Source organism: Astyanax mexicanus, chromosome 22, assembly GCF_023375975.1.
Source record: "Astyanax mexicanus isolate ESR-SI-001 chromosome 22, AstMex3_surface, whole genome shotgun sequence".
NCBI lineage: Eukaryota > Metazoa > Chordata > Actinopteri > Characiformes > Acestrorhamphidae > Astyanax > Astyanax mexicanus.
The window spans coordinates 12,025,689-12,314,046 of NC_064429.1; the positions used below are offsets into that span (position 1 = coordinate 12,025,689).

General features: G+C 38.4%; 9 protein-coding genes across 12 annotated transcripts; 5 read left to right on the forward strand and 4 right to left on the reverse strand.

The window, feature by feature from the left end:
- The first annotated feature begins 32,331 nt into the window (after positions 1 to 32,331).
- Positions 32,332 to 36,909, forward strand: LOC111188196 (serine protease FAM111A-like). The gene is made up of 3 exons (XM_049470502.1): positions 32,332 to 32,507; positions 32,600 to 34,076; positions 34,642 to 36,909. The coding sequence occupies exons 1-3, from the start codon at positions 32,445 to 32,447 to the stop codon at positions 34,908 to 34,910; spliced, it is 1,809 nt and encodes a 602-aa protein (XP_049326459.1). The 5' UTR covers positions 32,332 to 32,444; the 3' UTR covers positions 34,911 to 36,909.
- A 399-nt stretch (positions 36,910 to 37,308) lies between these two features.
- Positions 37,309 to 65,652, reverse strand: spef2 (sperm flagellar 2). Of its 2 annotated transcripts, none has more exons than XM_049470482.1 (37): positions 65,480 to 65,652; positions 64,042 to 64,144; positions 63,011 to 63,263; positions 62,708 to 62,878; positions 62,127 to 62,255; positions 60,909 to 60,988; positions 59,716 to 59,884; positions 58,681 to 58,869; positions 57,641 to 57,828; positions 56,863 to 57,004; positions 56,551 to 56,773; positions 55,596 to 55,702; positions 55,407 to 55,479; positions 55,254 to 55,312; positions 54,458 to 54,561; positions 54,063 to 54,316; positions 53,197 to 53,284; positions 52,205 to 52,359; positions 51,139 to 51,195; positions 50,232 to 50,329; positions 49,625 to 49,752; positions 49,360 to 49,498; positions 46,709 to 46,846; positions 45,900 to 46,057; positions 45,291 to 45,389; positions 43,739 to 43,832; positions 43,050 to 43,182; positions 42,167 to 42,298; positions 41,813 to 41,951; positions 41,240 to 41,469; positions 40,804 to 40,910; positions 40,173 to 40,355; positions 39,977 to 40,069; positions 39,707 to 39,883; positions 39,220 to 39,396; positions 38,483 to 38,605; positions 37,309 to 37,775 (listed from the first exon to the last, which is right to left on the reverse strand). In XM_049470482.1, the coding sequence occupies exons 1-37, from the start codon at positions 65,535 to 65,537 to the stop codon at positions 37,713 to 37,715; spliced, it is 5,013 nt and encodes a 1,670-aa protein (XP_049326439.1). In that variant the 5' UTR covers positions 65,538 to 65,652; the 3' UTR covers positions 37,309 to 37,712. The 2 variants fall into 2 exon arrangements, with proteins under 2 accessions (XP_049326439.1, XP_049326438.1); XM_049470481.1 differs by having other exon boundaries at positions 53,197 to 53,287.
- A 3,933-nt stretch (positions 65,653 to 69,585) lies between these two features.
- Positions 69,586 to 70,797, forward strand: LOC125786870 (uncharacterized). Its single transcript, XM_049470501.1, has 2 exons — positions 69,586 to 69,675; positions 70,245 to 70,797. The coding sequence occupies exons 1-2, from the start codon at positions 69,586 to 69,588 to the stop codon at positions 70,488 to 70,490; spliced, it is 336 nt and encodes a 111-aa protein (XP_049326458.1). The 3' UTR covers positions 70,491 to 70,797.
- Positions 70,798 to 72,041: 1,244 nt separating this feature from the next.
- Positions 72,042 to 78,594, reverse strand: LOC125786877 (galectin-8-like). Its single transcript, XM_049470503.1, has 7 exons — positions 78,247 to 78,594; positions 76,283 to 76,385; positions 75,482 to 75,653; positions 74,724 to 74,871; positions 73,737 to 73,839; positions 73,478 to 73,649; positions 72,042 to 72,460 (listed from the first exon to the last, which is right to left on the reverse strand). Exons 1-7 carry the CDS (start codon positions 78,539 to 78,541, stop codon positions 72,311 to 72,313), a joined length of 1,143 nt encoding a protein of 380 aa, XP_049326460.1. The 5' UTR covers positions 78,542 to 78,594; the 3' UTR covers positions 72,042 to 72,310.
- Positions 78,595 to 84,504: 5,910 nt separating this feature from the next.
- Positions 84,505 to 154,636, reverse strand: LOC125786879 (uncharacterized). Of its 3 annotated transcripts, none has more exons than XM_049470505.1 (2): positions 154,507 to 154,636; positions 84,505 to 85,499 (listed from the first exon to the last, which is right to left on the reverse strand). In XM_049470505.1, exon 2 carries the CDS (start codon positions 85,476 to 85,478, stop codon positions 84,603 to 84,605), a length of 876 nt encoding a protein of 291 aa, XP_049326462.1. In that variant the 5' UTR covers positions 85,479 to 85,499; positions 154,507 to 154,636; the 3' UTR covers positions 84,505 to 84,602. The 3 variants fall into 3 exon arrangements, with proteins under 3 accessions (XP_049326462.1, XP_049326463.1, XP_049326461.1); XM_049470506.1 differs by lacking the exon at positions 154,507 to 154,636 and adding an exon at positions 114,907 to 115,044; XM_049470504.1 differs by lacking the exon at positions 84,505 to 85,499 and adding an exon at positions 151,383 to 152,535 and having other exon boundaries at positions 154,507 to 154,617.
- Positions 102,475 to 103,561, forward strand: LOC125786882 (uncharacterized). The gene is made up of 2 exons (XM_049470511.1): positions 102,475 to 103,057; positions 103,145 to 103,561. The coding sequence occupies exons 1-2, from the start codon at positions 102,691 to 102,693 to the stop codon at positions 103,552 to 103,554; spliced, it is 777 nt and encodes a 258-aa protein (XP_049326468.1). The 5' UTR covers positions 102,475 to 102,690; the 3' UTR covers positions 103,555 to 103,561.
- On the reverse strand, positions 111,494 to 136,325 carry LOC111191005 (uncharacterized). The gene is made up of 3 exons (XM_049470508.1): positions 136,240 to 136,325; positions 132,815 to 133,298; positions 111,494 to 112,159 (listed from the first exon to the last, which is right to left on the reverse strand). The coding sequence occupies exons 2-3, from the start codon at positions 133,275 to 133,277 to the stop codon at positions 111,741 to 111,743; spliced, it is 882 nt and encodes a 293-aa protein (XP_049326465.1). The 5' UTR covers positions 133,278 to 133,298; positions 136,240 to 136,325; the 3' UTR covers positions 111,494 to 111,740.
- Positions 154,637 to 189,397: 34,761 nt separating the features above from the next.
- Positions 189,398 to 192,207, forward strand: LOC125786881 (uncharacterized). Its single transcript, XM_049470509.1, has 2 exons — positions 189,398 to 189,479; positions 191,057 to 192,207. Exon 2 carries the CDS (start codon positions 191,078 to 191,080, stop codon positions 191,951 to 191,953), a length of 876 nt encoding a protein of 291 aa, XP_049326466.1. The 5' UTR covers positions 189,398 to 189,479; positions 191,057 to 191,077; the 3' UTR covers positions 191,954 to 192,207.
- A 42,721-nt stretch (positions 192,208 to 234,928) lies between these two features.
- On the forward strand, positions 234,929 to 237,810 carry LOC111188779 (uncharacterized). Its single transcript, XM_049470510.1, has 2 exons — positions 234,929 to 235,010; positions 236,660 to 237,810. The coding sequence occupies exon 2, from the start codon at positions 236,681 to 236,683 to the stop codon at positions 237,554 to 237,556; it is 876 nt and encodes a 291-aa protein (XP_049326467.1). The 5' UTR covers positions 234,929 to 235,010; positions 236,660 to 236,680; the 3' UTR covers positions 237,557 to 237,810.
- The last annotated feature ends 50,548 nt before the right edge of the window (positions 237,811 to 288,358 follow it).

Below are 288,358 nucleotides of genomic sequence, written 5' to 3' on the forward strand. Positions count from 1 at the left end.
CATTCCCTCAGCATCAAACAACCTTTCAATAATCAGACAGAATAAAACCCAAGCAATAAATAAAGTGTTCCAGTAGCTTACCTGCAGATACATGCAAAAAAACAATTATATTAAAAATAAAGTAAAATAAAAAACTAGACGCCGACACCCAGTAAAGAAAATAAATTAGTTAAAAAATATTAACTGGGTTTATAAACTTTTTATTTTTTTTACACATTTTAAACAGGCATTTAGTGTAAAGTACCTACAACAGAACTTTCTGGGAAGTGAACAGCAGCTCTGTTAGAGTTTATATAAACTATTGGTGGGGCTATGCTGGCTGATTACATCACACACACACTATAGACCTGTGGTGGCTTCAGTATGAGCTGTTCATGATTTCTATATTATTGGCCAAACCTTAATCTCCCTCTATTTATGGTTTTATGTTGCTGTAGGGGGAGACCAGGAGGAACCAAAACAAACCTCACATTATTTTGTTCTAATGTAGTGGACAGTGTCTGCCTAGAAGAACCACACACTGATTTAAACTCCTCCCTGAAAAATCACAAGAATGTATTTAAAAAAAAAAAACAGTATTTTTTGGAAGATTGGGATGAGTCTGGAGCCTCATTTATAAAGGGTGCGTGCGCATGAAACACTTCTGAAATGTGCGTGCGCACCATCTCACGCAGGAGCTGTACATTTATAAAAAGAAAATACTTGGCGTGAAAACGAGCGGATATTTAAGGTAGGTTCGATGAGAGAGTGGGAATTAGTGACATCATGTGGTAAAATACGGAATTACAGGTAAATGCGTAAACCGTCCTCACACATATTAATACATACTGCATAAATCAAGATTAAAAACCTAAGATTAAAGAAGTTAAAATGTAACAAAATATAAATATCCTTGTTTAAATATAATGCGTCTGCATGTATAAAGTTGCAATGTTCTCCAAATGTTTTCGCCTTTTATTCTTTTTATTTACTTGTAGTTTATTTCAATTTTATTTGTATTGTCGGGTTTGTTTTATTTCACAATTAAAAAATATAAAGGTGCTATTATTATTATTATTATTATTATTATTACTACTGTAGACTTTTAGAATCATGAAGATTTTCTTGTGAAGAATGTTGACTGGTTAATGAGTCGAGTGTGCCGAGTTGGGCACTGATTTTTAGAGACCATCGTTACTGAATCAGGTAACAAATGAACACTTACAGGTTTTCACATCCCTTGGAAAAGCTGTTTAAATCTGAACACTTTATTTAATCTCTGTAACAGTTCAGCTTGAGGAGCTTCACTAGCCTATTAACTGCTGCAGAAACATGAGGGCTTAAACCACCAAACACCACATTCTTCCTCCTCGACCTCCGAAACAAGCACTTAACTTAACTCTGTCTCCATAATTTCACTTCTTTGCGGTGCGTTTCTCTGGTATGATGCTTAGGATGAATGGGGGAATCCTACATTTAAATATTCATTGAGTGATTTGCATGAACCTTTTATGGGTAAATGTGGGAACAGATGCTGAACAGGAGGCGGGGTCACCTGAGCACATAATAAGCCGGTTGTGATTTATTTAAAGAGGAAACTGCGTGCAGGTGTTCGCACGCTCGCTTTTTATCTGTTTATTTAATCTTTAATCTGATTATTGTGGAGGTGTATGCCCTTTCCTTAAACCCTAAAGCATATTTAAACAGAATTTTACACCAAATGTTGGAACCCATCCATTAAACAGTAGCGCCGTCTAGTGTGTAAAGATGTTATTGTGATATTTATGCACACTGCAAGGTGTCCTGGCTTCACTTTCTACTTGAACCAGTATGGGTGAGGGCAGTCCTGATGAAAGGGGCTGTAATATTACAGATTAAAGTAGAAGCTTTTGTTTTTGAATTGAAATTTAAATGTTAAAACGAGAGCACTATTGATATAAAAAATTTAATATTGAATGGAGAGTTTAATATTCACTTTTGTTTTTTTGTTTTAGATTCATAAGAAAGCTGTTTGCGCTTTCAGTATTTTTTTGATCAGTTGAGCTTCTCTCTGTTTGCACTTCTGGTTTAGTTTTGACCCTCTTTTTACGAGTGGGCTTTCACATGGAAAGCCCTCCGCCACCCACAACACAACAAGCAAAAAAAGTTGCCTTTCAGTTAAAAAGAAATAACCATTTGTTATTGTTTATATTTGGAATATAGTGTTGTATTTTACTAGCAACGTGAGTTGCTTTTTTATATTTTTTATTAACTGCCCTGAAAAGCAACTTTTATGCTTTCACTCCACTAATAGATACCCAAAATATCTACTTAACTAAGGTATCGAGGTATTTCTACTTTGTTACTTGACACCACTGTATATATAAAAACAGAGGTTTCAATATGCCACATGTTATGTCTGTCTTAGTGAAAGAGTAGAATATATTTGTAATTTGTAATACATCTCAGCTGTTTGTATCAAACCAAACCGTGTGAAAATCGGGTTATTGAAAAGAGTTGTGATTATTATAGGTGTAATAAACACCTTCCTCAGTACTAATAAATGCAATGGGGCGCGTGGGAGACCCATCCAATATGGCTGCTGTATGTATTTATGTCTATGGTCAGGATCTTCCGACTTTTACTACCATGAAGTAAAGTAAAGAGAGGAGAGAGAGAGAGAGAGAGAGAGAGAGAGAGAGAGAGAGAGAGAGAGAGAGAGAGATAAACACCCCGCTCTGAGAGAATAAGGTAGATCTGTCTCATATTTACACTGATTTACACTGATATTTACAATCAGCGCTCCGCTGTAGTGCGCTGTGATTATATTATATTATATAAATTAATAATAGATGTATATAGAGTTTTTAGGGTGGGGGTGTATAGCGGTTCTGCTGTGTGTGTGTGTGTGTGTGGGGGGGGGATATTGAACTGTCGAAGTTCTGCGTTTCTTTACCTTTAAATCACTGAATTCTGTACTAAATCCGTCTTATATGATTAATATAATAATAATAATAATAATAGTGAATAATGGTGCAGCAGCATGTATAGTGTAATACATGCGGACCGGAAGTCAGGGTGTGCCCGGGCTGCGCAGAGACTGGTGTTTACAGTGTTTTGGAGAAGTTAATACTCCATACTCTAATATAAAACCGTTATTCTCTGCTGTAAAAGAAGTACATTTCCGTTCTGTAAAATATAAGGGTTTGAAATCTCTTACAGGACACTTGGACAAGCTCCTATTTTCTCTCTACTCCACTTAATAATTCCAGATCAGTAACAGGAATCAACCCAAATTCTGCAGGTTTGAAACTAAAGACATAAAAAATAGGCTTTCAAGAGACTTTTAGTTATATGATTTTATTCAATATATTTTGACAGTAGCAGATTTACTTTTTTATTACATTATTATTTTGTAATATATTATTTTCCATTTCAATTACAATTATGCTTTTCAATAATTTTTCTTATCAAACATGAAAGCTTTTTTTGTAATGCTTGAATAGAAACCCACAATATTTAATGGTGTAATGTCGGGCAGACAATTTACATAAATTCTGACCCGGTTTAAATGTGTTTGTATTTCCTTGTGAAAAAGCTGTATATTTAAATAAATAAAAGTAGTGTATTTGAACTATATGTGGATGAATAAAGGATACTTTGTCTCCTTATACTTGCATTTTTACATACTTAATCTGTCTTTCAGTACTGTAGGGTAATTTACCACAGCATGACTTAAATAAAACTCGGATGCGAGAAATCTCAGAACATGAAATGATGACCAATGAGTCAGAGCTTAGAATTTAAAATATATTAAAGTTTACTTGAAAAATAGTTTCAGCATTACAGATATATAAAAGGAACAAAAATTAATAGATATATATTAGAAAAGAGTAAAAGTACATCAACGAATACAATCTCGATAGATCAACACATTCGCAACCCAGAGAGAAAGAGAAAGAGAGAGAGAAAGAGAGAGAGAGAGAAAGAGAGAAAGAGAAAGAAACTAAAGCCAGTCGAGGGACAGAGAGAACTCCTCAGACTTCATCCAAGCAGTTATACATTTTGCAAATGACATGTGATTGGACAGAACTTATCAATATGATTACGTCAGCAGAGTCCAGTAAACAGTTTGTTGTCCAGTTCCAATGACGTGATCCGCTCCAGCCTGTCTGAGCAACAGGTTCTTATCATGATGTTGTTCAGCACTGTGTCCTTCATGAACACAGCAGACAGTCCTTAAGTGTCCTAAAGTCTGTGAGAAGAGGAAACAGAGGAAAAGAGTGGATGGAAAGATCTTCTGGCCTGTGCGACTTTACGGCGTGTAGAACAGGCATGCGCTGGCTATCTGAGGAGAGGTTCCCAGCACTTCATTCAGAGAGCTTCATTCAGAGAACATGAGAACAAGTGTTTCTTCATCTCATCTGTGGACATGCTGGGGCCTATTGCACACCAGTCCCCACGCCGGACTCTCCCTGCCTCGTTATGCCCACCATGGATCTGAGAAGATTCATAAACAAATTTTTACTACATTAACTTTCTCTTTTTTTTTTTTCAGAATTACAACATAAAGTTATAAAAGTGTTAAAATCAAGTCAATGTTTTTCAACATTGTCACTGTTTTTGCTCTAGACTATAGAATACATAGTCTCAACATTTATTTATCAAATGCCTTCTTATTTTCTTTTAACCTTTCACATTGTCTAATTTAATCTTCAACCATAATAATGTATATATTTTTATACATTAAATAGACATTTTCTTACACTAGATGCTGAGAAGCTGATCTACACCTTTGTTTTGATTAGATTATTGTAATGCATTATTCTCTGGATTACCAGAATCTTCAATTTACAAATGACATATTGGTCAGAATGCTGCAGCTACAGTTCTAACTCACACACAAAAAAAGAGAGAAGATTATTTAGATTGGATTTTAATATTCATTTAGTGTAAAAAGTGTAAAAATCTCTTAATGGTTTAGCAGCTAAGTATATATCAGGACTCCTGACAGATCGACAATTCCAGCTCATTTGTTGAGAACGTTTAACATTGCCTTTTGTATTTATGCACCAAAGATTTGTAACTCTCTATCAGTTTATATCCATCAGGGATCACCTAGTTCTTCCTTTGACGCACATCTAAAACTTATTTGTGCACTTCAGATTAATCTTAGTTTTATTTATTTTAAAATAGTTTATGTGCCAAAATTCTTAATGCCAATCTGTAGACACACAATCCTCAACTTTACACATACTCAGAAATCCTTAAAGCATTGTTCAGAATATTTAGTCTGATTAGTGCTGTTATTTGAGGGCGAACACACAAAAAGCATAAAACACCCCTTTTTTATTTTAGTTATTAAGTAGAGAGTTCAGTTCCTCCAAAAACTCTGATGAGTATGATGCAGTCAGTGCATTTCCTCTATATACTATGTAAACTTATTTTCCGTCTGTTAACCTGAGTCTAAAAACATTTGGCTGATGTTAGAATTTAAATGTGTGTGGAGTTGTGTCCACAAGCTGTTGTAGGCATGGTCCACCTAAGTTTAGACTAACTAGTTTCTATGGCAGTGATTTCAAACCTATGAGCTGCAGTGGTCCTGTTTGAAGTTATTGGCCTAATATTTATTTTTCTTGTTCAGTTCCAATATATATTTTTTGCGAACTGTGCTACCTGTAAATTAATTGCAAAAATAAAAACATATTTAAGTTTCACTTGTTTGGCATAGTTGCAAGACTGTTAGCTGGTGGTTTAGCAAGCTAGTTATTATTATATATATTGAATTAATTTAGCATTAATATTAATGCACATATAAGAGAAATATTTCTATCTTACCCTATTTTTTTTAAAGCTTTTGGAGCAAACAAAGCTCTTTTTGTAGTTGATAGTCTACATTGATGTATTAATAAGATTTTAAATGGTTAATTTTTATTTAAGCCAGCATGCTTGGTTACTTTAGCTAGTTACAACTACATCTGAGTTTATATGTATTAATTTTGTCAAAAGCCAGTAAACAACTTCCCTTACATAAGCCTAAGCGGAGATGATTGTTGTTGAAAATGTTTTATACAAATCATAGTCATTAGACAACATAAATTACGTAATATAAACCTAAAAGAACTTTGCAGTGAAAATTGAGGGCCAGTAAGCGATAGGCCTCTAATGTATTAATCTGCCCAGCAACTATGGCTACTATTTACAATTAAATATATATATTTATTAGGGGTGTCACGATCTCTATATTTTATCGAAATCGAATCGAAATGAGGTCATGGTCTCGAGTATCGAAGTCAAAAAGAGGATCGACGATCCCTCCCGCGCGCGCTACGCAAATAGCGCAGCGCGCTACGCAAATGGCGCGGCACCAACACAGCGCATCCTATGCATTTAAATAGAGCGCCGCTGCATGAGCGCAGCCCCGCCCTCAGTTCTGCTGTGTGAGAGACAGCTGCCTTTCAACCACGGAGGAGAAACTGAAAACGGATTTATAGAAATATAGACAGGGCTCTCAAGTTTTGAGTGTCGGCGGGAGTGTGATCACTGTTTTTTATCAGTCCACCGGGGGGGGGGTGGGGGGGGGGGGGGGTGGGGGGGTTTTGTATCTGTACAAGCATGTTTCTGACTAAAATAAAAGCTTTTCAGGAGAGATATAAGTTATGTGTAAATATTTATAAGACAATACCTGACAAAATCTGTTTTAATGACGTTAATAAACATCACTGTGACAGCGCTAGTCACAGTTTCACCACATCACTTATCTAACCAGCCTGTACTGATTTCTGCCCCCAATAATGCTTTCAATAACCTCTAATAGCCTTTAATAGTCTTCAGTAGCCTTTAAAAGACTTACCTGGCGGCCGTGGTGTGTCCACTAAACTCCGTAGTTATAAACATCCTGAGGTTAGCAGCGCGCTAACTGACCTGTTTATAATGTAATCCGAGCAGTGACTCCGTGTCGGCTGTTCTAACCTGCTGCTGTTAGCTGCTTGGGCTGAAAGATGAACTGTAGTGAGCTGTATTATCCGGTTAGTGGGGTTAAAACCTTTATTTGTTTACAGAAACAGTAAAAACGGACTGGCTGAGCTCTGTAGCCCGTGGCTGGGCTGTACTGAAGTAGTGAGTGAAGAGAGCGGGGCTTGTGCTGCTGCTGCAGCTCCGACTAGTGGTTGGATGAAGAACTGCAGCTTCATGTAAGTGAGCAGTTTCACCAGCCATCCACACACAGCTCTGATAAACTGCTTGTTTTAATAGTGCACACTGTTGCTACCAAAAAAAGTCACTAGATGGCATTACCATATATATCTTAATAAATAATAATAATAATAATATTTATAATATTTATAATAATAATAATAATAAATATATTATTTAAATTTTATGAGGCATAAAATAATAACAAGAAAAAAAAACAAGAAAATCGAGAATCGAATCGAATCGTGACCCTCAAATCGAAAATGAAATCGAATCGAGGATTTAGAGAATCGTGACACCCCTAATATTTATATATATATATATATATATATATATATATATATATATATATATATATATATATATATACACATACTTTTTTTTTTCTTAAAAAGAAAAGTAAAACAGTCATAATTTGAGTCACCACCAGATTTAAAGTTTAACCAAACATTTTCTACATGAGGCATAAACATCAAAAATTAAATAAAATCACTCCTTTTAATAATAAAAAAAAAGTAAACAGGCATAAAAAAAAAAAAAAAAAAAAATCTGGTCTCACGTCTCCGTTGCTGGCTCAGGCTGAGGGGTGAATCCACTGGGCTGATTGGCTGCTGGGGGTGGGTGGTGTTAATGGTTGAGCAGGGGCTGTCTGAAGCGGTCTCTGATCGCTCAGTTCTTCCAGATCTGAAACCAGTTTCCTGGACCAGTGCTGTAACTTTTCTTTTTTTTATTTAGTGAAGTATTTAGTGAAGTATATATGGGACAAGACATGAGTTAACTTTTTGAACCATTTTGTGCTATTTCTGCCTATCAATTTAGGCACGTCTAAAACCAGAATCAGTGCTGCCAACTTATTTTCATTTTTTTTAAATACATGTGTATATTTTAAATAATTCACTAGATTGGTCTAAAAGAAATCTAGTGATGTTGTCCTAAAGTTGGCAAAACTGAGCTGAATTTCTCAAAATATTTGTTTCAAAATTGTGTAAAGAAGTTTAGCCATCATTACAAAAATAAATCTTGCCAAAAATTAAAATTCCATCACCACCTTTAGGATATATAGGATGATAAAATATTAAGATGTATATCATTTTTAAACATTTTATAGAAATTACTGAGGCAACTCACCACCTCCCACAGGTTTCCGGACAGAAGAGATGGTGTCGCGTTGCAATGTACCTCAGTTCCAGAATTAAACCCACTCACACACAGCCTCCATACAGCCTCCATACAGCCTCCAAGAGAGAGAGAGAAAGAGAGAAAGAGAAAGAAACTAAAGCCAGTCGAGGGACAGAGAGAACTCCTCAGACTTCATCCAAGCAGTTATACATTTTGCAAATGACGTGTGATTGGACAGAACTTATCAATATGATTACGTCAGCAGAGTCCAGTAAACAGTTTGTTGTCCAGTTCCAATGACGTGATCCGCTCCAGCCTGTCTGAGCAACAGGTACTTATCATGATGTTGTTCAGCTCTGTGTCCTTCATGAACACAGCAGACAGTCCTTAACTGTCCTAAAGTCTGTGAGAAGAGGAAACAGAGGAAAAGAGTGGATGGAAAGATCTTCTGGCCTGTGCGACTTTACGTCGTGTAGAACAGACATGCGCTGGCTATCTGAGGAGAGGTTCCCAGCACTTCACTCAGAGAGCTTGTTGTCTCCTAGTTCATATGCACTGGTCCCAGAACAGCAGAACAGCAGTGAAGCTTCTCTGCCACTCAGGGTCACGTTCTCCTCACAGCTCTCATTGTTGATGAAAACACTCTGACCTTCCTGATTCCTGAAAAAGTAAAAACAACATCCAAAGCCTTGTCATTGTGACAGTTAAAAAGAGAGCAGAGATCATAAGGTTATTAAGTGAATTATAACGTGAACAGTAAAAATAATAACTGTATATATAAATGTATAAAACATTTAAGAATAAGAGTGTGAAGGTGTGGTTATCTCCAATCACACCCTTCAGTACACTTTGAAAAAGTATACTTTATTTAGCTGTGCTAATTTTGTACTGATCTTGTACTTCAGATATCTTGCTTTTGTTTTTTTTAATTGTTTTTTAAAATCTATACTTTAATCACACTTCTAATATGTTTTTTAATGTTCAGTCAGACAGCTCACACAAATATACTTAAATTACTAAATAGTGGCAAAAATAGCAAATGCTCAGTATATATATATATATATTTATGTCATTTTAATTAAAACAAGTAGTAATTAAGTACAAATTAGTGGTTAAAAAATAACATAACCTATTTCAGCGTATTATGAGTATACTTTTTTCACAAGGGTTTAAAAAAGCTAAAATTGTACTTTGGGCCCATTTTAGCAATATATAGGTCTCTATATCTGCACGCAGAAAACACGTGGTGGCGCTTTATATACTCCAAAAGTAGCCACGTGCACAGAGGAGACTCTCATACAACTACAATAATAGAACAGAAAAGTGTTTTACAGCTTAATGAACCTAATTTAACCAGGTTTAATAAACTAATATACACCAGAAACACAACTACCTACCTGTAGAACAGAGTAACATTCTGTAAATGATTAGAGTGCTGTAGAATAAGATCATCTAATGATGATTAAATTATACCACTGAAGTGTTAAATAACTCTTGTAAGAATTGTGTTCATTATGTTTCCAATAATAATACTGAAATATTAGACAAGAGTTTGGAGTTATATAAAACATGAAAATCAAAGGATAAGGAAGTATTTTTAGTTTAATGTGTTTATTGTTTTGTTGTGTTTTAATATTTGAACACAGAACTGCAGCTGCACTGATTGCTCTACATTTTAAAACTGGTGAAGAACAGTGACCTCTCTCACACATGAACTGTACAGTACAGCAGCAGGAAACAGTTGCACTGCTCATATTTATATATTTAATTATTTTTATGTGTGTTTTGAAGGGTTCGGTCTGGATTTCCCAACATGCAGTTCTGCAGTTCTGCTGGTTCTGTCCTGATTTTACTGCTGATGATCTTCATTACAGGTGAGTGTGTAGACCTCCTCTGACTCTTCCTCAGTTTATCAGATTACAGAAAACACAGAGGATTAGTGGTTAGCACGTTCTTCTCCCAGCACTGGGGTCCCTATCTGGGTGGGGTTTCCATGTTCTCCTTGTGTCTTAAGTTTTGAGGGTTTCTTCTAGGACTCCATTTTCCTCCCACAGTCCAAAAACAAAGAAATTAGGTATACTATGTGTGTGTGTGTGTGTGTGGGTGTGTGTGTGTGTGGATGAGTGCTGCGGAGTCTAAAATAACTGTGTGAAATGTGATTGTTAAGCGTCCTTTATCGTCTATAAAGGTGTCATATAAGTGTAAGTTAATTCCTGTATTTTTATCTAAAGGTTTTTAAGTCAGACTTTAGTAAGGAGGTCTCTTGGTTCAGGCTGGTTGCTCAGGCCGTGGGTGAGTTAATCAAGGTTCTGATGCTTAGTACTGAATAATGCATTAGCACTGATGATATTATTGTATTCCTCGTTCATCCATCTAAAGATGAAAACTCTCAATGTAATCATCAACTGTTTCTGCATCTCCATAAAAAAATAAAAAAACAAAAAATAAATATACAGTATATATGGTCTGGCTTCAGGTTGAAGGTATTTTGGATCATTCTTCTTTACTAATCATCTCCAGTTCAGTCAGGCTTGATGGTTTCTGATCATGAACAGCCTTAGCTTTAATTCACACCACAGATTTTCAATAATATTCAGGTCTGGGGACTGAGATGATCTGAGATGATCATTCCAGAACGTTGTATTTGTTCCTCTGCATGAATGATTTAGTGCTTTAGTAGATTTAGAGCAGTGTTTAGTGTTAAGTATTTAGGGTCGTTGTCTTGTTGAAGTATCCAGCCCCGGCGCAGCTTTAACTTTAACTTTCTCACTGATTCTTCAACATTGTTCTGAATAATCTGCTGATATTGACTGGAATCCATGAGACCCTCAATTTTAACAAGATTCCAGTACCTGCACTGATCACACAGCCCCACAGCATGATGAACCACCACCAGATTTTACTGTGGGGAGCAGTACAGTGTTTGTATTGGAATGCTGTGCTCTTTTTCCTCCATGCATAAATAACTGTCCTCCAAATAACTCAATTTTAGATTCATCAGTTCACAGAACCTTATTCCAAAATGAAGCTGCTTGTCTAAATGTGCTTTAGCTTTAGCATACCTGAAGAGACTCTGTTTGTGGAGTAGAAAAGGCTTCTCCTGCATTTCTCTCCCATACAGCCTCTCCTTGTGTAAAGTGTGCTGGATAGTGAACGATGCACAGTGGTTGAATAAGGCCGTTCTCTCCATCCTTCTCTTCTGATTATCTGAGATTTTTCTTGTTCTGCGGCTTCAGGTCTTTAACTAGAACTGTTTCTGTGATTCTTTCATTTCCTCACTCTTTTCCTCACAGTGGAAACTGCAGCTGAAATCTCTGAGATTATTGAGAGTTTTTTTATCTCCTTCCTTTAAACCATGATGTTGAACAATCTTTGTTTTCAGGTTATTTGAGAGTTTAGTTTTGAGGCCCCCATGTTGCTGCTCTTCAGAGAAAATACAAAGAGGAGAAAAACTTGCAATTGGCTCCTTGACCCTTTCTCATAATTGGATTCACCTGTGTGTATGTAGGTTAAGGGTCAATGAGCTTACCAAAATCATTATTCATTATTCAAATCAATAAAATGACAAGGGTTCCCAAATTCATGCGCCTACCTAATTTAGTTTTAAGAGTTATTGCACAGTTTCTGTAAGTCCTATAAACTTCATTTCACTTCTCAAATATCACTGTGTTCCTCTGTTATATGATATATTTAACTGAAATTTCTGACCTGAACAACCAATGATTTATAAAGAAAAATCATGGAAATTATTAGGGGTTGCCAAATGTTTCCGTACTACTGTACATCCACTGCAGTTATAAAGCTACTATAGCTTTTAATCATGTATTTAAAACATTTGTGTTATGAGGCTAATATAGATTAATATAGCCTCCTGAAAACTAATGTTTTTCTCTTATTATCTCTTCTTTCAGGATCTGAATCAGCTGTTCCTGTAGTGGAGGTGGAGCTTAATGGTACTGCTGTTCTGCCCTGTACTGAGAGATGTACTGGAGTGGTCAGCTGGACTCCCTCTCATGATTCCTCTGATACTCTGGCTGAGTGTGATCAGACTTCCTGCAGATCAGTGAAGGAGGGATATCAGATGATCCATAATCAATACCTGCAGGGAGATCTCTCTCTGATCATCACTGAAGCCGATTTCAGTAAGAGAGGAGATTACACCTGTGACTGTGATGGTATAGATAAGTGTGATGTGGAGCTTCAGATTAAGGGTAAGTGTTTATCTGAGTTCTTCACTGATAGAATCACGAAGTGCTGGGTGGTATACCGGTTCATACGGTATACTGTAGGGCAGTTTTGAACCACTATGCATTCTTCACATACCACCATACTGCTGTTCCCAGCTGCGCCCCCCTGACCCCGATGTTGTTTGTGTTAAGGAATCCACACTTTGTTCACGTGCTGAGCTAATGACCAGACAGTGGTCTGCTCAAGCACCAATCACAACGCTTCAGCAATTACCAACCAGTGTTGGGCACATTACTTTGAAAAAGTAATTAGTTATAGTTACTAGTTACTTCTCCAAAAAGTTACTCCACTATAAAAGTAACTAGTTACAAGTAAAAGTAACTATTGCGTTACTTTTGTGTTACTCGCCCCGTAAACCCGTAAACGTTATAGTGACAGTCAGAGTAATTAGTTAGTTTATTTCAATGCCGATACTCCCATCACTGTTACAAACAGAGATGGGGACTTCAGTTTGTGACTTGAACACGAGTCGCAATGAAGTTGCAAACACAGAGACTTCAGACTCGATTCAGACACGTGTTTTGAGACTTGTGAACAATCATGGTTTTCTATTTTTGGCGTATGAACAGTGAAAGGTGGGACTAGCTTCCATGGACTGACTTTATGTGGTACACGGTGCTCTGTTGTGTATTTAAATTTTATTATCATTATTTCGTATCTTTTGGATTTCATTAGACTATATTTCTTATAGCATTTTGAGCTTACTTTAGTTGGTTATTTTTATTTCATATTTTTTTCTGTTATTATTAATTGTTGTTTTTAGCTTATTAGCTTCTAGCTTGTTGCTAGATTCTTTGTCATTTAGCATACAGAACTTCTCACTGATCTTTTTAATGAATGTTGATATATTAATTTAATAGCTGTACCTAAGTATTTTAAGCCAGACAGACATTGACTGATTATTAATGAGAGGTCATCTGCACGTTTAAATGGTTTGTCCTGGAGGAAAACGAACGTGATTTATATGCTTAGACTGTAAACTGAGAAGCTGCAAGACTGCACGTCAAATGCAGCCTGTAGCCAGTAGAACTCCAGCCAGAAAAAACTAAATCCAGCCAGAACCGACCCGATCCCGCACGTTCCCTCCGACCCGCCCTGAGCCTGAGCACTGTTTAAATCCACATTAAAACTGACCTTTCAACTACAAATCTGAGATGTACCTGCTGTACTTCATCATCTCTGCCCCCAAAACTGTCCATTATCTTGCTTAACAGACGTGCCAGTTCCCCCCGCGAGCACACGAGGTGCACAAAAATCAGGTCTTAGACCTGACAGAGCCCCGAGAAAAACGGTGGGAATTCTCGGCCGACCCGAGTTCATGAAGGCTCGGGTTCGAGCTGGGGTCAGTCAGGTTCAGGCTCGGGTTTAGGCTTGTGTTCGGCTTACGTTCGGGCTCAGGCTCGGGCTTGATTGCTGATTATTTAAATTTGTCTACTACAAATTTCATTGTTGACTAATTGTTTATTTGTAACTGTACTGCATTACACAATGTGCTGGGGACAGAAGCACAATGGGAGATGGGTAAATGAGCAGTGTTGGGTAGGTTACTTTAAAAAAGTAATTAGTTACAGTTACTAGTTACTTCTCCAAAAAAGTAACTCAGTTACTAAGGGAGTTACTCCACTATAAAAGTAACTAGTTACCAGTAAAAGTAACTATGGCGTTACTTTTTATTATTCGCCCGTCAAAAAAAAGGAAATCAATAATGCATTTACTATTATTATTAGAAAAATAACAAACGAAAATAAACCCAAAATGTTGACAAAAATATAATCTAACGAATTTCAAAAAAACAAAACGAAATTCTCCACAGAACCAAAGAAAATTACTAAAACTTGTAATACTGAAAAAAACGGAAAAACGTGTCTGGGGATGAAATTAAACAAATCAAGCCACACTCAAAGGAAATATGTATATATAAACAAAACAAAATAATGGACAAAAACGACTCCCTGCCGAATCCGACTCCACTTCACGAACAGAATCGGCACAACACCTCCCGCTGTACAACTCCGCTGTACTACAGCGCTTATAAATAAATTAAACACGAAAATGAGGGTATTCTATCAGTAATTTCAGTTCGTTTTAGTTAGTTTTATAAACACAAAATACCGTTCGAGATAGTTATGTTTTTCCTTTTAATTACCGTTTTTATTAGATTGAGTTAACACAAATGTTTCGTTCGCTTTAGTGAACAATAATAATTGGTTACTTAGCATCATTGTGATTATCACACCAGAGCTTTATATAAAATAAAAATAGGAGCCCGATTTTGGGACGGTCTTTGGGTCAGGTGGGATTCGGGCAGAGAATAAGCTCTAAAATAGAAAGCAGCAGCACCACAAAAACCGGAGCAGCTAAAAAGAGTTTAACATCCTTAATTCGGAACTTGGGCTGTCCACGGCAATCACTGAATTGATTAGAGCAGCAAATCGTCACAATTGTGCCTCACTTCACCACGCCAAACCACAGGCACAGCGGCCAGAAGCTCAAGTTCACCGGAAAGAGGAGGGGTTAACCAGGGCAAACCAAAGTTACAACAAAAAAAAAACGTCTAAAGTAACGTGCAGTAACGGGGTGTCGGAAGTGGTAATGGCGTTATAGTTACAGTCAGAGTAATTAGTTAGATTACTCCTTACTGAAAAAAGTAACAGCGTTAGTAACACCGTTAATTTTAACGCCGTTACTCCCAACACTGTAAATGAGTCACTCACACAGTTTACTCTCAACTTAGTCTGCGTCTCTAAAAGTGCTCAAACACAACAGATTGCATATTTAATCACTAAATATCAGCACTTTCTACGTTCAAAACAACATTCAGATATTTAAATGCTATTTAAATCTCATGTTTTGCTGTTTCTATCGTTTTTAGACCTGGCAGTAATAATCGACTAATCGAAAAATAATCCATACCTGTCAAGTCTCCCGTTTTGGCCGGGAAACTACCGTATTTTACTCCTCTTTCTCGCCGTCCTCCCGTATTAGTATTTTCCCGTAAATTTCCCGTATTATATTACAATTAAAAATATATATATTATTGAGGAGACAGGGCACTGACCGCTCTGTGTCTCTTAACCAATCGTGGAGGCGGTTCAAGGAGAAAGTCCCGCCTTGCAGGAGAAACAGCCAATCAGCTTGCAAAGGAGGGTGGGGAAGCCCCCCCGTCGCTGTGAGTTCAGGCAGCTAGTCGGAGCAGCTGACGTTAAAAAATATCTGGATATGCAGCGATTTTTCTAAAAGAAAGGTAACGGTAGGCTAATCATGTAAACTGTGAGGAGATTTTTCTGATAGCTGCTTAAAAATACTAGTCTCCAAAATAAAACACACAGATTTAACCTTTTAAAATAAAAAAATTACAGCTTGTGACTCAGTTTAACTAGAAATGTGGAGAGGACCGAAATTAACTAAACTGATCAGGGGTGGAGTGATCAAAAGATTCATTTTGCAGAATTTGTGCACCCTTTGTTCAATTTTAAATCCATTAAATAAATAAAAAATATATTATAAAAAAGAGTGCATTTATGCCAAAAAGACATGAAATCTTAACTTTTTAAAAAATATATAGAAAAGGGTTTTTAATTAGGCTGTATTAAAAGAATGACATATGCAGGAATGTCCACAACATTTCAGATTCTGATCATCTAATTGTAGTGTGTAAGTGGTTCACATGTGGTTATTTTAGATTTTTTGGAAACCTGTCTTAAAATGTAAGGGATACCTTACCTTCGTTGGGCTGGTGGGACGGCTTTAAGCGGACAGAGTAAAATATCCCTTATTTTTAAATCTAAAACTTGACAGGTATGAAATAATCGTCAGATTAGTCGACTACCAAAATAATCATAAGTTGCAGCTCTAGTATGCAGAACTCTTTCTGATACCAGCACTCTGTTCAGCAGAATAAAACGTTGAGAAAGCACATAGCTTTGCTGACTTGTCCAGACGCAGTTTATTTAGACACAGATATTTGCGTTTTATTGTAATATTAATTAATTGTTCTACTCTTCTGCTGAGTTTTCGTTTTTGATCTTTTGAAATTCATTAGATTAGATTTTATTGGGCGTAGTTTAGCTGGTTATTTTTCAGTTTATTTTTCTGTTATTATTAAATTGTTTTATTCACTCGGACTCGTGACCAAAGACTTCTTAGCGTCTCTAATTACCGAGCACTGGGGCACAGGGGTGGATGGGAGGAGGAAATTAGCAGAGACGTTTTGGACGGTTCAAGGCTTTAAAACGTTCATTATCATTTGTTTATCGTGTGTCCATGAGACTGTACGTGGTTATTAATGTGTTTAGTAGTGTAAGGAGTGCTGGTGTTTGCTTTGTCGCTGTGTAGCCTACACCCTACCCTATACCGTAGCACGATGCAGACAGCTGCAGCTGCCGGGCCTTGCAGACTGATCTGAATGTATTTGTTAACTGGAGAAAGAAGAGATTTCAATACTGTAAAGCCTCTAATGGCTTTAACTATTTATTAAAATATTTATTTTTGTAAAGGAAGTTGTGTTAAAGTTGTGTATATATATTTTGTGGGACAAAGTAAACCCAATACAAATCAAAGCCTTATTTTAAAGCATTAGTGTTTGTGACGATGCTCGCCGAACTCCCGTGTAGGGAGACACGAAGTCACCGGGTAGTGCAGACCAGCAGTGGGTGTATGGGAACAGGAACCAAGCTGAAGCAGAAGGTCCAATCCATGCAGTGAAACTTTTATTTACACGTGCAAAAAATATATATATATAAAAAAAAACAGTATATACAAAAACAAAACAGATTAAATGGTTGCCTGACTAAAAGCAGTAGGCTACATTTCTCACAGCTCTAACTCAATGATCTGTGCTCTGCTGCAGCAACAGGTGAGTACCTCAGAGCCCCCCAGCAACCCCTTTCCCGCCCTTCTTATGGGTCTCGCCCCACCCCCTATGTGGACCAAACCATCCTCAAGGTGAGCTAACCCATTTAGGTGGGTCAAAGTGAGTTTCTTTTTTAAAAAATCAGCTGATAACATTATAAACCGGTTAAACTTAAATATGTACACTTACAAGCTTATGCTTTCAAAATAGGATTCCTGGACTCCCCCCCCCAAGCAGAATAAGCCGTGGGCCCTACGGCCTACCCCCCGAAGTGAGCCATCCCATTACAGGTAAGTATTACAGGTAAGTATTGCAGACAGATAATAAAAGGTACGCATTACACTGCTACTGGTGATGAGCATTCTATGCTAGCCTCATCACAGTGTTTTATATTATATGTACACCTAACAGTACAGTAACTCACAAACCTACACAAAAGCCCAGTCATGCAAAAAAAAAAAAAAAAAAATACTGTGAACCGTCAGAATCTTGAAAAATACCGTGATATGCATTTTTGGTCATATCGCCCAGCACTAGTATCAACAGTGATCAGATGATTTAGATCAGTTTTTTATCTAATTGTGTTTTTTTCCTCAGCTCCGAAGACTCCAGTTCACAAAAAGCCTGGTGAGTCTGATACGCCAATTACACCATCCAGGACATCAGAAAGATATTCCCAACTTCACATCCAGCCTGTTATTAATGCAGGGATTTGAGTACAGAATCAGGACAGTCCAATTTTTAACATCTAGTACATGTCCTATGCTATACTATTCACCAATAGAAAACGTTTGGCGCATAAATAAATAAATAAAAACATCTGGTAAATAAGAGTCAGGACTGTTGAGCAGCTACAGTGCTTCATCAGGACATTGCTGTGCCTAAACGTCAGCACCTTTTTACCCTTTTAGACTTTTACAGACTGTTATAATAAGAGGAGATGCTACACAATAGTATACACATAGAAATATGTCCCAACATTTTTGAGATGTTCTAAATTAGTATTTTTTTATGAAATGAAAAAAATAACTCATCTGATATTTGTCTGTGTTGTGAATAAAATAAGTCTATACCACTCGTGGGCTTCACTGCCATTAACATTTCATAATTATTTGTTTATACCCCTACTACCATTTAACATAAAATATTAGATCACACATTGCTTTGTGAAAAAAACCATAACACTTGATCGCTACCACTGAAAGTCCACTCCACGTTTTCCATTTTGCATGCAAGTAAAACTAGAGGTAGCAGTGTACAGCTTTTGCTAAAATATTATTGTTATGAAATGCCAAGTAGCTTAAGTAAGCTTAGCCTTATTTATTCTAATTAACAGAAGTTTATTCTTATAAGAATATTTATTAATAACATAAAAGGTTAAATGGCCCATAAAGTAATTGTTGGTGATAAACTATTAATTTCATTTCATTTCTTTTAGGAATAGCAGAGGGATTATAAAACAGGCTGATGAATATATGGACTAGTATAATGAGGAATTGTTGTTAAATTGTTTAATTGTTATGTAAAATAGTCATTAATTTAAGTATCTTTTGTAGTTAAAAGCATGTTTACCAACCTGTTAAAAATAAACCAGAATGAATGAAATGACATCTAATTCATAAAAAAAAAATACAATTACAATCCTGCTGGCTGTTTCTATGGGTTTTTGGCAAATAGACTTATTGACATTATCAGACAAAGTTTGTTTGTATATTATAATGGAAATAAAATTGGAAAAAAATACTTTAAGGCTTAAAGACTGGTCATCCAACTTGGGTTGTTTTCCCTTTTCATTCAAACTCAGATTCCTAACTACACTCAGCTGTTTTTAAAATGTGATATGAACAATCATTATGTTATGACAAATACATTACTGTTGTTTACTGTTATTGATATGTTATATTTATTTCGGAAATTCTATTGTGATTGCTTCTGTAGTCGGTGTGATTTTTATTTCTTTATTTTCTCTTTTTAAATATTCAGTAGTATAGTAATAGTAATAGTTTTCTCTTATTATCTCTTTTTAGGATCTGTATCAGCTGTTCCTGTAGTGGAGGTGAAGTATGGAGGTTCTGCTGTTCTGCCCTGCACTGATAAATGTTCTGGAGTGATCAGCTGGACTCTCACAGATAAATCCCCTGATATTCTGGCTGAGTGTGATCAGACTTCCTGCAGATCAGTGAAGGAGGGATATCAGATGATCTATAATCAATACCTGCAGGGAGATTTCTCTCTGATCATCAGTGAAGCCGATTTCAGTAAGAGAGGATTTTACACCTGTGACTGTGATGATAAAGATAAGTGTGATGTTCAGCTTCAGATTAAGGGTAAGTGTTTATCTGAGTTCTTCACTGATAGAATCACAGTGATTAGATGATTTAGATCAGATTTATTCATCTGATTGTTTTTTTCTCCTCAGCTCTGAAGACTCCAGTTCAGATAAAGCCTGGTGATTCTCTGCTGATGAAGTTGGATGGATCAGTTTCAGTGGAGGTGATCTACAGCAGTACAGGATCAGCTGATGGATCCGGTGTTCAGATCTGTAAAGTGGATAATGGATCACTGCAGTGTAAACCTGAATATAAACACAGAACATCTCTATTATTATCATCATCATCATCATCATCATCGTCTGTGCTGGAGCTGAGTAATATAAAGGAGTCTGATAGAGGAGTTTACACCATCCGGACCATCGAGAAAAATGAGACTATTCACATCTACACTGTTAACAGCAAAGGTATAAATATAAATTTGGATAAAAATAATTATAGAAAGTATGTTGTTTGATGAACAATTGGTAACATTGCAATTTTCAATCTTATTTAACTTTTATTTATGAGACTGTGTAACTGCTGCAGATCAGGAGAGAGAAAATGGTTAGCATTAGCTTAGTTAGCAGGACCCGTTCAGTCTGTCTGACTGAAACTGCTCTTACACACGTTTAGATGAGAATAAAGCAGATTAAGGGTCTTCTGAAGGATGGACAGCTGAAATTACAAGTTTTTTTATGACGTATGGTTTTATATTCACTTGCTAAGTTAGCCTTCATGTAGCTAACTTATCTACAGATCCCCTGAGTATCAGACAGCTATACGTACAAAATTGAATGTGTCTCATCCTACAAGTGCTTGGGCATTTGGTTAGATAACAGGTTCTCTCTCAGAGTACATATTGAGACTCTAGTAAAGAAATTAAAGGTAAGACTTGGTTTTTATTATTGTAACAGGACCTGCCTGAATTTCGCAGCACGGAAAAAAACACTTGTACAAGCTACATATTTTAAGTGTTTTAGATTACAGGGATAATTACATTTTAATTTTAAAATGCTAAATGATAATTAGGTGAGCTTTTGAGGCTAATCACTGGAACTGAAGCATCTCCTGATCAGCACTATAAATAAATTACAGGTAGTCGTTATGTAGGTGTGTTCAGTAATGAACAGGTATGTGTTTATACAGGGTATTGTGAAATAGTTCTTCTGCCAATATACACTATAAATAATACATATAATATGCTGATGTAGAAATGTGATTCACACTGTTATAAAATCCTTCTTTTATGTGTCTTTCAGATTCGTCTATTCCAACATGGGCTATTGTGTTAATAGTACTCAGTCTGGTGGTGCTGGTGGTGCTGGTGGTGCTGGTGGTGGTATGTAAGAAGAAAGAAAGAAAGAATCTGGATTTGGAGAGTAATAATGAGGAGAGGCAGAAAATTATTAAGGAGCCTAACGAAAAGATTCAGGGATATGAGAATAAAATTCAGGAGCAGGAGAAACAAATTAACGACCAGAAGACAAAAAATCAGGAATATGAGGATAAAATGCAGAAGCAGGAGAAACAAATTAACGACCAGAAGACAAAAAATCAGGAATATGAGGATAAAATGCAGAAGCAGGAGAAACAAATTAACGACCAGAAGACAAAAAATCTGGAATATGAGGATAAAATGCAGAAGCAGGAGAAACAAATTAACGACCTGGAGACAAAAAATCAGGAATATGAGGATAAAATGCAGGAGCAGGAGAAACAAATTAACGACCTGGAGACAAAAAATCAGGAATATGAGGATAAAATGCAGGAGCAGGAGAAACAAATTAACGACCTGGAGACAAAAAATCAGGGATATGAGCATAAAATGCAGGAGCAGGAGAAACAAATTAACGACCTGGAGACCTGGAGAATACAATACAGAAAGAGATTAATTATAGAATGCCTCTTGGCACAGTGCATTGTCCGGTGCCTGAACTTTGCAGCTCTAAAAAACATGAAAGTTTCAATGATACAGCTCAGCAGCCTTATCTGCTCCAGCAATGCCCCCACCCCACCCCGCCCGATTCCTGCACCACTCCACTTCACTCTACAGGAGCACAAGGTCAGACAGATACTCCAGGCTGCCGGACCGGACGGAGTACCTGGCGAGGTGCTCAGAGCGAGTCTTACCAGCTAACCTTCATCTTCACCTGAGTCTTCATCCTGTCCCTGACCCAGCCGGTTATTCCATCCTTCCTAAAATCAGCTGCAGTCATTCCCGTGCTGAAGAAGTCCTCCATCACCCGCCTGAGTGACGGTCGTAACTAACCTTAGAGAGGTTAGTGCTGCAGCATATAAAGGATCATCTGCTCCGGTTTTTCACCCCTATCAGTCTGAATTTCATACAAACATCGTGATTTTAAACTGTTTGACCTCCTGCCCTCAGGGAGGCACTACAGGTGCAGCAGAACAAGGAGAAACAGATTCAGGAACAGTTTTTTTCTCCAAAAGCCATTTGGAGAACACACATATGAACTGATTTTACACGTTTCAGTCTTTTATAAATCAGCAGTGCCTAATAATTATATTATACGTATCAGTGAAAAGGGGGGGGGTGGAGTTAAGGGTTGTTAAATAGCGTAAACCATAGACATCATAAACATAGACGCCACATAGTCTGCCTATTGGCGTGTCAGTATGGCTGCCTGAGGAAGGTGTATTAAATTAGTGCACTGGGGGCGCAGGGTTGCCTCTACCAATATGGCAGCACCGCTGACACACCATCTCCAATAGACATATATGACGTATATGATGTATATGGTGTAAACTCTAAGACAGGGATGGGCAACTGGCCGCACACGGCCCTCGTCATCACTCAGTGCGGCCCGCGAATAGATCAAAAATAATTTCATAATTTCATAATAAAAAAAAAAACAAAAAAAAAAACAACCACGAAAATTGACATTGACATCCAGTCCATTGTGAACCAGCAGGCCAAACCACAGCTCTCTCATTAGCTTCAATAAATGTTGGGCCTCTGTGGTCTGCTATTATTGAATGAGCTATTTGCAATCAGTTTTTAAATCTTTTTTGTTCTTTGTTATAAATGAGTTCAAATGCCTTTTGCACTTTTATAAGCAAATGTTTTGTCCTTGTTGCTTATGAAGGACTTGTTATAATGAACTTATTTTACACAGAGGAACTACTGTATTTGCAATCAGTTTTTTAAGCAAACTTTTTGTTCTTTGATATGAAGGACTTCCTTTTTGCACTTTTTTTAAGCAAACGGTTTGTCTTTTGCCGTATTAAAATGCATTAATATGCAGAAAATAGTTGTTGATAAATGTTGGTGCTGTAAACATACAGATATAAATTCATATAAAATTTGTTCTTATTGAAAATCATTTGTAGCGTTTTTCATATTCAATTATTTGAAGTGCGAGGTCATGTGGCCCTCCAATGGTCATGCTGAAAAAAATGTGGCCCTCTCCATCATGGAAGTTGCCCATCCCTGCTCTAAGAAGAGGTTACAGGGAGAAAAGGGTTACCCCTGTTTAAACTGATTAACTGTTTAACTGTGTTACTGTGTTATGTTTTTGTTATTGGACTGAATAAATGCTGAATGTCTTTGTTTTACTTCTGCAGACTAATTACCACTAATAATGAAAGATCCTCCCTGGATCTCTATATGTTTATGTTTTATTTGCTTTTATTACCAGCAGCTTTTTTATTTCTGTGAATAACTCTGTGTTCAGTTTATAAACGTATATAAATATTAATCTGACTGAGCTGCTGGTTGACGCTGTGAAGGAGCTCCAGCAGCTCATTTACGGGAACAGCAATGTTATTTTATTTACTATTCTGTTTATTGTTGATGTAAAAGTTAAGTGTGTGTGTATAGAGCGGGAGTGTTAGCGCACTGAGCTGTACCTGTAAATGACCTGCTCACACACCTTCACAGCATGAACCTACTGGTCAGTATCCTCCACTGAGACGTGCAAAAGTGCCCCGCTGTTAAGATAGTTTGAGTACAGCAGAACTCTGTTACACTAGGTCTCACCACTAGAGGGCGTAGTAGTGCTTCTCCAGCCGCCCGATGAAAAGGTTTAAGAGGCTGGTGAACCTCGCAGGGTACCATATAATACTTTTTATAGCAGAGTGATATGCTGTAACATATGATGATTATGATCATCATCTTTTCTGTATATTTCATAACATTGATAATTGTGTTATTTCTGTGTGTGTGTTATTTTTAAAGAGAGTTTGATTGTGATTATTGATTTTAAAACTAAATAAAGCTCAGCCTGCTTGAAGACTTTTACTGTTCTTGTTTATGTCACTGATTTATATGAGATTTATATTTATATGGACAAAAGTAATGGGACAACTGCTTATGAAGTGTTTCTTCTGAAATCAAGGGTATTAAATAAAGTGAATTTATTCTGATTTTGCTGGAGTAACTGTAATAACACTGTCCAGAGAAAACTGGATTCTACTGAATATTTAACTCAAAATATTACAGGATACCGGTTACTGAATGATGATCATCTAATCTCTGTATCCTATAGTACAGTATAGAGCACTTATTTTTATTACTTTATTTATTTATCTGCTCCAGAGTCCTAATCTATTGGTATTGGCAGTAATTCTCTTCTACAGAGAATAGACAAGCTGTGTGTGCATTTGCACATCTGTATCAGCAATTAGTGTAGCCTAACTAAAGCCTAACTATCCGGACGGGATTATTGTCTCAGGGGGGCGTCTGTGTAAAATATTTCACTCTTCTACTCTTTAGTGATAAAACTCCTGCATCCGAACTGCAATTAAAAAAACAGGAGGACCAGTGAGTTTTTAGGCTTTTTTCTCGGTCACATGACATCATCACGGCGTTCAGTAGCTCCTCCATTTCCACTTGCTGTTGTGTTTTTAAAGTGGATCTCCATGGAAACACTGATGCATACAAAGTGTAACTACGGTGCGTAGCAGTGGACAAATATCTATTTTATTAAAGGCGAGGAGACGAAACTCAGAGATGTGCGTCCGGACGGGACTAAACTTACCGGAGGAGCACGGAGTTCAGAGAAAAACAGTAGATAATTCAGCCTGTAATTTTCTCAGAGGACGTCTGAGAAAAACACCTACATGATCGTTCTGGACGGGAATAAAATCACAGAGGATAAAAAAACCATAAAAGAGAAAATTACCCAGAACCACCTGAGAAACTAATCCTGTCCGGATAGTTAATACTGCATACTGCACTCATTATAAGGGGTGTTCACAAACAAATATATTTGGACAGATAGCGAACAAAATGTGCTGATGAATATAATAATCACTATTTTTTTAATTATTTATTTATGAACAATACATTAAATATAGTGAGTATGTAAATACGAAAAAATAAAAAATAATTTCAGAGAAAGTAGGAAAATTCCTAAAGAGTATTAAAACTTTCCCAACTGAATTTATATCATATCAGCACTGTCCAATAAAAAAAAAAACCTTAATTTTTAATGGAAGTCAATATAAAAAGAGTTAAATTCAGGTCATTTTGTATAATTTTCTATTAATGCAGTGTAAAGGACAGTTTGTGTTTTCAAATTATGTACTAAACCAAAAGTCTACAACACTGCAGATACTTGTTTTTTATTGTACAGTGATAATATAAACTGGGTTTAAACAAAGAAAATGGGGACGAAAAGAAAGAGGGAATATTATGATAAAATAAAAATAATGATATGTATTAATTACATATTGATAATAATAAGAAGAAAAATAGAGTGAATAGTGTGAAAATAAATAATGTTAAAAATGCAGATGTTTGTGGCAGGAAGTGTCCAGAGAACCCTGAATTCTTCAGTATATTAAGATATTTTGGACTTTTTTGCTCCCAACTTTGCTGCAACAGGTTGATTTTCCCTTCCTGTTCCAACTAAACGACTGCACACCAGTGAAACAGCAAGATCTGTAAACACATCAGAATCAGATCAGAATTACCTTTATTGTCACATGGTCAACCAGCGAAATTAGCCGTCAACCCATCCAGACAATAACATACAAGGGGGAAACAGGACAGGATAGGAAGACAGGGTAAGCCGCAGCGTGTGCACGCGCCGCCAATCATTTCTTCAGTTAGAGGGATACAAGGGGGAAGAAGAGGGTAAAAAAACATACCCCTAGACTGTGCCCTGAAGAGCACAGTGTAGGAACATCAAAAAAACCTCAGCACATAGGCACATACAATATACACAAAAGACCAAGCAATGAAGGCGTGGTAAAGGGTACGGAAAGGTGGGGGGGTCGTTAGGTAAACAGGGAGAGATTCAAAGTCACAGTGTTCTTTGGAGGAATGCTCCCTATCATCCACAAGGCCGAGTGCTGATAGGGCGGGAGCCGAAAGCAGATTAGACTTCAGTTGTTTAGGCGAGTGACCGCTCTCCAGTTTAGCATGGTCACTCTCTATTGTCCATCATGGTCTCAATTTTCTCCACCTTCCTTTGCAAAGCCGTTTGCTTCTCCGAGATGTTTTCCATGTTGCGGTTAAAAGTCACAGTCTGAGTGCCGACAGCTCTGCCCACCGCATCATCAGGTCGGGCAGCTTTTGGGGGCCCTTGACAGCTGTCCCCACACTTTTAATTTCACGATACACCAGGGCAATGCCTAATCCAATCAGCAAGAACCCTGTGATCATTGTGCCAAAAAGGTAGACGTCTTCGATGTTCTCCACAGAAAGAGTCGCCAGGCACACGGTCCGCCACGTCTCCCACGCGTCCCTCGTGTAGCCAGCTGCAAACATTCCATCAGGACAAGCAGGTTCCCCCGAACCCAGGCTTCTCGTCGAGAAGATGGTGTCAATTGCATTGAGAGACCATTTGATCAAATCCATTTCTTTTAGTTTGAAGATCAGTGTGAAGAGAGTCTCTTATGGAATAGCAGACAGGAGAAGCCAAGCAGGAGAGATAAGGGGAGGAGAGGGAGAGAAAGAAAATGCGACTGCCTTCAACGAGAGCAGAAGTAGAAAAAAGAAGTAGAAAAAAAAAAAAAAAAAAAAAAGCAGAAGTAGAAAAATCCATGTGTGTGTAAACACATGGATGATCTGGTGAGTTTGGGATAGGGGTTTGTTTGCTCTCTTTATACAGAGATTTTTCAGGTGCACACCTTAAACCGAGGGTCTGAGAATCACTGGTAAGTTTCCACGGAACAACCGACCAAAGAAACCCACAAATTTCAGTATTTTCCTCATTAAAAGTGACGATTAGCACTGTTGGTGCTATATCAACAGAGTTTAATGTGTAGTTTTAATGTTTTAGGGCCAAATTCTTCATAAGAAGCATAAAAAAAGATCACTAGTAGTTTCTAGTCTCAGTAGCTAGCTAACTCAGGAGTTTCGGTTTCATTTATGAAGAAAACGCTTCTTTACACCGATTCACCACACTCCTCAATTTGCTCCTCTTCCTCAGGTAAGTTAAGGAGTGTGAGAGCGTCAATAATGTGTGTTATCTCTAATATCGGATTGTATGTGTGTGTGTGGGATATTGGATTGTGTGTGTGTGTGTTATTGGATTGTGTGTGTGTGTGTTATTGGATTGTGTGTGTGGGATATTGGATTGTGTGTGTGTTATATTGGATTGTGTGTGTGTGTGTGTTATTGGATTGTGTGTGTGTGTTATTGGATTGTGTGTGTGTGTGTGTTATTGGATTGTGTGTGTGTGTGTTATTGGATTGTTTGTGTGTGTTATAGGAGTGTGTGTGTGTTATTGGATTGTGTGTGTGTGTTATAGGATTGTGTGTGTGTGTTATAGGATTGTGTGTGTGTGTGTTATTGGATTGTGTGTGTGTGTTATAGGATTGTGTGTGTGTTACTGGATTGTGTGTGTGTTATTGGATTGTGTGTGTGTTACTGGATTGTGTGTGTGTGTTATTGGATTGTGTATGTGTGTTATTGGATTGTGTGTGTGTGTTATTGGATTGTGTGTGTGTTATTGGATTGTGTGTGTGTGTGTTATAGGATTGTGTGTGTGTTATTGGATTGTTTGTGTGTTATTGGATTGTGTGTGTGTTACTGGATTGTGTGTGTGTGTGTTATTGGATTGTGTGTGTGTTATTGGATTGTGTGTGTGTTACTGGAGTGTGTGTGTGTTATTGGATTGTGTGTGTGTGTTATAGGATTGTGTGTGTGTTATTGGATTGTGTGTGTGTTATTGGATTGTGTGTGTGTGTTATTGGATTGTGTGTGTGTTATTGGATTGTGTGTGTGTTATTGGATTGTGTGTGTGTTACTGGATTGTGTGTGTGTTATTGGATTGTGTGTGTGTGTTATTGGATTGTGTGTGTGTTATTGGATTGTGTGTGTGTGTTATTGGATTGTGTGTGTGTTATTGGATTGTGTGTGTGTGTGTTATTGGATTGTGTGTGTGTTATTGGATTGTGTGTGTGTTATTGGATTGTGTGTGTGTTACTGGATTGTGTGTGTGTTATTGGATTGTGTGTGTGTTATTGGATTGTGTGTGTGTTACTGGATTGTGTGTGTGTGTTATTGGATTGTGTGTGTGTTATAGGATTGTGTGTGTGTTATTGGATTGTGTGTGTGTTATTGGATTGTGTGTGTGTTACTGGATTGTGTGTGTGTGTTATTGGATTGTGTGTGTGTGTGTTATTGGATTGTGTGTGTGTTATTGGATTGTGTGTGTGTTATTGGATTGTGTGTGTGTTACTGGATTGTGTGTGTGTGTTATTGGATTGTGTGTGTGTTATTGGATTGTGTGTGTGTTATTGGATTGTGTGTGTGTTATAGGATTGTGTGTGTGTGTTACTGGATTGTGTGTGTTACTGGATTGTGTGTGTGTGTTATTGGATTGTGTGTGTGTGTTATAGGATTGTGTGTGTGTGTTATAGGATTGTGTGTGTGTGTGTTATTGGATTGTGTGTGTTACTGGATTGTGTGTGTGTGTGTTATTGGATTGTGTGTGTGTGTTATAGGATTGTGTGTGTGTGTTATAGGATTGTGTGTGTGTTATTGGATTGTGTGTGTGTTACTGGATTGTGTGTGTGTGTGTTATTGGATTGTGTGTGTGTGATATTGGATTGTGTGTGTGTTATTGGATTGTGTGTGTGTGATATTGGATTGTGTGTGTGTGATATTGGATTGTGTGTGTGTTATTGGATTGTGTGTGTGTGATATTGGATTGTGTGTGTGTGTGTGATATTGGATTGTGTGTGTGTGTGTGATATTGGATTGTGTGTGTGTGTGTGTGATATTGGATTGTGTGTGTTATATTGGATTGTGTGTGTGTGTGTGTTATTGGATTGTGTGTGTGATATTGGATTGTGTGTGTGTGTGTGTTATTGGATTGTGTGTGTGTTATTGGATTGTGTGTGTGTTATTGGATTGTGTGTGTGTTACTGGATTGTGTGTGTGTGTTATTGGATTGTGTATGTGTGTTATTGGATTGTGTGTGTGTGTTATTGGATTGTGTGTGTGTTATTGGATTGTGTGTGTGTTATTGGATTGTGTGTGTGATATTGGATTGTGTGTGTGTTATTGGATTGTGTGTGTGTGTTATTGGATTGTGTGTGTGATATTGGATTGTGTGTGTGTTATTGGATTGTGTGTGTGATATTGGATTGTGTGTGTGTTATATTGGAGTGTGTGTGTGTTATTGGATTGTGTGTGTGTTATTGGATTGTGTGTGTGTGTGTTATTGGATTGTGTGTGTGTGTTATTGGATTGTGTGTGTGTTATTGGATTGTGTGTGTGTGTTATTGGATTGTGTGTGTGTTATTGGATTGTGTGTGTGTGTGTTATTGGATTGTGTGTGTGTTATTGGATTGTGTGTGTGTTATTGGATTGTGTGTGTGTGTGTTATTGGATTGTGTGTGTGTGTGTTATTGGATTGTGTGTGTGTTATTGGATTGTGTGTGTGTTATTGGATTGTGTGTGTGTGTGTGTTTTTGGATTGTGTGTGTGTGTTATTGGATTGTGTGTGTGTGTGTTATTGGATTGTGTGTGTGTGTAATAGGATTGTGTGTGTGTGTTATTGGATTGTGTGTGTGTGTTATAGGATTGTGTGTGTGTGTGTTATTGGATTGTGTGTGTGTGTAATAGGATTGTGTGTGTGTGTTATTGGATTGTGTATGTGTGTTATTGGATTGTGTGTGTGTTATTGGATTGTGTGTGTGTGTGTGTTTTTGGATTGTGTGTGTGTGTTATTGGATTGTGTGTGTGTGTGTTATTGGATTGTGTGTGTGTGTAATAGGATTGTGTGTGTGTGTTATTGGATTGTGTGTGTGTGTTATAGGATTGTGTGTGTGTGTGTTATTGGATTGTGTGTGTGTGTAATAGGATTGTGTGTGTGTGTGTTATTGGATTGTGTGTGTGTGTGTTATTGGATTGTGTGTGTGTTATTGGATTGTGTGTGTGTTATTGGATTGTGTGTGTGTGTTATTGGATTGTGTGTGTGTGTTATTGGATTGTGTGTGTGTGTTATTGGATTGTGTGTGTGTTATTGGATTGTGTGTGTGTGTTATTGGATTGTGTGTGTGTTATTGGATTGTGTGTGTGTGTGTTATTGGATTGTGTGTGTGTTATTGGATTGTGTGTGTGTGTGTTATTGGATTGTGTATGTGTGTTATTGGATTGTGTGTGTGTTATTGGATTGTGTGTGTGTTATTGGATTGTGTGTGTGTTATTGGATTGTGTGTGTGTGTGTTATTGGATTGTGTGTGTGTTATTGGATTGTGTGTGTGTGTGTTATTGGATTGTGTATGTGTGTTATTGGATTGTGTGTGTGTTATTGGATTGTGTGTGTGTTATTGGATTGTGTGTGTGTTATTGGATTGTGTGTGTGTTATTGGATTATGTATGTGTGTTATTGGATTGTGTATGTGTGTTATTGGATTGTGTGTGTGTTATTGGATTGTGTGTGTGTTATTGGATTGTGTGTGTGTTATTGGATTGTGTGTGTGTGTTATTGGATTGTGTGTGTGTGTAATAGGATTGTGTGTGTGTGTTATTGGATTGTGTGTGTGTGTTATTGGATTGTGTGTGTGATATTGGATTGTGTGTGAGAAAATAGTAATATTAATTACCCTCAAACACAGCAGATAAAACATTTCATCATTAATGAGGCTGTTATGTATTAATTAATATCATTAATAATAGTGTGTGCTGTGAGTCAGAGCTGTGCTTCAGTCTGTGAATCTGTATCAGGTGAAACTGGTGAGATGAATGATTAATTTCCGGGATTTAACCTGTTGGTAAACAGCGTATAGACAGATTAAACTGGTTTAAGGCGGGTTACTGGTTTTCGCATTGGCCAGTATAGGACTTTACTCACTTATAGCCTTCCACAGTTAATCTCAGGCAGTAGAGATAAGCAGCTCACCTGAGCGCAGGTAGAGGAGGGGCTGATCACGTGACTGGCCAAGGTATCCGGTTGCATAAGAAAAAAAAAATTCTGAGTAAAGCTATTTCCCGCCTAAACTGCTCAGCAAACAAGGCTGTGGCCAATGTCGAGGGGAGTTTGATCGCGAAACTGCAGCCAATTGTGGTAGAAAGGTTTGTTTGTCCCGCCTCCGTTGCTGCATAAGGGGCGTGGTTTGTGCATTGGAGAGTGAGTAGCTCCGCCCCCTCCCTCTCTTTTCCCCTGTGGTGTTTGGAGAAGGAGCGGTCTGTCGCTCTCAGCTCTCAACAATTATTTCCAAAATACACAAATAATTTAAGACTAAAGCTAAAGATAATTACTGCAGTAAAGAGCAGAGGCTGACAGCTTTAAACTGAGTTTATAGTGAGTTTAACTGAGTTAATTCTTCCTATAAAGCAGCACATTCTGATTAAGCTGAGCTTTAGAATATTACAGTAAGCTAAATAATCTAAATAGCGATTAAACTTAAAAAATGTTGAATTTAGTGTTTTTTACTCAATTTAGAACTAAAATAGAGTTGTTTGATTGACAGAATCTACCATATTTTTCTCACTGTAAGGAGCTTTTAAAATCCTTTATTTACCCAAAAATCATCAGTGCTCCTTATAATCCGGTGCTCCTTATGAATGAATTCCATCAGTCAGGTATTAAGGAGCAATAAAGACACTCCACTAAAGTACAGAGTTATACAGGAGTTTCAGTTTAGGTCTCCAGCAGCATTAGTATTAGCCGCTAACTACGCTTAAAGTTAGCTATTTCACTGTTCAAAGGTGAATATTATCGGCCTGTAACCTGGTGGTAACCCCAGCTAGCACTGCTGGAGCAGTATAAGCATTAGCCGCTAACTGCACTAAGTGCTAGCTCTTTTGCCATTTAGAGATGAGTATTATCAGACTGTAGCCTGCTGCTAACCCCAACAGCACTGCTGGAGCAGCATTAGCCCCTAACCATGCTAAGCGCATTTACCATGTTAAAACTAACTAGATCCGGAAGACCTAATATCGCCTGGAAATCTAAGCTTACTGTAAATAAACTGAATTAGAAGAAAAATATGGTGACACCCTCGTTTCTTACTAGTGTCGTATAAAGTGCCTTATAGTGTGAAAAATATTTGAAAGTAATTGTCGGACGTGGTGAATCTTGTGGTTGAAGTGCTTGTGTTGTGTTCACTAATCTGCTTATATCGGCTGTTTTGTGTTACAGGTTTTCAGAAGAATGGCAGATATCAGGCATTTCTTTGCACCTCAAAAACGAGTATGGAAATATGTAATCACTAAAATCACACAGTATAATAATCCTGTTTTGAGTGGAAATAGAGTAAAGATAATTTGATAGGTGCCTGTACTGTCAATTTTAATAAATGGTGAACTCGCACTTACCTAAAAAGCAATTGTTGATATGTTTCCTCAGCAAATAAAAGAGGAAGAAGAGCAAGGCCACGGGAAAGAATCCCAGGCTCTGGTAGGACATTCAGATCAAACATAGCTTTGGTGTGTTTATCTTGAAAATTAATTCCTATGTTTATTCCCTTGCCTGTTTTACTTTGTCCACAGAAAACTGAACATCTAGGACATTTTTTCAGATTTCGCCACAATTTTGGTAAACACATAGTGACCTGTAATCCCTCCATGAACACTGTACTGGAGGCACTTTGCTCCAACACAAAATTTAGATCAATTCAAGACAAAAACTCACAAAAGGAGCTGGTCATCCAGAGAGAGCAAGTGCCAAGAGCTGCTGTAAACACTGACTTCCCCTGCTGCCTGATCGACCGAAACGAGCTTCTGGATGTATCCTTCATCAAATCCAGAGAGAGTAGCAGCCCGGCGAAGAAACCAGTCATCACCAGTCATTCTCCTGAAAATTTCTGCATTTTTTACATTAAAACAATCGGCGGCACCGGCATCAAACTGCTGATGAAAAACCCTGAGCTGAAGCGAGCAGTGGAGAAGGGGGTGGATTATGTCTGTGTTTACGCAATACAAGGAGAAAAACTGAGGAGGGCTCTGAGGCGCGATGGACGATTCAACCCAGTCATTTTCCGTAAACACTGTGCTCTGTCTGAAATGGGATCTGAAGACATCACCAACATGTCAAACACTGTCGACCATCTAGACGGAAAGAAGTACCAAGTCATTGTTTTTGATGACCAGACGGCCAGCCTGGAGTCTAACCAAGAGTTCAGCCAGGAGTCGGACGCGGCGAACAACGAAGAACCTGTTGACGCATCTGCCGGTTCTCCCAGGCCTGAACCAGCAAATCCCGAAGACCAGGAGTCTGCAGATGCTCAACAGCAAAAGCCTCAGCCCACAGTGGACGGGAAAAAAGGTAAAGAAAGCCACAAAAAAATCCAAGCTAAGGAAATCCCAAACACGGGAGAGATCCTGAAGCTTCTGCGAGAGCAGTTTGGAGGTCTGGTGGAGCAGCTGAAAGCGCGAGAGCATCTCACGAAGCCGGCCGAGGTGCAGAAGATCTTAAGAGAGGAGTATGATAAAAGTGCTCAGAGCTTCTCTGAAGTGAAGAGAGTCAAACAACTGATGGAGCTTTCCAACTCCGTATGTCAGCTCCGTAATGAGGGTTCTCCACTGGGAACTGGATTTCTGTTGTTTGACAGATTCATCCTCACTAACGCACACGTCGTTGGAGACCTTCACCCATTAACATGCAAGCTACAATGTTCAATCACTGCCGTGTTCGACTTTGAAGATCTGGACATGGGGAAGAAACTGGCAGTGAAGGAGAGCGTTGTTGCCCTGTATTACGGAAAAGATCAAATGGGGCAGCATCTGGACTTTGCTTTGCTGGAACTTGCTGAAGATGCAAAACCTCCTAATTGTCAGGAACTGCTGAAGAACTACAGCCCTCCTCCCATTAGAGGTGGGATCTGCATAATTGGGCACCCTGATGGTGGGGTGAAGAGAATGGATCCCTGTTTCATCACTGAAAAAGATCATTTACAACAGGCAGAAAACAAACACCACCAGGAGAACAGAGAGTTCCTTCATGTCATCACACAGAAGTGCTTAAAGGTCCCCTTCCGCGAAAATCCGATTTTTCTTGTTTTTTGTGGAATACAGTAGGTCTCTCCGAGTTGAATGTGTACACCTGCACATTAAACTGTTTTGCAGCCCCCATTGTCTGCAGGAGCTAAGCAAAGAAATCCCCCCTCCCCCCCTCCGAAAAACGGGTGAATTTTGAATTATCTTTCTGCCTACGTAGGCAGAAACTCACAGACCAGCCCACCTTGGCGCGAGAAACTCCCAGAGGCGGAGCTGAAGCGACGCAACATCACCGCTCATCTGTTAGGAGGTGGGAGGCAGTGAGCGGCAGAGCGGTGGAGGGGCGTCGCAGTGCTCCTAGCCAATCAGAGGAGAGATATTTGCATGCTGTTTGCATGTACGAATATTCATGAGCAAAGCTGGAATCCGGTCATTTTGGACACACCCCTAAAACAGTCCATTAAAAAAGAGCTATACAGAGACACCTGAGCACTTTTTTTTTACAAAAACGGCTCACATGTCATTCATTCATACTAGAGACCACAACTAGACATTTTAAAATGAAAGAAAAAACGACGGAAGGTGACCTTTAACAAAAGAATGGGAGTACCATTTTACCCAGATTAGTTACGATTCCTGCTTCTTCTATGGATCATCTGGCTCTCCGGTCTTTAATGATAACTGCCAGCTGATTGGTGTTCACACTGGAGGCTACACTTACCAGCAAGGAAAGAAGACCCGGAGCATGATGGAATACGCTTTTCCCATGCTGCCCATCCTTGTGTGCATCGTTAGACAGTGCAGACAGACGGGCAGAGACGATATTGTTGAGGAGATGTTCAGGAAATGTTCTGTGAAATTTTAAACAGATATAAATCCAATCACAAATCCAAACTGCTTTATGAGATGGTCTGAGACGCATTTTAAACAACTAAAATTTCAGTACAACAAAAACTCCAGTAATAATTGCAATAGTTAAAGTAATGAGTAAATGTGCAGATTCTATCTCACACAGTGATCAGATATTAGTGTATAACTGGAGGTGCATTTATCTACAGTGTGAATGCACGTAGTTAAAATCCAGGCAGGAAATAGTTTAGATACTGATCACATGTTGGGATCAGGTGTAATGGGATTCTATAATCCAGTGCTTGGTATGCTATAAGATTCCTGCTCGAGGCTTTAGGCCTGGAGTACGTTTAATTATGCTTGCTTTTTCTGTATTCACTACTCATATATTTCTGTTTCATATAATTATATCTGATTAAGTGATTATTACTGATCTTGCTCATGGGGATTTCAACTTTACATTCTGTTACTCTGTATTATTCAGCTGGTTTTATCTTAGCCCAGCGCTGCTGTACACTGAGTTATTCCTGTTTTAACTTTCTCTCTGAACTATTTTCTATCACTGTGTTCCTTTATAAATTCAGAATCAGATTACTGCAGAACATCTGAGTTTGTTAGTAATTAAATTAAAGCGTCTACATGAGCGTGGGGAGTCAGACAATAATCAGATTTCTGTTTTACGACCAGCCAATAAACTCACAGAATAAAGATGTGACAGAAACATCACATAAAACCAGAATTTTGGGTTTTAACACATCGAGCAGCAATATGATCGTGCTTCATAAACTCAATCAGCTTCAGAGTCGCTCCCAAAGTGATTGGAGAACATCTAGTGGGTTCTGTATTAAACACTGCTGACTTATTTCCACGCTCTGTTCACATGACTACATGAATAATCAGATAACTGCAGTAATCATTTCATAATCGGATAATTATGAAGTGAATGTAATTTCTCTTACTGTAACATTATTACTTCTATTTTTTTTGTTATTATAAGTAAAGGTGTAACTTTAAAGCCAGGTGGACACTGTGAGATTTGAGCCAGATTTAACCCCGATCTGGTCGGATGCGGCCGAATTTCATGATCCAGCCATATTTTAGCTTTGTGGTGAGTCGTTTGTTGTGCAGTGTGAGACAAACAAGCTGCGAATGATCAGTCAGAAATTTCTGAGATGACAGGAGGTCAGATAATCCATCTACATATTACCGTATTTTCCGTAATATAAGGTGCACTTAAAAATCCTTTAATCCCAAAATTGACATTTAAGGAGCAGTAAAGTCACTCCACTGAAGTACAGAGTTATACATGTTCCTTACTAGTGTTGCCTAATGTGCCTTATAATCCATTGCACCTTATGTTTGAAAATAAACCAGAAAATAGACGTTCATTGATAGTGCACCTTATAGTCCGAAAAATACGGTAATATAAAAGAGGAAAAGCAGTATTGTAGATTGTTTAGAGTGTTACATACAGATACTGGATATTTAAACTAATTAACCATCAGACAGAATCCAAGTTACTGATACACACAGCGAGGAGCATACCTCCAATTCTCTCTGTAAAATAGAAAAACTGTAGGAGTCTAGTCATCTCAGGCCCCTGCGAGTCCACGTGCTCATCATCTTTTTACGTGGAACTTCAGCGCAAAGCGCCGTCGAACTGTACAGTGTGAGAATATGAATCACCATACAAATGTGCAGTGCGAGTTTTCCACAACACACTTCATAAAAAATATCTCACAGTGTCCGTCTGGCTCAACAGATGTGTGGTGTGAGATACAGTGTACATTAATGCTGAAGATAAATCTGCACTTGATCCTGACATTTTACTCCACCTGCTGGTGACTGAAACCATCAGACTGCAGTGTAAAGACTGCAGGGTACAGATCAGAGGCTTTGTATGTGCATGTCAGTGAGAACTGTAAGAAATACACTGTATCTGTATAAAGCTGGATTATATGGATGAAATCTGGAAAATTAATCTTCAATAAAACCATCTGTGCCTTTTAAAAACACCTGCCTGTATGTCTGTCTATATACACTAAATAGACTATATTACCAAAACTATTCTCTCCTCCATCCAGATCACTGAACTCAGGTGTTCCTGAATCTCCTCCGTCTCCACAGGTGTATAAGAACAGCAGCTCGTCCTGCAGACGCTTCTTCAAATATTAGTGAAAGAATGGGTCTCTCTCAGGAGCTCATTGAACTCCAGCACTGTGCACCCAGCCCAGTCGTCAAATTTCACTATTCACTACTACTAAATATTTCACAGCCAACTGTCAGTGATATTATAACACAGTGGAAGAGACTGGGAACCACAGCGACTCTGTGCTCTGTCAGTGTAAAATAACAGAGCGGGGTCAGGAGCATAAGGCACAGAGTTCACCAACTTTCTGCTGAGTCACTACATCACTGTTTCTGTAGCAGTATTTTATTAATGTTTCATCAGTTATATTACATAACATGTTTAGTTTATTCATTACACACAGTCTTTAGTATTAGAAATAAGACTTACCATGACTACAATATTTATTTAAATAATTTTAGTAATGTTAATCTAACAGCAATAACATATTTTACTGTATCATAAATCACAAAAACATATATATATATATATATATATATATATATATATATATATATATATATATATATGTGTGTGTGTGTGTGTGTGTGTGTGTGTGTGTGACTATACTGTTTATTATATGAGTGAAGACAGAATGTGTATAAACTCTATAAAGATCTGATGTATGTAGGAGTTACAGTGTTCTGTAGGCTGAGTGGGTGGAGTTAAACTGTTGTTTACAGTCTGTATTTATGACGTGAAGACTGAAGGCTCTTCCTCGCTCTTCTGAAGCTGTAGAACTGTGTGAATATCCTGCAGATAAAACAGCAAAAAAATAACATCACAGATCATCACAGCTCACAACTCATCGCAGATTATCACAGATCATTACAGGTCATTACAGATCATTACAGGTCATAACAGATAATCAACTCATCGCAAATTATCACAGATCACCACTCATCACAGATCATTACAGGCCATCAAATATAATCACAATGCTAATTGGGGACAATGCTAACAGTGCTAACCCAGGATGTAAGAAGTGTTGCATATTTTGGTTGGATTTGCCATAAAACACAAGTAAAATGTTGTTAAACCACAGTGGTGTAAACTGTAGAGTCTTTAGTGTCCTTTAGTTGAAATAGTGTAAAAATATGACAATACAGATCATTACAGGTCATAACAGATCATTACAGGTCATAACAGATAATCAACTCATCGCAAATTATCACAGATCACCACTCATCACAGATCATTACAGGCCATCAAAAATAATCACAGATCACTTATTACAGTTCATCATTCATCACATCCCATGACAGATCACCACTCATCACAGGTTATCACAGATCACCACTCATTACAGCTATCTGCTTCTGGCACAAAATTCTAACTGGAACAACTCAAACACTATAAATATAAACATTGATATTTAAATTCTATAAATATCTGCTGCATTAGCATATTAAATATTATGATTTAATATGGGTGTGAGGTTTGGTTGAGTGTGCACTCACCGCTAGCAGGTACTGATTGGAGCTCTCCATCAGATCCTGCAGGAACAGATGCTGGGAGAGAATGGAGAACGGGACCTTCTCCTCCGGGTCAAAACCCAGATCCTTAAACACCTTTATCAGATCCTTAAACACACAGTAACACATAAATAAAGTTACTGATAATAAATAATAACACCTGTATTACTGCAAAACTATATACGACAGGTAGTTCTGTCTCAGGTAGATATGTGAATTATGTAAATGATTACAGGTGTGGTCTGATTAGACTCTGGGTCTTTACACCACAAGAGGGCATAAGAGAGCTTTCTGCTTGCTGCTTTCTCTCCTGCAGAACTTTCATTTTTCAGCAGGATAATATTCACCCACACACAGCAAGGGTTTCCCAAGAACACAGTCTCCACCAGATTGCAGCAATTCCTCGTCCTGCAGATCTCCAGATTTATCACCAATCCAGCATTTATGGAGCAGCTGGGACTCAACCTACGAGTGTAGAGCTACAGGATCTACAGGCCCAGCTGTAGCAACATCTGTGGGTAAATGTGCTGCAGGATCCATACAGAACCTGTAGAACCTCCAAACCCAACCCTCTCAATCTCATCTAATATCCAGCATAGAGGAACCAACAGGGTTCTCTGATGAACTTGTTAAAATGAGCCTAAATTTGGGTTCAACTAAAATTTGATGGTACCAAGAGACTATAGCTGTGTGTGTGTATTGTGTGTATATGTTGTGTGTACCTGCTTCATGTCCTCTGTGTTGTTAGTGTGTTTGTTGTGGTGTGATGTTGTCAATGTTCTTCCGTGGTTCAGAACTCTGAGCAGCTCGTCCAGTGAAACACTGTCTCCTTCATCATACACTCCATCATCCTCTTCCTCAGCTTCACACTCCTCACCACCGTCCATATAAAGCACAGACTACACACACACAAACACACACACACACACACACACACTTTGCATGAACAGCAGTGTTTTGTACCCAAAACAGAATTATGGGGGTGTTAAAGAGATCCATCCTCCACCTTCTACAGAACCAAACACCCAAACATCTGCTCTCACAGAACTGGGTTCTGGGTTCTGAAGCTCCGGTAAAGAGAGTGAGGTGTGAGGTTTACCTGCTATACCCCCTAACCCTGTACTCACAGATTAGCGCTAACGCTAATGTCTTCTACCACACACTCACAGCACCCACCAGCAGGGGGCAGTGTGTGTGTATAGTGTGTACCTTCAGCAGGGTGCTGGTGCCGGTGTGTGTGTGCTGCAGGTGGTGTTGGGTCAGCAGGCTGAGGGCTCTGGTGAAGCCGTGTGCCGGGTCCGGGTGGCAGCAGAAGTACAGCAGCATGGTGAGATAATCCAGAACCGGTGGAGTCGGGTCAGGGTCAGAGAACAGCATGAAGAAAAACTGCACACACACACACACACACACACACAGTAATCAGAGTATCAGTGTGAGTAACTGCAGACGCAGCAGTAGACACGGATCACAGATCAGTACCTGCTTCAGGTGGGTCAGCCGGTCGTACGATAGAGGTTCTGCTGTATCATCAGGAACAGAAACATCCCGCCCCCCGGAGAACCACAACTCCACCTGCAGAAAACACACATACATTATACACACATTGACCTAAGTGTTCCTGAGTGTACCTGTGTGTATTGCTGCAGCGTGAGGACCTGAGTGTACCCGAGTGTACCTGAGTGTATTGCTGCAGTGTGAGGACCCCTCTGGCCTCAGTGTCCATCTCTCTGAAGCGCCTGAGTGTTTTTAGCAGTTGTTTCTGTGAGGGGCGGGGCCACGGCTGGGCGGCACTCAGTAAAAACTGCCGCCAGTTCACCATCCCACTGTCCTGTACCAGCATACACACCAGCTCCTGCAGCTTATGCATCACATAAACATACACAATTATCATGACACACTTATCTACACTATGTGTCTAAATATGTATTTAATTCTAACAGTGCTACCCTAAGACAATGCGAACAGTGCTAACCTGTGTGATGTCAACAATGCTAATTGGGGACAATGCTAACAGTGCTAACCCAGGATGTAAGAAGTGTTGCATATTTTGGTTGGATTTGCCATAAAACACAAGTAAAATGTTGTTAAACCACAGTGGTGTAAACTGTAGAGTCTTTAGTGTCCTTTAGTTGAAATAGTGTAAAAATATGATTATTATTATGAATGTTAAGCAGAAACACCACCTGAGGTGAACAGAATGCAGCTTTAGCTTCCAGTATCTGTTAGCTATGTTTGCTTATTAGCTCCAGTGTAAATGTAAGTGTAAAGGAGCCCCAGGTGGTTCTCTGGCGGGGTCAGCGGGTCACCTGTGAGTCTGTGATGTTGGTCCAGGGTTCGGGCAGAGCATCGGAGCCCATGGTGAGGGAGGTAAGCTCCTGCAGGAACTCACACAGCTCCTTACTGGATACCAGACCTGCTCAAACACAGCAAACACAACACACAGGTTATAAATATTACACACCAACATGCGAGAGAGTATAGTAGGTCATGCTGCTTCTCCATCAGCAGCCGGACTCTGAGAGAGAGAGAGAACAGTAGGTGGGAACATTGTGATGCTGGTTGGTACAGGCCTCTGTTAGCTGATGTACCAGAAATGTGGATCTGGCTCTTTCCTCCAAGCTTGCTGTGATGCTCCCTAGTGATGCTCACTAATTGGTTGAAATGGGGAAAGAGGTGGAGTCTGACTTCACATGTATTGGAGCACCCAGACCCAGATCTCTACATCAACTAAACCCTCCACACCTGCGGGGGCAATCCTGTGCAGCTGAGCGAGCAGGCCGTGCAGCTGCAGCACGGTCAGAGTGCTGTCATTGGTCCGCTCCAGCGGTGGTGGGCGGGGCTGAGGGGGCGGAGTGGGCAGCATGCGTGTTTCTCCGTCTATGAAGAAATCGGTGCTCTCCAACACCAGCTCATGGGTGATCTTCAGACCGCCCTCGATGTGGAACTTCACCACCTCAGCCAGCCGGTCTATGCTGCACACACACATACACACACACACGCGCACACACACACACACGTGCACACACACACACAAATATAAAATAAAGACATCAGGACCTCAGGCCTAAAACTGCGTACAGCTGCTAAAACTCTTTATTCTGCCCCCAGTCGTGATTCCAGAGTTATCACATCAAAGTAACCTGCTCTAACATTACCCATAATTCCTCATTATCTCAAATGTACTGTTATTTTTCTTGTTTTATTTTGTATTGAGCTGTGAGGACCAGTGGACCAGTGCAGGACAGTCTCTCTCTCTCTTTCTCTCTCTCTGTCTCTCTCTGTCTCTCTCTCTCTCTCTCTCTCTCTCTTTCTCACCTGTTGATCTCGGAGGTGAAGCGATGGTTGAGCCACTCCTGCAGGTCAGTGTGAGTACGCTCTGCTCTGTGCTGGATACTCTGTACCGTCTTCAGAGCGTGCAGCTTCACCAGCTCCATCCTCTGCCTAACCGCACACTCTACACACACACACACACACAAACACATAAGTCATGAGGTGCTATCTTGTGAGTAAGGTTGGTCACTGTGCTTGGGGTAAGGCCAGGTGAACTATAGGGGTTGGAGTGTTCTTTAACAGTGGGTGCAGACGGATGGGATGTTTCTTAGTGTGTGTGTGGTGTGTACCTGTGTGTGTGTGTGTGTACCTGTGTGTGTATTGTGTGTGTGTGTGTACCTTCGTGTTGCAGGGCGGTGCTGTACTCCAGTCTGATTCTGCTTCTCACTGCTCTCCTCTGCACCTCCTCCGGACTCTCCTCCACCGGAGCTGCAGGAGGAGGAGTGGGCTGCTTAACTGGTGTCGGGGGGGCTTAAACACACACACACACAAACAGAAATGTCATATAGAAATACAGGTAGTATTTTTAAACTGTAGTTAATGCTTTCTGTTAATTACTGCCACCTGGTGGCTGAAAGTAAGGTAGGAGGAGAGTAGTGCTGCTGTTAGTGTGAAGAAATACACAGTGCCCCCTGCTGGATAGGTATGTGTGTTTAGTTCAGCAGGGAAGTTCATATACAGCTCTGTACAAAATGAAGAGAGCACTTCAGTTTCTGAATAAGTTTCTCTGATTTTACTATTTATAGGTTTATGTTTGAGTAAAATGAACATTGTTGTTTTATTCTATAAACTACAGACAACATTTCTCCCAAATTCAAAATAAGAATATTTTCATTTAGAGCATTTATTTACAGAAAATGAGAAATGACTGAAATAAAAAAAAGATGCAGAGCTTTCAGACCTCAAACAATGCAAAGAAAACAAGTTCATATTCATAAAGTTTTAAGAGTTCAGAAATCAATATTTGGTGGAATAATCCTGGTTTTTAATCAGTTTTTTTCTTGCATCTTGGCATCATGTTCTCCTCCACCGGTCTTACACACTGCTTTTGGATAACTTTATGCTGCTTTACTCCTGGTGTAAAAATTCAAGCAGTTCAGTTTGGTGGTTTGATGGTTTGTGATCATCCATCTTCCTCTTGATTATATTCCAGATATTTTTAATTTGGTAAAATCAAAGAAACTGTGTGTATGTAGTACTCTAAAGTGTGTGTGTGTTGTACATTTCTTTTTTGCTGATTTTTTGGTGGCAGATCGTCTCGCAGCCGATCCCTCAGTGTGTGTTTGAGCTTTATCTGTTGTTATGTGCTGCTCCTCATTCGCCTCACACTCCAACCTCTGCACCTCCACTGACGCCTAGTACACACACATACACACACACACATACAATTATGTTACTCTGCTTGTGTTAAAACTAGAGTTGCATGAGGCATTAAAACACTTTACTCACTTTACTCAACACTCAGACTGCAGCTGTACTCAGTTACAGTGAGGAGGCTCTTAGCTAGTTATCCAGCATTACAACACAAATAACACACAAATAATACCACTGTACTACTGTACATTACAGTGAATAACTAGAAAATAAATACGAGTGAAAATATAATTATTATAAATAGCTCATCACTGCAAAACTGCTGCATTTCATGCTTTAAATACTAAATAATAATACTCACTGTTATCTAGACCTGTGTTAAAGTATTAGAATAAATACTCTATCTACAGGGAAAAGAAAGTCTTTATTGACTAAAGTATTGTTTCAGTATCAATAATCATGATACTACACTTGGTATCAGTATTGAAGTCACAATTTTAGTACTGCGAAAAACCCTAGTTTACAGTAATAGCAAGGTGTTTTTACACACACACACACACACACGCACACACACACACACACACAGGTGTGTGTTACCATGTTGGTGATGGCTGTGAGGGCAGTGTGATGGATGTCCTGCAGTAGCACTGAGGGGTCAGTAGGGGGAGACCTGTATTCAACCAGAGGAACCCTGCACACACACACACACACAACATTAACGCACACACACACAAAATAATAACACACACACACACAAACCATTAACACACACACATAAAACATTAACACACACACACACACACAACATTAACTCACACACACACAAAACATTAACGCACACACACACAACATTAACGCACACATACACACAACATTAACACACACACACACACAAAATATTAACACACACACACACACAACATTAACAAACACACACACACACAACATTAACAAACACACACACAACATTAACACACACACAACATTAACACACACACACACACAACATTAACTCACACACACACACAAAATATTAACACACACACACACACACAACATTAACAAACACACACACACACAACATTAACACACACACACACAACATTAACACACACACAACATTAACACACACACACACACAACATTAACTCACACACACACACAAAATATTAACACACACACACACAACATTAACACACACACAACATTAACACACACACACACACAACATTAACTCACACACACACACAAAATATTAACACACACACACAACATTAACACACACACAACATTAACACACACACACACACACACACAACATTAACTCACACACACACAAAACATTAACACACACACACACAACATTAACACACACACAACATTAACACACACACACACACAACATTAACACACACACAACATTAACACACACACAACATTAACAAACACACACACAACATTAACAAACACACACACACAACATTAACACACACACAACATTAACACACACACAACATTAACACACACACACACACACACAACATTAACACACACACACACAACATTAACGCACACACAACATTAACACACACGCACACAACATTAACGCACACACAACATTAACACACACGCACACAAAATATTAACACACACACACACACACACAACATTAACAAACACACACACACAACATTAACACACACACACAACATTAACACACACACACACAAAATATTAACACACACACACACAAAATATTAACACACACACACACACACAACATTAACAAACACACACACACACCATTAACACACACACACACAACATTAACACACACACACACAACATTAACACACACACACACAACATTAACACACACACAACATTAACACACACACACACACAACATTAACACACACACACACACAACATTAACACACACACAACATTAACACACACGCACACAACATTAACACACACACACACACACACACAACATTAACACACAAAGAACATTTGTGTGTACACACAATGACACACAAACACACACACTATTACACACACTGCAATTACATACAAACACAAACACACACAGACAATTATACACACACAATATAAAACACACAATAACACACACACACACACTTACACTCTGGTTTTCTTGTTTTCGTTCTTCTTCTCCTCCGGTTCTGCTTCTTTTTTCCCGGCGCTCCTGGTGTGTTTCTCTAAGGGGGCGGAGCCGGGAGAGCTGGAGACACACAGAGTATCGGTTCTAAGTATCAGTACTCAGTATTGGAATTCAATATTGGTACTTAGTATTGCTACTCAGTATCAGTACTCAGTATCGGTACTCAGTATTGGTGCTCAGTATCAGTACTCAGTATCGGTACTCAGTATCAGTACTCAGTATTGGCACTCAGTATTAGTACTCAGTATTGGTGCTCAGTATCAGTACTCAGTATCAGTACTCAGTATTGGTACTCAGTATCAGTACTCAGTATTGGTATTCAATATTAGTACTCAGTATCTGCAGATACTCTGATAATCTGGTATTGTATCAGAAGGAAAATCAGTAGTATAAGAGGTACCTAATATTTATAGCACTATTAATATTAGCATTTTATATTAGTATTATGGGATGTGTGTTGTAGTATTATGGGATGTCTGTTGCAGTATTATAGGATGTGTGTTGCAGTATTATGGGATGTGTGTTGCAGTATTATGGGATGTGTGTTGCAGTATTATGGGATGTGCTTACGGGCCGGCCGTGGTTCCGTTAGGCTGGGTGTCGTTGTCGGTGATGTCCAGCAGGGGGATACAGGTGAACTCTGCTGCTTCAGGTAAAGCAGTCCTGTACATACCTGTATAATAATCCCTCAGGACATTCAGAGTGTCCTGAAACCTGTCCACCTCCACCTGCACACACACACCCACACACACACAGAGCTGGATTACATCACTAAAACAGAAAACTATAACAGTTTACTGTGTTCAAAGCTACATAACTTCAGGTCCAGTGCTATACAGCTACATAAATATTAATAAATGCTTATCACTATGAGCATCAGTAATAATAATGAATACTTTAATCTTTAATACAGGGTTCTCTGGGCTGGAACGTGGGCAGGGTAAGTTTTAGGTTCTTACTCTGCCCCATTCTGGCTTTTTCAGAGAGCCAATCAGCTCGCTGCTTATGCTGCAAGTAAAGAAAGGTCAGTGTGCTAGTGGAGAAGCCGCGCCCCCTGCACTGTGGAGATCTGCGCAGGCGCAGTAGCCAGAATGAGACGAAAAATCCTGTTTTTTGTGCATCATTGAGTCGAATAATACAAACTTTTAATGAGTTTTATATCAGATTTATTCAGTAAAGTCAAATATGGTGTTGAAATGGTAATTTTGGAGCTTTGAGTATTTTTGAGTATTTGAGTCTCTCCCTATTTAAAGAGAGAGGAGGCTGGTCTCGTACTGTTTTTTCTGGCTGTAGGACCTCAGAGTGAGGTGTGTGTGTGTGTGTGTGTGTTTGTGTGAGTGAGGTCTGTGTGTGTGTGTGTGTGTGTGTGTGTGTTTTACCTGCAGTAGGGTGGAGTAATGGTTGATCAGCAGGCCGGTATGATCCTCCAGCCAGCCGTCCTCCATAACTCCCGCCCTTTTCTGCTCCGCCTCCTCCTTCCTCTTATCACAGATATCCCACAGACACTCCCGCAGATCCTACACACACACATTATACAGTATATTTAATATAATAAAAACTTCATAATCTATGATTCACCTTATATTTATTATGTATATATTATATACATAACCTACTACTAAATTTCCCCTTTATTTCTGCTATTTAAGCTCTTCAAGTCCATTTAATTATCAGAAATGGTACAAAATCCAGTGTACAGAATTTAGCAGTAAATATATGTGTATATTATTCAAAGCATATTGTTAACAAACTGAGGAAAAAAGTATATATTGAAGGTAAGGTCATTTTTAGCTAACTGTTTATTGGTTAACAGCTTATAGCTGATCTATAGTGGTGGAAATAAGATTCAAAATAGAAACAAGATTCAATTATTAAAAGTAGAAGTTCTTTCTTTTCTTTAGAGAAATTACAGAAAAAGTCAGAGAGTGGTGAGTACTGTTTCTACACCTTCAAATAAAGACTCTTAGAAACTGGAGAAAAGAAAACTGCTACAGGAAGACGTCTGGCTGACCCACATGGAAACAGCAGCTTTAGCCTTTAGCTCAGATTAACATGATTAAGGACTTTTTGTTGGTAGTGTATATAGTGCTTTATTAATAGCAGTGTATCCTGTATGTAGTGTATATAGTGCTTTATTAATAACAGTGTATCCTGTATGTAGTGTATATAGTGCTTTATTAATAGCAGTGTACCCTGTATGTACTGTGTGTAGCGCTTTATTAATAGCAGTGTATCCTGTATGTAGTGTATATAATGCTTTATTAATAGCAGTGTATCCTGTATGTAGTCTATATAATGCTTTATTAATAGCAGTGTATCCTGTATGTAGTGTATATAATGCTTTATTAATAGCAGTGTATCCTGTATGTAGTGTATATAGTGCTTTATTAATAGCAGTGTATGCTGTATGTAGTGTATATAGTGCTTTATTAATAGCAGTGTATCCTGTATGTAGTGTATATAATGCTTTATTAATAGCAGTGTATCCTGTATGTAGTGTATATAATGCTTTATTAATAGCAGTGTATCCTGTATGTAGTGTATATAGTGCTTTATTAATAGCAGTGTATCCTGTATGTACTGTGTGTAGTGCTTTATTAATAGCAGTGTATCCTGTATGTAGTGTATATAATGCTTTATTAATAGCAGTGTATCCTGTATGTAGTGTATATAGTGCTTTATTAATAGCAGTGTATCCTGTATGTAGTGTATATAATGCTTTATTAATAGCAGTGTATCCTGTATGTAGTGTGTGTAATGCTTTATTAATAGCAGTGTATCCTGTATGTAGTGTATATAATGCTTTATTAATAGCAGTGTATCCTGTATGTAGTGTATATAGTGCTTTATTAATAGCAGTGTATCCTGTATGTAGTGTATATAGTGCTTTATTAATAGCAGTGTATCCTGTATGTAGTGTATATAGTGCTTTATTCATAGCAGTGTATCCTGTATGTAGTTTATATAGTGCTTTATTAATAGCAGTGTATCCTGTATGTAGTGTATATAGTGCTTTATTAATAGCAGTGTATCCTGTATGTAGTGTATATAATGCTTTATTAATAGCAGTGTATCCTGTATGTAGTGTATATAATGCTTTATTAATAGCAGTGTATCCTGTATGTAGTGTATATAGTGCTTTATTAATAGCAGTGTATCCTGTATGTAGTGTATATAATGCTTTATTAATAGCAGTGTATGCTGTATGTAGTGTATATAATGCTTTATTAATAGCAGTGTATCCTGTATGTAGTGTATATAATGCTTTATTAATAGCAGTGTATCCTGTATGTAGTGTATATAGTGCTTTATTAATAGCAGTGTATCCTGTATGTACTGTGTGTAGTGCTTTATTAATAGCAGTGTATCCTGTATGTAGTGTATATAATGCTTTATTAATAGCAGTGTATCCTGTATGTAGTGTATATAGTGCTTTATTAATAGCAGTGTATCCTGTATGTACTGTGTGTAGTGCTTTATTAATAGCAGTGTATCCTGTATGTACTGTGTGTAGTGCTTTATTAATAGCAGTGTATCCTGTATGTACTGTGTGTAGTGCTTTATTAATAGCAGTGTATCCTGTATGTACTGTGTGTAGTGCTTTATTAATAGCAGTGTATCCTGTATGTACTGTGTGTAGTGCTTTATTAATAGCAGTGTATCCTGTATGTACTGTGTGTAGTGCTTTATTAATAGCAGTGTATCCTGTATGTAGTGTATATAATGCTTTATTAATAGCAGTGTATCCTGTATGTAGTGTATATAATGCTTTATTAATAGCAGTGTATCCTGTATGTAGTGTATATAGTGCTTTATTAATAGCAGTGTATCCTGTATGTAGTGTGTGTAATGCTTTATTAATAGCAGTGTATCCTGTATGTAGTGTATATAATGCTTTATTAATAGCAGTGTATCCTGTATGTAGTGTATATAGTGCTTTATTAATAGCAGTGTATCCTGTATGTACTGTGTGTAGTGCTTTATTAATAGCAGTGTATCCTGTATGTATTGTGTGCAGTGTGAGTCTCACGTCCAGTCTCTGGTGCAGTTCGGTCTTTGTCTCCTCGTCGTGTCTCATGTTGTCGGGGACGCTGTTAAAATCTCTCTGCCACACACACACACACTCCTGCTTCAGATCCGGCCTCTGCAGAAACTGCTTATAGTCCTCCCTGCACACACACACACACACACACCATACATACACACACACACACACCATACACACACAGATGCTGTAATCCTGCCCGTAAAGAACCCCCTCCGGTAGCAGTGTGTAGTGTGTGGGGGTGGTTGACCTGGTGTTGTAGAGGTGGTGGATGATGAGGTTGCGTTCGCTGCGCAGGTTCTGCATCACGACTTTAACACTGGAGTCGTATGAACTGCACACCGTCTCCCAGTACCCAACCAGGAACTCCGGGATCTCCTGCACACACACACACACACACACACACTTAAAGCAGAAATCCGGTATGAAATGGACTTGGGTTGTGGTGAAAAATTATAACAAGTATTATATACAAGTATATTTATACATCGCATTATGTGACACTAGTAAGGAACAGGGGCATCACCATGTTTCCCTTCTAAATTCAGCGAAACCTGTAAAGCTAAGTTAAGCAAAGTAAACAAAACTGTAATTCTTAAATAAATATATATTTCATCTACACAGATTTATCTCCTGTATCTTTGGCCTAATTGTTTTCTCGTCTTTATTATTAATCTACAATTTAGAAAATGTATTAAATAAAGAAATAATGTAGACTGATACTGTATATATATGTATGTTTGTATATTGTATATGACTGTATAATTGATCTGTAGTAATATAGATGTCTGTGCGTATCGTTCATCTCTTGTTTAGGTGAACATAGTGGACGTTGGCGTTAGCATTAGCATTAGCACCTTGGGTAGAGGCTCATCTGCATAAACCCATCCCACAGAGCCAGGGGTGGGGGAACACGCCTCCTCCACAGCAACAGAGGTGTGTCCTGCAGCGCCACCTACAGGTCAGGAGAGTGTGTTTATACAGCATTGGTAAGAGAAGTAAAGGATCCAAAACATCTGTGCACTTATATTATTGAATTAAGACTATTAAATTAAATAAAACATCACATTTTACTTCTCATATATCTCGTAAACAAGTTTCCTACGTATAAATACAACTTCACTGACTGTTTGAGTGCATTTTACAAATTGTACACCATTTAAATGTAATTATGCGTATATAATACTACACCTGTATATATAATATGTATAAATCTCTATATGGGCCATTCCACCAAATAGAAGTCATTTGCTTCAAATTTAAATTCAGGCAGGTTTACTTCATTTTTTACAAGGTTTCTAAACTGAAGAATAATTTATATTAATGACAACCGGCACTCACTCCTGTTACTGGAACTCTGTTCTGTTACTGGCACTCACTCCTGTTACTGGAACTCATTCCTGTTACTTTTTATGTTTTGAGTAACAGGAATGAATGATCTTTAGAAGAACCAGCTGATGTCACTTCCTGTTGTAGAATGTTCCAGATGTTTCAGATGGGGTAATGGGTTACGGTAACAGGACTGAGTCAAACCCAGGGACACAAATAAAATATGTATTTTAACTTAAATATTGTGGATTAATCCTATTATTTTATGTTGTTATTTTGTGTTCACATTTATACATGTAATTTCCTGGGGACAGAAATGGCATCCATTCGGTGAAATGGCCCATATATATATTTATTTATTGTACATGTCATAATAATATGCTCCATTAACAACACTGGAGCCTCATTATTAACCCGTCAGACTGATTTAATCACCTGATTCAGCTGATTGGACTGATGGATTATCTTCTGTGTCATTATGACCGAGTGACTCTGTGGAGTATTCAGATCAGTTAGTGCTGTAGAACAGAACATTACAGCACAGATACTTTAATTCTTATTTTATTCACATTAATAACCGAGAGATTTCAGCCAGTATGACGGGTATGATGGACAGCGGGTCTAATTTCCATTACATCATTATCATTACATCACTGATCAAATCTGAAGGAAATCTGAATGCACAAAAACACGATTATTTTTTGGCTTGTTTTACTGGCTCCTGCACAGATCTCCTCATCTAGGCAAGCGTGGCTTACAGACTTGCACACAGACCTTCCCCCACTATCAGAACAACCAGCAAGCTGATTGGCTCTTTTTTGGTGAAGGGCAGAACTTTATCCATGAAGAGAAATGAATGCAAATCAGTGGCTGGTCTTATCAATAATAATGTCTCTGTCGACCACTATGATCAGGAGATTGCTGGTTCGAATCCCAGTCATGCAGCTTGCCATCAGCTGCCGGAGCCCTGAGAGAGCACAGTTGTCCTTGCTTTCTCTCTGGGTGGGTACAGTACAGTAGATGGCGCTCTCTCTTTCCCCTCATCACTCCTAGGGTGATGTGGATCAGCACAAGGCTGCGTCTGTGAGCTGGTGTATCAGAACCGAGTCGCTGCGCTTTCCTCCGCGCGTTAGCGCTGTGATGCTACTCGGCAATGCTAAAACATCAGCAGCAGCTCAAAAAGAGGCGGAGTCTGACTTCACATGTGTCGGAGGAGGCGTGTGCTAGTCTTCTTAACCCTCCTGGTGTTGGAGCATCACTAGTGATAGTGGGGGGAGTCCTAATGAGCAGGTTGGGTAAATGGCCTTGTAAATTGGGGAGAAAATGGGCAAAAATTGAAATAATAATTAATGTTAACAGGTTTTAGTTAGTTCTACTGGGAGCTATTTGTTTACTAGCAGAGTTAGCGAGTGTTAGCTATTTGCGGTTATATATTTCTGAGGGTTATGATTGGACAGTTAGCTGGAGCAGGTGTGATGAGACAGGTGTGGAGTGGGCGGACCTTTCTGTGTGGTGTTGATGGCGTTATAGAGGACGGACTCCACGCTGCTGAAGAGCGAGTCCTCGTCCAGCTCAGCCGAGACCTTCACCAGAATCCTCTGCTTCTCTCCAAACCACTTCTCCAGCTTAGGCCACGCCTCCTGGAACTCTGCTATCCTGCAAAACACACACAGGTGAGAGAACAGTCGGTCTTAATCTCAGAAGCTCCGCCCACTGAAGCACACTGACAGTCTAAATGTGTAGATCCTGAGGTACATGATCAGATCGATGTGTCCAGAGCAATCACAGTGTTTGAACACTCCACACGACTAGATTAAAAGTTAAACACAAAAACTGGACTTATTATATAAAACTTATAACATATACAGCTGATTTTACCCAATTAAAAACCTCTGAAATATAATCAAGAGGAAGATGGATGATCACAAACCATCAAACCAAACTGAACTGCTTGAATTTTTGCACCAGGAGTAAAGCAGCATAAAGTTATCCAAAAGCAGTGTGTAAGACTGGTGGAGGAGAACATGATGCCAAGATGCATGAAAAAAACTGTGATTAAAAACCAGGGTTATTCCACCAAATATTGATTTCTGAACTCTTAAAACTTTATGAATATGAACTTGTTTTCTTTGCATTATTTGAGGTCTGAAAGCTCTGCATCTTTTTTGTTATTTCAGTCATTTTCCATTTTCTGCAAATAAATGCTCTAAATGAGAATATTTTTATTTGAAATTTGGGAGAATTGTTGTCTGTAGTTTATAGAATAAAACAACAATGTTCATTTTACTCAAACATAAACCTATAAATAGTAAAATCAGAGAAACGGATTCAGAAACTGAAGTGCTCTCTTTATTTCTTCCAGAGCTGTATATATTACATATATTTTTATATATAGAGAGAGGAATATTGATGTAAATTTAAAGTTACACTAGTAGTGATGACCTGACCCTTTACAATAAACAGTGAATTAATAAATACTGATAAAAACCCGACCTGTGCTGGATGAGAGTGTGTTCTCCAGCAGGGGGAGCTCTCTGCTGTGTGTCTTCAGCAGGTGCAGCATTCTCCTCTCTCACCTGCTCTGCTAGGAAACAGGTAAAACATGTTTTAACCCCTTAAAGGCTAAACAGCAGCTAATATGAAATTAGCAAACACATAAATACAGCCTAAAGCTCTATCTGGACGGGATTAGTTTCTTCTACTCAGTGATAAAACTCCTGCATTCGGACTGCAATTGTAAAAACAGGAGGACCAGTGAGTTTTTAGGCGAGTTTTTCTCGGTCACATGTCATCACGGCGTTCAGTAGCTCCTCCATTTCCACTCACTGTTGTGTTTTTAACGTGGATCTCCGTGGAAACCGTGGCGTGCCCAAAGTGTAATTACGGTGCGCGGCAGTGGACAAATAGCTATTTTATTAAAGTCGGGGAGACGAAACTCAGAGACGTGCGTCCGGACGGGACTAAAATTACCGGAGGAGCACGGAGTTCAGAGAAACAGTAGATAATTCAGCCTGTAATTTTCTCAGAGGAAGTCTCATGTGTATATTATCTATTGACACAAAGGATATTTTACCATCACGTCCTGTGTTTTCTTGACTTTAATGTAACTTAGGGTATATTAAATAACTTAATATGCATTTTTTTAGTGTCTAAGGATTAAAAATTAAATATGGAATATTGTGGTAAGTTATTATATTTGGTGAAGCCCAAATTAAAAAAAATGAAAACGAAACATCATGTCTGAAAGCAGCAAACAGAGTGTGTAAGTCCCGTTATTTAAAGGCAGGTGGAAGCTGGCGATTGGTTGTGGCACTTTTCATTTAGTCACATGATCTCTGTTTAAGACAATAAGGACTCACGGCTCCGGCGAACAGCCCGGTCCACCACCTGCTCTTCTGACACCTGCAGCAGCACGGCCAGGTGCAGCGCAGGTGAGGGAGGGGGCGGGGCTTTAGGGGCGTTCCTGTCCTTCGCCAGGTTAGGCCTTTTGTTCCGCCTCTTCCTGTCGGCCTGGTCCGGGTCGGTTCCGCTCAGGGCTTTCTCCAGCAGCCGCGCCTGAGATACGCTTATGGGAAACCCGTCCAGAACCCAGCCCTGACCCTCCGGAACCTGCCTGCAGAACACAACACAGGTAAACGTGTATCAGTTACGTGTATCATATTGCTCTGTCCTTCAGGTGTATCAGTCAGGTGTATCATCAGGTGAACAGGGAAGGTATAACTAAGGTGTGATGGGCAGGTGTGCAGGTAAGTACCTGATGGCATGTATGAGGATGTCTATGAGCAGCTCATCAGAAACAGCTCCGCCCCTTTTCAGAACCTTCTCCACTTCTGCTCCATACTGCGCTCGCAAAGACCTCTGGGTATCCAACAACACACAGGATTATATAACATGATGAGTGACTGCCTGTGCTTCAGGTGTGATATGATATATACCTGAAAACAGGTATGATATATATACCTAAGGACAGGTGTGATATATGTACCTAAGGACAGGTGTGATACATATATCTGAGGACAGGTTTGATAAATATACCTGAGGACAGGTGTGATATATATACCTGAGGACAGGTGTGATATATGTACCTGAGGACAGGTGTGATATATGTACCTGAGGATAGGTGTGATATATATACCTGAGGACAGGTGTGATATATATACCTGAGGACAGGTGTGATATATGTACCTGAGGACAGGTGTGATATATATACCTGAGGACAGGTGTGATATATACCTGAGGACAGGTGTGATATATACCTGAGGACAGGTGTGATATATATCTAAGGACAGGAGTGATATATACCTGAGGACAGGTGTGATATAAATACCTGAGGACAGGAGTGATATATACCTAAGGACAGGTGTGATATGTACCTGAGGACAGGTGTGATATATGTATCTGAGGACATGTGTGATATATACCTGAGGACAGGTGTGATATATATACCTGAGGACAGGTGTGATATATGTACCTGAGGACAGGTGTGATATATATACCTGAGGACAGGTGTGATATATACCTGAGGACAGGTGTGTATGAGCAGTGCTTACCTTAGTGTTGCTGTGTTGTTTCAGAGGTTCTGCAGGCTGAGGGTCATTAGCCGCTGGTTCTGAGGAAGATCAGACGGGTTAAAGACATAACAGTAAATCTACCTGTATCACCTTCATTTACACAGTTATTACTGAAGAATCAGTCAGACACACCTGAGTCTGCAGCGGCAGGTAACTCCGCCCCCTCCTCCACCTGCTCTTCAGATCCACTGCTTTCCTTTTTCTCCTGAACAACAGATAAAACAGTGAGAGTAATCTCCAGCACATTCATAATCTGATTACAGCAGATTTTAACTCTGAGACTCTTCAGGTCTTCAGGTCTTCAGGTCTTCGGGTCGTTACCTGAGACTCTGAGTTCGGGTCTCTCTCTGGGTCCAGCTCTCCAGCCTGATGGGCCTCCAGCGCCTCCTGGATCAGAACTTCAGCTGACAGTATATGGATACCGTGCACTGAATAAAACCAGACACAGAACACAATGAAGGGAATGACTGCTATTGTTTCCATTCCACCTTAAATGTTCTGTTGCCTCAGGCTTACTTTCTGTTCCACCTCAAATAGTTCAGAAATTACACACTGCCAGTTTAGGCTATATTCCTATACACTTTTCATTCCACCTTAAATATTCTGCTGCCTCAGGCTCATTTTTGGTTCCATCTTTAAATCCGCCATCTAAGACTGAATTTCCATAAACTTTTCATTCCACCTTAAATAGTGCAGAAGTTACACACTGCCAGTTTCAGATAAATTTCTATACACATTTAATTACACCTTAAATAGTGCAGAAGTTTCGGCTACATTTCTCTAAACTTTTAATTCCACCTTAAATAGAGCAGCAGGTACATTATAAGATCTCAGGCTAGTTCTTCATTCTGTTCATGTTCAGTTTTCAAACCAAAATAATTTGACTGAAAACAGCAAAATAAACACTTCTGTAAAAATGCTGAATATTTTATACCAAACATTAAAATTTGTGATGAACAGATATTTTTTTTACAACAGTAAAGAAGGTGGATTATTAATGAATTATTAACACATCATTTAACTATTGCACTATTTAAGGTGGAATGATCAACTAACACTAATTCTAACAATTGCACTATTTAAGGTAGTATAAATAATTAAAACAATCGAATTTACCCACTGCACTATTTAAGGTGGAATAAAAAATGTTTGTGATCAAATTGATGGCCAGTGTTCAATATATTTTATACTTTAAATAAACATACTGTTATTTATTTTTAGGCTATATAATGTAATTTATTTAAATGTAATATAGTTGTAATAACAGTCTGTATACCCTGGCTGATTCTGGTGAGGCAGCTGGTTTTTCCGGAGCACAGTTTTCCCAGGACACACGCTCTCAGAGTGAAACTGGGGAAGAGTGGAGGAGGATCTCCCGGACCGGGGGGATTCACTATATCCTGCAGTCGGGCGACAACGTGGCCCAGGATGTCGTTGTTTGGGGGCGGAGCTTTGATCTCTCCTTCTTCCTCAGGCCACGCCCACTCACCTGTCATGTTCTACAACACAAACACACACATTAAAATAAATGAAATAAAAACACACAATCTGAGTTTAATCAGACGTGATGACGGCTCGTCTCTCAGACCGTGTACTCGGAGTAATCCTGCTGATTCAGGATGTTCTGCTTCTCCACCTCCACCTCCTGCTCCACCTTAACTCCATCATACAGCGGCTCCCCACTGAAATACAGCTCCTTCCACTCCCTCAGCATCTTCCCGGGGATTACACTACACACACACACACACAGAGGGGGTGGGGACATAAATGAAGCAGCAGGTACATAATGAGGCTAAAATTCCAATCCACCTTAAATGAGGCAAAAGTTAGTTTCTGTCACCCCAAATAGTACAATAGGTGCATACTGTACTGCCTCAGGGCAATTTTCCTTTCCACCTTAAATGGTGCTGCAGTTATTTTACTACACTGACCTAGACAAATTTCTCTTTATTTTCAGTTCCACATTGGTTCAGCAGTTACATTCCACCACATCAGACTTATTTTCAATTCCACCCTAAATTATGCAGCAATTATATTACACTTATATACATTTTTTGTTCCACCTTATATTATGCAGAGATTACATTTTGATGTCTCAGGCTAATTACTCTGACTGGTGCAGCACTAACCTTACACTAACCTAAACCAATTTCTGTTGATTTTCTATTCCATTCCACCTTAAATACTCCAACTGGTACAATCTGGCATCCTAAGCCAATATTTTATTCCACCTTAAGTGTAAAGCTGTAACTCATCGGTCAGTTGAGATTAACTTTATGTGAATTTCTCGTTCCACCTTAAATGGTGCAGCAGGTAGATTCTGGTGCACAGTTTAAGGTGGATAGGAACACGGTATGAAGGCGTACTTGGCCGTGAGTAGGCGGTACTCTGCACTCTTGGTTGCCAGATCCACAATCTGGTCGAGAATCCCCCTGCAGATGTTGAGGTGTTTCTGGTGTTTGGACTGAGCGCGCTCAGCAGCCAGACGAGCGTGAAGCTCTCGCTCCTTACACAGCTCCTCCTGCCGCTCCAAACGGGTCTGCTCCAGAACCATCTGCAGCACACACACACACACACACATATATATATATATACATATATATTTATAGAATATCATTGAAAAGTTACTTTATTTTAGAAGTTCAGTTCAAAATGTGGCTTACAGCCAAAGAAAACCCAAAAATCAGTGTTTTAGAAAATTAGAATATTATATAAGACCAATTGATACTTTCTGTAGTGTGGGCAGTGTGCCAAATCCTGCTGGAAAATGAAATCCACATCTCCATAAATGTTATCAGCAGAGGGAAGCTGTAAGATATGAAGTGCTGTAAGATTTTGTGGGAAAACAAAACTGCACTGACTTTAGACTTGATAATAAACACAGTGGATCAACACCAGCAGATGACATGTCTCTCCAAACCATCACTGATCATCAGTAAATTTTACATTTCATTTGTAAATCAAGGGAGCCGAGTCTGGAGGAGAGTGTAGAGACACACAGTCCAAACTGCTCGAGGTCTAGTGTGAAGTTTCCACCAATCAGTGATGGTTTGGGGAGACATGTCTGTCATCTGCTGGTGTTGATCCACTGTGTTTTATTATCAAGTCTAAAGTCAGTGCAGTTTTGTTTTCCCACAAAATCTTACAGCAGTTCATATCTTACAGCTTCCCTCTGCTGAGAACAACTTTTATGGAGATGCAGATTTCATTTTCCAGCAGGACTTGGCACACTTCCAAAAGTACCAATTGATCTTATATAATATTCTAATTTTCTGATACACTGATTTTTGGGTTTTTATTGGCTGTAAGCCACATTGTAAACTGAATTACTGATATAAACTAACTTGAATGTATGCTTTATGTCTGTGAGATCAGATGATCCACAGCAGCAGCAGCAGCTTCTTACCGCCTCCTGATCCAGGATCTGCTGCAGGTCAGCGAGACGCTGCTCCTCAAACTGCCTCTGCTGGAGGATCCGGTTCTGCCTCAGAACCTCCTTCTGCTGTCGGATCTGCATCAGCTGCACCGCCATTCGCTTCTCCTGCTGCGACTGACGCATCAACCGGCCAATCAGCTGCTCCTCTCGGATCATCTCCTGCACAGGGGAACAGTGTTAATGCTGAACTACGAGTTATTAAACACATTAACCACACGTTCTCAGCAAGGGATCTCCAACTCTGTACCCACGACTCTATAGGCGAACTACCAATCCCTTATTTCAGCTGTGCTGCATCAGCTAGCGGTGTACGCTTTAGCATTAACCTAGCCACCAGGCAACATTAGCAGATCTCTCAGAGAAACTTTACCTATGCTACATTAGCTAGCAAGAATATGCTATGACTACTGCTGCATTCAAAAGCAGCAATGAAGAGGTAGTGATTTTAAACTGTTAAAAGTAATGTTTAAATGTTAAGATTACTGCATCTCCATCAGCTGCCGGAGTCCTGAGAGAGCACTTGAGAGGTCTTGCTCTCTCTGTGTGGGTACAGTACAGTAGATTGCGCTCTCTCTTTCCCCTCATCATTCCTAGGGTGATGTGGATCAGCACAAGGCTGCGTCTGTGAGCTGATGTATCAGAACCGAGTCTATCCTCAGAGCGTTAGCACTGTGATGCTACTCGGCAATGCTACAGAATCATCAGCAGTTCAAAAGGAGGAGGAGGAGGCGTGTGCTAGTCTTCACCCTCCTGGTGTGTTGGAGCAAATGTTTAATGTTTCAAAACTCTTTAAAGTTCAGTGTGTGTGTGTGTGCTGACCTCATGTGTGTGGTGTGTGTGTGCTGACCTTGTGTGTGTGTGGTGTGTGTGTGTGGTGTGTGCTGACCTCGTGTCTGTGGTGTGTGTGTGGTGTGTGTGTGCTGACCTCGTGTGTGTGGTGTGTGTGTGTGTGGTGTGTGTGCTGACCTCGTGTTTGTGGTGTGTGTGTGTGGTGTGTGTGCTGACCTCGTGTGTGTGGTGTGTGTGTAGTTGTTGTATTAGCGCTCGGCGGCGGCGTTTCTCCCGCTGTTCTCGGGCGTTAGCGTCCTCCTCCAGACGCTGCCGGATCTTCTGCACGTAATCACTGTTCCACTGAGCCATCTCATCCTCACTCACTGCACGGGTCACCTGCACACTGCACACACACACACACACACACACACACACACAGGATACACACGGTTATCAACCATGAACCCTACAGAGTGTGTATTTTACCTGATAAAGAGGAGACTGAAGGGAGTAACCCCCCCCAATACAATACTCTACAATACTTCACAGCGTCTGTGTTACTGAAGACATTCATGTTTTAAACCTTATCTTAGATGTTCGTGTTCTTAACTGTAGATAACTGTGCAGTACTAGTGATAATTCTTCAGATATCCTGGTAGTTACCCGGTTTTAGATTTAGGAGCAGTTTTAGGACTATGAAAAGAGACTGTTTATACAACATTTTAATTATTTTTTTCTTTATTTAATTGCTTTAAATTTTAGCCTGTCCTCTTCTATCCTTTTACTCTGAATAATTTTATTTCTTCTTAATTAAATCTTAAATGATTATTTTTTCTAATGCTTTTGCCATTTTTTTTATTTATTTACAAATTTCCTTATTTTATCTTGTTCAATTAAATACTTTTTTTATTATTATTTTGCATTGAACTGAACAGGTTTTTGAAAGACAAGCATCAAATTACATTATTTACATTATAATTTCCCCAAAAAACAAACAAACAACCAGAATTCTCATTAAATACCTGATCTTAATTTTAAGTTTAAGTTGTAAATGCTGGGCTGCACTGTATTACTGAGTGAAAATAAAGGCTGATTGATTAACTGATTGTACAGCTTCATGTTCACACTTCAGGTCCTATTCTATTGGCAGTACTTCTCTTCTACAGGGACTAGACGCGCTGTACGTGTGATGGTCTGTGTGAGCAGTATGTGTGGTGTAAAGCAGCTGAATGTGTAATTAGAGAGCTGTGTGTAAATATGTGGATCTGTGGTGTAGGTAAGTGGTGAATATGGTGGTGTTAATGAGTCCCGGTGGTTTCAGGTCTTTCCCTGTGGGTTATAGTGAGATCCTGGTGAACGTTGTGGAGCAGCCGTTATCACTGCAGACACGTGGGGTTAACGTGTCTCGTCTCCATGGTGAACTCTACCTGAGAGCGGCGGGTCCACAGGAAGCTGGAGACAGTCTCTTCCTGTTTTTCTCAAACTGAGCGATCTGCTGATGAACACTCTGAAGAAAAAACACATTTATTTATAAAAGAATTAGACAAAATCAACAACTGACCAAATAATAATCAGAATAACAGCTTCATCTACATTACAGGAACTTTAAAGAGACATATTATACCTATATTATATTACACAAGTTAAAACAGCTCTAGTTATATTCAATATAGAATATTCTATACAAAACATGTTCATAAAGTTCTTAACACTAAATCACTCACATAAAGATAAAGGGCACCACTTTAAAATAAGACTACCCTTATAAAGGCTTTATAAATGGTTTATAAATTAGTTTATTAATTATTATTGGTTAGGTTGTAAATGCTTTAAAAATCATTGATTAATAACAGTTAAAACACATCAATTAAAAAAGCAAGAGTGATCCGTTGTTTGCTTAATCATTTAATTTATAGTAAATAGTTAAACATACTTACAAATACAATTATATGACAGGTTTATGTAAAACACAAAGTAAGATCAGTATTCAGGAAGATCTGAGGGGTTGACAGTATAAATAAATAAGTGTGAAATCAAATTAGCAAATTTTCAGCTCACTGTTGACATTTCTATTTGTGTGTTGTTAAATATTTAACTGCTTATTAATGTTTTTAAGTATTAAGCAACCCAATTAATAACCATTAGTAAACTCATTAATAAACCATTCATAAACCCTTTATAAAGTCTTATTTTAAGGTGATACCAGATAAAGATCTCATCAGCTCTATACTAACCAGTTTCAGTCCCTTTCAGAATGAGCCGTTTAAGGGCTCTGACACTTTTATGCAAATATAAGCTGTTGTTGGCCACGCCCCATGTTAACACAATGAGCGTTTACCTTCCACACATTAGCGTTAGCTTGTGCCACATTTCTAAGGAAGCACAAAACTCATTATTTGAAAGTTCTTACATCTCTCTCATCTGCTTACATCTCACCACAGACAGAAGATACAGATCCCTCCCTCAGACTAAGTCTGCTGGCTAATCCTGCTGTGTACTGTCTAAAGTTCGGAACCAGCAGACCCAAATGTAAACATTTCTTTAAATGACCTATTGGGCGGGGCTCTAGTTGGGGTGGACAGGTAAGGGGCAGAGCCTGTGTGATAATATTATATACAGTGCAGTATGTAAGGTGTACAGTGTACCTGGGCCTCATGCTGCTGCCGTTTGCGTGGAGCTCGGAGGGAGCGGCTCACCGGAGGCTTGGGGATTTGGACCGCAGCCGTTTGGATACACTCCATCATCTCCTGCTGCTTCCTGCGCACCTGCTGGAGCTACACACACACACACACACACACACACCATGTCCACATCAACCCATGAATCAGTATTAATGGCCCCGCCCACCTCGGCTAGGGACTGCCCACAGGTGGAGCTGAAGCCAGGCGGCGACACCGTCTCGTCAGATAGGAGCTAACAGCGCTAGGAACAGCATGCAGTTCATTCCTGTGTTATTTGTGTGAATAACACATCAGTGTTTATATACTTTACCCAGTAATTCAGAGCTAAGAAACAAATGGTTAGAATTAGTCTATGGAGGAAAAACACCACCAGCCAAGTACAATTGAGATAGGTAGGTGTTTAGATGTTTAGAATAGTTCTGTTTACGCTAGTTAAAAGTAAAAATCCACCCGGGGTGGACCTGGACCTGGACTCCCCACCTCTGTGTGTAAGTATCTATAGGCTTAAATAGGATCTCAGGTGGATTTGGTGAGTGTGAGTTCACCTTCTGGATGTCCTGCAGTCTCCTCTCCTCCTGCAGGTGGCGCCGTTTCTCCTCCTGCTGCAGCTCCAACATCACCGAGCGTCCGAACCCCTCCTGAGCTCTCCTATCAAACCTCTGAGTGATCTTCTGCATCCTCTCATCCACCTCCCGCTTAACCACGCCCCTCAACCTCTGATACACATACACACACACAGATTACACACACACACACACACACACACAATATACACACATTACACAGGTGAGAGTGTTTTACCTGGTTGTAGATGTGTGTGTGTGTGTGTGTTTATAGTGTGCGTCTACCTGGTTGTAGATGTGGTTCTCTATGCGGTGTAGTCGGGTGGTTGCCGTGGGTTGCATGGTTTCCATGGCGGTACCGGTGAGGCCGGAGCGTTTCTTCTTCTGCAGCAGGACGTACAGCTGGTACAGGAGGCGTGTCGCCGCCCCCGGCTGCCCACGCATCACCGATTTAGCCACGCCCAGGTCGAAGGCCACGCCCAGCAGCTGCAGGCTGGGCTCCAACCGGGTGAAGTTATTCAGCTTAGCGCTGGCTGTGCTGAAATATATATATAATTATAATTATAGTGTAAATACTTTATTAATAAACACAGCTGATTATTTTTAAAACTGCATATCATTAACACAGTGGAGGGATACATATGCAATATGCAGGGAGTAGTGCGTCAAAAAATAGTCCCTAAAAAAACTGAATTAGTTCAGATGTTCCACTATTTTATCATCATCATCATCATTCCATATAAACTAAATAAAATTAAAATTAATATTTATGTTTAGTCATGTGACCAACGCCTGGTTCCATTCACCACCACTGTAAAGTAAAATACAGTGTTATTTTTTTTGCTTTACAATACTTTACAAAAGTACAAATTACCAACCAATCCCAGTGTAAATGTGTTGGAACAATATACATGATAATGCAGAGAATCTGATAAAAAAATTCATGCAGCTATTTAACGCACTGGTCTGTGCAGGTTATTATAAATAAATATAAATAAATAAATATAATATAATATGAGGTTATTGTTTTGTTCATTTTGTTGCTCTGTATTTAGAATAAATGAATTACACACTGCAGGGATGGGCGTGTGAACACACGAATGCCATTAATCAGTTTATATGATTAAATATGGATAGTTATCTGAACTGCATTAAAGCTGAGCACAAAGGGCAGAACACTGTAGATACTGCAGGCTGGCAGCGCCAGTGTACAATAATGATGTAGCTACTCCACAGATGGTGGCTTTACATTGTTCATATTTATATTAGAATTATATTTTATTAACAGAAATTTAGCACTCGACTCATAAACGTACCCATTTTTAGTGAAGTGCTGGAAATCATCCTGGAGCTGATACCTGCTCAGAATCTCCCCCAGCAGATACCCGCTAGAGAAGTCCTTAGAAAAAGAGTGAGGCTCTGAAGGAAAATAATAATTATATTAAATATATAAATATAAATACATATTTGTTTTGCATGATACTGGAAAAAAACACATTGTGATGTTTTGCTGCTCTGCAATATGTATTTAATATATTAAATTTAATACAGGAATTTTCCTAAACATTATTAACAACATGATTCAACATATCATGATGTTAATAATGTGATTTGTGTATTATGATTAAATGATTAAATTAAAATAAAGCATTGATATATTATGAAACTTTTTAATTTTTAATTATAATAAAGATACCACAGAAATAAAACACTTTTTTAATTTGAATACAATAAAATACATAATATGTATTAATATATTTATCTTTCTCATTAATAAAACATTATTATTATTAATAATACATAGAAGCAGATGAACATGCTTTACACAGAGCTTGGTAAAAAAAAAACAGGAAATTAAAATGTAAACAAGGCAAAATGGGAAAATTAATATTATATATTTTAAAAATAATAATGTAATGTAAATGTTATTTAAAACGTGATATAATTATTTTTTATTCCTATTGATAAACATGATAATAGTAGATGTGTTTTACACTGAGCTTGTAAAAAAAAATATTTTAATAAAATAAAGCACAATGAGAAAGACTATGATAATCTAATATTTATTTCTAGTAATAATAATAATAATAATAATAATAATAATAATAATAATAATAATAATAATACATAAACGAAATTACAGGAAATACAAAAAACAATAAAGCAATAAAGAAATATGAAAAATAATATAATTTATAAATATATATATAATTATAATACAGATCTGTACTTTAAAGCACGAGCTTATATATATATATATATATATATATATATATATATATATATATATATATATATATATATATATATTCTAATAGGTTTTTTTAAATATATAAAAATATCAATAATATAGTGCAATATAGAACAGTAATTAAAAAAGGTTGCTAGATAAGATATAGATAAGATATATAACTAGATATAAAAAAGATATATATATTTACACAACGCTAAGCCAGAAAGGGCTTTAGTTAATCATAATGTAACTTAATTGTGTAAAATATATACATTGATTAAAATAAACATAGAATAAACATAAAAATGCGATTGATAATCGAACACTAGTAATAATAATAATAATAATAATAATAATAATAATAATAATAATAATAATAATAATAATAATAATAATAATAATAATAAGTGACGTTTATTAGCTTTATTAGAATGGAACTGCCGCACCATTTAAGGTGGAACGGACAATTCGAAAGTCAAGCCAGACATACCCTTGAATAAAGTGAAATAAAACAAGCTTACCGACAACTTTAGACAAACCAAGCTCCAGATTCAGCCACCGACACAGTATATCAGACATCCTGACACCTTTCCGCCTCTAAACCGATTTAAATTCACTTAATAATACGGATTAAAGAGCGAGAAGGAGCGGTTTGTTTGTATAGCGCTACACAGTTACTACAGCAGGAGCTGTTCACACATAGCAACCGCCTAACAAACACAGATAGATCACTGAGGTCCAACCAACCAGCTCAACTGCAGGATCCACACCTACATCTACAGCTACATCTAGAGGTTCATTTCTTTATTATAGCAAAAAAAAAAAAAAAATACAAATAAAATATAGAATTATCTTTTTTAATGTATCTGTTTTTGATATCAATTTCTAAACGCAGGTTTTACATGACATGTTCTATCTATCCCAAGAATAAAAATATAATTGATTTATATTCGATTATGGGACACATTTCAGTTTTTATTTCAAAAATAAATAATACATTTATACTAATAACTGTAATAGTAATAACCACAGAAACATTTTTCTCTATTTTATATAATTATCGTATCATAGCAGTTATCATCTTATTACTAATAATAATACTAATAATAACTTTTCTCTGCTGAAACTGAGACTTAGTCCAATCACATCCAGTCAACACTGGATTTTCTACCATTTCCAGTTGACCTGAAGAGCTTAAATGGCAAAAATAAAGGGGAAAAATTACGAGTTCATTTGATTTTACCAAATTGAAAACCTCTGGAATATAATCAAGAGGAAGATGGATGATCACAAGCCATCAAACCAAACTGAACTGCTTGAATTTTTGCACCAGGAGTAAAGCAGCATAAAGTTATGCAAAAGCAGTGTGTAAGACTGGTGGAGGAGAACATGATGCCAAGATGCATGAAAAAAAAAACTGTGAATAAAAACCAACCAGGGTTATTCCACCAAATATTGATTTCTGAACTCTTAAAACTTTATGAATATGAACTTGTTTTCTTTGTATTATTTGAGGTCTGAAAGTTCTGCATCTTTTATGTTATTTCAGTCATTTATCATTTTCTGTAAATAAATGCTCTAAATGAGAACATTTTTATTTGGAATTTGGGAGAAATGTTGTCTGTAGTTTATAGAATAAAACAACAATGTTATTTTACTCAAACATAAACCTACACTGAAAAAAATGATGACTTTAAAAAGTTTTGCAACTTTCTGCATTTGCTTTTTTTAAGAAAATGTAATTTCAGAGATTTAAGTAACTTCAACTCGGTTTCATCCTTTCTTTTAGTAAACGTTACTTAATTTCTGCATACAATATTATCTAAGTACAATTACTTAATTCATACAATATTATTTGAATAATTGATGATACATAATATATTATAATTACTGAAATTTACATATTTTTAGTTAAAATGCACATTCAAATATTTACATAATCTCAAAGATTTATTTTTTAAACAGGATGGCATTTAATACATTCTTATTACTATACTAAAAATAATGTATTACATGCCATCCATGTGTTGAGACAGTGTAATACGTGTGTTTTATCTAAAAGTTATTAATTGTCTGGAATTATAATATATTATGTATCATCAATTATTTCAGAAGGACTGTATAAATTAAGTAATTGTAATTAGGTAATATTGTATGCAGAAATGAAGTAAAGTTTACTAAAAGAGAGGATTGACTGAAGTTCAGTTCACTTATTTACTCTATGTAACATTTAAGTCTTGAAACCGAGTTGAAGTTACTTAAATTTATCTGAAATTTAATTTACTTAAAAAAAGCAAATGCAGAAAATTGCTAAACTTTTTTACGTAAATTTTACTCGTCATTTTTTTCAGTGTATAAATAGCAAAATCAGAGAAACTGATTCAGAAACTGAAGTGCTCTCTGAATTTTTTACAGAGCTGTGTATGAAACGATAGGTCATTGCATGCGCTACTACAGTCGATGTTTTTAAACCTCTCACGCAAACCATATGAACATAACCAAGACAGATAAAGAGCTCACAGTCTGACATGAGCTGGTATTTAATTTAATTTATCAGAGAGCTGTATTTACAGCACATCAGGCCACAGATCTGAAACAGCACAGGAAGTGAGGTCACATTTCTCAACACAGGCCAGTATATGACCTCAGTATCAGGATCACTGCAGCAGTAATAAACACTGATGAGTTAGCTTAGTGAAACTGATGTATATATTGAGAAATGTGTGTATTTGAATGTGGTTCAAAGGTGCCAGTTTCATTGTTTGCACTGCCAACCACCAGCGCTATAGCTATCAGTATTCAGTATTCAGACACCGGTCTTTTATTTACATTTATTAATGATTTCATTATACTGTGAACTTTAAACAGCTTGTTTAAACTGTTTACATAACCAGAGAAAACTGACACACTGACACACTGTCTATTTCACACAACACAATTCATTAAATTAGAACTGCTTAGCAACAAAAAAACGTACATAGCAACACCTTAACAACCACCTGGAATACCAGTATCCATGTTAGCATGTTAGCATGTTAGCTTTTTAAAACGTTTAGTCTTTAGATCTTAGTTTAAAGGTTAAAGCTGTTTAAATTACTATAATCATGTTATAATTTTGTTATAATCAGCTGTTAGCAGATAGCTTTTTAGTTAGTTTGTGTTTGCGTTAGCTGATTACAGATTACCTGTTTTACTTTTAAAGTCTTAAAAATGTAAAGCCAGTTTGTTAAAGCAGAACTCCGGTGTAAAATGTTTCGTTTTTTTTTATAGTAAAACATGATAAAAAGTTCTTACCTTTGATGGATCGCACACCTCCGTTCTCCCACAGCGTTCAGAGATATGCTATGCAGAGTCTATGTATATATATATATGTCTATGTTATTATCAGTACAGTGATGGTGGTGCTCGGAGCTGAAGCTAGTAGTGTTATAGTATGTAACCTGTGGTGTTTAATAAGCTTCTTCTGCACTTTTCAAAATTATTAAAGTCTGGTTTTAAATGTCAGGGCTCTCCGGATTCTAGTAAGGAGGTGTGGAGCTACTTTGAGCTGGATAACGAGGGGCAATACAGTCTTTTTTTGTACCAGTAAAGATTATAAAGATTAGAAATTTTATCTTTAACTGTATGTGTGTCAAAAACTTGATGATCCAAAATTGTCTCAGTTTTAAATGAAAAATGTATAATTAAAATAAATATTGTTTATTAGTACAGTGATACAGAATACTGAATAAAATCTATATTTTCTGCTGTCCTGTCTCAGTCCTAGTCTCTGTTTCAATCCCCTGTGAAGACAATGTCTCAGTCCCCTGTCCAGACTTAGTCCCCTGTCCAGACAATGTCTCAGTCCCCTGTCCAGACTTAGTCCCCTGTCCAGTCTATGTTTTAGTCCCTTGTCCAGACTTGATTTCCTTGTCCAGTGTATGCTTCCGTCCCCTGTCCAGTCTCCAGCAGCTCTGGAGTTGTGTGTTTGAGAGGGTCTTTTGTCACCCTGTTTTTAGTCTTCTCTGGTTTGTCTCTTTGCGTTTCCTGTCTGCTTGCTTTCCTCATCATGTGCTCTTTAGCACATGGCTCTGTCTTGTCTCTGCTCTAGTCTCACCTAGTCATTAGTGATCCTACCTGTGTCTCATTTGCTACCTTAGCCCTTTGGTTTTAACTATTTTAAGGTGTCAGATCTCAGGATGTGGTATACTGTGCAAAAGTGTTTAATATTAATTAAAGTAAATATCTCACAAAATAATGTAATGTACTGTAGATTCACACTGTGGTTCATTAGAGGGCATGTTTCACAGCGAACTGTAAAAGTTCTTTCAGGCAGTATTACATGAACATTTACATTTGGTTATCCAAATATGGTAATGTGCGGATAGAGATCAGGTGATAACTACAGGTGAGCAGGTGTTTACACTGTAAGCTCCGCCCCTCCTGATAAGTGAGAGTCCAGTTCTATAAATGGTCCACTGAACTCTGCAGAAGCACCAGCTCAACCCTGCTGACCTACAGACTCTAAACATCAACAGACAGATTCTACTGACCATCGTGAGTACTGCTCCCTCTCTACTCTCAATTAACTCATTTACACACCTGTATTAATTAATCGCTTCATTCATTTTATAATGTTTCAGGAAAAATGAGCAGAAACACACTCTCCACCAACCAAGAGCTGCGCGCAGGAGACTTCCTGATCTCCAACAACAGAGAATTCAAAGCTATCTTCCAGGTAGAACACTCACTAAACCCTCCACACACTGTTTATAACTGATACAACACCCGCTAAACCCTCCATACACCGTTTATAACTGATACAACACCCACTAAACCCTCCACACACTGTTTATAACTGATACAACACCCGCTAAACCCTCCACACACTGTTTATAACTGATACAACACCTGCTAAATCCTCCACACACTGTTTATAACTGATACAACACCTGCTAAATCCTCCACACACTGTTTATAACTGATACAACACCCGTTAACCCTCCACACACTGTTTATAACTGATACAACACCTGCTAAATCCTCCACACACTGTTTATAACTGATACAACACCTGCTAAACCCTCCACACACTGTTTATAACTGATACAACACCCGCTAAACCCTCCACACACTGTTTATAACTGATACAACACCTGCTAAATCCTCCACACACTGTTTATAACTGATACAACACCCACTAAACCCTCCACACACTGTTTATAACTGACACAACACCACTAAACCCTCCACACACTGTTTATAACTGATACAACACCCGCTAAACCCTGTTTTGATCTGGTTTAGGATGATGGGAACTTTGTGGTTTACGGCTGGAAGCCGCTCTGGGCTTCTAATACTGCTGGAAAAGCAGGAAAGTTCCTGATAATGCAGGAAGACGCGAACCTGGTCATCTACAACGATGCGAGCAAACCAATATGGGCCAGTAACACCTGCCAGAATGAACTACACAGGACAACCCAGTTGACCATCAACGATGATGGCAGGCTGACCGTCTGGAGGGATCTCTCAGTGTTTTGGAGTTCTAAGTAAATTTAAAGTTAAAATGATCAGTGACGTCTTTATTTGCTAATAATTTAGTTCAATGAGATAATTCTGTTTGTCCATATTCACTTCTCATAAAAGAAATATACGTATAAAATCACATACAGAATAAACAACTAATGGGCATATTATTATATGTGGCTTTAGGAGTAGGTGATGTCTGAATGTAACTTTAGTTATACAGGGTTGTTTGTGAATGCATGTTATGTTGACAAAATCCGGTCAAAGAAAGTAAAACTCTGCTCACTGAAATACTTGTAACTGACAAAAGTAAAAATAAATAAAGAAAATTACTGCAAGTCAACTAATCATTTTATTTCATTTGAATCATAGTTGCTTTTGAATTGTATTTTTTGATATACTGAACTAAGATGTGTCCTGTAATTACAGTTTTTTACAGTCGCTAACATGCTTTTGTCCAATCTGTAGTCGCATTTTCACAACTCTAAATACGCTTAACCCAACATCTGTCTGTTTGGACTATACTGTTCATATAGTTCATGTTGTATTTTCACAGAAAATACATTTAATTAACATGTTTTAAACTTGCATATATTTTATTAGCAAACAAGAATCCATGCTAACACAATTCTGCATCCCTCTGATCTTATTTACTATTGTTTTAATACAGCATGCCGAAATGAACTAGCTCATGTTCCAAACCTTAAATACAGTATATAACTACTGCTTCTGCAACAATAGCAGCTGTAAAGCTATTATAACTAATACACCATTTAAAATGTACAAATTATTTATAATAAATTATAGGCTATAATAAGGAACCACAGCTGGATCTGGATCTTAGCATTACACTTAACCAGGTTCTGTCAGAGATACAGAGATATAAAAAAGAGATGTTTGGACTGAGTGTCTTCAGTGTAGCACAAAGAGAGAGAGAGAGAAAAATAAAATATGTCTGGATGAGGGTAAAGTAACAGTTAATCCAGGAAAAGGTTTAGTTAAACCAGGACAAGGGAGAGCTGGTTTTCATTCCGGCTTCTCATCATTCAATAAAACCCCCATCCAGATAAATCTCTCCATCCAGATAGAGTGAATCTGATTGTGATTGGATGTAGAGAAGTATAAGATTCTTTAATATATTTACATTCTACTAAAATACATTCATTTACAATCAGCATATATGCAGCTGAAACACTAGAGAACAGCCTAGTGCAAAATCCCAAATTCTATTATCAACATTAACATTTTAATATTTTAAAATTATAGTCATTATGGCTTTTAGAAACACGTGTTTTGTTCTTAATGGCTTTACTCTTTAAGTAGTTTTGAATCCAGCACTTTTTTAACACTTTAACTTAAAGAGTAAAAAGTTGAGAGTTGATTATTCTTCAGCTTCTACAGAAGTATTTTATTAAACTCTATAGTATCTATACTCTATTCTACCTACAGAGTAATGAATGGAGATACATTTTCCACCTTTGGTTATAAGTGGGTGGAGCATGTTGTATATAAAATACCTGACCATACCTGATGATTTTAGATGGAATAAATGAATAAATGGAGCAGGAAGAGCAGAAATGTGGTGGAATCAGCTGGTGTTTTTATGGTCAGACTCAGATAGTAACTCATGTATACATATAATCAGGAAAGCAGAGGAAAACACTGTGTGTAAAACCAGATTAATTTTAAATGTATAAAAGCACATTAATTACAGTAGCATTAAACACTAACAGCTCATTACACTGCTCCTGTACAGGAATCCACTGAGAGATTAAATAAATGCTAAACGGAAATATCTTTATTAGAGACCACTGAAGAGGTGTGAGCATTATAACACAGTACCTACACTACTCCACCCTGATGTCCCAGGTGATGACATCATGAAGGACTGTGATTTTAATGATCGTGGTGATGTCGAACCCTCGGTATGTGAAGTTCAGCAGGTGGGCGTCGCCAACGTAAACTTTAAACTCCTTATCAGTGCACAAGATCTTCACCTGCAATGAGGAACTTAATCAATGGAATCCAGTTCCTATACTATCCTATAGTTCCTATACTATCCTATAGTCCCTACACTACCCTATACTACCCTACACTACCCTATACTATCCTATAGTCCCTATACTACCCTACACTACCCTATATTACCCTACACTACCCTATACTATCCTATAGTCCCTATACTACCCTACACTACCCTATATTACCCTAAACTACCCTATACTATCCTATAGTCCCTACACTACCCTACACTACCCTACACTACCCTATACTATCCTATAGTCCCTATACTACCCTACACTACCCTATACTACCCTATACTATCCTATAGTCCCTATACTACCCTACACTACCCTATAGTACACTACCCTACACAACCCTATACTACCTATACTACCCTATAGTCCCTACGCTACCCTATACTATCCTATAGTACCTACACTACCCTGTACTATCCTATAGTCCCTACACTACCCTATACTACCCTATACTACCCTACACTACCCTATACTACACTACCCTACACAACCCTATACTACCTATACTACCCTATAGTCCCTACACTACCCTATACTATTACTATCCTATAGTACCTACACTACCCTGTACTATCCTATAGTCCCTACACTACCCTATACTACCCTATACTACCCTATACTACCCTACACTACCCTATACTATCCTATAGTCCCTATACTACCCTACACTACCCTATACTACCTATACTACCCTATAGTCCCTACACTACCCTATACTATCATATAATCCCTACACTACCCTATACTACCCTATACTATCCTATAGTTCCTACACTACCCTATACTACCCTACACTACCCTATAGTCCCCATATAGTTTGCATGGAAGCCCATGTCAGTTATTGTACCATTTTAAATAGTTCTTTCTGAGATAATGAAGCCCCAGTTTCTATTACAGGTGTTCTGATGGTCAGGTAGAACCTAAAGCTAACACTGAGATAATCTGAGAGCAGAACATCTCCACCCGCCAACTCACCAGGTAAGATTTTCCACGTGCAAACGGGAAGGAGGGAGTTTCTCGTTCCTCAGAGCCCCAAGCTCCACCAATCTGACTGTTCCTCACAATCACTCTTCCTTTCCCACCATCAGAGAAATACGGTTTAAAATGGAACAGAACGTCCTCATCCTTCATCACGTCGATCGTGAACCTGAATGAACAGAACAGATATTCTGTGTTTATGGTATATATTTATATTTATGAGTCTATATAGGTAAGTGGGTTTGATCACTCGTACTTTTCAGCGTTGGGTTTGACGTGCAGAGGGACGGTGATGGTGTTCTTTTCAGAGATCACATCATTCAGAACATATGTAGATGGTGTAGTTATCCAGAGAGGAACTGGAGAGCATCACCAGTCGTTACCGGTAGGAGAGAAAACACCAATATTACATATATATTGATCAAAAACATTAAACAAATAGGTAATCATCACATTATAAAACCAAGCATTTAATCTGCCCAGTTAGGGGTCATTAGGTTCACCTGCTTTAGCTCAAGTAAAAGTGAGAACAGTTGAACCAGAGAGGAAGCATAAGACACACCCCTGAAAAGGGGAGGGTTTATCAGGTGGAGCTACAGACTGATACTTTCTCCAGATCTTTCCTCAGTGATTCTTTTCTAGCCACTACTGGTCACATTATGGTGTATCTACAGCCCTTTCAGGTTCAGGTGCACAGGTAGTTCAGCTCCTCCAGGATAGCACACATATACACCTGAAACACCTTGCAAACCATAACAACCACCTGAGAAACCATAACAACCATGTGGGATACCAAAGCAAAAAGCAACACTAGACCAACCACCTTGTAAGAATTTAGCAACACCATATCAACCACCTTGCAGCCACTATAGCAACACCATAGGAACCACATAAAAATACCATAGCAACCATCTTGCAGCCAAGTAGCAACACCAAAGCAACCACCTTCTAGCCACTTAGCAACACCATAGGAACCACCGGATATACCACAGGAACCACTAAATGACACCATAACAACCACCAGGGAGTCCACAGCAACCAGCAGTGAATCCATAGCAGTTAGCAACATCATAGCAACTACCAAGTAGCACCTTAGCACCAACCTGGCAACATAATATTGTTATGTGAAACATTACAGTTTCATTATCAAGTGTGTGATTGGTCTTTATTTTTCACACACTGGAATAATCTACATTAATACTTTTCTAATGTGTCCTCAGATCAGCAGTGTGGAGGAACGTACGTGGGCTGATGGTCACACGGTCGAGCAGGACGCCGTTGACGGACAGTTTCCTGATCTGATTAATTTCTTTGATGCGATGAGTGAAATTCAGCAGAGGCTTCTTATCAACTTCCACCCTGTAATCAGCATCAGTGCAGAGAATCTTCACCTGCAACACAGAACACAGGTAAACCCCATGTCCACTGCACACATTTATCAGCCAATCAGACAGCAGCTTAGCCCCGCCCACTGCTTCAGAAAATCATCATGTTTTAAATGATGCATGTTAAATTATTTCACTGCTATAAACATAAAAATATAAATTATATAGCTCTGACCAAAAATAAAGAGCATTTAAAAATGATGAATTTCTTTGATTTTACCAAATTAAAAACCTCTGAAATATAATCAAGAGGAAGATGGATGATCACAAACCAGCAAACCACCAAACTGAACTGCTTGAATTTTTACACCAGGAGTAAAGCAGCATAAAGTTATCCAAAAGCAGTGTGTAAGACTGATGGAGGAGAACATGATGCCAAGATGCATGAAAACTGTGATTAAAAAACAGGGTTATTCCACCAAATATTGATTTCTGAATTAAAAATTTTATGTATTGCTCTTGTTGTTTACAGACAGAAAACGGCATTTTTACATTTGTTTTATCACTGGAACACAGTGCAGGTCTGAGAGGGTTAATCTGTGCAGTGTGTGAGGGTGACTGTAGATTAATACAGGTTCATATAAATTTCTGAGGAAGTGAAGGAGTTAACTCTCACCTCGAAAGCATTTCCAGGTGTGAACGGAAACGGGGAGGACAGGTCTGTTTCCTCAGGTCCCCAAACGTCCCGGATCAGACTGTTCCTGACGAGCACCTGCTTCCCGTCCTGATTAAACCGCGGGTTAAAATGAAACGCTATATCATTGCCTTTATACAGGTTTATATGAAATCTGTGGAGAGAAAACAGAACATTTCAGTTAAAACTACAAAATTAGTTCCCGAAAGAAACGCAGAATGGAGTCTAAGGTGTTGCTAGGTGGTTACTATGTAAAGAAGTTGGTTGCTAAGATGTTGGAAAGCAGTTGCTATCTATCTATCTATCTATCTATCTATCTATCTATCTATCTATCTATCTATCTATCTATCTATCTATCTATCTATCTATCTATCTATCTATCTATCTATCTATCTATCTATCTATCTATCTATCTATCTATCTATCTATCTTCAAGAGTTCAGAAATCAATATTTGGTGGAATAACCCTGGTTGGTTTTTAATCACATTTTTTTTCATGCATCTTGGCATCATGTTCTCCTCCACCAGTCTTACACACTGCTTTTGGATAACTTTATGCTGCTTTACTCCTGGTGCAAAAACCCAAGCATCCATCTTCCTTTTGATTATATTCCAGAGTTTTTTCATTTGGAAAATCAAAGAAATTAATCATTTTTAAGTGCTCTCTTATTTTTATCCAGAGCCGTACACTAAATTGTAACCCCTGTATGGTGATATGTAGAGTATTGGTGAGTTTTTGCTGATAAACAGTCCTGTTGGGTTGTAGTGTTTTAATGATCTTACTTTTCATCATCATCTTTGGCCTGGCCGTGTACGGTGATGATGGTCTGGTTCTGGAGTCCCTCATACAGAACCTGTTCATATGGAACCTCAGGATGGAGAGATCCTGAACAGAAGAACATGAAGAGTTTAGAGAGTTAAATACACATATAGAGAGAGTTTCCCAAACCGAGATTAATCCTAGTCCTGGAATACACTGCATTTTTAATGGAGATTTTCTTGCTTTACAAACATTCATCACTGATTCATCACACATTCTCAAAGTTTTCATTATTTCTGTCTTTTATTGATGTATATGTTAATTAATTTATTTATTTTATTTGTTTTCAATCAATCAATCAATCAATCAATCAGCCTTTATTTTACCGGGGAAAACATTGAAGATAATCCTAATTTTTGAATGAATCATTTATAACTTTACAACTTGTGTTTTTCTCTCTTTTGGTTCCATGTGTTTCTGTCCTCTGTTTTCCTGTCTTGTTTTTCCACAGCCACGTGCTCTTTAGACGCATGGCCTTGTTTTGTTACTATCCTGTCTCTGCCCTAGCTCCGCCTGTCTTATTTGTAACCCCGCCCCCTAGTTACATTCTCTAGGTGTTCCTCACCTTCTTATTGTATTAAAGCTCCTTTATTTCAGTGTTTCTCTGTCGAGTTTTTTTGTATTTTTGTATGATTTTTGATCTTGTTGTTTTTTCTCTGCTGTTTGCTCTTTGTTTCTTGTTTTAAAGTCATGTTTAATCTGTTCAGTATTCTTAGTGTTGTTACTCAAAGTCTTCTTGGTTTGATTTTCCTCGTTTTCAGAATCATGTTTTCTTAGTCTTGTTTATTCTTGTTTTGCATTATTCCTTGCCGTGGATGTTTTCGTTAATACCTTGTTTAATTGAAATATTATCTGCATTTACACCCGTCCTATTATCCTTTAATCTATGACAGGGACTGAAAAAAATAAAAATAAAAGAAAAAAAGAATAAATGGCAAAAGCATTAGAAAATCACACAAGATGAAAGATTTAGATTTCATTTCTTAGATAATTTAAATTCAAAATAAAAGGATAAGTGGACAGACCAAAATGAAAAAAAAAAAGATAAAATAAAAACTCAAACTAACTAAAACAGTTACAGGTTTATAAAGGTGAAAAAGTTCAAAATGATTTAGTGACTCCAGTGAGCTGCGTTTTAGATTTTGCTGTAGTATTTTATGTTGTAAATGTTGAGAGTATTGTGTTACATTTTGTGTGTATGTTTATATATATATATTGGGAAATAATAATGTTTATTGTTACATCACTCTAAAACTGTATGTTCTGTTTAAACTTTTACAATTTTCAACTTTTATCTGTACTACATACTCAACCACTAGTATTTAATAATACACAATTGGAACACACGCATCGTCTATAACTAGGCATAATCCCTCAGTCCCTCTCTAAAAAAACACTCCTTTTATCTTTATTTTTATTAATGATTATTAATAAAATAAAAATATTAATATTATTGATTAATAGAATTAATCAGTCACTGTTTCTTTAAAAATTAAGGACATTATAAAGAGTTTATTTTGTTTTTGTTGGAGTAACAGTCTCTACTATCCAAAGAAAACAAACATTGCTGTCAGAATTTGATTGCGTTCATCCACACTAGTGTTGAAGACGGAAGGATGATGAATAATGATCTTCAGACAAATTCATCCTTGAGTCTCCAACTCATCTCTGTATCCTGTAGTACAGTATGGAGCTCCATCGTTCCAGAGAACACAGTTCCTCCTCTGATCCACAGAGTCTCAATACTGAGGGTTTAAACCCCTCTATAACACAAGACTGGCAGATTTTTATTCTATTGCTGTTTTATAAACTGCTCCACAGGGACTAGACAAGCTGTATGTGCATTTGCACATGTGTGTTAGCAATGGGTACAACTACATCTTATATCATTATATTTGAATTATTTAAATAAAAAATATATTATTACCTTTTATTCCGCTCAGGCTTTGAGCCAGATAACTGTGGTTCATGGTTTTCAGGTTTTTCTCGAGAACCTCCACGGCATCTTTTTCTCCATAAGCCTGCACCACCTCCCTCACCGTCACCTGCACCGTGGAGCCCACCACCACCCCCACCTCCGGCTTCACCCCGGGAACCAGGCGCTTCTGCAGAACCTGCAGATCCTCAGCGTTCAGGTTCTCCAGAACCTTCTGAAGAACTTCCCCAACACTGGGTACATCAGCCATTTCTACTCTAAATACAAAAACAACATATATCAACATATATACACTCTTCTGAACCCCCTGACATCTTACACTCAACCGCTCCGTGATCCCGTTAGACTGTACCCTGCGGGAGAACCGGAAAAACACTAAATATAAATCCTTAAATCAGGGTAAGATCAATAATAACTCATCCATACATTCATTTCCAGCAGGTAACAGTACTGAAATGAGATGAGATCTTTTACAGGAAAAAAAAATGTGTAGTATGCTATAGGTTTGTATACGCTAGTAATGGGAAGTATAGGAGTAAAGGTTGGAATATGATTAGAAAAGTATAGACAGCATTGAGTCATGAGTATAGAGTAGTACAGAGCAGTACACAGTCATATAGGGAGTATACTGTACGTTACTTCAGTTATAGGGTTGTATAGCAAGTATAGTTCTGTACAGGGTGATACAGGAAGTATAGGATACTTTAGGTATAGTGTAGTATAGCGAGTATAGAGTGGTACAGGGTAATATAGGGTAATATAGAGAATATAGGGGAGTACAGAGTGTATAGTTTAGTATATAGTAGTATAAGGTAGTAAAGGGTAGAATAGTATTATAATTTATATAGGAGTATAGTTTAGTATAGTATAGAGATTGTAGGGTCAAATAGGGTAATATAGAGAATATAGGGGAATACAGGGAGTATAGCTTAGTATAGAGTATATAGAGTAGTATAGAGAGAGTATAGTTTAGTATATAGTGATAGTTTAGTATAGAATAGTATAGAGAGTATAGAGCATATAGAGTAGTATAGAGAGTATAGAGCATATAGAGTAGTATAGAGAGTATAGAGTAGTATACAGTATTATAGTTCAGTATAGAGTAGTATAAGATAGTAAAGGGTAGAATAGTACTATAGTTTATATAGGAGTATAGTTTAGTATGAAGTAGTATAGAGAGTGTAGAGTCAAATAGGGTAATATAGAGAATATAGGGGAGTACAGGGAGTGTAGCGTAGTATAGAGTATATAGAGAGAGTATAGTTTAGTATATAGTAATATAGTTTAGTAGAGAGTTGCATAGAGAGGGTATAGTTTAGTATAGAGTAGTATAGAGAGTATAGAGCATATAGAGTAGTACAGAGAGTATAGAGTAGTATACAGTAGTATAGTTTAGTACAGGGTAGTATAAGGTAGTTAGCACTTTTAGCAATTGCCTTTTTATATGTTTCTTTTACCTTACAGCTAAATTTATTAACAGTTCAATTAATTTAAAGTATATTAATATTAAATGTCATATTAAATAAGCTGTTATTTTTATATTTACCAAGAAAGCGGTCTTTCTCTTCTTCTGCTGAGATGAAGAACTCTGAGGTGGAGGTGATCTAGTGGACCCTGTTTATATACAGCAGGAGAGGCTGTTTGGGGATGAAAATTCATTCTCAGGAAAACCGTCTCCAACCTGAGAACTGATACTGATTTCTGTTGAATTTGTTTATCATCTGTAGTGATAAAAACACATAACTGTATTTAAACGCTGAACTTTATCTAACTATGCAGAATTTATACACACAAAGTTATGTACTTACTGACAATATATTAAAAAATCAAGTGCTTAAATGACACTTTCTAATAAAAAAGTGGGATCATTTAAGCTGATTAAGCCAAACTGATTCAAAAATGCATTGCTGAGATATCAACACAGTAAAGGTGTGTAGAATTAACTTTTTAGGTTAAATTTTGAGTTAAGGTCAATTTATTCACTTGACACCCTATTTCAAATTAGTTAAAATGATTTGCATGGGATAAGAAATCACAGATGAGAAATAAGAGTAGCTACTCAATTTACACACTGCTGACACCTCCAAACACATAACTATAACGCTTACAACAATGACAAAATTTTAGTTTAATAACACGTGTCAGTGTGTCTTTGCTATCATAACAACAGGAAAAGTACACATTTCACAGCTCAAAACACAAAGCAAAAGGCATGTACTAATTCTCTTAATTAATCTTGGGTGTGGTTAATCTTGGGTGTAACATGAAATAATAAACCAATCTGAGCGTAATCTGTTTGTTCATCATTCCCTTTAAGAGTAGATCAGGTGAGCTCTGACTTTGGTGGATTGCTATTTTAACGGTGCAGCTACCTGGACGTGTCCAACAAACTCTTCTCAGCAGAGGAAACTGAGCTGCTGGTTGACGCTGTGAAGGAGCTCCAGCAGCTCATTTACAGGAACAGCAATGTTATTTTATTTACTATTCTGTTTATTGTTGATGTAAAAGTTGGGTTTGTGCTGCTGTGTGTTCATGTGTGTGTAATAAGTGGGGGTGTACGCTCGGCGCGCCTGTGTAGATATATTCAGAAGATCTGTTGCTGTTTAAACCAGTCAGGAGGAAGGAGTGAAAATACACTGTTGGTGGAGTGTAAGATAGCAATGAACATCACAACACATAATGCATGTAGGCTATAGGCTTTGCTACACAATGACTTACTGCAGCTCCTCCTTCAGATCCTCTATATTTCAGAATAAATACATTAATAAACTCCTTTTACACAAACACATTTCAGTTCATACAGGATTAATATATTCTAATTATTTTTATAAAAGTTTTTATATCACATATTCAGGCCTCTAAAAGTCTTTTTGGCAGCAGTTCAGATGCAGGTATTTCTGGACTCGTTTCTACAGGCTCTTATTCTTATCTGGATTTAAACAGTTGAGCTCGATCTTCAGATCTTCTGAAGCTCGATCAGATTGGAAGGCGAGTGTTTGTTTACTTACATAATTGTTTTAGTAGTTAAATACGGGTCTGGCTCTGTTATTTAGAGACAGTTAAAGACATGCCCTGAAGATTCTCCATCACTGTTTTGACTTTAATCCAGTATCAGTGGTATCAGAGCAGCAGCTGAGTGTAAACTGTACTGTAGTTTAGGGGTGTAAAGTCTATATTATTATTATAAACTACTGTACAATCATTTTAACAGTTTTATTAAGAGATGCTGAACACTAAGTTAAGACAACTTTAAAATGATGAGTTTCTTTGATTTTATCAAATTAAAAACCTCTGGAATATAATCAAGAGGAGGATGGATGATCACAATCCATCAAACCACCAAACTGAACTGCTTGAATTTTTACACCAGGAGTAAAGCAGCATAAAGTTATCCAAAAGCAGTGTGTAAGACTGGTGGAGGAGAACATGATGATTAAAAACCAGGATTATTCCACCAAATATTGATTATTTCTGAACTCTTAAAACTTTATGAATGTGAACTTGTTTTCTTTGCATTATTTGAGATCTGAAAGCTCTGCATCCTTTTTTTTATTTCAGTCATTTCTCATTTTCTGTAAATAAATGCTCTAAATGAGAATATTTTTATATTTTTACTCAAACAAAAACCTATAAATAGAAAAATCTGAGAAACTGATTCAGAAACTGAAGTGCTCTCTTTATTTTCGTTCCAGAGCTGTAAGTACAGATTTGTCTTTTTATACTAGTAAAAATGAAAACGATTATAAATGTTATCTTTAACTGAATATGTGTCAAAAAACTTGATCCAAAATTGTCTGTTTTTCAGATTAAAAATTACTCTATATAAATAAGATATATATAGTTTATTAGTACAGTGATACACTAGAAAGAATGTACCTTTTAGCTGTATAAATTGTATAAATCTGTATTTTTTGCTGTTAGGAACGACTTTGTACTTGTAAAGATCAATATTATACTCATGAGGGAAATAATTATGAACAGTGTACTCTTGAGTACTTCTGTGTTTAGTGTGTGTGGTAAACTCACACTGTGTAGATGTGCAGAACTCTATATATAAATATATCAGAAGAGCACCGCAGTAGACGTAACCCACGTTTCCCCAGAAAGACTCGTGTTCTTTATCTCAGACAGTAAGTGTAAATAATAAGTGTAATTCCTGCTGAAGGCTGATCAGATCTCAGTACGTCTGACAGTCAGGATCAGTTTAAACTCGTCGTGTTTTCTGGTTTATTAATCAGTAGAATGCAGAATCCTGCATATGTGGGTTTATTTTCAGTATCGGTGTGACTGCAGGATCCACTCTAATCATCCAGCAGATGAATGAATCAATGAAGTTCAGCTTATATAGCTTATATTTACACATTTACACATAACCATTCATACTCAGCACTCATCCACACACACCGGTGAGAGGCGGCAGCCAATAGCGCACAGCGTACACTCAACCAGAAACAACCCCGTCCACCTGGAGCACTGCATCCAGCACTACAGCAGAGAACAGAGTACCAATTCAACTGGACCCACAGTCATACATACATTTACCCACACACTTACACACACATATTATTCAATTTACCAGATCAATTTACAGTATTTAATTTAACTGATCTACATGTGTTTTTGGACTGTGGGAGGAAACTGGAGTCCCCGGAGGAAACCCACGCAGACACAGGAAGAACATGGAAACCCCACCCAGAGAGGGACTTGAACCCAAGACCCCAGTGCTGGGAGAGGAAAGTGCTAACCACTAAACCAGATCCCACTGTTTAATCAGAACTTCAGTCTTTATTCATCTGAAACAGATCAGCTACATGAACATACACTGCCCGGCCAAAATAAAATAAAGTCTCCACCTGGATTAAAGTAAGTAAATGATGTGTTGGTTGTTTGATGCTGCAGTTGGTCTGCAGGTTTAGGTTCAGCAACAGTATGTGCTGAAAGAATGAGATCAGATTCTGAATCAGTTTCTCTAATTTTGCTATTTATAGGTTTATGTTTGAGTAAAATGAACATTGTTGTTTTATTCTATAAACTAAAGACAACATTTCTCCCAAATTCCAAATAAAAATATTCTCATTTAGAGCATTTATTTACAGAAAATGAGAAATGACTGAAATAACAAAAAAGATACAGAGCTTTCAGACCTCAAATAATACAAAGAAAACAAGTTCAGAAATCAATATTTGGTGGAATAATCCTGGTTTTTAATCACAGTTTTCATGCATCTTGGCATCATGTTCTCCTCCACCAGTCTTCCACACTGCTTTTGGATAACTTTATGCTGCTTTACTCCTGGTGCAAAAATTCAAGCAGTTCAATTAACTTTAAGTAGGTTAATTAACTTTTTTTCTTTTACCTTAATTCTTAATTATGTTTCTTTTTCTATTTGACCTTTTGCCTTTTTTACTTTTGTTTTATTTTTTTTTTCTATTTGATCTTATTCCATTTTTGTTTTAGTATCATCTTTCATTATTTACTTTTTATTTTTATTATTATTATTTTTGTTTATTGTTACATAACTATTTAAAATACTGAGTTTTCTTGTTTTTGTGTTTATAATCTTTTAAAGTCACTGCTTTATTTTTCCCTTGTCTGTGCTGTATATGTGTTACACATGTGAACATGTATTTTTTTATGAAAAACGAGTGAATTATTCTAACTGAATCATCACCTGTTAGAGGTAAGGAACACTATTGCACTAAATATTTATTAGAATAATTAGTAATGTTGTTAGTAATTAAATATTTACTGCTTGTTATGATTTTTTTTGGGGTTCTTTTAAACAGTTAAACATGCACCAGGTCAAACTGACCCGGGAACACCATTACTGTTCCTGATAAATAAACATAACAGGAAGGTTAATCCAATCTCTTTAAACATGATGTTCAATTGGGCTCAAATCTTGTATTTATCTTTACTGAAGTACAGGAGTGATACTAGCATTTTAAGAGTTAGAATATAAACACTGCTGTTGACAAATCAGGTTAAAATTATCAGTGGATCAGGAGTGTTAGCATGTTTAAAAACTGTAACGCTGTGAAATAATTTTATTGAAGTATCTCAGTGTAAAATCTCAGTTACTAATGTGATAACAAGACTCAGGAGACAACAACAGTCTTTTATGATGCTTTAATCAGAGACAGATCAGAAATGCAGAGAAGAAGCTGATCAGAACTTCCTGTTACACACATTATTCATTTAAACTGATACAGACATCGTTAAACTTTGTTAAACATGGTTGTTTTTCGCTATTAACGGGTTCTCTAAGCGTAAGCGTGTTCTCAGTGCAGACAGATATGTGATTATGTTGATTATGATTACTGACACTGAGACTGAGCCAGAGGATATCACTCTACATAATAAGCAATATACAGAGGTGTAATACTACAACTACTCAGATTTTTCTCCACAACGTTGCAGCCATGCTCTTTGTAGACTCTCCGAGCTTCTTCTCCCACCAGCACAGTGAAGTACTGGATCTTGGAGGTTTCTCCAGGCTTGTACCACAGATAAACAGCATTTCCACATTTGGCACAATGGAGATTGGTATCACCCCTTACAAAGTGGTTTTTTTTCAGGTGATCCTCATCATCTGCACAGAGAGAAACGCCGAGGGAAGTCATGCCACTGGCATCGGCATCTGTGGTACGTTGATACCAGAGGAACACTAAAGTAGATTTTGCTCCTCCATTGGTGTTTTGATCCACTCGGAAGAAGCCTTTTTTGAAGTTATCTGTGTCTACAGTGAAACACTCAGAACCTCTGATGTCGGAGATGTAGGTTTGTTTGTTCCACTTCACCCAGAGATAAACTGGATCTCCATCAGTGCCGAGGTTCAGATTACAGCCCAGACGCTCCCATCCGGACTTGAACAGGACTGGCTCATCCGTTACACTGATGGTCACCCTCAGATCCACAATGGAGACGTCAAACTCAGTGGTGCCACTCATGTACCACAGGAATATCTGGTCACCTTTTGTTCTAGCATTTAGGTTTCTATTTACCTTTTTGAAGCCAGCAGCAGTAAGACCAGCCTCCATCTCTGGTCTGAATGAGAACTGGATTCTGTTGATGGAGGAAAGGCTCTCCTTTTTGTACCAGATGAACATAGGTTTCCCTTCGGTTCCACTGTTGAGGTCACCCTGAACTTTAGTGTAGTGCTCTTTTCTAAATTTCTCTTCATCCTGTGGACCGGTAGAGATCTGAATGACTGCGTCAGACATGTTGTGGTTGTATTGGAATACCTGTTATAAAAAGGACCAAAAAACATATGTTTGTGTGTCACCAAGGAGACAATCATTAGTTCTGAATTTACCACAGGTAGGTTTTAAAATATTGCATTCTGTATTCTAGTATCTGTCATGCGTAACAAAGCTGCTATGAATGTTTTTCAGAAATAAGTTTTTAAAGTAATTCCTATACAAGCCTTTGCCACAATCAACCCTATAAAAAGGGGTAGTTGGAGGGTTTAGGAAGTCGTTTGCCCTGGTTCACCCCTCCTCTTTCCGGTGAACTTGACCTGAATATCTGGAGTGCATTATGTCTCCTTATGTTGTGTAGCTATGTAGTTTTCACTCCGTCCTACCTCACACCAGGCTTCCCCGTTGCTTTTGCAGGGCAGCTGCGTTAGACTATTTCGGTTTAATTATTGTGCAGTGCATAGCCGTATATTACTATTTTGTATTTTTGCACTTGGCCTATAAACTCAATATAAAAAAAAAATCGTTTGTTTAGAAATTATGTTATATTCTTAAACCATGTTAAATTGTATTAGATTAGAGGAAATTCATTCAGACATCATTCTTTTTTGTCCCGTTACCGCTCCGCAAAAAATCCTTCTTTTAATCCTGCGCTCGCCGCCACATACACATTTTTGCCGCTCCTGCCCAACGGTCCTAATATAAATTTAATTAATTACATTTAGTGCTTAAAATTTACATTTTATTTATTGAAACCGAACTGATTAGTGCGTTCGCGTTTCTTACCACAGTCCAAACATCATCGGTGTGTGTGTGCGTGTCGGTCCATTCTCCGCTCTGAGATTTGTCCTATACCTACTCAACGAGCGAATATCCGAATATACCCGAATATTCGGGTCCAGCCCTAGTAGCAATATAACTCTCTTATTTTTTAATTATTAGATATTTGTAGAATTTGTAGAGATTAATGAGAGAATTGTTGTATTATTTTTAGACGTGGACAGGCCAAGTTCCGATTGAAGGACGTTAAGCTCTCTTTAGCTGCTCCGGTTTTTGTGGTGCTGCTGCTTTCTCTTTTGGTAAAGCTGTTTGTTTCAGCTGTTAAACTGTTATATTAATACAATTTTAACGGGCCTAAGATTGATTTTTTGTCCATTATTTTGTTTTGTTTATATATACATTTTCCCTTTGAGTGTCGCTTGGTTTGTTTAATTTCATCCCAAGAAGCGTTTTTCCGTTTTTTTTTCCGTTTTTTTTCAGTATTACAAGTTTTCGTAATTTTCTTTGGTTGTGTGGAGAATTTCGTTTTCTTTTTTTTTTAATTCGTTAGATTATATTTTTGTCAACATTTTGGGTTTATTTTCGTTTGTCATTTCTCTAATAATAATGGTACGATTCGTCTGTGAGAGGATGAATCAGAACCTGGCCGCTGTGCAGCATCCCGAAAAAAAGGGTGATTGACTTCACACGTGTCGGAGGAGGCGCGTGCTCGTCCGCATCCTCCAAGGGTCGCAGGTGCCACCGGTGATGGGGACGCACAAAGGGTTGGGACAATTGGATATCCAAATTGGGAGAAAAATGGGGGAAAATCAGAAATATAATTATAAAAAAAGAACGTCTTTGTTGATTACACCCCCGACATAAAGTAATAATACATATACACATATCAGCTGCTACCAAAAACATGGTACGCCAACAAACTTGCTCTTTTCAATATCCGATCCATTACCGGCAAAGCTCTCTAGTCTATGACTTTATCATGGACTATAAATTGGATTATTTGTTCCTTACGGAAACTTGGCAGCCACAAAATGATTTCCTTTACCTTAACTCAGCTACAACACATGGTTTTGTTTACATGAGCAAATCGCGCTCATCCGGCAAGGGAGGAGGTCTTCCAATGATCTATCGTGAGAGTTTGAAGCTAACAACAAAATTAGTATAATCTATAAGCAGCTTGGTGGCTGGAGTCTATCCCAGCTGGCATCGTGCGGAAGGCAGTATACACCCTGGACAGGGCACCAACACTCACACAGTCACACCTAGGGGCAATTTTTATCCAACATCCAATTAGCCAATCTTTGGACTTTGGGAGGAAACCTGGAGCACCCGGAGGAAACCCACGCAGACACAGGGAATTATATAATATAATATAATATAATATAATATAATATAATATAATATAATATAATATAATTGATTATAAAATAATAAATAATAAAATAATAATAAAATAATTGATTATAATTAATAGTAATATAATATAATTGGTTCAACCACGAATATAATAATTTTTCTCCCTCAAAATTGGCGGTCCCTGGTGTTTAAGGTGCTGAACTGCAACCCGAATGCCCTTCAAGAAGCGAGTAACGAGAATAAGGAGTGGGTCAGGGGACTCGTTAATCTGCGAGTGAGTTTACGTAGTACTTTAGTTACGCACTAGTTTGGGAAACACTCTTTAATTAACGATCAATCTTAAGTACGAGTTAACGAAGTTCTTAGCATTGCAGAGCTTTCGGGAAACCCACCCCAGTACAATGATTTTTCAGTCTACTCATGCTTAAGTACAGTTTATTAACACTGAGATTAATAAATAATTGATCAGTGATTTATTCGTCTACTCATGCTTTAGTAGAGTTCAGTAACACTGAGATTAATAACTGATCACTACAGTAATGTATCAGTCTACTCATGCTTTAATAAAGCTTAATAACACTGAGATTAATAAATAACTGATTAGTACAGTGATTTATCAGTATACTCATGCTTAAGTAGAGCTCAGTAACACTGAGAAAAATTACAGATCAGCTGTTAGAAATAAATCTGGTATGTATAAAGTAGCTGTTGTGTCATGACTGCATAATCTGTCATTATTAAAACAGTTTAGATGGTTGTGTTTTATTTTTTGTCCGAAATAATTTTAACTGATTCTCTTTAAATGTGCAATAAAATGTAATGTGGTCTTTATACAGTTCTAAATTGTCAATATTTGTTTTCCATCTTTCCTGTTCTTCTTCTAGAAAATATATGATTTTATTTTCCATTACTTGATTACAATTGTCAATTTTGATTTGTTAAGAATTTTAGATAAAACATAATTACCAGTGAAAGATGAGAGATGTCTTTCTGGAGGAGATGTGGAGAATGGGTCTTCTGCTGAGATGGAGAACTCTGGCAGATGATGAACCACCCCGTTTATATACAGTAAGAGAGGAAATAGGGAGCGGCGCCTGAGAGACTGAAGACCAATCAGAGTGAGAACAGATAAATATTTTTTCTTGGAAACTTTTTGTTGTTTGCAGTTTTGGTCCAGATGCTGTAGCTCTGCAGAAACGGTTTGCCCTGGAGCTTAAAGCTTAAAGTAATACTACTTTCCTGAAGGGACAACTGAACTATCAGTCAGTTTTAATTACAGTCTTCAATAAATGAACTGATAAATAAATGGGTCCTGACAGGTCTGAGATTTATGAGTGTTGGATAGATATATAAATATTAAATTGGTGTTAAATTCACATCCAGGATTGAAATATATACATAATAACAGTAATATGTTATGGGTATTATTTAATAATGGGTATTATGGGTATTAAGTAAGTACATGTTATCTTCAGCAGTGGAATAGGAAAAAAGTGCAAAAGGTTCAGTAATGCAATTATAAAAGTGCACTAAAGTGAGCATGTGCCTCTGAGAAATGTCCTTGACATGTAAACGTGTAGAGAATAACGTGAATGGTTATTTCTGAGGTAGGTTCAGGAGTCTGGTAGCAGTGGGGAAGAAGCTGTTCTTTAGCCTGGTGGTTTTGCATTTCACACTTCTGTACCGCCGGCCTGAAGGCAGAAGAGTGAACAGTCCATGGTGGGGGTGGGTAGAGTCTTTGAGGATGGAGGCAGCTCTCCTGAGGACTCTCTGGTGGTAGATGCTCTGCACGATGATGTCCACGTGAGGTCCTCACTGATGTGGATGCCCAGGTATTTAAAACTGTGAGGTTGTTGTCCTCACACCATGACACCAGCCGTGTCACCTCCCACCTGCAAGCCACTTCATCTCCGCCACTGATACGTCCTGTCACTGCGTTGTCATCTGTGAACTTGTAATAAGTGTGTAAATGATGAACAAAAACACAAAACAACATAATTGATAAAATGCAGTGTTTTATTTTACCTTTTAAAGATGTCACCCTTGTTAATTAAATAAAGGTTTATCTTCACAAAAAAACTGAGTACTCATTTGGAGTTTGGGGTATGAGCTCTCTGTGTGTTTAGGGTTTTTTTTATCTGTTCCTGTGATTTTGGTCAATTAATCAAATCTCTTAAAACATGCTGCTGCTAAATTGGGCTTAAATCATGTAATTACCCTTAGTGAAGTACAGGACTGCTACTAGCCTTTTAGCATTAGCATGTTAACACATAATAACAACTCCAAACACAAACCCACCTCCAAGATGAGAACTGATTTGCTGAGAAGCTGATAGAAGCTAATAATTTGGACCTTTCAGGCAGTATTTGTTCAGACCTCCCCATAAAACATTTTGGGTTTCTATGATCCAAAAGTTAAGGTCATATACGTGACTATAAACTGTATTTTTATAGTTTTACAGTTCATTATTATTTTTTTAACTTGCCATTGCTATGCTTTAACTGCTATTTACTGTTTTTTTTCATTCAAGAATATTGTTTAATGTTCCCAATAAAAAAAAAAACTTATAGGAATTATTATTAAAAACATGAAATCATACAAAAAAGAATGTTGGTGGGTGCATGCGCAGTGCCGTAAAGAAGCACATATTGATGGGAAGCATAACTCGACAGAACAGTTCCCCCCCTAAACACACAGACCCCAGGCTACACAGCTGATTCACACAGCTCCTCTCCGGCTAATCGTAATAAACACTGCTGGAAAAAGTTTAGCTGCGCTGCCATGGAGAACCAAACGCACAAACTTTGTGTGATAAAATCAGCATAACATAAACACAGCGGACATTGTGAGACATTTCCCACCACCAAGACTTTCAGAAAGGTAAACTCAGTTTGTGGACGCAAGTTAAGCACGTATCGTAGCGCAGCTCAGCTAACTTGTTAGCTAACGTAGGCAGTTTGATATGTCTAAAGTTTAGTTCAGCGTTGTTTAATGTCTAAAAGGGATCTATGTAATCCATGATCATTAGCTATAAGGTATTTAGTTTATATTCGTCTCAATCGCCTGTTAACATGGTGCAGACAAACGCATTTCATACAGCTTTCAGTGAATTTTAATATACCATTAATTTAGGCATTTATACATGTTAATTAATTAATTAATTAACATACAGGATTACAAAACACTTTTCGTCTCCATTAACCTTCACTGTTTCTCAGATGTCATGTCTGTTGCTGAAAGCGTTCCCAAGTCTCCCACATCCAGCTCTATCAGCGACTCCCACGCTTCTAACTACAATACCCAGAACGCACCACACCATGACACCACACTCACACCCGATCACATGACACATCAACTGACACCACCAGGAAGTCCCGAATACTGATTATTCCCTCAGTATATAAGGACCACGTTCACGCTCACACCTCGCCGAGTATCTGTTTGGTTTATCCTGCAATACAAAGCGTTTCTCTTGCCCTTGTCTAATTCCGTGTATGATCCTGTTTTTGTTTTCTACCGACTTCGATTTCTGCCTTTTCCCTTGTATTGGATTTCTGTGCATGACCTGGACTGTGTTTGCTACCTTGTATTGACGTCATTTGCCACATGAACGTCATTTTCCGTGATTTAATTGGTCACGTACAGAGAGTCACGTTTCTCGGATTCGTCATTAGCTCCAACGGCGTCCTTATGGACGATAATAAAGTTGCAGCCGTTACTAGCTGTGTTTATTGACTGTACACTGTAAAAATGAGGAAAGAAAAAAACAATATAAAAAATGTATTTATTGAAATTAGGCACAGTTCTTTAAATGGCTCATATGAGACCTGCTTTAAATCTGTAATACTGTACTAAATAATGATTGCTTTTCACGCCGCCTGACTCTCCTTCCACTCTTCCGGACTCTATTTCCCAGAATCCTATGCACTCTAAAAAACAGAGGTACGATAGGAGTACTTTTTTGTACTTAAAGGTACACTCTTCATAATTGTACCCTCAAAGGTACAATATTGGTCTTTACAGGATCAGATTTGTTCCCTCTGAAGTACAAAGTCATTTCTAACAGCAATAAGTACAGATTTGTACCATTTAACCAGCCAAAAGGTACATTCAGTATTCTGTATCACTATACTAATAAACAATATATATTTTAATTGCACATTTTTTTTATTTGAAAGCCAGACAATTTTGGATAATCAAGTTTTTGAGCCATATTTAGTTGATGATAATGTTTATAATCTTTATAATCTTTACTGGCACAAAAACCATGGGTACAAAAAAGGACTTTGACTGAATGGTACTTTTTTGTACCTCAGTATAAGGTACAGCCCCAGCGACAAGCTTTGTACCCTTTTAAGTACAAATCTGTACTCACTTTTCTTAGAGTGTGGTTTATGACGTCACCGTCAGTCGCTCTCCATCACCCAATCACGTTACACTCCAACGCTCAGACTCACCTGTGTTCTGAGGAAGTTCTGGATTATGCTCATTATGTTTCCTGTATTTAAGGCTGCATTATGTAAACAATCTTTGCAAGGTGTTGTCCACTTTGGTTGCATACTAAGCGTTATTTCCATGTGTTCTTCTAGTGCCTTTTCGTTACGACCCTATTTTCCGATAAACTTATCATTTTAAGTGCTTTCTTAATTTTTTCAGAGCTTCCACACACACACACATGGGCACCATTTTAAAATAAGACTACCTTTATAAAAGGTTTATAAATGGTTTAAAAGTTTAATAATTGTTACTAATTAGGTTGTAAATGCCTTAAAAATCATTAATAATCAGTTATAAATCATACGTAGCAGGGCAGCAATATAGATGGCTGTGGATTCACTATTTGGCAAACAACAGGTCAATGTTGCCCTTTCTAATTACGTGTTATAACTGATTATTAATGATTTTAAGGCATTTACAACCTAATTAGTAACTTTTAATAAACTAATTGTAAACCAGGAGTACCAAGGCAAGCATGGTGGTGGTAGCATCATGGTGTGGGGGTGTATGAGTGCTGCCAGCACTATAAAAGATAAATTCCAGCATATACTGTGGAATACATTCTGAAGCAGAGCATGATCCCCTTCCTGTGCAGCTCTAGTGAACTCTATATCCAAGAGAGTGGTGGAAATAAGAGGCCGTGTTAGATATTAATGGTGATCACACAAAATATTGACATTTTGGGCACAATTTGGCCATTTTCTCTCATTAACATTAGTCTCTGTGTGTTGAGTTATTTTGAGGGAGCAGTAAATTTACACGTTTATACAGTAGCTGTACACTGACTCCACTGTATCAATGTGTGGTATCTTCAGTGTGAAAAGATAAAACATATATATAATAAATACATATTTATAGAAATGTGAGGGGTGTACTGACTCTTGTAAATGACAGTAACAATACAGTGTGGTGCCTTTTTGTTGTTTGTTTTGGTCCAGATGCTGTAGCTCTGCAGAAACGGTTTGCCCTGAAGCTCAAAGCTTAAAGCACTTACAGTAATACTACTTCATATCCCTGAAGGGACAACTGAACTCTGAGTCAGAGTTAATTATAGCCTACACTAAATAAACTGAGAAGTACATAGGTGCTGACAGGTCTGAGTTTGTGAGTGTTGGATAGATTACAACTGAGAAGCTGAATGACCTTTCATCTCTGGAGCGTGTGTGAGCTGTAGATTCACTGTGTTATACAGTAATAGATAGTAATATCTAGTAAACATTGATAACTTCCAATATACATTCATTAATTAGAAAAATAGATCCAAACAGACTGTGACAGAACAAACTAATTATTTTTCAGTCCTGTTCTGTCCCTACTCTATTTTCTCAGTGCATACACATTTACTCAACTATTTGTTCAGTTAATACTAATTCCTAGTGATGTCAAAATCAAAATGCGGATTCAAACTGAATCGATTCATTTGAATCACGGTTTTCCGAAACACTGTTTCGAAGTCCGTATCAAAAGAGGAAAGCCACGCGACTGTTCCTAAAACGAGTTTCGTTACGTCACGCAGTTTCGATTCGTTTCGAATCTTTTCGCGCATTTTAGTCCACGCTTAAGTTCAAGCAGCTGGTCTGAGATCAGAATGCTTGGTCTCTTATCTGCCCAGAGGAAAAGAAGACCCTATGGATTACTGGCTCAGACACTTTGCCGTCTTTCCTCATCTGTTTCAACTAACAAAAAAATATCTCTCAATTCCAGCAACCCAGCAGTCCAAGCACTGAGGAACAGATCCTGTTTATTAATAAAAACAACTGATTACTTGTAATGTTTAAAAAATAAAGTATTACACAAGCCTTTCCCTACCCTGCAATGTTAAATGAATAATGTCAGCTATATAAATCCACTGACTAACAGTGTATCATAATGAAAATTACTTAATCTTAATGTCATTATTAAAACAACCCTGCTCTCTGCAAAATGATATGTTTTCATGACTCAAATTTATTTAGGGTCACAATATGCTATGGGGGAATATTTCTTTAATTTTTCATAAAAAAACACATTACTTCTGTTTCTGTTAAGAAAAAGTTGTGGCTTTAGGCCCTGGTTGCCCACTAGATGTCACTGTGGCGTGTGATGATTCGAACGTCTCACAAGATCGGATCATTTTCCAAATCAATTGGTTCATTTGATCCAATCTCCCAAAAGCCCCACTTTTGCTATCACTACTACCCCTTTTAAACGTTTTATAAACATTTCGCTAGCTTAGATCATATCTGACATTTTACAGTTTAAGTATGCTACTGGGACATACATTTCTGTTTAAATAGCTGCCAGTACAATTTTCACATTCAAACACTCACCTGTGCTCCACTCTCTTCTTGGTCTGGCCAAGGGCCCACCCTCAGTCCTAGCTGCCCTTATATACTGCCTGAGCAAAATTGAGGCATGCTCACTGGGCCCCATTTTGGGCCATACCATTTTGAGGGCATTCTTTGGAGTTTAAAAGATTAATTATTCTTTCCTTTTCTTATTTTCATGTTTATTTTATTGGATTATGGCCTATGGTGTATGAAATGATTATTTTGAGAAAAAAAAAATCCATTGCATATTTATTTGATTTATTGTTTGTTTTGTTTATAATTGTAAATTGGATTTTATTAATGTGTGTTTTTAACTCTTTTTTTTAAAACCATGAGAAACAGGGTTAAATAATCTCATTATGCTGTAGATACTGCAGGTGAGCATTCATTCACTGGAGTCAGATTTAAAGGCATTTCCTGGATTTTTGATCTTTTTAAAGAGGTAAAAAAAAGTATTTCTGTTTTGTAAGGAGCTTAAAATGTTAATAAGAGAGTTAAAAGGTTATTAAAACATCCAGAGTGTAAATATGTGATATATAAGTTGAGACAGCATCTCGGTGGACAACAAAAATGGCACTGATTGGTAAATGGGTGGCGCTATATAAAAGGAAATTCATTTTGCACATTTTTCTTAATTACTCCAGAACCATAAGACTTACATTCAAAATTCTGTATTGGTAAAGATGATGAAACCCAACTCTGGAACCATCACTGCTGTTCCTCACAGCCATGTTCGGATATTTAGTGTGAGAACAGGAAGCTCTGCAGGTAAACTCAGGTGTTTGATAAGGACACCGCAGTATTCAGGGAGTTTTTAGGGAAGTCCTGTTATCTTATTCTCTGTTTACTGAAGTTAATTCAGTTTATTTCAGCCTCTGGTTCAGGAGATAAACCAGCTGAGGGAAACATGTGGCCTCAAAATCAGCAGGAACTGATCTGCATTAATTACACCTTTATTACAGGATCAGCTCTGATATTCAAATCCTCCAAAACCCTGAGCTAATTCAGATATATTCACTAAACCATATCCTCTTTACTGTAATATATACACACACAGATACGCCACAACATTATGACCAGTAATCCTAATATACACATCTGATTAAGGACATGTGAGGAACATGAGGAGAAAATGAATGATAATCTGAACTGATCTCAACTTCCATATTTATCACAGACAAAATTATACCATCCCAATATTAATTATTTACTCATTATGTATTCCACCCAGCACGTGGTGTCTCAGGTTTACTGGGTTTGGGCCCCAAAAAATAAAAAGCTGTAACTGAGCAACACATCAGCATCACATATACATATACATACATATACTCAATTATATACTTTACTTTACATACATATACTCAATTATATACTTTACTTTACATACATATACTCAATTACACTCACAGTTATATTAGAAGAGTAGATCATAGTATATAACGTGACATTTATCATTAGTAATAATTAGTAAAGTCATACTTATAAAAATATTACAGAATTATTTCAGAACTATTACTATACTTTTATTGATGTATTGATAACCTATATCTGAACTATAACTGAACTATTATACAACTATTACTGATCTATTACTGAACTACACTGAAAAAAATGTGGAGTAGGATTTACTTAAAAAAACCTTGTACACGTTTTACACACAGAAATACTAAGTAAATTTAACATAGCATTTTTTTAAGTAAAATTTACTTGCATCTCCTTACAGTTTTTATTAGTAATACCAAAGTAAAATTTACTACTGAAAGCAAGTATTTTTTACTTAGTTATATTTTGATTAAAAATTACTAGTAAAAACCTTGTACACGTTTTACACACAGAAATACTAAGTAAATTTAACATAGCATTTTTTTAAGTAAAATTTACTTGCATCTCCTTACAGTTTTTATTAGTAATACCAAAGTAATATTTACCACTGAAAGCAAGTATTTTTTTACTTAGTTACATTTTGATTAAAATTTCTGGTAAAAAACTAGTACACATATTACACTAAAAACTCCAAGTATTTTGTTAATAATGGGCACTGCTTAAAACACCTCCCTGAAAAATGAAGACACACAATATCCACAAAATATAATTTTATTTTTAAACACAAAACACACAGTAGTGCTTGAAAATATCAACCCTTTTATTTGAGGCAAAGCTACAACGTTTACACAGCCACCTCATGGTGGGACACCTAGGGTAAAAAATAAAAATAAAAAACTTGTAAAATTATATTTCTGGTGCACAAACGCACATGCGCGCGCACACACACACACACACGCACGCACACAAGTAATTACTGAGGCAAAAGGTGAAACCCCCGCGGAAAAGCGCTGGCCAAGGGCATAGTTACTGAGGCAAGTAGCTAATGCTAGTGAGGGCCATATACTACACAGTAAGCTCGGCTAGCCTCGTGGTAACTGAGGCAAGCAGTTAATGCTAGTGAGGGCCATATACTACACAGTAAGCTCGGCTAGCCTCGTGGTAACTGAGGCAAGCAGTTAATGCTAGTGAGGGCCATATACTACACAGTAAGCTCGGCTAGCCTCGTGGTAACTGAGCCAAGTAGCTAATGCTAGTGAGGGCCATATACTAGCTCGGCTAGCCTCGTGGTAACTGAGCCAAGTAGCTAATTCTAGTGAGGGCCATAGACTACACAGTAAGCTCGGCTAGCCTCGTGGTAACTGAGGCAAGCAGTTAATGCTAGTGAGGGCCATAGACTACACAGTAAGCTCGGCTAGCCTCGTGGTAACTGAGGAGTTAGCAAATGCTAACGGGAGTCATATAATACACAGTAAACATGGCTAGCCTCATGGTAACTGAGAGGAGGTAGCTAATGCTAGCGGGAGAATAGACTAGGGCACTTTGTCATAAAGCTGGGGGGTTAGCTAAATGCTATCCGGAGAAATTAGCAAACAATAGCGGTGGCCAGGCGCCGAGTTAATTAGCCGCGGTAGCTAACGCTAACACGATACCGGGGCGGCTCATATTACACACAACACACTTATACCCATATCAACACTCTTATACCCATATCACATTATACACTTCAACATTTACTTATTTCCCACCTGGATAAAAGGATGAAGAAAGACGCGTTCAGCAATCATCTGACAGGCAGTACCTGTTATCCCAGAGCCACACTCTAGCGCCCCGCATTAAGTTGGGGCGTGTCTAACGTCTGACGTCACACGAGCGTTCTTTTGGCAACATTTTACTTGAATTTCTTTAGTTAATGTAATGATGACAACATTTCAGTAATTTTTACTACAGTTACTACAGTTAAATTTACTGAATGTATTTAACTAAATGGGAAGACACACAATTACGCAGAAACTCCAAGTATTACACTGAATTATACATTACATTTTTGAGTAATTCTCAGAATTGATGTTTTCATGTAGAAATTACTTTAATTGTCCTTGTTGTATTTACAAAGTCAAAAAATCATTTTTTACAGTGTATAGCCAAACTATTATACAACAATTATTGAACTATAATATTATTACAGAACTATTATAGAACTATTACTAACCTATTACTGAACTATTACAGATCTATAATAGAACAATTATAAAACTATTATTTAACTTTTACAGACCTATTACAGAACTATTATGGATCTATTATAGAACTATTTTACAACTTTTCCTGAACTATTTCAGAAATATTGTAGAGCTATTACTGAACTATTACTGATCTATTCTATATCTCTTAAAGAGCTGTTATATATGTTTTAAAGAACTACTATAAAACTATTACTGAACTATTGCTAAACTATTATAAAACTATTAGAGTAGTGTGTTTGTAGTTCTGGCCGCTGTGTGCTCTCAGTATCAGGTTTATTGCTATGTTGATAAAAGCTGAGTTATTAATTATGATATAAGCCACTGAGAAACAGGTCTTAGTGTTTTTCACCGAGGTGCAAATTTCCTCGTTTACACTGCTGACCACAACCGCTAACACACAGCATGCAGCAGACCTATCACTCCAGCCCTTATTTACATATATTAATGAGCTCATTATTACTGAGCGTGTTAATATAATGTTAATGTTAGTAAAATAACTGTAAAGCAGTTAAAGGGATCAGTGTCTCTCTTACATAACCGGCTACAGTTTATTAAATTAGCATTTTAAAATTGACCGTCTTCAATAAATATCTAAATGAAATTTGATTAAATTAGCAGATTAAAGATTTGCTGTTAGCTTTTCAAGTCTTTAAAATGTACCTGTTCATTAAATGTACCTGTTTAAAGATTTACCTAGAGCTATCTAAACCCACAGACATAGCCTGTTAGCAAAAAGTTAATTATTTGAAGTTAATTAAAGTTAATTAGTTGAAGTTAATTAGTTAAAGTTAATTAGTTGAAGTTATTAAGTTTAAGTTAGTTAAAATTAATTAAAGGAAGTTTATTAGTTGAAGTTAATAAAAGTTTATTAGTTGAAGTTAATTAGTTGAAGTTAGTTAAAGTTAATTAGTTGAAGTTAGTTAAAGTTAATTAGTTGAAGTTAGTTAAAGTTAATAAGTTAAAGTTAATTAGTTAAAGTTTATTATTTGAAGTTAATTAGTTGATGTTAATAAAAGTTAATTAGTTGTAGTTAATTAGTTAAAGTTTATAAGTTGAAGTTAATTAGTTGAAGTAAGTTAAAGATAATTAGCTGAAGATAGTTAAAGTTAATTATTTGAAGTTAATTAAAGTTAATTAGTTGAAGTTAATTAGTTAAAGTTAATTAGTTGAAGTTAATTAAAGTTAATTAGTTGAAGTTAATTAGTTAAAGTTAATTAGTTGAAGTTAATTAAAGTTAATTAGTTGAAGTTAATTAGTTAAAGCTAATTAGTTGAAGTTAATTAGTTTAAGTTAGTTAAGGTTAATTAGTTGAAGTTAATTAGTTAAAGTTAATTAGTTGAAGTTATCAGTTTAACGATCATGTTTGAAGTTTAATAACCTGTTTGATAGATTTAGCTGATTAAAGAGAGTCTGTCAGATTTTGAGCTCCCTCTTATAGTAATAAGTGTCTCTAATTACTGTGCTGTTGCACAATAACAATTCATGTAATAACAGTGTAACTACAGGTTAAGTACATGATGTAACAGATTTATTACAGTTGTGCAGGTCATGTAATCACATGTGTCAACGTGTATAAATGTATATTTTTCCAAAAGGTTTTGTTTGGTATGTAACTGTGATCTTGTTTTATTATGGGATGTTGGATAGCATATTCTAATATGTCTAACTGAACTTTATACACACATGTAATTACATAACCTGTACAACTGTAATTAATCTAAATAACAGTGTGCTCTTCCTTCACCAGTAGTTACACTGTTATTACATTATTGTTAATGTGTAATTACACAGTTATTACAGACACGTATTATAAAGTGGGCCAGTTTTGATGTTGTATTTAGACAAAATAAAATAAAGATATGTATAACTGCAGAACTGAGTCAGTGGATTATAAAAGCTCTTACATAAGCACACATTGGATATTAATGGTATGGGAATGTGTGGAGAGAGATCAGGTGATAACTACAGGTGAGCAGGTGTTTATACTGTAAGCTCCGCCTCTCCTGAGCTGGTCAGTGAGAGTCCAGTTCTATAAAAGGTCCACTGGACGCTGTAGAAGCACCAGCTCAACCCTGCTGACCTACAGACTCTAAACATCAACAGACAGACTCTACTGACCATCGTGAGTACTGCTCCCTCTCTACTCTCAATTAACTCATTTACACACCTGTATTAATTAATTCACTTATTTAATCAGACAGTGTGTGCTGTTCAACACCTGTCATCTTCATTTGCATATACTGATCAATAACTGATGAAGGGCTGGAATGCCAATATTTTACTAAGCGGTTGCTGGAGGGTTACTAAGGTATTATTAAGGTCCATGGTGGTTGCTAAGGTGTTGCTATGTGGTTGCTATGTAATTCGTAGTGGTGGGGGTGCCCAAACTTTTGAACGATAGCTGATTTATCCAGCAGCTCCTCCATACACACATTACTATCTTCATATCTCATAAATTGTGATGTACACGGGCGTTCGAAAATTGTTCAAAAAAGAAGTGCACATTTACAAAGTTTTTACCAAAACTGTAAAGATCAGATTAAACTGCTGGTTCTTTCAGTAGAAATGTTTATTTATTCATGACGTTTATAAACATGACGTGGTTCTGATCCAGAAGTCTGTAAATGTGGGTTTGTTTTCAGTCTAAATCAGGAATTTCTGATCTGTATCAGGTCAGATCAGATAAAGAGAGAATATTTTATACATCATTCACTTTTCACTTCTAACCAACTTCACTCTGCAACTGTTTCACTTCTCCCTCATCTTCAATTTTATCTTCTGCATTTTTACCTTTATTTTATTATTTTTCTGTTTAGTAACGTATTGTATTACTTACTTTTATTCTTATGTTCGTGTTTACCGTTATTATTTTTATTGTCAAGTCTGGTGATGTAGGCACTTCCTGTCCTTCCACACTTAACAACTACAATACCCAGAATGCACCACCCGCTGACATCACACACACTATCGATCACGTGACACCTCACCTGCCCCGATCAGGAAGTCCTGAATACTAATAATTTCCCTGCAGTATATAAGGACAGCTCAGTCACACACCTGTATCGCATATTGCCTGGTTTTGCCGACTTTACAAAGCGCCATTCTCAGTGATTGTCTTCTCGTGTATGACCTTGCTTTTTGTTTTCTGACTACGATTTTTGCCTTTGCCTTTTCTGTGGATTATTCGTGTATTACCTGGACTGTTAAAGTCTCTGATTTTGGTTCACCTCTGACTCGAGTATGACCTTTGGACTGCCTCATCACTCTGTTATGGTCTTTGCCTCCAGGTCTGTTTGCTGGTGTTCTATACTCATTGCTGTTATCTATTTTTGCACCGTGTGGGTTTTTAATAAAATCTCTAACTGGTTCCACGAGTGTCTGTATTCTGTACCCCACCATGACAGTTATAAATATATATTTGTTTATTTATATTACTTGTTATGTGTTATTAATCTATAAATTTTAAATCTTTAAAATGGACTGCTTTCAATTGTACCTTTTTCCACTAAGCATGGATTCATGTTGCTTTCTTTTGATTGCTTTTGGTTTTATTTGATTTTGATTATTTCCTTTATTTACTGAACTCTGCTAAAGCATGAGTAGATTGATAAATCACTGTCATGATCAGTTAATTATTGTTCTTTAAATCACTGTGCTGATTTGTGTTTGGAGTAATGAATCAGGAAAACCTGACCTCTGAAGATCTGGTGAGGTTCAATCATGGACGAAAAATTTGGATTTCAGAGGTTCCTCAAGCCGTTTGTGTAATATTGAAATATTACAGCTAAACTACAACCTAGAAGCTTTCATTTTCATTTTCATTTACATAACATTATAACATTGCATTACCTTACATAACATTACATAACCTGATTTTTGAGCATAAAAGCAGAGATTGAATTATTTTGACAAGAGAATGGGAGAAATTAAATAAAATATCCATGATTCTAAGTGCTGATCATACATTTTATTTTAAATCAGTGTAACAGAGAACCGGAAAGAAAATCATATTTTCGTTAGAAAAAAATATGAACAATTAAACATGCTGAAATTTTGAGGTGTGATTGAATGTGTCTATCTGTCTGTCTGCCCTGCGATGGATTGGCGGTCTGTCCACACACACACACACAAACACACACACACGCAAACACACACACACACACACACACAAAGACGCACACACAGACGCACACAAACACACACACACACAAACACACACAAAGACGCACACACAGACGCACACAAACACACACACACACAAACACACACACACACGCACACACAGACGCACACAAACACAAACACACACAAAGACGCACACACAGACGCACACACACATATTAAAATGGTAAATTAAACCTCTGATATTAAATCTATCTTGCTGAAATGACCCAGGCAGAAAAAATGCACAACACTTTCAGCCGCGGGAGAACACGGATTCTGGACAACCCAGAACAGTTTGAAGTCCACGCGCTGTCTAGAACCAGATGGAGTGACACGCGGTGAGTGACGCGGTGAGTGACGCAACTTCCGGCCTGCGAACCTGCTTGCTGTTTGTTTAGCTCCTCTCTGTTTTAGCTATTTGTTTACGTTTTCTACTACTTATTAACTTTTAACCGTCTTATAACCCTCCTAAACTTATAAAATCCCTCAGGTAGCCATTATTTTTGTGTTATTTATCGATTTTTGCCGTTTTTTTGTGTGTTTTGTGCTTACTTCGAGGTAATGGCGTGTGCGGAGGATCGTGCTCTCCTGACACTCAGCGAGGAGCTCGTCCGTCTGGATCAGCAGATCCACCACCTGCTCGAGAGGCAGTCGGAGCTCCACAGGCAGAGGACGAGGCTGGAGGAATCCCGCGACGCCACCTTCGCGGCCGTCTCCAACCCGGTGCTGCCGGCGCGGCGGACCCCGGCGGTCGTTTGCTTCACCCCCACTCCGGGAGGGGCCTGGGAGCGGCAGCGCGGCCGAGGAAAGCGGGTTTCCCCCCTACCTTCTCAGCCGGATTTTGCCTCCGCAAACCGGTTTGAGGTCCTCAGCTCGTCGCCGTCGCCTCCTTCACCTCCCCCAGCCCCGAGGAAAACAGATAAGGGCAGTACCCTCATTGTCGGAGATTCCATTGTTAGGCATTTAAAGGTGTCTAACGCTAAGTGTAATGCTGCAGTGTCGTGTTTTCCAGGAGCTCGGGTCCTGGACGTCGCCCGGCGGCTTCCTACGGTGCTTCGGCATCGCGGGGACCCCGGCACCGTCATCCTGCATGTGGGTACCAACGACACGTCCGCCCGGCGCAGTGAGGTCCTGAAGGAGCACTTTCGCACTCTTCTGGACACCGCTCGCAGACTGACCCGCGCCCGCCTCCTCATCTCTGGTCCGATGCCCACCTACCGCCGCGGGAGCCAGCCGTTCAGCCGCCTCTACGCTCTCCACTGCTGGCTGCGGGACTGGTGCTCTGCTAGTGGAGTTGGCTACGTGGACAACTGGGAGAGTTTTCGGGAACGTCCAGCCCTCTTCCACCGAGACGGGCTTCACCCCAGCCGCCTGGGATCCACCGTCCTCTCTGGTAACATTGAAGCGGTGCTACGCCGGGACTGACTGGCTCTAACCAGTCATACCGGCCAGGTTAGTGGTCTAAGTACTGGGCAGTTTAGTAATATACATTGTTCTAATGAGTTATCTTGCCACTTTCCTGTTCATAAGGCTGTGAGTTTTAATTATGTGCCTTTTTCAGATACAAGTGCATTTTTACCTTGTAGGATTGAGACTGTGTCTGTCCCCCGTGTCGCTCGAAACCGAAAAACTCAGAAAATCTGTTTTAATAATCTTATTAAAATTAAAGCAACAGCATCCGTCTCTCAGAGTACCAGCAGCGTCTGTATGAAACTAGGGCTATTAAATATAAGATCGCTAGCACCAAAATCAGTTATTGTTAATGATATTATTACTGATAATCACCTTAATGCACTATGTCTGTGTGAAACCTGGATTAAACCTGATGAATATATCACTTTAAATGAGTCTACCCCCCCAGGTTTTAGCTATTTCAGTTACCCACGCAGCTCTGGTCGTGGCGGTGGTGTTGCCACAATCTATGACTCAATGTTAGGTATATCTCAAAACTCACAATTGGATGCTAAGTCGTTTGAAGTTCTTAGTCTTAAAGTAGCAGGCCCGTCTCCTGCTTCCAAAACGCAGCATTCGTTTCTGCTTATAACACTGTATCGTCCTCCTGGACCATACTCAAATTTTATTAGTGAATTTGCTGACTTTCTAGCAGCAGTAATTCTTCTTTCTGATAAGATCATAATTGTCGGAGACTTTAATATCCACTTTGAAAAGGACCAGGATCCACTAAAAATTGCATTTAAATCAGTTTTAGATGCTCTAGGCTTTAAACAAAATGTAATTGGCCCCACTCACCGATGTAGTCATACATTAGACTTAGTTTTGACACTGGGTATTGAGGCTGAGAATATAGTTTCTCTTTCTCAACATGACTCAATATCCGATCATTATCTAATTATGTTTGAAATAGTTTTTAATCAAAATATCCTCCTCCCGCCCCGCTATATCAGCAAGCGTAAAATAACAACCGCAATTGCTAATGAATTTGTAAATAAACTCCCCGACTTAACCATCTCCCTTCCGTCCTATGAGCATGATCTCGAGCACAAAACAGAAAATCTACAAACTGTGCTCCGCTCTAACCTTGACCGCGTAGCGCCGACAAAAATAAAACAAATCAGGGATAAAAAGCTAGCACCGTGGTATAATGACCACACACGTACATTAAAACAAACCGCTCGTAACTTTGAAAGTAAATGGCGACACACAAAACTAGAATTTTTCCGGCTAGCATGGCAGCATAGTCTCACAGACTACAAAAAAGCCCTAATTAAAACAAAATCCCAGTATATTTCATCGCTTATTGAGAAAAACAGAGACAATCCTAGATTCCTTTTCACTACTGTGGCTAAACTCACCGGCAGTCAAAAACAAACTAGCTCCGTTATCCCTGCCGACATTAATAGTAATGATTTCATGAAGTTCTTTGATGATAAAATTAATAGCATTAGACAAAAAATTCAGTATCACCCCCAAAATTTACTTATAGATATCAATGAATGCTGCTCCAGCTCTGAGGCACACCTAGACTGTTTCAGCCCGGTTACAGAAAAAGATTTACTTAGTGTAATTAACTCATCAAAATCAACATCATGTATATTAGATCCAGTACCCACACAATTATTTAAACAGGCACTGCCAAAGGTGGGTAAACCATTACTAGAAATAGTAAATTCATCTCTTAGCATGGGCTACGTACCCAATTCTCTTAAATTGGCGGTCATTAAGCCCATTATCAAAAAGCCAAATCTGGACCCCCGCGAGCTTGCTAATTATAGACCAATTTCTAATCTTTCCTTTATAGCCAAAATCCTAGAAAAAATTGTGTTTAACCAGCTGCACTTGTATCTACAAAGTAATAGTATGCATGAGGTTTTTCAATCTGGATTTAGACAAAACCATAGTACTGAAACTGCTTTACTTAGAGTAACTAATGATTTACTTTCAGCTCTTGATAGGGGCAGTAATGCCATCCTTGTAGTTCTAGATCTGAGTGCTGCCTTTGACACCGTAGATCACGCTATTTTACTTGATAGGTTAGAAAATCTTATAGGAATTAAAGGATCAGCCCTCACCTGGTTCAGATCTTATCTGAGAGATCGATTCCAGTGTGTTTACTTAAATAACGAATGCTCTTATCAGTCTAGAGTAAAATATGGTGTCCCTCAAGGATCAATACTGGATCCATTACTCTTTACTCTTTATATGCTACCACTGGGTAAAATTATCCGTAGGCATGGTATTAACTTTCACTGCTATGCTGATGACACGCAACTTTACATATCAGCTAAACCCAACGAGGAGCTCTGTATAAATCAAATAACAGACTGTATTAAAGACATTAAAAATTGGATGACACACAACTTTCTCTTACTTAATTCTGATAAAACTGAGGTCCTTCTATTAGGTCCTAATATTGATAAAAACATAAATGTTAATACTGTAGACATAGACGGTCACTTAATTATACCTGGTAAAACTGTGAGAAACCTTGGGGTCATCTTTGACCCAATTCTTTCGTTTGATGCTCACATATGTAGCATAGTCAAAACTGCATTCTTCCACTTAAGAAATATAGCTAAAATCCGCAGTATACTCTCTCTGGAAGATGCTGAGAAGCTGGTACATGCATTCATAACCTCCAGGCTGGACTACTGCAACGCGTTGTTGGCTGGAAGTCCACATAAATTACTCCATAAACTCCAGCTAGTTCAGAATGCAGCCGCAAGAGTGCTTACCAGAGCTAGAAAGTTTGATCATATTACACCTATTCTTTCATCCCTACATTGGCTACCTGTTAAATTTCGTATAGATTATAAAATACTTCTCCTGACGTATAAATCCCTTAATGGTCTGGCCCCGCATTATCTACAGGAACTCCTTACTCCTTACAATCCGCCGCGTTCACTCCGCTCCCAAGACGCTGGCCTGTTATTAGTCCCGCGTATTAGAAAAAACTATGCAGGAGGAAGAGCGTTCTTTTATAAAGCTCCCCAACTTTGGAATAGCCTCCCTATTAATATACGGGACTCAGACACACTCCCAATCTTTAAATCTAGACTCAAAACATTTCTATTTGCTCAAGCTTTTGAGTAATGTCTCATTACAATTTTCTTCCTCTTACAGCTTATCCAGCAATTTTAAACCCTGCCTAATCATCTGCTTTCTCTTTCTCTCCCCATGTCCCGAGCTGCTGCTACCAAGTGCCCATCACATTCCAGCAGTTTTATAAAACCATTCTAACCCCTTTTTCTTCCCTCCCCTCTCTGTTCTCTCTCTCTCTATCTTTCTCACATGTGCTGAGACGCCTGGCCGGCCGGTCTTCCTGGATGCATCCGTCTGTGGTTCCAGCTTTCAGGAATCAGCCCTGTCCTTCTACTCAGAATTATTACACAGCCCTTCTAACTTCTGCTTTTTTTTTCTCTTCCTTTCCTTTCTGTTTTCTCTATCTATCTCTTTTACATGTATGGAGATGCCCTGTTCCTGATGTTCCCAGCCTGGCTCTCCACTGCCCGCTGTGTTGTTCTCCGGCTCTGCAACCCTGCACTGATTACCATTAACACACTCAGTATCTGTTTCTGTATTAGCCATAGCTCTATAGTTTGTGCCCATCACATTCTTATATTCATAAATTAGTACCTGTTATATTAGCCATAGTTCACATTAATTCTCTGTACTGTTTTTGTTCTGTTATTTGTTTGTTGTTTGTTTGTACTGAGCGGGTCAACCCGAGTAGGATGGGTTCCTCGGACTGAGTCTTGGTTCCTTCCAAGGTTTCTTCCTCTTAAAGGGAGTTTTTCCTTGCCACTGTGTCACCATAAAATTGGCATCTCTGTGGTGCTGCTCATAAGAGGCGTGGACCTGTTTTTCCTGTAAAGCGGCTTTGTGACAACCTTTGTTGTAAAAAGCGCTATATAAATAAAATTGAATTGAATTGAATTGAGCCGTAGCAGCCAATGATACGTTAGCAAGAAACGGCAGAGCCAGTGGATGAGTTTGTGGGCGGTCTAAAGGGAAACTGGATCCGCTTGAGCGGTCGTTTTCTGCTGGGTCCTAGCACTTGATCCTTCTCTATTTAAGACAGCGTTATGGTTCTTAACCATAAAAACTGCAGGGGACCAAAACTGGCCTCTGAAAAAGTGCAGGGGACATGTCCCCCCCACCCCAATATTACGTCCATGGGTTCAATACACACCTGATTGAGGGGGTGGTGGACTATTATCCCGTCATACCCAAGCCCACGCTACAGTTCGCCATCGTCCAGGCAAACCTCAGCGAGATGGTGAAGGTCTATGGAATGAGGGACACGGCCGAGATATGCGAGATCACCCTGAGAATCATGAACCACAGAGATCTCGCTCAGAGTCTGGCTGGAATCAACGGTAGTGATGCTCTTTCTCTTTATATGATCCTCATGCTCATCACTATCTTAACCCAGTAAACAGTCTATTTTCACTCCTTCCTCCTGTCTGGTTTAAACAGCAGCAGAGCTTCTGAATATATCTACACTGATGCGCGTGGTGTTCTGGAAATGAGGTGTGTTCAGGTACATTTCTGGAGTTATGCTTGTTTATCTTGGTAACAGAAAACACAGGAGCTCCACTGACTGAATATAACCTAGACAGACGCCAACAGTCAGACGTTCATAGCTATCTCGGTAACACAGGCGCGCCGAGCAGAACGTACACCCCCACTTATTACACACACATGAACACACAGCAGCACAAACCCAACTTTTACATCAACAATAAACAGAATAGTAAATAAAATAACATTGCTGTTCCCGTAAATGAGCTGCTGGAGCTCCTTCAACCAGCAGCTCAGTTTCCTCTGCTGAGAAGAGTTTGTTGAACACGTTCAGGTAGCTGCACCGTTAATATAGCAATCCACCAAAGTCAGAGCTCACCTGGTTCTACTCATAAAGGGAATGATGAGCAAGAGACACTCTGATCGGTTTATTTCATGTTATGCCCAAAACATGATTAACACACCCATCATTAATTAAGAGAATTAGTACATGCCTTTTGGCATTGCGTTTTGAGCTGTGCAAGGTGTACTTTTCCTGTTGTTACGATAGCATAGACACACTGACGCCCTAAATCAAGCTGCATGATGTACGGTCAGTTCACAGCTCGCCTATTGTGACGACCCCTCCCACCGGCCCTGAGGATGGTTTGTCCGGGAGGTTAGCATGGTGTGAGTCTTATTTGGTAGTAACTGATAGCAATTAGTGACTTAAGAGTACTTAAGCTCTCTGGAGTTGAGCTCTCACTCTCTCTTGTTTTTCTCGTTCACCAACATGCCTCACAGTTGTGTGTTTTGTCTCTCTTCAAGGAGTCCTCGATTCCCATGTTTAAACAGCTGACCAGTTCTTCTTTTTAATACTTCTCACCTAGACATTTTGACCTTTTTCTATTTTTGATAATAAATAAAGAAAGTGTTTTATATTTGCTACTAGTTTGTTGTCCTCCCTTTCTTTATGTTGCGATTCTGGAACGAGCTGGGTCATAACACTATACTGTAGATCAATAAAATAGGGCCCTAATTCTTAAAACATATCCAAATTAAGTTTTACAATTCCATTCATTGTAGCTTCTAAGCATACGCAGGAACCTGAATTCTCTAAAGCCATGAATACTGACACTATATATATTCATAACTTTATATATAAATATATCAGAAGAGCACAGCAGTAGACGTAACCCACGTTTCCCCAGAATGACTCGCGTTCTTTATCTCAGACAGTAAGTGTAAATAATAAGTGTAATTCCTGCTGAAGGCTGATCAGATCTCAGTACGTCTGACAGTCAGGATCAGTTTAAACTCGTCATGTTTTCTGGTTAATCAGTAGAATCCAGAATCCTGTATATGTGGTTTATTTTCAGTATCGGTGTGACTGCAGGATCCACTCTAATCATCCAGCAGATGAATGAATCAATGAATCAATGAAGTGCAACTTATATAGCGCCTTTCTAGAAACCCAAGACGCTTTACACGTTTTACACACAACCATTTACACTCAGCACTCATCCACACAACGGTGAGAAGCGGCAGCCAATAGCGCACAGCGTACTCTCAACCTGAAACAACCATCCACCTGGAGGACTGCATCCAGCACTACAGCATTTACCCAGGACAGAGCACAACACACAAACTTACATACATACCACACACTTTAAACCCACACCAGATCAATTTAGAGTATTCAATTTACCAGATCAATTTACAGAATTCAATTTACCAGATCAATTTAGAGTATTCAATTTACCAGATCAATTTACAGAATTCAATTTACCAGATCAATTTAGAGTATCCAATTTATCTGATCTCCATGTGTTTTTGGACTGTGGGAAGAAACTGGAGTCCCCGGAGGAAACCCACGCAGACACAGGAAGAACATGGAAACCCCACCCAGAGAGGGACTTGAACCCAAGACCCCAGTGCTGGGAGGTTAACGTGCTAACCACTAAACCAGATCCCACTGTTTAATCAATTCATCTGAAACAGATCAGCTACAGGCACATAATGAGGTCAGTTTCTGAATTAGTTTCTCAGATTTTACTATTTATAGGTTTATATTTGAGTAAAATGAACATTGTTGTTTTATTCTATAAACTAGACAACATTTCTCCCAAATTCCACATAAAAATATTCTCATTTAGAGCATTTATTTACAGAAAATTGGAAATGTCTGAAATAACAAGAAAGATGCAGAACTTTCAGACCTCAAATAATGCAAAGAAAACAAGTTCATAATCATAAAGTTTTAAGAGTTCAGAAATAATAAATATTTGGTGGAATAACCCTGGTTGGTTTTTAATCACAGTTTTGTTTTCATGCATCTTGGCATCATGTTCTCCTCCACCAGTCTTACACACTGCTTTTGGATAACTTTATGCTGCTTTACTCCTGGTGCAGAAATTCAAGCAGTTCAGTTTGGTTTGATGGTTTGTGATCATCCATGATGTTTAATTAACATTTCCTTTTACCTTAATTCTTAATTGTTTCTTTTTTTACCTTTTGCCTTTTATTCCTTTGTTTTATTATATATCTATTTTGCCTTTATCCATGTTTGTTTTAGTATCATCTTTATTATTTATATTCTCATGATTATTATTATTATTAATTTTGTTGTCATTGTTACATTCATTACTAATTTAAATACTTAGGTTTCTTTGTATTTTATTTGATTTGATCTTAATAGCTTTTGCTTTCTTTCTGATAAAAGATCCACGTGTTTATAAATCCTCCTGTTATTCTACGGGTGAAATTGACCCGTTTTAAAGTTTGAAGATCTAGGAAAAAAAGTTAAAGTTAGTTTTTCATTATAAAATTCCTTCTGCTTACCTTAATTAGTGTAATCAACATAAAATATGAAAATGGTTCATCTCACATATTTGCAACTAAAAACTAAAACAAAATTGCAGAGCCATGTTTTAATGTTATGTAAAACTATTGTTTTATATGTTGGTCTAAGTAATAAAATAGTGAAACATTATAAAAATTGTATTTCATTTTTTTCAAATGAAAAACAAGTGAATTCTCCTAATTGAATCATTTCCTGTTAGAGGTAAGGAACACTTTGCACTAAATATTTATAGAATAATAAGTAAGTAATGAAATATTCACACTGCTTCTGTTTTGGAGGATTAATCAAATCCTTTAAAACATGCTGCTGTTCAATTGGGCTTAAATAATGTATTTATCATTACTGAAGTACAGGAGTGGTACTAGCATTTTAAGAGATAGAATATGAACACTGCTGTCGACAAATCAGGTTAAAACTATCAGTGGATCAGGAGTGTTAGCATGTTTAAAAACTGTAACGCTGTGAAATAATTTTATTTAAAGTATCTCAGTGTAAAATCTCAGTTACTAATGTGATAACAAGACTCAGGAGACGACAACAGTCTTTTATGATGCTTTAATCAGAGACAGATCAGAAATGCAGAGAAGAAGCTGATCAGAACTTCCTGTTACACACATTATTCATTTAAACTGATACAGACATCGTTAAACTTTGTTAAACATGATTGTTTTTCGCTATTAATCAGTACAGGGTTCTCTAAGCGTAAGCGTGTTCTCAGTGCAGACAGATATGTGATTATGTTGATTATGATTACTGACACTGAGACTGATATGAGACTGAGAGTATATCACTCTACATAATAAGCAATATACAGAGGTGTAAAACCACAACCACTCAGATTTTTCTCCACAACGTTGCAGCCATGCTCTTTGTAGACTCTCCGAGCTTCTTCTCCCACCAGCACAGTGAAGTACTGGATCTTGGAGGTTTCTCCAGGCTTGTACCACAGATACACACCATTTCCACATGGTGTGTGTCCCCCATGGAGATTGGTATCAACCTTTACGAAGTGTTTTTTTTTCAGGTGATCCTCATCATCTGCACAGAGAGAAACGCCGAGGGCAGTCATGCCACTGGCATCGGCATCTGTGGTACGTTGATACCAGAGGAACACTGGAGTAGATTTTGCTCCTCCATTGGTGTTTTGATCCACTCGGAAGAAGCCTGTATTGAAGTTATCTGTGTCTAAAGTGAAACTCTCAGAACCTCTGATGTCGGAGATGTAGGTTTGTTTGTTCCACTTCACCCAGAGATAAACTGGATGTCCATCAGCGCCGCGGTTCAGATTACAGCCCAGACGCTCCCATCCGGACTTGAACAGGATTGGCTCATCCGTTACACTGATGGTCACCCTCAGATCCACAATGGAGACGTCAGACTCAGTGGTGTCACTCATGTACCACAGGAATATCGGGTCACCTTTTGTTCTAGCATTTAGGTTTTTATTTATCTTTTTGAAGCCAGCAGCAGTAAGACCAGCATCCATCTCTGGTCTGAATGAGAACTGGATTCTGTTGATGGAGGAAAGGCTCTCCTTTTTGTACCAGATGAACATAGGTTTCCCTTCGGTTCCACTGTTGAGGTCACCCTGAACTTTAGTGTAGTGCTCTTTTCTAAATTTCTCTTCATCCTGAGGACTGATAGAGATCTGAATGACTGCGTCAGACATGTTGTGGTTGTATTGGAATACCTGTTATAAAAAGCACCAAAAAAACATATGTTTGAGCTAAAACACTGTCACCGAGGAGACAATTATTAATTCTGAATTTACCACAGGTAGGTTTAAAAATATAGCATTCTGTATTCTAGTATCTGTCATGCGTAACAAAGCTGCTACGAATGTTTTTCAGAAATAAATTTTTAAAGTAATTGCTAGAAAAGCCTTCGCCACAATCAACAATCTTACAATTACTGTGAGTCATTCAACAGGGGATCATCGAATAACGTGTTTTTGAATGCAAGTAGTAGAGTTCAGTAACACTGACCAGTACAGTAATATATCAGTTTACTCATGCTTAGTGGAGTTCAGTAACACTGAGATTAATAACTGATATTAGAACAGTGATTTATCAGTCTACTCATGCTTTAGTAGAGTTTAGTAATGCTGAGATGAATAAATAACTGATATTAGAACAGTGATTTATCAGTCTACTCATGCTTTAGTAGAGTTCAGTAATGCTGAGATTAATAAATAACTGATATTAGAACAGTGATTTATCAGTCTACTCATGCTTTAGTAGAGTTTAGTAATGCTGAGATTAATAAATAACTGATATTAGAACAGTGATTTATCAGTCTACTCATGCTTTAGTAGAGTTCAGTAATGCTGAGATGAATAAATAACTGATATTAGAACAGTGATTTATCAGTCTACTCATGCTTTAGTAGAGTTTAGTAATGCTGAGATGAATAAATAACTGATATTAGAACAGTGATTTATCAGTCTACTCATGCTTTAGTAGAGTTCAGTAATGCTGAGATTAATAAATAACTGATATTAGAACAGTGATTTATCAGTCTACTCATGCTTTAGTAGAGTTCAGTAATGCTGAGATTAATAAATAACTGACCAGTACAGTAATATATCAGTTTACCCATGCTTAGTGGAGCTCAGTAACACTGAGATTAATTAATAACTGATCAGTACAGTCATTTTTTAGTCCACTCATGCTTTAGTAGAGTTCAGTAATGCTGAGTTGAATAAATAACGGGTCAGTACAGTGATTTTTTTGTCTATTCACACTTTAGTAGAGTTTAGTAATGCTGAGTTGAATAAATAACGGGTCAGTACAGTGATTTATCAGTCTACTCATGCTTTAGTAGAGTTCAGTAATGCTGAGATTAATAAATAACTGATATTAGAACAGTGATTTATCAGTCTACTCATGCTTTAGTAGAGTTCAGTAACACTGAGATTAATAAATAACTGATAAGTACAGTGATTTATCAGTCTACTCATGCTTTAGTAGAGTTCAGTAACACTGAGATTAATAAATAACTGATCAGTACAGTGATTTATCACTATAATCATGCTTTAGTAGAGTTCAGTAACACTGAGATTAATAAATAACTGATCAATACAGTGATTTATCAGTCTACTCATACTTTAGTAGAGTTCAGTAACACTGATAATAATAAATAACTGATCAATGCAGTGATTTATCAGTCTACTCCTGCTTTAGTAGAGTTCAGTAACACTGATAATAATAAATAACTGATCAGTAACACTGATAATAATAAATAACTGATCAGTACAGTGATTTATCACTATAATCATGCTTTAGTAGAGTTCAGTAACACTGAGATTAATAAATAACTGATCAATACAGTGATTTATCAGTCTACTCATACTTTAGTAGAGTTCAGTAACACTGATAATAATAAATAACTGATCAATGCAGTGATTTATCAGTCTACTCCTGCTTTAGTAGAGTTCAGTAACACTGAGATTAATAAATAACTGATCAATACAGTGATTTATCAGTCTACTCATACTTTAGTAGAGTTCAGTAACACTGATAATAATAAATAACTGATCAATGCAGTGATTTATCAGTCTACTCCTGCTTTAGTAGAGTTCAGTAACACTGATAATAATAAATAACTGATCAGTACAGTGATTTATCACTATACTCATGCTTTAGTAGAGCTCAGTAATAAATTATCAATCAACTGTTAAATAAACTGTTGAAATAAATTTGGCATATATAAAGGAGCTGTTGTGTACTGACTTCATAATCTGTCATTATTAAAACAGTTTAGGTGGTTGTGTGTTTTTTTTTTGTCAGATATAATTTTAATTGATTCTCTTTAAATGTGCAATAAAATGTAATGTGGTCTTTATACAGTTCTAAATTGTTAATATTTGTTGTCCATCTTTCCTGTTCTTCTTCTATTTATTTAAAATTAGATTGTCAAACATTTGGTAAGAATTTTAGATAAAACATAATTACCAGTAAAAGATGAGAGATGTCTTCCTGGAGGAGACGTGGAGAATGGGTTCTTCTGCTGAGATGGAGAACTCGGGCAGATGATGAGGCTGATCTGATGGACCACCCTGTTTATATACAGAAGAAGATGAAGTGAGAGGAACGCCTGAGAGACTGAGGACCAATCAGCTGTCAGTACAGCATGTGAACAGATTTCATCAGATCAATCATTTTACTGGAAAAAGAAGATTCACTTTATCTGCACAAACCTGTTTTTTTTTTCTTTTCACATAACACATTGTGTAACGGCCTCCTGCTGAAACTGACACTGATATAATGCACTGTTGTAACTCAGACCCCCTCCTACAAGATTCTTCAACTATAATACAAAGAGTTTTAATGTTATCCTTCTTTTTATTTCTTTTGTTTTATGGTCTATATAATAATTGTATCTTTTAGACCATTCTAAGCTAATATGGGTTTTGTATGACTTTACCTCCTGCACTCTTTACTGTGTTTTGCATTGAAATTAATAAATCAGTCTGCCTTGAGTTTTTACAGAGTAGAAAAAAACTGAATAAAAAAAGATCAAAACCTGTTTTCTCAGAAAATGTATTCAGTATTCTAGAAGCTTATTTCAAAGCAGATACAGCTGCAGGTCTTCCTAGGGCATACTCACACTGGGCACACTTTACAGTGAAATGCTTAAATCATCACAGTGAAATTTTATTTTGAACATAAGGGTGCTTGTACAATTTGATACTTGTTAATATTTCTTTGATAAAAACACAGCATTGTTGTGATACGTGGCTTTTCACCGTGCAGAAGCTCCTCCTAGAAAGCAGCATTTCTCCATGATTTTTATACATAAAAAAAATATTTTAGCCATGCAGGCCAGCACAGGATGGGCATTATACTTTCAGTATCTTCATTTATTACAAGTATTCTGTGTAGTGCTAGTATTATGAAATTATATCAGATTACAGTAGAAGATCAAGACATATCTCTCCTAGACACACACACACACACAGTGTTGTAGCAGTGTGTTTGGGAGACTTACTGAAGTATTTCCTGTCCACCTGTCCAGGTGTTCATTTCATAAAGGGTAATTCTAAGGTAGCTGAGCTTTTGCTTCAGAATCAATGGATTTGGCTTTTTTCACACATCAGACTGACAGAAAACCGTTCAACATATTTCAACATGTTTCAACATATTTCACCATACTTCACACATCGTAGGTGGCAGATAAACGGCATTTCTAGAACATGAGGGTGAAAGAACAGTTCCATGGAACTCGTGGGCGGAGAAAAAATAATTCCATCTTCATTAATCCTTCACAAGGGCTCACCTTCACCCAACGGCTACTTCATAATTTTCTCACAGATCTCCTCTTCTGATATAAAACACATATGTTCATATAATAATAATCTTACTGAACTATGTGTGGAATAATTAAAGTACGGTTTTACCTGCTTAATCGCAACTTCAGTGAAATGTTTAATTTTACTGTGTTTTCTCTACATTTCTTTCAGTAGAAGTGCTGACATTCTACAACTACAACTACTTTTATATAACTTGTGTTATATTGTGTTTAATTGACCGCTTTTTCCCATATACATTAAAAACTGCCATTAAGGAGGTTTTAACGTGACTATAATGATATAGAGTTTTATAAATGACACTTCTAGTAAATTGGAAGTTTAAACACATACAAGTTTGTTGAACTCTAAGTATATAAACTAGGGGTGTAACGAGACTCATTTCACGAGACACAATATTCAGTTCAAATTTTTGATTGAAATTATTTTATTTGTCACAAAATGCAAAACTGCAGGAGAATTGTAAAGCAGGGACACACATTGTGACATTTTACCATTTTACAAAAAAAATGAACTGATTTAGAACTTGATGCAGCAACAAAATGTTGGGACAGAGTAAAAGAATAACAGGAAAAGTGCCTGACCACCCTTGTGTTATGTTGTTTCTGTACGCTGCCTGGCCCTCACTACCCCTTTTAGCTTAGCTCCCTTTAATAAACCTTGTGAATCAGTACATCCTGTTTTTAATGTAGTGCTGCCTGAGGGCCTGAAGATCACCAGCATTCAGTACTGACCCCTCCTACCAAAAATCAGCAGCATTTGCTCCACATACACATTTCTACCACTCCTGCCCCCAGTTTTAACATGAATTGCAGTGGCGTGCAGTGAATATAGTGAGTCCCCCTTCTTCAAACCCCCCAAGCGCCCTCCCAACCCTTCCACCCCCCCTCTGTCAGTCATATAAGAGTCCTATAGCAACTGAAAAACACAAACTAATGCTTTGAATTAGTGGCTGTTTTTTATTTTAGTTAATTTATAAAATAAATGCTTACACTTATATAAAAGAACTATAATATAAATTTCCTGATTAAAAATTATGTAATTATTTACATGCACTTATTGTCACCCTTTCTCTGAAGGGTTAGAAGGCCTTACTGCACACCACTGATGAATTGGATTAATTATATGTAGTGCTTGAGATATATATAAGTTTAAAGGCCAGGCAAGGCTGATAACAAAATGGCAGCGTACAGAAAGAACATAGCGAAAGGGTGGTCAGGCAGTGCAGGGTCAAAAACAGAAAATCAAATATAGAAGCACAGGCTAATGAGAGGTAAAAAAAAAAACAGGTCGTACACAAGGCAGGAAATATAATAGGCAAGGCTAAAGGGATAGCCGAGAAAACAAAGATCGGTAACGAGAAAAGAAAAAGTAAATGTGTTGTAGAAAATTTAGATTCATAATTCGACAGGGGACAGAAAGAAATGAGGGGTATATATATATATATATATATATATATGCAACCTGTGACCTCGAGGCAGCCCTCAGGGGCGGGGTTATTTAAATGAGTAGGCGGTCTCTCCACAGTCTTTCTCCCTCCTCTGGTCTCTACTGCACAGACTCGGGTTTCAGGATCGCCAACATGGAGGAAGATTTTGGCTTCATTTTCACTGAATGAATGGAAACGGAGACACAGCGTCCATCTTTTTTACAGTCTCTGTTCTGAACTTCGGTTAATTTTTCTACTTTTACATCAAATGAATCGAAGCTCATTCTAGTATGATTTTATCCAGCCAAGCACGGCCAAGCAGCGGTGGGTAATCCCTTTTTACCACATACAACAGTAACTTGGTTGTTTGCTTATTCAGCTGGACTGTGACATTAATACCTCTCTCACAGGAACCTGTTAAAGTATTTATGTCTTCTATTTAATGCTAGCTGGTTTCAGAGTTATGTGCTGTAGTGACTCTTCATACAGACGCTCAGAAACGATGGAATCTGCTGCACCAGTATCAGTATCCATGTGACCCACCAGCAACAGTACGCTCAGCCTACCTCCTCCGCTGGACGGTCACGCTCAATGCCTTTTATAAAACTTTTAATAGTTTCAGTCTGGTGTTTTATTTCATCACCACCTTTTTTTAGTTTACTCTCTTTCACTGCTTTTCACTAGTTATTTTGCACTGATATAAAACCTATCCTTTCTCTATAATATTAGCTATAAGCTGATTCTACTGTAGCTAAGGTAGTAAATGCCTGTATTTAGTGACTTACAACATTTATGGAATTAAAGTAAACCACAAACAAATTATAAAAAAGGCAACGTTCCCTGTACTTCTGTTTATCAATATAGAAACCCTTTTAACGGTCTGTTTACAAACCAAACATGCTAATTCATATTACTGATTTCTGGTACTGTCTGGTTTATATTCATATAAAAGTTTTAGGAAAGTTATGGGCCAGAACCATGGTCTAAACTAAAAAGCCCAAATATTTTAGACTAATGTTACTGTATATTTCAAAGTGCTCTCTCACAACAGTTCATTTAAACATTAGCTTTTATTGCAATACATTGCCACTGTTGCTACTCACTGCTCTCGTCACTGAACTCGAGTTTAAAACCGGTGTTGTGCTGAATTCAGCCCCCCGTCACGAGCTGCATCCCCTATGGGCAGCGCATACGCTATACAATGAGTCATTCCAGTCATTAATTAATAAAATAAAACTTTTACTGATGCAGACTTTGTATTATCTAAACCAAATCATTCACTTTTGGTGCAAATAAATCTCACACAGCCAATCATTCTCTTACACTTACAAAATAATACATATGGGTTCAGAGCTTTAGACTAAATCACACAGACAAAACGTTTAGGCTGATCATGACTACTGTAAAGTGTGATTTTCAATGAATAGTTAAAATATATATATATATATATTTAATATGACTTAGAAAACTGTAAAACTGATGAAATAAATATATAATAAAGATAAATATAATGCAATGTTTGACAGTTGTCAGTGATTGGACCCCTTTTTAAACCCTGCTACCTTTTTTATTATAATCATTATATTTATACCTGAATGTCTACTACTAAAAGTATTTTGTGATTGGGTCTACAAAAATAAAGTTTTAGAGGATCAGACTATTTGTTAGTAAAAAAGTTTTAAATCCTGCTGCATATATATATATATATATATATATATATATATATATATATATATATATATATATATATATATATATATATATATATATATATATCAATTAAATTGATTCAGTTAATATATATTGACCCTATATGAGAAATCAATAAATAAAAAAATGTAGAGATTGGGTAGATAACTTTGAGACTATATCGTCCTTCTTATTTCCTTTTATTTAGTGTTTGGTAAACCTAAATGACTAATGACTCATGATACAGGATAACAGATTAACAGTGCTTTGATGTTTGTATATATATTTAAATGTATCGTATGGTTAAAGTTAATGACGCACTCTGGAGTTCTGCAGAATTTCAGATACAGGTAGGGGCTGGATCATAAACAACCTATACATTTCTGTGGAATTTGGATGAGCTCCAAAAGTAAAAAAAAGGCTGGATTAATTTCAGTAAACATGATCTACAGCTTTCTACTGAACCTTTTTTGTACTGAGCTGATTTACCAGTACTGATCCAAACATGTGATTAAATGATAAGTTTCAATATTTTTGCATAAAGTCGATCAAAAACATCAAGTTCTCAAAGTTGATGAGGAGAACCAAATCAATTAGATTTGCTTTGTTATTGTTTGAGTGGTAAGTGTTAAGTGGTAAAAGTGTCAGAACTGGTTTAAATAATAATATAGCCGCAAGCGGCAATCATCAGGTTCAAGCACCAACTGGCACAATGGTGCCTACTAGAGCATTGACTGGTGATGTGTAAGAAGGTCTAATATGATTGCAGATGCCCTGTCACATTTAGAGATTATTAAAAGTTTTTCACCTGTTATTAATGTTGAGCAGAGGCCTTTCAACATGATGATGCTTAAATTCACATGCAAATCTATTGAAGTTTGTAGGATATTCATCAAGTGAGTTAGCACCAGTCAAAAGGTGTCTACATGTTATGGGTATTGATCAGGTGGCTTCAACCAGAATGATCACAAAATGGTGTTCAGATTGACCTTTTAACCTTTGCAAAACAAGCTGAAATGTTTGACCAAACAAGTTTAAATTAACACAAAGGAGTGCATTGTCTGACATGACATGTAATTACAAAGTTATTCTGAATCTAGTTCTGAATTAAATGGCGCTTCATCAAGCACCAACTAGCACAATGGTGCCTACTAGAGCATAGAATGATGATGTGTAAGAAGGTCTAACACAATTGGAGACACTCTGTCACATTTAGAAATTATCAAAAGTCTTTCACCTGTTATTAATGTTGAGCAGAGGCACAAAGGAGTGCATGTTCTGATATGACATGTAATTACAAAGTTATTATAAATCTAGCTCTGAATTAAATGGCGCTTCATCAGAGTGATATTGTACAGAGGTCTTTAACATTGTGAGATTACAGCAAAAACTGCAGAGTTACAGCAATTTAGGTTAGAAATTCCAAGGACGCACAGATTGCTTGATGCCTGGACACTATTTTATGTAAAATTTTCACAAATGTTTTTAATGAATCTTAACCTAGAGACTCTACAGTGTTCAACAAGACCAAAATGGAGGTGATAGGCCAAATATCCAGAGACTAGTTTCAATATAGCTATTTTCAAACAATTAGCAATTATGAATAAACAAAGCACTTTTTAAGCATAGTTGTATTGACAGATTTGTCAGAGCCACTGTACTTCATATGGCAAAAACAATTAGATGTCAAAACAGTACAGTATGATTGACATATATTAGTTTTTTTGGAACAGCGCCCCCCAGTGGCCGGATTGTTTCAGCACTTTGCAGGTCACTACAATGTCTCCACCTGAACATAACTGCCAAGTGTCATCCAGATTGGGCAACATTCAGCCTGCCAAAATGTCTGCTGAATGCTGATTGGCTGATGGTGTTCAGCCATGTTGATTGATTAAGTTGCCCTTTGAACATCCTTTAGAGGTTGTGTGATAGATTCTGCATGCAAAGTTTCAGCTTGCTAGGTTGCACGATTGCTGAGAAACAGTGTTCCAAATTTAACTGTTGGAGTGAATGGGGCATATATCCGGAAGGACTAATTTGCATATGGCGGCCATATTGTTTACAAATTTCAAAAATGTTTTGATGAATATTGAAGGCCATGCTCTCATGAGTATTTTGATACCAAACATGCCAGGATTGGTCAAAATTCCTAGAACTAGTTCACAAAAGTATGTTTTGCATATTATGCAAATTAGCAAAAAATCTATATAGACGGAAGTGCATGGTCTGAATTGAAAAGTTGTAGGTATTGACCCAAGGAATCCATCTAAAAGAGAATTTTGAATGTAGGTCTTAGGGTTTTTTAGTTATTGAGAAAAATGTGAAAAATGAATTTCCTTGCTTATAGCGCCACCACTTGACCAATCTGTGCCAGATGCATTGATCCTACATCTACTTACCAAGTTTCATATCTCTACGACTTACGGTTTAGGCTGCACAACTGCTTTAAGAATAATAATGAGAAGAAGAAGAAGAAGAAGAAGAAAAATCTTAGCAAAAACAATAGGGTTCTACGCACCTTCGGTGCTTGAACCCTAAATATATTAGTATTTCATACTTTTATACTAATATATGGAGATTTGATTTATTAGAGAGGAAAGAAAAGAGTCATTAAGTCAGGCAGGTAGAGATAGAGGAACTTGTTAAGGAGTTAAGGTTGGGCTCCGAGTGGTCCAGCAGGCAAAAGTGATGCCACTATGATCAGGAGATCGCCAGTTCGAATCCAAGTCATGCAGCTTGCCGTCAGCTAAAGAACAGTGGTAAGATGATCCTGCATTAGAGACCATAGCTTTTCATCTAGGACCCTAGAATTCTAGGCGTCTTCCAACTCCATACAAATACATTTGGTGGTCCAGCGGGCTAAATGCTGCCACTATTATCAGGAGATTGCTGGTTCTAATCCTGGCCTTGCAGCTTGCCATCAGCTGCCGGAGCCCTGAGAGAGCACAGTTGTCCTTGCTCTCTCTGGGTGGGTACAGTACAGTAGATGACGCTCTCTTCTTTCCCCTCATCACTCCTAGGGTGATGTGGATCAGCACAAGGCTGCGTCTGTGAGCTGATGTATCAGAACCAAGTCGCTGCACTTTCCTCCGAGTGTTAGCGCTGTAATGCTACTCGACAATGCTACAGCATCAGCAGCAGTTCAAAAAGAGGTGGAGTCTGACTTCACATGTGTCGGAGGAGGCGTGTTCTAGTCTTCACCCTCCTGGTGTGTTGGAGCATCACTAGTGATAAGGAGAGTCCTAAGGAATTGGGGAGAAAATGTGAAAAAAATTAGAAATAAAATTATAAGCAGGAGTTAAGTATAATGAGCAGTGAAGCAAAGGGAATGAGGAGGAAAGACAGGGCATTAAGATACAGCATGAAGTGACAAAAGGTAGGTTAGGCAATGAGAAAGAGGTGGAAAAAGAAGGAGCATGATAGAGCAGCATTTTTCATAGATTGCTTTAAGTTTTTAAGACTTTTTTAGTTTTTTAGTAAAGAGATGGCTGGAACCCTAAAGTTGGAACAGGAAGTGTACTCTGTAAAGGTAAGGACTTCCACCAGTGACATAGTGGAAAATTAATGTTAACACTCCCTAGGTGCAGTGAGGTACAGGATACAGTCCAGCACCAGGGCAATGTGGAGTGTCGTATAGATGAAGTGTTAAACCAGATATTTTGAGTTTTTATGAAAAACAATAAAAAAATAATTGGAAAAGGGACTCCAAAGGACTGGCGAAGGGCGGGGGCTGTCCTTATACCAAAAGACAAGAAATCCGTGATCGTTGATCAGTTCCATCTTATAAGCTTGATGAATGTGGAGGGTAAGGTTTTCTTAAGTGTGGTTTTCCCAGAGACTGGAAGCATATTTAAAAGCAAATAATCCAATTGACACATCAGTGCAAAAGTCCCCTGTCCTTAGAACATAGTAGTATAATGTGGCATTAGATTCAGAAGCTCCAGCCAACCTCAACAAAACATCCAGCAAACTTTACCAAAACATCCAGCAAACTTTACCAAAACATCCAGCAAACTTTACCAAAACATCCAGCAAATCTCACCAAAACATCCAGCAAACCTCACCAAAACATCCGGCAAACTTTACCAAAACATTCAGCAAACTTTACCAAAACATCCAGCAAATCTCACCAAAACATCCAGCAAACTTTACCAAAACATCCAGCAAACTTTACCAAAACATCCAGCAAATCTCACCAAAACATCCGGCAAACCTCACCAAAACATCCAGCAAACCTCACCAGAACATCCAGCAAACTTTACCAAAACATCCAGCAAACCTCACCAAAACATCCAGCAAACCTCACTGAACACATCCAGCAAACCTCACTAAACACATCCAGCAAACCTCACTAAACACATCCAGCAAACCTCACAAAACACATCCAGCAAACCTCACAAAAACATCCAGCAAACCTCACCAAAACATCCAGCAAACCTCACTAAACACATCCAGCAAACCTCACTAAACACATCCAGCCAACCTTACCAAAACATCCAGCCAACCTCACTAAACACATTAAGCAAACCTCACTAAACACATCCAGCCAACCTCACAAAAACATCCAGCCAACCTCACCAAAACATCCAGCAAACTTTACCAAAACATCCCGCAAACCTCACCAGAACATCCAGCAAACCTCACTAAACACACCCAGCAAACCTCACCAAAACATCCAACAAACCTCACTAAACACATCCAGCAAACCTCACTAAACACATCCAGCAAACCTCACTAAACACATCCAGCCAACCTCACCAAAACATTCAGCCAACCTCACAAAACACACCCAGCAAACCTCACTAAACACATCCAGCAAACCTCACTAAACACATCCAGCAAACCTCACTAAACACATCCAGCAAACCTCACCAAAACATCCAGCCAACCTCACCAAATCATCCAGCAAACCTCAACAAAACAACCAGCAAACTTTACCAAAACATCCAGCAAACCTCACCAAAACATCCAGCAAACCTCATTAAACACACCCAGCAAACCTCACCAAAACATCCAACAAACCTCACTAAACACATCCAGCAAACATCAATAAATACATCCAGCACACCTCACCAAAACATCCAGCATACCTCACTAAACACATCCAGCAAACCTCACTAAACACATCCAACAAACCTCACTAAACACATCCAGCAAACCTCACTAAACACATCCAGCAAACCTCACCAAACACATCCAGCAAACCTCACTAAACACATCCAGCCAACCTTACCAAAACATCTAGCCAACCTCACTAAACACATTCAGCAAACCTCACTAAACACATCCAGCCAACCTCACACACACATCCAGCCAACCTCACCAAAACATCCAGCAAACTTTACCAAAACATACAGCAAACCTCACCAAAACATCCAGCAAACCTCACTAAACACATCCAGCAAACCTCACTAAACACATCCAGCCAACCTTACCAAAACATCCAGCCAACCTCACTAAACACATTCTGCAAACCTCACTAAACACATCCAGCCAACCTCACAAAAACATCCAGCCAACCTCACCAAAACATCCAGCAAACTTTACCAAAACATACAGCAAACCTCACCAAAACATCCAGCAAACCTCACTAAACACATCCAGCAAACCTCACTAAACACATCCAGCCAACCTTACCAAAACATCCAGCCAACCTCACTAAACACATTCTGCAAACCTCACTAAACACATCCAGCCAACCTCACAAAAACATCCAGCCAACCTCACCAAAACATCCAGCAAACCTCAATAAACACATTCAACAAACTTCACCAAAACATCCAACAAACCTCACTAAACACATCCAGCAAACCTCAATAAACACATCCAGCAATCCTCACTAAACACATCCAGCAAACCTCACTAAACACATCCAGCAAACCTCACTAAACACATCCAGCAAACCTCACTAAACACACCCAGCAAACCTCACCAAAACATCCAACAAACCTCACTAAACACATCCAGCAAACCTCAATAAATGCATCCAGCAAACCTCACCAAAACACACAGCAAACCTCACCAAAACACACAGCAAACCTCACTAAACACATCCAGCAAACCTCACTAAACACATCCAGCAAACCTCACTAAACAAATCCAGCCAACCTCACCAAACATCCAGCAAACCTCACTAAACACATCCAGCAAACCTCACTAAACACATCCAGCAAACCTCACTAAACACATCCAGCAAACCTCACCAAAACATCCAGCAAACCTCACTAAACACATCAAGCAAACCTCACTAAACACATCCAGCAACCCTCACTAAACACATCCAGCAAACCTCATCAAAACATCCAGCCAACCTCACCAAAACATCCAACAAACCTCACTAAACACATCCAGCAAACTTTACCAAAACATCCAGCAAACCTCACCAAAACATCCAACAAACCTCACTAAACACATCCAGCAAACCTCAATAAATACATCCAGCAAACCTCACTAAAACATCCAACAAACCTCACTAAACACATCCAGCAAACCTCACTAAACACATCCAGCAAATGTCACTAAAACATACAGCAAACCTCACCAAAACATCCAGCAAACCTCACTAAACACATCCAGCAAACCTCACAAAACATCCAGCAAACCTCACTAAACACATCCAGCAAACCTCACTAAACAAACTGAACTGCTTGAATTTTTGCACCAGGAGTAAAGCAGCATAAAGTTATCCAAAAGCAGTGTGTAAGACTGGTGGAGGAGAACATGATGCCAAGATGCATAAAAGAAACTGTGATAAAAAAAACAGGGTTATTACACCAAATATTGATTTCTGATCAGTTAAATTAAGTACATTAAATTGATCTGGTATATTGAATAATATGTGTGTGTGTAAATGTATGTATGACTGTGGGTCCAGATATGTATTGGTACTCTGTTCTCTGCTGTAGTGCTGGATGCAGTCCTCCAGGTGGACGGGGTTGTTTCTGGTTGAGAGTACGCTGTGCCCTATTGGCTGCCGCCTCTCACCGGTGTGTGTGGATGAGTGCTGAGTATGAATGGTTATGTGTAAATGTGTAAATATAAGCTATATAAGCTGAACTTCAGTCATTAATTCATCTGCTGGATGATTAGAGTGGATCCTGCAGTCACACCGATACTGAAAATAAACCCACATATGCAGGATTCTGGATTCTACTGATTAATAAACCAGAAAACACGACGAGTTTAAACTGATCCTGACTGTCAGACGTACTGAGATCTGATCAGCCTTCAGCAGGAATTACACTTATTATTTACACTTACTGTCTGAGATAAAGAACACGAGTCTTTCTGGGGAAACGGGGGTTACGTCTACTGCTGTGCTCTTGTGATATATTTATATATAAAGTTCTGAACATCTACACAGTGTGAGTTTACCACACACACTAAACACAGAGGTACTCAAGAGTACACTGTTCATAATTGTTACCCTCATGAGTATAATATTGATCTTTACAGGGTCAGATGTTCCAGATGTTCCAAGTCTTTCCTAATACAGATTTATAACATTTAACCAGAAACAAGGGAAAATTCTCTCTAGTGTATCACTGCACTAATAAACTATATATATATTATTTACATAGAGTAATTTTTCATTTGAAAAACAGACAATTTTGGATCATCAAGTTTTTTGACACATATTCAGTTAAAGATAACATTTATAATCGTTTTCATTTTTACTAGTATAAAAAGACAAATCTGTACTTACAGCTCTGGAACGAAAATAAAGAGAGCACTTCAGTTTCTGAATCCGTTTCTCTGATTTTGCTATTTATAGGTTTATGTTTGAGTAAAATGAACATTGTTGTTTTATTCTATAAACTACAGACAACATTTCTCCCAAATTCCAAATAAAAATATTCTCATTTAGAGCTTTTATTTACAGAAAATGAGAAATGACTGAAATAAAAAAAAGGATGCAGAGCTTTCAGATCTCAAACAATGCAAAGAAAACAAGTTCATATTCATAAAGTTTTAAGAGTTCAGAAATAATCAATATTTGGTGGAATAACCCTGGTTGGTTTTTAATCACAGTTTTTTTCATGCATCTCAGCATCATGTTCTCCTCCACCAGTCTTACACACTGCTTTTGGATAACTTTATGCTGCTTTACTCCTGGTGCAAAATTCAAGCAGTTCAGTTTGTTGGTTTGATGGCTTGTGATCATCCATGATCTTTAATTAACTTTTCCTTTTACCTTAATTCTTAATTATGTTTCTTTTTCTATTTGACCTTTTGCCTTTTTTACTTTTGTTTTATTTATTTTTTCTATTTTATCTTATTCCATTTTTGTTTTAGTATCATCTTTCATTATTTACTTTTTATTTTTATTATTATTATTTTTTGTTTATTGTTACATAACTATTTAAAATACTGAGGTTTCTTGTTTTTGTGTTTATAATCTTTTAAAGTCACTGCTTTATTTTTCCCTTGTCTGTGCTGTATATGTGTTACACATGTGTGAACATGTATTTTTTTATGAAAAACGAGTGAATTAGTCTAATTGAATCATCACCTGTTAGAGGTAAGGAACACTATTGCACTAAATATTTATTAGAATAATTAGTAATGTTGTTAGTAATTAAATATGTACTGCTTGTTATGATTTTTTTGGGGTTCTTTTAAACAGTTAAACATGCACCAGGTTAAACTGACCCGGGAACACCATTACTGTTCCTGATAAATAAACATAACAGGAAGGTTAATCCAATCTCTTTAAACATGATGTTCAATTGGGCTCAAATCTTGTATTTATCTTTACTGAAGTACAGGAGTGGTACTAGCATTTTAAGAGATAGAATATGAACACTGCTGTTGACAAATCAGGTTAAAACTATCAGTGGATCAGGAGTGTTAGCATGTTTAAAAACTGTAACGCTGTGAAATAATTTTATTGAAGTATCTCAGTGTAAAATCTCAGTTACTAATGTGATAACAAGACTCAGGAGACGACAACAGTCTTTTATGATGCTTTAATCAGAGACAGATCAGAAATGCAGAGAAGAAGCTGATCAGAACTTCCTGTTACACACATTATTCATTTAAACTGATACAGACATCGTTAAACTTTGTTAAACATGGTTGTTTTTCGCTATTAACAGGGTTCTCTAAGCGTAAGCGTGTTCTCAGTGCAGACAGATATGTGATTATGTTGATTATGATTACTGACACTGAGACTGAGCCAGAGGATATCACTCTACATAATAAGCAATATACAGAGGTGTAATACTACAACTACTCAGATTTTTCTCCACAACGTTGCAGCCATGCTCTTTGTAGACTCTCCGAGCTTCTTCTCCCACCAGCACAGTGAAGTACTGGATCTTGGAGGTTTCTCCAGGCTTGTACCACAGATAAACAGCATTTCCACATTCCATTGGCACAATGGAGATTGGTATCAACCCTTACGAAGTGTTTTTTTTTTTTCAGGTGATCCTCATCATCTGCACAGAGAGAAACGCTGAGGGAAGTCATGCCACTGGCATCGGCATCTGTGGTACGTTGATACCTGTCAGGGTTGACCCAGGCAGAGAGACGAGGAGGCGGACGTATGTGCAGGTATGGCGAATTTATTAAACAAAGATATAAACAAATAAACAAGTAAACAAGAAACAAAGAAAAACAAGAAACAGAGGCGAGCTAAAACTAACAAACAAACGAGATACTAAAGAGAAACAAACGGGGAGACTATAAAACTAGGCGGGAATAAACTAAAACAGGGCAAGGGAATAAACTAGGGAAAACACAGGGAACTAGAAAATAACAGAATAAACAGGAAGATAAATATAAACTACAATCAAATAGGGAGGCTGACAAAAACAAACGAGGAACTGAATAAATACAAAACTAAACAAGGCAGAGCTGTATAAATTTAGGGAATAAACTACTAAAAGACTAAACACTAGGTGACTAGGGAACACAGAAGTAAACTAATAACTAAAGCTAGACAAACAAAACGGAACTGAACAAAACAAGAATTACACAAGAAGATAAACAAAGAACAAGGGACCTAGGGCAATGACTAATGAAACACTAAGAGACTAAGAAACACAGAGACAGAGAAACGCAGAGAGACAGACAACGGGGGACAGTGCAAAGACCGACACGGACAGGTGACAGAGGAAAGCTTTTAAACATAACAGGAAACACACTGGGAGTGGAAACACCTGGGGAAGGGGTGGAGCTACAAATGAGACATGAGGTAATGGAAAATCACAGGCAGAACACAGGGGCACGGGTCACGTGGGACAACACAGGCACGAGGACAGACAGGAAACAGGGCCAGGCGTGACAGAAACCTCCCCCTAAACGCGCAGCTCCCGAGGCGCGGAAAAACAAACCCCGGGGGCTGGCGGCAGGGAGAGGCCGGGGAAAACAGGAGACCGAACGGGAGACTGGACAGGGAACCGGACAGGAGATGGAGACAGGACAGGGGACAGAGACTGGACAGGGAACGGACACTGGACGGGGAACTGGACGGGTGACGGAGACTGGACGGGGAACGGAGACTGGACGGGGAACGGAGACTGGACGGGGAACTGGACAGGTGACGGAGACTGGACGGGGAACTGGACAGGTGACGGAGACTGGACGGGGAACCGGACAGGTGACGGAGACTGGACGGGGAACTGGACAGGTGACGGAGACTGGACATGAGACAGAGACTGGACGGGACCGGACATGGGAACAGGGACAAGAACATTGACGGGGACGGAAACAAACACAGTAACAGGGACAGGAACAGAGAAACCACCGGGGACAGGAACTGGAACACTCACAGATACAGGGACCAGGACAGGGAGAGACAGGGGGACCAAAAACATAGGTGGGTGCCCAGGACTGGCAAAAGTCTGTGGGGACAGCCTGGGCACATAACTGGGGGCAAAGTCAGGAGGCCTAGGAGCAGGCCTGGAAATACGGGGCCTGGGCCCAAACATAGTTCTGGGAGCTGCTGGAGCTGGATCAGCTGGGACTGCTGTTGCTGGAGCTGGAGCAGCTGGGACTGCTGTTGCTGGAGCTGGAGCAGCTGGGACTGCTGTTGCTGGAGCTGGAGCAGCTGGGACTGCTGTTGCTGGAGCTGGAGCAGCTGGGACTGCTGGGGCTTGAGCTGGAGCAGCTGGGACTGCTGGGGCTTGAGCTGGAGCAGCTGGGACTGCTGGGGCTTGAGCTGGAGCAGCTGGGACTGCTGGTGCTTGAACTGGAGCAGCTGGGACTGCTGGTGCTTGAGCTGGAGCAGCTGGGACTGCTGGTGCTTGAACTGGAGCAGCTGGGACTGCTGGTGCTTGAACTGGAGCAGCTGGGACTGCTGGTGCTTGAACTGGAGCAGCTGGGACTGCTGGTGCTTGAGCTGGAGCAGCTGGGACTGCTGGTGCTTGAACTGGAGCAGCTGGGACTGCTGGTGCTTGAACTGGAGCAGCTGGGACTGCTGGTGCTTGAACTGGAGCAGCTGGGACTGCTGGTGCTTGAACTGGAGCAGCTGGGACTGCTGGTGCTTGGGAGAGCAGCGCGGCCGCCGCTGAAAACTCGGAGAGCGGCGCTGCCGCTGCTGCAGTCTGTGAGCGCGGCGCGGCCGCCGCTGAAGTCTCGGGGAGCGGCGCGGCCGCCGCTGAAATCTCGGAGAGCGGCGCGGCCGCCGCTGAAATCTCGGAGAGCGGCGCTGCCGCCGCTGCAGTCTGTGAGCGCGGCGCGGCCGCCGCTGAAGTCTCGGGGAGCGGCGCGGCCGCCGCTGAAATCTCGGAGAGCGGCGCGGCCGCCGCTGAAATCCCGGAGAGCAGCGCTGCCGCCGCTGCAGTCTGTGAGCGCGGCGCGGCCGCCGCTGAAATCGCGGAGAGCGGCGCTGCCGCCGCTGCAGTCTGGGAGAGAGGCGTGGCCGCCGCTAAAGTCTCGGAGAGCGGCGCGGCCGCCGCTTGTATCAAGGGGTGCAGCGTTTCAGACGCGTGCTTCACGGGGCGTGGCACGAAGAGATCCGCTGCAGCACTGGAGCCCGAAGCTGCGGGTGAAGTAAAAACCCGGACTGGATTCCTACTCTCTCGTGCAGAGTCTGGTGTGAGGAGCGCGGGGAAAGTCTTTGACCGCGGCTGGCTCGCCGCGCAGGGGGTCTTGGAGCGCGGTTCCACTGCCACCGTGGAAGGAAGTAGCGGCAGGCGGGCTGGTGCAGGAGGATAGTCCTCTTCCTCCTCGCTGGACGCAGGTGTGAGGAGATCGGAGTAGTCCCAGAGAAAGGACTCCTCACAGCCTGCATCCAAGTCACCACCTTCCTCCTCGGGGCGAGGACCGAGGCTGACAGCACACACCCCCAGCGCCCCCCCAAAATTTTCCCCGCTCCGGAGGGAGTCCTCCCGCGCCTTGCGGGCCTGTTTCCTCCGAGACTTTTTTTTCTTATGAGTCTCGGTGGGCACCGCTGAAGCTGGGCTCACGGGCTCCAACCCGAGGAAAGGCGCCGGGAGCGGTTCATCTCCTCGGATTTGCTCGGCGAGGAGGCGGAGAAACTCCAGGTCCGCCTTCCGAGCAGCGTGCCATTCTGCTACATCCATTAGGTCGGTCTTTTTGTCAGGGTTGACCCAGGCAGAGAGACGAGGAGGCGGACGTATGTGCAGGTATGGCGAATTTATTAAACAAAGATATAAACAAATAAACAAGTAAACAAGAAACAAAGAAAAACAAGAAACAGAGGCGAGCTAAAACTAACAAACAAACGAGATACTAAAGAGAAACAAACGGGGAGACTATAAAACTAGGCGGGAATAAACTAAAACAGGGCAAGGGAATAAACTAGGGAAAACACAGGGAACTAGAAAATAACAGAATAAACAGGAAGATAAATATAAACTACAATCAAATAGGGAGGCTGACAAAAACAAACGAGGAACTGAATAAATACAAAACTAAACAAGGCAGAGCTGTATAAATTTAGGGAATAAACTACTAAAAGACTAAACACTAGGTGACTAGGGAACACAGAAGTAAACTAATAACTAAAGCTAGACAAACAAAACGGAACTGAACAAAACAAGAATTACACAAGAAGATAAACAAAGAACAAGGGACCTAGGGCAATGACTAATGAAACACTAAGAGACTAAGAAACACAGAGACAGAGAAACGCAGAGAGACAGACAACGGGGGACAGTGCAAAGACCGACACGGACAGGTGACAGAGGAAAGCTTTTAAACATAACAGGAAACACACTGGGAGTGGAAACACCTGGGGAAGGGGTGGAGCTACAAATGAGACATGAGGTAATGGAAAATCACAGGCAGAACACAGGGGCACGGGTCACGTGGGACAACACAGGCACGAGGACAGACAGGAAACAGGGCCAGGCGTGACAATACCAGAGGAACACTAAAGTAGATTTTGCTCCTCCATTGGTGTTTTGATCCACTCGGAAGAAGCCTTTTTTGAAGTTATCTGTGTCTACAGTGAAACACTCAGAACCTCTGATGTCGGAGATGTAGGTTTGTTTGTTCCTCTTCACCCAGAGATAAACTGGATCTCCAGCAACGCCGAGGTTCAGATTACAGCCCAGACGCTCCCATCCGGACTTGAACAGGACTGGCTCATCCGTTACACTGATGGTCACCCTCAGATCCACAATGGAGACGTCAAACTCAGTGGTGCCACTCATGTACCACAGGAATATCTGGTCACCTTTTGTTCTAGCATTTAGGTTTCTATTTACCTTTTTGAAGCCAGCAGCAGTAAGACCAGCCTCCATCTCTGGTCTGAATGAGAACTGGATTCTGTTGATGGAGGAAAGGCTCTCCTTTTTGTACCAGATGAACATAGGTTTCCCTGAGGTTCCACTGTTGAGGTCACCCTGAACTTTAGTGTAGTGCTCTTTTCTAAATTTCTCTTCATCCTGTGGACCGGTAGAGATCTCAATGACTGCGTCAGACATGTTGTGGTTGTATTGGAATACCTGTTATAAAAAGCACCAAAAAAACATATGTTTGAGTTGTCACCAAGGAGACAATCATTAACTCTGAATTAGTAGGTTTTAAAATATTGCATTCTGTATTCTAGTATCTGTCATGCATAACAAAGCTGCTACGAATGTTTTTCAGAAATAAGTTTTTAAAGTAATTCCTATACAAGCCTTTGCCACAATCAACCCTATAAAAAGGGGTAGTTGGAGGGTTTAGGAAGTCGTTTGCCCTGGTTCACCCCTCCTCTTTCCGGTGAACTTGACCTGAATATCTGGAGTGCATTATGTCTCCTTATGTTGTGTAGCTATGTAGTTTTCACTCCGTCCTACCTCACACCAGGCTTCCCCGTTGCTTTTGCAGGGCAGCTGCGTTAGACTATTTCGGTTTAATGATTGTGCAGTGCATAGCCGTATATTACTATTTTGTATTTTTGCACTTGGCCTATAAACTCAATATAAAAAAATCGTTTGTTTAGAAATTATTTTATATTCTTAAACCATGTTAAATTGTATTAGATTAGAGGAAATTCATTCAGACATCATTCTTTTTTGTCCCGTTACCGCTCCGCAAAAAATCCTTCTTTTAATCCTGCGCCCGCCGCCACACACACATTTTTGCCGCACCTGCCCAACGGTCCTAATATAAATTTAATTAATTACATTTAGTGCTTAAAATTTACATTTTATTTATTGAAACCGAACTGATTAGTGCGTTCGCGTTTCTTACCACAGTCCAAACATCATCGGTGTGTGTGTGCGTGTCGGTCCATTCTCCGCTCTGAGATTTGTCCTATACCTACTCAACGAGCGAATATCCGAATACCCGAATATTCGGGTCCAGCCCTAGTAGCAATATAACTCTCTTATTTTTTTAATTATTAGATATTTGTAGAATTTGTAGAGATTAATGAGATAATTGTTGTGTTATTTTTAGACGTGGACAGGCCAAGTTCCGATTGAAGGACGTTAAGCTCTCTTTAGCTGCTCCGGTTTTTGTGGTGCTGCTGCTTTCTCTTTTGGTAAAGCTGTTTGTTCCAGCTGTTAAACTGTTATATTAATACAATTTTAACGGGCCTAAGATTGATTTTTTGTCCATTATTTTGTTTTGTTTATATATACATTTTCCCTTTGAGTGTCGCTTGGTTTGTTTAATTTCATCCCAAGAAGCGTTTTTCCGTTTTTTTTCCCCGCTTTTTTTCAGTATTACAAGTTTTCGTAATTTTCTTCGCTTGTGTGGAGAATTTCGTTTTCTTTTTTTGAAATTCGTTAGATTATATTTTTGTCAACATTTTGGGTTTATTTTCGTTTGTCATTTCTCTAATAATAATGGTACGAGGCGTGTGTGAGAGGATGAATCACCTGGCCGCTGTGCTTTCCTCCGAATCAGCAGCATCCCGAAAAAAGGGTGATTGACTTCACACGTGTCGGAGGAGGCGCGTGCTCGTCCGCATCCTCCAAGGGTCGCAGGTGCCACCGGTGATGGGGACGCACAAAGGGTTGGGACAATTGGATATCCAAATTGGGAGAAAAATGGGGGAAAATCAGAAATATAATTATAAAAAATGTAGTACACCCCCGACATAAAGTAATAATGCATATACACATATCAGCTGCTACCAAAAACATGGACTGCCACAAACTTGCTCTTTTCAATATCCGATCCATTACCGGCAAAGCTCTCTAGTCTATGACTTTATCATGGACTATAAATTTGATTATTTGTTCCTTACGGAAACTTGGCAGCCACAAAATGATTTCTTTCACCTTAACTTAGCTACAACACATGGCTTTGTTTACATGAGCAAATCGCGCTCATCCGGCAAGGGAGGAGGTCTTGCAATGATCTATCGTGAGAGTTTGAAGCTAACAACAAAATTAGTATAATCTATAAGCAGCTTGGTGGCTGGAGTCTATCCCAGCTGGCATCGTGCGGAAGGCAGTATACACCCTGGACAGGGCACCAACACTCACACAGTCACACCTAGGGGCAATTTTTATCCAACATCCAATTAGCCAATCTTTGAACTGTGGGAGGAAACCTGGAGCACCCGGAGGAAACCCACGCAGACACAGGGAATAATATAATATAATATAATATAATATAATATAATATAATATAATATAATATAATATAATATAATATAATATAATATAATATAATATAATATAATATAATATAATATAATAATTGATTATAATTAATAGTAATATAATATAATTGGTTCAACCACGAATATAATAATTTTTCTCCCTCAAAATTGGCGGTCCCTGGTGTTTAAGGTGCTGAACTGCAACCCGAATGCCCTTCAAGTAGCGAGTAACGAGAATAAGGAGTGGGTCAGGGGACTCGTTAATCTGCGAGTGAGTTTACCTAGTACTTTAGTTATGCACTAGTTTGGGAAACACTCTTTAATTAACGATCAATCTTAAGTACGAGTTAACAAAGTTCTTAGCATTGCAGAGCTTTCGGGAAACCCACCCCAGTACAATGATTTTTCAGTGTACTCATGCTTAAGTACAGTTTATTAACACTGAGATTAATAAATAATTGATCAGTGATTTATTTGTCTACTCATGCTTTAGTAGAGTTCAGTAACACTGAGATTAATAACTGATCACTACAGTAATGTATCAGTGTACTCATGCTTTAATAGAGCTTAATTACACTGAGATTAATAAATAACTTATTAGTACAGTGATTTATCAGTCTACTCATGCTTTAGTAGAGCTCAGTAACACTGTCCGAAATAATTTTAACTGATTCTCTTTAAATGTGCAATAAAATGTAATGTGGTCTTTATACAGTTCTAAATTGTCAATATTTGTTGTCCATCTATCCTGTTCTTCTTCTGGAAAATATATGATTTTATTTTCCATTACTTGATTACAATTGTCTATTTAGAATTGTTAAGAATTTTAGATAAAACATAATTACCAGCAAAAGATGAGAGATGTCTTCCTGGAGGAGATGTGGAGGATGGGGTCTTCTGCTGAGATGGAGAACTCTGGCAGATGATGAAGTTGATCTGATGAACCACCCCGTTTATATACAGTAAGAGAGGAAATAGGGAGCGGAGCCTGAGAGACTGAAGACCAATCAGAGTGAGAACAGATAAATATTTTTTCTTGGAAACTTTTTGTTGTTTGCAGTTTTGGTCCAGATGCTGTAGCTCTGCAGAAACGGTTTGCCCTGAAGCTTAAAGCTTAAAGTAATACTACTTTCCTGAAGGGACAACTGAACTATCAGTCAGTTTTAATTACAGTCTACAATAAATGAACTGATAAATAAATGGGTCCTGACAGGTCTGGGATTTGTGAGTGTTGGATAGATAAATAAATATTAAATTGGTGTTAAATTTACATACAGGATTGAAATATATACATAATAACAGTAATGTGTTAAGGATATTATTTAAAAGTAAGTACATGTTATCTACAGCAGTGGAATATGAAAAAAATGTAAACGTGTAGAGAGTAATGTGAATGGTTATTTCTGAGGTAGGTTCAGGAGTCTGGTAGCAGTGGGGAAGAAGCAGTTCTTTAGCCCGGTGGTTTTGCATTTCACACTTCTGTACCTCCGGCCTGAAGGCAGAAGAGTGAACAGTCCATGGTGGGGGTGGGTAGAGTCTTTGAGGATGGAGGCAGCTCTCCTGAGGACTCTCTGGTGGTAGATGCTCTGCACGATGATGTCCACGTGAGGTCCTCACTGATGTGGATGCCCAGGTATTTAAAACTGTGAGGTTGTTGTCCTCACACCATGACACCAGCCGTGTCACCTCCCACCTGCAAGCCACTTCATCTCCGCCACTGATACGTCCTGTCACTGCAGTGTCATCTGTGAACTTGTAATAAGTGTGTAACTGATGAACAAAAACACAAAACAACATCATTGATAAAATGCAGTGTTTTATTTTACCTTTTAAAGATGTCACCCTTGTTAATTAAATAAAGGTTTATCTTCACAAAAAAAAAACTGAGTACTCATTTGGAGTTTGGGGTATGAGCTCTCTGTGTGTTTAGGGTTTTTTATCTGTTCCTGTGATTTTGGTCAATTAATCAAATCTCTTAAAACATGCTGCTGCTAAATTGGGCTTAAATCATGTAATTACCCTTAGTGAAGTACAGGACTGCTACTAGCCTTTTAGCATTAGCATGTTAACACATAATAACAACTCCAAACACAAACCCACCTCCAAGATGAGAACTGATTTGCTGAGAAGCTGATAGAAGCTAATAATTTGGACCTTTCAGGCAGTATTTGTTCAGACCTCCCCATAAAACATTTTGGGTTTCTATGATCCAAAAGTTAAGGTCACATATGTGACTATAAACTGTATTTTTATAGTTTTACAGTTCATTATTATTTTTTTAACTTGCCATTGCTATGCTTTAACTGCTATTTACATTGTTTTTTCATTCAAGCAGATTGTTTAATGTTCCCAATAAAAAAAAAAGGAATTATTATTAAAAACATGAAATCATACAAAAAAAATGTTGGTGGGGGCATGCGCAGTGCCGTAAAGAAGCACATATTGATGGGAAGCATAACTCGACAGAACAGTTCCCCCCCTAAACACACAGACCCCAGGCTACACAGCTGATTCACACAGCTCCTCTCCGGCTAATCGTAATAAACACTGCTGGAAAAAGTTTAGCTGCGCTGCCATGGAGAACAAAACGCACAAACTTTGTGTGATAAAATCAGCATAACATAAACACAGCGGACATTGTGAGACATTTCCCACCACCAAGACTTTCAGAAAGGTAAACTCAGTTTGTGGACGCAAGTTAAGCATGTAACGTAGCGCAGCTCAGCTAACTTGTTAGCTAACGAAGGCAGTTTGATATGTCTCGAATTTAGTTCAGCGTTGTTTAATGTCTAAAAGGGATCTATGTAATCCATGATCATTAGCTATAAGGTATTTAGTTTATATTCGTCTCAATCGCCTGTTAACATCGTGCAGACAAACGCATTTCATACAGCTTTCAGTGAATTTTAATATACTATTAATTTAGGCATTTATACATGTTAATTAATTAATTAATTAACATACAGGATAACAAAACACTTTCCGTCTCCATTAACCTTCACTGTTTTTCAGATGTCATGTCTGTTGCTGAAAGCGTTCCCAAGTCTCCCACATCCAGCTCTATCAGCGACTCCCACGCTTCTAACTACAATACCCAGAACGCACCACACCATGACACCACACTCACACCCGATCACATGACACATCACCTGACACCTTCAGGAAGTCCCGAATACTGATTATTCCCTCAGTATATAAGGACCACGTTCACGCTCACACCTCGCCGAGTATCTGTTTGGTTTATCCTGCAATAAAAAGCGTTTCTCTTGCCCTTGTCTAATTCCGTGTATGATCCTGTTTTTGTTTTCTACCGACTTCGATTTCTGCCTTTTCCCTTGTATTGGATTTCTGTGCATGACCTGGACTGTGTTTGCTACCTTGTATTGACGTCATTTGCCACATGAACGTCATTTTCCGTGAATTAATTGGTCACTCAGTAGTCATTTTTATAGATTACATTCTGATTTACTCCCCTGATCTTCCTACGCATATTCACCAGGTCCGCCAGCTTCTCCTGTGTTTGTGAGGAAATAATCTCTTTGCCAAAGCCGAGAAAAGTGAGTTCCACGTACAGAGAGTCACGTTTCTCGGATACGTCATTAGCTCCAACGGCGTCCTTATGGACGATGATAAAGTTGCAGCCGTTACTAGCTGTGTTTATTGACTGTACACCGTAAAAATGAGGAAAGAAAAAAACAATATAAAAAATGTATTTATTGAAATTAGGCACAGTTCTTTAAATGGCTCATATGAGACCTGCTTTGAATCTGTAATACTGTATTAAATTATGATTGCTTTTCACGCCGCCTGACTCTCCTTCCACTCTTCCGGACTCTATTTCCCAGAATCCTATGGTTTATGACGTCACCGTCAGTCGCTCTCCTTCGCCCAATCACGTTACGCTCCGACGCTCAGACTCACCTGTGTTCTGAGGAAGTTCCGGATTATGCTCATTATGTTTCCTGTATTTAAGGCTGCATTATGTAAACAATCTTTGCAAGGTATTGTCCACTTTGGTTGCATACTAAGCATTATTTCCATGTGTTCTTCTAGTGCCTTTTCGTTACGACCCTATTTTCCGATAAACTTATCATTTTAAGTGCTTTCTTAATTTTTTTCAGAGCTTCCACACACACATGGGCACCATTTTAAAATAAGACTACCTTTATAAAGGGTTTATAAATGGTTTAAAAGTTTAATAATTGTTACTAATTAGGTTGTAAATGCCTTAAAAATCATTAATAATCAGTTATAAATCATACGTAGCAGGGCAGCAATATAGATGGCTGTGGATTCACTATTTGGCAAACAACAGGTCAATGTTGCCCTTTCTAATTACGTGTTATAACTGATTATTAATGATTTTAAGGCATTTACAACCTAATTAGTAACTTTTAATAAACTAATTGTAAACCAGGAGTACCAAGGCAAGCATGGTGGTGGTAGCATCATGGTGTGGGGGTGAGTGCTGCCAGCACTAAAAAAGCTAAATTTCAGCATATACTGTGGAATACATTCTGAAGCAGAGCATGATCCCCTTCCTGTGCAGCTCTAGTGAACTCTATATCCAAGAGAGTGGTGGAAATAAGAGGCCGTGTTAGATATTAATGGTGATCACACAAAATATTGACATTTTGGGCACAATTTGGCCATTTTCTCTCATTAACATTAATCTCTGTGTGTTGAGTTATTTTGAGGGAGCAGTAAATTTACACGTTTATACAGTAGCTGTACACTGACTCCACTGTATCAATGTGTGGTATCTTCAGTGTGAAAAGATAAAACATATATAATAAATACATATTTATAGAAATGTGAGGGGTGTACTGACTCTTGTAAATGACAGTAACAATACAGGGTGGTGCCTTTTTGTTGTTTGTTGTTTGTTTTGGTCCAGATGCTGTAGCTCTGCAGAAACGGTTTGCCCTGAAGCTCAAAGCTTAAAGCACTTACAGTAATACTACTTCATATCCCTGAAGGGACAACTGAACTCTGAGTCAGGGTTAATTATAGCCTACACTAAATAAACTGAGAAGTAAATAGGTGCTGACAGGTCTGAGTTTGTGAGTGTTGGATAGATTACAACTGAGAAGCTGAAAGACCTTCACTCTCTGGAGCGTGTGTGAGCTGTAGATTCACTGTGTTATACAGTAATAGATAGTAATATCTAATAAACATTGATAACTTCCAATATACACCCATTAATTAGAAAAATAGATCCAAACAGACTGTGACAGAACAAACTAATTATTTTTCAGTCCTGTTCTGTCCCTACTCTATTTTCTCAGTGCATACACATTTACTCAACTATTTTTTCAGTTAATACTAATTCCTAGTGATGTCAAAATCAAAATGCGGATTCAAACTGAATCGATTCATATGAATCACGGTTTTCTGAAACAATGTTTCGAAGTCCGTATCAAAAGAGGAAAGCCACGCGACTGTTCCTAAAACGAGTTTCGTTACGTCACGCAGTTTCGATTCGTTTCAAATCTTTTTGCGCATTTTAGTCCACGCTTAAGTTCAAGCAGCTGGTCTGAGATCAGAATGCTTGGTCTCTTACCTGCCCAGAGGAAAAGAAGACCCTATGGATTACTGGCTCAGACACTTTGCCGTCTTTCCTCATCTGTTTCAATTAACAAAAAAAAAATCTCTCGATTTCAGCAACCCAGCAGTCCAAGCACTGAGGAACAGATCCTGTTTATTCATAAAAACAATTGATTACTTGTAATGTTTAATAAATAAAGTATTACACAAGCCTTTCCCTACCCTGCAATGTAAAATGAATAATGTCAGCTATATAAATCCACATACTAACAGTGTATCATAATGAAAATTACTTAATCTTAATGTCATTATTAAAACAACCCTGCTCTCTGCAAAATGATATGTTTTCATGACTCAAATTTATTTAGGGTCGCAATATGCTATGGGGGAATATTTCTTTAATTTTTCATAAAAAAACACATTACTTCTGTTTCTGTTGAGAAAAAGTTGTGGCTTTAGGCCCTGGTTGCCCACTAGATTTCACTGTGGCGTGTGATGATTCGAACGTCTCACAAGATCGGATCATTTTCCGAATCAATTGGTTCATTTGATCCAATCTCCCAAAAGCCCCACTTTTGCCACCACTACTACCCCTTTTAAACATTTCAAAATAATTTCGCTAGCTTGGATCATATCTGACATTTTACAGTTTAAGTATGCTACTGGGACATATATTTCTGTTTAAATAGCTGCCGGTACAATTTTCACATTCAAACACTCACCTGTGCTCCACTCTCTTCCTGGTCTGGCCGAGGGCCCACCCTCAGTCCTAGCTGCCCTTACATACTGCCTGAGCAAAATTGAGGCATGCTCACTGGGCCCCATTTTGGGCCATACCATTTTGAGGGCATTCTTTGGAGTTTAAAAGATTAATTATTCTTTCCTTTTCTTATTTTCATGTTTATTTTATTGGATTGTGGCCTATGGTGTATGAAATGATTATTTTGAGAAAAAAAATCCATTGCATATTTATTTGATTTATTGTTTGTTTTGTTTATAATTGTAAATTGGATTTTATTAATGTGTGTTTTTAACTCTTTTTTTAAACCATGAGAAACAGGGTTAAATAATCTCATTATGCTGTAGATACTGCAGGTGAGCATTCATTCACTGGAGTCAGATTTAAAGGCATTTCCTGGATTTTTGATCTTTTTAAAGAAGTAAAAAAAAGTATTTCTGTTTTGTAAGGAGCTTAAATGTTAATAAGAGAGTTAAAAGGTTATTAAAACATCCAGAGTGTAAATATGTGATATATAAGTTGAGACAGCATCTCGGTGGACAACAAAAATGGCACTGATTGGTCAATGGGTGGCACTATATAAAAGGAAATTCATTTTGCACATTTTTCTTAATTACTCCAGAACCATAAGACTTACATTCAAAATTCTGTATTGGTAAAGAGAAAGAAAAAAACCCAACTCAGTTTAACCTGGAATCATCACTGCAGTTCCTCACAGCCATGTTCGGATATTTAGCGTGAGAACAGGAAGCTCTGCAGGTAAACTCAGGTGTTTGATAAGGACGCTGCAGTATTCAGGGAGTTTTTAGGGAAGTCCTGTTATCTTATTCTCTGTTTATTGAAGTTAATTCAGTTTATTTCAGCCTCTGGTTCAGGAGATAAACCAGCTGAGGGAAACATGTGGCCTCAAAATTACAGTATCAGCTCTGATATTCAAATCCTCCTAAACCCTGAGCTAATTCAGATATATTCACTAAACCATATTCTCTTTACTGTAATATATACACACACAGATACGCCACAACATTATGACCAGTAATCCTAATATACACATCTGATTAGGGACATGTGAGGAACATGAGGAGAAAATGAATGATAATCTGAACTGATCTCAACTTCCATATTTATCACAGACAAAATTATACCATCCCAATATTAATTATTTACTCATTATGTATTCCACCCAGCACGTGGTGTCTCAGGTTTACTGGGTTTGGGCCCCAAAAAATAAAAAGCTGTAACTGAGCAACACATCAGCTTCCAATTACAATATACTTTACATACATATACATACATATACTCAATTATATACATTACTTTACATACATATACATACATATACTCAATTATATACTTTACTTTAATAATTATTGAACTATAATATTATTACAGAACTATTATAGAACTATTACTAAACTATTAATGAACTATTATAGACCTATTACTAAACTATTACTGAACTATTACAGATCTATAATAGAACTATTATAAAACTATTTTAGAACTTTTCCTGAACTATTACAGAAATATTATAGAACTATTACTGAACTATTACTGATCTATTCGATATCTCTTACAGAGCTGTTATATATGTTTTAAAGATCTACTATAAAACTATTACTGATCTATTCGATATCTCTTACAGAGCTGTTATATATGTTTTAAAGATCTACTATAAAACTATTACTGATCTATTCTATATCTCTTACAGAGCTATTATATATGTTTTAAAGATCTACTATAAAACTATTACTGAACTATTGCTAAACTATTATAAAACTATTAGAGTAGTGTGTTTGTAGTTCTGGCCGCTGTGTGCTCTCAGTATCAGGTTTATTGCTATGTTGATAAAAGCTGAGTTATTAATTATGATATAAGCCACTGAGAAACAGGTCTAAGTGTTTTTCACCGAGGTGCAAATTTCCTCGTTTACACTGCTGACCACAACCGCTAACACACAGCATGCAGTAGACCTATCACTCCAGCCCTTATTTACATATATTAATGAGCTCACTATTACTGAGCGTGTTAATATAATGTTAATGTTAGTAAAATAACTGTAAAGCAGTTAACGGGATCAGTGTCTCTCTTACATAACAGAACCGGCTACAGTTTATTAAATTAGCATTTTAAAATTGACCGTCTTCAATAAATATCTAAATGAAATTTGTTTAAATTAGCTGATTAAAGATTTGCTGTTAGCTTTTCAAGTCTTTAAACCGTACCTGTTCCTTAAATGTACCTGTTTAAAGATTTACCTAGAGCTATCTAAACCCACAGACATATCCTGTTAGCAAAACGTTAATTATTTGAAGTTAATAAAAGTTTATTAGTTGAAGTTAATAAAAGTTAATTAGTTGTAGTTAATTAGTTAAAGTTTATAAGTTGAAGTTAATTAGTTGAAGTAAGTTAAAGATAATTAGCTGAAGTTAGTTAAAGTTAATTAGTTGAAGTTAATTAAAGTTAATTAGTTGAAGTTAATTAGTTAAAGTTAATTAGTTGAAGTTATCAGTTTAACGATCATGTTTGAAGTTTAATAGCCTGTTTGATAGATTTAGCTGATTAAAGAGAGTCTGTCAGATTTTGAGCTCCCTCTTATAGTAATAAGTGTCTCTAATTACTGTGCTGTTGCACAATAACAATTCATGTAATAACAGTGTAACTACAGGTTAAGTACATGATGTAACAGATTTATTACAGTTGTGCAGGTTATGTAATCACATGTGTCAACGTGTATAAATGTATATTTTTCCAATAGGTTTTGTGTGGTATGTAACTGTGATCTTGTTTTATTATGGGATGGTGGATAGCATATTCTAATATGTCTAACTGAACTTTATAAACACATGTAATTACATAACCTGTACAACTGTAATTAATCTAAATAACAGTGTGCTCTTCCTTCGCCTGTAGTTACACTGTTATTACATTATTGTTAATGTGTAATTACACAGTTATTACAGACACGTATTATAAAGTGGGCCAGTTTTGATGTTGTATTTAGACAAAATAAAATAAAGATATGTATAACTGCAGAACTGAATCAGTGGATTATAAAAGCTCTTACATAAGCACACATTGGATGTTAATGGTATGGGAATGTGTGGAGAGAGATCAGGTGATAACTACAGGTGAGCAGGTGTTTATACTGTAAGCTCCGCCTCTCCTGAGCTGGACAGTGAGAGTCCAGTTCTATAAAAGGTCCACTGGACGCTGTAGAAGCACCAGCTCAACCTTGCTGACCTACAGACTCTAAACATCAACAGACAGACTCTACTGACCCTCGTGAGTACTGCTCCCTCTCTACTCTCAATTAACTCATTTACACACCTGTATTAATTAATTCACTTATTTAATCAGACAGTGTGTGCTGTTCAACACCTGTCATCTTCATTTGCATATACTGATCAATAACTGATGAAGGGCTGGAATGCCAATATTTTACTAAGCGGTTGCTGGAGGGTTACTAAGGTATTATTATGGTGTCCATGGTGGTTGCTAAGGTGTTGCTATGTGGTTGCTATGTAATTCGTGGTGGTGGGGGTGCCCAAACTTTTGAACGATAGCTGATTTATCCAGCAGCTCCTCCATACACACATTACTATCTTCATATCTCATAAATTGTGATGTACACAGGCGTTCGAAAATTGTTCAAAAAAGAAGTGCACATTTACAAAGTTTTTACCAAAACTGTAAAGATCAGATTAAACTGCTGGTTCTTTCAGTAGAAATGTTTATTTATTCATGACGTTTATAAACATGACGTGGTTCTGATCCAGAAGTCTGTAAATGTGGGTTTGTTTTCAGTCTAAATCAGGAATTTCTGATCTGTATCAGTTCAGATCAGATAAAGAGAGAATATTTTATACATCATTCACTTTTCACTTCTAACCAACTTCACCCTGCAACTGTTTCACTTCTCCCTCATCTTCAATTTTATCTTCTGCATTTTTACCTGTATTTTATTATTTTTCTGTTTAGTAACGTGTTGTATTACTTACTTTTATTCTTATGTTCGTGTTTACCGTTATTATTTTTATTGTCACGTCTGGTGATGTAGGCACTTCCCGTCCTTCCACACTTAACAACTACAATACCCAGAATGCACCACCCGCTGACATCACACACACTATCGATCACGTGACACCTCACCTGCCCCGATCAGGAAGTCCTGAATACTAATAATTTCCCTGCAGTATATAAGGACAGCTCAGTCACACACCTGTATCGCATATTGCCTGGTTTTGCCGACTTTACAAAGCGCCATTCTCAGTGATTGTTTTCTTGTGTATGACCTTGCTTTTTGTTTTCCGACTACGATTTTTGCCTTTGCCTTTTCTGTGGATTATTCGTGTATTACCTGGACTGTTAATGTTTCTGATTTTGGTTCACCTCTGATTCGAGTATGACCTTTGGACTGCCTCATCACTCTGTTATGGTCTTTGCCTCCAGGTCTGTTTGCTGGTGTTCTATACTCATTGCTGTTATCTATTTTTGCACCGTGTGGGTTTTTAATAAAATCTCTAACTGGTTCCGCGAGTGTCTGTATTCTGTACCCCACCATGACAGTTATAAATATATATTTGTTTATTTATATTACTTGTTATGTGTTATTAATCTATAAATTTTAAATCTTTAAAATTGACTGCTTTCAATTGTACCTTTTTCCACTAAGCATGGATTCATGTTGCTTTCTTTTGATTGCTTTTGGTTTTATTTGATTTTGATTATTTCCTTTATTTACTGAACTCTGCTAAAGCATGAGTAGATTGATAAATCACTGTCATGATCAGTTAATTATTGTTCTTTAAATCACTGTGCTGATTTGTGTTTGGAGTAATGAATCAGGAAAACCTGACCTCTGAAGATCTGGTGAGGTTCAATCATGGACGAAAAATTTTGATTTCAGAGGTTCCTCAAGCCGTTTGTGTAATATTGAAATATTACAGCTAAACTACAACCTAGAAGCTTTCATTTTCATTTACATTTACATAACATTATAACATTGCATTACCTTACATAACATTACATAACCTGATTTTTGAGCATAAAAGCAGAGATTGAATTATTTTGACAAGAGAATGGGAGAAATTAAATAAAATATCCATGATTCTAAGTGCTGATCATACATTTTACTTTAAATCAGTGTAACAGAGAACCAGAAAGAAAATCATATTTTCGTTAGAAAAAAATATGAACAATTAAACATGCTGAAATTTTGAGGTGTGAGTGAATGTGTCTATCTGTCTGTCTGCCCTGCGATGGATTGGCGGTCTCTCCACACACACACACACAAACACACACACACACACAAAGACGCACACACAGACGCACACAAACACACACACACACAAAGACGCACACACAGACGCACACACACATATTAAAATGGTAAATTAAACCTCTGATATTAAATCTATCTTGCTGACATGACCCAGGCAGAAAATACGGACAACATTTTAAGAACTTTTAGCCGCGGGAGAACACCGATTCTGGACAACGCAGAACAGTTTGAAGCCCACGCGCTGTCTAGAACCAGATGGAGTGACAGCCGTAGCGGCCAATGATACGTTAGCAAGAAACGGCAGAGCCAGTGGATGAGTTTGTGGGCGGTCTAAAGGGAAACTGGATCCGCTTGAGCGGTCGTTTTCTGCTGGGTCCTAGCACTTGATCCGTCTCTATTTAAGACAGCGTTATGGTTCTTAACCATAAAAACTGCAGGGAACCAAAACTGGCCTCTGAAAAAGTGCAGGGGACATGTCCCCCCCACCCCAATATTACGTCCATGGGTTCAATACACACCTGATTGAGGGGGTGGTGGACTATTACCCCGTCATACCCAAGCCCACGCTGCAGTTCGCCATCGTCCAGGCAAACCTCAGCGAGATGGTGAAGGCCTATGGAGCGAAGGACACGGCGGAGATATGCGAGATCGCCCTGAGAATCATGAACCACAGAGATCTCGCTCAGAGTCTGGCTGGAATCAAAGGTAGTGATGCTCTTTCTCTTTATATGATCCTCATGCTCATCGCTATCTTACACCCAGCAAACAGTCTATTTTCCCTCCTATCTTCCTCCTGTCTGGTTTAAACAGCAGCAGAGCTTCTGAATATATCTACACTGATGGGCGTGGTGTTCTGGAAATGAGGTGTGTTCAGGTACATTTCTGGAGTTATGCTTGTTTATCTTGGTAACAGAAAACACAGGAGCTCCACTGACTGAATATAACCTAGACAGACGCCAAAAGTCAGACGTTCATCGCTATCTCGGTAACACAGGCGCGCCGAGCAGAACGTACACCCCCACTTATTAAACACACACGAACACACAGCAGCACAAACCCAACTTTTACATCAACAATAAACAGAATAGTAAATAAAATAACATTGCTGTTCCCGTAAATGAGCTGCTGGAGCTCCTTCACAGCGTCAACCAGCAGCTCAGTTTCCTCTGCTGAGAAGAGTTGGACACGTCCAGGTAGCTGCACCGTTACAATAGCAATCCACCAAAGTCAGAGCTCACCTGGTTCTACTCATAAAGGGAATGATGAGCAAGAGACACTCTGATCGGTTTATTTCATGTTATGCCTAAACCATAACATGAAAGAGAATTAGTACATGCCTTTTGGCATTGCGTTTTGAGCTGTGCAAGGTGTACTTTTCCTGTTGTTACGATAGCATAGACACACTGATGCCCTAAATCAAGCTGCATGGTGTACGGTCGGTTCACAGCTCGCCTATTGTGACGACCCCCCCACCGGCTCTGAGGATGGTTTGTCCTGGAGGTTGGATCAAGGGAGGTTAGCCTGGTGTGAGTCTTATTTGGTGGTAACTGATAGCAATTAGTGAGAGTACTTAAGCTCTCTGGAGTTGAGCTCTCACTCTCTCTTGTTTTTCTCGTTCACCAACATGCCTCACAGTTGTGTGTTTTGTCTGTCTTCAAGGAGTCCTCGATTCCCATGTTTAAACAGCTGACCAGTTCTTCTTTTTAATACTTCTCACCTAGACATTTTGACCTTTTTCTATTTTTGATAATAAATAAAAATAAAGTTTTATATTTGCTACTAGTTTGTTGTCCTCCCTTTCTTTATGTTGCGATTCTGGAACGAGCTGGGTCATAACACTATAGTGTAGATCAATAAAATAGGGCCCTAATTCTTAAAACATATCCAAATTAAGTTTTACAATTCCATTCATTGTAGCTTCTAACCATACGCAGGAACCTGAATTCTCTAAAGCCATGAATACTGACACTATATATATTCAGAACTTTATATATAAATATATCAGAAGAGCACAGCAGTAGACGTAACCCCCGTTTCCCCAGAAAGACTCGTGTTCTTTATCTCAGACAGTAAGTGTAAATAATAAGTGTAATTCCTGCTGAAGGCTGATCAGATCTCAGTACGTCTGACAGTCAGGATCAGTTTAAACTCGTCGTGTTTTCTGGTTTATTAATCAGTAGAATCCAGAATCCTGTATATGTGGGTTTATTTTCAGTATCGGTGTGACTGCAGTATCCACTCTAATCATCCAACAGATGAATGAATCAATGAATCAATGAAGTGCAACTTATATAGCGCCTTTCTAGAAACCCAAGACGCTTTACACGTTTTACACACAACCATTTACACTCAGCACTCATCCACACAACGGTGAGAAGCAGCAGCCAATAGCGCACAGCATACTCTCAACCTGAAACAACCATCCACCTGGAGGACTGCATCCAGCACTACAGCATTTACCCAGGACAGAGCACAACACACAAACTTACATACATACCACACACTTTAGACCCACACCAGATCAATTTAGAGTATTCAATTTACCAGATCAATTTACAGAATTCAATTTACCAGATCAATTTACAGAATTCAATTTACCAGATCAATTTACAGAATTCAATTTACCAGATCAATTTACAGAATTCAATTTACCAGATCAATTTACAGAATTCAATTTACCAGATCAATTTACAGAATTCAATTTACCAGATCAATTTACAGAATTCAATTTACAGAATTCAATTTACCAGATCAATTTACAGAATTCAATTTACCAGATCAATTTACAGAATTCAATTTACCAGATCAATTTAGAGTATCCAATTTATCTGATCTCCATGTGTTTTTGGACTGTGGGAGTAAACCGGAGACGCCGGAGGAAACCCACGCAGACACAGGAAGAACATGGAAACCCCACCCAGAGAGGGACTTGAACCCAAGACCCCAGTGCTGGGAGGTTAACGTGCTAACCACTAAACCAGATCCCACTGTTTAATCAATTCATCTGAAACAGATCAGCTACAGGCACATAATGAGGTCAGTTTCTGAATTAGTTTCTCTGATTTTGCTATTTATAGGTTTATGTTTGAGTAAAATGAACATTGTTGTTTTATTCTATAAACTACAGACAACATTTCTCCCAAATTCCACATAAAAATATTCTCATTTAGAGCTTTTATTTACAGAAAATTAGAAATGACTGAAATAACAAAAAAGATGCAGAGCTTTCAGACCTCAAATAATGCAAAGAAAACAAGTTCATATTCATAAAGTTTTAAGAGTTCAGAAATAATCAATATTTGGTGGAATAATCCTGGTTAGTTTTTAATCACAGTTTTGTTTTCATGCATCTTGGCATCATGTTCTCCTCCATCAGTCTTACACACTGCTTTTGGATAACTTTATGCTGCTTTACTCCTGGTGCAGAAATTCAAGCAGTTCAGTTTGGTTTGATGGTTTGTGATCATCCATGATGTTTAATTAACATTTCCTTTTTACCTTAATTCTTAATTGTTTCTTTTTTTACCTTTTGCCTTTTATTCCTTTGTTTTATTATATTTCTATTTTGCCTTTCTCCGTGTTTGTTTTAGTATCATCTTTATTATTTATATTCTCATTATTATTATTATTATTAATTTTGTTGTCATTGTTACATTCATTACTAATTTAAATACTTAGGTTTCTTTGGATTTTATTTGATTTGATCTTAATAGCTTTTGCTTTCTTTCTGATAAAAGATCCACGTGTTTATAAATCCTCCTGTTATTCTACGGGTGAAATTGACCCGTTTTAAAGTTTGAAGATCTAGGAAAAAAAGTTAAAGTTAGTTTTTCATTATAAAATTCCTTCTGCTTACCTTAATTAGTGTAATCAACATAAAATATGAAAATGGTTCATCTCACATATTTGCAACTAAAAACTAAAACAAAATTGCAGAGCCATGTTTTAATGTTATGTAAAACTATTGTTTTATATGTTGGTCTAAGTAATAAAATAGTGAAACATTATAAAAATTGTATTTCATTTTTTTCAAATGAAAAACAAGTGAATTCTCCTAATTGAATCATTTCCTGTTAGAGGTAAGGAACACTTTGCACTAAATATTTATAGAATAATAAGTAAGTAATGAAATATTCACACTGCTTCTGTTTTGGAGGATTAATCAAATCCTTTAAAACATGCTGCTGTTCAATTGGGCTTAAATAATGTATTTATCATTACTGAAGTACAGGAGTGGTACTAGCATTTTAAGAGATAGAATATGAACACTGCTGTCGACAAATCAGGTTAAAACTATCAGTAGATCAGGAGTGTTAGCATGTTTAAAAACTGTAACGCTGTGAAATAATTTTATTTAAAGTATCTCAGTGTAAAATCTCAGTTACTAATGTGATAACAAGACTCAGGAGACGACAACAGTCTTTTATGATGCTTTAATCAGAGACAGATCAGAAATGCAGAGAAGAAGCTGATCAGAACTTCCTGTTACACACATTATTCATTTAAACTGATACAGACATCGTTAAACTTTGTTAAACATGATTGTTTTTCGCTATTAATCAGTATCTAGTACAGGGTTCTCTAAGCGTAAGCGTGTTCTCAGTGCAGACAGATATGTGATTATGTTGATTATACTGACACTGAGACTGATATGAGACTGAGAGTATATCACTCTACATAATAAGCAATATACAGAGGTGTAAAACCACAACCACTCAGATTTTTCTCCACAACGTTGCAGCCATGCTCTTTGTAGACTCTCCGAGCTTCTTCTCCCACCAGCACAGTGAAGTACTGGATCTTGGAGGTTTCTCCAGGCTTGTACCACAGATACACACCATTTCCACATGGTGTGTGTCCCCCATGGAGATTGGTATCAACCTTTACGAAGTGTTTTTTTTTCAGGTGATCCTCATCATCTGCACAGAGAGAAACGCCGAGGGCAGTCATGCCACTGGCATCGGCATCTGTGGTACGTTGATACCAGAGGAACACTAAAGTAGATTTTGCTCCTCCATTGGTGTTTTGATCCACTCGGAAGAAGCCTGTATTGAAGTTATCTGTGTCTAAAGTGAAACTCTCAGAACCTCTGATGTCGGAGATGTAGGTTTGTTTGTTCCACTTCACCCAGAGATAAACTGGATGTCCATCAGCGCCGCGGTTCAGATTACAGCCCAGACGCTCCCATCCGGACTTGAACAGGATTGGCTCATCCGTTACACTGATGGTCACCCTCAGATCCACAATGGAGACGTCAGACTCAGTGGTGTCACTCATGTACCACAGGAATATCGGGTCACCTTTTGTTCTAGCATTTAGGTTTTTATTTATCTTTTTGAAGCCAGCAGCAGTAAGACCAGCATCCATCTCTGGTCTGAATGAGAACTGGATTCTGTTGATGGAGGAAAGGCTCTCCTTTTTATACCAGATGAACATAGGTTTCCCTTCGGTTCCACTGTTGAGGTCACCCTGAACTTTAGTGTAGTGCTCTTTTCTAAATTTCTCTTCATCCTGAGGACTGATAGAGATCTGAATGACTGCGTCAGACATGTTGTGGTTGTATTGGAATACCTGTTATAAAAAGCACCAAAAAAACATATGTTTGAGCTAAAACACTGTCACCGAGGAGACAATTATTAATTCTGAATTTACCACAGGTAGGTTTAAAAATATAGCATTCTGTATTCTAGTATCTGTCATGCGTAACAAAGCTGCTACGAATGTTTTTCAGAAATAAATTTTTAAAGTAATTGCTAGAAAAGCCTTCGCCACAATCAACAATCTTACAATTACTGTGAGTCATTCAACAGGGGATCATCGAATAACGTGTTTTTGAATGCAAGTAGTAGAGTTCAGTAACACTGACCAGTACAGTAATATATCAGTTTACTCATGCTTAGTGGAGTTCAGTAACACTGAGATTAATAACTGATATTAGAACAGTGATTTATCAGTCTACTCATGCTTTAGTAGAGTTTAGTAATGCTGAGATGAATAAATAACTGATATTAGAACAGTGATTTATCAGTCTACTCATGCTTTAGTAGAGTTCAGTAATGCTGAGATTAATAAATAACTGATATTAGAACAGTGATTTATCAGTCTACTCATGCTTTAGTAGAGTTTAGTAATGCTGAGATTAATAAATAACTGATATTAGAACAGTGATTTATCAGTCTACTCATGCTTTAGTAGAGTTCAGTAATGCTGAGATTAATAAATAACTGATATTAGAACAGTGATTTATCAGTCTACTCATGCTTTAGTAGAGTTCAGTAATGCTGAGATTAATAAATAACTGACCAGTACAGTAATATATCAGTTTACCCATGCTTAGTGGAGCTCAGTAACACTGAGATTAATTAATAACTGATCAGTACAGTCATTTTTTAGTCCACTCATGCTTTAGTAGAGTTCAGTAATGCTGAGTTGAATAAATAACGGGTCAGTACAGTGATTTTTTTGTCTATTCATGCTTTAGTAGAGTTTAGTAATGCTGAGTTGAATAAATAACGGGTCAGTACAGTGATTTATCAGTCTACTCATGCTTTAGTAGAGTTCAGTAATGCTGAGATTAATAAATAACTGATATTAGAACAGTGATTTATCAGTCTACTCATGCTTTAGTAGAGTTCAGTAACACTGAGATTAATAAATAACTGATAAGTACAGTGATTTATCAGTCTACTCATGCTTTAGTAGAGTTCAGTAACACTGAGATTAATAAATAACTGATCAGTACAGTGATTTATCACTATAATCATGCTTTAGTAGAGTTCAGTAACACTGAGATTAATAAATAACTGATCAATACAGTGATTTATCAGTCTACTCATACTTTAGTAGAGTTCAGTAACACTGATAATAATAAATAACTGATCAATGCAGTGATTTATCAGTCTACTCCTGCTTTAGTAGAGTTCAGTAACACTGATAATAATAAATAACTGATCAGTAACACTGATAATAATAAATAACTGATCAGTACAGTGATTTATCACTATAATCATGCTTTAGTAGAGTTCAGTAACACTGAGATTAATAAATAACTGATCAATACAGTGATTTATCAGTCTACTCATACTTTAGTAGAGTTCAGTAACACTGATAATAATAAATAACTGATCAATGCAGTGATTTATCAGTCTACTCCTGCTTTAGTAGAGTTCAGTAACACTGATAATAATAAATAACTGATCAGTACAGTGATTTATCACTATACTCATGCTTTAGTAGAGCTCAGTAATAAATTATCAATCAACTGTTAAATAAACTGTTGAAATAAATTTGGCATATATAAAGGAGCTGTTGTGTACTGACTTCATAATCTGTCATTATTAAAACAGTTTAGGTGGTTGTGTGTTTTTTTTTTGTCAGATATAATTTTAATTGATTCTCTTTAAATGTGCAATAAAATGTAATGTGGTCTTTATACAGTTCTAAATTGTTAATATTTGTTGTCCATCTTTCCTGTTCTTCTTCTATTTATTTAAAATTAGATTGTCAAACATTTGGTAAGAATTTTAGATAAAACATAATTACCAGTAAAAGATGAGAGATGTCTTCCTGGAGGAGACGTGGAGAATGGGTTCTTCTGCTGAGATGGAGAACTCGGGCAGATGATGAGGCTGATCTGATGGACCACCCTGTTTATATACAGAAGAAGATGAAGTGAGAGGAACGCCTGAGAGACTGAGGACCAATCAGCTGTCAGTACAGCATGTGAACAGATTTCATCAGATCAATCATTTTACTGGAAAAAGAAGATTCACTTTATCTGCACAAACCTGTTTTTTTTTTTCTTTTCACATAACACATTGTGTAACGGCCTCCTGCTGAAACTGACACTGATATAATGCACTGTTGTAACTCAGACCCCCTCCTACAAGATTCTTCAACTATAATACAAAGAGTTTTAATGTTATCCTTCTTTTTATTTCTTTTGTTTTATGGTCTATATAATAATTGTATCTTTTAGACCATTCTAAGCTAATATGGGTTTTGTATGACTTTACCTCCTGCACTCTTTACTGTGTTTTGGATTGAAATTAATAAATCAGTCTGCCTTGAGTTTTTACAGAGTAGAAAAAAACTGAATAAAAAAAGATCAAAACCTGTTTTCTCAGAAAATGTATTCAGTATTCTAGAAGCTTATTTCAAAGCAGATACAGCTGCAGGTCTTCCTAGGGCATACTCACACTGGGCACACTTTACAGTGAAATGCTTAAATCATCACAGTGAAATTTTATTTTGAACATAAGGGTGCTTGTACAATTTGATACTTGTTAATATTTCTTTGATAAAAACACAGCATTGTTGTGATACGTGGCTTTTCACCGTGCAGAAGCTCCTCCTAGAAAGCAGCATTTCTCCATGATTTTTATACATAAAAAAAATATTTTAGCCATGCAGGCCAGCACAGGATGGGCATTATACTTTCAGTATCTTCATTTATTACAAGTATTCTGTGTAGTGCTAGTATTATGAAATTATATCAGATTACAGTAGAAGATCAAGACATATCTCTCCTAGACACACACACACACACAGTGTTGTAGCAGTGTGTTTGGGAGACTTACTGAAGTATTTCCTGTCCACCTGTCCAGGTGTTCATTTCATAAAGGGTAATTCTAAGGTAGCTGAGCTTTTGCTTCAGAATCAATGGATTTGGCTTTTTTCACACATCAGACTGACAGAAAACTGTTCAACATATTTCAACATATTTCAACATATTTCAACATATTTCAACATATTTCAACATATTTCACCATACTTCACACATCGTAGGTGGCAGATAAACGGCATTTCTAGAACATGAGGGTGAAAGAACAGTTCCATGGAACTCGTGGGCGGAGAAAAAATAATTCCATCTTCATTAATCCTTCACAAGGGCTCACCTTCACCCAACGGCTACTTCATAATTTTCTCACAGATCTCCTCTTCTGATATAAAACACATATGTTCATATAATAATAATCTTACTGAACTATGTGTGGAATAATTAAAGTACGGTTTTACCTGCTTAATCGCAACTTCAGTGAAATGTTTAATTTTACTGTGTTTTCTCTACATTTCTTTCAGTAGTAGTGCTGACATTCTACAACTACAACTACTTTTATATAACTTGTGTTATATTGTGTTTAATTGACCGCTTTTTCCCATATACATTAAAAACTGCCATTAAGGAGGTTTTAACGTGACTATAATGATATAGAGTTTTATAAATGACACTTCTAGTAAATTGGAAGTTTAAACACATACAAGTTTGTTGAACTCTAAGTATATAAACTAGGGGTGTAACGAGACTCATTTCACGAGACACAATATTCAGTTCAAATTTTTGATTGAAATTATTTTATTTGTCACAAAATGCAAAACTGCAGGAGAATTGTAAAGCAGGGACACACATTGTGACATTTTACCATTTTACAAAAAAAATGAACTGATTTAGAACTTGATGCAGCAACAAAATGTTGGGACAGAGTAAAAGAATAACAGGAAAAGTGCCTGACCACCCTTGTGTTATGTTGTTTCTGTACGCTGCCTGGCCCTCACTACCCCTTTTAGCTTAGCTCCCTTTAATAAACCTTGTGAATCAGTACATCCTGTTTTTAATGTAGTGCTGCCTGAGGGCCTGAAGATCACCAGCATTCAGTACTGACCCCTCCTACCAAAAATCAGCAGCATTTGCTCCACATACACATTTCTACCACTCCTGCCCCCAGTTTTAACATGAATTGCAGTGGCGTGCAGTGAATATAGTGAGTCCCCCTTCTTCAAACCCCCCAAGCGCCCTCCCAACCCTTCCACCCCCCCTCTGTCAGTCATATAAGAGTCCTATAGCAACTGAAAAACACAAACTAATGCTTTGAATTAGTGGCTGTTTTTTATTTTAGTTAATTTATAAAATAAATGCTTACACTTATATAAAAGAACTATAATATAAATTTCCTGATTAAAAATTATGTAATTATTTACATGCACTTATTGTCACCCTTTCTCTGAAGGGTTAGAAGGGCCTTACTGCACACCACTGATGAATTGGATTAATTATATGTAGTGCTTGAAATATATATAAGTTTAAAGGCCAGGCAAGGCTGATAACAAAATGGCAGCGTACAGAAAGAACATAGCGAAAGGGTGGTCAGGCAGTGCAGGGTCAAAAACAGAAAATCAAATATAGAAGCACAGGCTAATGAGAGGTAAAAAAAAAAACAGGTCGTACACAAGGCAGGAAATATAATAGGCAAGGCTAAAGGGATAGCCGAGAAAACAAACAAAGATCGGTAACGAGAAAAGAAAAAGTAAATGTGTTGTAGAAAATTTAGATTCATAATTCGACAGGGGACAGAAAGAAATGAGGGGTATATATATATATATATATACATATACAGAAAACCAGGTGAAAACAATCAATAGCTTGGAGAGTGGGAACAGCATACTGTCATAGTGTGTGAGACTTTCGTTGTGTGTGTGCATGCTGGGAATTGGAGTCTGCTTTAAAAACCTTCTGCAGTTTTGTAATAATTTTTTTTATCAAAAATCAACAATTTGAACTGAATATTGTGTCTCGTGAAATGAGTCTCGTTACACCCCTACTTTATATACCTAGAGTTCAATAAACTTGGATGTGTATGAACTTCCAATTTACTTTGAAGTGTAATTTATAAAACTTTATATCATTTTAATCACAATAAAACCTTAATGGCAGTTTTTAATGTAGATGGGAAAAACCTGTCACAGAAGCCAATTAAACACAATATAACACAAAATAAAAGTGTAGTTGTAGAATGTCAGCACTACTACTGAAAGAAATGTAGAGAAAACACAGTAAAATTAAACATTTCACTGAAGTTGCGATTAAGCAGGTAAAACCGTACTTTAATTATTCCACACATAGTTCAGTAAGATTATTATTATATGAACATATGTGTTTTATATCAGAAGAGGAGATCTGTGAGAAAATTATGAAGTAGCCGTTGGGTGAAGGTGAGCCCTTGTGAAGGATTAATGAAGATAATGATGAATAATGATGAATAATGAAATTATTTTTTCTCCGCCCACGAGTTCCATGGAACTGTTCTTTCACCCTCATGTTCTAGAAATGCCGTTTATCTGCCACCTACGATGTGTGAAGTATGGTGAAATATGTTGAAATATGTTGAACGGTTTTCTGTCAGTCTGATGTGTGAAAAAAGCCAAATCCATTGATTCTGAAGCAAAAGCTCAGCTACCTTAGAATTACCCTTTATGAAATGAACACCTGGACAGGTGGACAGGAAATACTTCAGTAAGTCTCCCAAACACACTGCTACAACCTAAAGGCCGCAACTAACACCTAACTGTTAAGTAGCTGTGGCTGTTTATCTTGTAATATGGTTCTATCTTTTTCAAGATGGGATTCACAACTGCAGTTTTTAAAGTGTGGAGAACCCCAGACAGACTACAAGTGGATGATTTAAGATGACATTTTTTCATCATTAGCACTAAACTGACACATTTTAGTCATGGTATTATTATGTAGTGATGGAGAGGACACAGGGTCTTCGGTAGATAAAGATATACTAATGGCTTCCCTGATATTGTAAATTTGAGTGTTAAACAGTTCAGCATGTTTGTTCTGATCATAGACTGTATATAGCTGGACAGAGCATGGTCTGTCAAAAGTGAAGCCACCACAGGTCGGGCGCCCCCTGCTGTTCGGTTTCAGAAAGCTGTGTAACCCCACCCATCCCCATAGGTTTCAATGGCAAAACAGACAACTTTCAATCACGTTTTTTTCTAATATACTGTAATTCTACCTCCATTATTTAAATGCAGCAGCTAGTGTAACCTCTGCTTATATTGTTACATTTTTATATCCACACAGAATTAGTTTTTTAAAAACGTTATTCAGTTCTATTCAAAAAAGGTGTGGTTATTGTAAAAGGGCTGGTTATGGGCGGGACCAATAACAGAGCGTCAGCTCCGCTCCGCTCTGCAGCCTGTGACCTCGAGGCAGTCCTCAGGGGCGGGGTTATTTAAATGAGTAGGCGGTCTCTCCACAGTCTTTCTCCCTCCTCTGGTCTCTACTGCACAGACTCGGGTTTCAGGATCGCCAACATGGAGGAAGATTTTGGCTTCATTTTCACTGAATGAATGGAAACGGAGACACAGCGTCCATCTTTTTTACAGTCTCTGTTCTGAACTTCGGTTAGTTTTCTACTTTTACATCAAATGAATCGAAGCTCATTCTAGTATGATTTTATCCAGCCAAGCACGGCCAAGCAGCGGTGGGTAATCCCTTTTTACCACATACAACAGTAACTTGGTTGTTTGCTTATTCAGCTGGACTGTGACATTAATACCTCTCTCACAGGAACCTGTTAAAGTATTTATGTCTTCTATTTAATGCTAGCTGGTTTCAGAGTTATGTGCTGTAGTGACTCTTCATACAGACGCTCAGAAACGATGGAATCTGCTGCACCAGTATCAGTATCCATGTGACCCACCAGCAACAGCACCCTCAGCCTACCTCCTCCGCTGGACGGTCACGCTCAATGCCTTTTATAAAACTTTTAATAGTTTCAGTCTGGTGTTTTATTTCATCACCACCTTTTTTTAGTTTACTCTCTCTTTCACTGCTTTTCACTAGTTATTTTGCACTGATATAAAACCTATCCTTTCTCTATAATATTAGCTATAAGCTGATTCTACTGTAGCTAAGGTAGTAAATGCCTGTATTTAGTGACTTACAACATTTATGGAATTAAAGTAAACCACAAACAAATTATAAAAAAGGCAACGTTCCCTGTACTTCTGTTTATCAATATAGAAACCCTTTTAACAGTCAGTTTACAAACCAAACATGCTAATTCATATTACTGATTTCTGGTACTGTCTGGTTTATATTCATATAAAAGTTTTAGGAAAGTTATGGGCCAGAACCATGGTCTAAACTAAAAAGCCCAAATATTTTAGACTAATGTTACTGTATATTTCAAAGTGCTCTCTCACAACAGTTCATTTAAACATTAGCTTTTATTGCAATGCATTGCCACTGTTGCTACTCACTGCTCTCGTCACTGAACTCGAGTTTAAAACCGGTGTTGTGCTGAATTCAGCCCCCCGTCACGAGCTGCATCCCCTATGGGCAGCGCATACGCTATACAATGAGTCATTCCAGTCATTAATTAATAAAATAAAACTTTTACTGATGCAGACTTTGTATTATCTAAACCAAATCATTCACTTTTGGTGCAAATAAATCTCACACAGCCAATCATTCTCTTACACTTACAAAATAATACATATGGGTTCAGAGCTTTAGACTAAATCACACAGACAAAACGTTTAGGCTGATCATGACTACTGTAAAGTGTGATTTTCAATGAATAGTTAAAATATATATATATATATATATTTAATATGACTTAGAAAACTGTAAAACTGATGAAATAAATATATAATAAAGATAAATATAATGCAATGTTTGACAGTTGTCAGTGATTGGACCCCTTTTTAAACCCTGCTACCTTTTTTATTATAATCATTATATTTATACCTGAATGTCTACTACTAAAAGTATTTTGTGATTGGGTCTACAAAAATAAAGTTTTAGAGGATCAGACTATTTGTTAGTAAAAAAGTTTTAAATCCTGCTGCATATATATATATATATATATATATATATATATATATATATATATATATATATATATATATATATATACCAATTAAATTGATTCAGTTAATATATATTGACCCTATATGAGAAATCAATAAATAAAAAAATGTAGAGATTGGGTAGATAACTTTGAGACTATAACGTCCTTCTTATTTCCTTTTATTTAGTGTTTGGTAAACCTAAATGACTAATGACTCATGATACAGGATAACAGATTAACAGTGCTTTGATGTTTGTATATATATTTAAATGTATCGTATGGTTAAAGTTAATGACGCACTCTGGAGTTCTGCAGAATTTCAGATACAGGTAGGGGCTGGATCATAAACAACCTATACATTTCTGTGGAATTTGGATGAGCTCCAAAAGTAAAAAAAAGGCTGGATTAATTTCAGTAAACATGATCTACAGCTTTCTACTGAACCTTTTTTGTACTGAGCTGATTTACCAGTACTGATCCAAACATGTGATTAAATGATAAGTTTCAATATTTTTGCATAAAGTCGATCAAAAACATCAAGTTCTCAAAGTTGATGAGGAGAACCAAATCAATTAGATTTGCTTTGTTATTGTTTGAGTGGTAAGTGTTAAGTGGTAAAAGTGTCAGAACTGGTTTAAATAATAATATAGCCGCAAGCGGCAATCATCAGGTTCAAGCACCAACTGGCACAATGGTGCCTACTAGAGCATTGACTGGTGATGTGTAAGAAGGTCTAATATGATTGCAGATGCCCTGTCTCATTTAGAAATTATTAAAAGATTTTCACCTGTTATTAATGTTGAGCAGAGGCCTTTCAACATGATGATGCTTAAATTCACATGCAAATCTATTGAAGTTTGTAGGATATTCATCAAGTGAGTTAGCACCAGTCAAAAGGTGTCTACATGTTATTGGTATTGATCAGGTGGCTTCAACCAGAATGATCACAAAGTGGTGTTCAGATTGACCTTTTAACCTTTGCAAAACAAGCTGAAATGTTTGACCAAACAAGTTTAAATTAACACAAAGGAGTGCATTGTCTGACATGACATGTAATTACAAAGTTATTCTGAATCTAGTTCTGAATTAAATGGCGCTTCATCAAGCACCAACTAGCACAATGGTGCCTACTAGAGCATAGAATGATGATGTGTAAGAAGGTCTAACACAGTTGGAGACACTCTGTCACATTTAGAAATTATCAAAAGTCTTTCACCTGTTATTAATGTTGAGCAGAGGCACAAAGGAGTGCATGTTCTGATATGACATGTAATTACAAAGTTATTATAAATCTAGTTCTGAATTAAATGGCGCTTCATCAGAGTGATATTGTACAGAGGTCTTTAACATTGTGAGATTACAGCAAAAACTGCAGAGTTACAGCAATTTAGGTTAGAAATTCCAAGGACGCACAGATTGCTTGATGCCTGGACACTATTTTATATAAAATTTTCACAAATGTTTTTAATGAATCTTAACCTAGAGACTCTACAGTGTTCAACAAGACCAAAATGGAGGTGATAGGCCAAATATCCAGAGACAAGTTTCAATATAGCTATTTTCAAACAATTAGCAATTATGAATAAACAAAGCACTTTTTAAGCATAGTTGTATTGACAGATTTGTCAGAGCCACTGTACTTCATATGGCAAAAACAATTAGATGTCAAAACAGTACAGTATGATTGACATATATTAGTTTTTTTGGAACAGCGCCCCCCCTTGGCCGGATTGTTTCAGCACTTTGCAGGTCACTACAGTGTCTCCACCTGAACATAACTGCCAAGTGTCATCCAGATTGGGCAACATTCAGCCTGCCAAAATGTCTGCTGAATGCTGATTGGCTGATGGTGTTCAGCCATGTTGATTGATTAAGTTGCCCTTTGAACATCCTTTAGAGGTTGTGTGATAGATTCTGCATGCAAAGTTTCAGCTCGCTAGGTTGCACGATTGCTGAGAAACAGTGTTCCAAATTTAACTGTTGGAGTGAATGGGGCATATATCCGGAAGGACTAATTTGCATATGGCGGCCATATTGTTTACAAATTTCAAAAATGTTTTGATGAATATTGAAGGCCATGCTCTCATGAGTATTTTGATACCAAACATGCCAGGATTGGTCAAAATTCCTAGAACTAGTTCACAAAAGTATGTTTTGCATATTATGCAAATTAGCAAAAAATCTATATAGACGGAAGTGCATGGTCTGAATTGAAAAGTTGTAGGTATTGACCAAAGGAATCCATCTAAAAGAGAATTTTGAATGTAGGTCTTAGGGTTTTTGAGTTATTGAGAAAAATGTGAAAAATGAATTTCCTTGCTTATAGCGCCACCACTTGACCAATCTGTGCCAGATGCATTGATCCTACATCTACTTACCAAGTTTCATATCTCTACGACTTACGGTTTAGGCTGCACAACTGCTTTTTCAGAGGAAAAGAATAATAATGAGAAGAAGAAGAAGAAGAAGAAGAAGAAGAAGAAGAAGAAGAAAAATCTTAGCAAAAGCAATAGGGTTCTACGCACCTTCGGTGCTTGAACCCTAAATATATTAGTATTTCATACTTTTTATACTAATATATGGAGATTTGATTTATTAGAGAGGAAAGAAAAGAGTCATTAAGTCAGGCAGGTAGAGATAGAGGAACTTGTTAAGGAGTTAAGGTTGGGCTCCGAGTGGTCCAGCAGGCAAAAGTGATGCCACTATGATCAGGAGATCGCCAGTTCGAATCCAAGTCATGCAGCTTGCCGTCAGCTGAAGAACAGTGGTAAGATGATCCTGCATTAGAGACCATAGCTTTTCATCTAGGACCCTAGAATTCTAGGCGTCTTCCAACTCCATACAAATACATTTGGTGGTCCAGCGGGCTAAATGCTGCCACTATTATCAGGAGATTGCTGGTTCTAATCCTGGCCTTGCAGCTTGCCATCAGCTGCCGGAGCCCTGAGAGAGCACAGTTGTCCTTGCTCTCTCTGGGTGGGTACAGTACAGTAGATGACGCTCTCTTCTTTCCCCTCACCACTCCTAGGGTGATGTGGATCAGCACAAGGCTGCGTCTGTGAGCTGATGTATCAGAACCGAGTCGCTGCACTTTCCTCCGAGTGTTAGCGCTGTAATGCTACTCGACAATGCTACAGCATCAGCAGCAGTTCAAAAAGAGGTGGAGTCTGACTTCACATGTGTCGGAGGAGGCGTGTTCTAGTCTTCACCCTCCTGGTGTGTTGGAGCATCACTAGTGATAAGGAGAGTCCTAAGGAGTTGGGGAGAAAATGTGAAAAAAATTAGAAATAAAATTATAAGCAGGAGTTAAGTATAATGAGCAGTGAAGCAAAGGGAATGAGGAGGAAAGACAGGGCATTAAGATACAGCATGAAGTGACAAAAGGTAGGTTAGGCAATGAGAAAGAGGTGGAAAAAGAAGGAGCATGATAGAGCAGCATTTTTCATAGATTGCTTTAAGTTTTTAAGACTTTTTTAGTTTTTTAGTAAAGAGATGGCTGGAACCCTAAAGTTGGAACAGGAAGTGTACTCTGTAAAGGTAAGGACTTCCACCAGTGACATAGTGGAAAATGAATGTTAACACTCCCTAGGTGCAGTGAGGTACAGGATACAGTCCAGCACCAGGGCCCTGTGGAGTGTCGTATAGATGAAGTGTTAAACCAGATATTTTGAGTTTTTATGAAAAACAATAAAAAATAATTGGAAAAGGGACTCCAAAGGACTGGCGAAGGGCGGGGGCTGTCCTTATACCAAAAGACAAGAAATCCGTGATCGTTGATCAGTTCCATCTTATAAGCTTGATGAATGTGGAGGGTAAGGTTTTCTTAAGTGTGGTTTTCCCAGAGACTGGAAGCATATTTAAAAGCAAATAATCCAATTGACACATCAGTGCAAAAGTCCCCTGTCCTTAGAACATAGTAGTATAATGTGGCATTAGATTCAGAAGCTCCAGCCAACCTCAACAAAACATCCAGCAAACTTTACCAAAACATCCAGCAAACTTTACCAAAACATCCAGCAAACTTTACCAAAACATCCAGCAAATCTCACCAAAACATCCAGCAAACCTCACCAAAACATCCGGCAAACTTTACCAAAACATTCAGCAAACTTTACCAAAACATCCAGCAAATCTCACCAAAACATCCAGCAAACTTTACCAAAACATCCAGCAAATCTCACCAAAACATCCAGCAAACTTTACCAAAACATCCAGCAAATCTCACCAAAACATCCGGCAAACCTCACCAAAACATCCAGCAAACCTCACCAGAACATCAAGCAAACTTTACCAAAACATCCAGCAAACCTCACCAAAACATCCAGCAAACCTCACTGAACACATCCAGCAAACCTCACTAAACACATCCAGCAAACCTCACCAAAACATCCAGCAAACCTCACTAAACACATCCAGCAAACCTCACTAAACACATCCATCCAACCTTACCAAAACATCCAGCCAACCTCACTAAACACATTCAGCAAACCTCACTAAACACATCCAGCCAACCTCACAAAAACATCCAGCCAACCTCACCAAAACATCCAGCAAACTTTACCAAAACATCCAGCAAACCTCACCAAAACATCCAGCAAACCTCACTAAACACACCCAGCAAACCTCACCAAAACATCCAACAAACCTCACTAAACACATCCAGCAAACCTCACTAAACACATCCAGCAAACCTCACTAAACACATCCAGCCAACCTCACCAAAACTTTCAGCCAACCTCACAAAACACATCCAGCAAACCTCACTAAACACATCCAGCAAACCTCACTAAACACATCCAGCAAACCTCACTAAACACATCCAGCAAACCTCACCAAAACATCCAGCCAACCTCACCAAATCATCCAGCAAACCTCAACAAAACAACCAGCAAACTTTACCAAAACATCCAGCAAACCTCACCAAAACATCCAGCAAACCTCATTAAACACACCCAGCAAACCTCACCAAAACATCCAACAAACCTCACTAAACACATCCAGCAAACATCAATAAATACATCCAGCACACCTCACCAAAACATCCAGCATACCTCACTAAACACATCCAGCAAACCTCACTAAACACATCCAACAAACCTCACTAAACACATCCAGCAAACCTCACTAAACACATCCAGCAAACCTCACCAAACACATCCAGCAAACCTCACTAAACACATCCAGCCAACCTTACCAAAACATCTAGCCAACCTCACTAAACACATTCAGCAAACCTCACTAAACACATCCAGCCAACCTCACACACACATCCAGCCAACCTCACCAAAACATCCAGCAAACTTTACCAAAACATACAGCAAACCTCACCAAAACATCCAGCAAACCTCACTAAACACATCCAGCAAACCTCACTAAACACATCCAGCCAACCTTACCAAAACATCCAGCCAACCTCACTAAACACATTCTGCAAACCTCACTAAACACATCCAGCCAACCTCACAAAAACATCCAGCCAACCTCACCAAAGCATCCAGCAAACCTCAATAAACACATTCAACAAACTTCACCAAAACATCCAACAAACCTCACTAAACACATCCAGCAAACCTCAATAAACACATCCAGCAATCCTCACTAAACACATCCAGCAAACCTCACTAAACACATCCAGCAAACCTCACTAAACACATCCAGCAAACCTCACTAAACACACCCAGCAAACCTCACCAAAACATCCAACAAACCTCACTAAACACATCCAGCAAACCTCAATAAATACATCCAGCACACCTCACCGAAACACCCAGAAAACCTCACTAAACACATCCAGCAAACCTCACTAAACACATCCAGCAAACCTCACTAAACAAATCCAGCCAACCTCACCAAACATCCAGCAAACCTCACTAAACACATCCAGCAAACCTCACTAAACACATCCAGCAAACCTCACTAAACACATCCAGCAAACCTCACCAAAACATCCAGCAAACCTCACTAAACACATCAAGCAAACCTCACTAAACACATCCAGCAACCCTCACTAAACACATCCAGCAAACCTCATCAAAACATCCAGCCAACCTCACCAAAACATCCAGCAAACCTCAACAAAACATCCAGCAAACTTTATCAAAACATCCAGCAAACCTCACCAAAACATCCAACAAACCTCACTAAACACATCCAGCAAACCTCAATAAATACATCCAGCAAACCTCAGTAAAACATCCAACAAACCTCACTAAACACATCCAGCAAACCTCACTAAACACATCCAGCAAATGTCACTAAAAACATACAGCAAACCTCACCAAAACATCCAGCAAACCTCACTAAACACATCCAGCAAACCTCACAAAACATCCAGCAAACCTCACTAAACACATCCAGCAAACCTCACTAAACAAACTGAACTGCTTGAATTTTTGCACCAGGAGTAAAGCAGCATAAAGTTATCCAAAAGCAGTGTGTAAGACTGGTGGAGGAGAACATGATGCCAAGATGCATAAAAGAAACTGTGATAAAAAAAACAGGGTTATTACACCAAATATTGATTTCTGATCAGTTAAATTAAGTACATTAAATTGATCTGGTATATTGGATATAATTTGTGTGTGTGTAAATGTATGTATGACTGTGGGTCCAGATATGTATTGGTACTCTGTTCTCTGCTGTAGTGCTGGATGCAGTCCTCCAGGTGGACGGGGTTGTTTCTGGTTGAGAGTACGCTGTGCCCTATTGGCTGCCGCCTCTCACCGGTGTGTGTGGATGAGTGCTGAGTATGAATGGTTATGTGTAAATGTGTAAATATAAGCTATATAAGCTGAACTTCAGTCATTAATTCATCTGCTGGATGATTAGAGTGGATCCTGCAGTCACACCGATACTGAAAATAAACCCACATATGCAGGATTCTGCATTCTACTGATTAATAAACCAGAAAACACGACGAGTTTAAACTGATCCTGACTGTCAGACGTACTGAGATCTGATCAGCCTTCAGCAGGAATTACACTTATTATTTACACTTACTGTCTGAGATAAAGAACACGAGTCTTTCTGGGGAAACGGGGGTTACGTCTACTGCTGTGCTCTTGTGATATATTTATATATAAAGTTCTGAACATCTACACAGTGTGAGTTTACCACACACACTAAACACAGAGGTACTCAAGAGTACACTGTTCATAATTGTTACCCTCGTGAGTATAATATTGATCTTTACAGGGTCAGATGTTCCAGATGTTCCAAGTCTTTCCTAATACAGATTTATAACATTTAACCAGAAACAAGGGAAAATTCTCTCTAGTGTATCACTGCACTAATAAACTATATATATATTATTTACATAGAGTAATTTTTCATTTGAAAAACAGACAATTTTGGATCATCAAGTTTTTTGACACATATTCAGTTAAAGATAACATTTATAATCGTTTTCATTTTTACTAGTATAAAAAGACAAATCTGTACTTACAGCTCTGGAACGAAAATAAAGAGAGCACTTCAGTTTCTGAATCAGTTTCTCTGATTTTGCTATTTATAGGTTTATGTTTGAGTAAAATGAACATTGTTGTTTTATTCTATAAACTACAGACAACATTTCTCCCAAATTCCAAATAAAAATATTCTCATTTAGAGCTTTTATTTACAGAAAATGAGAAATGACTGAAATAAAAAAAAGGATGCAGAGCTTTCAGATCTCAAACAATGCAAAGAAAACAAGTTCATATTCATAAAGTTTTAAGAGTTCAGAAATAATCAATATTTGGTAGAATAACCCTGGTTGGTTTTTAATCACAGTTTTTTTCATGCATCTCAGCATCATGTTCTCCTCCACCAGTCTTACACACTGCTTTTGGATAACTTTATGCTGCTTTACTCCTGGTGCAAAAATTCAAGCAGTTCAGTTTGGTGGTTTGATGGCTTGTGATCTTCATGATGTTTAATTAACTTTTTTTCTTTTACCTTAATTCTTAATTATGTTTCTTTTTCTATTTGACCTTTTGCCTTTTTTACTTTTGTTTTATTTATTTTTTCTATTTTATCTTATTCCATTTTTGTTTTAGTATCATCTTTCATTATTTACTTTTTATTTTTATTATTATTATTATTTTTTGTTTATTGTTACATAACTATTTAAAATACTGAGGTTTCTTGTTTTTGTGTTTATAATCTTTTAAAGTCACTGCTTTATTTTTCCCTTGTCTGTGCTGTATATGTGTTACACATGTGTGAACATGTATTTTTTATGAAAAACGAGTGAATTATTCTAATTGAATCATCACCTGTTAGAGGTAAGGAACACTATTGCACTAAATATTTATTAGAATAATTAGTAATGTTGTTAGTAATTAAATATGTACTGCTTGTTATGATTTTTTTTGGGTTCTTTTAAACAGTTAAACATGCACCAGGTTAAACTGACCCGGGAACACCATTACTGTTCCTGATAAATAAACATAACAGGAAGGTTAATCCAATCTCTTTAAACATGATGTTCAATTGGGCTCAAATCTTGTATTTATCTTTACTGAAGTACAGGAGTGGTACTAGCATTTTAAGAGATAGAATATGAACACTGCTGTTGACAAATCAGGTTAAAACTATCAGTGGATCAGGAGTGTTAGCATGTTTAAAAACTGTAACGCTGTGAAATAATTTTATTGAAGTATCTCAGTGTAAAATCTCAGTTACTAATGTGATAACAAGACTCAGGAGACGACAACAGTCTTTTATGATGCTTTAATCAGAGACAGATCAGAAATGCAGAGAAGAAGCTGATCAGAACTTCCTGTTACACACATTATTCATTTAAACTGATACAGACATCGTTAAACTTTGTTAAACATGGTTGTTTTTCGCTATTAACAGGGTTCTCTAAGCGTAAGCGTGTTCTCAGTGCAGACAGATATGTGATTATGTTGATTATGATTACTGACACTGAGACTGAGCCAGAGGATATCACTCTACATAATAAGCAATATACAGAGGTGTAATACTACAACTACTCAGATTTTTCTCCACAACGTTGCAGCCATGCTCTTTGTAGACTCTCCGAGCTTCTTCTCCCACCAGCACAGTGAAGTACTGGATCTTGGAGGTTTCTCCAGGCTTGTACCACAGATAAACAGCATTTCCACATTTGGCACAATGGAGATTGGTATCAACCCTTACGAAGTGTTTTTTTTTTCAGGTGATCCTCATCATCTGCACAGAGAGAAACGCTGAGGGAAGTCATGCCACTGGCATCGGCATCTGTGGTACGTTGATACCAGAGGAACACTAAAGTAGATTTTGCTCCTCCATTGGTGTTTTGATCCACTCGGAAGAAGCCTTTTTTGAAGTTATCTGTGTCTACAGTGAAACACTCAGAACCTCTGATGTCGGAGATGTAGGTTTGTTTGTTCCTCTTCACCCAGAGATAAACTGGATCTCCAGCAACGCCGAGGTTCAGATTACAGCCCAGACGTTCCCATCCGGACTTGAACAGGACTGGCTCATCCGTTACACTGATGGTCACCCTCAGATCCACAATGGAGACGTCAAACTCAGTGGTGCCACTCATGTACCACAGGAATATCTGGTCACCTTTTGTTCTAGCATTTAGGTTTCTATTTACCTTTTTGAAGCCATAAACTCAGCAAAGAGTGAACTCTGTAGCTCAAAGCCAGCATACTGTGATCACTAGACACACAGAATAAAATTAATGTGCTCTTACAGCCCACAAACACTGAGGCCTGGCAATCAAATTATATTATAATATTGCACGCCTAGGATAAGGTAGCTTTGGGCAACAGACAACACAAAGATGGTAAGTAAGGAAGAGGCCACACCCAATATGCAGATATATGGTGCCAGGAGCCTATAGGAAAGCTGCATGAACCAACACTCTAGAAAGAGCATTGACACAGGTAGTGACTAAAAGTTGGTTCAAATCACATTTTTTCATTGGTTCAACCAACATTTTGAAGTTTTCAGGTTGAAGTTCTCTGAACTCATTTTATTGAGTTATACTGGCCGATAAGTTCACTCCACTTAATAATATTAGTTTCCACTGACTAAAACACAGAATCACTTTTTAGAGTGTAGAGAGCTTTGCCGGTAATGGATCGGATATTGAAAAGAGCAAGTTTGTGGCAGTCCATGTTTTTGGTAGCAGCTGATATGTGTATATGCATTATTACTTTATGTCGGGGGTGTAGTAAATTTTTTATAATTATATTTCTGATTTTCCCCCATTTTTCTCCCAATTTGGATATCCAATTGTCCCAACCCTTTGTGCGTCCCCATCACCGGTGGCACCTGCGACCCTTGGAGGATGCGGACGAGCACGCGCCTCCTCCGACACGTGTGAAGTCAATCACCCTTTTTTCGGGATGCTGCTGATTCGGAGGAAAGCACAGCGGCCAGGTGATTCATCCTCTCACACACGCCTCGTACCATTATTATTAGAGAAATGACAAACGAAAATAAACCCAAAATGTTGACAAAAATATAATCTAACGAATTTCAAAAAAAGAAAACGAAATTCTCCACACAACCGAAGAAAATTACGAAAACTTGTAATACTGAAAAAAAGCGGGGAAAAAAAACGGAAAAACGCTTCTTGGGATGAAATTAAACAAACCAAGCGACACTCAAAGGGAAAATGTATATATAAACAAAACAAAATAATGGACAAAAAATCAATCTTAGGCCCGTTAAAATTGTATTAATATAACAGTTTAACAGCTGGAACAAACAGCTTTACCAAAAGAGAAAGCAGCAGCACCACAAAAACCGGAGCAGCTAAAGAGAGCTTAACGTCCTTCAATCGGAACTTGGCCTGTCCACGTCTAAAAATAACACAACAATTATCTCATTAATCTCTACAAATTCTACAAATATCTAATAATTAAAAAAATAAGAGAGTTATATTGCTACTAGGGCTGGACCCGAATATTCGGGTATTCGGATATTCGCTCGTTGAGTAGGTATAGGACAAATCTCAGAGCGGAGAATGGACCGACACGCACACACACACCGATGATGTTTGGACTGTGGTAAGAAACGCGAACGCACTAATCAGGGGTGCGTTTCCCGATAGCGATTGTTCTTAGGGATTTAAGAACAACTTTAAGAACGACTTAACTTTAAGAACGCCATTTTTCCGACTGTTTCCAGAAGCCACTCTTAAGTCTCCATACTTACGAAGGACCTTTAAGTAGCACTTTGGTGGCTCCGCCCCCGTGTCTGTGAGGTTTAAGGCAAAGCCAGATGAAAACTAGACCACCGATTTATATACAGTTCTTCATTATTAAGCCACAAAGGTATAATTTTGTATGATATAAAAAGCCAAATAAAATATATTTACTTATTTGTTTACTACTACGACTGTCAGACTGGGGAAAACCGTTAATTTAATCCATATGTGTGTGATATGTGTGAATAAAAATTATATTTGTAGGTAATTGTAACTTTTTCTTCACGTGAATACGATTATTTCAACCATATAATAAACCCAAATACTATGAATAAATATGCGCAGGTTAATAAATTAATTTAAATAGTCTGGAATTTAGTCTTTTTTTTATTGTTTATTTTTTTATAAATACGTATGCTGAATGCATCTTTAAATGCATTTTTTTAAGGATCAAAAGCGGCCTCTTTCGTTTTTGAGTCAGAACTGCACGTGGATTCCACGTTAAGAAGAACTTAGTTATTTACGAGTGGGTCAGACCACTCGTAAAGTTACGAACGAGTTTAAGTACTACGTTAGTTACGAAGGCTTTCGGGAAACGCTCGTAATTTTAAGATTGTTCGTAAGTACGAAGTTACGAAGTACTTAGCGTTAAGAACGTTTTGGGAAACGCACCCCAGTTCGGTTTCAATAAATAAAATTTAATTTTTAAGCACTAAATGTAATTAATTAAATTTATATTAGGACCGTTGGGCAGGTGCGGCAAAAATGTGTGTGTGGCGGCGGGCGCAGGATTAAAAGAAGGATTTTTTGCGGAGCGGTAACGGGACAAAAAAGAATGATGTCTGAATGAATTTCCTCTAATCTAATACAATTTAACATGGTTTAAGAATATAAAATAATTTCTAAACAAACGATTTTTTTATATTGAGTTTATAGGCCAAGTGCAAAAATACAAAATAGTAATATACGGCTATGCACTGCACAATCATTAAACCGAAATAGTCTAACGCAGCTGCCCTGCAAAAGCAACGGGGAAGCCTGGTGTGAGGTAGGACGGAGTGAAAACTACATAGCTACACAACATAAGGAGACATAATGCACTCCAGATATTCAGGTCAAGTTCACCGGAAAGAGGAGGGGTGAACCAGGGCAAACGACTTCCTAAACCCTCCAACTACCCCTTTTTATAGGGTTGATTGTGGCAAAGGCTTGTATAGGAATTACTTTAAAAACTTATTTCTGAAAAAACATTCGTAGCAGCTTTGTTATGCATGACAGATACTAGAATACAGAATGCAATATTTTAAAACCTACTAATTCAGAGTTAATGATTGTCTCCTTGGTGACAACTCAAACATATGTTTTTTTGGTGCTTTTTATAACAGGTATTCCAATACAACCACAACATGTCTGACGCAGTCATTGAGATCTCTACCGGTCCACAGGATGAAGAGAAATTTAGAAAAGAGCACTACACTAAAGTTCAGGGTGACCTCAACAGTGGAACCTCAGGGAAACCTATGTTCATCCGGTACAAAAAGGAGAGCCTTTCCTCCATCAACAGAATCCAGTTCTCATTCAGACCAGAGATGGAGGCTGGTCTTACTGCTGCTGGCTTCAAAAAGGTAAATAGAAACCTAAATGCTAGAACAAAAGGTGACCAGATATTCCTGTGGTACATGAGTGGCACCACTGAGTTTGACGTCTCCATTGTGGATCTGAGGGTGACCATCAGTGTAACGGATGAGCCAGTCCTGTTCAAGTCCGGATGGGAACGTCTGGGCTGTAATCTGAACCTCGGCGTTGCTGGAGATCCAGTTTATCTCTGGGTGAAGAGGAACAAACAAACCTACATCTCCGACATCAGAGGTTCTGAGTGTTTCACTGTAGACACAGATAACTTCAAAAAAGGCTTCTTCCGAGTGGATCAAAACACCAATGGAGGAGCAAAATCTACTTTAGTGTTCCTCTGGTATCAACGTACCACAGATGCCGATGCCAGTGGCATGACTTCCCTCAGCGTTTCTCTCTGTGCAGATGATGAGGATCACCTGAAAAAAAAACACTTCGTAAGGGTTGATACCAATCTCCATTGTGCCAAATGTGGAAATGCTGTTTATCTGTGGTACAAGCCTGGAGAAACCTCCAAGATCCAGTACTTCACTGTGCTGGTGGGAGAAGAAGCTCGGAGAGTCTACAAAGAGCATGGCTGCAACGTTGTGGAGAAAAATCTGAGTAGTTGTAGTATTACACCTCTGTATATTGCTTATTATGTAGAGTGATATCCTCTGGCTCAGTCTCAGTGTCAGTAATCATAATCAACATAATCACATATCTGTCTGCACTGAGAACACGCTTACGCTTAGAGAACCCTGTTAATAGCGAAAAACAACCATGTTTAACAAAGTTTAACGATGTCTGTATCAGTTTAAATGAATAATGTGTGTAACAGGAAGTTCTGATCAGCTTCTTCTCTGCATTTCTGATCTGTCTCTGATTAAAGCATCATAAAAGACTGTTGTCGTCTCCTGAGTCTTGTTATCACATTAGTAACTGAGATTTTACACTGAGATACTTCAATAAAATTATTTCACAGCGTTACAGTTTTTAAACATGCTAACACTCCTGATCCACTGATAGTTTTAACCTGATTTGTCAACAGCAGTGTTTATATTCTATCTCTTAAAATGCTAGTACCACTCCTGTACTTCAGTAAAGATAAATACAAGATTTGAGCCCAATTGAACATCATGTTTAAAGAGATTGGATTAACCTTCCTGTTATGTTTATTTATCAGGAACAGTAATGGTGTTCCCGGGTCAGTTTGACCTGGTGCATGTTTAACTGTTTAAAAGAACCCCAAAAAAATCATAACAAGCAGTACATATTTAATTACTAACAACATTACTAATTATTCTAATAAATATTTAGTGCAATAGTGTTCCTTACCTCTAACAGGTGATGATTCAATTAGAATAATTCACTCGTTTTTCATAAAAAATACATGTTCACACATGTGTAACACATATACAGCACAGACAAGGGAAAAATAAAGCAGTGACTTTAAAAGATTATAAACACAAAAACAAGAAACCTCAGTATTTTAAATAGTTATGTAACAATAAACAAAAAATAATAATAATAAAAATAAAAAGTAAATAATGAAAGATGATACTAAAACAAATATGGAATAAGATAAAATAGAAAAAATAAATAAAACAAAAGTAAAAAAGGCAAAAGGTCAAATAGAAAAAGAAACATAATTAAGAATTAAGGTAAAAGGAAAAGTTAATTAAACATCATGGATGATCACAAGCCATCAAACCACCAAACTGAACTGCTTGAATTTTTGCACCAGGAGTAAAGCAGCATAAAGTTATCCAAAAGCAGTGTGTAAGACTGGTGGAGGAGAACATGATGCTGAGATGCATGAAAAAAACTGTGATTAAAAACCAACCAGGGTTATTCCACCAAATATTGATTATTTCTGAACTCTTAAAACTTTATGAATATGAACTTGTTTTCTTTGCATTGTTTGAGATCTGAAAGCTCTGCATCCTTTTTTTTATTTCAGTCATTTCTCATTTTCTGTAAATAAATGCTCTAAATGAGAATATTTTTATTTGGAATTTGGGAGAAATGTTGTCTGTAGTTTATAGAATAAAACAACAATGTTCATTTTACTCAAACATAAACCTATAAATAGCAAAATCAGAGAAACTGATTCAGAAACTGAAGTGCTCTCTTTATTTTCGTTCCAGAGCTGTAAGTACAGATTTGTCTTTTTATACTAGTAAAAATGAAAACGATTATAAATGTTATCTTTAACTGAATATGTGTCAAAAAACTTGATGATCCAAAATTGTCTGTTTTTCAAATGAAAAATTACTCTATGTAAATAATATATATATAGTTTATTAGTACAGTGATACACTAGAGAGAATTTTCCCTTGTTTCTGGTTAAATGTTATAAATCTGTATTAGGAAAGACTTGGAACATCTGGAACATCTGACCCTGTAAAGATCAATATTATACTCACGAGGGTAACAATTATGAACAGTGTACTCTTGAGTACCTCTGTGTTTAGTGTGTGTGGTAAACTCACACTGTGTAGATGTTCAGAACTTTATATATAAATATATCACAAGAGCACAGCAGTAGACGTAACCCCCGTTTCCCCAGAAAGACTCGTGTTCTTTATCTCAGACAGTAAGTGTAAATAATAAGTGTAATTCCTGCTGAAGGCTGATCAGGGGTGGGTTTCCCGAAAGCTTCGTAACGCTAAGAACTTCGTTAACTCGTACTTAAGATTGATCGTTAATTAAAGAGTGTTTCCCAAACCCGTGCGTAACTACGTAAACTCGCTCGCAGATTAACGAGTGCTCTCACCCAGTCGTTATTTTTAACGAGCTTCTTTAGGGGATCTCGACTTGCAGTTCAGCACCTTAAACACCAGGGACCGCCAATTTTGAGGAAGAAAAAATATAATTTCCGTGTTTGAAGCAATTATATTACATTACTATTAATCATTATCAATTATATTACTATATAATTATTAATATTATTATATTATATTATATTACTATTAATTATAATCAATTATATTACTATATAATTATTATTATATTATATTATATTATATTATATTATATTATATTATATTATATTATATTATATTATATTATATTATATTATATTATATTATTTCCCGTGTCTGCGGGTGCTCCGGTTTCCTCCCACAGTCCAAAGAAATTAGTTCAGGCTAATTAGATGTCGGATAAAAATTGCCCCTTAGGTGTGAGTGAATGTGTCTGTGTGTCTGTCTGTGTCTGTCTGCCCTGTGATGGATTGGCATCCTGTCCTGGGTGTATACTGCCTTCAGCCCGATGCCAGCTGGTATAGACTCCAGCCACCAAGCATCGACCCCCCACCCCCCGCGCCCCTTAACGGATAAAGCGGTTGACGAGTGAGTAAATGAGTAAATAAGTTATATTATATTATATTATATTATATTATATTATATTATAATGCCAACTGTGGCTTGTAGTCTAACTGGGCAATCAAACCCACGAGTAAATTATTTAAATCCAGATTAGCGATGATAGAAGTCTTGACATTAATGCTGCAAGAAATGCAATCAGTCAATTCCTGCAGATGATGCTCACGGTCTAAGCAAAGCTGCAAAGTCACCAAGTTCATCTGGGCAAACTCTGGGGTGTGTCAGCTCGCAAATATCAGTCAAAAGTTGGACACGTCTCATTCCATGTTTTTTTTTTTACATTGTCGATTAATATTAAAACCATGAAAACTAATTGACGCAAATGGAATTAGTAGACAAAAAGGTGCATGGCTTTGACAATCCCCTGACATAAACCCAACTGAGATGGTGATTTAGGATGAGCTGGAGCTTCACAGTATAAAGTACAAAACATATTTCTGTTGGTTTAAAATGTAATATATATATATATATATATATATATATATATATATATATATACACACACACACACAGGAACATATGTATTATTATATTATTTTTATAATAATAAAAATTAGAATAATAATAAATTAATATTACTATCAATATTACTGTTAATAATATTAGTATAATATCTATTAATATAATATATATTAACAATAATAGTTTTACAAATGTAAAAATAAGTTTAATGTTTTAAAATAGATTAGATTTTCGAGTATTTATTTAGTCATATGTATCTTTAGGAGTATAATGTTGTTAATTACAACACATTTCTACGTTTTTAGGGTGTAATAGTGAATAAATACTGCATATTGCAGTGTTGAATCGATATTTGTGGATCGATTGAGCGCGCTGTTTCGGGGGAGGAGTCAACAAAGATGTTCTTTAACCTCGTTCGTTAATTTTCACGTTGCGAAGCTCTTTGGGAAACACTCGCAGAACTGGCTCGTTCTTTACACACGTCATTCGTTAGTTCGTTCGTTATTCGCTAAGATTGATCGTTTTCGGGAAACCCACCCCAGATCTCAGTACGTCTGACAGTCAGGATCAGTTTAAACTCGTCGTGTTTTCTGGTTTATTAATCAGTAGAATCCAGAATCCTGCATATGTGGGTTTATTTTCAGTATCTGTGTGACTGCAGGATCCACTCTAATCATCCAGCAGATGAATTAATGACTGAAGTTCAGCTTATATAGCTTATATTTACACATTTACACATAACCATTCATACTCAGCACTCATCCACACACACCGGTGAGAGGCGGCAGCCAATAGGGCACAGCGTACTCTCAACCAGAAACAACCCCGTCCACCTGGAGGACTGCATCCAGCACTACAGCAGAGAACAGAGTACCAATACATATCTGGACCCACAGTCATACATACATTTACACACACACATATTATTCAATATACCAGATCAATTTAATGTACTTAATTTAACTGATCAGAAATCAATATTTGGTGTAATAACCCTGTTTTTTTATCACAGTTTCTTTTATGCATCTTGGCATCATGTTCTCCTCCACCAGTCTTACACACTGCTTTTGGATAACTTTATGCTGCTTTACTCCTGGTGCAAAAATTCAAGCAGTTCAGTTTGTTTAGTGAGGTTTGGATGTGTTTAGTGAGGTTTGCTGGATGTTTTGTGAGGTTTGCTGGATGTGTTTAGTGAGGTTTGCTGGATGTTTTGGTGAGGTTTGCTGTATGTTTTTAGTGACATTTGCTGGATGTGTTTAGTGAGGTTTGCTGGATGTGTTTAGTGAGGTTTGTTGGATGTTTTAGTGAGGTTTGCTGGATGTATTTATTGAGGTTTGCTGGATGTGTTTAGTGAGGTTTGTTGGATGTTTTGGTGAGGTTTGCTGGATGTTTTGGTAAAGTTTGCTGGATGTTTTGTTGAGGTTTGCTGGATGTTTTGGTGAGGTTGGCTGGATGTTTTGGTGAGGTTTGCTGGATGTTTTTAGTGAGGTTTGCTGGATGTGTTTAGTGAGGTTTGCTGGATGTTTTTGTGAGGTTTGCTGGATGTGTTTAGTGAGGTTGGCTGGATGTTTTGGTGAGGTTGGCTGGATGTGTTTAGTGAGGTTTGCTGGATGTGTTTAGTGAGGTTTGCTGGATGTGTTTAGTGAGGTTTGCTGGATGTGTTTAGTGAGGTTTGCTTGATGTGTTTAGTGAGGTTTGCTGGATGTTTTGGTGAGGTTTGCTGGATGTGTTTAGTGAGGTTTGCTGGATGTGTTTAGTGAGGTTTGCTGGATGTGTTTAGTGAGGTTTGCTGGATGTGTTTAGTGAGGTTTGCTGGATGTTTGGTGAGGTTGGCTGGATTTGTTTAGTGAGGTTTGCTGGATGTGTTTAGTGAGGTTTGCTGGATGTGTTTAGTGAGGTTTGCTGGGTGTTTTGGTGAGGTTTGCTGGATGTACTTATTGAGGTTTGCTGGATGTGTTTAGTGAGGTTTGTTGGATGTTTTGGTGAGGATTGCTGGGTGTGTTTAGTGAGGTTTCCTGAATGTGTTTAGTGAGGTTTGCTTTGCTGGATGTGTTTAGTGAGGTTTGCTGGATGTGTTTAGTGAGGTTTTTTGGATGTTTTGGTGAGGATTGCTGGATGTGTTTATTGAGGTTTGCTGGATGTGTTTAGTGAGGTTTGTTGGATGTTTTGGTGAGGTTTGCTGAATGTGTTTATTGAGGTTTGCTGGATGTTTTGGTGAGGTTGGCTGGATGTTTTTGTGAGGTTGGCTGGATGTGTTTAGGGAGGTGTGCAGAATGTGTTTAGTGAGGTTGGCTGGATGTTTTGGTAAGGTTGGCTGGATGTGTTTAGTGAGGTTTGCTGGATGTGTTTAGTGAGGTTTGCTGGATGTTTTGGTGAGGTTTGCTGGATGTTTTGGTGACATTTGCTGGATGTGTTTAGTGAGGTTTGCTGGATGTGTTTGGTGAGGTTTGCTGGATGTTTTGGTAAAGTTTGCTGGATGTTTTGGTGAGGTTGGCTGGATGTTTTTGTGAGGTTGGCTGGATGTGTTTAGTGAGGTTTGCTGAATGTGTTTAGTGAGGTTGGCTGGATGTTTTGGTAAGGTTGGCTGGATGTGTTTAGTGAGGTTTGCTGGATGTGTTTGGTGAGGTTTGCTGGATGTGTTTAGTGAGGTTTGCTGGATGTGTTTAGTGAGGTTTGTTGGATGTGTTTAGTGAAGTTTGCTGGATGTGTTTAGTGAGGTATGCTGGATGTTTTGGTGAGGTGTGCTGGATGTATTTATTGATGTTTGCTGGATGTGTTTAGTGAGGTTTGTTGGATGCTTTGGTGAGGTTTGCTGGGTGTGTTTAGTGAGGTTTGCTAGATGTTTTGGTGAGGTTTGCTGGATGTTTTGGCAAAGTTTGCTGGTTGTTTTGTTGAGGTTTGCTGGATGTGTTTAGTGAGGTTTGCTGGATGTGTTTTGTGAGGTTTGCTGGATGTGTTTAGTGAGGTTGGCTGAACGTTTTGGTGAGGTTGGCTGGATGTGTTTAGTGAGGTTTGCTGGATGTGTTTAGTGAGGTTTGCTGGATATGTTTAGTGAGGTTTGTTGGATGTTTTGGTGAGGTTTGCTGGGTGTGTTTAGTGAGGTTTGCTGGATGTTTTGGTGAGGTTTGCTGGATGTTTTGGTAAAGTTTGCTGGATGTTTTGGTGAGGTTGGCTGGATGTTTTTGTGAGGTTGGCTGGATGTGCTTAGTGAGGTTTGCTGAATGTGTTTAGTGAGGTTGGCTGGATGTTTTGGTAAGGTTGGCTGGATGTGTTTAGTGAGGTTTGCTGGATGTGTTTGGTGAGGTTGGCTGGATGTTTTGGTGAGGTTTGCTGGATGTGTTTAGTGAGGTTTGCTGTATGTGTTTAGTGAGGTTTGCTGGATGTGTTTAGTGAGGTTTGCTGGATGTTTTTGTGAGGTTTGCTGGATGCGTTTTGTGAGGTTTGCTGGATGTGTTTAGTGAGGTTTACTGGATGTGTTTAGTGAGGTTTGCTGGATGTGTTCAGTGAGGTTTGCTGGATGTTTTGGTGAGGTTTGCTGGATGTTTTGGTAAAGTTTGCTGGATGTTCTGGTGAGGTTTGCTGGATGTTTTGGTGAGGTTTGCCGGATGTTTTGGTGAGATTTGCTGGATGTTTTGGTAAAGTTTGCTGGATGTTTTGGTAAAGTTTGCTGAATGTTTTGGTGAGGTTTGCTGGATGTTTTGGTGAGATTTGCTGGATGTTTTGGTAAAGTTTGCAGGATGTTTTGGTGAGGTTTGCTGGATGTTTTGGTGAGATTTGCTGGATGTTTTGGTAAAGTTTGCTGGATGTTTTGGTAAAGTTTGCTGGATGTTTTGGTGAGGTTTGCTGGATGTTTTGGTGAGATTTGCTGGATGTTTTGGTAAAGTTTGCTGGATGTTTTGGTAAAGTTTGCTGGATGTTTTGGTGAGGTTTGCTGGATGTTTTGGTGAGATTTGCTGGATGTTTTGGTAAAGTTTGCTGGATGTTTTGGTAAAGTTTGCTGGATGTTTTGTTGAGGTTGGCTGGAGCTTCTGAATCTAATGCCACATTATACTACTATGTTCTAAGGACAGGGGACTTTTGCACTGATGTGTCAATTGGATTATTTGCTTTTAAATATGCTTCCAGTCTCTGGGAAAACCACACTTAAGAAAACCTTACCCTCCACATTCATCAAGCTTATAAAATGGAACTGATCAACGATCACGGATTTCTTGTCTTTTGGTATAAGGACAGCCCCCGCCCTTCGCCAGTCCTTTGGAGTCCCTTTTCCAATTATTTTTTATTGTTTTTCATAAAAACTCAAAATATCTGGTTTAACACTTCATCTATTCGACACTCCACAGGGCCCTGGTGCTGGACTGTATCCTGTACCTCACTGCACCTAGGGAGTGTTAACATTCATTTTCCACTATGTCACTGGTGGAAGTCCTTACCTTTACAGAGTACACTTCCTGTTCCAACTTTAGGGTTCCAGCCATCTCTTTACTAAAAAACTAAAAAAAGTCTTAAAAACTTAAAGCAATCTATGAAAAATGCTGCTCTATCATGCTCCTTCTTTTTCCACCCCTTTCTCATTGCCTAACCTACCTTTTGTCACTTCATGCTGTATCTTAATGCCCTGTCTTTCCTCCTCATTCCCTTTGCTTCACTGCTCATTATACTTAACTCCTGCTTATAATTTTATTTCTAATTTTTTTCACATTTTCTCCCCAACTCCTTAGGACTCTCCTTATCACTAGTGATGCTCCAACACACCAGGAGGGTGAAGACTAGAACACGCCTCCTCCGACACATGTGAAGTCAGACTCCACCTCTTTTTGAACTGCTGCTGATGCTGTAGCATTGTCGAGTAGCATTACAGCGCTAACACTCGGAGGAAAGTGCAGCGACTCGGTTCTGATACATCAGCTCACAGACGCAGCCTTGTGCTGATCCACATCACCCTAGGAGTGATGAGGGGAAAAAAGAGAGCGTCATCTACTGTACTGTACCCACCCAGAGAGAGCAAGGACAACTGTGCTCTCTCAGGGCTCCGGCAGCTGATGGCAAGCTGCAAGGCCAGGATTAGAACCAGCAATCTCCTGATAATAGTGGCAGCATTTAGCCCGCTGGACCACCAAATGTATTTGTATGGAGTTGGAAGACGCCTAGAATTCTAGGGTCCTAGATGAAAAGCTATGGTCTCTAATGCAGGATCATCTTACCACTGTTCTTTAGCTGACGGCAAGCTGCATGACTTGGATTCGAACTGGCGATCTCCTGATCATAGTGGCATCACTTTTGCCTGCTGGACCACTCGGAGCCCAACCTTAACTCCTTAACAAGTTCCTCTATCTCTACCTGCCTGACTTAATGACTCTTTTCTTTCCTCTCTAATAAATCAAATCTCCATATATTAGTATAAAAAGTATGAAATACTAATATATTTAGGGTTCAAGCACCGAAGGTGCGTAGAACCCTATTGTTTTTGCTAAGATTTTTCTTCTTCTTCTTCTTCTTCTTCTCATTATTATTCTTTTCCTCTGAAAAAGCAGTTGTGCAGCCCAAACCGTAAGTCGTAGAGATATGAAACTTGGTAAGTAGATGTAGGATCAATGCATCTGGCACAGATTGGTCAAGTGGTGGCGCTATAAGCAAGGAAATTCATTTTTCACATTTTTCTCAATAACTCAAAAACCCTAAGACCTACATTCAAAATTCTCTTTTAGATGGATTCCTTGGGTCAATACCTACAACTTTCCAATTCAGACCATGCACTTCCGTCTATATAGATTTTTTGCTAATTTGCATAATATGCAAAACATACTTTTGTGAACTAGTTCTAGGAATTTTGACCAATCCTGGCATGTTTGGCATCAAAATACTCATGAGAGCATTGCCTTCAATATTCATCAAAACATTTTTGAAATTTGTAAACAATATGGCCGCCATATGCAAATTAGTCCTTCCGGATATATGCCCCATTCACTCCAACAGTTAAATTTGGAACACTGTTTCTCAGCAATCGTGCAACCTAGCGAGCTGAAACTTTGCATGCAGAATCTATCACACAACCTCTAAAGGATGTTCAAAGGGCAACTTAATCAATCAACATGGCTGAACACCATCAGCCAATCAGCATTCAGCAGACATTTTGGCAGGCTGAATGTTGCCCAATCTGGATGACACTTGGCAGTTATGTTCAGGTGGAGACATTGTAGTGACCTGCAAAGTGCTGAAACAATCCGGCCAATGGGGGGCGCTGTTCCAAAAAAACTAATATATGTCAATCATACTGTACTGTTTTGACATCTAATTGTTTTTGCCATATGAAGTACAGTGGCTCTGACAAATCTGTCAATACAACTATGCTTAAAAAGTGCTTTGTTTATTCATAATTGCTAATTGTTTGAAAATAGCTATATTGAAACTTGTCTCTGGATATTTGGCCTATCACCTCCATTTTGGTCTTGTTGAACACTGTAGAGTCTCTAGGTTAAGATTCATTAAAAACATTTGTGAAAATTTTATATAAAATAGTGTCCAGGCATCAAGCAATCTGTGCATCCTTGGAATTTCTAACCTAAATTGCTGTAACTCTGCAGTTTTTGCTGTAATCTCACAATGTTAAAGACCTCTGTACAATATCACTCTGATGAAGCGCCATTTAATTCAGAACTAGATTTATAATAACTTTGTAATTACATGTCATATCAGAACATGCACTCCTTTGTGCCTCTGCTCAACATTAATAACAGGTGAAAGACTTTTGATAATTTCTAAATGTGACAGAGTGTCTCCAATTGTGTTAGACCTTCTTACACATCATCATTCTATGCTCTAGTAGGCACCATTGTGCTAGTTGGTGCTTGATGAAGCGCCATTTAATTCAGAACTAGATTCAGAATAACTTTGTAATTACATGTCATGTCAGACAATGCACTCCTTTGTGTTAATTTAAACTTGTTTGGTCAAACATTTCAGCTTGTTTTGCAAAGGTTAAAAGGTCAATCTGAACACCACTTTGTGATCATTCTGGTTGAAGCCACCTGATCAATACCCATAACATGTAGACACCTTTTGACTGGTGCTAACTCACTTGATGAATATCCTACAAACTTCAATAGATTTGCATGTGAATTTAAGCATCATCATGTTGAAAGGCCTCTGCTCAACATTAATAACAGGTGAAAAACTTTTAATAATTTCTAAATGTGACAGGGCATCTGCAATCATATTAGACCTTCTTACACATCACCAGTCAATGCTCTAGTAGGCACCATTGTGCCAGTTGGTGCTTGAACCCGATGATTGCCGCTTGCGACTATATTATTATTTAAACCAGTTCTGACACTTTTACCACTTAACACTTACCACTCAAACAATAACAAAGCAAATCTAATTGATTTGGTTCTCCTCATCAACTTTGAGAACTTGATGTTTTTGATCGACTTTATGCAAAAATATTGAAACTTATCATTTAATCACATGTTTGGATCAGTACTGGTAAATCAGCTCAGTACAAAAAAGGTTCAGTAGAAAGCTGTAGATCATGTTTACTGAAATTAATCCAGCCTTTTTTTTACTTTTGGAGCTCATCCAAATTCCACAGAAATGTATAGGTTGTTTATGATCCAGCCCCTACCTGTATCTGAAATTCTGCAGAACTCCAGAGTGCGTCATTAACTTTAACCATACGATACATTTAAATATATATACAAACATCAAAGCACTGTTAATCTGTTATCCTGTATCATGAGTCATTAGTCATTTAGGTTTACCAAACACTAAATAAAAGGAAATAAGAAGGACGATATAGTCTCAAAGTTATCTACCCAATCTCTACATTTTTTTATTTATTGATTTCTCATATAGGGTCAATATATATTAACTGAATCAATTTAATTGATATATATATATATATATATATATATATATATATATATATATATATATATATATATATGCAGCAGGATTTAAAACTTTTTTACTAACAAATAGTCTGATCCTCTAAAACTTTATTTTTGTAGACCCAATCACAAAATACTTTTAGTAGTAGACATTCAGGTATAAATATAATGATTATAATAAAAAAGGTAGCAGGGTTTAAAAAGGGGTCCAATCACTGACAACTGTCAAACATTGCATTATATTTATCTTTATTATATATTTATTTCATCAGTTTTACAGTTTTCTAAGTCATATTAAATATATATATATATATATTTTAACTATTCATTGAAAATCACACTTTACAGTAGTCATGATCAGCCTAAACGTTTTGTCTGTGTGATTTAGTCTAAAGCTCTGAACCCATATGTATTATTTTGTAAGTGTAAGAGAATGATTGGCTGTGTGAGATTTATTTGCACCAAAAGTGAATGATTTGGTTTAGATAATACAAAGTCTGCATCAGTAAAAGTTTTATTTTATTAATTAATGACTGGAATGACTCATTGTATAGCGTATGCGCTGCCCATAGGGGATGCAGCTCGTGACGGGGGGCTGAATTCAGCACAACACCGGTTTTAAACTCGAGTTCAGTGACGAGAGCAGTGAGTAGCAACAGTGGCAATGTATTGCAATAAAAGCTAATGTTTAAATGAACTGTTGTGAGAGAGCACTTTGAAATATACAGTAACATTAGTCTAAAATATTTGGGCTTTTTAGTTTAGACCATGGTTCTGGCCCATAACTTTCCTAAAACTTTTATATGAATATAAACCAGACAGTACCAGAAATCAGTAATATGAATTAGCATGTTTGGTTTGTAAACTGACTGTTAAAAGGGTTTCTATATTGATAAACAGAAGTACAGGGAACGTTGCCTTTTTTATAATTTGTTTGTGGTTTACTTTAATTCCATAAATGTTGTAAGTCACTAAATACAGGCATTTACTACCTTAGCTACAGTAGAATCAGCTTATAGCTAATATTATAGAGAAAGGATAGGTTTTATATCAGTGCAAAATAACTAGTGAAAAGCAGTGAAAGAGAGAGTAAACTAAAAAAAGGTGGTGATGAAATAAAACACCAGACTGAAACTATTAAAAGTTTTATAAAAGGCATTGAGCGTGACCGTCCAGCGGAGGAGGTAGGCTGAGCGTACTGTTGCTGGTGGGTCACATGGATACTGATACTGGTGCAGCAGATTCCATCGTTTCTGAGCGTCTGTATGAAGAGTCACTACAGCACATAACTCTGAAACCAGCTAGCATTAAATAGAAGACATAAATACTTTAACAGGTTCCTGTGAGAGAGGTATTAATGTCACAGTCCAGCTGAATAAGCAAACAACCAAGTTACTGTTGTATGTGGTAAAAAGGGATTACCCACCGCTGCTTGGCCGTGCTTGGCTGGATAAAATCATACTAGAATGAGCTTCGATTCATTTGATGTAAAAGTAGAAAACTAACCGAAGTTCAGAACAGAGACTGTAAAAAAGATGGACGCTGTGTCTCCGTTTCCATTCATTCAGTGAAAATGAAGCCAAAATCTTCCTCCATGTTGGCGATCCTGAAACCCGAGTCTGTGCAGTAGAGACCAGAGGAGGGAGAAAGACTGTGGAGAGACCGCCTACTCATTTAAATAACCGCGCCCCTGAGGGCTGCCTCGAGGTCACAGGCTGCAGAGCGGCGGAGCTGACGCTCTGTTATTGGTCCCGCCCATAACCAGCCCTAAGTTATTGTAAGTGTGCATGCTGGGAATTGGAGTCTGCTTTAAAAACCTTCTGCAGTTTTGTAATAATTTTTTTAATCAAAAATCAACAATTTGAACTGAATATTGTGTCTCGTGAAATGAGTCTCGTTACACCCCTACTTTATATACCTAGAGTTCAACAAACTTGTATGTGTTTAAACTTCCAATTTACTAGAAGTGTCATTTATAAAACTCTATATCATTATAGTCACGTTAAAACCTCCTTAATGGCAGTTTTTAATGTATATGGGAAAAAGCGGTCAATTAAACACAATATAACGCAAGTTATATAAAAGTAGTTGTAGTTGTAGAATGTCAGCACTTCTACTGAAAGAAATGTAGAGAAAACACAGTAAAATTAAACATTTCACTGAAGTTGCGATTAAGCAGGTAAAACCGTACTTTAATTATTCCACACATAGTTCAGTAAGATTATTATTATATGAACATATGTGTTTTATATCAGAAGAGGAGATCTGTGAGAAAATTATGAAGTAGCCGTTGGGTGAAGGTGAGCCCTTGTGAAGGATTAATGAAGATGGAATTATTTTTTCTCCGCCCACGAGTTCCATGGAACTGTTCTTTCACCCTCATGTTCTAGAAATGCCGTTTATCTGCCACCTACGATGTGTGAAGTATGGTGAAATATGTTGAAATATGTTGAAATATGTTGAACAGTTTTCTGTCAGTCTGATGTGTGAAAAAAGCCAAATCCATTGATTCTGAAGCAAAAGCTCAGCTACCTTAGAATTACCCTTTATGAAATGAACACCTGGACAGGTGGACAGGAAATACTTCAGTAAGTCTCCCAAACACACTGCTACAACACTGTGTGTGTGTGTGTGTCTAGGAGAGATATGTCTTGATCTTCTACTGTAATCTGATATAATTTCATAATACTAGCACTACACAGAATACTTGTAATAAATGAAGATACTGAAAGTATAATGCCCATCCTGTGCTGGCCTGCATGGCTAAAATATTTTTTTTATGTATAAAAATCATGGAGAAATGCTGCTTTCTAGGAGGAGCTTCTGCACGGTGAAAAGCCACGTATCACAACAATGCTGTGTTTTTATCAAAGAAATATTAACAAGTATCAAATTGTACAAGCACCCTTATGTTCAAAATAAAATTTCACTGTGATGATTTAAGCATTTCACTGTAAAGTGTGCCCAGTGTGAGTATGCCCTAGGAAGACCCAGGGCCGCCGCTCTGCATACGCAGACAACGCAGCCAGCGTTAGGCCTCAACCATTTTGCAGTTGCAGGGAGCCAAATTGACTGAGAATGAAATGTGTTGAAATTATGACATTATTAAATTTAAAACCCAATGTGAATTATTTATGATACGCTCATCTTTTTTGTCTTTAAACATTGCATGGGGCACCTACTCTACTACTTAAAAGCAGCACGTTATTATTTTTGTGCATAATATAATGCCCCCACCCCTATTGCCTGAAATGGCACGGCTCGGTTTGCTCTGTTGGTTGTTGCCAGATGTGACATTTTCCAGTCAAATAAATAATCAAAAAATGCATGGAGGCGCTAAATCTTGCGCATGTTTAACCATTTTTAAAGTGTATGTGGCCATTCTATACAAAAACTTGTCCAGTGCAATATTTGTGTAAGTTAAAAACTTAAAATAAAATAAACAAATAGGATGAAAAATCGTAACTTATCTGGCAACCTTAGTCCTAACTAAAGTAGCAACGCTACTTGAGTTTGGCAGGAGACAAGTTCACCGCGCGAAGTTGCTACTAAATGGTAATTCAACTATGAAGCGACGGTTTGAGTCTGGAGCTGAGAAGAAGAAAAAGAAGCAGAAAGATGAGGCCCATGCATCCCTTTCTGGTGAGTAACTTCGATGATAAAGGTTTAAATAGCTCCCTGACCAGTTATGCTTAGGGCCTCCAAAACCTTAGCAGCGGCCCTGGGAAGACCTGCAGCTGTATCTGCTTTGAAATAAGCTTCTAGAATACTGAATACATTTTCTGAGAAAACAGGTTTTGATCTTTTTTTATTCAGTTTTTTTCTACTCTGTAAAAACTCAAGGCAGACTGATTTATTAATTTCAATCCAAAACACAGTAAAGAGTGCAGGAGGTAAAGTCATACAAAACCCATATTAGCTTAGAATGGTCTAAAAGATACAATTATTATATAGACCATAAAACAAAAGAAATAAAAAGAAGGATAACATTAAAACTCTTTGTATTATAGTTGAAGAATCTTGTAGGAGGGGGTCTGAGTTACAACAGTGCATTATATCAGTGTCAGTTTCAGCAGGAGGCCGTTACACAATGTGTTATGTGAAAAGAAAAAAAAAAACAGGTTTGTGCAGATAAAGTGAATCTTCTTTTTCCAGTAAAATGATTGATCTGATGAAATCTGTTCACATGCTGTACTGACAGCTGATTGGTCCTCAGTCTCTCAGGCGTTCCTCTCACTTCATCTTCTTCTGTATATAAACAGGGTGGTCCATCAGATCAGCCTCATCATCTGCCCGAGTTCTCCATCTCAGCAGAAGAACCCATTCTCCACGTCTCCTCCAGGAAGACATCTCTCATCTTTTACTGGTAATTATGTTTTATCTAAAATTCTTACCAAATGTTTGACAATCTAATTTTAAATAAATAGAAGAAGAACAGGAAAGATGGACAACAAATATTAACAATTTAGAACTGTATAAAGACCACATTACGTTTTATTGCACATTTAAAGAGAATCAATTAAAATTATATCTGACAAAAAAAAAACACACAACCACCTAAACTGTTTTAATAATGACAGATTATGAAGTCAGTACACAACAGCTCCTTTATATATGCCAAATTTATTTCAACAGTTTATTTAACAGTTGATTGATAATTTATTACTGAGCTCTACTAAAGCATGAGTATAGTGATAAATCACTGTACTGATCAGTTATTTATTATTATCAGTGTTACTGAACTCTACTAAAGCAGGAGTAGACTGATAAATCACTGCATTGATCAGTTATTTATTATTATCAGTGTTACTGAACTCTACTAAAGTATGAGTAGACTGATAAATCACTGTATTGATCAGTTATTTATTAATCTCAGTGTTACTGAACTCTACTAAAGCATGATTATAGTGATAAATCACTGTACTGATCAGTTATTTATTAATCTCAGTGTTACTGAACTCTACTAAAGCATGAGTGGACTAAAAAATGACTGTACTGATCAGTTATTAATTAATCTCAGTGTTACTGAGCTCCACTAAGCATGGGTAAACTGATATATTACTGTACTGGTCAGTTATTTATTAATCTCAGCATTACTGAACTCTACTAAAGCATGAGTAGACTGATAAATCACTGTTCTAATATCAGTTATTTATTCAACTCAGTATTACTGAACTCTACTAAAGCATGAATAGACAAAAAAAATCACTGTACTGACCCGTTATTTATTCAACTCAGCATTACTGAACTCTACTAAAGCATGAGTGGACTAAAAAATGACTGTACTGATCAGTTATTAATTAATCTCAGTGTTACTGAGCTCCACTAAGCATGAGTAAACTGATATATTACTGTACTGGTCAGTTATTTATTCATCTCAGCATTACTAAACTCTACTAAAGCATGAGTAGACTGATAAATCACTGTTCTAATATCAGTTATTTATTAATCTCAGCATTACTGAACTCTACTAAAGCATGAGTAGACTGATAAATCACTGTTCTAATATCAGTTATTTATTCATCTCAGCATTACTAAACTCTACTAAAGCATGAGTAGACTGATAAATCACTGTTCTAATATCAGTTATTAATCTCAGTGTTACTGAACTCCACTAAGCATGAGTAAACTGATATATTACTGTACTGGTCAGTGTTACTGAACTCTACTACTTGCATTCAAAAACACGTTATTCGATGATCCCCTGTTGAATGACTCACAGTAATTGTAAGATTGTTGATTGTGGCGAAGGCTTTTCTAGCAATTACTTTAAAAATTTATTTCTGAAAAACATTCGTAGCAGCTTTGTTACGCATGACAGATACTAGAATACAGAATGCTATATTTTTAAACCTACCTGTGGTAAATTCAGAATTAATAATTGTCTCCTCGGTGACAGTGTTTTAGCTCAAACATATGTTTTTTTGGTGCTTTTTATAACAGGTATTCCAATACAACCACAACATGTCTGACGCAGTCATTCAGATCTCTATCAGTCCTCAGGATGAAGAGAAATTTAGAAAAGAGCACTACACTAAAGTTCAGGGTGACCTCAACAGTGGAACCGAAGGGAAACCTATGTTCATCTGGTACAAAAAGGAGAGCCTTTCCTCCATCAACAGAATCCAGTTCTCATTCAGACCAGAGATGAATGCTGGTCTTACTGCTGCTGGCTTCAAAAAGATAAATAAAAACCTAAATGCTAGAACAAAAGGTGACCCGATATTCCTGTGGTACATGAGTGACACCACTGAGTCTGACGTCTCCATTGTGGATCTGAGGGTGACCATCAGTGTAACGGATGAGCCAATCCTGTTCAAGTCCGGATGGGAGCGTCTGGGCTGTAATCTGAACCGCGGCGCTGATGGACATCCAGTTTATCTCTGGGTGAAGTGGAACAAACAAACCTACATCTCCGACATCAGAGGTTCTGAGAGTTTCACTTTAGACACAGATAACTTCAATACAGGCTTCTTCCGAGTGGACGAAGACATCATTTTAGGAGCAAAATCTACTCCAGTGTTCCTCTGGTATCAACGTACCACAGATGCCGATGCCAGTGGCATGACTGCCCTCGGCGTTTCTCTCTGTGCAGATGATGAGGATCACCTGAAAAAAAAACACTTCGTAAAGGTTGATACCAATCTCCATTGTGCCAAATGTGGAAATGGTGCGTATCTGTGGTACAAGCCTGGAGAAACCTCCAAGATCCAGTACTTCACTGTGCTGGTGGGAGAAGAAGCTCGGAGAGTCTACAAAGAGCATGGCTGCAACGTTGTGGAGAAAAATCGGAGTGGTTGTGGTTTTACACCTCTGTATATTGCTTATTATGTAGAGTGATATCCTCTCAGTCTCATATCAGTCTCAGTGTCAGTAATCATAATCAACATAATCACATATCTGTCTGCACTGAGAACACGCTTACGCTTAGAGAACCCTGTACTAGATACTGATTAATAGCGAAAAACAATCATGTTTAACAAAGTTTAACGATGTCTGTATCAGTTTAAATGAATAATGTGTGTAACAGGAAGTTCTGATCAGCTTCTTCTCTGCATTTCTGATCTGTCTCTGATTAAAGCATCATAAAAGACTGTTGTCGTCTCCTGAGTCTTGTTATCACATTAGTAACTGAGATTTTACACAATACTTTAAATAAAATTATTTCACAGCGTTACAGTTTTTAAACATGCTAACACTCCTGATCTACTGATAGTTTTAACCTGATTTGTCGACAGCAGTGTTCATATTCTATCTCTTAAAATGCTAGTACCACTCCTGTACTTCAGTAATGATAAATACATTATTTAAGCCCAATTGAACAGCAGCATGTTTTAAAGGATTTGATTAATCCTCCAAAACAGAAGCAGTGTGAATATTTCATTACTTACTTATTATTCTATAAATATTTAGTGCAAAGTGTTCCTTACCTCTAACAGGAAATGATTCAATTAGGAGAATTCACTTGTTTTTCATTTGAAAAAAATGAAATACAATTTTTATAATGTTTCACTATTTTATTACTTAGACCAACATATAAAACAATAGTTTTACATAACATTAAAACATGGCTCTGCAATTTTGTTTTAGTTTTTAGTTGCAAATATGTGAGATGAACCATTTTCATATTTTATGTTGATTACACTAATTAAGGTAAGCAGAAGGAATTTTATAATGAAAAACTAACTTTAACTTTTTTTCCTAGATCTTCAAACTTTAAAACGGGTCAATTTCACCCGTAGAATAACAGGAGGATTTATAAACACGTGGATCTTTTATCAGAAAGAAAGCAAAAGCTATTAAGATCAAATCAAATAAAATCCAAAGAAACCTAAGTATTTAAATTAGTAATGAATGTAACAATGACAACAAAATTAATAATAATAATAATAATGAGAATATAAATAATAAAGATGATACTAAAACAAACACGGAGAAAGGCAAAATAGAAATATAATAAAACAAAGGAATAAAAGGCAAAAGGTAAAAAAAGAAACAATTAAGAATTAAGGTAAAAAGGAAATGTTAATTAAACATCATGGATGATCACAAACCATCAAACCAAACTGAACTGCTTGAATTTCTGCACCAGGAGTAAAGCAGCATAAAGTTATCCAAAAGCAGTGTGTAAGACTGATGGAGGAGAACATGATGCCAAGATGCATGAAAACAAAACTGTGATTAAAAACCAACCAGGATTATTCCACCAAATAACTCTTATTTGCCGGGAACAGGTAGTTCACCAGGGCGAAGCCATACCAGCTGTAGGACCCTCCCGGCTTTTTCATGCTCCTGCCTCTTAACCTGGAGATCGAGCTCTTTAAGCCGTATAGCTAAAGCAGCATCTACCGGAGGAATTACAGGAGCAGCATGTAAAAGCCGGGAGGGTCCTACAGCTGGTATGGCTTCGCCCTGGTGAACTACCTGTTCCTGGGAAACTGAGCGTTCCAGGCCAGGATTTGGCTCAGGCTCACCCGCCGTGGCTTGCGACCCGCCCACCCCAAGGACAGCATGCGCAGCTAATTCCAGCTCCGCACATTCCGGCAAAACCTGCAGCTCCACAAGTTTAGAGTACAGCACCGCTTGGATCACATGTTTCCGTGCCCCACCAGATACTGGAACCTCAAAGAAGTCAGCGATCCGCAACAAGTCAGCTTTACGACACCGCCGGAACTCTTCTATAGACGGAGAGAGAGTAAAAGTGGTCAGATTAAAAACGCCAGAGGCCATAATTAACCATGTACCCCCACCCGCCCCACACCAAACAAAAACTGCCAACCGAACAAAGAAAAACAAACAACAGCGCCCACAGAACAGGCACAAAGGGCGTTAGGACGAGCCCCCAATTATGTTACGGCCTGGAAGGCCAGACCAGAAAACATAAGGGAAGGCGACACCCCTCACTCGTCTCGCACCCAGACCAGAAACAATTCCGACACAGAAATACCAGCCAAAAAGTTTTATTTAGTAAATTGTAGCAAAGGCTTCAGGGATAAGAATGCCTAAAATAATAAACAAACACCAAACTAACTTCAAGAATTCAATATAACTAAACCTAACAAAAGAAAAAAAAATAAAAATACATACCTCTTACCTTTCTCCCTAACTAAACAAAAACAGGAGAAAATGATAATCAAATAAATAGGCCTTATCCCCTACAGGGCTACATTGGCTTGGTAAAGTATATACATATATACAAATGTACTTACGACGATGGACATTAAGGAAACATGCAGAGAAATAGGTAAAGAGCTAATTTAGTTATCAGACAACTTCAGATAAACTGACAATAACACGGATCACAACATCAACACACTACAAAGTGGTTTGGTTTGGTCTGGGCAGCGTGGCGGTGGAACAATGGAAGGGTGCCGCCCCGATCTTCACAGCTGTCAGCCTTTTATGGATAATCGGCACTAGGACCAATTAGACAGCTCCTCCCTCACAGATAACCTGTTAAAGAGACAGTGCAAGAGGGAGAGAGAGAGACAGAACGAGCAAGCAAGATCTTACCCAGATTTAGGAAAATAACAAATGAGAACAAAAACATCTCCCAACGTAACACCCCCACCCTTAAGAACAAACTTCGTTTGAGACACTAAATCTCTCCACTATGAGCGCGAGAGAGCGCGTCTGCGAGTACGTTATCAGACCCTTTCTTGTAACGGATTTCCAAATTAAAACCCTGCACCAAAAGAGACCAGCGCATCAGCCGGTGACTAGAATTTTGCATTCTGTTTAAAAACACAAGTGGATTGTGATCTGTATACACAACTACCGGCAAAGAGCTAGAACCAACATACACCTCAAAGTTCTGCAGTGCCAATAGAAGTGCTAAAGCTTCTTTTTCAATAGCACTATACCTCATTTGATGTTTATTAAACTTCTTCGAAAAGAAGCAAACAGGATGGTCAATACCATCAGGGTGCTCCTGGAGCAACACCGCCCCTGCGCCCACAGCGCTGGCATCCACTTCCAACTTAAACGGACGCGTAAAATCAGGAGCCGCCAATACAGGCGCACTACAAAGCAGTGCTTTAACACAATCAAAAGCCTTAATGCACTCAACGGACCACACAAACTCCTTCTTTGTGCTCAGCAAATCAGTCAAAGGGGACACCACACTAGAAAAGTTTCTGCAAAACCCCCTATAATAACCCACCATTCCCAGAAAACGGCGAAGTTCGCGTTTGGTGGTAGGCGTGGGAAAGATGGCAATGCTCTCCACTTTTGCATTAACTGGACAAACCTGTCCCTGTCCAACACGCTTTCCCAAATAGGTTACGGAGGCTTTTCCAAACTCACACTTAGCCAAGTTCAAGGTTAGTGATGCGTCACGCAGCCGACCAAGCACGGTTCTGAGTAGAGCAAGGTGCTCAACCCACGAGGACGAGAACAAAACCAGATCGTCAAGATACGCCTCACAGTTTTTAACGCCAGCAAGAACAGAATTCATTAAACGCTGAAAGGTCGCAGGTGCGTTTTTTAGGCCGAACGCGAGAACAGTGTACTGGAGAAAGTTATCAGGGGTCACAAAAGCAGAAATTTCAGACGCGCGGTCTGTCAAGGGAACTTGCCAATATCCCTTCAATAGATCTAACTTTGTTACAAAACGAGCACCACCAATTTGATCAACACAATCGTCCATCCTCGGAAGGGGATGGCAATCAGTTTTAGTGACTGCATTTACCCGACGAAAATCAGTGCAGAAACGGGAGGTGCCATCGGGCTTAGGCACTAGTAAGCACGGGGAACTCCAGGAACTAGTGCTAGGTATAGCTAAACCGTGTTGCAAAAGATAGCTCACCTCTTCTTGCATAAGACTTTGTTTATGCGGGTTAACACGGTATGCGTGCTGTTTAATGGGACGAGAGTCACCAACATCAATATCATGTTGAATCACAGTAGTTCTAGACGGTACATCAGCAAAAAGACCCAAATGATCCTTTAAAATAGTACTGACATCGCTCCTCTGAGCCTCAGATAAATAGGACAGATGCAAATCCAAATTGGATAAAACAACAGAATTTGTCAGCCGCGCGCAAGAGACTGGCACATCACGCATGACAATACCATCATCTTGACAGCTATACTCTGGGCTTAAAGTAACTGATGCAACTGGAGTTACCTTCACATCATGGTCAGATTGTTCGTGTCCAATTTTTGGCGATGCCACATTATCTTTTCTAGCTATATATGATTTAAGCATATTGATATGACATACGCGAGTTTTCTTGCGCCGGTCAGAGGTACGAATGACATAATTGGTTTCATTCAATTTTGATTCGACAACGTAAGGGCCCATAAAGCGAGCTTGTAAAGAGCCCACCACTGGTAGCAACACAAGTACTTTGTCACCAGCATTGAAGGCGCGACGCACTGTCTTCTCGTCAAACCTTTTTTTCATTTTTTTTCTGTGTAGAGCCGAGCTGTGTCTGAGCAAATTTACAAGCGTGCTGGAGACGTTCACGGAACTCACTAACATAGTCCAGCACGTTTGTCGGCACGGTGCGCTCAGACAAGAATTCTTCACGCAGGAGACGGAGTGGACCCCTAACTGTATGCGCGAATACGAGGTCTGCGGGACTAAACCCCAACCATTCTTGCACAGTTTCTCGAATTGCAAATAACAGTAATGGGATGCCCTCGTCCCATTCCTTACCTGTATCTAAACAGTATGCGCGTAGCATGGATTTTAATGTCTGATGAAATCTTTCTAAGGTACCCTGTGATTCAGGATGCCAAGCACTAGAGAATTTGTGTTTAATGTCAAGCTGTTTTTGCACTTGTGAAAATAGCGTGGACATAAAATTTGTTCCCTGGTCAGTCTGAATAATTTTCGGCAAACCGAAAGTGGAAAAGAATTTCACGAGCGCCTTAGTCACGGTCTTAGCAGTAATGTTACGCAACGGGATAGCTTCGGGATACCGAGTGGCTGCACACATTATAGTCAAAAGATATTGATTTCCCGATTTTGATCTTGGCAATGGCCCAACACAGTCCAAAATTATGCGCTCAAAAGGCTCAGTAATTACGGGAATGGGATGTAAAGGAGCAGGAGGTATACTTTGATTCGGCTTACCTGCAACCTGACAAACCGAACAAGACTGGCAGTACGCCTGAACATCCGATTTTAACCCCGGCCAAAAGAAATAGCGAAGGATGCGCTCGTACATTTTAGTAACACCCAAATGGCCAGAGAGAACATGATCATGAGCCAAAGAGAGAATATGCGAACGGTAAACAGTAGGAATTACAAGTTGGTGTACTGTGTTGCACTGACCTACATCAATTTTGGTTGGTGACCATTTTCGCATCAACACCCCGTCATCCCAATAATAAGCTACATTACTGCGAACAATATTTTCCTTCTTTACCACAGCGTTAATACACTTGGCTAAAGATGGATCAGATCGCTGCGCTTGAGCTAGGTTTTCCTTACCAAAATAAGGAGAAGTTTCATTACTTAAGGAACTCGAAAGAGTTTCAGGTTTAGGTGTGGGCAGTTTTATCTCAAAATCGACTGTTTCTTGTGGCGAAAGCATAAATGTATCAGCTAGATTAACGTCATTGTCTAATTTGCGAGACTGTGCGCGCGTCACGGCGCACGCAGGGAATACAGAAGGAAATTTTTGAGCCAATTCACAAGAGGAATCACTCTGATTTTCTTCAAGCTTGTCAACGACGACAGGTAAGGGAAACACTTTTCCCCCAGCCAGGTCATTCCCCAACAACAAAGTTATCCCCTCGACTGGCAGTTTAGAGCACACCCCTAATTCTACCCGGCCTGACACAAGGCCTGAACGGAGATAAACAGTATGTAACGGGACCTTCATACAGCCCAGCTCCATCCCTCGAACCAGCACACTAACCCCACAAGAAGAAAAAGCGGAGAAGTTTAGCGCACTATCCAATATAAATGACTGGGCTGCCCCAGTGTCTCTAAGAATGGTGATGGGTTTCCAGTCTGCACCATCAGAATCCAGGGAGACCGAACCTTCCAAAAGAAAAGGTGCATAGCTAGGGTCAGTTGTATTGAAATTTGCTTGTGGTCCTGTAGCTCTTAAAACTTTATGAATATGAACTTGTTTTCTTTGCATTATTTGAGGTCTGAAAGCTCTGCCTCTTTTTTGTTATTTCAGACATTTCTAATTTTCTGTAAATAAATGCTCTAAATGAGAATATTTTTATGTGGAATTTGGGAGAAATGTTGTCTGTAGTTTATAGAATAAAACAACAATATTCATTTTACTCAAACATAAACCTATAAATAGCAAAATCAGAGAAACTAATTCAGAAACTGACCTCATTATGTGCCTGTAGCTGATCTGTTTCAGATGAATTGATTAAACAGTGGGATCTGGTTTAGTGGTTAGCACGTTAACCTCCCAGCACTGGGGTCTTGGGTTCAAGTCCCTCTCTGGGTGGGGTTTCCATGTTCTTCCTGTGTCTGCGTGGGTTTCCTCCGGCGTCTCCGGTTTACTCCCACAGTCCAAAAACACATGGAGATCAGATAAATTGGATACTCTAAATTGATCTGGTAAATTGAATTCTGTAAATTGATCTGGTAAATTGAATTCTGTAAATTGATCTGGTAAATTGAATTCTGTAAATTGATCTGGTAAATTGAATTCTGTAAATTGATCTGGTAAATCGAATTTTCTAAATTGATCTGGTAAATTGAATACTCTAAATTGATCTGGTAAATTGAATTCTGTAAATTGATCTGGTAAATCGAATTTTCTAAATTGATCTGGTAAATTGAATTCTGTAAATTGATCTGGTAAATTGAATACTCTAAATTGATCTGGTGTGGGTCTAAAGTGTGTGGTATGTATGTAAGTTTGTGTGTTGTGCTCTGTCCTGGGTAAATGCTGTAGTGCTGGATGCAGTCCTCCAGGTGGATGGTTGTTTCAGGTTGAGAGTATGCTGTGCGCTATTGGCTGCTGCTTCTCACCGTTGTGTGGATGAGTGCTGAGTGTAAATGGTTGTGTGTAAAACGTGTAAAGCGTCTTGGGTTTCTAGAAAGGCGCTATATAAGTTGCACTTCATTGATTCATTGATTCATTCATCTGTTGGATGATTAGAGTGGATCCTGCAGTCACACCGATACTGAAAATAAACCCACATATACAGGATTCTGGATTCTACTGATTAATAAACCAGAAAACACGACGAGTTTAAACTGATCCTGACTGTCAGACGTACTGAGATCTGATCAGCCTTCAGCAGGAATTACACTTATTATTTACACTTACTGTCTGAGATAAAGAACGCGAGTCATTCTGGGGAAACGTGGGTTACGTCTACTGCTGTGCTCTTCTGATATATTTATATATAAAGTTCTGAATATATATAGTGTCAGTATTCATGGCTTTAGAGAATTCAGGTTCCTGCGTATGGTTAGAAGCTACAATGAATGGAATTGTAAAACTTAATTTGGATATGTTTTAAGAATTAGGGCCCTATTTTATTGATCTACACTATAGTGTTATGACCCAGCTCGTTCCAGAATCGCAACATAAAGAAAGGGAGGACAACAAACTAGTAGCAAATATAAAACTTTATTTTTATTTATTATCAAAAATAGAAAAAGGTCAAAATGTCTAGGTGAGAAGTATTAAAAAGAAGAACTGGTAAGCTGTTTAAACATGGGAATCGAGGACTCCTTGAAGACAGACAAAACACACAACTGTGAGGCATGTTGGTGAACGAGAAAAACAAGAGAGAGTGAGAGCTCAACTCCAGAGAGCTTAAGTACTCTCACTAATTGCTATCAGTTACCACCAAATAAGACTCACACCAGGCTAACCTCCCTTGATCCAACCTCCAGGACAAACCATCCTCAGAGCCGGTGGGGGGGTCGTCACAATAGGCGAGCTGTGAACCGACCGTACACCATGCAGCTTGATTTAGGGCATCAGTGTGTCTATGCTATCGTAACAACAGGAAAAGTACACCTTGCACAGCTCAAAACGCAATGCCAAAAGGCATGTACTAATTCTCTTTCATGTTATGGTTTGGGCATAACATGAAATAAACCGATCAGAGTGTCTCTTGCTCATCATTCCCTTTATGAGTAGAACCAGGTGAGCTCTGACTTTGGTGGATTGCTATTGTAACGGTGCAGCTACCTGGACGTGTCCAACTCTTCTCAGCAGAGGAAACTGAGCTGCTGGTTGACGCTGTGAAGGAGCTCCAGCAGCTCATTTACGGGAACAGCAATGTTATTTTATTTACTATTCTGTTTATTGTTGATGTAAAAGTTGGGTTTGTGCTGCTGTGTGTTCGTGTGTGTTTAATAAGTGGGGGTGTACGTTCTGCTCGGCGCGCCTGTGTTACCGAGATAGCGATGAACGTCTGACTTTTGGCGTCTGTCTAGGTTATATTCAGTCAGTGGAGCTCCTGTGTTTTCTGTTACCAAGATAAACAAGCATAACTCCAGAAATGTACCTGAACACACCTCATTTCCAGAACACCACGCCCATCAGTGTAGATATATTCAGAAGCTCTGCTGCTGTTTAAACCAGACAGGAGGAAGATAGGAGGGAAAATAGACTGTTTGCTGGGTGTAAGATAGCGATGAGCATGAGGATCATATAAAGAGAAAGAGCATCACTACCTTTGATTCCAGCCAGACTCTGAGCGAGATCTCTGTGGTTCATGATTCTCAGGGCGATCTCGCATATCTCCGCCGTGTCCTTCGCTCCATAGGCCTTCACCATCTCGCTGAGGTTTGCCTGGACGATGGCGAACTGCAGCGTGGGCTTGGGTATGACGGGGTAATAGTCCACCACCCCCTCAATCAGGTGTGTATTGAACCCATGGACGTAATATTGGGGTGGGGGGGACATGTCCCCTGCACTTTTTCAGAGGCCAGTTTTGGTTCCCTGCAGTTTTTATGGTTAAGAACCATAACGCTGTCTTAAATAGAGACGGATCAAGTGCTAGGACCCAGCAGAAAACGACCGCTCAAGCGGATCCAGTTTCCCTTTAGACCGCCCACAAACTCATCCACTGGCTCTGCCGTTTCTTGCTAACGTATCATTGGCCGCTACGGCTGTCACTCCATCTGGTTCTAGACAGCGCGTGGGCTTCAAACTGTTCTGCGTTGTCCAGAATCGGTGTTCTCCCGCGGCTAAAAGTTCTTAAAATGTTGTCCGTATTTTCTGCCTGGGTCATGTCAGCAAGATAGATTTAATATCAGAGGTTTAATTTACCATTTTAATATGTGTGTGTGCGTCTGTGTGTGCGTCTTTGTGTGTGTGTGTGTTTGTGTGCGTCTGTGTGTGCGTCTTTGTGTGTGTGTGTGTGTTTGTGTGTGTGTGTGTGGAGAGACCGCCAATCCATCGCAGGGCAGACAGACAGATAGACACATTCACTCACACCTCAAAATTTCAGCATGTTTAATTGTTCATATTTTTTTCTAACGAAAATATGATTTTCTTTCCGGTTCTCTGTTACACTGATTTAAAATAAAATGTATGATCAGCACTTAGAATCATGGATATTTTATTTAATTTCTCCCATTCTCTTGTCAAAATAATTCAATCTCTGCTTTTATGCTCAAAAATCAGGTTATGTAATGTTATGTAAGGTAATGCAATGTTATAATGTTATGTAAATGTAAATGAAAATGAAAGCTTCTAGGTTGTAGTTTAGCTGTAATATTTCAATATTACACAAACGGCTTGAGGAACCTCTGAAATCAAAATTTTTCGTCCATGATTGAACCTCACCAGATCTTCAGAGGTCAGGTTTTCCTGATTCATTACTCCAAACACAAATCAGCACAGTGATTTAAAGAACAATAATTAACTGATCATGACAGTGATTTATCAATCTACTCATGCTTTAGCAGAGTTCAGTAAATAAAGGAAATAATCAAAATCAAATAAAACCAAAAGCAATCAAAAGAAAGCAACATGAATCCATGCTTAGTGGAAAAAGGTACAATTGAAAGCAGTCAATTTTAAAGATTTAAAATTTATAGATTAATAACACATAACAAGTAATATAAATAAACAAATATATATTTATAACTGTCATGGTGGGGTACAGAATACAGACACTCGCGGAACCAGTTAGAGATTTTATTAAAAACCCACACGGTGCAAAAATAGATAACAGCAATGAGTATAGAACACCAGCAAACAGACCTGGAGGCAAAGACCATAACAGAGTGATGAGGCAGTCCAAAGGTCATACTCGAATCAGAGGTGAACCAAAATCAGAAACATTAACAGTCCAGGTAATACACAAATAATCCACAGAAAAGGCAAAGGCAAAAATCGTAGTCGGAAAACAAAAAGCAAGGTCATACACAAGAAAACAATCACTGAGAATGGCGCTTTGTAAAGTCGGCAAAACCAGGCAATATGCGATACAGGTGTGTGACTGAGCTGTCCTTATATACTGCAGGGAAATTATTAGTATTCAGGACTTCCTGATCGGGGCAGGTGAGGTGTCACGTGATCGATAGTGTGTGTGATGTCAGCGGGTGGTGCATTCTGGGTATTGTAGTTGTTAAGTGTGGAAGGACGGGAAGTGCCTACATCACCAGACGTGACAATAAAAATAATAACGGTAAACACGAACATAAGAATAAAAGTAAGTAATACAATACGTTACTAAACAGAAAAATAATAAAATACAGGTAAAAATGCAGAAGATAAAATTGAAGATGAGGGAGAAGTGAAACAGTTGCAGAGTGAAGTTGGTTAGAAGTGAAAAGTGAATGATGTATAAAATATTCTCTCTTTATCTGATCTGAACTGATACAGATCAGAAATTCCTGATTTAGACTGAAAACAAACCCACATTTACAGACTTCTGGATCAGAACCACGTCATGTTTATAAACGTCATGAATAAATAAACATTTCTACTGAAAGAACCAGCAGTTTAATCTGATCTTTACAGTTTTGGTAAAAACTTTGTAAATGTGCACTTCTTTTTTGAACAATTTTCGAACGCCCGTGTACATCACAATTTATGAGATATGAAGATAGTAATGTGTGTATGGAGGAGCTGCTGGATAAATCAGCTATCGTTCAAAAGTTTGGGCACCCCCACCACCACGAATTACATAGCAATCACATAGCAACACCTTAGCAACCACCATGGACACCATAATAATACCTTAGTAACCCTCCAGCAACCGCTTAGTAAAATATTGGCATTCCAGCCCTTCATCAGTTATTGATCAGTATATGCAAATGAAGATGACAGGTGTTGAACAGCACACACTGTCTGATTAAATAAGTGAATTAATTAATACAGGTGTGTAAATGAGTTAATTGAGAGTAGAGAGGGAGCAGTACTCACGAGGGTCAGTAGAGTCTGTCTGTTGATGTTTAGAGTCTGTAGGTCAGCAAGGTTGAGCTGGTGCTTCTACAGCGTCCAGTGGACCTTTTATAGAACTGGACTCTCACTGTCCAGCTCAGGAGAGGCGGAGCTTACAGTATAAACACCTGCTCACCTGTAGTTATCACCTGATCTCTCTCCACACATTCCCATACCATTAACATCCAATGTGTGCTTATGTAAGAGCTTTTATAATCCACTGATTCAGTTCTGCAGTTATACATATCTTTATTTTATTTTGTCTAAATACAACATCAAAACTGGCCCACTTTATAATACGTGTCTGTAATAACTGTGTAATTACACATTAACAATAATGTAATAACAGTGTAACTACAGGCGAAGGAAGAGCACACTGTTATTTAGATTAATTACAGTTGTACAGGTTATGTAATTACATGTGTTTATAAAGTTCAGTTAGACATATTAGAATATGCTATCCACCATCCCATAATAAAACAAGATCACAGTTACATACCACACAAAACCTATTGGAAAAATATACATTTATACACGTTGACACATGTGATTACATGACCTGCACAACTGTAATAAATCTGTTACATCATGTACTTAACCTGTAGTTACACTGTTATTACATGAATTGTTATTGTGCAACAGCACAGTAATTAGAGACACTTATTACTATAAGAGGGAGCTCAAAATCTGACAGACTCTCTTTAATCAGCTAAATCTATCAAACAGGCTATTAAACTTCAAACATGATCGTTAAACTGATAACTTCAACTAATTAACTTTAACTAATTAACTTCAACTAATTAACTTTAATTAACTTCAACTAATTAACTTTAACTAACTTCAGCTAATTATCTTTAACTTACTTCAACTAATTAACTTCAACTTATAAACTTTAACTAATTAACTACAACTAATTAACTTTTATTAACTTCAACTAATAAACTTTTATTAACTTCAACTAATAAACTTTTATTAACTTCAAATAATTAACTTTTTGCTAACAGGCTCTGTCTGTGGGTTTAGATAGCTCTAGGTAAATCTTTAAACAGGTACATTTAAGGAACAGGTACGTTTTAAAGACTTGAAAAGCTAACAGCAAATCTTTAATCAGCTAATTTAAACAAATTTCATTTAGATATTTATTGAAGACGGTCAATTTTAAAATGCTAATTTAATAAACTGTAGCCGGTTCTGTTATGTAAGAGAGACACTGATCCCGTTAACTGCTTTACAGTTATTTTACTAACATTAACATTATATTAACACGCTCAGTAATAATGAGCTCATTAATATATGTAAATAAGGGCTGGAGTGATAGGTCTGCTGCATGCTGTGTGTTAGCGGTTGTGGTCAGCAGTGTAAACGAGGAAATTTGCACCTCGGTGAAAAACACTTAGACCTGTTTCTCAGTGGCTTATATCATAATTAATAACTCAGCTTTTATCAACATAGCAATAAACCTGATACTGAGAGCACACAGCGGCCAGAACTACAAACACACTACTCTAATAGTTTTATAATAGTTTAGCAATAGTTCAGTAATAGTTTTATAGTAGTTCTTTAAAACCTATATAATAGCTCTTTAAGAGATATAGAATAGATCAGTAATAGTTTTATAGTAGATCTTTAAAACCTATATAATAGCTCTGTAAGAGATATAGAATAGATCAGTAATAGTTTTATAGTAGATCTTTAAAACATATATAACAGCTCTTTAAGAGATATCGAATAGATCAGTAATAGTTCAGTAATAGTTCTATAATATTTCTGTAATAGTTCAGGAAAAGTTCTAAAATAGTTTTATAATAGTTCTATTATAGATCTGTAATAGTTCAGTAATAGTTTAGTAATAGGTCTATAATAGTTCATTAATAGTTTAGTAATAGTTCTATAATAGTTCTGTAATAATATTATAGTTCAATAATTATTAAAGTAAAGTATATAATTGAGTATATGTATGTATATGTATGTAAAGTAATGTATATAATTGAGTATATGTATGTATATGTATGTAAAGTATATTGTAATTGGAAGCTGATGTGTTGCTCAGTTACAGCTTTTTATTTTTTGGGGCCCAAACCCAGTAAACCTGAGACACCACGTGCTGGGTGGAATACATAATGAGTAAATAATTAATATTGGGATGGTATAATTTTGTCTGTGATAAATATGGAAGTTGAGATCAGTTCAGATTATCATTCATTTTCTCCTCATGTTCCTCACATGTCCCTAATCAGATGTGTATATTAGGATTACTGGTCATAATGTTGTGGCGTATCTGTGTGTGTATATATTACAGTAAAGAGAATATGGTTTAGTGAATATATCTGAATTAGCTCAGGGTTTAGGAGGATTTGAATATCAGAGCTGATACTGTAATTTTGAGGCCACATGTTTCCCTCAGCTGGTTTATCTCCTGAACCAGAGGCTGAAATAAACTGAATTAACTTCAATAAACAGAGAATAAGATAACAGGACTTCCCTAAAAACTCCCTGAATACTGCAGCGTCCTTATCAAACACCTGAGTTTACCTGCAGAGCTTCCTGTTCTCACGCTAAATATCCGAACATGGCTGTGAGGAACTGCAGTGATGATTCCAGGTTAAACTGAGTTGGGTTTCATCCTCTTTACCAATACAGAATTTTGAATGTAAGTCTTATGGTTCTGGAGTAATTAAGAAAAATGTGCAAAATGAATTTCCTTTTATATAGTGCCACCCATTGACCAATCAGTGCCATTTTTGTTGTCCACCGAGATGCTGTCTCAACTTATATATCACATATTTACACTCTGGATGTTTTAATAACCTTTTAACTCTCTTATTAACATTTAAGCTCCTTACAAAACAGAAATACTTTTTTTTTACTTCTTTAAAAAGATCAAAAATCCAGGAAATGCCTTTAAATCTGACTCCAGTGAATGAATGCTCACCTGCAGTATCTACAGCATAATGAGATTATTTAACCCTGTTTCTCATGGTTTAAAAAAAGAGTTAAAAACACACATTAATAAAATCCAATTTACAATTATAAACAAAACAAACAATAAATCAAATAAATATGCAATGGATTTTTTTTCTCAAAATAATCATTTCATACACCATAGGCCACAATCCAATAAAATAAACATGAAAATAAGAAAAGGAAAGAATAATTAATCTTTTAAACTCCAAAGAATGCCCTCAAAATGGTATGGCCCAAAATGGGGCCCAGTGAGCATGCCTCAATTTTGCTCAGGCAGTATGTAAGGGCAGCTAGGACTGAGGGTGGGCCCTCGGCCAGACCAGGAAGAGAGTGGAGCACAGGTGAGTGTTTGAATGTGAAAATTGTACCGGCAGCTATTTAAACAGAAATATATGTCCCAGTAGCATACTTAAACTGTAAAATGTCAGATATGATCCAAGCTAGCGAAATTATTTTGAAATGTTTAAAAGGGGTAGTAGTGGTGGCAAAAGTGGGGCTTTTGGGAGATTGGATCAAATGAACCAATTGATTTGGAAAATGATCCGATCTTGTGAGACGTTCGAATCACCACACATCACAGTGAAATCTAGTGGGCAACCAGGGCCTAAAGCCACAACTTTTTCTCAACAGAAACAGAAGTAATGTGTTTTTTTATGAAAAATTAAAGAAATATTCCCCCATAGCATATTGCGACCCTAAATAAATTTGAGTCATGAAAACATATCATTTTGCAGAGAGCAGGGTTGTTTTAATAATGACATTAAGATTAAGTAATTTTCATTATGATACACTGTTAGTATGTGGATTTATATAGCTGACATTATTCATTTTACATTGCAAGGTAGGGAAATGATTGTGTAATACTTTATTTATTAAACATTACAAGTAATCAATTGTTTTTATGAATAAACAGGATCTGTTCCTCAGTGCTTGGACTGCTGGGTTGCTGGAATTGAAAGAGATTTTTTTGTTAGTTGAAACAGATGAGGAAAGAGTGTCTGAGCCAGTAATCCATAGGGTCTTCTTTTCCTCTGGACAGATAAGAGACCAAGCATTCTCATCTCAGACCAGCTGCTTGAACTTAAGCGTGGACTAAAACGCGGGAAAAGATTTGAATCTGAATTGAAACTGCGTGACGTAACGAAACCCGTTTTAGGAACAGTCGCTTGGCATTCCCCTTTTGATACAGACTTCGAAACATTGTTTCAGAAAACCGTGATTCATATGAATCGATTCAGTTCGATTCCGCATTTTGATTTTGACATCACTAGGAATTAGTATTAACTGAAAAAAATAGTTGAGTAAATGTGTATGCACTGAGAAAATAGTATAGTAGTAGGGACAGAACAGGACAGAACAGGACTGAAAACTAAATAGTTTGTTCTGTCACAGTCTGTTTGGATCTATTTTTCTAATGAATGGATTTATATTGGAAGTTATCAATGTTTATTAGATATTACTATCTATTACTGTATAACACAGTGAATCTACAGCTCTAACACGCTCCAGAGAGTGAAGGTGATTCAGCTTCTCAGTTGTAATCTATCCAACACTCACAAACTCAGACCTGTCAGCACCTATTTACTTCTCAGTTTATTTAGTGTAGGCTATAATTAACTCTGACTCAGAGTTCAGTTGTCCCTTCAGGGATATGAAGTAGTATTACTGTAAGTGCTTTAAGCTTTGAGCTTCAGGGCAAACCGTTTCTGCAGAGCTACAGCATCTGAACCAAAACAAACAACAAAAAGGCACCACCCTGTATTGTTACTGTCATTTACAAGAGTCAGTACACCCCTCACATTTCTATAAATATGTATTTATTATATATATGTTTTATCTTTTCACACTGAAGATACCACACATTGATACAGTGGAGTCAGTGTACAGCTACTGTATAAACGTGTAAATTTACTGCTCCCTCAAAATAACTCAACACACAGAGATTAATGTTAATGAGAGAAAATGGCCAAATTGTGCCCAAAATGTCAATATTTTGTGTGATCACCATTAATATCTAACACGGCCTCTTATTTCCACCACTCTCTTGGATATAGAGTTCACTAGAGCTGCACAGGAAGGGGATCATGCTCTGTTTTAGAATGTATTCCACAGTATATGCTGGAATTGAGCTTTTTTAGTGCTGGCAGCACTCATACACCCCCACACCATGATGCTACCACCACCATGCTTGCCTTGGTACTCCTGGTTTACAATTAGTTTATTAAAAGTTACTAATTAGGTTGTAAATGCCTTAAAATCATTAATAATCAGTTATAACACGTAATTAGAAAGGGCAACATTGACCTGTTGTTTGCCAAATAGTGAATCCACAGCCATCTATATTGCTGCCCTGCTACGTATGAGTTATAACTGATTATTAATGATTTTTAAGGCATTTACAACCTAATTAGTAACAATTAATAAACTTTTAAACCATTTATAAACCCTTTATAAAGGTAGTCTTATTTTAAAATGTGTGTGTGGAAGCTCTGGAAAAAATTAAGAAAGCACTTAAAACGATAAGTTTATCGGAAAATAGGGTCGTAACGAAAAGGCACTAGAAGAACACATGGAAATAACGCTTAGTATGCAACCAAAGTGGACAACACCTTGCAAAGATTGTTTACATAATGCAGCCTTAAATACAGGAAACATAATGAGCATAATCCGGAACTTCCTCAGAACACAGGTGAGTCTGAGCGTCGGAGCGTAACGTGATTGGGCGAAGGAGAGCGACTGACGGTGACGTCATAAACCATAGGATTCTGGGAAATAGAGTCCGGAAGTGTGGAAGGAGAGTCAGGCGTCGTGACAAGCAATTTAATACAGTATTACAGATTTAAAGCAGGTCTCATATGAGCCATTTAAAGAACTGTGCCTAATTTCAATAAATACATTTTTTATATTGTTTTTTTCTTTCCTCATTTTTACGGTGTACAGTCAATAAACACAGCTAGTAACGGCTGCAACTTTATTATCGTCCATAAGGACGCCGTTGGAGCTAATGACGAATCCGAGAAACGTGACTCTCTGTATGTGGAACTCACTTTTCTCGGCTTTGGCAAAGAGATTATTTTCTCACAAACATAGGAGATCCTAGCGGACCTGGTGAATATGCGTAGGAAGATCAGGGGAGTAAATCAGAATGTAATCTATAAAAATGACTACTGAGTGACCAATTAAATCACGGAAAATGACGTTCATGTGGCAAATGACGTCAATACAAGGTAGCAAACACAGTCCAGGTCATGCACAGAAATCCAATACAAGGGAAAAGGCAGAAATCGAAGTCGGTAGAAAACAAAAACAGGATCATACACGGAATTAGACAAGGGCAAGAGAAACGCTTTTTATTGCAGGATAAACCAAACAGATACTCGGCGAGGTGTGAGCGTGAACGTGGTCCTTATATACTGAGGTGAATAATCAGTATTCGGGACTTCCTGGTAGTGTCATGTAATGTGTCATGTGATCGGGAGTGAGTGTGGTGTCATGGTGTGGTGCGTTCTGGGTATTGTAGTTAGAAGCGTGGGAGTCGCTGATAGAGCTGGATGTGGGAGACTTGGGAACGCTTTCAGCACCAGACATGACATCTGAAAAACAGCGAAGGTTAATGGAGACGGAAAGTGTTTTGTTATCCTGTATGTTAATTAATTAATTAATTAACATGTATAAATGCCTAAATGAATAGTATATTAAATTCACTGAAAGCTGTATGAAATGCGTTTGTCTGCACGATGTTAACAGGCGATTGAGACGAATATAAACTAAATACCTTATAGCTAATGATCATGGATTACATAGATCCCTTTTAGACATTAAACTACGCTGAACTAAACTTTAGACATATCAAACTGCCTACGTTAGCTAACAAGTTAGCTGAGCTGCGCTATGTTACGTGCTTAACTTGCGTCCACAAACTGAGTTTACCTTTCTGAAAGTCTTGGTGGTGGGAAATGTCTCACAATGTCCGCTGTGTTTATGTTATGCTGATTTTATCACACAAAGTTTGTGCGTTTTGTTCTCCATGGCAGCGCAGCTAAACTTTTTCCAGCAGTGTTTATTACGATTAGCCGGAGAGGAGCTGTGTGAATCAGCTGTGTAGCCTGGGGTCTGTGTGTTTAGGGGGGGACTGTTCTGTCGAGTTATGCTTCCCATCAATATGTGCTTCTTTACGGCACTGCGCATGCCCCCACCAACATTTTTTTTTGTATGATTTCATGTTTTTAATAATAATTCCTTAAGTTTTTTTTATTGGGAACATTAAACAATATGCTTGAATGAAAAAAAAACAATGTAAATAGCAGTTAAAGCATAGCAATGGCAAGTTTAAAAAATAATAATGAACTGTAAAACTATAAAAAAAACGGTTTATAGTCACATATATGACCTTAACTTTTGGATCATAGAAACCCAAAATGTTTTATGGGGTGTTCTGAACAAATACTGCCTGAAAGGTCCAAATTATTAGCTTCTATCAGCTTCTCAGCAAATCAGTTCTCATCTTGGAGGTGGGTTTGTGTTTGGAGTTGTTATTATGTGTTAACATGCTAATGCTAAAAGGCTAGTAGCACTCCTGTACTTCACTAAGGGTAATTACATGATTTAAGCCCAATTTAGAAGCAGCATGTTTTAAGAGATTTGATTAATTGACCAAATGCACAGGAACAGATAAAACTAAAGACACAGAGAGCTCATACCCCAAACTCCAAATGAGTACTCATTTTTTTTTGTGAAGATAAACCTTTATTTAATTAACAAGGGTGACATCTTTAAAAGGTAAAATAAAACACTGCATTTTATCAATGATGTTGTTTTGTGTTTTTGTTCATCAGTTACACACTTATTTCAAGTTCACAGATGACACTGCAGTGACAGGACGTATCAGTGGCGGAGATGAAGTGGCTTGCAGGTGGGAGGTGACACGGCTGGTGTCATGGTGTGAGGACAACAACCTCACAGTTTTAAATACCTGGGCATCCACATCAGTGAGGACCTCACGTGGACATCATCGTGCAGAGCATCTACCACCAGAGAGTCCTCAGGAGAGCTGCCTCCATCCTCAAAGACTCTACCCACCCCCACCATGGACTGTTCACTCTTCTGCCTTCAGGCCGGAGGTACAGAAGTGTGAAATGCAAAACCACCGGGCTAAAGAACTGCTTCTTCCCCACTGCTACCAGACTCCTGAACCTACCTCAGAAATAACCATTCACATTACTCTCTACACGTTTACATTTTTTTCATATTCCACTGCTGTAGATAACATGTACTTACTTTTAAATAATATCCTTAACACATTACTGTTATTATGTATATATTTCAATCCTGTATGTAAATTTAACACCAATTTAATATTTATTTATCTATCCAACACTCACAAATCCCAGACCTGTCAGGACCCATTTATTTATCAGTTCATTTATTGTAGACTGTAATTAAAACTGACTGATAGTTCAGTTGTCCCTTCAGGAAAGTAGTATTACTTTAAGCTTTAAGCTTCAGGGCAAACCGTTTCTGCAGAGCTACAGCATCTGGACCAAAACTGCAAAAAACTAAAAGTTTCCAAGAAAAAATATTTATCTGTTCTCACTCTGATTGATCTTCAGTCTCTCAGGCGCCGCTCCCTATTTCCTCTCTTACTGTATATAAACGGGGTGGTTCATCAGATCAACTTCATCATCTGCCAGAGTTCTCCATCTCAGCAGAAGACCCCATCCTCCACATCTCCTCCAGGAAGACATCTCTCATCTTTTGCTGGTAATTATGTTTTATCTAAAATTCTTAACAAATCTAAATAGACAATTGTAATCAAGTAATGGAAAATAAAATCATATATTTTCTAGAAGAAGAACAGGATAGATGGACAACAAATATTGACAATTTAGAACTGTATAAAGACCACATTACATTTTATTGCACATTTAAAGAGAATCAGTTAAAATTATTTCGGACAGTGTTAGTGAGCTCTACTAAAGCAGGAGTAGACTGATAAATCACTGTACTAATAAGTTATTTATTAATATCAGTGTAATTAAGCTCTATTAAAGCATGAGTACACTGATACATTACTGTAGTGATCAGTTATTAATCTCAGTGTTACTGAACTCTACTAAAGCATGAGTAGACAAATAAATCACTGATCAATTATTTATTAATCTCAGTGTTAATAAACTGTACTTAAGCATGAGTAGACTGAAAAATCATTGTACTGGGGTGGGTTTCCCGAAAGCTCTGCAATGCTAAGAACTTTGTTAACTCGTACTTAAGATTGATCGTTAATTAAAGAGTGTTTCCCAAACTAGTGCATAACTAAAGTACTAGGTAAACTCACTCGCAGATTAACGAGTCCCCTGACCCACTCCTTATTCTCGTTACTCGCTACTTGAAGGGCATTCGGGTTGCAGTTCAGCACCTTAAACACCAGGGACCGCCAATTTTGAGGGAGAAAAAATATTATATTCGTGGTTGAACCAATTATATTATATTACTATTAATTATAATCAATTATTATATTATATTATATTATATTATATAATTCCCTGTGTCTGCGTGGGTTTCCTCCGGGTGCTCCAGGTTTCCTCCCAGTCCAAAGATTGGCTAATTGGATGTTGGATAAAAATTGCCCCTAGGTGTGACTGTGTGAGTGTTGGTGCCCTGTCCAGGGTGTATACTACCTTCCGCACGATGCCAGCTGGGATAGACTCCAGCCACCAAGCTGCTTATAGATTATACTAATTTTGTTGTTAGCTTCAAACTCTCACGATAGATCATTGCAAGACCTCCTCCCTTGCCGGATGAGCGCGATTTGCTCATGTAAACAAAGCCATGTGTTGTAGCTGAGTTAAGGTGAAGGAAATCATTTTGTGGCTGCCAAGTTTCCGTAAGGAACAAATAATCCAATTTATAGTCCATGATAAAGTCATAGACTAGAGAGCTTTGCCGGTAATGGATCGGATATTGAAAAGAGCAAGTTTGTGGCAGTCCATGTTTTTGGTAGCAGCTGATATGTGTATATGCATTATTACTTTATGTCGGGGGTGTAGTAAATTTTTTATAATTATATTTCTGATTTTCCCCCATTTTTCTCCCAATTTGGATATCCAATTGTCCCAACCCTTTGTGCGTCCCCATCACCGGTGGCACCTGCGACCCTTGGAGGATGCGGACGAGCACGCGCCTCCCCCGACACGTGTGAAGTCAATCACCCTTTTTTCGGGATGCTGCTGATTCGGAGGAAAGCACAGCGGCCAGGTGATTCATCCTCTCACACACGCCTCGTACCATTATTATTAGAGAAATGACAAACGAAAATAAACCCAAAATGTTGACAAAAATATAATCTAACGAATTTCAAAAAAAGAAAACGAAATTCTCCACACAACCGAAGAAAATTACGAAAACTTGTAATACTGATAAAAGCGGGGGGAAAAAAAACGGAAAAACGCTTCTTGGGATGAAATTAAACAAACCAAGCGACACTCAAAGGGAAAATGTATATATAAACAAAACAAAATAATGGACAAAAAATCAATCTTAGGCCCGTTAAAATTGTATTAATATAACAGTTTAACAGCTGGAACAAACAGCTTTACCAAAAGAGAAAGCAGCAGCACGACAAAAACCGGAGCAGCTAAAGAGAGCTTAACGTCCTTCAATCGGAACTTGGCCTGTCCACGTCTAAAAATAACACAACAATTCTCTCATTAATCTCTACAAATTCTACAAATATCTAATAATTAAAAAAATAAGAGAGTTATATTGCTACTAGGGCTGGACCCGAATATTCGGGTATTCGGATATTCGCTCGTTGAGTAGGTATAGGACAAATCTCAGAGCGGAGAATGGACCGACACGCACACACACACCGATGATGTTTGGACTGTGGTAAGAAACGCGAACGCACTAATCAGTTCGGTTTCAATAAATAAAATGTAAATTTTAAGCACTAAATGTAATTAATTAAATTTATATTAGGACCGTTGGGCAGGTGCGGCAAAAATGTGTGTGTGGCGGCGGGCGCAGGATTAAAAGAAGGATTTTTTGCGGAGCGGTAACGGGACAAAAAAGAATGATGTCTGAATGAATTTCCTCTAATCTAATACAATTTAACATGGTTTAAGAATATAAAATAATTTCTAAACAAACGATTTTTTTATATTGAGTTTATAGGCCAAGTGCAAAAATACAAAATAGTAATATACGGCTATGCACTGCACAATCATTAAACCGAAATAGTCTAACGCAGCTGCCCTGCAAAAGCAACGGGGAAGCCTGGTGTGAGGTAGGACGGAGTGAAAACTACATAGCTACACAACATAAGTAGACATAATGCACTCCAGATATTCAGGTCAAGTTCACCGGAAAGAGGAGGGGTGAACCAGGGCTAACGACTTCCTAAACCCTCCAACTACCCCTTTTTATAGGGTTGATTGTGGCAAAGGCTTGTATAGGAATTACTTAAAAAACTTATTTCTGAAAAACATTCGTAGCAGCTTTGTTACGCATGACAGATACTAGAATACAGAATGCAATATTTTAAAACCTACTTGTGGTAAATTCAGAATTAATGATTGTCTCCTTGGTGACAACTCAAACATATGTTTTTTTGGTGCTTTTTATAACAGGTATTCCAATACAACCACAACATGTCTGACGCAGTCATTCAGATCTCTACCGGTCCACAGGATGAAGAGAAATTTAGAAAAGAGCACTACAGTAAAGTTCAGGGTGACCTCAACAGTGGAACCTCAGGGAAACCTATGTTCATCTGGTACAAAAAGGAGAGCCTTTCCTCCATCAACAGAATCCAGTTCTCATTCAGACCAGAGATGGAGGCTGGTCTTACTGCTGCTGGCTTCAAAAAGGTAAATAGAAACCTAAATGCTAGAACAAAAGGTGACCAGATATTCCTGTGGTACATGAGTGGCACCACTGAGTTTGACGTCTCCATTGTGGATCTGAGGGTGACCATCAGTGTAACGGATGAGCCAGTCCTGTTCAAGTCCGGATGGGAACGTCTGGGCTGTAATCTGAACCTCGGCGTTGCTGGAGATCCAGTTTATCTCTGGGTGAAGAGGAACAAACAAACCTACATCTCCGACATCAGAGGTTCTGAGTGTTTCACTGTAGACACAGATAACTTCAAAAAAGGCTTCTTCCGAGTGGATCAAAACACCAATGGAGGAGCAAAATCTACTTTAGTGTTCCTCTGGTATCAACGTACCACAGATGCCGATGCCAGTGGCATGACTTCCCTCGGCGTTTCTCTCTGTGCAGATGATGAGGATCACCTGAAAAAAAAACACTTTGTAAGGGTTGATACCAATCTCCATTGTGCCAAATGTGGAAATGCTGTTTATCTGTGGTACAAGCCTGGAGAAACCTCCAAGATCTAGTACTTCACTGTGCTGGTGGGAGAAGAAGCTCGGAGAGTCTACAAAGAGCATGGCTGCAACGTTGTGGAGAAAAATCTGAGTACTTGTAGTATTACACCTCTGTATATTGCTTATTATGTAGAGTGATATCCTCTGGCTCAGTCTCAGTGTCAGTAATCATAATCAACATAATCACATATCTGTCTGCACTGAGAACACGCTTACGCTTAGAGAACCCTGTTAATAGCAAAAAACACCCATGTTTAACAAAGTTTAACGATGTCTGTATCAGTTTAAATGAATAATGTGTGTAACAGGAAGTTCTGATCAGCTTCTTCTCTGCATTTCTGATCTGTCTCTGATTAAAGCATCATAAAAGACTGTTGTCGTCTCCTGAGTCTTGTTATCACATTAGTAACTGAGATTTTACACTGAGATACTTCAATAAAATTATTTCACAGCGTTACAGTTTTTAAACATGCTAACACTCCTGATCCACTGATAGTTTTAACCTGATTTGTCAACAGCAGTGTTCATATTCTATCTCTTAAAATGCTAGTACCACTCATGTACTTCAGTAAAGATAAATACAAGATTTGAGCCCAATTGAACATCATGTTTAAAGAGATTGGATTAACCTTCCTGTTATGTTTATTTATCAGGAACAGTAATGGTGTTCCCGGGTCAGTTTGACCTGGTGCATGTTTAACTGTTTAAAAGAACCCCAAAAAAATCATAACAAGCAGTACATATTTAATTACTAACAACATTACTAATTATTCTAATAAATATTTAGTGCAATAGTGTTCCTTACCTCTAACAGGTGATGATTCAATTAGAATAATTCACTCGTTTTTCATAAAAAAATACATGTTCACACATGTGTAACACATATACAGCACAGACAAGGGAAAAATAAAGCAGTGACTTTAAAAGATTATAAACACAAAAACAAGAAACCTCAGTATTTTAAATAGTTATGTAACAATTAACAAAAAATAATAATAATAAAAATAAAAAGTAAATAATGAAAGATGATACTAAAACAAAATTGGAATAAGATAAAATAGAAAAAATAAATAAAACAAAAGTAAAAAAGGCAAAAGGTCAAATAGAAAAAGAAACATAATTAAGAATTAAGGTAAAAGAAAAAAAGTTAATTAAACATCATGAAGATCACAAGCCATCAAACCACCAAACTGAACTGCTTGAATTTTTGCACCAGGAGTAAAGCAGCATAAAGTTATCCAAAAGCAGTGTGTAAGACTGGTGGAGGAGAACATGATGCTGAGATGCATGAAAAAAACTGTGATTAAAAACCAACCAGGATTATTCTACCAAATATTGATTATTTCTGAACTCTTAAAACTTTATGAATATGAACTTGTTTTCTTTGCATTGTTTGAGATCTGAAAGCTCTGCATCCTTTTTTTTATTTCAGTCATTTCTCATTTTCTGCAAATAAATGCTCTAAATGAGAATATTTTTATTTGGAATTTGGGAGAAATGTTGTCTGTAGTTTATAGAATAAAACAACAATGTTCATTTTACTCAAACATAAACCTATAAATAGCAAAATCAGAGAAACTGATTCAGAAACTGAAGTGCTCTCTTTATTTTCGTTCCAGAGCTGTAAGTACAGATTTGTCTTTTTATACTAGTAAAAATGAAAACGATTATAAATGTTATCTTTAACTGAATATGTGTCAAAAAACTTGATGATCCAAAATTGTCTGTTTTTCAAATGAACAATTACTCTATGTAAATAATATATATATAGTTTATTAGTGCAGTGATACACTAGAGAGAATTTTCCCTTGTTTCTGGTTAAATGTTATAAATCTGTATTAGGAAAGACTTGGAACATCTGGAACATCTGACCCTGTAAAGATCAATATTATACTCATGAGGGTAACAATTATGAACAGTGTACTCTTGAGTACCTCTGTGTTTAGTGTGTGTGGTAAACTCACACTGTGTAGATGTTCAGAACTTTATATATAAATATATCACAAGAGCACAGCAGTAGACGTAACCCCCGTTTCCCCAGAAAGACTCGTGTTCTTTATCTCAGACAGTAAGTGTAAATAATAAGTGTAATTCCTGCTGAAGGCTGATCAGATCTCAGTACGTCTGACAGTCAGGATCAGTTTAAACTCGTCGTGTTTTCTGGTTTATTAATCAGTAGAATCCAGAATCCTGCATATGTGGGTTTATTTTCAGTATCGGTGTGACTGCAGGATCCACTCTAATCATCCAGCAGATGAATTAATGACTGAAGTTCAGCTTATATAGCTTATATTTACACATTTACACATAACCATTCATACTCAGCACTCATCCACACACACCGGTGAGAGGCGGCAGCCAATAGGGCACAGCGTACTCTCAACCAGAAACAACCCCGTCCACCTGGAGGACTGCATCCAGCACTACAGCAGAGAACAGAGTACCAATACATATCTGGACCCACAGTCGTACATACATTTACACACACACAAATTATATCCAATATACCAGATCAATTTAATGTACTTAATTTAACTGATCAGAAATCAATATTTGGTGTAATAACCCTGTTTTTTTTATCACAGTTTCTTTTATGCATCTTGGCATCATGTTCTCCTCCACCAGTCTTACACACTGCTTTTGGATAACTTTATGCTGCTTTACTCCTGGTGCAAAAATTCAAGCAGTTCAGTTTGTTTAGTGAGGTTTGCTGGATGTGTTTAGTGAGGTTTGCTGGATGTTTTGTGAGGTTTGCTGGATGTGTTTAGTGAGGTTTGCTGGATGTTTTGGTGAGGTTTGCTGTATGTTTTTAGTGACATTTGCTGGATGTGTTTAGTGAGGTTTGCTGGATGTGTTTAGTGAGGTTTGTTGGATGTTTTAGTGAGGTTTGCTGGATGTATTTATTGAGGTTTGCTGGATGTGTTTAGTGAGGTTTGTTGGATGTTTTGGTGAGGTTTGCTGGATGTTTTGGTAAAGTTTGCTGGATGTTTTGTTGAGGTTTGCTGGATGTTTTGGTGAGGTTGGCTGGATGTTTTGATGAGGTTTGCTGGATGTGTTTAGTGAGGGTTGCTGGATGTGTTTAGTGAGGTTTGCTTGATGTGTTTAGTGAGGTTTGCTGGATGTTTTGTGAGGTTTGCTGGATGTGTTTAGTGAGGTTTGCTGGATGTGTTTAGTGAGGTTTGCTGGATGTGTTTAGTGAGGTTTGCTGGATGTGTTTAGTGAGGTTTGCTGGATGTGTTTAGTGAGGTTTGCTGGATGTGTTTAGTGAGGTTTGCTGGGTGTTTTGGTGAGGTGTGCTGGATGTATTTATTGAGGTTTGCTGGATGTGTTTAGTGAGGTTTGTTGGATGTTTTGGTGAGGTTTGCTGGGTGTGTTTAGTGAGGTTTGCTGGATGTGTTTAGTGAGGTTTGCTGGATGTGTTTAGTGAGGTTTGCTGGATGTGTTTAGTGAGGATTGCTGGATGTGTTTATTGAGGTTTGCTGGATGTGTTTAGTGAGGTTTGTTGGATGTTTTGGTGAAGTTTGTTGAATGTGTTTATTGAGGTTTGCTGGATGTTTTGGTGAGGTTGGCTGGATGTTTTTGTGAGGTTGGCTGGATGTGTTTAGTGAGGTTTGCAGAATGTGTTTAGTGAGGTTGGCTGGATGTTTTGGTAAGGTTGGTTGGATGTGTTTAGTGAGGTTTGCTGGATGTGTTTAGTGAGGTTTGCTGGATGTTTTGGTGAGGTTTGCTGTATGTTTTGGTAAAGTTTGCTGGATGTTTTGGTGAGGTTGGCTGGATGTGTGTGTGAGGTTGGCTGGATGTGTTTAGTGAGGTTTGCTGAATGTGTTTAGTGAGGTTGGCTAGATGTTTTGGTAAGGTTGGCTGGATGTGTTTAGTGAGGTTTGCTGGATGTGTTTGGTGAGGTTTGCTGGATGTGTTTAGTGAGGTTTGCTGGATGTGTTTAGTGAGGTTTGTTGGATGTGTTTAGTGAGGTTTGCTGGATGTGTTTAGTGAGGTATGCTGGATGTTTTGGTGAGGTGTGCTGGATGTATTTATTGATGTTTGCTGGATGTGTTTAGTGAGGTTTGTTGGATGTTTTGGTGAGGTTTGCTGGGTGTGTTTAATGAGGTTTGCTGGATGTTTTGGTGAGGTTTGCTGGATGTTTTGGTAAAGTTTGCTGGTTGTTTTGTTGAGGTTTGCTGGATGATTTGGTGAGGTTGGCTGGATGTTTTGGTGAGGTTTGCTGGATGTGTTTAGTGAGGTTTGCTGGATGTGTTTAGTGAGGTTTGCTGTATGTGTTTTGTGAGGTTGGCTGAATGTTTTGGTGAGGTTGGCTGGATGTGTTTAGTGAGGTTTGCTGGATGTGTTTAGTGAGGTTTGCTGGATGTGTTTAGTGAGGTTTGTTGGATGTTTTGGTGAGGTTTGCTGGGTGTGTTTAGTGAGGTTTGCTGGATGTTTTGGTGAGGTTTGCTGGATGTTTTGGTAAAGTTTGCTGGATGTTTTGGTGAGGTTGGCTGGATGTTTTTGTGAGGTTGGCTGGATGTGTTTAGTGAGGTTTGCTGAATGTGTTTAGTGAGGTTGGCTGGATGTTTTGGTAAGGTTGGCTGGATGTGTTTAGTGAGGTTTGCTGGATGTGTTTAGTGAGGTTTGCTGGATGTTTTGGTGAGGTTTGCTGGATGTTTTTGTGAGGTTTGCTGGATGTGTTTTGTGAGGTTTGCTGGATGTGTTTAGTGAGGTTTGCTGGATGTGTTTAGTGAGGTTTGCTGGATGTGTTCAGTGAGGTTTGCTGGATGTTTTGGTGAGGTTTGCTGGATGTTTTGGTAAAGTTTGCTTGATGTTCTGGTGAGGTTTGCTGGATGTTTTGGTGAGGTTTGCCGGATGTTTTGGTGAGATTTGCTGGATGTTTTGGTAAAGTTTGCTGGATGTTTTGGTAAAGTTTGCTGGATGTTTTGGTGAGATTTGCTGGATGTTTTGGTAAAGTTTGCTGAATGTTTTGGTAAAGTTTGCCGGATGTTTTGGTGAGGTTTGCTGGATGTTTTGGTGAGATTTGCTGGATGTTTTGGTAAAGTTTGCTGGATGTTTTGGTAAAGTTTGCTGGATGTTTTGTTGAGGTTGGCTGGATGTGTTTAGTGAGGTTTGCTGGATGTGTTTAGTGAGGTTTGCTGGATGTGTTTTGTGAGGTTGGCTGAATGTTTTGGTGAGGTTGGCTGGATGTGTTTAGTGAGGTTTGCTGGATGTGTTTAGTGAGGTTTGCTGGATGTGTTTAGTGAGGTTTGTTGGATGTTTTGGTGAGGTTTGCTGAGTGTGTTTAGTGAGGTTTGCTGGATGTTTTGGTGAGGTTTGCTGGATGTTTTGGTAAAGTTTGCTGGATGTTTTGGTGAGGTTGGCTGGATGTTTTTGTGAGGTTGGCTGGATGTGTTTAGTGAGGTTTGCTGAATGTGTTTAGTGAGGTTTGCTGGATGTGTTTAGTGAGGTTTGCTGGATGTTTTGGTGAGGTTTGCTGGATGTTTTTGTGAGGTTTGCTGGATGTGTTTTGTGAGGTTTGCTGGATGTGTTTTGTGAGGTTTGCTGGATGTGTTTATTGAGGTTTGCTGGATGTGTTTAGTGAGGTTTGCTGGATGTGTTCAGTGAGGTTTGCTGGATGTTTTGGTGAGGTTTGCTGGATGTTTTGGTAAAGTTTGCTTGATGTTCTGGTGAGGTTTGCTGGATGTTTTGGTGAGGTTTGCCGGATGTTTTGGTGAGGTTTGCTGGATGTGTTTAGTGAGGTTTGCTGGATGTGTTCAGTGAGGTTTGCTGGATGTTTTGGTAAAGTTTGCTGGATGTTTTGGTAAAGTTTGCTGGATGTTTTGGTGAGATTTGCTGGATGTTTTGGTAAAGTTTGCTGAATGTTTTGGTAAAGTTTGCCGGATGTTTTGGTGAGGTTTGCTGGATGTTTTGGTAAAGTTTGCTGGATGTTTTGGTAAAGTTTGCTGGATGTTTTGGTAAAGTTTGCTGGATGTTTTGTTGAGGTTGGCTGGAGCTTCTGAATCTAATGCCACATTATACTACTATGTTCTAAGGACAGGGGTGTCATGGTCAGAACAGAATAGCAGACAAGCGCAGATACTGATAAAAACAAAGTATGTTTATTATAGAAATAAACAGATGTAATCAGGGTCGATACAGAAACAGGGGTGATCACCAGTAGACAGAGCAATGTAGACAAAACCATACCATAAACGAGAGACAGTCCAGAGTTCATACACAAGCAATCCAGTATCAGAGGTAATCCAAGAGGCGTTGGTGAAAGCACAGTCCAGGTCATACACAAACAATCCAATATCAAAGGCAGAGGCAAGAATCGGCGTCGAGAAACAAAAAGCAAGGTCATACACAAAGTAAACTGAGACAAGAGATAAGTAACGCTTTGTACGAGGATAACCTACAATACGCGGCGATGAAGTCTGTTTGGCTTGCACCTTTATAGTGCCAGTAATCAGTATTCGGGACTTCCTGGTGGAAGCAGGTGAGGTGTCACGTGATCAGGTGAGTGCGTGATGTCAGCGGGTGGTGCATTCTGGGTAGTGTAGTTGTTAACCTGAGAACCTCCGTTAGAGCTGGGTGTGGAAGGGACAGAGGAGCTAACAGCACCAGACGTGACAGTACCTCCCCCCAAGGGAGTCGGAACGGAGCCGGAACGGGGACGACCACGACGACGTCCACCCGACGGGCAGGGAGTACCGGCGGGAGGACCAGGCGTAGCCTCAGAGGTGACGGGCAGGCGGGGGTTGCGAGACTGGGAACCCCTACGCACCGGAGCCGAAGAAGAGAGTGAGCGCTTGGGACGCCCACGGGGTCTAGGAGCAGGCTTACTAGGGTGACGAGCATGAAATTCGGCCAGTAGAGCAGGATCCAGCACGTCACCGGCGGCAACCCAGCAACGCTCCTCAGGGCCGTAACCCTCCCAGTCTATGAGGTACTGGAGCACACCGCCACGCCTGCGTGAATCCAACACCTCTCGAACCGCATAGGTAGACGAATCCTCCCCCTCCACTGCCGCGGGCGGCACGTCATCTGGAACACCCTCAGCAAGCGGACCTGGGACAAGAGGCTTGAGCAGAGAAACATGGAACGAGTTATGCACCCTGTACTGAGCCGGCAACTCGATCTTATAAGTCACCTCATTAACCTGAGACAACACTTTAAATGGGCCAATATACTTGGGCAGCAGTTTCCTACAGGCCCCCTCAAACCTCAAGTCCCGGGTCGACAACCACACCCTGTCTCCGGGTTGGTATTGGGGGGTGGTACCACGGTGTCTGTCGGACTGCTCCTTGTATTTCCGTAAAACCTCCGAGATTTGCTGATGCGTCTCCTCCCACACCTGCTCACTCCGCTTCATCCAGTCGTCAACAGCGGGGATCTCAGTGGACGACGCTGTCCACGGAGCTAACGGAGGCTGGTAACCCAGAATGCACTGGAAGGGAGTGAGACCAGACGTGGAGTTAGTTAATGAGTTTTGGGCTATTTCAGCCCAAATCAAATATTCTGACCATTCAGAAGCATGTTTAAAACAGTATAGTCTTAAAAATTTTCCCAACTCCTGGTTAACTCTCTCACATTGACCATTACTAGTAGGGTGAAACCCAGAAGTGAGACTCACGTGTACACCTAAATGTTCAAAAAACGATTTCCATACCCGGGAAGTAAATTGAGGACCTCTATCTGACAAAATGTCCTCCGGGACCCCATAATGTCTGAAAATGTGTGTGTATATAGCTTGGGCGGTCTGAAGAGCAGTAGGAAGAGCAGGAAAAGGGATAAACTTAACTCCCCTAGAAAATCTGTCTACAACCGTCAGGATAGTAGTGTAGCCCTCAGATTCAGGTAGATCTGTAACAAAGTCTACAGCAATATGTGACCATGGTCGTTCAGGAACAGGCAGGGGACATAGCTTACCGGCTGGAAGGGTTTTGGGTGTTTTGCATTGTGCGCAGACTGAACAAGAAACTACGAAGGTTTGAACATCAGCTCGCATGGTTTCCCACCAGTACCGAGCTGAGATTAATTGTAGCGTGCGTGTAACACCTGGATGACCGGAAGTAAGGGCAGCATGTGCCCAGCAAATGAGCTGATCGCGAAACTGTTCAGGTACATAAATCTTGTGAGGAGGGCAACCCTCCGGAATTCGTGTGTTAACTTGACTTTTCTGAATGAGATCATCTAGTTCCCATCTAATAGCTGCTACTTTAACAGTGGGTGGCAGAATGGGTTCGGGTTCGGAAGCGTGGCATGTGTCGTCTGGGGCACTGAAAACACGAGATAAGGCATCAGCTTTAGTATTACGGTTACCTGGACGAAACGAGATCGAAAAATTGAAACGGGAGAAAAACAATGACCAACGAGCTTGACGGGGGTTAAGACGTTTAGCAGTACGGAGATATTCTAGATTCTTGTGATCTGTGAGAACGGTGAATGGGTGTGCAGCACCTTCCAGCCAGTGACGCCACTCTTCTAGAGCTAGTTTTACAGCCAACAACTCTCTATCCCCTATCCCATAATTACGCTCCGCTGGTGACATTTTCTTTGAGAAGAAAGCTACGGGATGTAATTTGGGCGGTGAACCGCTGCGTTGGGAGAGTACTGCACCAATGCCAGTATTAGAAGCATCAACTTCAACAACAAAAGGTAGATCCGGATTAGGATGTTTGAGGATGGGGGCAGAAACAAAGGCGGCTTTTAACTCTTGGAAAGCCTTGTCAGCTTCAGGAGACCATTTAAGAACTTTGGTGGCATTCTTAGTTAGCGCTGTAAGGGGGGCTGCTATGGCACTAAAGTTGCGTATGAAACGCCTGTAAAAATTCGCAAATCCTAAAAAACGTTGGAGGTCTTTGATAGATTGGGGAACAGGCCAACTAGTAACGGCATCTACCTTCGAATCATCCATAAGAACTCCCTGGGAGCTGATGACATAGCCGAGAAATGCGACTCTCTGAAGGTGGAACTCGCATTTCTCGGCTTTAGCGTAAAGGTTGTTCTCCAACAGCTTTTGGAGAACCGAACGAACGTGCTTAACGTGTGATTCAAGATCGGGGGAATAGATCAAAATGTCGTCTATAAAAAGTGTTACGTATTTCCCAATCATGTCCCTGAATACGTCATTCATAAATGACTGAAAAACGGCGGGGGCGTTAGCGAGACCATAGCTCATAACCTGGTATTCATAGTGGCCATTAGTAGTGGTAAACGCTGTTTTCCACTCGTCCCCCTCCCTAATGCGGATAAGATTATATGCACTGCGGAGATCGAGTTTGGTGAAGTAAGAGGCCGTGCGTAGTTGCTCGAGTGCACTAGGGATGAGAGGCAATGGGTAGGCAAATTTTTTCGTTATAGCATTCAACCCTCTATAATCTATACAAGGTCTCAGTCCCCCGTCCTTTTTCTTCACAAAGAAGAACCCAGAACCGACAGGGGACTTCGACGGCCGAATGAAACCTTGAGCTAACGCTTCGGTAACGTAATCATTCATAGCTTTCTCCTCGTCTAAAGTAAGGGGGTAGACCCTAGCTTTGGGTAGGGTGGCACCCTCCACTAGGTCAATGGCACAGTCATAAGAACGATGCGGAGGCAATTTAGTAGCATTCTCTTTGCTAAACACTTCTAAAAAATCTGAATATTCAGCAGGTATATCAACGGGATCAGAAACCTCAGGACTTTCAACAGAAGTAGAACGAATAACTAAACTATCCAAAGCTAAACAGTGTTCATGACAGTGAGCAGACCAAACCGTGATATCTCCGTCGCGCCAGGAGACAGTGGGATCGTGAGTTTTCAGCCATGGCATCCCCAGGATAACTGGATGTTCAGTGCAGGGAAGCACGAAAAGTGGCAGTTCCTCGAAATGAAGAGCGCTGGCTTGCAGGGTGATGGGTAATGTCTGTAGCGTGACTGGTTTGGAGCAAACCTTCTTCCCGTCGACAGCATGGATGGACAGGGGGCGTAGAAGTTCACGGGTGGGCACTTTATGCTCCTTAACCAGGTCCAGACTGATGAAGTTCCCTTCCGACCCGGAATCTACAAGCGCTGAGACAGAGAGCAAACCATCAGGTAAAACTATATTCACTGGTAGAGAAAAACATTTAGAACGAAGGATTGTGTCATGCTTACGTACCACGTTAGCGCGTGGAGAGCACTCCACGCGCTGTCCCAGGGCTGGAGCCTTCACGGGTCGGGTCAGGAGACCACACTCAGCCTTGAAATGCCCGGCCTCCCCACAATAAAGGCATAGGCGAAGCCGGATTCGACGCTGTCGCTCCTCTGGAGTCAGCCGGGTTTTCTGGATGTCCATGGGCTCTGGGGCAGGCAGCGCAGCTTTCTCAGGTGTGGGAGCGCAGGGCAGAGCGCGAGGCAGAGACGCAGGAGCATTTTGAGTGCGAAGACTGGTCTTGGGTCGGCGCGAGAGAAGTTGATCCAACCGGATCGACAGTGAAATGAGCTGATCCAGGGTCAGGGAATCATCTCTGCAGGCTAATTCCCTCTGTACATCTGGGTTAAGTCCGCATCTAAACACGTTGATCAAAGCAGCGTTATTCCACCCACTACCAGCTGCGAGAGTGCGAAACTCCAGAGCGTAGGAAGCCACCGGCTTCTGACCTTGCTTAAGAGCCAGCAAAAGTTCTCCATTAGACTGTCCATAACGCGAATGATCAAAAACTGAGCGGAAAGTAGCCAAAAAGTCAGTGTAACTAGCCCCAGAAAGGTCTTCCCAAATAGCTGTAGCCCATTCGAGTGCCTTACCAGAAAGCCGAGAGATAATGAAACCGATCTTAGCTTTATCGGTTGTAGGCGGTGAATTACTGAAAAACACGGAGCATTGTAAAAGAAAACCGCTGCATTTTTCCGGATCCCCATCAAACAACTCCGGTTTAGAGATAGAAAATCCAGGCACAGAAGAGTTAGCGTTGGGCATACTGGGAGCAGCTAAAGGGCTAGGGCAAGTCTCAGTTACGCCTCTGAGGTGAGCTAGCAGCTCAGCTAGTTGTTGCTGCTGCGTGGTTTGCTGGCGGGCTAGCTCAGAAACAGCTTGGGTCACACCAGCGAGCGTTTGCTGGTGCTGACCGAGTAGCCTCCCTTGGTTGGCTAGACCAGATTTAATAGCCTCAGTATCCGCTATCTGATTTAGTTCGGCCGCGTATTCTGTCATGGTCAGAACAGAATAGCAGACAAGCGCAGATACTGATAAAAACAAAGTATGTTTATTATAGAAATAAACAGATGTAATCAGGGTCGATACAGAAACAGGGGTGATCACCAGTAGACAGAGCAATGTAGACAAAACCATACCATAAACGAGAGACAGTCCAGAGTTCATACACAAGCAATCCAGTATCAGAGGTAATCCAAGAGGCGTTGGTGAAAGCACAGTCCAGGTCATACACAAACAATCCAATATCAAAGGCAGAGGCAAGAATCGGCGTCGAGAAACAAAAAGCAAGGTCATACACAAAGTAAACTGAGACAAGAGATAAGTAACGCTTTGTACGAGGATAACCTACAATACGCGGCGATGAAGTCTGTTTGGCTTGCACCTTTATAGTGCCAGTAATCAGTATTCGGGACTTCCTGGTGGAAGCAGGTGAGGTGTCACGTGATCAGGTGAGTGCGTGATGTCAGCGGGTGGTGCATTCTGGGTAGTGTAGTTGTTAACCTGAGAACCTCCGTTAGAGCTGGGTGTGGAAGGGACAGAGGAGCTAACAGCACCAGACGTGACAAGGGGACTTTTGCACTGATGTGTCAATTGGATTATTTGCTTTTAAATATGCTTCCAGTCTCTGGGAAAACCACACTTAAGAAAACCTTACCCTCCACATTCATCAAGCTTATAAGATGGAACTGATCAACGATCACGGATTTCTTGTCTTTTGGTATAAGGACAGCCCCCGCCCTTCGCCAGTCCTTTGGAGTCCCTTTTCCAATTATTTTTTATTGTTTTTCATAAAAACTCAAAATATCTGGTTTAACACTTCATCTATACGACACTCCACATTGCCCTGGTGCTGGACTGTATCCTGTACCTCACTGCACCTAGGGAGTGTTAACATTCATTTTCCACTATGTCACTGGTGGAAGTCCTTACCTTTACAGAGTACACTTCCTGTTCCAACTTTAGGGTTCCAGCCATCTCTTTACTAAAAAACTAAAAAAGTCTTAAAAACTTAAAGCAATCTATGAAAAATGCTGCTCTATCATGCTCCTTCTTTTTCCACCTCTTTCTCATTGCCTAACCTACCTTTTGTCACTTCATGCTGTATCTTAATGCCCTGTCTTTCCTCCTCATTCCCTTTGCTTCACTGCTCATTATACTTAACTCCTGCTTATAATTTTATTTCTAATTTTTTTCACATTTTCTCCCCAACTCCTTAGGACTCTCCTTATCACTAGTGATGCTCCAACACACCAGGAGGGTGAAGACTAGAACACGCCTCCTCCGACACATGTGAAGTCAGACTCCACCTCTTTTTGAACTGCTGCTGATGCTGTAGCATTGTCGAGTAGCATTACAGCGCTAACACTCGGAGGAAAGTGCAGCGACTCGGTTCTGATACATCAGCTCACAGACGCAGCCTTGTGCTGATCCACATCACCCTAGGAGTGATGAGGGGAAAGAAGAGAGCGTCATCTACTGTACTGTACCCACCCAGAGAGAGCAAGGACAACTGTGCTCTCTCAGGGCTCCGGCAGCTGATGGCAAGCTGCAAGGCCAGGATTAGAACCAGCAATCTCCTGATAATAGTGGCAGCATTTAGCCCGCTGGACCACCAAATGTATTTGTATGGAGTTGGAAGACGCCTAGAATTCTAGGGTCCTAGATGAAAAGCTATGGTCTCTAATGCAGGATCATCTTACCACTGTTCTTCAGCTGACGGCAAGCTGCATGACTTGGATTCGAACTGGCGATCTCCTGATCATAGTGGCATCACTTTTGCCTGCTGGACCACTCGGAGCCCAACCTTAACTCCTTAACAAGTTCCTCTATCTCTACCTGCCTGACTTAATGACTCTTTTCTTTCCTCTCTAATAAATCAAATCTCCATATATTAGTATAAAAAGTATGAAATACTAATATATTTAGGGTTCAAGCACCGAAGGTGCGTAGAACCCTATTGTTTTTGCTAAGATTTTTCTTCTTCTTCTTCTTCTTCTTCTTCTTCTTCTTCTCATTATTATTCTTTTCCTCTGAAAAAGCAGTTGTGCAGCCTAAACCGTAAGTCGTAGAGATATGAAACTTGGTAAGTAGATGTAGGATCAATGCATCTGGCACAGATTGGTCAAGTGGTGGCGCTATAAGCAAGGAAATTCATTTTTCACATTTTTCTCAATAACTCAAAAACCCTAAGACCTACATTCAAAATTCTCTTTTAGATGGATTCCTTGGGTCAATACCTACAACTTTTCAATTCAGACCATGCACTTCCGTCTATATAGATTTTTTGCTAATTTGCATAATATGCAAAACATACTTTTGTGAACTAGTTCTAGGAATTTTGACCAATCCTGGCATGTTTGGTATCAAAATACTCATGAGAGCATGGCCTTCAATATTCATCAAAACATTTTTGAAATTTGTAAACAATATGGCCGCCATATGCAAATTAGTCCTTCCGGATATATGCCCCATTCACTCCAACAGTTAAATTTGGAACACTGTTTCTCAGCAATCGTGCAACCTAGCAAGCTGAAACTTTGCATGCAGAATCTATCACACAACCTCTAAAGGATGTTCAAAGGGCAACTTAATCAATCAACATGGCTGAACACCATCAGCCAATCAGCATTCAGCAGACATTTTGGCAGGCTGAATGTTGCCCAATCTGGATGACACTTGGCAGTTATGTTCAGGTGGAGACATTGTAGTGACCTGCAAAGTGCTGAAACAATCCGGCCACTGGTCGGCGCTGTTCCAAAAAAACTAATATATGTCAATCATACTGTACTGTTTTGACATCTAATTGTTTTTGCCATATTTAGTACAGTGGCTCTGACAAATCTGTCAATACAACTATGCTTAAAAAGTGCTTTGTTTATTCATAATTGCTAATTGTTTGAAAATAGCTATATTGAAACTAGTCTCTGGATATTTGGCCTATCACCTCCATTTTGGTCTTGTTGAACACTGTAGAGTCTCTAGGTTAAGATTCATTAAAAACATTTGTGAAAATTTTACATAAAATAGTGTCCAGGCATCAAGCAATCTGTGCATCCTTGGAATTTCTAACCTAAATTGCTGTAACTCTGCAGTTTTTGCTGTAATCTCACAATGTTAAAGACCTCTGTACAATATCACTCTGATGAAGCGCCATTTAATTCAGAACTAGATTTATAATAACTTTGTAATTACATGTCATATCAGAACATGCACTCCTTTGTGCCTCTGCTCAACATTAATAACAGGTGAAAGACTTTTGATAATTTCTAAATGTGACAGAGTGTCTCCAATTGTGTTAGACCTTCTTACACATCATCATTCTATGCTCTAGTAGGCACCATTGTGCTAGTTGGTGCTTGATGAAGCGCCATTTAATTCAGAACTAGATTCAGAATAACTTTGTAATTACATGTCAGACAATGCACTCCTTTGTGTTAATTTAAACTTGTTTGGTCAAACATTTCAGCTTGTTTTGCAAAGGTTAAAAGGTCAATCTGAACACCATTTTGTGATCATTCTGGTTGAAGCCACCTGATCAATACCCATAACATGTAGACACCTTTTGACTGGTGCTAACTCACTTGATGAATATCCTACAAACTTCAATAGATTTGCATGTGAATTTAAGCATCATCATGTTGAAAGGCCTCTGCTCAACATTAATAACAGGTGAAAAACTTTTAATAATCTCTAAATGTGACAGGGCATCTGCAATCATATTAGACCTTCTTACACATCACCAGTCAATGCTCTAGTAGGCACCATTGTGCCAGTTGGTGCTTGAACCTGATGATTGCCGCTTGCGGCTATATTATTATTTAAACCAGTTCTGACACTTTTACCACTTAACACTTACCACTCAAACAATAACAAAGCAAATCTAATTGATTTGGTTCTCCTCATCAACTTTGAGAACTTGATGTTTTTGATCGACTTTATGCAAAAATATTGAAACTTATCATTTAATCACATGTTTGGATCAGTACTGGTAAATCAGCTCAGTACAAAAAAGGTTCAGTAGAAAGCTGTAGATCATGTTTACTGAAATTAATCCAGCCTTTTTTTTACTTTTGGAGCTCATCCAAATTCCACAGAAATGTATAGGTTGTTTATGATCCAGCCCCTACCTGTATCTGAAATTCTGCAGAACTCCAGAGTGCGTCATTAACTTTAACCATACGATACATTTAAATATATATACAAACATCAAAGCACTGTTAATCTGTTATCCTGTATCATGAGTCATTAGTCATTTAGGTTTACCAAACACTAAATAAAAGGAAATAAGAAGGACGTTATAGTCTCAAAGTTATCTACCCAATCTCTACATTTTTTTATTTATTGATTTCTCATATAGGGTCAATATATATTAACTGAATCAATTTAATTGATATATATATATATATATATATATATATATATATATATATATATATATATATATATATATATATATATATATATATATATATATATGCAGCAGGATTTAAAACTATTTTACTAACAAATAGTCTGATCCTCTAAAACTTTATTTTTGTAGACCCAATCACAAAATACTTTTAGTAGTAGACATTCAGGTATAAATATAATGATTATAATAAAAAAGGTAGCAGGGTTTAAAAAGGGGTCCAATCACTGACAACTGTCAAACATTGCATTATATTTATCTTTATTATATATTTATTTCATCAGTTTTACAGTTTTCTAAGTCATATTAAATATATATATATATATATTTTAACTATTCATTGAAAATCACACTTTACAGTAGTCATGATCAGCCTAAACGTTTTGTCTGTGTGATTTAGTCTAAAGCTCTGAACCCATATGTATTATTTTGTAAGTGTAAGAGAATGATTGGCTGTGTGAGATTTATTTGCACCAAAAGTGAATGATTTGGTTTAGATAATACAAAGTCTGCATCAGTAAAAGTTTTATTTTATTAATTAATGACTGGAATGACTCATTGTATAGCGTATGCGCTGCCCATAGGGGATGCAGCTCGTGACGGGGTGCTGAATTCAGCACAACACCGGTTTTAAACTCGAGTTCAGTGACGAGAGCAGTGAGTAGCAACAGTGGCAATGTATTGCAATAAAAGCTAATGTTTAAATGAACTGTTGTGAGAGAGCACTTTGAAATATACAGTAACATTAGTCTAAAATATTTGGGCTTTTTAGTTTAGACCATGGTTCTGGCCCATAACTTTCCTAAAACTTTTATATGAATATAAACCAGACAGTACCAGAAATCAGTAATATGAATTAGCATGTTTGGTTTGTAAACTGACTGTTAAAAGGGTTTCTATATTGATAAACAGAAGTACAGGGAACGTTGCCTTTTTTATAATTTGTTTGTGGTTTACTTTAATTCCATAAATGTTGTAAGTCACTAAATACAGGCATTTACTACCTTAGCTACAGTAGAATCAGCTTATAGCTAATATTATAGAGAAAGGATAGGTTTTATATCAGTGCAAAATAACTAGTGAAAAGCAGTGAAAGAGAGAGTAAACTAAAAAAAGGTGGTGATGAAATAAAACACCAGACTGAAACTATTAAAAGTTTTATAAAAGGCATTGAGCGTGACCGTCCAGCGGAGGAGGTAGGCTGAGGGTGCTGTTGCTGGTGGGTCACATGGATACTGATACTGGTGCAGCAGATTCCATCGTTTCTGAGCGTCTGTATGAAGAGTCACTACAGCACATAACTCTGAAACCAGCTAGCATTAAATAGAAGACATAAATACTTTAACAGGTTCCTGTGAGAGAGGTATTAATGTCACAGTCCAGCTGAATAAGCAAACAACCAAGTTACTGTTGTATGTGGTAAAAAGGGATTACCCACCGCTGCTTGGCCGTGCTTGGCTGGATAAAATCATACTAGAATGAGCTTCGATTCATTTGATGTAAAAGTAGAAAACTAACCGAAGTTCAGAACAGAGACTGTAAAAAAGATGGACGCTGTGTCTCCGTTTCCATTCATTCAGTGAAAATGAAGCCAAAATCTTCCTCCATGTTGGCGATCCTGAAACCCGAGTCTGTGCAGTAGAGACCAGAGGAGGGAGAAAGACTGTGGAGAGACCGCCTACTCATTTAAATAACCCCGCCCCTGAGGGCTGCCTCGAGGTCACAGGCTGCAGAGCGGAGCGGAGCTGACGCTCTGTTATTGGTCCCGCCCATAACCAGCCCTAAGTTATTGTAAGTGTGCATGCTGGGAATTGGAGTCTGCTTTAAAAACCTTCTGCAGTTTTGTAATAATTTTTTTAATCAAAAATCAACAATTTGAACTGAATATTGTGTCTCGTGAAATGAGTCTCGTTACACCCCTACTTTATATACCTAGAGTTCAATAAACTTGGATGTGTATGAACTTCCAATTTACTTTGAAGTGTAATTTATAAAACTTTATATCATTTTAATCACAATAAAACCTTAATGGCAGTTTTTAATGTAGATGGGAAAAACCTGTCACAGAAGAAACACAATATAACACAAAATAAAAGTGTAGTTGTAGAATGTCAGCACTACTACTGAAAGAAATGTAGAGAAAACACAGTAAAATTAAACATTTCACTGAAGTTGCGATTAAGCAGGTAAAACCGTACTTTAATTATTCCACACATAGTTCAGTAAGATTATTATTATATGAACATATGTGTTTTATATCAGAAGAGGAGATCTGTGAGAAAATTATGAAGTAGCCGTTGGGTGAAGGTGAGCCCTTGTGAAGGATTAATGAAGATGGAATTATTTTTTCTCCGCCCACGAGTTCCATGGAACTGTTCTTTCACCCTCATGTTCTAGAAATGCCGTTTATCTGCCACCTACGATGTGTGAAGTATGGTGAAATATGTTGAAATATGTTGAAATATGTTGAACAGTTTTCTGTCAGTCTGATGTGTGAAAAAAGCCAAATCCATTGATTCTGAAGCAAAAGCTCAGCTACCTTAGAATTACCCTTTATGAAATGAACACCTGGACAGGTGGACAGGAAATACTTCAGTAAGTCTCCCAAACACACTGCTACAACACTGTGTGTGTGTGTGTGTCTAGGAGAGATATGTCTTGATCTTCTACTGTAATCTGATATAATTTCATAATACTAGCACTACACAGAATACTTGTAATAAATGAAGATACTGAAAGTATAATGCCCATCCTGTGCTGGCCTGCATGGCTAAAATATTTTTTTTATGTATAAAAATCATGGAGAAATGCTGCTTTCTAGGAGGAGCTTCTGCACGGTGAAAAGCCACGTATCACAACAATGCTGTGTTTTTATCAAAGAAATATTAACAAGTATCAAATTGTACAAGCACCCTTATGTTCAAAATAAAATTTCACTGTGATGATTTAAGCATTTCACTGTAAAGTGTGCCCAGTGTGAGTATGCCCTAGGAAGACCTGCAGCTGTATCTGCTTTGAAATAAGCTTCTAGAATACTGAATACATTTTCTGAGAAAACAGGTTTTGATCTTTTTTTATTCAGTTTTTTTCTACTCTGTAAAAACTCAAGGCAGACTGATTTATTAATTTCAATCCAAAACACAGTAAAGAGTGCAGGAGGTAAAGTCATACAAAACCCATATTAGCTTAGAATGGTCTAAAAGATACAATTATTATATAGACCATAAAACAAAAGAAATAAAAAGAAGGATAACATTAAAACTCTTTGTATTATAGTTGAAGAATCTTGTAGGAGGGGGTCTGAGTTACAACAGTGCATTATATCAGTGTCAGTTTCAGCAGGAGGCCGTTACACAATGTGTTATGTGAAAAGAAAAAAAAAACAGGTTTGTGCAGATAAAGTGAATCTTCTTTTTCCAGTAAAATGATTGATCTGATGAAATCTGTTCACATGCTGTACTGACAGCTGATTGGTCCTCAGTCTCTCAGGCGTTCCTCTCACTTCATCTTCTTCTGTATATAAACAGGGTGGTCCATCAGATCAGCCTCATCATCTGCCCGAGTTCTCCATCTCAGCAGAAGAACCCATTCTCCACGTCTCCTCCAGGAAGACATCTCTCATCTTTTACTGGTAATTATGTTTTATCTAAAATTCTTACCAAATGTTTGACAATCTAATTTTAAATAAATAGAAGAAGAACAGGAAAGATGGACAACAAATATTAACAATTTAGAACTGTATAAAGACCACATTACGTTTTATTGCACATTTAAAGAGAATCAATTAAAATTATATCTGACAAAAAAAAAACACACAACCACCTAAACTGTTTTAATAATGACAGATTATGAAGTCAGTACACAACAGCTCCTTTATATATGCCAAATTTATTTCAACAGTTTATTTAACAGTTGATTGATAATTTATTACTGAGCTCTACTAAAGCATGAGTATAGTGATAAATCACTGTACTGATCAGTTATTTATTATTATCAGTGTTACTGAACTCTACTAAAGCAGGAGTAGACTGATAAATCACTGCATTGATCAGTTATTTATTATTATCAGTGTTACTGAACTCTACTAAAGTATGAGTAGACTGATAAATCACTGTATTGATCAGTTATTTATTAATCTCAGTGTTACTGAGCTCTACTAAAGCATGATTATAGTGATAAATCACTGTACTGATCAGTTATTTATTAATCTCAGTGTTACTGAACTCTACTAAAGCATGATTATAGTGATAAATCACTGTACTGATCAGTTATTTATTAATCTCAGTGTTACTGAACTCTACTAAAGCATGAGTGGACTAAAAAATGACTGTACTGATCAGTTATTAATTAATCTCAGTGTTACTGAGCTCCACTAAGCATGGGTAAACTGATATATTACTGTACTGGTCAGTTATTTATTAATCTCAGCATTACTGAACTCTACTAAAGCATGAGTAGACTGATAAATCACTGTTCTAATATCAGTTATTTATTCAACTCAGTATTACTGAACTCTACTAAAGCATAAATAGACAAAAAAAATCACTGTACTGACCCGTTATTTATTCAACTCAGCATTACTGAACTCTACTAAAGCATGAGTGGACTAAAAAATGACTGTACTGATCAGTTATTAATTAATCTCAGTGTTACTGAGCTCCACTAAGCATGAGTAAACTGATATATTACTGTACTGGTCAGTTATTTATTCATCTCAGCATTACTAAACTCTACTAAAGCATGAGTAGACTGATAAATCACTGTTCTAATATCAGTTATTTATTAATCTCAGCATTACTGAACTCTACTAAAGCATGAGTAGACTGATAAATCACTGTTCTAATATCAGTTATTTATTCATCTCAGCATTACTAAACTCTACTAAAGCATGAGTAGACTGATAAATCACTGTTCTAATATCAGTTATTAATCTCAGTGTTACTGAACTCCACTAAGCATGAGTAAACTGATATATTACTGTACTGGTCAGTGTTACTGAACTCTACTACTTGCATTCAAAAACACGTTATTCGATGATCCCCTGTTGAATGACTCACAGTAATTGTAAGATTGTTGATTGTGGCGAAGGCTTTTCTAGCAATTACTTTAAAAATTTATTTCTGAAAAACATTCGTAGCAGCTTTGTTACGCATGACAGATACTAGAATACAGAATGCTATATTTTTAAACCTACCTGTGGTAAATTCAGAATTAATAATTGTCTCCTCGGTGACAGTGTTTTAGCTCAAACATATGTTTTTTTGGTGCTTTTTATAACAGGTATTCCAATACAACCACAACATGTCTGACGCAGTCATTCAGATCTCTATCAGTCCTCAGGATGAAGAGAAATTTAGAAAAGAGCACTACACTAAAGTTCAGGGTGACCTCAACAGTGGAACCGAAGGGAAACCTATGTTCATCTGGTACAAAAAGGAGAGCCTTTCCTCCATCAACAGAATCCAGTTCTCATTCAGACCAGAGATGGATGCTGGTCTTACTGCTGCTGGCTTCAAAAAGATAAATAAAAACCTAAATGCTAGAACAAAAGGTGACCAGATATTCCTGTGGTACATGAGTGACACCACTGAGTCTGACGTCTCCATTGTGGATCTGAGGGTGACCATCAGTGTAACGGATGAGCCAATCCTGTTCAAGTCCGGATGGGAGCGTCTGGGCTGTAATCTGAACCGCGGCGCTGATGGACATCCAGTTTATCTCTGGGTGAAGTGGAACAAACAAACCTACATCTCCGACATCAGAGGTTCTGAGAGTTTCACTTTAGACACAGATAACTTCAATACAGGCTTCTTCCGAGTGGACGAAGACATCATTTTAGGAGCAAAATCTACTCCAGTGTTCCTCTGGTATCAACGTACCACAGATGCCGATGCCAGTGGCATGACTGCCCTCGGCGTTTCTCTCTGTGCAGATGATGAGGATCACCTGAAAAAAAAACACTTCGTAAAGGTTGATACCAATCTCCATTGTGCCAAATGTGGAAATGGTGCGTATCTGTGGTACAAGCCTGGAGAAACCTCCAAGATCCAGTACTTCACTGTGCTGGTGGGAGAAGAAGCTCGGAGAGTCTACAAAGAGCATGGCTGCAACGTTGTGGAGAAAAATCGGAGTGGTTGTGGTTTTACACCTCTGTATATTGCTTATTATGTAGAGTGATATCCTCTCAGTCTCATATCAGTCTCAGTGTCAGTAATCATAATCAACATAATCACATATCTGTCTGCACTGAGAACACGCTTACGCTTAGAGAACCCTGTACTAGATACTGATTAATAGCGAAAAACAATCATGTTTAACAAAGTTTAACGATGTCTGTATCAGTTTAAATGAATAATGTGTGTAACAGGAAGTTCTGATCAGCTTCTTCTCTGCATTTCTGATCTGTCTCTGATTAAAGCATCATAAAAGACTGTTGTCGTCTCCTGAGTCTTGTTATCACATTAGTAACTGAGATTTTACACTGAGATACTTTAAATAAAATTATTTCACAGCGTTACAGTTTTTAAACATGCTAACACTCCTGATCTACTGATAGTTTTAACCTGATTTGTCGACAGCAGTGTTCATATTCTATCTCTTAAAATGCTAGTACCACTCCTGTACTTCAGTAATGATAAATACATTATTTAAGCCCAATTGAACAGCAGCATGTTTTAAAGGATTTGATTAATCCTCCAAAACAGAAGCAGTGTGAATATTTCATTACTTACTTATTATTCTATAAATATTTAGTGCAAAGTGTTCCTTACCTCTAACAGGAAATGATTCAATTAGGAGAATTCACTTGTTTTTCATTTGAAAAAAATGAAATACAATTTTTATAATGTTTCACTATTTTATTACTTAGACCAACATATAAAACAATAGTTTTACATAACATTAAAACATGGCTCTGCAATTTTGTTTTAGTTTTTAGTTGCAAATATGTGAGATGAACCATTTTCATATTTTATGTTGATTACACTAATTAAGGTAAGCAGAAGGAATTTTATAATGAAAAACTAACTTTAACTTTTTTTCCTAGATCTTCAAACTTTAAAACGGGTCAATTTCACCCGTAGAATAACAGGAGGATTTATAAACACGTGGATCTTTTATCAGAAAGAAAGCAAAAGCTATTAAGATCAAATCAAATAAAATACAAAGAAACCTAAGTATTTAAATTAGTAATGAATGTAACAATGACAACAAAATTAATAATAATAATAATAATGAGAATATAAATAATAAAGATGATACTAAAACAAACACGGAGAAAGGCAAAATAGAAATATAATAAAACAAAGGAATAAAAGGCAAAAGGTAAAAAAAGAAACAATTAAGAATTAAGGTAAAAAGGAAATGTTAATTAAACATCATGGATGATCACAAACCATCAAACCAAACTGAACTGCTTGAATTTCTGCACCAGGAGTAAAGCAGCATAAAGTTATCCAAAAGCAGTGTGTAAGACTGATGGAGGAGAACATGATGCCAAGATGCATGAAAACAAAACTGTGATTAAAAACCAACCAGGATTATTCCACCAAATAACTCTTATTTGCCGGGAACAGGTAGTTCACCAGGGCGAAGCCATACCAGCTGTAGGACCCTCCCGGCTTTTTCATGCTCCTGCCTCTTAACCTGGAGATCGAGCTCTTTAAGCCGTATAGCTAAAGCAGCATCTACCGGAGGAATTACAGGAGCAGCATGTAAAAGCCGGGAGGGTCCTACAGCTGGTATGGCTTCGCCCTGGTGAACTACCTGTTCCTGGGAAACTGAGCGTTCCAGGCCAGGATTTGGCTCAGGCTCACCCGCCGTGGCTTGCGACCCGCCCACCCCAAGGACAGCATGCGCAGCTAATTCCAGCTCCGCACATTCCGGCAAAACCTGCAGCTCCACAAGTTTAGAGTACAGCACCGCTTGGATCACATGTTTCCGTGCCCCACCAGATACTGGAACCTCAAAGAAGTCAGCGATCCGCAACAAGTCAGCTTTACGACACCGCCGGAACTCTTCTATAGACGGAGAGAGAGTAAAAGTGGTCAGATTAAAAACGCCAGAGGCCATAATTAACCATGTACCCCCACCCGCCCCACACCAAACAAAAACTGCCAACCGAACAAAGAAAAACAAACAACAGCGCCCACAGAACAGGCACAAAGGGCGTTAGGACGAGCCCCCAATTATGTTACGGCCTGGAAGGCCAGACCAGAAAACATAAGGGAAGGCGACACCCCTCACTCGTCTCGCACCCAGACCAGAAACAATTCCGACACAGAAATACCAGCCAAAAAGTTTTATTTAGTAAATTGTAGCAAAGGCTTCAGGGATAAGAATGCCTAAAATAATAAACAAACACCAAACTAACTTCAAGAATTCAATATAACTAAACCTAACAAAAGAAAAAAAAATAAAAATACATACCTCTTACCTTTCTCCCTAACTAAACAAAAACAGGAGAAAATGATAATCAAATAAATAGGCCTTATCCCCTACAGGGCTACATTGGCTTGGTAAAGTATATACATATATACAAATGTACTTACGACGATGGACATTAAGGAAACATGCAGAGAAATAGGTAAAGAGCTAATTTAGTTATCAGACAACTTCAGATAAACTGACAATAACACGGATCACAACATCAACACACTACAAAGTGGTTTGGTTTGGTCTGGGCAGCGTGGCGGTGGAACAATGGAAGGGTGCCGCCCCGATCTTCACAGCTGTCAGCCTTTTATGGATAATCGGCACTAGGACCAATTAGACAGCTCCTCCCTCACAGATAACCTGTTAAAGAGACAGTGCAAGAGGGAGAGAGAGAGACAGAACGAGCAAGCAAGATCTTACCCAGATTTAGGAAAATAACAAATGAGAACAAAAACATCTCCCAACGTAACACCCCCACCCTTAAGAACAAACTTCGTTTGAGACACTAAATCTCTCCACTATGAGCGCGAGAGAGCGCGTCTGCGAGTACGTTATCAGACCCTTTCTTGTAACGGATTTCCAAATTAAAACCCTGCACCAAAAGAGACCAGCGCATCAGCCGGTGACTAGAATTTTGCATTCTGTTTAAAAACACAAGTGGATTGTGATCTGTATACACAACTACCGGCAAAGAGCTAGAACCAACATACACCTCAAAGTTCTGCAGTGCCAATAGAAGTGCTAAAGCTTCTTTTTCAATAGTACTATACCTCATTTGATGTTTATTAAACTTCTTCGAAAAGAAGCAAACAGGATGGTCAATACCATCAGGGTGCTCCTGGAGCAACACCGCCCCTGCGCCCACAGCGCTGGCATCCACTTCCAACTTAAACGGACGCGTAAAATCAGGAGCCGCCAATACAGGCGCACTACAAAGCAGTGCTTTAACACAATCAAAAGCCTTAATGCACTCAACGGACCACACAAACTCCTTCTTTGTGCTCAGCAAATCAGTCAAAGGGGACACCACACTAGAAAAGTTTCTGCAAAACCCCCTATAATAACCCACCATTCCCAGAAAACGGCGAAGTTCGCGTTTGGTGGTAGGCGTGGGAAAGATGGCAATGCTCTCCACTTTTGCATTAACTGGACAAACCTGTCCCTGTCCAACACGCTTTCCCAAATAGGTTACGGAGGCTTTTCCAAACTCACACTTAGCCAAGTTCAAGGTTAGTGATGCGTCACGCAGCCGACCAAGCACGGTTCTGAGTAGAGCAAGGTGCTCAACCCACGAGGACGAGAACAAAACCAGATCGTCAAGATACGCCTCACAGTTTTTAACGCCAGCAAGAACAGAATTCATTAAACGCTGAAAGGTCGCAGGTGCGTTTTTTAGGCCGAACGCGAGAACAGTGTACTGGAGAAAGTTATCAGGGGTCACAAAAGCAGAAATTTCAGACGCGCGGTCTGTCAAGGGAACTTGCCAATATCCCTTCAATAGATCTAACTTTGTTACAAAACGAGCACCACCAATTTGATCAACACAATCGTCCATCCTCGGAAGGGGATGGCAATCAGTTTTAGTGACTGCATTTACCCGACGAAAATCAGTGCAGAAACGGGAGGTGCCATCGGGCTTAGGCACTAGTAAGCACGGGGAACTCCAGGAACTAGTGCTAGGTATAGCTAAACCGTGTTGCAAAAGATAGCTCACCTCTTCTTGCATAAGACTTTGTTTATGCGGGTTAACACGGTATGCGTGCTGTTTAATGGGACGAGAGTCACCAACATCAATATCATGTTGAATCACAGTAGTTCTAGACGGTACATCAGCAAAAAGACCCAAATGATCCTTTAAAATAGTACTGACATCGCTCCTCTGAGCCTCAGATAAATAGGACAGATGCAAATCCAAATTGGATAAAACAACAGAATTTGTCAGCCGCGCGCAAGAGACTGGCACATCACGCATGACAATACCATCATCTTGACAGCTATACTCTGGGCTTAAAGTAACTGATGCAACTGGAGTTACCTTCACATCATGGTCAGATTGTTCGTGTCCAATTTTTGGCGATGCCACATTATCTTTTCTAGCTATATATGATTTAAGCATATTGATATGACATACGCGAGTTTTCTTGCGCCGGTCAGAGGTACGAATGACATAATTGGTTTCATTCAATTTTGATTCGACAACGTAAGGGCCCATAAAGCGAGCTTGTAAAGAGCCCACCACTGGTAGCAACACAAGTACTTTGTCACCAGCATTGAAGGCGCGACGCACTGTCTTCTCGTCAAACCTTTTTTTCATTTTTTTTCTGTGTAGAGCCGAGCTGTGTCTGAGCAAATTTACAAGCGTGCTGGAGACGTTCACGGAACTCACTAACATAGTCCAGCACGTTTGTCGGCACGGTGCGCTCAGACAAGAATTCTTCACGCAGGAGACGGAGTGGACCCCTAACTGTATGCGCGAATACGAGGTCTGCGGGACTAAACCCCAACCATTCTTGCACAGTTTCTCGAATTGCAAATAACAGTAATGGGATGCCCTCGTCCCATTCCTTACCTGTATCTAAACAGTATGCGCGTAGCATGGATTTTAATGTCTGATGAAATCTTTCTAAGGTACCCTGTGATTCAGGATGCCAAGCACTAGAGAATTTGTGTTTAATGTCAAGCTGTTTTTGCACTTGTGAAAATAGCGTGGACATAAAATTTGTTCCCTGGTCAGTCTGAATAATTTTCGGCAAACCGAAAGTGGAAAAGAATTTCACGAGCGCCTTAGTCACGGTCTTAGCAGTAATGTTACGCAACGGGATAGCTTCGGGATACCGAGTGGCTGCACACATTATAGTCAAAAGATATTGATTTCCCGATTTTGATCTTGGCAATGGCCCAACACAGTCCAAAATTATGCGCTCAAAAGGCTCAGTAATTACGGGAATGGGATGTAAAGGAGCAGGAGGTATACTTTGATTCGGCTTACCTGCAACCTGACAAACCGAACAAGACTGGCAGTACGCCTGAACATCCGATTTTAACCCCGGCCAAAAGAAATAGCGAAGGATGCGCTCGTACATTTTAGTAACACCCAAATGGCCAGAGAGAACATGATCATGAGCCAAAGAGAGAATATGCGAACGGTAAACAGTAGGAATTACAAGTTGGTGTACTGTGTTGCACTGACCTACATCAATTTTGGTTGGTGACCATTTTCGCATCAACACCCCGTCATCCCAATAATAAGCTACATTACTGCGAACAATATTTTCCTTCTTTACCACAGCGTTAATACACTTGGCTAAAGATGGATCAGATCGCTGCGCTTGAGCTAGGTTTTCCTTACCAAAATAAGGAGAAGTTTCATTACTTAAGGAACTCGAAAGAGTTTCAGGTTTAGGTGTGGGCAGTTTTATCTCAAAATCGACTGTTTCTTGTGGCGAAAGCATAAATGTATCAGCTAGATTAACGTCATTGTCTAATTTGCGAGACTGTGCGCGCGTCACGGCGCACGCAGGGAATACAGAAGGAAATTTTTGAGCCAATTCACAAGAGGAATCACTCTGATTTTCTTCAAGCTTGTCAACGACGACAGGTAAGGGAAACACTTTTCCCCCAGCCAGGTCATTCCCCAACAACAAAGTTATCCCCTCGACTGGCAGTTTAGAGCACACCCCTAATTCTACCCGGCCTGACACAAGGCCTGAACGGAGATAAACAGTATGTAACGGGACCTTCATACAGCCCAGCTCCATCCCTCGAACCAGCACACTAACCCCACAAGAAGAAAAAGCGGAGAAGTTTAGCGCACTATCCAATATAAATGACTGGGCTGCCCCAGTGTCTCTAAGAATGGTGATGGGTTTCCAGTCTGCACCATCAGAATCCAGGGAGACCGAACCTTCCAAAAGAAAAGGTGCATAGCTAGGGTCAGTTGTATTGAAATTTGCTTGTGGTCCTGTAGCTCTTAAAACTTTATGAATATGAACTTGTTTTCTTTGCATTATTTGAGGTCTGAAAGCTCTGCCTCTTTTTTGTTATTTCAGACATTTCTAATTTTCTGTAAATAAATGCTCTAAATGAGAATATTTTTATGTGGAATTTGGGAGAAATGTTGTCTGTAGTTTATAGAATAAAACAACAATATTCATTTTACTCAAACATAAACCTATAAATAGCAAAATCAGAGAAACTAATTCAGAAACTGACCTCATTATGTGCCTGTAGCTGATCTGTTTCAGATGAATTGATTAAACAGTGGGATCTGGTTTAGTGGTTAGCACGTTAACCTCCCAGCACTGGGGTCTTGGGTTCAAGTCCCTCTCTGGGTGGGGTTTCCATGTTCTTCCTGTGTCTGCGTGGGTTTCCTCCGGCGTCTCCGGTTTACTCCCACAGTCCAAAAACACATGGAGATCAGATAAATTGGATACTCTAAATTGATCTGGTAAATTGAATTCTGTAAATTGATCTGGTAAATTGAATTCTGTAAATTGATCTGGTAAATTGAATTCTGTAAATTGATCTGGTAAATTGAATTCTGTAAATTGATCTGGTAAATTGAATTCTGTAAATTGATCTGGTAAATTGAATTCTGTAAATTGATCTGGTAAATTGAATTCTGTAAATTGATCTGGTAAATTGAATTCTGTAAATTGATCTGGTAAATTGAATTCTGTAAATTGATCTGGTAAATCGAATTTTCTAAATTGATCTGGTAAATTGAATACTCTAAATTGATCTGGTAAATTGAATTCTGTAAATTGATCTGGTAAATTGAATTCTGTAAATTGATCTCGTAAATTGAATTCTGTAAATTGATCTGGTAAATTGAATACTCTAAATTGATCTAGTGTGGGTCTAAAGTGTGTGGTATGTATGTAAGTTTGTGTGTTGTGCTCTGTCCTGGGTAAATGCTGGATGCAGTCCTCCAGGTGGATGGTTGTTTCAGGTTGAGAGTATGCTGTGCGCTATTGGCTGCTGCTTCTCACCGTTGTGTGGATGAGTGCTGAGTGTAAATGGTTGTGTGTAAAACGTGTAAAGCGTCTTGGGTTTCTAGAAAGGCGCTATATAAGTTGCACTTCATTGATTCATTGATTCATTCATCTGTTGGATGATTAGAGTGGATACTGCAGTCACACCGATACTGAAAATAAACCCACATATACAGGATTCTGGATTCTACTGATTAATAAACCAGAAAACACGACGAGTTTAAACTGATCCTGACTGTCAGACGTACTGAGATCTGATCAGCCTTCAGCAGGAATTACACTTATTATTTACACTTACTGTCTGAGATAAAGAACGCGAGTCATTCTGGGGAAACGTGGGTTACGTCTACTGCTGTGCTCTTCTGATATATTTATATATAAAGTTCTGAATATATATAGTGTCAGTATTCATGGCTTTAGAGAATTCAGGTTCCTGCGTATGGTTAGAAGCTACAATGAATGGAATTGTAAAACTTAATTTGGATATGTTTTAAGAATTAGGGCCCTATTTTATTGATCTACACTATAGTGTTATGACCCAGCTCATTCCAGAATCGCAACATAAAGAAAGGGAGGACAACAAACTAGTAGCAAATATAAAACTTTATTTTTATTTATTATCAAAAATAGAAAAAGGTCAAAATGTCTAGGTGAGAAGTATTAAAAAGAAGAACTGGTCAGCTGTTTAAACATGGGAATCGAGGACTCCTTGAAGACAGACAAAACACACAACTGTGAGGCATGTTGGTGAACGAGAAAAACAAGAGAGAGTGAGAGCTCAACTCCAGAGAGCTTAAGTACTCTCACTAATTGCTATCAGTTACCACCAAATAAGACTCACACCAGGCTAACCTCCCTTGATCCAACCTCCAGGACAAACCATCCTCAGAGCCGGTGGGGGGGTCGTCACAATAGGCGAGCTGTGAACCGACCGTACACCATGCAGCTTGATTTAGGGCATCAGTGTGTCTATGCTATCGTAACAACAGGAAAAGTACACCTTGCACAGCTCAAAACGCAATGCCAAAAGGCATGTACTAATTCTCTTTCATGTTATGGTTTGGGCATAACATGAAATAAACCGATCAGAGTGTCTCTTGCTCATCATTCCCTTTATGAGTAGAACCAGGTGAGCTCTGACTTTGGTGGATTGCTATTGTAACGGTGCAGCTACCTGGACGTGTCCAACTCTTCTCAGCAGAGGAAACTGAGCTGCTGGTTGACGCTGTGAAGGAGCTCCAGCAGCTCATTTACGGGAACAGCAATGTTATTTTATTTACTATTCTGTTTATTGTTGATGTAAAAGTTGGGTTTGTGCTGCTGTGTGTTCGTGTGTGTTTAATAAGTGGGGGTGTACGTTCTGCTCGGCGCGCCTGTGTTACCGAGATAGCGATGAACGTCTGACTTTTGGCGTCTGTCTAGGTTATATTCAGTCAGTGGAGCTCCTGTGTTTTCTGTTACCAAGATAAACAAGCATAACTCCAGAAATGTACCTGAACACACCTCATTTCCAGAACACCACGCCCATCAGTGTAGATATATTCAGAAGCTCTGCTGCTGTTTAAACCAGACAGGAGGAAGATAGGAGGGAAAATAGACTGTTTGCTGGGTGTAAGATAGCGATGAGCATGAGGATCATATAAAGAGAAAGAGCATCACTACCTTTGATTCCAGCCAGACTCTGAGCGAGATCTCTGTGGTTCATGATTCTCAGGGCGATCTCGCATATCTCCGCCGTGTCCTTCGCTCCATAGGCCTTCACCATCTCGCTGAGGTTTGCCTGGACGATGGCGAACTGCAGCGTGGGCTTGGGTATGACGGGGTAATAGTCCACCACCCCCTCAATCAGGTGTGTATTGAACCCATGGACGTAATATTGGGGTGGGGGGGACATGTCCCCTGCACTTTTTCAGAGGCCAGTTTTGGTTCCCTGCAGTTTTTATGGTTAAGAACCATAACGCTGTCTTAAATAGAGACGGATCAAGTGCTAGGACCCAGCAGAAAACGACCGCTCAAGCGGATCCAGTTTCCCTTTAGACCGCCCACAAACTCATCCACTGGCTCTGCCGTTTCTTGCTAACGTATCATTGGCCGCTACGGCTGTCACTCCATCTGGCTCTAGACAGCGCGTGGGCTTCAAACTGTTCTGCGTTGTCCAGAATCGGTGTTCTCCCGCGGCTAAAAGTTCTTAAAATGTTGTCCGTATTTTCTGCCTGGGTCATGTCAGCAAGATAGATTTAATATCAGAGGTTTAATTTACCATTTTAATATGTGTGTGTGCGTCTGTGTGTGCGTCTTTGTGTGTGTGTGTGTTTGTGTGCGTCTGTGTGTGCATCTTTGTGTGTGTGTGTGTGTTTGTGTGTGTGTGTGTGGAGAGACCGCCAATCCATCGCAGGGCAGACAGACAGATAGACACATTCACTCACACCTCAAAATTTCAGCATGTTTAATTGTTCATATTTTTTTCTAACGAAAATATGATTTTCTTTCCGGTTCTCTGTTACACTGATTTAAAATAAAATGTATGATCAGCACTTAGAATCATGGATATTTTATTTAATTTCTCCCATTCTCTTGTCAAAATAATTCAATCTCTGCTTTTATGCTCAAAAATCAGGTTATGTAATGTTATGTAAGGTAATGCAATGTTATAATGTTATGTAAATGTAAATGAAAATGAAAGCTTCTAGGTTGTAGTTTAGCTGTAATATTTCAATATTACACAAACGGCTTGAGGAACCTCTGAAATCAAAATTTTTCGTCCATGATTGAACCTCACCAGATCTTCAGAGGTCAGGTTTTCCTGATTCATTACTCCAAACACAAATCAGCACAGTGATTTAAAGAACAATAATTAACTGATCATGACAGTGATTTATCAATCTACTCATGCTTTAGCAGAGTTCAGTAAATAAAGGAAATAATCAAAATCAAATAAAACCAAAAGCAATCAAAAGAAAGCAACATGAATCCATGCTTAGTGGAAAAAGGTACAATTGAAAGCAGTCAATTTTAAAGATTTAAAATTTATAGATTAATAACACATAACAAGTAATATAAATAAACAAATATATATTTATAACTGTCATGGTGGGGTACAGAATACAGACACTCGCGGAACCAGTTAGAGATTTTATTAAAAACCCACACGGTGCAAAAATAGATAACAGCAATGAGTATAGAACACCAGCAAACAGACCTGGAGGCAAAGACCATAACAGAGTGATGAGGCAGTCCAAAGGTCATACTCGAATCAGAGGTGAACCAAAATCAGAAACATTAACAGTCCAGGTAATACACAAATAATCCACAGAAAAGGCAAAGGCAAAAATCGTAGTCGGAAAACAAAAAGCAAGGTCATACACAAGAAAACAATCACTGAGAATGGCGCTTTGTAAAGTCGGCAAAACCAGGCAATATGCGATACAGGTGTGTGACTGAGCTGTCCTTATATACTGCAGGGAAATTATTAGTATTCAGGACTTCCTGATCGGGGCAGGTGAGGTGTCACGTGATCGATAGTGTGTGTGATGTCAGCGGGTGGTGCATTCTGGGTATTGTAGTTGTTAAGTGTGGAAGGACGGGAAGTGCCTACATCACCAGACGTGACAATAAAAATAATAACGGTAAACACGAACATAAGAATAAAAGTAAGTAATACAATACGTTACTAAACAGAAAAATAATAAAATACAGGTGAAAATGCAGAAGATAAAATTGAAGATGAGGGAGAAGTGAAACAGTTGCAGGGTGAAGTTGGTTAGAAGTGAAAAGTGAATGATGTATAAAATATTCTCTCTTTATCTGATCTGAACTGATACAGATCAGAAATTCCTGATTTAGACTGAAAACAAACCCACATTTACAGACTTCTGGATCAGAACCACGTCATGTTTATAAACGTCATGAATAAATAAACATTTCTACTGAAAGAACCAGCAGTTTAATCTGATCTTTACAGTTTTGGTAAAAACTTTGTAAATGTGCACTTCTTTTTTGAACAATTTTCGAACGCCCGTGTACATCACAATTTATGAGATATGAAGATAGTAATGTGTGTATGGAGGAGCTGCTGGATAAATCAGCTATCGTTCAAAAGTTTGGGCACCCCCACCACCACGAATTACATAGCAACCACATAGCAACACCTTAGCAACCACCATGGACACCATAATAATACCTTAGTAACCCTCCAGCAACCGCTTAGTAAAATATTGGCATTCCAGCCCTTCATCAGTTATTGATCAGTATATGCAAATGAAGATGACAGGTGTTGAACAGCACACACTGTCTGATTAAATAAGTGAATTAATTAATACAGGTGTGTAAATGAGTTAATTGAGAGTAGAGAGGGAGCAGTACTCACGAGGGTCAGTAGAGTCTGTCTGTTGATGTTTAGAGTCTGTAGGTCAGCAAGGTTGAGCTGGTGCTTCTACAGCGTCCAGTGGACCTTTTATAGAACTGGACTCTCACTGTCCAGCTCAGGAGAGGCGGAGCTTACAGTATAAACACCTGCTCACCTGTAGTTATCACCTGATCTCTCTCCACACATTCCCATACCATTAACATTCAATGTGTGCTTATGTAAGAGCTTTTATAATCCACTGATTCAGTTCTGCAGTTATACATATCTTTATTTTATTTTGTCTAAATACAACATCAAAACTGGCCCACTTTATAATACGTGTCTGTAATAACTGTGTAATTACACATTAACAATAATGTAATAACAGTGTAACTACAGGCGAAGGAAGAGCACACTGTTATTTAGATTAATTACAGTTGTACAGGTTATGTAATTACATGTGTTTATAAAGTTCAGTTAGACATATTAGAATATGCTATCCACCATCCCATAATAAAACAAGATCACAGTTACATACCACACAAAACCTATTGGAAAAATATACATTTATACACGTTGACACATGTGATTACATAACCTGCACAACTGTAATAAATCTGTTACATCATGTACTTAACCTGTAGTTACACTGTTATTACATGAATTGTTATTGTGCAACAGCACAGTAATTAGAGACACTTATTACTATAAGAGGGAGCTCAAAATCTGACAGACTCTCTTTAATCAGCTAAATCTATCAAACAGGCTATTAAACTTCAAACATGATCGTTAAACTGATAACTTCAACTAATTAACTTTAACTAATTAACTTCAACTAATTAACTTTAATTAACTTCAACTAATTAACTTTAACTAACTTCAGCTAATTATCTTTAACTTACTTCAACTAATTAACTTCAACTTATAAACTTTAACTAATTAACTACAACTAATTAACTTTTATTAACTTCAACTAATTAACTTCAAATAATAAACTTTAACTAATTAACTTTAACTAACTTCAGCTAATTATCTTTAACTTACTTCAACTAATTAACTTCAACTTATGAACTTTAACTAATTAACTACAACTAATTAACTTTTATTAACTTCAACTAATAAACTTTTATTAACTTCAAATAATTAACGTTTTGCTAACAGGATATGTCTGTGGGTTTAGATAGCTCTAGGTAAATCTTTAAACAGGTACATTTAAGGAACAGGTACGTTTTAAAGACTTGAAAAGCTAACAGCAAATCTTTAATCAGCTAATTTAAACAAATTTCATTTAGATATTTATTGAAGACGGTCAATTTTAAAATGCTAATTTAATAAACTGTAGCCGGTTCTGTTATGTAAGAGAGACACTGATCCCGTTAACTGCTTTACAGTTATTTTACTAACATTAACATTATATTAACACGCTCAGTAATAGTGAGCTCATTAATATATGTAAATAAGGGCTGGAGTGATAGGTCTACTGCATGCTGTGTGTTAGCGGTTGTGGTCAGCAGTGTAAACGAGGAAATTTGCACCTCGGTGAAAAACACTTAGACCTGTTTCTCAGTGGCTTATATCATAATTAATAACTCAGCTTTTATCAACATAGCAATAAACCTGATACTGAGAGCACACAGCGGCCAGAACTACAAACACACTACTCTAATAGTTTTATAATAGTTTAGCAATAGTTCAGTAATAGTTTTATAGTAGTTCTTTAAAACCTATATAATAGCTCTGTAAGAGATATAGAATAGATCAGTAATAGTTTTATAGTAGATCTTTAAAACCTATATAATAGCTCTTTAAGAGATATAGAATAGATCAGTAATAGTTTTATAGTAGATCTTTAAAACCTATATAATAGCTCTTTAAGAGATATAGAATAGTTCAGTAATAGTTTTATAGTAGATCTTTAAAACATATATAATAGCTCTGTAAGAGATATAGAATAGATCAGTAATAGTTTTATAGTAGATCTTTAAAACATATATAATAGCTCTGTAAGAGATATAGAATAGATCAGTAATAGTTTTATAGTAGATCTTTAAAACCTATATAATAGCTCTTTAAGAGATATAGAATAGTTCAGTAATAGTTTTATAGTAGATCTTTAAAACATATATAATAGCTCTGTAAGAGATATAGAATAGATCAGTAATAGTTTTATAGTAGATCTTTAAAACATATATAATAGCTCTTTAAGAGATATCGAATAGATCAGTAATAGTTCAGTAATAGTTCTATAATATTTCTGTAATAGTTCAGGAAAAGTTCTAAAATAGTTTTATAATAGTTCTATTATAGATCTGTAATAGTTCAGTAATAGTTTAGTAATAGGTCTATAATAGTTCATTAATAGTTTAGTAATAGTTCTATAATAGTTCTGTAATAATATTATAGTTCAATAATTATTAAAGTAAAGTATATAATTGAGTATATGTATGTATATGTATGTAAAGTAATGTATATAATTGAGTATATGTATGTATATGTATGTAAAGTATATTGTAATTGGAAGCTGATGTGTTGCTCAGTTACAGCTTTTTATTTTTTGGGGCCCAAACCCAGTAAACCTGAGACACCACGTGCTGGGTGGAATACATAATGAGTAAATAATTAATATTGGGATGGTATAATTTTGTCTGTGATAAATATGGAAGTTGAGATCAGTTCAGATTATCATTCATTTTCTCCTCATGTTCCTCACATGTCCCTAATCAGATGTGTATATTAGGATTACTGGTCATAATGTTGTGGCGTATCTGTGTGTGTATATATTACAGTAAAGAGAATATGGTTTAGTGAATATATCTGAATTAGCTCAGGGTTTAGGAGGATTTGAATATCAGAGCTGATCCTGTAATTTTGAGGCCACATGTTTCCCTCAGCTGGTTTATCTCCTGAACCAGAGGCTGAAATAAACTGAATTAACTTCAATAAACAGAGAATAAGATAACAGGACTTCCCTAAAAACTCCCTGAATACTGCAGTGTCCTTATCAAACACCTGAGTTTACCTGCAGAGCTTCCTGTTCTCACGCTAAATATCCGAACATGGCTGTGAGGAACTGCAGTGATGATTCCAGGTTAAACTGAGTTGGGTTTCATCCTCTTTACCAATACAGAATTTTGAATGTAAGTCTTATGGTTCTGGAGTAATTAAGAAAAATGTGCAAAATGAATTTCCTTTTATATAGCGCCACCCATTGACCAATCAGTGCCATTTTTGTTGTCCACCGAGATGCTGTCTCAACTTATATATCACATATTTACACTCTGGATGTTTTAATAACCTTTTAACTCTCTTATTAACATTTAAGCTCCTTACAAAACAGAAATACTTTTTTTTTACTTCTTTAAAAAGATCAAAAATCCAGGAAATGCCTTTAAATCTGACTCCAGTGAATGAATGCTCACCTGCAGTATCTACAGCATAATGAGATTATTTAACCCTGTTTCTCATGGTTTAAAAAAAGAGTTAAAAACACACATTAATAAAATCCAATTTACAATTATAAACAAAACAAACAATAAATCAAATAAATATGCAATGGATTTTTTTTCTCAAAATAATCATTTCATACACCATAGGCCACAATCCAATAAAATAAACATGAAAATAAGAAAAGGAAAGAATAATTAATCTTTTAAACTCCAAAGAATGCCCTCAAAATGGTATGGCCCAAAATGGGGCCCAGTGAGCATGCCTCAGGCAGTATGTAAGGGCAGCTAGGACTGAGGGTGGGCCCTCGGCCAGACCAGGAAGAGAGTGGAGCACAGGTGAGTGTTTGAATGTGAAAATTGTACTGGCAGCTATTTAAACAGAAATATATGTCCCAGTAGCATACTTAAACTGTAAAATGTCAGATATGATCCAAGCTAGCGAAATTATTTTGAAATGTTTAAAAGGGGTAGTAGTGGTGGCAAAAGTGGGGCTTTTGGGAGATTGGATCAAATGAACCAATTGATTCGGAAAATGATCCGATCTTGTGAGACGTTCGAATCATCACACGCCACAGTGAAATCTAGTGGGCAACCAGGGCCTAAAGCCACAACTTTTTCTCAACAGAAACAGAAGTAATGTGTTTTTTTATGAAAAATTAAAGAAATATTCCCCCATAGCATATTGCGACCCTAAATAAATTTGAGTCATGAAAACATATCATTTTGCAGAGAGCAGGGTTGTTTTAATAATGACATTAAGATTAAGTAATTTTCATTATGATACACTGTTAGTATGTGGATTTATATAGCTGACATTATTCATTTTACATTGCAAGGTAGGGAAATGATTGTGTAATACTTTATTTATTAAACATTACAAGTAATCAATTGTTTTTATGAATAAACAGGATCTGTTCCTCAGTGCTTGGACTGCTGGGTTGCTGGAATTGAAAGAGATTTTTTTGTTAGTTGAAACAGATGAGGAAAGAGTGTCTGAGCCAGTAATCCATAGGGTCTTCTTTTCCTCTGGACAGATAAGAGACCAAGCATTCTCATCTCAGACCAGCTGCTTGAACTTAAGCGCGGACTAAAACGCGGGAAAAGATTTGAATCGATTCAGTTCGATTCCGCATTTCGATTTTGACATCACTAGGAATTAGTATTAACTGAAAAAAATTGTTGAGTAAATGTGTATGCACTGAGAAAATAGAGTAGTAGGGACAGAACAGGACAGAACAGGACTGAAAACTAAATAGTTTGTTCTGTCACAGTCTGTTTGGATCTATTTTTCTAATGAATGGATTTATATTGGAAGTTATCAATGTTTATTAGATATTACTATCTATTACTGTATAACACAGTGAATCTACAGCTCTAACACGCTCCAGAGAGTGAAGGTGATTCAGCTTCTCAGTTGTAATCTATCCAACACTCACAAACTCAGACCTGTCAGCACCTATTTACTTCTCAGTTTATTTAGTGTAGGCCAGGGGCGATTTTAGGATCTGGTCTTTAGGGGTGCCCAGCCCCCAGTGCTCACAGAGGCACATTTTTTCTCACCAATTGAGGCGAACTAGTACATTTATAAATTTTGGAGCCATATTAGTTTTGCTTTGAGTTGTGTTTTCCCCTACAACATTCAATCTTGACTTCATTTCAAAAGACTGTGGCTTCACAGGGATAACAGAGAGCCTGAGACAAATATTGAAGATAACTCAACATTTATTTTGGGAGTAAAGAAAAACAAATGCTAGAAAAAAAAACTGGTCACTAAAATAATGCATCCTTGAGCAAAAAAAAACAACAACAAAAAAAAAACCACACTTTGTAATCACCCAAGGCTAATAATATCAATAATGCCTTAATAAATAAATAAATAAAACACACAAATAAATAAAATAAATAAATATGGTCTCTTCCTGTGTGGATTAGGAAGGGCCCTAAACAGAACAAGGACAGGGGGGTCTCTAGTGGTCAAACTGAAGATTTTAACACCTAATGGGGGAATAATGATCCATCCACTTACATCCCATTCACTTCACACAAAAACAAAAAAGGTAACAACTACTAATTAAGCAACTTATTTTGGAAGAACTAAGCGGTGTCGCCTCACTTTAAGGTTGGCAAATCTGTCAATAACAATGTCAGGACTTATGCTGTCAAGAAGTTCTTTTTCAATTGACATCACAGCCAAATGATGGAGTCTATTTTGCCCCATGGTCCTCCTCAGCCAGGTATGTAGGCGGCGCAATGCACTGAAGGACCTCTCACAGCTACAGCTGCTAACAGGGATAGTAAGAGCAGCCTGAACAGTAGCTTTCAGAGTAGGGAACATGTCAGCATCAAGTTGCTTGTATACGGCCAGCATGTCCTCAACATCACCTCCAGTCTCGTTCTTGCGCTTAAAAAAGTTGCTGGCCACCATCACCTCCGCTGGCTTAAGGTCAATGTTATAGTGCAATGCCAGTGCTGACAGGAGAGGCACAGACAAGAACTGCTCAGATTTTGGAGAGCATGCCTGAATCCCACAGAGAAGCTCCTCACTTACATCAGAAAACCTCTTTTCCAGTTCTGCTAGCATTCTGTCTAAACAAGGAAACAGTAGCCTCTGTTTGAGGTCATCTGCATTGGAAGAACTAGTTGCCTCACTGCCTGCCCCAGCCCCACAAGTAGACTCCACCACATAGTCCACCATTCTCTTAGTTTTACGTCTCTGCTTAGACGATTCATCAGAGACGACCAGTTTGTTAGCATCACAAATTGCCAATGCTCTGGCATGCAGCTCACCAGCAGTGGAGTCACTGCGCTTCTCCTTAAGGGAGTCGGTGACTGCGTTTTTGTACTCCATGGCTCTGGCAAGGTCGATATTCTCCTTCTGCAGATACAAGTGCAAACCTGCACATAATGACAGGAGAGTGTGGAACATGACAAGCAAGTACACAGAGGAGAATTTGCAGAGTTTCACTCTCAGTCCCACAGCCAAAGGTGTATTAATACCAAGGAGGCATTCAATGATGGCAGGGAAGTTGTCAAGAACACAATTTACTGAACAGAGTTGGCATGCCCAACGTGTGCTAGACAACTGGACAAGTTCAGTTTGCTGTAACCCTAGTCTTGTTTGTGTCTCTACAAACTTGTGGTGGTTCACCAGTGATGAACTGAAAAATGAGTAGACACTTTCCAATATTTCAAAAAACTCTCTGGCCTCAGAAATTGCCCTGCATGTGTGACATAAAACAAGGTTCAATTCGTGGGCATAACAATGTACATACACTGCTTCGGGGTGTTTCTTTCTGAAATGGGCCTGGACACCGCCCACAGCCCCACTCATCACTGCTGCACCATCGTACGTTTGAGCCACACATTTGAGATCTCCAATGCCATTTAGAGCTAACTGTTGCTCAATGGTGTTGGCAATTGACTCAGCATCAAAGCCCATCATATCTGTTAGGGCTAGAAATCTTTCTTTAATCATTCCGCCTGTGACATACCTCACACAGAGTGATAGCTGTTCCCTTTTTCCATCCCTGGCTTCATCAGCTATAATGGCAAACATCTGCGCTTCCCTCATCTCCTTCACAATAGTTGCAGTGACCTCCTCTGCACAACACTGTACCATTTCATTCTGACTGCAACTTGAAAGATATGTTGTGTTCAGTGGAGGAGTGTAACTTTTGAGAAATGGGTCAAATTTCTGCACCAGTTTGAAGCATTCTGCAAACATTCCTTTATCGTGGCTTTCACAAGACTCATCGTGACCCCTGAATGGAATTCCCTGTTTCCCCAACAGGGAGGTTACTGCTACAATGCGTTTTAAGTACTCCCTTCTCTCTTGCACTTCAGTGGAAGTAGCACTCTCAATTTGTTGTACGACACTACCCTTCAAAAGACTTGATTTGTAGCTCTGCCAACGAATGACACTATCTTTATGGGACTGTGAGGATTCATGCTTGTGGTAGAAGCTGAGTGCCTTCCTCCAATTTTTCACACCACCACTAACAAATACGTCCTGTTTTAAATTTCGCCCAAACACCCTGCATGCATAGCAGAATGCAGCATCCCTTTTACAGGAGTATTCAAGCCAATTAAAGCTTTGAAACCAGTTGAACTGGAAGGCCCTTTTTTGTGTGCCAAACACACTTTGTGGGTATTGGGCTAGCTTTACCTTTTTAGGACCTGTGTTTCTGTCACCTAAATCTAAAGCTGTCTCTGTCGAAACTGATGCTGATGCTGCTGCCTGTTCTTGTTCTGCTTCTCCACTGAACTCCCTGTCACCTTCACCAATAAGCTCCTCCTCCTCTGTTTCTGTAGCAACATGATTCAGAAAAAATAAATAAAAATAAAATTATATATATATATATATATATATATATATATATATATATATATATATATATATATATATATATATATATATATATATGTATATATATATTATATATATATATATATATATATATATATATATATATATATATATATATATATATATAAAAATAAAATATATATATGGGTCAATGACGTTTTAGTAATAGCAGTCAGGGTGGTGCAACCACAGCTAATACCACCATTGTATGCATTAAATGAGCGAGTTGATTATCAGCACATTATCAGTACATTCATTGACCCATATATATATATATATATATATAAAAGACATAACAAAGCTATTAATTTACAATATTAACAGTATTTGGATGAAATAATATACAACAGTGGCCTGTTTTTATTCTTCTTACCCGCTACTTGTATATGTTCCTCCCTTTCACAGTCCTCACTCTCTCTATCCTTCTTCTTTTCTCATAAAAACATTTTATTGTAAGCCTACTAGCAGTCTTCAAATATTAACACATTTCTTAATGTAGCTGTGTTAATAGACAAACAATTATATAACCCTATAATTGATGGGAGAAGGCTGCTATTTCAAATAAGCCACTACCATTCCTTACCAGGTCTCTCTACTCATCTTTTTCTCCATTAAATTCCATCTTAAAATTCAATGAAAGAGGATAGCTACTGCAAGCCACATTAAGGGACTATTCTATTGACTGTTATAAACTGACAAAACTATTTCAGTCTTTTTCTCTCTCACCTGAAGTTGAGCGTTCACCTTTGTTCTTAAAAAAGAACGTATGTCCATCTATGGAAAGACAGACAATCGGTCAGATTTTCCCAATGTTCCATTAACTAAATGCAACTGACTTGGCCAACTACAGCTCTCCAAATGCACGGTCTAACGTTGGGGAAGTTCACTCGGCTGCACTCTTTACCCATATTTCATTCACAAGGTTTCAAAGTAGGCTAAATGCCCTCCAGCATTAGCCAGCTAACTTTAACTAAGCTACGAAAAGCTGCTGCATCAAGGCATTGCCACACACACATTCGCTTATAACCGGACCAATCTAGGATTGAATTATCAGTGAACCACAACGCCATGATGTATTATAATCAGTCGACACACATCTACTGAACACTGCAAAAAATCCATTGGCAAAAAAATAGACAAAATATATGTAAATTAAGACGTAAATGCTTATATTAAGCAAACTAATCTGCCAATGGGGTAAGATTTTTTTTCTTATTAAGATTTCTTAAAATAAGCAATCACAAATCCCAAAATGAGTGAAGTGAATCTTAAATCAAGTACAAATCATTGTGTTTTTAGCATGTAAACTGAAAAATTTAATTAACTTGAACAGTTAGTTTTTTTGTGCTTGTTTTGAGTTCAAATGACTTAAAATAGGGTAAAAATTCTAAGTAAGACTGATTAAGTTCATTATACTTAAAATAAGCAAAATAATCCTAAAACTTGCAATGCCTAGTAAGTCAAAAATTCTTATCAGAGAAAAAAAGATTTATTGCCTTAAAATGACTTAATTTTACTTGTTAAGATTTTTTTTTTGCAGTGAAGAAACATACCTTCTCACCCCAGCTCAGGTGCTGGCTGCCTCGCAGATCCAGAAATGTAGAATGTGAACAGCTAAGTTAGCTTACGACCAGAACAAAATGCCAAGCTGTAGACAATTCTAGCAGCAAGCAGTCGCGTGAATGTGCCAACCAATCAGAAGAGATATAGTTGATAAGTGGACTGGTCACAAGCCTCGTTTTGAAGCAGGGTTGCCAGATTGGCCAGTCGAACCAAAGTATTGCGCAGATGCAGAGCAAGTTTTTTGCATAATATAATATTTAAAAAATGTGTTGAGCCAGGGGGTGCTGAGCAACCTCACGGTGGTGCTCTAGCACCACTAAAAATACCCTAGCCTCGCCCCTGGTGTAGGCTATAATTAACTCTGACTCAGAGTTCAGTTGTCCCTTCAGGGATATGAAGTAGTATTACTGTAAGTGCTTTAAGCTTTGAGCTTCAGGGCAAACCGTTTCTGCAGAGCTACAGCATCTGAACCAAAACAAACAACAAAAAGGCACCACCCTGTATTGTTACTGTCATTTACAAGAGTCAGTACACCCCTCACATTTCTATAAATATGTATTTATTATATATATGTTTTATCTTTTCACACTGAAGATACCACACATTGATACAGTGGAGTCAGTGTACAGCTACTGTATAAACGTGTAAATTTACTGCTCCCTCAAAATAACTCAACACACAGAGATTAATGTTAATGAGAGAAAATGGCCAAATTGTGCCCAAAATGTCAATATTTTGTGTGATCACCATTAATATCTAACACGGCCTCTTATTTCCACCACTCTCTTGGATATAGAGTTCACTAGAGCTGCACAGGAAGGGGATCATGCTCTGTTTTAGAATGTATTCCACAGTATATGCTGGAATTGAGCTTTTTTAGTGCTGGCAGCACTCATACACCCCCACACCATGATGCTACCACCACCATGCTTGCCTTGGTACTCCTGGTTTACAATTAGTTTATTAAAAGTTACTAATTAGGTTGTAAATGCCTTAAAATCATTAATAATCAGTTATAACACGTAATTAGAAAGGGCAACATTGACCTGTTGTTTGCCAAATAGTGAATCCACAGCCATCTATATTGCTGCCCTGCTACGTATGAGTTATAACTGATTATTAATGATTTTTAAGGCATTTACAACCTAATTAGTAACAATTAATAAACTTTTAAACCATTTATAAACCTTTTATAAAGGTAGTCTTATTTTAAAATGTGTGTGTGGAAGGTCTGGAAAAAATTAAGAAAGCACTTAAAACGATAAGTTTATCGGAAAATAGGGTCATAACGAAAAGGCACTAGAAGAACACATGGAAATAACGCTTAGTATGCAACCAAAGTGGACAACACCTTGCAAAGATTGTTTACATAATGCAGCCTTAAATACAGGAAACATAATGAGCGTAACCCGGAACTTCCTCAGAACACAGGTGAGTCTGAGCGTCGGAGCGTAACGTGATTGGGCGAAGGAGAGCGACTGACGGTGACGTCATAAACCATAGGATTCTGGGAAATAGAGTCCGGAAGTGTGGAAGGAGAGTCAGGCGTCGTGACAAGCAATTTAATACAGTATTACAGATTTAAAGCAGGTCTCATATGAGCCATTTAAAGAACTGTGCCTAATTTCAATAAATACATTTTTTATATTGTTTTTTTCTTTCCTCATTTTTACGGTGTACAGTCAATAAACACAGCTAGTAACGGCTGCAACTTTATTATCGTCCATAAGGACGCCGTTGGAGCTAATGACGAATCCGAGAAACGTGACTCTCTGTATGTGGAACTCACTTTTCTCGGCTTTGGCAAAGAGATTATTTTCTCACAAACATAGGAGATCCTAGCGGACCTGGTGAATATGCGTAGGAAGATCAGGGGAGTAAATCAGAATGTAATCTATAAAAATGACTACTGAGTGACCAATTAATTCATGGAAAATGACGTTCATGTGGCAAATGACGTCAATACAAGGTAGCAAACACAGTCCAGGTCATGCACAGAAATCCAATACAAGGGAAAAGGCAGAAATCGAAGTCGGTAGAAAACAAAAACAGGATCATACACGGAATTAGACAAGGGCAAGAGAAACGCTTTGTATTGCAGGATAAACCAAACAGATACTCGGCGAGGTGTGAGCGTGAACGTGGTCCTTATATACTGAGGGAATAATCAGTATTCGGGACTTCCTGGTAGTGTCATGTAATGTGTCATGTGATCGGGAGTGAGTGTGGTGTCATGGTGTGGTGCGTTCTGGGTATTGTAGTTAGAAGCGTGGGAGTCGCTGATAGAGCTGGATGTGGGAGACTTGGGAACGCTTTCAGCAACAGACATGACATCTGAAAAACAGCGAAGGTTAATGGAGACGGAAAGTGTTTTGTTATCCTGTATGTTAATTAATTAATTAATTAACATGTATAAATGCCTAAATGAATAGTATATTAAATTCACTGAAAGCTGTATGAAATGCGTTTGTCTGCACGATGTTAACAGGCGATTGAGACGAATATAAACTAAATACCTTATAGCTAATGATCATGGATTACATAGATCCCTTTTAGACATTAAACTACGCTGAACTAAACTTTAGACATATCAAACTGCCTACGTTAGCTAACAAGTTAGCTGAGCTGCGCTATGTTACGTGCTTAACTTGCGTCCACAAACTGAGTTTACCTTTCTGAAAGTCTTGGTGGTGGGAAATGTCTCACAATGTCCGCTGTGTTTATGTTATGCTGATTTTATCACACAAAGTTTGTGCGTTTTGTTCTCCATGGCAGCGCAGCTAAACTTTTTCCAGCAGTGTTTATTACGATTAGCCGGAGAGGAGCTGTGTGAATCAGCTGTGTAGCCTGGGGTCTGTGTGTTTAGGGGGGGACTGTTCTGTCGAGTTATGCTTCCCATCAATATGTGCTTCTTTACGGCACTGCGCATGCGCCCACCAACATTCTTTTTTGTATGATTTCATGTTTTTAATAATAATTCCTTAAGTTTTTTTTATTGGGAACATTAAACAATATGCTTGAATGAAAAAAAAACAATGTAAATAGCAGTTAAAGCATAGCAATGGCAAGTTTAAAAAATAATAATGAACTGTAAAACTATAAAAAAAACGGTTTATAGTCACATATATGACCTTAACTTTTGGATCATAGAAACCCAAAATGTTTTATGGGGTGTTCTGAACAAATACTGCCTGAAAGGTCCAAATTATTAGCTTCTATCAGCTTCTCAGCAAATCAGTTCTCATCTTGGAGGTGGGTTTGTGTTTGGAGTTGTTATTATGTGTTAACATGCTAATGCTAAAAGGCTAGTAGCACTCCTGTACTTCACTAAGGGTAATTACATGATTTAAGCCCAATTTAGAAGCAGCATGTTTTAAGAGATTTGATTAATTGACCAAATGCACAGGAACAGATAAAACTAAAGACACAGAGAGCTCATACCCCAAACTCCAAATGAGTACTCATTTTTTTTTTGTGAAGATAAACCTTTATTTATTTAACAAGGGTGACATCTTTAAAAGGTAAAATAAAACACTGCATTTTATCAATGATGTTGTTTTGTGTTTTTGTTCATCAGTTACACACTTATTACAAGTTCACAGATGACACCGCAGTGACAGGACGTATTAGTGGCGGAGATGAAGTGGCTTGCAGGTGGGAGGTGACACGGCTGGTGTCATGGTGTGAGGACAACAACCTCGCAGTTTTAAATACCTGGGCATCCACATCAGTGAGGACCTCACGTGGACATCATCGTGCAGAGCATCTACCACCAGAGAGTCCTCAGGAGAGCTGCCTCCATCCTCAAAGACTCTACCCACCCCCACCATGGACTGTTCACTCTTCTGCCTTCAGGCCGGAGGTACAGAAGTGTGAAATGCAAAACCACCGGGCTAAAGAACTGCTTCTTCCCCACTGCTACCAGACTCCTGAACCTACCTCAGAAATAACCATTCACATTACTCTCTACACGTTTACATTTTTTTCATATTCCACTGCTGTAGATAACATGTACTTACTTTTAAATAATATCCTTAACACATTACTGTTATTATGTATATATTTCAATCCTGTATGTAAATTTAACACCAATTTAATATTTATTTATCTATCCAACACTCACAAATCCCAGACCTGTCAGGACCCATTTATTTATCAGTTCATTTATTGTAGACTGTAATTAAAACTGACTGATAGTTCAGTTGTCCCTTCAGGAAAGTACACTGTAAAAAAAAACACCGTAAAATTTACGGTAAAATACTGGCAGCTGTGGTTGCCAGAATTTTACCGTAAAATAAACAGTTGCCAAGAATTATACTGTAATATCTTTTACATGGCAACCGTTTATTTTACGGTAAAATTCTGGCAACCACAGCTGCCAGTATTTCACCGTAAAATAAACAGTTGTAAATGTATAAGATATTACAGTTTAATTCTTTTCAACAGTAAATTTCACATTCATAAACCGTTTTGTTTACAGTATATTCTTGTAAAAAAAAGTATATTACATTGTAAAAAGCCTACTGTAAAAAAAATTCTTGTCAAATTTACGGTGAAAAATTGGCAGCTGTTGTTGCCATTTTTTACCGTAAAAAATACAGTGATATTGTATATGGCTTTACAGTAAGGTATTTTAACACTTGTAAAAACAACAGTTTGAAAATGTACCAATAAAGAGGAGTTACTGTTAAAATAACGGTGAAATTGTGTATAAACTCATGGTATAGCTGAACAATTCACAACGTAACCCTGTTGCTTTTTAAGTGAAAAACTATCCATTCCACAGCATTTATTGTCCTATTTTATGGTCAATTTTTGTTAAAACACTTGGTATGTGGTTGTGCAATAATTTTGATTCTCGCTGTAAACGTGTGTTGTTAACAACATACAGTTTTAAACAGCATGATCTTTATCAAAATCATTTCATTAACTGGACTACTGCTCACTTACAGCACAGAGATGTGCTCGGAGAGTAAAACCACTTATACAACCCCTGGCAAAAAGTATGGAATCACCAGTCTTGGATGAGCACTCCTTCAGACATTTCATTCTGTAAAACAAACTCTGATCAAAAACATGATACAATAATAAGGTCATTCCAAAGTGCAACTTGTTGGCTTTCAGGAACACTCAAAGAAATGAAGAAAAAACATTGTGGAAGTCAGTGAATGTTACTTTTATTGACCAACCACAGGGAAAAAAATATGGAATCACTCAATTCTGAGGAAAAAAGTATGGAATCATGAAAAACAGATAAACCAAAGATGATTCAAAATACATCACTAGTATTTAGTTGCACCACCTTTGGCTTTTATAACGGCTTTCAGTCTCTGAGGCATGGACTTGATGAGTGACAAACAGTATTCTGCATCAATTTGGTGCCAACTCTCTTTGATAGCAGTTGCCAGATCAGCTTTGCAGGTCAGAGCCTTCTTGTGGACCATTTTTTTCAATTTCCACCACAGGTTTTCAATTGGGTTGAGATCTGGACTATTTGCAGGCCATGACATCGACTGAATGTGTCTTTCTCCAAGGAATGCCTTCACTGTTTTTGCCCTATGGCACGATGCATTGTCATCTTGGAAAATTATTTCATTATCTCCAAACATCTGTTCAACTGAAGGGATGAGAAAACTGTCCAAAATGTCAATGTAAACTTGTGCATTGATAGAAGAATTAACCACAGTCATCTCCCCAGTGCCTTTGCCTGACATGCAGCCCCATATCATCAAGGACTGTGGAAATTTGGTTGTTTTCTTCAGGCAGGCCTCTTCATAAATCTCACTGGAACGGCACCAAACAAAAGTTCCAGCATCATCACCTTGTCCAATGCAGATTCTTGACTCATCACTGAAGATAACTTTCATCCAGTCATCCACAGTCCATGATTGCCTCTCCTTAGCCCACTGCAGTCTTGTTCTTTTATGTTTAGGTGTCAATGATGGTTTTCTTTTAGCTTTCCTGTATTGAAATCCCATTTCCTTTAGGCGATTTCTTACGGTTCGGTCACATACATTGGCTCCAGCTTCTTCCCATTTATGCTTCATCTGTTTAGTTGTACTTTTTCGGTTTTCAAGACAAATGGCCTTAAGTTGCTTGTCTTGACGCTTTGATGTCTTTCTCGGTCTACCAGTACGCTTGGCTTTAACAACCATTCCATGCTGTTTGTATTTGGTCCATATCTTGGATACAGCTGACTGTGAACAGCCCACATCTTTAGCAACCATGCGTGAAGAGTTACCTTCTTCAAGAAGTTTCACAATCCTCTCTTTTGTTTCAAGAGACATTTCTCTTGTTGGAGCCATGGTTCTTGCCACTCTAATTCGTCCAGCAGCCCTCCAAGGTGTCATGACTGCAGGTGTTTTTAACTGCAGACTAACGAGCAGATCTAATCTGAGGCAGGTGTCCATTTAGGGAAAGGAAATTGACTGGGTGTGTCCTTATTTTCTACCTTCAATTTGAGTGATTCCATACTTTTTTCCTCAGAATTGAGTGATTCCATATTTTTTTCCCTGTGGTTGGTCAATAAAAGTAACATTCACTGACTTCCACAATGTTTTTTCTTCATTTCTTTGAGTGTTCCTGAAAGCCAACAAGTTGCACTTTGGAATGACCTTATTATTGTATCATGTTTTTGATCAGAGTTTGTTTTACAGAATGAAATGTCTGAAGGAGTGCTCATCCAAGACTGGTGATTCCATACTTTTTGCCAGGGGTTGTATACTCATAGTGTAAAACCCAGCCAGGTGGATAAAACTGCTATGAAACTACATCATGGTGACTTCTCTAAACTAAACATCTAATTAACATAACCACGCCCCATAGACAGCTGCGTTACATCCCATTCAGACCCTGCGGATATCAATAAAATCCAGGAGCAAACAAACTCATTATATACAATGCCCTAATAATATCCTTCTCCTTCAATGTAATATACTTTTTTTCACAAGAATATACTGTAAACAAAACGGTTTAAAAATATGAAATTTACTGTTGACAAGAATTAAACTGTAATATCTTATACATTTGCAACCGTTTATTTTACGGTGAAATTCTGGCAACCACAGCTGCCAGTATTTTACCGTAAATTTTACATTTTTTTCTCAGTGATTATACAGTAATATGCTGTTTTTAATATTACAATCTATTACCATTGCCATGTCAGTTTTTTAATTTATGGTAATTCAATGTTTATTCTACAACAATAAGCTAGTTCTTGCTTTATGGTTTATTTCTGTTGCCATTTCACAGTTTTTCACTGTAATTTTCACGGACATTTTTTTACAGTATTCAATGGTGAAAAGAATATTATTCATGACAAATAAATGTAGAAATTACAGTTTTAGCCGGTATCCAAATAATATGGAAATTTATTAATGGCTTGTGTATTTAACAGTAAAAAAAAATATCAATCACAAAAAATGAATGTAGAAATTACGGTTTTGCCTGTTGAGTAAAAATACGGAAATGTAATAATGGCTTGTATATTTAACAGTAAAAACATGTATTATTCACAAAACATGAATGTAGAAAATACAGTTTTGCTTGTTTAATAAAAATACGGAAATGTAATACTGGCTTGTATATTTTACAGTAAAAACATGTATTATTCACAAAAAATGAATGTAGAAATTACGGTTTTGGCTGTTATCTAAATAATACGGAAATGTAATAATGGCTTGTATATTTAACAAAGAAAAAAATTATTATTCACAAAAAAATAATGTAGAAATTACGGTTTTACCAGTTATCCAAAAATACGGAAAATTTCTGTTATAAACACAGTGCAAGAGAATTTTACGTTGAAATAATGTATTTTTTCCAGAGAAAATGTGTAAAAATTAGTGTATTGGATGATATATGAATTTACGGTATTTTGTTGTTACCGAAACAGTATTTAGCCTTTTTAGCGTTTACAGTCTTTTACTGTCATGGTTTGACAGTTTTTCACCGTAAATTCTATGGACATTTTTTACAGTGTAGTATTACTTTAAGCTTTAAGCTTCAGGGCAAACCGTTTCTGCAGAGCTACAGCATCTGGACCAAAACTGCAAACAACAAAAAGTTTCCAAGAACTCTGATTGGTCTTCAGTCTCTCAGGCTCCGCTCCCTATTTCCTCTCTTACTGTATATAAACGGGGTGGTTCATCAGATCAACTTCATCATCTGCCAGAGTTCTCCATCTCAGCAGAAGACCCCATCCTCCACATCTCCTCCAGGAAGACATCTCTCATCTTTTGCTGGTAATTATGTTTTATCTAAAATTCTTAACAAATCTAAATAGACAATTGTAATCAAGTAATGGAAAATAAAATCATATATTTTCTAGAAGAAGAACAGGATAGATGGACAACAAATATTGACAATTTAGAACTGTATAAAGACCACATTACATTTTATTGCACATTTAAAGAGAATCAGTTAAAATTATTTCGGACAGTGTTAGTGAGCTCTACTAAAGCAGGAGTAGACTGATAAATCACTGTACTAATAAGTTATTTATTAATATCAGTGTAATTAAGCTCTATTAAAGCATGAGTACACTGATACATTACTGTAGTGATCAGTTATTAATCTCAGTGTTACTGAACTCTACTAAAGCATGAGTAGACAAATAAATCACTGATCAATTATTTATTAATCTCAGTGTTAATAAACTGTACTTAAGCATGAGTAGACTGAAAAATAATTGTACTGGGGTGGGTTTCCCGAAAGCTCTGCAATGCTAAGAACTTTGTTAACTCGTACTTAAGATTGATCGTTAATTAAAGAGTGTTTCCCAAACTAGTGCATAACTAAAGTACTAGGTAAACTCACTCGCAGATTAACGAGTCCCCTGACCCACTCCTTATTCTCGTTACTCGCTACTTGAAGGGCATTCGGGTTGCAGTTCAGCACCTTAAACACCAGGGACCGCCAATTTTGAGGGAGAAAAAATATTATATTCGTGGTTGAACCAATTATATTATATTACTATTAATTATAATCAATTATTATATTATATTATATTATATTATATAATTCCCTGTGTCTGCGTGGGTTTCCTCCGGGTGCTCCAGGTTTCCTCCCAGTCCAAAGATTGGCTAATTGGATGTTGGATAAAAATTGCCCCTAGGTGTGACTGTGTGAGTGTTGGTGCCCTGTCCAGGGTGTATACTACCTTCCGCACGATGCCAGCTGGGATAGACTCCAGCCACCAAGCTGCTTATAGATTATACTAATTTTGTTGTTAGCTTCAAACTCTCACGATAGATCATTGCAAGACCTCCTCCCTTGCCGGATGAGCGCGATTTGCTCATGTAAACAAAGCCATGTGTTGTAGCTGAGTTAAGGTGAAGGAAATCATTTTGTGGCTGCCAAGTTTCCGTAAGGAACAAATAATCCAATTTATAGTCCATGATAAAGTCATAGACTAGAGAGCTTTGCCGGTAATGGATCGGATATTGAAAAGAGCAAGTTTGTGGCAGTCCATGTTTTTGGTAGCAGCTGATATGTGTATATGCATTATTACTTTATGTCGGGGGTGTAGTAAATTTTTTATAATTATATTTCTGATTTTCCCCCATTTTTCTCCCAATTTGGATATCCAATTGTCCCAACCCTTTGTGCGTCCCCATCACCGGTGGCACCTGCGACCCTTGGAGGATGCGGACGAGCACGCGCCTCCCCCGACACGTGTGAAGTCAATCACCCTTTTTTCGGGATGCTGCTGATTCGGAGGAAAGCACAGCGGCCAGGTGATTCATCCTCTCACACACGCCTCGTACCATTATTATTAGAGAAATGACAAACGAAAATAAACCCAAAATGTTGACAAAAATATAATCTAACGAATTTCAAAAAAAGAAAACGAAATTCTCCACACAACCGAAGAAAATTACGAAAACTTGTAATACTGATAAAAGCGGGGGGAAAAAAAACGGAAAAACGCTTCTTGGGATGAAATTAAACAAACCAAGCGACACTCAAAGGGAAAATGTATATATAAACAAAACAAAATAATGGACAAAAAATCAATCTTAGGCCCGTTAAAATTGTATTAATATAACAGTTTAACAGCTGGAACAAACAGCTTTACCAAAAGAGAAAGCAGCAGCACCACAAAAACCGGAGCAGCTAAAGAGAGCTTAACGTCCTTCAATCGGAACTTGGCCTGTCCACGTCTAAAAATAACACAACAATTCTCTCATTAATCTCTACAAATTCTACAAATATCTAATAATTAAAAAAATAAGAGAGTTATATTGCTACTAGGGCTGGACCCGAATATTCGGGTATTCGGATATTCGCTCGTTGAGTAGGTATAGGACAAATCTCAGAGCGGAGAATGGACCGACACGCACACACACACCGATGATGTTTGGACTGTGGTAAGAAACGCGAACGCACTAATCAGTTCGGTTTCAATAAATAAAATGTAAATTTTAAGCACTAAATGTAATTAATTAAATTTATATTAGGACCGTTGGGCAGGTGCGGCAAAAATGTGTGTGTGGCGGCGGGCGCAGGATTAAAAGAAGGATTTTTTGCGGAGCGGTAACGGGACAAAAAAGAATGATGTCTGAATGAATTTCCTCTAATCTAATACAATTTAACATGGTTTAAGAATATAAAATAATTTCTAAACAAACGATTTTTTTATATTGAGTTTATAGGCCAAGTGCAAAAATACAAAATAGTAATATACGGCTATGCACTGCACAATCATTAAACCGAAATAGTCTAACGCAGCTGCCCTGCAAAAGCAACGGGGAAGCCTGGTGTGAGGTAGGACGGAGTGAAAACTACATAGCTACACAACATAAGGAGACATAATGCACTCCAGATATTCAGGTCAAGTTCACCGGAAAGAGGAGGGGTGAACCAGGGCTAACGACTTCCTAAACCCTCCAACTACCCCTTTTTATAGGGTTGATTGTGGCAAAGGCTTGTATAGGAATTACTTAAAAAACTTATTTCTGAAAAACATTCGTAGCAGCTTTGTTACGCATGACAGATACTAGAATACAGAATGCAATATTTTAAAACCTACTTGTGGTAAATTCAGAATTAATGATTGTCTCCTTGGTGACAACTCAAACATATGTTTTTTTGGTGCTTTTTATAACAGGTATTCCAATACAACCACAACATGTCTGACGCAGTCATTCAGATCTCTACCGGTCCACAGGATGAAGAGAAATTTAGAAAAGAGCACTACAGTAAAGTTCAGGGTGACCTCAACAGTGGAACCTCAGGGAAACCTATGTTCATCTGGTACAAAAAGGAGAGCCTTTCCTCCATCAACAGAATCCAGTTCTCATTCAGACCAGAGATGGAGGCTGGTCTTACTGCTGCTGGCTTCAAAAAGGTAAATAGAAACCTAAATGCTAGAACAAAAGGTGACCAGATATTCCTGTGGTACATGAGTGGCACCACTGAGTTTGACGTCTCCATTGTGGATCTGAGGGTGACCATCAGTGTAACGGATGAGCCAGTCCTGTTCAAGTCCGGATGGGAACGTCTGGGCTGTAATCTGAACCTCGGCGTTGCTGGAGATCCAGTTTATCTCTGGGTGAAGAGGAACAAACAAACCTACATCTCCGACATCAGAGGTTCTGAGTGTTTCACTGTAGACACAGATAACTTCAAAAAAGGCTTCTTCCGAGTGGATCAAAACACCAATGGAGGAGCAAAATCTACTTTAGTGTTCCTCTGGTATCAACGTACCACAGATGCCGATGCCAGTGGCATGACTTCCCTCGGCGTTTCTCTCTGTGCAGATGATGAGGATCACCTGAAAAAAAAACACTTTGTAAGGGTTGATACCAATCTCCATTGTGCCAAATGTGGAAATGCTGTTTATCTGTGGTACAAGCCTGGAGAAACCTCCAAGATCTAGTACTTCACTGTGCTGGTGGGAGAAGAAGCTCGGAGAGTCTACAAAGAGCATGGCTGCAACGTTGTGGAGAAAAATCTGAGTAGTTGTACACTGTAAAAAGTGAAGCATGGAGCTGTTCATTCAAGCTAATAAATATGATTGAACACATAGTACAATTATTGACTTTATTGTGAAACTCAACCTTTTTGAATTTTGATGTGTCAATTTTGATTCAGACTAAATTAATTACAATTCTGAAGGAAATAAACCAAATGTTTTGGTTCCACTGAAATCATACTCGAAGAAAAGAGATAAGGATGTAATATTTTTAATTTGAATCAAACATGAAGTGCGCATGCGCACTGTGGAGCACGGGAGAAGTTGTAGAGAAGTGCTTCAGAGCACTGAGGGAGAGAGGGAGAAAGTGCCTGAACGCTCGCGAGAGAGAGAATGAGAGAGGGAGAAAGTGCCTGAACGCGCTCGCGAGATAGCAACGCATGCTTATGGTATTGTGGCGTCGGGACTGGAGGGGGGGCGCAAGGAATTATGGGAGCTCACCCTGTTGGGGGAAGTGGGTGTTTTTCTGCGTGTTTATGTTACTGTTTATCCCAGAGTTTCATGTCATGTTTTATTATCACTGTTCTAGTATTATTCATGTAGTTATCAGTTATGTGGTTGTTTTGTGCCTCACCCTTTGTGTGTTTTCTGTGTGTGGGAGTGGGGTTAGCTGCGTTGGAGCTGTAGTTAGTTTTACTTTCAAAAGTGGAATCCCACGTAAATCCAGCTCTTAGTGTCCTCCTCAGAGCAAAATAAAAAGAGCAAGAGAGCACTGAAACGAATCTCGCTGGTAATCCGTTCTCTTCCACGCCACAGTAACTTCTGGAACTTCTGAATATGCTGCCATGTTTTTTTTTTTTAAGTTCGGTTCAATTTAAATGTATTAGTTTGGTTCCGAAACTGAAATGTAAAGAATTTAACTTGGATCAAGGTGAATAATTAATATTGGGTCGAGTGAAGTAATAGGGTTTATGTCAAAATAAAATAATAAGGTTGTAACAATTGACTTTATTTAGATTGAGTGAAGTCAAATAGTTTAGATGCAACAAATGGACATCAATTTTTTTAATTTGAGCAGGGCTACACTTTTTACAGTGTAGTATTACACCTCTGTATATTGCTTATTATGTAGAGTGATATCCTCTGGCTCAGTCTCAGTGTCAGTAATCATAATCAACATAATCACATATCTGTCTGCACTGAGAACACGCTTACGCTTAGAGAACCCTGTTAATAGCAAAAAACACCCATGTTTAACAAAGTTTAACGATGTCTGTATCAGTTTAAATGAATAATGTGTGTAACAGGAAGTTCTGATCAGCTTCTTCTCTGCATTTCTGATCTGTCTCTGATTAAAGCATCATAAAAGACTGTTGTCGTCTCCTGAGTCTTGTTATCACATTAGTAACTGAGATTTTACACTGAGATACTTCAATAAAATTATTTCACAGCGTTACAGTTTTTAAACATGCTAACACTCCTGATCCACTGATAGTTTTAACCTGATTTGTCAACAGCAGTGTTCATATTCTATCTCTTAAAATGCTAGTACCACTCCTGTACTTCAGTAAAGATAAATACAAGATTTGAGCCCAATTGAACATCATGTTTAAAGAGATTGGATTAACCTTCCTGTTATGTTTATTTATCAGGAACAGTAATGGTGTTCCCGGGTCAGTTTAACCTGGTGCATGTTTAACTGTTTAAAAGAACCCCAAAAAAATCATAACAAGCAGTACATATTTAATTACTAACAACATTACTAATTATTCTAATAAATATTTAGTGCAATAGTGTTCCTTACCTCTAACAGGTGATGATTCAATTAGAATAATTTACTCGTTTTTCATAAAAAAATACATGTTCACACATGTGTAACACATATACAGCACAGACAAGGGAAAAATAAAGCAGTGACTTTAAAAGATTATAAACACAAAAACAAGAAACCTCAGTATTTTAAATAGTTATGTAACAATTAACAAAAAATAATAATAATAAAAATAAAAAGTAAATAATGAAAGATGATACTAAAACAAAAATGGAATAAGATAAAATAGAAAAAATAAATAAAACAAAAGTAAAAAAGGCAAAAGGTCAAATAGAAAAAGAAACATAATTAAGAATTAAGGTAAAAGAAAAAAAGTTAATTAAACATCATGAAGATCACAAGCCATCAAACCACCAAACTGAACTGCTTGAATTTTTGCACCAGGAGTAAAGCAGCATAAAGTTATCCAAAAGCAGTGTGTAAGACTGGTGGAGGAGAACATGATGCTGAGATGCATGAAAAAAACTGTGATTAAAAACCAACCAGGATTATTCCACCAAATATTGATTATTTCTGAACTCTTAAAACTTTATGAATATGAACTTGTTTTCTTTGCATTGTTTGAGATCTGAAAGCTCTGCATCCTTTTTTTTATTTCAGTCATTTCTCATTTTCTGCAAATAAATGCTCTAAATGAGAATATTTTTATTTGGAATTTGGGAGAAATGTTGTCTGTAGTTTATAGAATAAAACAACAATGTTCATTTTACTCAAACATAAACCTATAAATAGCAAAATCAGAGAAACTAATTCAGAAACTGAAGTGCTCTCTTTATTTTCGTTCCAGAGCTGTAAGTACAGATTTGTCTTTTTATACTAGTAAAAATGAAAACGATTATAAATGTTATCTTTAACTGAATATGTGTCAAAAAACTTGATGATCCAAAATTGTCTGTTTTTCAAATGAACAATTACTCTATGTAAATAATATATATATAGTTTATTAGTGCAGTGATACACTAGAGAGAATTTTCCCTTGTTTCTGGTTAAATGTTATGAATCTGTATTAGGAAAGACTTGGAACATCTGGAACATCTGACCCTGTAAAGATCAATATTATACTCATGAGGGTAACAATTATGAACAGTGTACTCTTGAGTACCTCTGTGTTTAGTGTGTGTGGTAAACTCACACTGTGTAGATGTTCAGAACTTTATATATAAATATATCACAAGAGCACAGCAGTAGACGTAACCCCCGTTTCCCCAGAAAGACTCGTGTTCTTTATCTCAGACAGTAAGTGTAAATAATAAGTGTAATTCCTGCTGAAGGCTGATCAGATCTCAGTACGTCTGACAGTCAGGATCAGTTTAAACTCGTCGTGTTTTCTGGTTTATTAATCAGTAGAATGCAGAATCCTGCATATGTGGGTTTATTTTCAGTATCGGTGTGACTGCAGGATCCACTCTAATCATCCAGCAGATGAATTAATGACTGAAGTTCAGCTTATATAGCTTATATTTACACATTTACACATAACCATTCATACTCAGCACTCATCCACACACACCGGTGAGAGGCGGCAGCCAATAGCGCACAGCGTACTCTCAACCAGAAACAACCCCGTCCACCTGGAGGACTGCATCCAGCACTACAGCAGAGAACAGAGTACCAATACATATCTGGACCCACAGTCGTACATACATTTACACACACACAAATTATATCCAATATACCAGATCAATTTAATGTACTTAATTTAACTGATCAGAAATCAATATTTGGTGTAATAACCCTGTTTTTTTTATCACAGTTTCTTTTATGCATCTTGGCATCATGTTCTCCTCCACCAGTCTTACACACTGCTTTTGGATAACTTTATGCTGCTTTACTCCTGGTGCAAAAATTCAAGCAGTTCAGTTTGTTTAGTGAGGTTTGCTGGATGTGTTTAGTGAGGTTTGCTGGATGTTTTGTGAGGTTTGCTGGATGTGTTTAGTGAGGTTTGCTGGATGTTTTGGTGAGGTTTGCTGTATGTTTTTAGTGACATTTGCTGGATGTGTTTAGTGAGGTTTGCTGGATGTGTTTAGTGAGGTTTGTTGGATGTTTTAGTGAGGTTTGCTGGATGTATTTATTGAGGTTTGCTGGATGTGTTTAGTGAGGTTTGTTGGATGTTTTGGTGAGGTTTGCTGGATGTTTTGGTAAAGTTTGCTGGATGTTTTGTTGAGGTTTGCTGGATGTTTTGGTGAGGTTGGCTGGATGTTTTGATGAGGTTTGCTGGATGTGTTTAGTGAGGGTTGCTGGATGTGTTTAGTGAGGTTTGCTTGATGTGTTTAGTGAGGTTTGCTGGATGTTTTGTGAGGTTTGCTGGATGTGTTTAGTGAGGTTTGCTGGATGTGTTTAGTGAGGTTTGCTGGATGTGTTTAGTGAGGTTTGCTGGATGTGTTTAGTGAGGTTTGCTGGATGTGTTTAGTGAGGTTTGCTGGATGTGTTTAGTGAGGTTTGCTGGGTGTTTTGGTGAGGTGTGCTGGATGTATTTATTGAGGTTTGCTGGATGTGTTTAGTGAGGTTTGTTGGATGTTTTGGTGAGGTTTGCTGGGTGTGTTTAGTGAGGTTTGCTGGATGTGTTTAGTGAGGTTTGCTGGATGTGTTTAGTGAGGTTTGCTGGATGTGTTTAGTGAGGATTGCTGGATGTGTTTATTGAGGTTTGCTGGATGTGTTTAGTGAGGTTTGTTGGATGTTTTGGTGAAGTTTGTTGAATGTGTTTATTGAGGTTTGCTGGATGTTTTGGTGAGGTTGGCTGGATGTTTTTGTGAGGTTGGCTGGATGTGTTTAGTGAGGTTTGCAGAATGTGTTTAGTGAGGTTGGCTGGATGTTTTGGTAAGGTTGGCTGGATGTGTTTAGTGAGGTTTGCTGGATGTGTTTAGTGAGGTTTGCTGGATGTTTTGGTGAGGTTTGCTGTATGTTTTGGTAAAGTTTGCTGGATGTTTTGGTGAGGTTGGCTGGATGTGTGTGTGAGGTTGGCTGGATGTGTTTAGTGAGGTTTGCTGAATGTGTTTAGTGAGGTTGGCTAGATGTTTTGGTAAGGTTGGCTGGATGTGTTTAGTGAGGTTTGCTGGATGTGTTTGGTGAGGTTTGCTGGATGTGTTTAGTGAGGTTTGCTGGATGTGTTTAGTGAGGTTTGTTGGATGTGTTTAGTGAGGTTTGCTGGATGTGTTTAGTGAGGTATGCTGGATGTTTTGGTGAGGTGTGCTGGATGTATTTATTGATGTTTGCTGGATGTGTTTAGTGAGGTTTGTTGGATGTTTTGGTGAGGTTTGCTAGGTGTGTTTAATGAGGTTTGCTGGATGTTTTGGTGAGGTTTGCTGGATGTTTTGGTAAAGTTTGCTGGTTGTTTTGTTGAGGTTTGCTGGATGATTTGGTGAGATTTGCTGGATGTTTTGGTAAAGTTTGCTGGATGTTTTGGTAAAGTTTGCTGGATGTTTTGGTAAAGTTTGCTGGATGTTTTGTTGAGGTTGGCTGGATGTGTTTAGTGAGGTTTGCTGGATGTGTTTAGTGAGGTTTGCTGGATGTGTTTTGTGAGGTTGGCTGAATGTTTTGGTGAGGTTGGCTGGATGTGTTTAGTGAGGTTTGCTGGATGTGTTTAGTGAGGTTTGCTGGATGTGTTTAGTGAGGTTTGTTGGATGTTTTGGTGAGGTTTGCTGAGTGTGTTTAGTGAGGTTTGCTGGATGTTTTGGTGAGGTTTGCTGGATGTTTTGGTAAAGTTTGCTGGATGTTTTGGTGAGGTTGGCTGGATGTTTTTGTGAGGTTGGCTGGATGTGTTTAGTGAGGTTTGCTGAATGTGTTTAGTGAGGTTTGCTGGATGTGTTTAGTGAGGTTTGCTGGATGTTTTGGTGAGGTTTGCTGGATGTTTTTGTGAGGTTTGCTGGATGTGTTTTGTGAGGTTTGCTGGATGTGTTTAGTGAGGTTTGCTGGATGTGTTTAGTGAGGTTTGCTGGATGTGTTCAGTGAGGTTTGCTGGATGTTTTGGTGAGGTTTGCTGGATGTTTTGGTAAAGTTTGCTTGATGTTCTGGTGAGGTTTGCTGGATGTTTTGGTGAGGTTTGCCGGATGTTTTGGTGAGATTTGCTGGATGTTTTGGTAAAGTTTGCTGGATGTTTTGGTAAAGTTTGCTGGATGTTTTGGTGAGATTTGCTGGATGTTTTGGTAAAGTTTGCTGAATGTTTTGGTAAAGTTTGCCGGATGTTTTGGTGAGGTTTGCTGGATGTTTTGGTGAGATTTGCTGGATGTTTTGGTAAAGTTTGCTGGATGTTTTGGTAAAGTTTGCTGGATGTTTTGGTAAAGTTTGCTGGATGTTTTGTTGAGGTTGGCTGGAGCTTCTGAATCTAATGCCACATTATACTACTATGTTCTAAGGACAGGGGTGTCATGGTCAGAACAGAATAGCAGACAAGCGCAGATACTGATAAAAACAAAGTATGTTTATTATAGAAATAAACAGATGTAATCAGGGTCGATACAGAAACAGGGGTGATCACCAGTAGACAGAGCAATGTAGACAAAACCATACCATAAACGAGAGACAGTCCAGAGTTCATACACAAGCAATCCAGTATCAGAGGTAATCCAAGAGGCGTTGGTGAAAGCACAGTCCAGGTCATACACAAACAATCCAATATCAAAGGCAGAGGCAAGAATCGGCGTCGAGAAACAAAAAGCAAGGTCATACACAAAGTAAACTGAGACAAGAGATAAGTAACGCTTTGTACGAGGATAACCTACAATACGCGGCGATGAAGTCTGTTTGGCTTGCACCTTTATAGTGCCAGTAATCAGTATTCGGGACTTCCTGGTGGAAGCAGGTGAGGTGTCACGTGATCAGGTGAGTGCGTGATGTCAGCGGGTGGTGCATTCTGGGTAGTGTAGTTGTTAACCTGAGAACCTCCGTTAGAGCTGGGTGTGGAAGGGACAGAGGAACTAACAGCACCAGACGTGACAGTACCTCCCCCCAAGGGAGTCGGAACGGAGCCGGAACGGGGACGACCACGACGACGTCCACCCGACGGGCAGGGAGTACCGGCGGGAGGACCAGGCGTAGCCTCAGAGGTGACGGGCAGGCGGGGGTTGCGAGACTGGGAACCCCTACGCACCGGAGCCGAAGAAGAGAGTGAGCGCTTGGGACGCCCACGGGGTCTAGGAGCAGGCTTACTAGGGTGACGAGCATGAAATTCGGCCAGTAGAGCAGGATCCAGCACGTCACCGGCGGCAACCCAGCAACGCTCCTCAGGGCCGTAACCCTCCCAGTCTATGAGGTACTGGAGCACACCGCCACGCCTGCGTGAATCCAACACCTCTCGAACCGCATAGGTAGACGAATCCTCCCCCTCCACTGCCGCGGGCGGCACGTCATCTGGAACACCCTCAGCAAGCGGACCTGGGACAAGAGGCTTGAGCAGAGAAACATGGAACGAGTTATGCACCCTGTACTGAGCCGGCAACTCGATCTTATAAGTCACCTCATTAACCTGAGACAACACTTTAAATGGGCCAATATACTTGGGCAGCAGTTTCCTACAGGCCCCCTCAAACCTCAAGTCCCGGGTCGACAACCACACCCTGTCTCCGGGTTGGTATTGGGGGGTGGTACCACGGTGTCTGTCGGACTGCTCCTTGTATTTCCGTAAAACCTCCGAGATTTGCTGATGCGTCTCCTCCCACACCTGCTCACTCCGCTTCATCCAGTCGTCAACAGCGGGGATCTCAGTGGACGACGCTGTCCACGGAGCTAACGGAGGCTGGTAACCCAGAATGCACTGGAAGGGAGTGAGACCAGACGTGGAGTTAGTTAATGAGTTTTGGGCTATTTCAGCCCAAATCAAATATTCTGACCATTCAGAAGCATGTTTAAAACAGTATAGTCTTAAAAATTTTCCCAACTCCTGGTTAACTCTCTCACATTGACCATTACTAGTAGGGTGAAACCCAGAAGTGAGACTCACGTGTACACCTAAATGTTCAAAAAACGATTTCCATACCCGGGAAGTAAATTGAGGACCTCTATCTGACAAAATGTCCTCCGGGACCCCATAATGTCTGAAAATGTGTGTGTATATAGCTTGGGCGGTCTGAAGAGCAGTAGGAAGAGCAGGAAAAGGGATAAACTTAACTCCCCTAGAAAATCTGTCTACAACCGTCAGGATAGTAGTGTAGCCCTCAGATTCAGGTAGATCTGTAACAAAGTCTACAGCAATATGTGACCATGGTCGTTCAGGAACAGGCAGGGGACATAGCTTACCGGCTGGAAGGGTTTTGGGTGTTTTGCATTGTGCGCAGACTGAACAAGAAACTACGAAGGTTTGAACATCAGCTCGCATGGTTTCCCACCAGTACCGAGCTGAGATTAATTGTAGCGTGCGTGTAACACCTGGATGACCGGAAGTAAGGGCAGCATGTGCCCAGCAAATGAGCTGATCGCGAAACTGTTCAGGTACATAAATCTTGTGAGGAGGGCAACCCTCCGGAATTCGTGTGTTAACTTGACTTTTCTGAATGAGATCATCTAGTTCCCATCTAATAGCTGCTACTTTAACAGTGGGTGGCAGAATGGGTTCGGGTTCGGAAGCGTGGCATGTGTCGTCTGGGGCACTGAAAACACGAGATAAGGCATCAGCTTTAGTATTACGGTTACCTGGACGAAACGAGATCGAAAAATTGAAACGGGAGAAAAACAATGACCAACGAGCTTGACGGGGGTTAAGACGTTTAGCAGTACGGAGATATTCTAGATTCTTGTGATCTGTGAGAACGGTGAATGGGTGTGCAGCACCTTCCAGCCAGTGACGCCACTCTTCTAGAGCTAGTTTTACAGCCAACAACTCTCTATCCCCTATCCCATAATTACGCTCCGCTGGTGACATTTTCTTTGAGAAGAAAGCTACGGGATGTAATTTGGGCGGTGAACCGCTGCGTTGGGAGAGTACTGCACCAATGCCAGTATTAGAAGCATCAACTTCAACAACAAAAGGTAGATCCGGATTAGGATGTTTGAGGATGGGGGCAGAAACAAAGGCGGCTTTTAACTCTTGGAAAGCCTTGTCAGCTTCAGGAGACCATTTAAGAACTTTGGTGGCATTCTTAGTTAGCGCTGTAAGGGGGGCTGCTATGGCACTAAAGTTGCGTATGAAACGCCTGTAAAAATTCGCAAATCCTAAAAAACGTTGGAGGTCTTTGATAGATTGGGGAACAGGCCAACTAGTAACGGCATCTACCTTCGAATCATCCATAAGAACTCCCTGGGAGCTGATGACATAGCCGAGAAATGCGACTCTCTGAAGGTGGAACTCGCATTTCTCGGCTTTAGCGTAAAGGTTGTTCTCCAACAGCTTTTGGAGAACCGAACGAACGTGCTTAACGTGTGATTCAAGATCGGGGGAATAGATCAAAATGTCGTCTATAAAAAGTGTTACGTATTTCCCAATCATGTCCCTGAATACGTCATTCATAAATGACTGAAAAACGGCGGGGGCGTTAGCGAGACCATAGCTCATAACCTGGTATTCATAGTGGCCATTAGTAGTGGTAAACGCTGTTTTCCACTCGTCCCCCTCCCTAATGCGGATAAGATTATATGCACTGCGGAGATCGAGTTTGGTGAAGTAAGAGGCCGTGCGTAGTTGCTCGAGTGCACTAGGGATGAGAGGCAATGGGTAGGCAAATTTTTTCGTTATAGCATTCAACCCTCTATAATCTATACAAGGTCTCAGTCCCCCGTCCTTTTTCTTCACAAAGAAGAACCCAGAACCGACAGGGGACTTCGACGGCCGAATGAAACCTTGAGCTAACGCTTCGGTAACGTAATCATTCATAGCTTTCTCCTCGTCTAAAGTAAGGGGGTAGACCCTAGCTTTGGGTAGGGTGGCACCCTCCACTAGGTCAATGGCACAGTCATAAGAACGATGCGGAGGCAATTTAGTAGCATTCTCTTTGCTAAACACTTCTAAAAAATCTGAATATTCAGCAGGTATATCAACGGGATCAGAAACCTCAGGACTTTCAACAGAAGTAGAACGAATAACTAAACTATCCAAAGCTAAACAGTGTCCATGACAGTGAGCAGACCAAACCGTGATATCTCCGTCGCGCCAGGAGACAGTGGGATCGTGAGTTTTCAGCCATGGCATCCCCAGGATAACTGGATGTTCAGTGCAGGGAAGCACGAAAAGTGGCAGTTCCTCGAAATGAAGAGCGCTGGCTTGCAGGGTGATGGGTAATGTCTGTAGCGTGACTGGTTTGGAGCGAACCTTCTTCCCGTCGACAGCATGGATGGACAGGGGGCGTAGAAGTTCACGGGTGGGCACTTTATGCTCCTTAACCAGGTCCAGACTGATGAAGTTCCCTTCCGACCCGGAATCTACAAGCGCTGAGACAGAGAGCAAACCATCAGGTAAAACTATATTCACTGGTAGAGAAAAACATTTAGAACGAAGGATTGTGTCATGCTTACGTACCACGTTAGCGCGTGGAGAGCACTCCACGCGCTGTCCCAGGGCTGGAGCCTTCACGGGTCGGGTCAGGAGACCACACTCAGCCTTGAAATGCCCGGCCTCCCCACAATAAAGGCATAGGCGAAGCCAAATTCGACGCTGTCGCTCCTCTGGAGTCAGCCGGGTTTTCTGGATGTCCATGGGCTCTGGGGCAGGCAGCGCAGCTTTCTCAGGTGTGGGAGCGCAGGGCAGAGCGCGAGGCAGAGACGCAGGAGCATTTTGAGTGCGAAGACTGGTCTTGGGTCGGCGCGAGAGAAGTTGATCCAACCGGATCGACAGTGAAATGAGCTGATCCAGGGTCAGGGAATCATCTCTGCAGGCTAATTCCCTCTGTACATCTGGGTTAAGTCCGCATCTAAACACGTTGATCAAAGCAGCGTTATTCCACCCACTACCAGCTGCGAGAGTGCGAAACTCCAGAGCGTAGGAAGCCACCGGCTTCTGACCTTGCTTAAGAGCCAGCAAAAGTTCTCCATTAGACTGTCCATAACGCGAATGATCAAAAACTGAGCGGAAAGTAGCCAAAAAGTCAGTGTAACTAGCCCCAGAAAGGTCTTCCCAAATAGCTGTAGCCCATTCGAGTGCCTTACCAGAAAGCCGAGAGATAATGAAACCGATCTTAGCTTTATCGGTTGTAGGCGGTGAATTACTGAAAAACACGGAGCATTGTAAAAGAAAACCGCTGCATTTTTCCGGATCCCCATCAAACAACTCCGGTTTAGAGATAGAAAATCCAGGCACAGAAGAGTTAGCGTTGGGCATACTGGGAGCAGCTAAAGGGCTAGGGCAAGTCTCAGTTACGCCTCTGAGGTGAGCTAGCAGCTCAGCTAGATGTTGCTGCTGCGTGGTTTGCTGGCGGGCTAGCTCAGAAACAGCTTGGGTCACACCAGCGAGCGTTTGCTGGTGCTGACCGAGTAGCCTCCCTTGGTTGGCTAGACCAGATTTAATAGCCTCAGTATCCGCTATCTGATTTAGTTCGGCCGCGTATTCTGTCATGGTCAGAACAGAATAGCAGACAAGCGCAGATACTGATAAAAACAAAGTATGTTTATTATAGAAATAAACAGATGTAATCAGGGTCGATACAGAAACAGGGGTGATCACCAGTAGACAGAGCAATGTAGACAAAACCATACCATAAACGAGAGACAGTCCAGAGTTCATACACAAGCAATCCAGTATCAGAGGTAATCCAAGAGGCGTTGGTGAAAGCACAGTCCAGGTCATACACAAACAATCCAATATCAAAGGCAGAGGCAAGAATCGGCGTCGAGAAACAAAAAGCAAGGTCATACACAAAGTAAACTGAGACAAGAGATAAGTAACGCTTTGTACGAGGATAACCTACAATACGCGGCGATGAAGTCTGTTTGGCTTGCACCTTTATAGTGCCAGTAATCAGTATTCGGGACTTCCTGGTGGAAGCAGGTGAGGTGTCACGTGATCAGGTGAGTGCGTGATGTCAGCGGGTGGTGCATTCTGGGTAGTGTAGTTGTTAACCTGAGAACCTCCGTTAGAGCTGGGTGTGGAAGGGACAGAGGAGCTAACAGCACCAGACGTGACAAGGGGACTTTTGCACTGATGTGTCAATTGGATTATTTGCTTTTAAATATGCTTCCAGTCTCTGGGAAAACCACACTTAAGAAAACCTTACCCTCCACATTCATCAAGCTTATAAGATGGAACTGATCAACGATCACGGATTTCTTGTCTTTTGGTATAAGGACAGCCCCCGCCCTTCGCCAGTCCTTTGGAGTCCCTTTTCCAATTATTTTTTATTGTTTTTCATAAAAACTCAAAATATCTGGTTTAACACTTCATCTATACGACACTCCACATTGCCCTGGTGCTGGACTGTATCCTGTACCTCACTGCACCTAGGGAGTGTTAACATTCATTTTCCACTATGTCACTGGTGGAAGTCCTTACCTTTACAGAGTACACTTCCTGTTCCAACTTTAGGGTTCCAGCCATCTCTTTACTAAAAAACTAAAAAAGTCTTAAAAACTTAAAGCAATCTATGAAAAATGCTGCTCTATCATGCTCCTTCTTTTTCCACCTCTTTCTCATTGCCTAACCTACCTTTTGTCACTTCATGCTGTATCTTAATGCCCTGTCTTTCCTCCTCATTCCCTTTGCTTCACTGCTCATTATACTTAACTCCTGCTTATAATTTTATTTCTAATTTTTTTCACATTTTCTCCCCAACTCCTTAGGACTCTCCTTATCACTAGTGATGCTCCAACACACCAGGAGGGTGAAGACTAGAACACGCCTCCTCCGACACATGTGAAGTCAGACTCCACCTCTTTTTGAACTGCTGCTGATGCTGTAGCATTGTCAAGTAGCATTACAGCGCTAACACTCGGAGGAAAGTGCAGCGACTCGGTTCTGATACATCAGCTCACAGACGCAGCCTTGTGCTGATCCACATCACCCTAGGAGTGATGAGGGGAAAGAAAAGAGCGTCATCTACTGTACTGTACCCACCCAGAGAGAGCAAGGACAACTGTGCTCTCTCAGGGCTCCGGCAGCTGATGGCAAGCTGCAAGGCCAGGATTAGAACCAGCAATCTCCTGATAATAGTGGCAGCATTTAGCCCGCTGGACCACCAAATGTATTTGTATGGAGTTGGAAGACGCCTAGAATTCTAGGGTCCTAGATGAAAAGCTATGGTCTCTAATGCAGGATCATCTTACCACTGTTCTTCAGCTGACGGCAAGCTGCATGACTTGGATTCGAACTGGCGATCTCCTGATCATAGTGGCATCACTTTTGCCTGCTGGACCACTCGGAGCCCAACCTTAACTCCTTAACAAGTTCCTCTATCTCTACCTGCCTGACTTAATGACTCTTTTCTTTCCTCTCTAATAAATCAAATCTCCATATATTAGTATAAAAAGTATGAAATACTAATATATTTAGGGTTCAAGCACCGAAGGTGCGTAGAACCCTATTGTTTTTGCTAAGATTTTTCTTCTTCTTCTTCTTCTTCTTCTCATTATTATTCTTAAAGCAGTTGTGCAGCCTAAACCGTAAGTCGTAGAGATATGAAACTTGGTAAGTAGATGTAGGATCAATGCATCTGGCACAGATTGGTCAAGTGGTGGCGCTATAAGCAAGGAAATTCATTTTTCACATTTTTCTCAATAACTAAAAAACCCTAAGACCTACATTCAAAATTCTCTTTTAGATGGATTCCTTGGGTCAATACCTACAACTTTTCAATTCAGACCATGCACTTCCGTCTATATAGATTTTTTGCTAATTTGCATAATATGCAAAACATACTTTTGTGAACTAGTTCTAGGAATTTTGACCAATCCTGGCATGTTTGGTATCAAAATACTCATGAGAGCATGGCCTTCAATATTCATCAAAACATTTTTGAAATTTGTAAACAATATGGCCGCCATATGCAAATTAGTCCTTCCGGATATATGCCCCATTCACTCCAACAGTTAAATTTGGAACACTGTTTCTCAGCAATCGTGCAACCTAGCAAGCTGAAACTTTGCATGCAGAATCTATCACACAACCTCTAAAGGATGTTCAAAGGGCAACTTAATCAATCAACATGGCTGAACACCATCAGCCAATCAGCATTCAGCAGACATTTTGGCAGGCTGAATGTTGCCCAATCTGGATGACACTTGGCAGTTATGTTCAGGTGGAGACATTGTAGTGACCTGCAAAGTGCTGAAACAATCCGGCCACTGGTCGGCGCTGTTCCAAAAAAACTAATATATGTCAATCATACTGTACTGTTTTGACATCTAATTGTTTTTGCCATATTTAGTACAGTGGCTCTGACAAATCTGTCAATACAACTATGCTTAAAAAGTGCTTTGTTTATTCATAATTGCTAATTGTTTGAAAATAGCTATATTGAAACTTGTCTCTGGATATTTGGCCTATCACCTCCATTTTGGTCTTGTTGAACACTGTAGAGTCTCTAGGTTAAGATTCATTAAAAACATTTGTGAAAATTTTATATAAAATAGTGTCCAGGCATCAAGCAATCTGTGCGTCCTTGGAATTTCTAACCTAAATTGCTGTAACTCTGCAGTTTTTGCTGTAATCTCACAATGTTAAAGACCTCTGTACAATATCACTCTGATGAAGCGCCATTTAATTCAGAACTAGATTTATAATAACTTTGTAATTACATGTCATATCAGAACATGCACTCCTTTGTGCCTCTGCTCAACATTAATAACAGGTGAAAGACTTTTGATAATTTCTAAATGTGACAGAGTGTCTCCAATTGTGTTAGACCTTCTTACACATCATCATTCTATGCTCTAGTAGGCACCATTGTGCTAGTTGGTGCTTGATGAAGCGCCATTTAATTCAGAACTAGATTCAGAATAACTTTGTAATTACATGTCAGACAATGCACTCCTTTGTGTTAATTTAAACTTGTTTGGTCAAACATTTCAGCTTGTTTTGCAAAGGTTAAAAGGTCAATCTGAACACCATTTTGTGATCATTCTGGTTGAAGCCACCTGATCAATACCCATAACATGTAGACACCTTTTGACTGGTGCTAACTCACTTGATGAATATCCTACAAACTTCAATAGATTTGCATGTGAATTTAAGCATCATCATGTTGAAAGGCCTCTGCTCAACATTAATAACAGGTGAAAAACTTTTAATAATCTCTAAATGTGACAGGGCATCTGCAATCATATTAGACCTTCTTACACATCACCAGTCAATGCTCTAGTAGGCACCATTGTGCCAGTTGGTGCTTGAACCTGATGATTGCCGCTTGCGGCTATATTATTATTTAAACCAGTTCTGACACTTTTACCACTTAACACTTACCACTCAAACAATAACAAAGCAAATCTAATTGATTTGGTTCTCCTCATCAACTTTGAGAACTTGATGTTTTTGATCGACTTTATGCAAAAATATTGAAACTTATCATTTAATCACATGTTTGGATCAGTACTGGTAAATCAGCTCAGTACAAAAAAGGTTCAGTAGAAAGCTGTAGATCATGTTTACTGAAATTAATCCAGCCTTTTTTTTACTTTTGGAGCTCATCCAAATTCCACAGAAATGTATAGGTTGTTTATGATCCAGCCCCTACCTGTATCTGAAATTCTGCAGAACTCCAGAGTGCGTCATTAACTTTAACCATACGATACATTTAAATATATATACAAACATCAAAGCACTGTTAATCTGTTATCCTGTATCATGAGTCATTAGTCATTTAGGTTTACCAAACACTAAATAAAAGGAAATAAGAAGGACGTTATAGTCTCAAAGTTATCTACCCAATCTCTACATTTTTTTATTTATTGATTTCTCATATAGGGTCAATATATATTAACTGAATCAATTTAATTGATATATATATATATATATATATATATATATATATATATATATATATATATATATATATATATATGCAGCAGGATTTAAAACTTTTTTACTAACAAATAGTCTGATCCTCTAAAACTTTATTTTTGTAGACCCAATCACAAAATACTTTTAGTAGTAGACATTCAGGTATAAATATAATGATTATAATAAAAAAGGTAGCAGGGTTTAAAAAGGGGTCCAATCACTGACAACTGTCAAACATTGCATTATATTTATCTTTATTATATATTTATTTCATCAGTTTTACAGTTTTCTAAGTCATATTAAATATATATATATATATATTTTAACTATTCATTGAAAATCACACTTTACAGTAGTCATGATCAGCCTAAACGTTTTGTCTGTGTGATTTAGTCTAAAGCTCTGAACCCATATGTATTATTTTGTAAGTGTAAGAGAATGATTGGCTGTGTGAGATTTATTTGCACCAAAAGTGAATGATTTGGTTTAGATAATACAAAGTCTGCATCAGTAAAAGTTTTATTTTATTAATTAATGACTGGAATGACTCATTGTATAGCGTATGCGCTGCCCATAGGGGATGCAGCTCGTGACGGGGTGCTGAATTCAGCACAACACCGGTTTTAAACTCGAGTTCAGTGACGAGAGCAGTGAGTAGCAACAGTGGCAATGCATTGCAATAAAAGCTAATGTTTAAATGAACTGTTGTGAGAGAGCACTTTGAAATATACAGTAACATTAGTCTAAAATATTTGGGCTTTTTAGTTTAGACCATGGTTCTGGCCCATAACTTTCCTAAAACTTTTATATGAATATAAACCAGACAGTACCAGAAATCAGTAATATGAATTAGCATGTTTGGTTTGTAAACAGACCGTTAAAAGGGTTTCTATATTGATAAACAGAAGTACAGGGAACGTTGCCTTTTTTATAATTTGTTTGTGGTTTACTTTAATTCCATAAATGTTGTAAGTCACTAAATACAGGCATTTACTACCTTAGCTACAGTAGAATCAGCTTATAGCTAATATTATAGAGAAAGGATAGGTTTTATATCAGTGCAAAATAACTAGTGAAAAGCAGTGAAAGAGAGAGTAAACTAAAAAAAGGTGGTGATGAAATAAAACACCAGACTGAAACTATTAAAAGTTTTATAAAAGGCATTGAGCGTGACCGTCCAGCGGAGGAGGTAGGCTGAGGGTGCTGTTGCTGGTGGGTCACATGGATACTGATACTGGTGCAGCAGATTCCATCGTTTCTGAGCGTCTGTATGAAGAGTCACTACAGCACATAACTCTGAAACCAGCTAGCATTAAATAGAAGACATAAATACTTTAACAGGTTCCTGTGAGAGAGGTATTAATGTCACAGTCCAGCTGAATAAGCAAACAACCAAGTTACTGTTGTATGTGGTAAAAAGGGATTACCCACCGCTGCTTGGCCGTGCTTGGCTGGATAAAATCATACTAGAATGAGCTTCGATTCATTTGATGTAAAAGTAGAAAACTAACCGAAGTTCAGAACAGAGACTGTAAAAAAGATGGACGCTGTGTCTCCGTTTCCATTCATTCAGTGAAAATGAAGCCAAAATCTTCCTCCATGTTGGCGATCCTGAAACCCGAGTCTGTGCAGTAGAGACCAGAGGAGGGAGAAAGACTGTGGAGAGACCGCCTACTCATTTAAATAACCCCGCCCCTGAGGACTGCCTCGAGGTCACAGGCTGCAGAGCGGAGCGGAGCTGACGCTCTGTTATTGGTCCCGCCCATAACCAGCCCTTTTACAATAACCACACCTTTTTTGAATAGAACTGAATAACGTTTTTAAAAAACTAATTCTGTGTGGATATAAAAATGTAACAATATAAGCAGAGGTTACACTAGCTGCTGCATTTAAATAATGGAGGTAGAATTACAGTATATTAGAAAAAAACGTGATTGAAAGTTGTCTGTTTTGCCATTGAAACCTATGGGGATGGGTGGGGTTACACAGCTTTCTGAAACCGAACAGCAGGGGGCGCCCGACCTGTGGTGGCTTCACTTTTGACAGACCATGCTCTGTCCAGCTATATACAGTCTATGATCAGAACAAACATGCTGAACTGTTTAACACTCAAATTTACAATATCAGGGAAGCCATTAGTATATCTTTATCTACCGAAGACCCTGTGTCCTCTCCATCACTACATAATAATACCATGACTAAAATGTGTCAGTTTAGTGCTAATGATGAAAAAAT

What these genes read in the sequence shown, in the direction of transcription:
- LOC111188196 (XM_049470502.1), top strand. Translation starts at nt 32,445, where the DNA reads ATGTTTCCTCAGCAAATAAAAGAGGAAGAAGAGCAAGGCCACGGGAAA. An exon ending in GGAAAGAATCCCAGGCTCTG is followed by an intron (nt 32,508 to 32,599) that starts GTAGGACATTCA and finishes CTTTGTCCACAG; the next exon opens with AAAACTGAACATCTAGGACA. An exon ending in CACACAGAAGTGCTTAAAGG is followed by an intron (nt 34,077 to 34,641) that starts TCCCCTTCCGCG and finishes GACCTTTAACAA; the next exon opens with AAGAATGGGAGTACCATTTT.
- LOC125786882 (XM_049470511.1), top strand. Translation starts at nt 102,691, where the DNA reads ATGGCGTGTGCGGAGGATCGTGCTCTCCTGACACTCAGCGAGGAGCTC. An exon ending in GAGGAAAACAGATAAGGGCA is followed by an intron (nt 103,058 to 103,144) that starts GTACCCTCATTG and finishes GTTTTCCAGGAG; the next exon opens with CTCGGGTCCTGGACGTCGCC.
- LOC125786870 (XM_049470501.1), top strand. Translation starts at nt 69,586, where the DNA reads ATGAGCAGAAACACACTCTCCACCAACCAAGAGCTGCGCGCAGGAGAC. An exon ending in AATTCAAAGCTATCTTCCAG is followed by an intron (nt 69,676 to 70,244) that starts GTAGAACACTCA and finishes GATCTGGTTTAG; the next exon opens with GATGATGGGAACTTTGTGGT.
- LOC111188779 (XM_049470510.1), top strand. Translation starts at nt 236,681, where the DNA reads ATGTCTGACGCAGTCATTCAGATCTCTATCAGTCCTCAGGATGAAGAG.
- LOC125786877 (XM_049470503.1), bottom strand. Translation starts at nt 78,541, where the DNA reads ATGTTGATATATGTTGTTTTTGTATTTAGAGTAGAAATGGCTGATGTA. An exon ending in CACCTGGAAATGCTTTCGAG is followed by an intron (nt 74,872 to 75,481) that starts GTGAGAGTTAAC and finishes TCTGTGTTGCAG; the next exon opens with GTGAAGATTCTCTGCACTGA. An exon ending in GTCAAACCCAACGCTGAAAA is followed by an intron (nt 73,650 to 73,736) that starts GTACGAGTGATC and finishes CTGTTCATTCAG; the next exon opens with GTTCACGATCGACGTGATGA.
- spef2 (XM_049470481.1), bottom strand. Translation starts at nt 65,537, where the DNA reads ATGTCTGATATACTGTGTCGGTGGCTGAATCTGGAGCTTGGTTTGTCT. An exon ending in GAAAACAAGAAAACCAGAGT is followed by an intron (nt 43,833 to 45,290) that starts GTAAGTGTGTGT and finishes GTGTGTGTGCAG; the next exon opens with GGTTCCTCTGGTTGAATACA. An exon ending in TCACAGCCATCACCAACATG is followed by an intron (nt 43,183 to 43,738) that starts GTAACACACACC and finishes TGTGTGTACTAG; the next exon opens with GCGTCAGTGGAGGTGCAGAG.
- LOC125786879 (XM_049470504.1), bottom strand. Translation starts at nt 152,514, where the DNA reads ATGTCTGACGCAGTCATTCAGATCTCTATCAGTCCTCAGGATGAAGAG.
- LOC111191005 (XM_049470508.1), bottom strand. Translation starts at nt 133,277, where the DNA reads ATGTCTGACGCAGTCATTGAGATCTCTACCGGTCCACAGGATGAAGAG. An exon ending in CTACATCTCCGACATCAGAG is followed by an intron (nt 112,160 to 132,814) that starts GTTCTGAGTGTT and finishes CCGACATCAGAG; the next exon opens with GTTCTGAGAGTTTCACTTTA.
- LOC125786881 (XM_049470509.1), top strand. Translation starts at nt 191,078, where the DNA reads ATGTCTGACGCAGTCATTCAGATCTCTATCAGTCCTCAGGATGAAGAG.